At 40.9% G+C, this 288,358-nt stretch overlaps 1 protein-coding gene across 4 annotated transcripts; it reads left to right on the top strand.

Moving 5' to 3' along the window:
* The first annotated feature begins 27,597 nt into the window (after window positions 1-27,597).
* On the top strand, window positions 27,598-239,344 carry AIG1 (androgen induced 1). Of its 4 annotated transcripts, XM_037144949.2 has the most exons (7): window positions 27,612-27,768; window positions 27,923-28,086; window positions 74,582-74,737; window positions 100,695-100,796; window positions 198,660-198,775; window positions 231,916-232,079; window positions 238,671-239,344. In XM_037144949.2, exons 1-7 carry the CDS (start codon window positions 27,717-27,719, stop codon window positions 238,706-238,708), a joined length of 792 nt encoding a protein of 263 aa, XP_037000844.2. In that variant the 5' UTR covers window positions 27,612-27,716; the 3' UTR covers window positions 238,709-239,344. The 4 variants fall into 4 exon arrangements, 3 of the variants coding, with proteins under 3 accessions (XP_037000844.2, XP_037000841.1, XP_037000840.1); XM_037144946.2 differs by lacking the exon at window positions 238,671-239,344 and adding an exon at window positions 232,871-233,172 and having other exon boundaries at window positions 27,612-28,086; XM_037144945.2 differs by having other exon boundaries at window positions 27,614-28,086.
* The last annotated feature ends 49,014 nt before the right edge of the window (window positions 239,345-288,358 follow it).

The raw sequence follows: 288,358 nt of genomic DNA on the forward strand, positions 1-288,358 counted from the left end.
GTTGATGTGGACAGTGATGTTTTCAGTGGGCTTCCAAATGAAAAGTGTGTAATATTTTCTTTTGCTGTGTCAGATCCTTTACAAAATAGAGTGTCTCAACATATGCTGATCTATTTGCATTTATGAAAAACTGAGATTTATATCCTCTATCAAAATACTGGCATCTCTGCTACTATAAATAATGCTTCTGTGGACTCAATACTCGAAGATATGGAAGCAGCCTACAAGTCCATCAATTGATAAGTGTTTAAAGAAGATGTATATATATATACAGGGGAATATTGCTTGGCAATAAAAAAGAATAAAATCTTGCCATTTGTGACAACATGGATGGAATTTGTTGGTACTATGCAAAGAGAAATAAGAGAAAGACAAATACATGATTTCACTTATATGTGTAGTCTAATAAAACAAAACAAAACAGAAACAAACTCCTAGATATAGAGAACAAATTGACAGTTGCCAGTTGGGAGGGAGAAGGAGAGATGTGGAAAAGGGGAAGAAGGGTACTAAGAAGTACAAACTGCCAGTTATAAAATAAGCAAGTCATGGTTATGTAGTGTATAGCACAAGGCATACAGTCAGTTATATCAGAATTACTGTACTGTGACAGATGGTTACTAGACTTTTCGTGGTGATCATGTCATAAGGTAATAAATGTTGAATCACAATGCTGTCCACCTGATACTAATATAATATTGTACACCAACTATACTTTAATTTTAAAAAGACTAATCTCTAAAAAGAAGCAAGAAATGGAAAATAAATGTAAATGAAAGACCCCAATTAAAGTCCAAAAACTTTTCAGCAAGACCATATCTGCTGAAAATCGTTTGCAAGGTTATTCTGGAGGTAAGTTGACTCTTTGGCAAGCTTCACAAAATGGAAAGTACTGCAATTACTCCTGCCAGTTTTCTCTGCGCCACTGACCAATGCTAATGAGAACCAAACCCCAAACTCCTTTGCTTTAATTTTTCTGTCTGACCAGCAAACCAACTTAACGAATTATTTTATTTTTATAGAAGAGATTTGCAAAGTAGATTGCCATCTGTAATTGTTTTTTTTTTAAACACAGCACTTGGTAGCATAATTGGCTACACTTTTGTTGTTGGTAGAATCCTAATGGTAATTACAAACTGAAGAGAAAACTAGGATATTGAAATCTGAGGAATTTGAAGCAGCATTTTTAAAGTGGCAACAAAATAATTGTTCTATGCAGACTTGCCTCTTAGGTTTTTTTTTCCTCCCAGAATTCAAATTGTGACAAGCCCAGGTTGGTATTTCAGCTTTACAGAGTTGGAGATTACCGAGCAGGGATTGGGTGAGGACTGGGGAGAGGCCAACCGGTGATTTTATCATGTCATGTGGCCGCCAGTTCAGAGTACACATCTAACTCCCATTGTCCTGACTTCCACGGTGTGCTCTACACTTCTTAGCAGAAGAAAGACAGTGTGATTCCTTCTTCCAAAGCTACTAGCTACTTTCATGCATCCATTTAAGAAATGGGCATCGAGCATTTATTTGCCAATAATAACAAAGTTAATATTATCCTGAAACAGCAATTTCATGACCAATGGTGAATAGCATCACTGAAGAATGGCATTCTTAGGTTCTGATCCTCTTTTTCTGATACAAAGATTAACTAGGATGTGATCCTGCAGAGACTGAAAGTTCTCTTGGAGCTGGGGAGATAGGATGGTGATTATCTTTTGTTTATTTTATTTTTTTGATCAGTATGCTAGTTAGCTAAGATTTAACTCAGCCACTCCATTCCCTATTTCTACCGGATGTACAGCTCAAGGTGCAAAATATCACTAAAAAAGATACAATTCTTACACACTTTCCATAAGATCATGATTCTTATTGACCTCAGGGGGAAAAAAAGCAAATGCCTTTCTTGGGCACAGGAAGCCTTCTGCAATCTGGTTCCTGCCTATCTGACTGATTTCATCTCACACTACGTTCCTCCACTGTTCTCTAGCCACACATGTTATTTGTTTTCCTATAACATTCTAAGTCATTTTCTTTTATTTTTGCACTTGCTCTGCTCTCTTTCTGAACACGGCTCCGGTCAAGTGTCGTTTCCTCAGGGGGCCTTCCCTGGCTTCTTAGTTACCATTACCTGATCTTGCTTTCTTCTTCATCAAACTTATCTTTATTTGGAAAATGCTTGTTTCTCTATTTATTTAGTTGTTTGCTGTCTACCTTCTGTTGCTAAAAATGGAAAAAACAAGAAAGCATGGACCTCATTGCTCTTTTCCTTTGTTGTTTCCTGGGCTTGTAACAGTGTCATTGTAAAACAAATGATTGAATAAGAGGATATACAGACAGAATCGAGATCTCTGTTCACAAGACCTTCTGGTTATCAGAGGCTTGGATCTAGTCTTTGTTTTTCACAACCTGCCAGTGTAAGTGGCTCAGGTTTCTGATATTTCTCCAGATTTGGGGACTCCCATCTTGCTCCAAATTCAGGAATTTTTCAATGTCTTTCAAACTTTTCTGGAAACCTCAAATCATTTTAAATTTTATTAAAGAGTATGGAGATTTCAATGAAAAAGCCCTGGGCAGAGGAGGTGACACAGGGGAACACCTCCTGGAGCAAGTGTGGTTTGTATCAAGTGGGTGGGATTCACACACAAGGCGAAAGAAAAGGAGCATTCTAAACAGAGGCAAAAACGTTTGCAAAAGCAAAGATGTACAGTTCCAACTAACTAGGAGATGACAAACAGCGGTAGCTCCTCCATGAACAGGCTTGGAGTGTAACCTAGCATTATTTCCCTGCTGGACTCAGATTAGGGATTGAGTCACTGCATGTAGAATTTTGCATCATGTCCCCAAACTTCTTGTCTTTTACACACTCAGTGCCATTCCCCCAGGGACAATCTGTCCCCATCTAGTGGATCTTGTTTTCTTCCTTTACACATGATGGCAGACACATAACATAGTTAACCCATGTTTTGGCATGGGACTATTTTGACATCACCTTACCCATGTCATGATAACAATTTAAATGCTACTTAAAAGTGAGGGCATCTTCCTTCTCTCTGTAGGACTCCGGAGCATTTTGCTGGAGGAACCCCTTAGTACTTACCACTCTCTTCCTTGAAGTAATGCAGGGCCTGGAAAAGGACATAGTGCTGGGCCAGTGAAAGGCTCAGGGGCTGCAGTTACTGGTCTGTTATCTACTGGTTGTATAAGGAGTGGGTACAATCATCTTCCTTCACTTTTCTGATTTTTTTCTCTCTTTGTGATATTAGCACATTAAACTCTGGGTTGCTGTAAGCATTTTTAATGAAGTGAAGTAATGTAGCAGGTTTTGGAATAAAAGAAGTGCTTAATAAGTGTTTGATATTCTCATCAAGAAGTTGTTTCTCCCTAAGAGGAAAGGCTGCCTTATTCACCTTGGGATCTCCCCCAACGCAGTGCCTGCTGCCCATCAAGTTGACTTCTCTTATGAAAAGACAAACAATCCATCAACATAGCTTTGAATCACACTTGGGAATTGTACTCTGTTGCTAATGTTAATGTATAGAAAATGCAGTATTTTGTATTATAAATATCTCAACATCTCACTGCATATATTTTATGTGAAGAAGTTGAAGATCAAAGGGGTTAATGGATTTTCTCAAGAGTATGTACACTGGCTAATGGCCATGTTATTCCTATGAGTTATTTCCTATTTCACAAAAAGTCAACATATATTAAGTATCTATTCTGCATCAATCACTATCGTGGGTATTTTCAAATAAAGATTTTTAAGTCAGCACAATGAGAAAAATTTTTAATACAATCTTGCTGTTTGGAAGTTACTTTTTGCATGCATTCTACCAGTTTCTACCCTGACCGTTGAATTTTATTTTGCTTGGGAGCAGTTATAGTGGGATGTCCCTACCTAAGAGTGGATTGTGGCCTATTTCAGTTCACTGTCTAATCTAGTTAAATTCCTAAAGTCACATGACAAGTTTTAAATGACTGAGTTTTAACTGAGCCCCCTTTCCTTACTTTAGCTCTTTCCGTTACCCATACCTGGTTTCTCTGCCAGTCCATGACCAACAAACTCAGCATAAGGTAACTCATGTCCCATTTGGTGACTGATACTATTTAGGTAAAAAAAAAATCTGCTTCCTCATTCTAGGTTGAAACTGTACTTAATTTAGACAAGATTCAATGTCATAATATGTAATAAGTGTGATGATACATGGTCAAGGAACATACAATTTCCCTACTGCTTTTAATGCAAAATTATGTGATGCTGTGCTTCATTTTTATAATTAGAGGTATAAATTTATCATATTTCTCAAGAGAGAACTTACATTCTGTATATATATGTGTGTATGTATATATATATATATACACTTACTATATCATGTATACAAGCCTATCATATATGTGACACTATAAACTTACCATAACTGAGTTTCTTATTTGTAAACATTAAAAATATAATTAAAACTTGATGGGTTAGTCACAATATTAAAATCAATGGGATGAGTGTTTTTATTTTTTCCCATCACATTTGTAAATTAACAATATTTTATAAAAATCTCATTTTCATCTAGGCAATATTAAACAGTTTTAGAGTTGATATAGAGTAAAAAGTCTGAATTTGGTTGAAAGCTGTATAACAATATTTTTAAAAGCTATTTCTGAAACAATTTTATAAAGTGTAGGGCTTGTCATATGTGTTCATCAAGTTAACTATTAACACACAGTAATTTAATAATTATGGCCTTCCTTTTTTATATTGTAAGAAATATATAAATGTTTTGGTGAAAGATGTAGGACAAAGATCTGTTCTTCCCATGTAGTCAAAGTGCTGTTACCTGCTCAGGTTCTTCCACTTGATCAAGGTTAAAACCTGTGCGTTCAGTACCTCTTTTTTCCTACTGAAGAATTATGTTGTTTTTCAATGAATTTAGTACAAATATTTATTTTATGCTTGTTAATTTCTTATTTGTCTAGTACTGCTTTTTGTTTGGCCTGTAGGTTCTTTGACAGATGTTAGGGTCAATGAGTAGATAGAAATATTTACTGAATTTTGAGCCTCTCTAAGTTTCCTGTGAATGCTCTTCATTAGTCTTCTGCATAACAGCTTTATTCTTTGGGTTGTGAGCAACTCACTGAAGAAATAACTAGGAATGTAGATAGAGTAAGAAAACATTATATTTAAAAACCAGTGATTTTTTAAGAACTTCCAAGTTGGCCAAGATGCCAAGATGGAGGTATAAGTATATATGCTTTGCTTCCTTGTACAACCAAAAGAATAAGAACAAATTTGAAAACCAACCAAACAAAAAACAACAAAAAACCCCATACAACCAGAACTATCAGAATATCTTAACTGTATGGAAGTCCAACAACCAAGGATTTAAAGAAAAAAAAAACATTCATACAGACTGGTAGGAGGGGCAAAGATGGGCAGCCAGGGCAGAGAGGACATGTAGCAAGGCAGAGGGAGGACCAGGATGGGCTAAGTCAAAGGTAGCGGGCTGGGTGGTCCCACATTTGTATGGGCATAAGCCATATTTGTGTAGTGAGTGAGGAGTGAGACAGAATCATAACCCAAATTTCTAGCGCCAGGAAATAAAGCCTCAAAACCTCTGTCTGTAAAAAGCTGTGGGGGTTGTGAGAGTGACAGAAACTCCCAGCCTCACAGGAGAGGCAGGCAAACCCACAGGGCCCTAGAATGTACACAAACCCACCTGCCCGAGAATCAGTGCCAGAAGGGTCCAATTTGCTTGTGGGTAGCAGAGAAATGACTGAAAGTAGGACAAGAGCTGAGGAATCAGCACTGTTCCCCCTCTGACGCCTCCCCCACATACAGTGCCAGAGTCCTGGGTTGCCCCACCCTGGAAAATACCTAAAGTTTCACCCCTTACAACATAATAGGTGCACCAAGACAAAAAAATATATATATATATGGCCCAAATGAAAGAACAGATCAAGACTCCAGAAAAAGAACTAAGTGAGGAGGAGACAGCCAACCTATCAGATGCAGAGTTCAAAACACTGGTAATCAGGGTGCTCACAGAAATGGTCTACTACAAATACAAAGTTGAGGAAAAAGAGAAGGCTATGTAAAGTGAAATAAAGAAAAATACACAGGAAACCAATAGTGAAGGGAAGGAGACTTGGACTCAAATCAACAATTTGGAACAGGAGGAAGAAATATACATTCAACTGGAACAGAAAGAAGAAACAAGAATTCAAAAGAATGAGGAGAGGCTTAGGAACCTCTGGGACAACTTTAAACATTCCAGCATCCCAATCACAGGTATGCCAGAAAAAGAAGAGGAAGAGCAAGGAATTAAAAACTTATTTGAACAAATAATGAAGAACTTCCCCAGTCTGGTGAAGGAAACAGACTTCTAGGAAGTCCAGGAAGCTCAGAGAGTCCCAAAGAAGTTGGACCCAGGGAGGAACACATCAAGACACATCATAATTAAATTGTCCAAGGTTAAAGATAAGGAGAGAATCTTAAAAGCAGCAAGAGAAATGAAGAGAGTTACCTACAGAGGAGTTCTCATTAGACTATCAGATCATTTCTCAAAAGAAACATTATAGGCAAGAATGGGTTGGAAAGAAGTATTTCAAGTAATAAAAGGCGGTAATCCAAGATTACTCTATCCAGCAAAGCTATCATTATATGAAATATTAAAGAGTGTTATCCAAGAAAAAGAAGATAAAAACTATGAACAGTAAAATGACAACAAACTCACAACTATCAACAACTAAAACTAAAAACCAAAAACAAATTAAGTAAACAACTAGAATAGGAACAAAAATCACAGAAATGGAAGGTTATCAGCAGGGAGTGGGAGAGGGGAGAATGGGGGAAACATACAAGGAATAAGAATAAAAATTGGTAGGTACAAAATAGGCAAGGGGAGGTTAAGAATAGTATAGGAAATGGAGAAGCCAAAGAACTTATATGTACGACCCACGGACATGAACAAAGGGGCAAGGGGGAAGGCTGTCAGGAGTGGGTGTGTCAAGTGGAGGGGGAGAAAGAGGGAAAATTGGGACAAGTGTAATAGCATAATCAAGAAAATATACCTAAAAATAAAAAAAGTATTTTTTAAAGACTTTACTTATTTATCTTTAGAGGGAAGGGAAGGAAAAAGGGAGAGAAATATCAATGTATGGTTGCCTCTTGTGCATTCCTTGTTGGGAACTGGCCTGCAACCCAGGCATGTGCCCTGACTGGGAATCAAACCTCGATACTTTGGTTTGCAGGCCCGCACTCAGTACACTGAGCTACATCATCCAGGGCTAAAAAATAGTATTTTTAAATGTATGCATGTGTTCTATTGAATCATGCCATATATTATTGGAGTCCTAAAACATTACAGTATAATTTCAAGAGTTGCTCTATAGTAATTTATTTCATAATTTGGATACATGCAATTGTCTGCCTACTCTTTTTGTTCCTGTAATAATAGCAAAGTTCTGTAAATTCCATGTTTTCCGCAAAGATTCCTTAGACAAAATTGACCCTTTAAAAGAAGATACCTTCAATAATCTACGATTCAAGCCCCCATGAGGTCAAGAGAATGGCTCCTGCATCCTTTGGCACATCCGCACCATTTTGAGCACCTCCTTATTTTCTGGTGCCACAAAGTAGTCCAAATTTGTCTTACTCTTTTTTTAGAAGGTCTTAGTCCTGAAATCAGCCATTTCTATATGGAGTTCTGAATTGTTTTACTAGGGAATAGTTTAATGTACTGCTAATAAAAAGGAGAGCTCATAATTCACTACTCTAAGTCAGTTCTAAAATACTAGTGTGGGAAACAGTGTGACTACTAAGTGGCAGTAAAAAGGTGAGAAGAGACATGTGGAAAGTTAGATGCTTATCAAGAGATTGGCGTTACAATAAAAAGTGTTGCTGGCTTTCCATTTTACCAGCCAAACACACCTTGGTATTTTACATACTATCAAACTGATACTGGATTCGGAAGGTGGTGGTGGGGGCAGAGGGTGTTAAGCTGCCATGTGAGACTTTGTGGGACTACCCAGAATGCCTCAGACATGGGTCATAAGCGGGACCATGGATCTAACATTTGAGTCATACAGAAATCTGGGCACAGAGTGTGGTAAAGAGGAAATCAATTTGGAGAGTCAATGAATGAGCCACCTGAGGCCCCAAATGACTTGCTAGTTAGGGAGTAGCTTACAAAAAGGCCTGGGTGTGCTCTGGCTAAAGTTCAACACCATCAGTGAGAGGATCCAGAAGAGAACTTCAGTCTCTACTGCAATTAGAAATGGTATTGAGACACTCAAAGGCATTTTCCATGGAATTTCTGTGGAAAGGGGAAATTTTGTCATAATTTTAAAGAGCCCTGACTGGTGTAGCTCAGTGGATTGAGCGCGGGCCTGCGAACCACACGATTGCGGTTCGATTCCCAGTCAGGGCACGTGCCTGGGTTGCAGGCCAGTTCCCAGCAGGGGACTCATGAGAGGCAACCATACACTGATATTTCTCTCTCTCTCTCCTTCCCTTCCCCTCTAAAGATAAATAAATAAAATCTTTAAAAAAATTTAAAAAAAAAAGAAATCACTATAATATGGGCGATTGCACTTGATAAATTTGGTTTTCAGAATGACTCTCCTAGGCTGGCATAAATAAAGACAAAGAAAGCACACCAGAGAGAGAGAGAGAGGGAGAGAGAGAGCAGACTCTTGACTCTTTTTTTTCAGGAGTACATTGTGTCATTTTCTACATTTCCATGTCTTTTCTCTAATTTAAATGGTTTTCAGGTTAGAATTACCTTGACTTGCTGGGGATAAAGACCTCCCCAGGCCCCTGCACCGTGTTGATGCTAACTCCTTCTTAAGTGGGAAAGCCTAAGAAATCTCTAAGGAGACCAAAAAGGTGCTACTATGGGTCTCTTCTGGGCATTTCATCAACTTGCCTGTCACCTCTACCTCATAAAGTAGACATGTGAGCCCCTGAAGTGCCTTGAAAAGTCAGGCAGAGGAGGAGTTCCCTCTCTGGAATGCCCCAGGGGTACATTTTTACTTGGTACTGTCACCCTAGATTCACCCTCGGCTCTGAAAGCTTCTCCTCACCAGTGGTCTGAAAATCATCTTGCCCTCATCCCACTAGGCGTGTTTATTCCACTGCTTCAGCTGATGACTGTTTGAGACAGTAACATCTCTGCTTATCTGCCTGTGTGGGGGTGGAGATCAGTGAGGTGACACGTGTTAAAACGAGGGAAATCACTCAGCTGCGCCCTCTGCCAGGGCACAGTGCCATTGAACACGTCGGGTCCCCAGAATGCCTCATGATTTGATAACAGGAGGTATCCTTTTACATACAGGAACATTCTTGAAGTGTGAAGAGACTTAGAGACACACCTGATGATGCAAACAACTTCAGTGGAGCTCAAATGTCTGGATCCCAAGGGCTGCGTAGAAAACACGGGGTCTCTCGAATCCACGGAACACACGCAAGACCCAGCTTCTCGGTAAAGTTAAAAATGTGAAATATAAAAAAGTGAAGATCACTGTTCAAAACAATCACTTAACATTGTGGTTAGTAAACTACCCCCCCCCATTTTTTTATTGAGGTATAACTGACATATAACATTGTGTAACTTCAAACATACAACGTGTCGACTTAATACATTTCTCCAAGGAGCCTGGTTCTTTTTATTGGAGAATAGTGTTAGAAAACGAGACCTGGACTGGGTTGAGTCCTTTATATTCTGAAATCACGGGCATATTTTCTCTGATTTTAATACAATTCTAATTACAATTGAATATACATATAATTTTATATTATGCATATACTATATTTTCATTTTAAGCCTAATCCTTGTGTCCTATTTTTGGTGGCGCAAAGTCAGGATGTTGTCAAGGATATGCTAGATTTCTTCTAACGTTAATATGAGTAAGTGATGCATGGGTGTTTATTTCAGGAGCAGAAGGTTTTCACTCTTCCCAAAATCTTGCTGAAATTCTCAGCCTCCACTGGTAACCCTTCACCAGCGCTGTGAACTTACACGGGAGAAAGGAGAAGCTCCCCTCTGTTATTTTGCATCACCTCAATAAGCCCAGCCATAAAAAACCACGTCTAACATAGTTTCTCTTCCCTCACACCTCTCAGTAAAGAGCCCCAAGATTCTGCCTCTGAAAAGTCACTCTTACACAGCAAAGTGGCAGCAGAGAGAAAAATGTCCTGAGTTCAGGCTACATTTTGCACCATTCCATTTTAACACCTTATTGTGTGTGTGTGGGAAGCCAAACATAAACAACAAACTTAAGAAACATGAGGAGAGCCATTAGTCTTTAAGCAGGTATTGTAGGCATTGGCCAATGACAGGCCCATTTGCATCGGAGCTGAAATAAGAACAGGGAAGTAGTGTGATGGGGAACCCATCAATCACATTAACAGCAAATGGCCTGCTAATCATTTATTTATTATTTACCATACAAACAAGAGTATCCTGTCTAGACTGCTGAGGCACTTAACTACAAAGGTGTCAATATTTACAAATAGAAAACTTTATTAAATAATAATAAACATTAATTATAAATTAAAATGAATGGGATATCAGGATAAATACAATTTAGTGTTTATCAACATAGCCTATTCTCAAAAATTGTTATAGACATGGTTTTGGTTAGCTGCTAAATCTAATTTTGGGAATTGGGTAAAAAAATACGTGTTTAACTTTTTCAAATTAGAAGAACATTAATACTCAAAAAGGGTCCCTGATTGAACAGAATTTAAAATTTACATAACCAGTGGTTTTGATATTTCCAAATATTTTTACTTTATATTCAAATTTTTACTTTATCAATTTTGTTTCCAATAAAAAGAGCTAAAGCAAATGGTTTACCTTGACCAAATTTACCAACCATGGCTTCTATAGCCTTAAGCAAGAAAGAACACTGTTAAAGACAATTACTATCATTATTTTGTTAGTTAAATCACAAAAGTGCATTGTAGAATTCCATACATATTTATATAAAGCCAGGAAATAGCCCCGAAATCTTTTAAAATTTTTTTTTTCATTTGAAGACTGAGTTTCCTCTTTTGCTGAGTTGTTCAGTTAAAGGGGTGTTTCATTTGGAGAGAGCCGCCAATGACTCACAGTGTAACGGGGTAGGAAGCAGGGAGACAGGCCTAACAGAGGAAGGGCCCTCTCTGCCTCCTGGGAAGGCTGACCCACCTTCTATAACTTACAGCCTGCATTTCAGCTCATGGGCATTTGCTCAGAGAAAAGGAATTGAGTACATCCTGAGTGCCAGGAACCATGGGGGGCTCATTACCTCCATCTTGGGAGTTCTTGGCACAGGTGTCAGAGGGCTGGGCTGAGAAAGGAGATCCATGGTGCGATACCAGCATCTCAAATTGTGTGCAGGACAGGGTGTCAGGGGGAAGCGAAGCAAAGTCTTAGCTGGTGGACCGGGTTTGGGGATTCCAGTATCTGGCAGGGAATGGCCAGCATAAAACAAGCTCCTAGTTTTCTGGGGCAGGGGGAGGGGGAAACCGGACAGGTTATTTTACAAACCTATTGACCTGGATTAAAAGAGAAGCCCAAATTTAGAATCAGAGGCACATAACAAACAAGGGTGTGTTTGGGGACAAGACCACCTTTTAAGAACATGGCACCGAAGGGAGATTATGATTTGTGCATGCGGCTAGAAGTTGAAGTGCAACAGGCGATATTTTATCCTAGATCAAACAAAAAGCAAAGAGGTCTTGGGCTCAGAAAGGCAGTTATTGGAAGAGAGTACTGTGGAGGAATTCAGGACTGCTTTGCTGCCTCAGCCTATCAACTTCATGAAGTTGGAACTTGAGGTAAAGGTTTCTGCCTGTTGGGCTAGAGCAGCTTAAATATTGCCTGACCCAAGGCTGGAGCTCCGATAGTGAATGGGAAGTCAGGAGGCTCAGCTCTGGGGAAGTGTTAGGAGCTGCAGCAGCTCAGATGAGAGAGGGGACAAGTGTAATGTGGTATAATTAATGGGATTCTGGGATATACAAAGATCACTGGGTTAAACCAAAGGATAGCTGAACAAAGTATGGACTTTAGTTAATTAGCAGTTATCTAATGTATGTTGTTACAAATGTATCATAAGGTAAGACGGTAATGACAGGAGAAACTGGGGCCAGGATATGCCGCAGTCCCCTGGACTGCCTTTGGAACTTTAGTGTAAACATGAAACTACTCAAAAAAGTTTAGTTTTAAAAAATCAGACTCCTTATCCTATCTTCTTTCTCTTGTAAAGACTTTTCTCTGTCAATGAGAAAACAGCATTTGTAATTCATTTGATCTGGGTAGTTGTGTTATCACCGGACTCAAAATGTCTTCAGGGTGCTGCGAGATTAATGCCCACGCAGGGTGGGCCAAAACTAGGTTTAGCCTCGTTTGTGCAGAAACAATAAAAAACTGTTTTGCGTCCTCACAACCGTGATCTGCTTTGTTCTACCCTCTATTTTGTACATATCAAATACAAAAATTGGCTCATTTTCTTACCTACAACTCTCTTTATATCATTTCAAGAGCAAAGAACAACATATTCCATGACTTCAAATATAATAATAATACTTGTATTCATTGGAAAAAAGCACATTTCAAAAACAGTGTCTTTGCAAAAACTGAAAAACTTTACTTTTGTCAATAAAAATTAGCTTTTAGGTTAATACTGGAAATCATTCAAATTTAATTTACCCCTAATTCCTTGTTTTCTTCATCTCTTTCTGTTCTTTTTCACTCTACTTCTCCCTCCTTCTCTCGCTTCTTCTCCTCATTCTCATTTCTTTTGCTTTTCATTTTAATAGATTGGAAGTCCTTACTTAAGTAGGTTTTTTATGGATTCCTTCCCATTCTAACATTATTTATCAAATCTATAAATTAGTAAGCTGGATAGATATCTTACAGTATTTTGTTGAAAATCTACAATGATATCTGATAATTATAAACATCTAGACCAAGACCATCTTTTAATTAAAAAATTGAAGTTTGGGATTTGGAAAGACTGTCATGATGAGCTATGCAATTCCATGTATTAATAAATAGCAGAACTGGGCCTAAATCCAGGCATTTACCTGGATGCACAGTGTTGCCTTCACTCTATAAAAATTACTTTATTTACAAAGTTACTCTTGAACTTTCCCTTCGTTTAATGAGAAAGACAACTTTGTGCCAATTACTATTTGCCTGAATAGAATCATCTAATGATAGAATCATCTATCATTCCAGGAGGATGTTGTGAATCCTTATACAGCTTGACTTTATTATCTCACTAAAAAGCAATGCTGAAAAAAATGCATGATTCTCTTACTTAGATGAAACCCCAGCTAGTTAATAATTTACCAGATAATTTTACTACCATATGGATTTTTCTCCCATCTTATCCCATTGTATTAGTACATATATGTGATAAAATTTTAATACTGTAAACAGTGGTGTTGTTTTTTAAATCTTCTCTCCAAAGAGTTGTAAAGCTGTGAAGGAAATGAAATTTGTCAGCCTTGAAGGTGATGCTATAAAGACACACAATTACTTGTAGGAAGAGATGTGTTCGTTTGTATACTCTGGGCTGTTTGTACTTTGTGGCTGCAGTCTATTTGCTGCAATGTTCTCTGAGGGAATTTCTGCTTCTATCACAAGTGGTCTATGTTCCAGAAGACCTACTAGATTTAATTTCTAATATTCTTTCCATTCCCTACAAGTCAATGTCCTGCTACAATAAAGATGGTTCATGTCCTTAGAGCATCTCTTTAGCCCAAAGTAGCAGCGGCCTCAGGTGGTTTGTACCTGATAGCAGCTGTTGTCACCATCTGTGGCCTTCACCCATGGTTCATGGAACAATGGAAGAGCTTTTAGAGGTGACTGGAAGCAGGGCTCAGTAGGTCAGACCGTTGTTTTGGCAGGTGCTGGTTGCTTGTTTTGTTGATGGAGGGACCCTGCCCAGTGGCTGAGTTTGGTTTGGCACTTGGTGACTCTGGCATCACACACTGGCATCCTGACCCTAGGCAAAGGCCTTTGACCTGTCCATCAGTCAGAGCAGCAATAATCTTAGAGAGACCAGTGGAGAAGGGAAGGTAAAAACTTGCACCACCCATTCATTTCCAGAGGATTAAGAAAAGCCTAAGTAATTTTCTTTTAAAATGTATTCTCCTCATACATTTAAAGTCAGGGTTAGTACGAGTTTGATCTTGAGTTCTCATTTGGACTGCTTTTTTTTCTATTTTTTTATAACAACATAAGCATCACTGAAAAAAATCATTCAAAAGGAAGAAGTAGTGGAAATCTCTAACTCACGCCCTAGAGAAAACCACTGTTCACATTTGGTGTATATATTTCCGGCTTTTTTACTGCATTTATGCAAACATGTATCAAAATGTACTATCAAAAAATACAAGGTGTGGTTTCTATGTGTATAGGAATGTATGTGACCTGCACTTGCTGTCTTACTGGGTGTCTTTCTCTACCAATACACGGTGTCATTCCATTCTTTTTAATGGCTGCATAGGACTCCACTCCTTATATGGAGGAATCACAATTCATTTAACCAGTCCCTTAGTCATGGACATGTACAGTAATTTTATGTTTTTGTGAAAGGTAACATCATCATACACAAATTTCCAGAAATTACTAGGATAAAATATTTTTCCAATTTCTATTTCTACCAAGAATATATTTATCTATTTACCTATTGCCATACCTAATGTTATAAAATTTTAAACATTTTTATTCTTTCAGTCTAAATAAAATTTATTCTTATATATTTATAAGTCAGTTTAGGTATTCTTTAAGGAATATGTTCAATAATTATCCGTAGCTCTTTCATGAATCTTATGTTCATATTTTTATCATATTTTTGTAGTGGTGTTTTTATTTTTTTGTAGATTTGTAAGAGAGAAAATATTATCACATTTTCCCTTTTATGTTATAGGAGTTATTTAGAAAAATGCTTGTATTTGCAGATGATGTTAAATGTTAACTCTTTTTGATGTTAATGTCACATTTGTTGCATTGACTCAAACATATTTCCTGTACACGTTATTAATTCTCAAGTAATAAACTTGTTAATTATATAAGTAGCATCTGAATGCATTATGGTTGTGAGAAAGTCACATAATATAGGTAGGGCAACTTCCTCCAGCCCATCTCCCATGGCAACCCTCATTACTGGTTTGTTGCTTATTCTCCAACCTGCTTATTTATCTGCATACTATCACTAGTGACTAGTTCCATATGTACTTACTGTGTGAGAGCTTGTCTTCCATAAGAGTTCTGTTTTCTAAGGATACATGACATCCTTTGGGAACTTCTCACTGAGGACCTGTACAGATATCTCAAGGCCTAGGGATTATAAGCTCTTGATAGATTAGAATCAAGATTCCTAGAACTGGATTTTTTTTTTTTGCATAAAGTGGAGAGCAAAGTCACTGATACATATGTGAATAAGGACTTGAAATTCTTCCATAATAAGAAACAAAAATTTATGGCACCAGAGTTTGAGAACTAAAGCAAGCTATTTGTCTTCAGTCAAGGACAAAATACATTCACATAGGTTCACATGCTCAGAGTCATAAAACCAAGTATAAATTCCTTTTGAACTGCTGAATATCATACATCAGGGCAAAAGCAACGTGAAACTGCTCAATAATAGGGCCCCAGAGCATTTGACGAACTCTTTAAAATATGATGTATCTAATTGCCATGAAAACAGTCTATGGCCATACCACCCTGAACGTGCCCGATCTCGTCTAATTGCCATGAAAACAAACTACGGACTCATTAAGTAGAAAAATTAATTTCTGAGGAAGTAAAAATATTAGACTTATTGGAAAGGGCTGTGAATAATAAAATGTTTAAATCATTAAAAAAATTAAGTATTTGGTTCACAAAAGGAAATCAATGACTGGGGAACAAAAACAAGTGAATATAAGAAAGAACCAAACTGAAATCCTAAAAGCAAAAAATGCTTATTTCAACATTGTTGTTGAAATAAGAACAACTCAATACAGGAGTTAATAATAGATTACATAAAAGTAAACCAATAAATTGGAGGACGGATTTGAGGAGATAATTATGAATTGGACATAGAGGGATAACAAGAAGATATGACAGAATTCAGGAGACCTGGAGAAGTGATGGAAGAGTTTTCTTATAGGAGTTTTTAAAGAAGAGAATTATTTTAATTCTCTGTTAAAGAGAATCGGTTAATTTTAGAAGACAATGGCAAAGTGTATTTAAAATACTAGAGGAGATAGAAAGACTATCTCAGCAAAACAAATATTGAGGGATTTTTCTTCTCAAAGCCCGTAGATCAGCTTTGCAAGAAAAGCTCAAAGAAGTTCTTCAGAGAGAAGGAAAACAGCATGTCAGTAACTAGAATCTATGAGGAAATGAGACAAGTAGAATAATCCCTAACATATTTGCACTTAACAATAGAGCATCAAAATATAGGCACCAACAACTTCCATAATAGGAAACAAAAATAGACAGATTCACTATTACATCAGGACATTCAACACTTCTCCATCAGTAATTGACAGACCTAGCATGCAGGAAATCAGTAATAACATAATTAAGCTGAAGTGCACTATCAATCAACTGGACTAAATTGATATTTATAGACTATTGCATCCAACAACAATGGAGAGTGTACATAAGGAACCTTCACCAAGATAGAGCACATCCCAGGTCATCAAAATGCCTTAACAAATGTAAAAGAATATAAACTATACAAACTATGCTCTCAGACAACAATGAAATTAAATTAGACATTAACAAGAGATAGCTGGGAAAATCCTAAAATATTTGGTGACTAAACAACACGCTTCAAAATAACAAATTATTCAAAAAAGTCTTAAGAGAAATTTCAAAATATTTTGACTTAATAAAGATGAAAATGCAGCTCACCAAAATGTACAAGATGCAGTGAAAATAGTGACTAGAGGTAAATTTTAGCATGAAATGCATGTATTAAGAGAGAAGGAAAATGTAAATCCAGTAATCTAAGCTTCCACCTAAGGAAACTAGAAAAAAGAAGAGTCAATTAAATACTAATTAAGCAAAAAATAATAGTAAAGCGGAAATTAATGAAATTGAAAAGAGAAAAAATTGAGAAAATCAATGAAATCAAAACCTAGTTGTTTAAGAAGAATAATAAAATTAGTAACCCTCTATCCAAATTAATAAAGAAAGAAAAGAAAAGACAGAAGTTACTAATATCAAAAATGAAAGAGGCTATTGCTGCTGGTCAAATAAACATTAAAGAATAATAAAGAAATATTATAAAAAACTTTATGCTCACAAATGTGTTAACCAATGTGAAATGAACTAATTTCTTAAAGACACAGCCTGCCAAAATTTATACAAGAAGAGATAGATAAGCCTATGTCTATTAAATAAATTCAATCGATAATTAATATCCCTCCAAAACAGAAAGCACTAGGCCAGGTCAGCTAAGTTCACTGGTGAATTCTATGAAACATTTAAGGATGAAAGGACATCAGTTCTTTACAATCTCTTACAAATAATGGAAGCAGAGGAACTACTTCCTAATTCATTCTACGAGGCCAGCATTACTCTAATATCAAAATCAGAATAAGAAATTTTAAGAAAAAAATGACAGGCTACTATCTTTCATAAATATAGATGCAAAAATCTTCAAAAATGTTAAGAAGTGAAACACAACAATACATAAAAAATTATAAAACATGACCAAATGATTTGTTCTAGGTGTGCAAGTTTTGTTCAAGGTTAAACAATCAATTAATGTAATCCATTACATTAACATGCTAAACAGTAGAAATCATGTGATTATATCAATAGAGGCAGGAAAAGCACTTGAAAAAATCCAATACCCATTTATGAATAATACTCTTAGCAAAGCAGGAATATAGGAAAGCTCAACTTAATAAAAAACATCTTTTAAAATCCTACCACTAATATCACACTTAATGATGAGAAATTTATGCAGCAGAGAGAAAGAAGGAGCTACTACCTTTTGCAACAACATGGATGGAACTGGAAAGCATTATGCTGAGTGAAATAGGCCAGGCATTGAAGGACAAATACCATATGATCTCACCTTTGACAGGAAGCTAAAGAATAAAACAAACAAGCAAACAGAATAAAAACAAAGACGCTGAAATAGAGAACAAGTGGGCAGCGACCAGAGGGGAGAGGGAAGGGAACTTGAGGGGAAAAAGGGGGAGGGATTTTGAGGAACAAGTATGAAAGACACAGAGTTGAGGACTGGGGGTGGGGGGGAATGGGAGGGAGGGGGGAGACCGGGCGGGGGGGGAAGGGAAAAAAAAAATGTACTTGAAAAGTAACTAAATAAAAAAAAAAAAAAAGAAAAAAAAAATGATGAGAAATTAGATTCTTTCTCTCCCAGACTAAGAACAAGATGAGACTATTTCCTCTCACCATTCCTATTCAATATTGTACTGAAAGTCTTAAGCAATGCAATAAGACAAGAAAAGGAAATAATATGTAGGTATACAGATAAGGAAGAAACAAATTAAGCTGTCTTTGTTCACAGATGACAGCTAAATAGAACCCCCCCCAAACAACCAAAAAATTCCTGGAAGTAATAAATTATTGTAACAAGTTTGCAGAAGAGAAGATTAATACACAAAGGTCCACTGTTTTTCTATATAAATGCCACTTGCTCATGGGACTGCAAAATGGTTCAACCACCTTGGGATACAGCTTGTCATCTTCTTACAGTGCTAAATGTAGTCTTAGCATATACTCCAGCAATTGCACTTGTTGCTATTTATCCAAATGAGTTGAAAACATGTGTCCACAAAAATCTGCACACATATTTATAGTAACTTCATTCATACCTACCAAAAGTTTGAAGCAACTAAGATGTTCTTGGATAAATAAACTGTGCACATCCACACAATGGAAAATATTATTTAAAATAGAAAGAAGTAAGATGTCAGGTCACAAAAAGACACAGAGGAAACTTAAATGCATATTACTAAGTGAAAGAAGCCAGCCTGGAAAGGCCACATACTATATGATTACAACAAAGTGAAATTCTACAAAAGGCAAAGCTACAAGACAGTAATATGATTAATGGTTTTCAGCTGCTCAGAGAGAGGAAGTGAGGAATGAGTAGGTGGAACTTGGGGCATTTTTAAGGCTATAGTGAAACTATTTTTTATGATACTGTAAGGGAGGATACAAGACATCGTACATTTGTCAAAACCTATGGGACTATACAACACAAAAAAGAATGAATAATGGTTGATTGTAACAAATGTGCCATGCCAATGCAAAATATTAATAACAAAGGAAACTCTATGTGGCAGAAGAGAGTGTGTATCTGGGAAGTCTCTGTACTTTTTGCTCATGTTTTTTGTAAACCTAAAATGGCTCTACAGAATAAAATTACTCATTTAAACAGAATAAAAAGAAAAGAAAAAATGGGCCTAAGGAAAGTTTTAAATCCAGCTCTTCTACCACTAACAGTGTGACTTCAAGCAAGTTATATAGCTCATCTGAGCCGCAGTTCCACCTCATGTAAAAGGAAGGGACTTCACTGGGTCATCTCTCAGTTTTCCTCCAGAGAGAGGAGTCTATCATTCTATGATGGTCAGTATAAAGATGTCTGGCCTCCAATATATACTAAAGCAAGGGAAGAGGGTGCTATTTTGAAAGAAAATGATTCATCAATTTAAGCAAAACTTGAACATCATTATGCAGTTCAGGAAAATAAATAAAACTGAATATAATTATTGAATGAATCTGATGGTCAAATGAAGAAATAGAACATAATAGGCATTGATGAAGCATTCATTTAAAGAAGCTAGAACTCAAGGTTTTAAAAGATAATTTCAGATGCCTCAGACTCCATGATATTAAAGGACATAGTCAAGTGATAACAAAAAGATTGTCAATAATGCAACTTTCATGAAAATTATTATGAAATGATTTATGACTCTTGGGATTCTTATCTAAAATTTTCTTGTCCTTATGCATTAGACAATAATGTCTACAAAGATGCTGAAAAGCAGATGTTGTTTCTGCCTGACATGGCATGTTTCTGTCAGATATTAGCATGGGTAAAGTAAGCAGTTGTGAGTGCAGGTCAGAATTTTAACATGGGAGAAAACACAACCAAAACCACCCAGCTCATCAGTAGCAGAAGAAGATTCAGACCCTACAATGTGATATGCACTGACTGGCAGCAGCAGACAGCATGATGTAATGATTAAGAACCCAAAATACATGGTTTCATATCCAGTTCTCCCATTTACTTGCTGTATGACCTTGGCAGTTTAACTAATTTTCAGTATGCTTCTATTTCCTCTTATGTGAAATGGAGACAGTAGTAGTAATCACCCTTGGTGAGGATGAGCTAATAAAGTGCTCAGATCAGAACTTGGCCCACAAGTGTTATATGAGTGTTTATTAAATTCAAAAATACATAGTTTCCTTAGTAGTATCCCACTATCCTATGATTCATCACTTTTTAAAGCATGCCAGGAAATATATCCTTGAACCCCAAATATCTCCTTGTAACATCATTTGGCTGCATGTGAGAGAATAGGGGTTTGGGTGGAAGTCTGGTAGGCATTGGTTTAGCTGGTGCTTTGATGTCCGGAAGAATATCTCTGAGATTCTCTGGTTCTTCTCCTCATGCTTACAAGATGGCAACTGCAGGTCCAGCCATCACACACACAGTGAAACAGGAAAGATAGAGATAGAAGAGGGCTGCGCTAGTGAAATATTTCTCAGGAGTCTTCTGAGCACTTTCCAACTTTACTCAGCACTGTGGCTTGGCCCAGCCAGATCATGGCAATCCCAGGCAAACTCCCAAACATCCTTATGGACCTGATAGCTTCATCTATGTTCGGAGTCTAGCTGTCAGTGATAAAAGCAATTCACCAACTTTTTTTGACAGATGAATTTTTGAGCAGAATGGAGACTGAAGGCTCAGCTCCACAGGGTGCGAGATGTCAGAACTAACCTTGGCTCCAGCAGGCCTACTTGGGTACCAGGGTCTTCCCTCACAAGGAGGGAACAAATAGCTCTCCCAGCTCTGAGTTGGCCAACTTCATAGATCATTTAACCCAGCTTTTGGTGGGCCTGCCTGACACTGCCGAGATTCTCTCATGGAAAATCACATGTCTCCTAAAAATGAAATGATGGTGTTTGGTTTAATTTTACTGAACTCTTCTTTTGTGCTGGGTGTTTATTATATTCATTTTTAAAACAGACTTTTAACTAGCTCTGAGGATAACTAACACAGAGGGCCAATAAATGGACTGCAGACATTTTAGCTGCCCTCCCTAAATTCCAGGAAAACTTGCTTAATATGGTAAGAAGTAGCAGCCCATCTCATCATCCCAGCATTCCACATTTCTGTGCTATTGCTTTATTATAGAGGCCACCAGTTCTCCCAAAGGCTCGCCTTAGATGGACAAAGAGTCTGGTCCCAAGGGAATAGTTTGATTAGCTGCTTCACATCATCTCAGACTTTTGGGGAATACACTCCCCGTGTTGCAAAAGAGAGAGGATGCTGTCTGCCACACGTGTCCCCTGTGGATTGACTGGTTCCACGGCAAGGGCCTCTGGGAGCAGTCCCTCCAAGAAGGTGATGGTGTTGGTGCCGGGGAATGTTCACCTGCTGCCCCGTAGGGAGGAGATGCCACAATCGTCACTTAGCATAACAGAAAAGTGCTTCCTAGTTGGCAGACAGAGTCTTTGCAAATATAGGTATTATTTGAGAATTTCTGCCAGGGCTGGGCCTTCAGAGATGAGTAGAATTTTGACAGATGGAGAAGATGATATAAATTATTAGTGTTCAATGGGCATAAGAGAGTAAAAGTAAATGTTGAGTTTTGGGAGAGGGCAGATACGTATCCTTATGATAATGGAATTCATAACTCTTTGAAAAGGTGCAATAATGGAAGGTTAAGTGCTGAGTTAAGGTCAAGTAGACCATGGAAGATGCTGAGCACCATGCTAAGGAAGTGAGATTCACTATTTTTTAGGAGAGGAGTGGTACAAATCTAACCTAAAAATCTCAGGAAGATAATTCCAGTGGCAATGCTAAGGATGACACAGAGACACAGGATGAGGTGGGGAGAGCAGGTACGCAGTTTATTCAATAAGGCAACAACAGTAGAAATAAAAATAAAAGCTCATATTTGAGAAATGTCAGAGAGAGCAGATTACTGGAATTTGACCACTCATTGGATATTGGGGTAGAAACTGTTAGTGATCTCTCCCAGCATTTCTCCCTTCTATCAGCCTCCTAGAGATGCCACAGGCTGCATGGCTTAAGACGTTTATTGTCTCCCAGGTCCACAGGCTGGAAATCAGCAAGTCAGCAGGGTTGGCTCCTTTCGAGGCCTGGGAGGGAGAATCTATTCCAGGCTTCTCTCCTGGCTTCTGGTGACAGTCTGCAGTTCCTGGCTTGTCATTACTCCAATCTCTGACTCTATCATCAATGTGGCATTCTCCCTGTGAGTCTCTGTCTTCTTATAAGGACCTCAAGTCATCCTGGTTTAGGGACTTAATCCACGTCAATATGACATCATCTCTTAACTAATAATATCTGCAATGTCCCTATTTTCCAACAAGGCCAGTTTTGGAGGAATGAGAACTTCAACGTATCTTCTTGGGGAACACAATTCAACCTACAATATCCCCCTTCCCTGAAAATGGGGCCCTGATTTTGGATGGAGGCTGCTTGTTCTAGCTTTGGCCACTTGGAAGGACGTGGGCCATGAGGTGAAGGTGGAACGGCTGTGGGCAGATTCTTCTGCAGACTTTCCTTCAGAGACAGTGCACGTGTGCCCTTTTGACCTTCCAGTCTTCATGATTTCCTCCATCCTACTTCCAGGGATAGGGTTGTCAGCTTCAACCAGAGCCATCTTCACTCTCACTGATGATGATGACAAGGGCGTGATGGGAACCTTTGGACACCGTGGGTAAGGTGTTAACATAACACCCTTTCAAAAGGATAATCCAAACGTTTCTACCTGCAGCTGACTGTAGCACACAGTTGTGCTTTTTTTTCTTTTTGGCTGACATAATTTTTAAACATTTGAATTAAAATGCACTTGTGTTAGTTTGTTATAGACCCAGCCAAGCCCTTTACCTTACTCTGGCTTTACTAAGCTATAATGCATGCCTGTTCTTGAAGGATTTGCTGTTAAGACCTCTGACATACCTTTTGATTATCTATCTGTTTAACAGTTGTTAGGCTAGAGGCTGAAGGCTGCGGGAAAAGCCCCCTGGTGGTGGTGGTGGTGGTGGTGGTCCAACCTTCCTCTACCACCCAGAGCAAGTGAGTTTTAGTATCAAACTCGTGTATGGACTCTACTCAGCAAAACAGAAACTCTGCAATTAACCTGACACCCACTGGGGAGAAGAAATTAAGCAACAATTTGTGTAATTCTCTAATGTTTTAGGAGGTCTCTCTTCACCAGTCACCTCATCCAGCAAAGGAGTCTATAAACATGTTTCTTCTATTTAAAACACACAGTCTCCTTCTTGAGAAGAATTTTGGTAAGGGGATCACCTTCAACTTGCCACACTTCTGGGATATTTTAGCACCTTCAAAGCCTGACACTGCCAGGCTAGCTCTGGCTAGCCATCTAGCTCTGTCCAACATTTCAAACACAGCAAAGTGGTGCGGTTTCCAGAGACTGGGGACACTGCAGAAGGGGCAGTTTTTGAGGAGGAAATAACAAGTTCAATGAGTACAGGTAGAATTTGAATCACCAGCCCTGCCTGGTGTGGCTCAGTGGATTGAGTGCTGCAAACCAAAGGTTCACTAGTTCGATTCCCAGTCAGGGCACATGGCTGTATTGCGGGCCAGGTCCCCAGTGGGGGTGCATGAGAGGTACATTGCACCCCCCAATGTGAGAGAAACACATTGACGTTTCTCTCCCTCACTTTCTCCCACCTTCACCCTCTCTCTAAAAATAAATAAATAAAATCTTTTAAAAAAGAATTTGAATCACCAGTAAGCCATCCACATGGATCATTTGGAGCAGGAAGACCACATCCTATGTCCCAGAGGGGTTGTCAAAGGGGATTTACACCTAGTGTTGCCAGATGTGCCAGGTCTGGACATGTGCATGCACACACACACACACACACACACACACACACACAGAGTTCAAGCAGGACACACAGCATGGGGTAATGCACAGAAAGTTTCAGGGGAAGTGGGAGGATGTTTCAGATCTGTATGAGCGCTACATGGTGACTCCACACTAGTCCACATTAGTCCACACTGCTAATCTCTACACCACTTTTTCTGAAGCTTTTCTGCAACTCCCCACAGAATCCTTGGTATGTAGGAATCTCCTCACCAAGCAGATGTCCCTATAGCAAATATGGTCCATTTACAAATCAGCAGAACTGCTGCAACCAGCAACTCAAGTGCAGCTGCTGGTAGATGCTGCTCATTGGCCTGTAAGTAACAGCCCTTCCTGGTAGCAGCAGAAAAAAAACCCACATCAAAAACCCTGACTAATTAAATGCATTGGCACTATGCTTCATACCTAGGGCAGTTTTTAAAATCTGCAATGAGCATAAGGTGTTGGAAAAAAGAATAATTTTGACTTATTTCTTTCACTTAAATCTTAATCTTTCCAAACTGCCTGCTATGGCAAAAGAGCTCTGCTTGGCTCAATTCATATAAACACATATAAAAGATATATATACATTAGGTTATAAAAGGGTGGTTTTTTTAATTGGCGTCAAGCTACAAGTAATCCTTAAAAGAATGACCTTCTCAGCTCAAGACATTACAGTGCATTTGTAGCAATAAAAAGCTGGAAACAAGCTAAATATCTAAAAACAGAGAAAAGTTTAAGCAAAACATATGTTCATCTTATGACATGTTATATAATCATTAAACATAATTTTACAAAGAGTTTTAAATAATTAGAGAACATTCTTATTAAATATAAATCAAAATAAATCTGCATGGGGCAAGTTGTTTCACAGTATGTCACAACAAGTTAAGTAAAAAGGGGTGGGCCAAAATAGGTTATTATTATTATTAATAATCATCATCATCATAATAAATGCTAATAGAAGAATAAACCTTGTTTGGGGTATACTTTTCCCCACTCCTATACATTGTAAAAAAACTTGCAGATAAATGCTGAAATGTTTGCAGTGTTTTCTCTGGTTGGTGAGAAGCTTTTCTATTTTAATATCATAAATATGCCATTAGTATAATGAAAAAAATAATCAACAACTCAAAGCTGTACTTTTTGCACCAGCACAGGGGTCTTTCTGATGTCCAACCCTCTCAAAAGAACACATCCCAACTTCCGCCCTGTGGTGCAGAAAAGTGTGGAGGAGAAAAAATGATTTGTTCAAATATATTGATAGTGTTAGGAAATGCTTATCTAATATACCTACGTAATCAAAGGAAATACATAAACATGGAATATTGTAAGGATATAGAGAAACAATTTTTCCTCCTGCATTTTTAAGCAAAGACCCGTGGCTATAGGAATTGGCTTCTTGGAATACAACATAAGGGAGACACAGGGGAACCTGTCATTTCCAAAACTAGTGAGGATTATCATCACTAACATGTCAGACACCCTCCCCCTCAATAAAAAAAGAAAAAATATCGTTTTTTAGCATTACTCAAGGAAGTATACCTTCAGCCCATCTACAGACTATGTAAGAGTAAGGGCTATGACAATTTAGAAAAATACTAATATAACTAGATGCTAAAACAGGGTATCGAAACACCTTCTTGGGAAACATGTTTCCATGAAACTCATAGGGATAACGCTATTCTCTTCCATCCCCACTAAGTCGGTGGCGGAATGAAAAGGATAAACAGGTGGCATGCAGATATTTCCCCTTACAATGTATTCTTTAACTCAAATGTGGAATCGCCATGTAAATATTTATCAGTGAATAATGTACTGCAGTTGGTAAAAAAGGATAACTTTCTGTGAAGTTTTAAAATCAATATCCCATTGTATTATTTACATTGTAAAAATGCAATCAATGTCTAGATTAATATTGTTTTCACTAAAAATACCTTGAAACATAATTAAGATTAGATAATATATAAAAAATAAAATTAACAACCTGGACATGTTAATACATAATTACCAAGACGTTCCCAAAATTGTGGACTGACATTCTCTGGAAAATATCTGAGTCAAGATTTATGCAAATATTTCATTAAAACCCTCCATAAAACTCTGTCTTACCATGGTTATGCAATCACAAGTAACAAAAGCAACCCTACTGAAATAACTATAGCACTTCTTTGAGTGCTATAGTTACTTATCTAAAAAGAAATTGACAACAGAATAAATTTTTAAGTAGCTTTATGAAAATGATTTTATGATTTTTAATGATAGGGACAGAGAGTCTTACTAAAGATTTTTTTAAATTGTAAGGCAGGAAGTCATATCAAACTAAAAGGATATCCCATGGACACATAAAACTTTATCAAGGACTTAGCAAGACAGATCTTCAGATCTACTTTTAAACTGCAATCTTATGAACATGTAGCATGGACGTGCAGTTAAAAAAAATTAGACCCAACTTTACATGAAGAGAAAGCTACAAATCATCAATAACAAATAGTTTTAAGCTGGTAGAATCTTTTTGGAATTATCTTAATATTTTTGTGACATCATTTCTACTAGCATAACTATAAGGCCAATTTAAAAAATCTGCTGGATTTTCTTAATTTTGGTTTGGAGCTTGATTGGAAAACTTCAGGCAAACCTTTGTGAGGCGCTCCTTTTTCTTTCACGTTGCCTTCACTGGCCCCTCCCTCCACAGTCTCTGACTCCGAGAGTATTTGGAGAAGACACCTGTTTTAAATAGACCCACAGGAAATACGTATGCTGTCTTTTCATAATTTGCCTCTGCTTCTGGTTGGCTAAAATGTGATCATGTTGCCCACAGACTGATGAAACTCCAATGTGGCAACATTTACTGGAAGGCAAAGGGCATCTAGTTTATATTTATTTTCCTTCCATTAAGCCCTGGATGTGCAGTGTAGGAAAAAATAAATAAGTAAAAGGGCAAAACCAGTTTAACCCTGAAAAGATTAGTGTTAAGTTACACACACGAGTTTTACATCCAAACTTCGAATGATTTGTTTTTAAGCAGAATGTAATCTTGTAGCATAAACAGTTAACTCACTCTTTCTTTATAACCTTTTATTTATAAACCTCTTCTTCCAAAGTTCACAGTCTGTCTTCTTATACAGTAACAAGATATTTATAAACCTGCTGTGGAAAGAGCAAGGAAGTCTACTGCTGTAGAACTGGTTACGGAATTTCATAATGAACAGTAAATAGTCTAACACTAAAAATCCAGTCGGGTCCAGAATAAAGCAGTCACTCTACCCGTGCTCACGTTGACAGCCCACGGGTTCCGTAGCACCGACCATCCATCCTACGTATCCTAGAAGTACAACCCAGGGACGTCGCTCCCCCCGAAACCCCGCAGCTGGAATACTTGGTCAACGCTGGAGCCGTCTTCTGCAAGGCAGGGTTCCCGACTTTCGGCCCCGCCCCGTTATTGTCACCCGCAGCAGCCCCTAGAGGTCAGAAGGCGTTTCCTTTCCAAGCCTTAGGCGTCCACGGGGATAACCCCACCCATCCACCCAGCCCAGCCCTGCCCAGCCCGAGCGTCAGGCCCCGCCACTCCGGGGAAGCCTAGCGGGCGCCCCGGGCTGGGTCTCCCGGGGCCCTAAAGCACTGGAACAGAATGACGGAGATGACGAAAGAGCTGACGCCACACCGCCTGCCCGGCTGCGGCCAACGTTAGAGCCTGAGCAGGTCGCCAGGGCACTCGCTGTCACGGATCAAGGGGCACGCTCCGTTCAGCGCCGTCCCGCCCCTCCATCGCCGGGGCCCAGCCTCCCATCTGGCGCACTCTGCGCCGCCCGCACCCCGCCCATCCCCGGCCGCCCAGCCAGCCCAGGCCTCTGGTGAACATGGCGCTTGTCCCCTGTCAGGTGCTGCGGGTGGCGATCCTGCTGTCCTACTGCTCCATCCTGTGCAACTACAAGGCCATCGAAATGCCCTCGCATCAGACCTACGGAGGGAGCTGGAAATTCCTGACATTCATAGATCTGGTAAGGCTGTCTCTCCCTTTCCCCGTCTGCCCTGCACTTTAGCCTGAGAATATCTGTGAGTGCTCCAGCGCCTGTAGGCACGCGCCTCCAGCATCCACTCTGGTCTTCGCGTCTTACCCACTGATTGCGTCTAAAGGCCGGCCTACCCCCTCGGTAGCCCCTTGGTACCACCCACATTACTACTGGTTTGAGTGGTACCTTTGTGGTTCGAGTGGAGGTGGGGTGCAGCCAGGCTGTGGGCTATTTGGAGGGGAACACAGATATGCTTCTAAGAGGTGACACGGAAGGATGCCCAACTTAGTAAATGGATTGGACGACCTTGATCATGAGGGGCCTCCGACTCCCTGGCTCCCAAGGTGCTTTCCAGAGTGCCCGTCGTGGGATCAAGTTGCAGCAACTGTGGAAACTGGGTACTGTCGAATTACTCGGAGCTTCCTCTGCAAGGACCAAAGTCCTCCACACGAGGAAGAGAAAGCGCCTAATAAAGTTGTCTTTTTTTTTTTTTTGCATCTGGTTATTTTAATTTTTTGGCCCATTGTCAGTAATTTTCTTACTTCCTTTTACCCAGAAACTTTAGGGAATAGAGAGTTTCAAAATGCCTTTCCAGTGCAACTTTACACCCCAGTTTCCTACCATTCCACGTGAAGATTGCATTAGTTTGCGTCATGCAACCCTCTTTTGGCACAACATAATAGCCTTGGCAACTGCAGTTTTCTTGTTTGCTTGTTATTGTTTGTTTGTTAACATATTAACTTCTGGCACTAAAAGGGTCAGAGAAACAGAACATGAACCTAAGGTCCAGGAATGACATGGGGTGGAATGTAGGAACTTTGGAATGAAAGGTGGCTAATTTACTCTGGGTCCAATAAACCCTAAAAGATGGCCACACTAAACATGACCAACAAAATCTGGGCAGAGAGTTCAAACCAAAGCAACCCGTGCTAAGGACTACAGAAGAGGTTGAACCAGTTCCTGGGATGCCAGAACTGTTTGTCCAAGATTATATACCAGGTGGGCTACACAAGCAAGATTGTCATCTCTAATCTTTGACTCCCCATTTTGTTGAAGAAAACTTGATATTTGCTTTAAGATATTTCCAAAGGCTTCAGATCCTTCAAAAGACAAAAATGCAGTTGCAGAGTTTTTGTTTAGAAAAACCACCTTATATTTGTGTCGCATTAAGGTCCTCAGAGAGGACCTTAAGTTCTTTTTTTCCCCCAGCCTCCGAATTGGGCTTGTACGCTAGGGCACATGGTGTACCCAAGACTCCCCAGGGTTTCAAGGGTTTCATTTTTCAAATCTTCAACTTCTATGTCTTTTTTTGAAGTTGATCTCCCTCTGAATATAGGTAATACCCGCCAGTTCCTTTTTTCCTTTGTCACGTGCTCATCCGTTCAGCCAAGGGATGAGCACATGACCAAGCTCTCTGTTGTATTTACCTGTTCCTTTTAGCATTCAGAAGCTAGGTGACTTTTCTCCAGGACTGTCTTCATATTTGATTGAAAAACAAAGTCAAGCTTGTTTGACAGGAAGGTGTATTGGCTCTGCCAGTTATGATGTACAGCATGCATTTGCTATAGAGTGAATCAGTGAAATGTACAGCCTTGATGTTCTCATGTATATACATATACATACGTGTGTATATCACATATGTGATATATACATACACATATATACACATGTAAATGTACACACACATATATATCTATCAGGGTGTTAGCAATCATGTCCCTTTTTCAAGTGTTTAAACTTATGTTAAAATGTTTAGACATTCTCTTAAAATACATGCCTAGGTTTTCAGAATTCTTTTAGGGGCTCTGTGAACAAAATTCCTCTTAGGTGACTACAATGTCCCATTCCTCAATCAGATCTCACTTAGAGCTGGCCCACTTCAATGTCACCAAGGAGCAGTGTTGACCTAAAATACTGACGGAGCCCCCAGCAGAGCTGCAGGAAGTCTGAACAGTTCTCAGAAGCACTTAAGGATTATATAAAGTGTGGAGGGGGGCAGAGTAGGGGGTCAGCCATTGAGAAGGATAGGAAGTGCAGGTGTCGGCTAATCCATGAGAGATGACTGCTTCTCACGTTGGCATTGCTTACTGTGTGCTGAGAAATAAGACTCACACAAAGCAATATATTTCTCATAACCTCTGTGACGAGGAGCCCTGGTTGAGCCAATTTGACTCTACTTAATCTGTCAAATACTTTATACTTTAGCATTTGATCATTGGACATGTCTGTTTTAAATGATGATCACCACAAATCGACTTCGTCTATCAAAATTCAGGCATAAATTCAAATTGGATGCTTTTACTTGGTTTCATATTTAGATTTAGTTTGTATAGGGCCTTCAGCCAGTCATTCAGATTTCTTACTCTCTGTGGTTCTGATTGGGATATAATAATTCTCTTTAACCATGAGTTCTTGTGAGACATTATGTGTAGAATATATTCACAGAGGGATACTCAGTATATATACACATATACTATATATATATCTACATATGTGTGTGTGTATATATATATATATATATATATATACACGCACATATGAGAGATATGTCTGGAAAAAGTCAAGCCATTGATAATATAATGAGAATGGTTTGTATAACATTGATGTAACATGGCAGCCAAGGAGAGGGGCCTAGAATGCTCATCTGTGAACAATGACGACTTCACTGTACTAGTCAGCGGGGGTGGTAGACCCCACTGAGTGAGCATGTGTACTGTGTGGCCATCATATTCAAAATGAATGAATGAGTAGAGCAACAAATCTATATTAGATTTTGTGTTAGGCTTGAACATTCCTCCCAGAAACTGTTCAGATGATTCAGATGGCTTTTGGGGAGGATACAATGAGTGCAGTGCAAATTAAATGTAGCAGAAATGCTTCAAAGATAGTCAGAAATCTGTTGAAAGTGATCCACATTCTGGAAGGCCTGCAACAAGCAGAATACCTGAGAATATTGAACATGTACGGGCTGCAATCAACAAAAATCAGTGACTGACCAGGTGAGAACTAGAAACTGATCTGGAGATTCCAAAACTGCTATGTCTGAGATTTTAACAGAGGATCTCGGCATGAAACGTGTTGTGGCAAAATTTATTCTGCAGCTTCTGCTACCAGAGCAGAAGAAACGTCATATTGCAGTTGCCAGTGACTTGATTCAAACTGCTACCAGTGAATTATATTTCCTCAAGAAGGTCACAGCTTTGAAGGGGACTAAAGGGTCATTTTCCTATGTACAATGTTTCTTGTGTTTTATATCTTCTTTAGTAAATGTCTCTTTTTCTTATTGCATGGCTGGATATTTTATGGTCAGACCATATGGATTTATGGTCTTTAGAGCTTAAGCATTGTATAGCTGTTAAAACAACCAACCTGCCAATCCATAGGAATGGCATGAAAAGATTAGGCTGCTATAGTTTATCCATGTAACTTTTCATTTTTGCGCGTTAAAAAAAAACGTGATTGCTTAGTGCCTGGGACAATTTTAACAATTTGAAGGTCATGAGAGCAATTTTGGAAAAGGGTTTAGCTTCTCAAAGTTACAAGGAGAAGACCCCTTTTCTAGTCATCGGGCTTGTGGGGAGCCTGGGTATTTATCCTGGTGGTCACAGTCTGGTTCTATGTTCCATGGCATCAGTTGGCCAGAATGCAAGTTGGGAATGTAAGGCTACATGTGTCCAGCAGCAGATGCTTGTATGGCCGGGGCCGTTCCAGCTGTAGCTGTGGCTTTCTTTGAGTACAAGTCATCCCAACAGAATCAAAGTTCAAGGTTAAACACTGCAATGCAAGATACTGCTCAGTAATTTTACACTGTTATTCCCCAAGAGGTTCTTTTTCCAGCATTAAAAAAACTGTGAGAGAAAGAGTGCTTCAGGAAAATTCAAGTTTGTAAATGGAAATGGAATGCTGTGGTGTGCTAGGCAGAATGACGGGTCCCTAAAGATGCCCATGTCCCCGCAATCTATGAATTTCATAGGTCACAAGGCAGAGGAGAGTTAAGTTTGCTAATTGGCTGATGTTAGAATAGGGAGATTATCCTGGATTATCCAGATGGGCGCAAAGTAAATCACACACATTCTTTAAAGTAGAGGGAGGCAGAAAAGGACTCAGCTGGAAGAAGCCGTGATTGCTGAAGAAAGTGACAGAGAGGTGCAGTATCGCTGGCTTTGAAAGTGAAGGAAGGGGCCAAAGCCAAAGGATGTAGCGGGGTGTGTAGAAGCTGGAAAGGACAAGGAAATAAATTCTCCCCTGGAGCATCCAGAAGGAACACAGCCCCGCTGACACCTTGGTTTTAACTTGGTGACACCCATTTTGGACTTCTGCCCTCCAGAAATGTAAAATAACAGATAGGTGTTGCTGAGGGCACTGAATGTGTGGTAGTTTGTTACTGCAGCAACAGAAAGCTGGTACCCGTGGCTTTGTATGCTCTGGCCGAAAAACAAAATTCTTAAATGTTGTTGTACTTAGGCAGCGACTTAGCAGTTCTTCGTGTGTGTTAGGTAATTGGATAGTTTGCACTTTAACCAAAGTATAGGTTTAGCCTCCTGCATCTATGAAACTGTGCGGAGGAGATGGACATGTAACAACAGACAATATGAGAATCTATAAAAACTGAACAGCACTGGAAAAACTAGCAAAATACTTTGCTGTTAAGCATTTTGGAGACTCTCACTATGCAACACACCCTGCCAGGAGGAAAATACCCTTAACTGGAAAGAAGCTGCAGAGAAAGAAAATTTACACTCACTGATTTCAAATACTTCCTTAACCAGTATTACAGCTGATGAACTTTCTTCAAATCATGCAGATTTGTTCACTTACCACTAATGAAAGGATACTTGCTCCCTCAAGTTATGTAACAGTGGCCCCCAAAATTATTCAAATGAGAAACCAGAATAAAACCAGCATAAATAAGGTGCATGCTGAGGCCTCACAGCAGTGCTGGAGTTAGTAAGTGTTTCTAAACTTAAGAAGAAATGGAAAGTGTTTCTTACCAAATTTTAGGTGAACATTCTTTTCTTGCCCTAACTCCTTCTAAAACATTTAAAATCATAGGGATTTTTTTTGGGGGGGGGAATATATCAATCAGAACTTTATACAGATGTGTGTGGTAGAATGCTAACACATAAGCCAGAATCAACTTCTTTGAAAACCATGACCTGGACATTTGTTACTAAAAATTAAATTACACCTGACATTGGATTTAGGACCTTTGCTTTTTAATGACTGAATCAAAACTTTGGCTCTCCCACTGGCTCTGCTTCATGGTGCCCACCATTCTGAGAGTTACCTGTTGGGGCTGCACCTCACTCACTGTTTTCCCTGTACTGACTTCGGCTGTGCATGCGCAGAAGACTGTTTTAGGTCCTGCCTCCTCAGAGTGGGGTCTGGCAACCAGCGGATCCATCCTACCTGGGAGCCTGCTGGAAATGTGGAATCTTGGGCTGCACCCCAGACCTTCTGAATCAGAATCTCCACCTTAATAATACCATCAGGTGGTTTGTCTGCACATTCTAATGTGATAAGTGTTGCTCTAGGCACGTCATTTCTGCTTTGTAATTTAACATGGAACAGTTCATAGAACACAGCGTCGATATATTAATTCTGCCTACTGGATTTAAAACACCTTTCAACATACCCGTGTCAGTGTGGCTCAGTCGGTTGTAGAGTTATCCTGTAAACCGAAAGTTTGCGGGTTTGTCTTTGGTCAGGACAAACCAAGGACAAACTCATGCCTGAGTTGTGGGTGCAGTTTCTAGTCCGGGTGAGTGTGAGAGACCACCGATCAGCATGTCCCTTTCACGTCACCATTTCTCCCTCTCTCTCTCTCTCTGGTCCCATCTCTCTGGAAGCCAATAGGAATGTACTCAGGTAAGGATAAAAAAAGTCTGAACATATTTCAAAATATATGGAAGGTGACTCTTATGGTGAGTTGGTTAAAAACGTAAAAAATGACAACTTTAAAATAAAAGGAAGAGAAAACTGTGTTAGGCACCAGGGATAGGTTATTTATTGCCATTATGAAACAAATGTAGGTAATCTTCAGGGCAACCCAGGCGAAAAAGAATACGCATCTGCCTCTATCGTCCCTTGTGTTGGCGTAAAGGGAGCAGAGCAATTTATCAGAAAAATGCAGTTCTTTCCAGGCGCTGGCTTTTCAAGGTCATTTATCACTCAGACTGTCATATAAAGAGCATTGAGTAGAAAGTAGATAATACCTTTGATTGATTTTTAGCAGAATATATAGGAGTATTTTTATAGTTGATGTTTCTTATATCATGATTTGAGGAAAGCCAGAGGCGTGGCCTTATATTTTGACTGGGTGCAGGCATTTTTGTGGAGGTTTAACGTAATATAATCTAGGCACTTATTTTTGTTTTCTCAATCTGTATTGAAAAAGAATTTAAGAAAAACACAGAGTGAGAAGGGTAAATAAGGGCTCAGATGTGGAAATACTTGGGATGTTCAAAGAGCAGGAAATAGTCAAGTATACATGGAGGATATATTTTTTGCTTTTAGACATGCTAAGAATTTTTGACATTTAAAAAAATTAAAAAGATACATTGCATAAATGTCTTGAACAATGCATTTGAGTTTTTCTTATATTTTACCTATTATAATAAAGTATTCTTGACTCTAGTTCATGGCTTAATATTAAATAGGAAACAAAGTATCTCGAGAAGAGATTCTGTATGTCATTATGTAACTAGGGTGCTTAGTTTGCCAGTTAAAACCACAGACTGCCATGTGAAGACCAATAGTTCACTGAGTCCTCAGTGAAAAACATGAAGTGGGTTTTTTTTGTTTTTTGATATTTTGCAAAGAGGGTGAGTCTGCATTTTTAAGCAGAGTCATTCTTAACCCTGAAATGTACACATAAACTTAAAGGGCTAATGCTTTTTCCTAGCCTTGGGGAAGAATTGTGAGTACAATATTTTGCATAGAACTCTCTTTCCCTTCTTTGAAAGTGTTGTTTTGGATCAGAGGTGAGCCAGAGGCCTGGTTTTGTCCGTGCGTTATCACCCATTCCCTTTCTTAGTTGCGACTGTTATTGAAATTACAGAAAGTCATCTGACCACTCATTGAGGTCACTTCTTCCCCCATCCCTGCCATCCTCATCTCTGCTATAACATTTAGCAAAATTAGTAGCTGCTCTTGAGGGTTTTCATTTGTTTCTCCGTGTTACCCTGAAATGCCATGTGTTGCTGTGGGGCTGTGAACAATAGTATAATTTTCCATACCGAATCAGATATTCCTGTGATCCAAGTATCCTTGGAAAACCCTCCCTGCTTAGGATTCCACGACAACCGAGCTTTCTTTGGTGTCTAGCATCCTCTGGTTGGCAGCTAACTGGCCATTTTCCACGTGCAGGGCACATGTCCTGCCCCAGCTCAGTGAGCACAGGGCCCTCTTTCAACGCGAGACAACCGTGGATCAGATCTGTTTTACAGCAAGATATGGAGTGTAGCTTCCGTAGACTCGGTCAAGATAGACTAGTCAAAAATAACCAGAGACATCACTTGAATACTGTTCTTTTGAATCTTGAGAAAATAGAATGTATTCGTTACAGTATTTTAGAAGCGTGGCATTCTAAAAAGTCAGTTAGATAAACATATAGCCCCTTCATATTGACTAATATTTAGATGGGCCAGACCATTATTATTTAAAGAATTTAATTTCACAAGCGACACATAGAACTATAGAAAATTTGTATAATACAGAGAACCATAGGGAAGAAAACATATCCCATCTCGATTACCCTTCATTTTCTGTGCATCTTTGCATTTGAGTGCTTTAAGATGGCATTTATCTGAGAGCGTCCTACACATATACAGAGTCAGACTGCAGTTATATATATTGTATATGTTTGCAGTGTGTGCACATATGTATAGTCAGATTTCAGAGAAATCCTATTTTTATGAAAATTATTTTAAATTACAGAGAAAAACATCACTCGGAGATACCGATGTTAGTATTTGGATTTTGCCTTTTGAACTATATATATTTCTTTAAAACAAAAGCTCAATACGTGCATACTGCCTCTATGAATTAATTTTTAATGAACATACACTAAAATGAACCCCTTTTGGTGTATAGTGCATGAGTTTTGATGGATGCGCAGACTCACGTAGCCACCACCACGGTCACCTAAAATACCTCTGTACACTGTCCCCTCATAGCCAAACCCTCCCCTGAATCTTAGTGACCCCAGATTTGTCCTTTATCCCTATAGTTTTGCCTCTTCTACAAAAATATATGACATACAGTACCCAGCATTTGAGTCTGGCTCTTTTTGCTTAACATGATGCATTTCAGATTCCTGCCTGCTGTTGCCTACTGATTGTTCCATTTTATTGCTGGATAGCATTCCACAGTATTCATGTATCCCTGTTTGATCCACTCATAAGCTGAAGGGCATTTGAGATTTTCCTAGTGGAGGTAATAGTAAAAGAGCAGCTATAAACATTAGCGTACAAGTTTTTGCATGAATGTGAGTTTTCATTTTTAGTGGATATGTACCATTATTTTGTCATTTCAATAATATTACATAAAGGGGGTCATATTTGTGACTTTTGGGGTTGATTTTTTTCCTCTCAGAATAATTCCCTAGAGATTCACCCAAGTTGTTAACACGTGTTGGTGGTTTGTTCCTTTTGCTGTGTGGTATTTCATGGTATGGGTGGATCACAGTTTGTTTAACCAGTTACCCACGAAAGGATATCTGGATTGTTTCAAGTTTGGGGCTATTGTTAATAGAGCTGCCATGAACATTCATGTATGGTTTTTTGTGTGAACATAAATTTTTATGTTTTTTGCATAAATATTCAAGAGGGCTGTTGCTGGGTTGTATAATAATTATAATTTTAGTTTTAGAAGAAACAGCCAAACTGTTTTCCAGAGTGGCTGTGGCATTTGACATTTTTACCAGCAATGTGTGAGTGATACAGTTTTTCCTCATTCTTGCCTGTTACGTGATGTTGTCAGTGTTCTTATTTTAGCAATTTTGATTGGTATGTAGTGGTACGTCATTGTGTTTGTAGTTTGCATTCGGCTGACAGTGGCTAATAACATTGAATGTCTTCGAGCTTACTGGCCATCTGTTTATCCTTTCAGTGAAACAAATAGTATTACTTTGTTAACTTGTCCTTTCTGAGGGTTTATTGCTAGCTCATTAGGGATACATTTAATTTCTACACATCCATCTTGTGATTTTGCTGAACTTATTCATCCTTAGAGCTTTGCTATGGATTCCACGTGATTTTTAAAAAGTAGACAGTCTTAGCCCTGGCTGGTGTGGCTCAGTGGATTGAGTGCGGGCCTGCTAACCAAAGGGTCAGAGGTTCGATCCCCAGTCAGGGCACATGCCTGGGTTGCAGTCCAGTTCCCAGTAGAGGACACATGAGAGGCAACCACACATTGATGTTTCTCTCCCTCTCTTTCTCTCTCTCTTCCCTTCTCTCTAAAAATAAATAAATAAAATCTTTTTAGAAAAGTAGACAGTCTTGTCATCTGCTAATAAACAGTCTTCTTCTCTTCTAATCTCCAGGCCTTTTATGTCTTTTTTCTGTTTCATTATATTGTTTCAGACTTCTAATATGATATTGAATAAAAATGGTGAGAGTTAATATTTCTGCCTTATTGTTTTAGGAAGAAAATAGTCTTTTGTAGTTAAATATGATGATAGCGATAGTATTTTTTTCACTTTTCACTTATTGGTTTTCCTTTATATTTTCTTCTACTCCTAGTTTACTGGAAAGCTTTAAAAAATCATAAATGGATGATGAATTTTGTCATATGCACTGACTGCATCTATTGATATGTTCATATGGATTTTATTTCTTTTCCCTGTTACTATGATGAACTATATGGGTCAATTTTAAAATATTGAACTAGTCCCACATCCCTAGGGTAAATGCATTTGATTGTGATATATCGCCCTTTTACATGTTGCCGAATTTAGTTTGCTGCATTTTGCTGATTTTGTCTCTATGTTTATTATGTTTTGAGGAATACTTGCCCTTTTTGTGTGTGTCTGACTTCAAGATTAGTGTAATTCTAGTCCTTGTTCTTCTTCTGTGCCCTAGAACAGGCTGAGTAGACCTGGTACTACATCTCCCTGACATTCTCTAGAGAATATATCCATGAAAACCACTGGGTCTGAAGTTTCCTTCGTTGGAAAGTTTTAACGAAAATTCTCATTTGGTTGATTACCAGATAGGGAACTATGCAGTTTATCTAGTTCTTTGTCATCATGATTTGGTAGTTTCCATCTTTCCAGGAATTGGTCTGTTCAGAGAAGTCCGGCTCTCTCTTCTCTCCGTGGTTCCTGCCCTACGCTCCGGGCTGCACACGCTCCTTTGCTCTCCTCCTCTGGCCAGGAAGATGGACTGCGGTCAGAGTGTTACCTCCCGGGCTGTCATGCGGTTCTACACACTTGGGGTTGCCTTCACAGGGAGGCAGCAAGAAAAAAACCCCGCCCCTCCCCCCTCCCACCGCCCTTCCTACAAGAGAGCCTCTGTTTCCCAGTTCCTCTGGCTGGAGAGACAGGTTTTCCTTAGGGTTTTAGACACCTGTGCTATTCCCAGCGCAGTTCTGTAACTGGGCCTGTAAGGTCTCCCTCACAATGCCCAGCACCCAGGGGGTCTTTTCTCTGGTCCTCTGACCAGAAAGACGGTGTTTCTCTTGGAGTCTTTGTTGTTAGTGCTTGCTGCAGAATTCTGGGAGCCAGCTTGCCCACAGGTCAAATATAGGGGGAAAAGGAAATAAAAATCCACAAACCTCACCCCTTCTTCAAGTTTTCACTTCTTAATCCACCTGCTCTGTGCACTTTTCAGAGCCCTCAGGTAGTAGCTTTTAAAAACTCTGTTCAGAGTTTTTAGCTGCATTCTGTGATGGTGACAAGCTGTGGTCAACTTCCTTCATCTTGGCTGGCAGTGGAAATAGCTTGCATATAATTTTAATATCTGCTTTTTTCCATCTAGAATATTTTGTATACATTTTCCCATGCCATTATACATTTTCTCATAACATCATTTTTAATGAATGTGTATTCCTTCATTGGGGGATTTACACTAATTGTCCTAGTGAACATATGAATAGATAAATCTTTCCATTCATCTTTGATTATTTTCTCAGGATAAATTCTTAGAGGTGCAGTTGCTCTACTAAAATCTCTAAGAGTGTACCCTAACTTTAAATCAATCAATTTCACTCCCTGCAATATTTAGAGTACTTATATCTCTATATTCTTGCTGACACTAAGAACAGAAAAATAACAGCAACGATCACTCAGAGTTCTTCAGCTTTACAATTTACTGACCAGGAGTTGCCCTGCAAATATTTCAACACATAGCTTATAAATGTAAATGAGCAACTGTCATTAAGTTTATAAGACCTATGGTATTGGCACATTTTGTTTGGGCTCATTAATACGTGAACCATACATGAACCTTCAAATGCCTAGAGCATCCTAATTAGGATAGAACTGAGATGGCTGAAGTGAGCAGTAGTTTTCTGTGCACAGTACTCACGGGTTTGCTTGTGCATTCCATTCACCTTGCACTAAAATTGTACTGTAGCTGAGTCATGAGTGCTTTATTAAATCTAATTTAAAAAGCCAACATTAGGAGTCCAAGGGAAGTGTGTTTGCTCTTATATTACATATCCTTTTTTTTGTAATTACACTTACACGTCTTTGTTATTTTCTCAAAGAACAGGAATGTGAAGAAATACGTATAGAATGGGAAAAATAGCCTTTTCTAAAATATTAAAGCCTGAGTTCAATGCCAGACCAGATCACTTGTTCATCAGTCCAGGTCCTGGCAGAGGAGAGATGCCCCACTTGATCTGGGTAATTTGAAGGTGTTTAGTGAAGGGACAATTTACAAGGGTGGGCAGGGTATAGAAGAGTCGCAAGGTACAGCACAGAACTGTGGGCTACAAATAGGGACATTCAATGCCCCGGCAAGGCTGAGAGCAGCGACAGTTGGTGCTCCTCCAACTGGCAAGACCCTCCATCAGGCAGGGACCTTCTGGGGGTGAGTAACAAAACAAACACCCCAAGTTTCCTTTCCTTGCACTATCCAGTCTCCTGCCACTACTGCAAATTGCTTAATCCCTACCAAAAGTCAGAGGGTAAGAGAGACTTTCTGATGCAGTGCCAAGATCTACCAAAATGAATATAGTTTGAAAAATTATTGAATTTAAAACTCCTACCACAAATTCAGTAGTCTCTGTCTAATTTGCAACCAATTGTATATGATAAGAAACATTTCTGTTTTGCAAGATACACACACACACATTTATAGTTGGAGATATAAAAGGTAATTTTAACTTAATATAAAGTGATGATTCTTTGCAAACCATACTGTCAGTTTATTGGAGAATTATACACAGACTATTCTATATCTATTAAAAAGAGGCTTTACGGAATAAGAGAAGAGTACTTGGGTCCAGGGGTCAGACTGAATTTGAACTTCAGCCTTACCACCTACCAATTACATCACGCTGAGTAAATTTCTTACCTTCTCTAAGGCCTGATTTTTTTCATTTGTTAAATGGGAACAATAATAGTACCTATCCCATGGAGAGAGTTACAGTGAGGATTAAATAAGGTGATGTGTGAACTGCATAAACCAATGCCTGTCACATATCAAGTAGTTACTAAATGTTTTCTATTATTTTTTTAATTATATTTTATTGATGTGTTATTATTGTTGTCCCAGTCTCCCCCCTTTGCCTGCCTCCACCCAGCATCCTCCACTCCCTGAAGCAATCCCAACAGCATTATTCATGTCCATGAGTCCTGCATATAAGTTCTTTGGCTGCTCGATTTCCTACACTGTACTTTACATCCCCCATGGCTATTCTGTAAACACCTATTTCTACTCCTTAATCCCCTCACCTCTTCACCCATTCCCCCATAACCCCTTCCCGTCTGGCAACCATCAAAACGCTCTGTGTATCCGTGATTCTGTGTCTGTTCTTGTTTGCTTTGTAATGTTTTTTAGATTCAATTGTTGATAGATATGTATTTATTGCCATTTTATTGTTAGTAGTTTTGATCTTCTTTTTTAACATTTCATACAATAATGGTTTGGTGATGATGAACTCTTAGTTTTTTTCTTATCTGGGAACCTCTTTATCTGCCCTTCAATTTTAAATGATATTGTTGCTGGGTAGAGCAATCTTGGCTGTAGATCCCTGCTTTTTATGACTTTGAATATTTCTTGCCAGTCTTTTCTAGCTTGCAAAGTTTCTTTTGAGAAATCACCTGACAGTCTTATGGGAACTCCCCTGTAGGTAACCAACTGCTTTTCTCTTGCTGTTTTTAAAATTCTCTCTTTATCTTTAATCTTTGACATTTTTAATTATGATGTGTTTTGGAGTCGGCCTCTTTGCATCCATATTGTTTGGGTCTCCCTGTGCTTCCTGGACTTGCATGTCTATTTCCTTTACCAAGTTGGGGAAGTTTTCTTTCATTATTTTTTCAAATAAATTTCCAATTTCTTGCTCTTTCTCTTCTTCTTCTGGAACCCTTATGATGTGAGTGTTGGAATGCTTGAAGTTGTCCTTGAGGCTGCATATGCTATCCTTGCTTTTTGAATTCTTTTTTCTTCTTGTTGTTCTGATTGGTTGTTTTTTGCTTCCTTATGTCCCAAATCACTGATTTGATTCTTGGCTTCATCCACCTTACTGTTGTTTCCCAATAAATTGCTCTTTATTTCAATTAATGTATTCTTCATTTCTGACTGGGTCTTTTTTATGCTGCTGAGGTCCTCACTAAGTTCTTTGAGCATCCTTATAACCAGTGTTTTGAACTCTGCATCTGATATATTGCCTATCTCCATTTTGTTAAGTTCTTTTTCTGAAGTTTTTATGTATTCTTTCATTTGGGCCGTGTTTCTTTGTCTCCTCATTTTGGCAGCTTCCCTGTGTTTGTTTCTATGTATTAGGTTAAGCTGCCATGACTCTCTCTGACTTGGTAGTGTGGCCTAATGTAGGCCCAGCACTAGCAGTAGCCTGCCTAGATTCAAAGCTTGGCTTTGCTTGGTAACCTCTAAACTCAGCGCAAGTAGCAACCATCTCAGATTGCTTTATAGCTCATGCAGGGTAGCCCCGGGTAGAACACAAGTGGGGACTAACCTAGACCTGAACCACCTGGGAAATCCCAGGGCCAGTGCACTCAGTGGACGCTATAGACCATGTTGGAGCACCACTAGTCTCCCCTGCACAGCTGATCTTCCATAGAGGGCTGAGGTTGGTGGTCAGTGGACACAGCCAGTCCTTGCAGCTGACTGGCCTGGGTAAATGCCTCCCATTGCCCTACCAAAAGAATTCAAGGCTCAACTTCAAGAGGAGGGTGTACTCAGCCCACATGAAGGGCGCTGCACATTTTGTGCCCAGCTTGGGTGATAAGGGAGGCTGTGCCACTGGACCCTACAGGACACCGAAATGTTTTGTATTAATGTTCTAATTGTTATATGCTTACCTGAGACCAGGGATAAGAACCATGATTCGAGAATACTGTAGTCATTTTAAGATGAAACTAATTGTTTAACCAAGTATAGGATTCAGAGAGGATATGGAGTTCAGCAATTAACTGTGCAGGCTCTGGGATAAGATCTTGGGCAAGTTACTTATATGCATATATGTGTGTGTGTATATATGCACACATATGCTTTTTATGATTAAAGTTATACAGAACAAATCTGACTAAATATTTTCTAGTGGAGATAGCACTTTAATGAATGCATAACAATTTATTTGCAATTAGCACTGAAAATACTAATTTTAGCAGTGTGGGTTTTGCTACTTTCAGTGTAGTTTATATGAATAAATATAAATTGATATGCCTAAACTGGCTAAATTAGCTTTAGTAAACTATTAATATGCTTTTATCATTCATCAGTTTCAAAGGTAAACTCCAGTCATATAAGCCTCATCCACTCAGACTGTCCTGTCTTTGCTGTTAAATTGTGACTTCAAATAGCATAGAATAAATGAAAGAACTTGTGTTAGCGTCACTGTAAATAAGGCTTAGCCTTGATACCTCACAAGGTGAATTCCCTGGGGCTAAGATCTCATGTATATGTATGCTACCACTGGGCCTTGCTGGTATGGGTAGTTAATAGATAATAGATAACTATAAGACAATAATTGGTAAGCAGTTTTCCTAATGACTTCTGTGTCTTCAAAACATAATAATAAAGAAGAAAATATCTTTCAATATACAAATGGATCTCTATCAAATATAAGTTAGAAGTCCATAGGAGCATACCATAGATAATTCACATTTTTACTGAAGGTCAACCTAACATAACTTAAAGTGATCTTTTATTCTAATACATTTAGCGTTTCCATATGTTAACATGAGTTAAACTCGTACCTTCACTGTAATAAACATAATCTGAGCCAATTTCTGTTTGCCATAGGAAGCCATTATGATGCTACCTAATTTGATATTTTAAAAATTGCCCTTGGTGACCTTAGGGACAAGTAGAAAAGGGAGCAGCACTGGGCCAGAGGATCTGAAGTGTCAGTAGAATGCTTGTCGGATGTGTCAGATGTAACCTCCCTGGTTTTTTCCATGAAATGGGCTCACTGTTATGTTGTAGTAGGACAATATCCCAGTCTTTATGCTTCCTTCATCTTCTCATTTTCTAGAACCCTAGGTTCCATGCCCCAACATCACAAACACATACTTGCATATCCTCAATTACCATATTCCTTTTTACATTCACTGTTATTCACCCAGAAAATCTGTGATCCTAATTAAACCCAACTACCTGCCCATTCACGTCTGCAACTGAGCAGGTGAGCACTGCTGAAGAAAATCACAGAAGCCTGCTGTTTGGTCTTGCTTGGTGGTAGTGACCACAGATATCAGGTGGGCCCTCAGCACTGCCACCAATGCACCGCATTTCCCTAGTCAGTTGAACCCCCTGCTTTCACAGTGTCTCCTTCACCTGTGTCCCCCTGTCTTTTAATCTTGGTCATCCCTTCACTGATCCTCTCATTGGTCACTCAGAGAATAATCTTCCCATTGGCCAAAGAGCCTAATGAACTTGCTGCTTGTTGTAGTATAGATGGACCTGGAGGACATCGTGCTGAGTGAAATAAGCCAGTCAGAGAAAGACAAATACCGATGATCTCATTCATCTGTGGAATCTAATGAACAAACTGAACTAACAAGCAAAACAGAGACAGACTAATAGATGGAGAGCAGGATGACAGCTAGTGCAGGGGAGGTTAGTAGGTGGAGGGATTGAGCAAAAAGGAGAAAGGACTCATGGACATGGGTAATGGAGTGGTACTTGCTGGGGAAAGGAGGGGGAGGAGGATAAACGGAACAAGATAAATAAAGATTAAAAAAAACAAAAGCAATCAGAAGAGACTTCTCCATTCTCCCATCATCATCACATCTACCAATCTCCTTTCAACGGAAACTGTACTTTGTGTCCCCTCCTGTTACAACAGATGAGCTGTTTGCTCTTCTAAGGATGTCTCTTCTGTGTGAACGCTCCATGGCTTCTAGCTGGCTCCAGCATTCCATCGCTGAGATTATCTCTTCTTCCTCCTGTATTATATCATTTTCCACTTTGATTGCTTCATTGCCATACCTCTGCAAATCTACTATGCCACATCTCATTGTAAACAAAACAAAACAAAGTTTATCTTAGTCTTGAGGTTTTTAGTGCTACTCTATTTTTTTAAATCCATTTTCACCAAAACTCCTTTAAAAGAACTGTCTACACATCCAGTTTCCACTTCCTGCTCTGCCATTCTTTTTAAACCCATTTTGCTGAAAGAGCTATAATTAAGGTCATCAGTCACCACTACATTGACAGATATAAGGGCCACTTTCAAGTATTTATTTAACTTAAACTCTCAGGAATATTGGATCCAGTTAGTTTCTGTTTCTCGAAACACTCTTAAACTTGGCTTCCGTGAAAACAGGCTCTTCTGACTTCCCTACTACTTTTCTGGCTGTTTCTTCTTAGTTTCCCTGTCTGGTGTCTCTTCCTCTTTTTGGCCTCTCAATGCCCCAAAACCAGTCCTAGGTCCTCTTTTATAGTCTACAGTCACTCGCTTAGGAGTCTCACCTAGCGTCGTGGCTCTCAGTACATTCTCCGTGATGATGGTGCTCTAGACTTAAATCTGGAGTCCTGGTTTCCCCTGAATTCCGCATTCCTGTATCCAACTGCCTGCTTTATGTCTCGGCTTAGAGGGATAATATATATTTCAAACTTATGCTCAAAATCAGTTTTCTTGGTTTCACCTCCCAGACTTGCTTCTACCACATTGTTCTCCATAGCAGTAAATACCGCTCTTACCCAGGACTGTGGTGTAGTACGAATCCAAAGTGCATTGTTCTAAATGGGTCAGTTGAATTTTTATTTGAATCTTCTATTTATTTTTTCCAGTGCGCATCTCATTTGTTTGAAATAGACTTAATAATGCAACAATTGGGCAGGTCTTTCTAACTGTTGAAATGTTTAACCTCTCTGTGGAACTACTATATTAATTACGTGAAGAAAATGATCAATTAACATCCCTTTGTTTAAGAAATTATGGAAGATCAGAGAATAACCTTCATCATGGTCAAGAACATAATGCAAAAAATGGTTTTAACCAGTTTTCATGTCTTGGAGAAATTTCAGCAAAGGCTTTTAGATTTTTTAAAATTTGTTTTTACCTAGCATATTCTGATTCTACCAATGATGGATGATTGACATGCCCAACTTTTAGACTTAACTATAAAGCTACAGTATGAAGACACTGTGGTATTAGTGAATGAGTAGAAAAATAGATCAATGGGAAAAGAATAGAGCCTAGAAATAGACCCAAATAAGTACAGACAACTTGTCTTTAACAAAAGAGCAAAAGCAATTCAATAGAATAAAGATATTTTTTTCTCAGCCAATGATACTGGAAACAGGACATCCACATGCAAAAAAGTGAATCTAGACATAGACCTTTACCCTTCATAAAAATTAACTCAAAATGGATCACAGACTAAAATGGAAAATGCACAACTATAGAACTCCTGTAAGATAACACAGGAGGAAACCTAAATGACCTTTCATCTGTGACCCTCTTGGGTATTTTTAGATAAGGCACCAAAGCATGACCCATGAAAGAAATAACTGATTAGCTGACTTCATCAACATGAAAAAATGTATGCTCTATGAAAGACAATGTCAAGACAATGAGAAAACTAACCACATACTGGGAGCAAATATTTGCAGAAAACACACTGATAAAGGACCATTATCCAAAATCTACAAAGAACTCTTAAAACTCAACAATAAAAAAAAGAAACCTGATTAAAAATTGGCCAAAGACCTTACCAAAGAAGATATACAGCAGCGAGTAAGCATATGAAAAGATTTCCACATCATATGTCATTAGAAAAATGCAAATCAAAACAACAAAATACTGCCGTATACTCATTAAAATGGCCAAAATCCAAAACACTGACAACAAATGCTGGAAGGATGGGGAGCAGCAAAGTCTCATTCATTTCTGGAAATGGTTCGGCTATTTTGAAAGACAGCTTGGCTGTCTCTGAAAAAAATTAAATATACTCTTAGCATACAATCTGGCAATCTGTGCTCCTTGGTATTTACCCAAAGTCAGTGAAAAGGTATGTCCTCACCAAAACCAGCACACAGATTTTATAGAGGCAATGGAATATTACTCAGCTTGGAAAAGGAATGCGTTATCAAACCAGGAAAAGATAGGGAGAAATCTCAAATGCATATTACTAATTTAAAGAAGTCGATCTGAAGAGGCACATCTTGTATGAGTCCAAGTCTAAGACATTCTAAAACACACAAAACTATGGAGACAGGGGTTGTCTAGGGTTGGAGGTACAGGGAAGGATGAATAAACAGAGAAAAATGAGTTTTAGGCCAATTAAAATACTCTGTACGACACTGTAATCATGGATAGATTTATTATACATTTATCCACGTCTATAGAATGTGGATCACTGAGTGAACCCTAAGGTAAACTGTGGTCTCTGAGTGGCATGTCCATGCAAGTTCATCAGTTGTAACAGCTACCACTCTGGTGAGGGATGTTGGTAATGGGGGAGATGGTACTGTGGGCCCAGGAGTTCTATGGGAAATCTTTGTAACATCCCCTCAATTTTGTTGTGAACGTAAAGGTGCTCTAAAAGGAATTACATCTTATTAAAAGAAAACGTGGCAAATATCAAAGAATCCAAAGCACCTGATTGGCTCTTTCTATATGCTGTCGCCATGATGGCTAACTTCGTAAGCTTTTTGGCCAGAAACATTGCAAAGATCAAAGAACTTTCAAAGGGATTTCTAATTAACAATAAATATAGGCTACTCTGCACATAATCCAGGCTTGCTACGCCCTATTCTTTATAGTCTAAGCAAGATCGAGGCTTTTCAAAAGTCAGTCATAGGAAAAATGATAACTATGAAAGAGTGTAATCAATGTATGCCTAAGGTATTAAACCGATTTGTGTCACTGATTTTACTAGTGCTCTTGCTTTCTATGTTCTGTTTCTTTCCCAACCGTATTTCTGCCTCCTGCCTGGAGGTAGCTACCATTCTGAATGTTGTGTTTACCATTCCCTTTAAAAAAATACTATGTACTCCTAAACAATATATTGTGTTGGTTAGTTTAGCTTGATTAGGGCCTTCATAAAATGGTCTCATTATGAGGCTTTCTTTATCCAAATAGAAATAGCATGCTTAGACAGGGCGAACTTGACAGCACAATGAGCCATTGTGCTGTTGTTTACATGCCCGTGTTCCTTATTGCCTTCAGTACTGTGTAATTTGGTCGTGCAACTGATTAGCCAATTAGGAATTGGAGGGTGATATGTAAATGTTACTGTCTAACTGACAGAATGATTTATTAGAAGGGTATCTCTGTGGAATTTCACCTGCTTTGTTGTTTAGGAGGCCCAGTGCCAAACCAAAACATGTGTGTCCATGGCAGACCTGTGGCCAGCTTTTAAAGAAAATTCTGCCAGAGTTGAATTCCATTCAAATATCATTTGGGTTTGGTGAGCCAGTAGGATTGTACTGATGTAAAAATATATTTACCTTTTCTATAGCTTCCACCAGCATTGTTGAAACTTTCAACACGCATGGCTGTAACCCCACGGCCCTGAGGCCGTCCACTGACTACATTAATTTAGTTTTTTTCCAGGGCTTGAGCTAGTACTTTGTGTTCTTCCCAGGCCAACCACCAAGTGAATTCTCTGAACTGTAAGATTTACATGAAGATATCTTTCCTTTGCTCTTCACATGTGGCCCATTGACCCAGGCTGTTTACTTTGATCTCAGAGATGGTTCGACTTTGGTTTTCATTTAAATATTCCTTTGATTTTAGTACTTTGCCTCGATGTAATTTGGATAGGCAGTGCTACAAATTAGTTTTATGAAAGAAAGCAGAAAAAAGAGAAAGTGACCATAACTTTGATCTACAAATGAAAAAAGAGCATTGATTTACTTTAGGAGATGATAGAAGTCAATATTATGAAACTGTTAGTTAAAGCTTTGTAATTGGAAAAGTGCTCCCTTAATCCTTTGTTCTCTCTTTAGTCCCATTGTTTCAAAGGGCAAGCGAAATATGCAGACCCTGATAATGATATTATAAGATGCTAGTTGGGAAGACAATAACATGGTCATACCTAAAATTGATTGCCTTAAATAATGAATTATGCTTATTGTTATAAAAGTCAGAATTTTAATTTTTGTATGTATATCTGAGAAGTTTTTATATTTCTTGTAACTCTCTTTACTCATACTGATGGTGAACTGCTCTAAATAGTGGGCATAGGTAAGTTCATAAAAGTGAAATGTCAGGTCACTAGCTTTATCCTTCAAGTTCCAATTTCATGGGAATAGGTAAGAAAACATGACAGTGAGGTAGCACACGCAGAGGCATCTGGGAGACCAGTGAGCAGGATGCTCAATAAATCCTGGCAAGCACATTTCATCAATAAAAGTAAAAAGTGGCCTGCAAGGGTGGTACCTATCAATTACTCACAACCTTGTATGAATTACTCTAATTAGGCAATCGCCTTGTTTGCCTTCTACCATCCTCGCTTAATTTCTGGGGAATTATTGGTTAGAGGAAAGAGGAGCAAGTTGGAAGGGTTGGGGAGGGGAAGACCATGCTTAAGAGTGTGAATACCTGTTAGCACGGGGCTTGGAGCAGGTGGAGGTCTGTGGGGGCTTCGGACGGTTGGAAGGCAGCGTGCAGCTCTGAAAATCGGAGAGCCGGAGTCCACAGCTGTTTGTCTGGCATGGCCGCCACAGAAACCATCTACTCTGCCTCCTGACTCAGTGTCTGAGCAACCATTTTCAGGCCAAAGAATGCCTGAAAACATGGGGGAGATGTTGAATGGAAATGTCATTGTTTTAGGATTCTTCAGCTACTTTTTCAAAACCACAGACAGATAATATTAATTTTTCGGCACTGCATTCACTATAATGTTCTGACACCCTGCATGTAAAAGTGCCCTAGATGAAATAATAGTGGTTGGTGTTCATTTCCACCCCCATCGTACACCTTTACTTTTTGTTGAGTTAGCAGATATCTGACTTAATTAAAACAAAACTTAGTTATGAGCAGAGACTAGACATGCCAAAGTAGTCATTTAATTTTTCCTCAAAGCTAAAACCAAACTAAAAAAAACTGTGTATGTTGGATTGACACTTTATTTTTATATTATCCCCAAATTCTGAACATTTGTGTATACATTAGGCACAAACACCTAGCATGCATATATGTCTTAGGCCATTAGGAATGAATGTGTTCTTTCAGAAGGTGTTATTGAATTACACATAAAAGGTAATGAAAAATAGCCATTTTTTAGTCTGTTGACTGGTTGACTCCACAAACGCCTTCTCAGTGCTTACTGTGTGCTACCTCGGTAGGTTATGATAGGACAGTGACAAGCAGCGCAATCACTGAGGTATCATTTATAGCGTTGACAAGGTCGGTGTGATGAATGCAAAGTTTTCTGAAGTGAGCTACTGTTAACAGATCTGGGGTCGTAGGAATGTGTACTTGAAACCTGTGTGATCTTATTAACCGATGTCAGTCAACCCAATAAATTTAATGAAAAAATAAATGATTTTAAAATGTTTTTTAAAAGGTAATATAAAGTGAGCTACTGAAGGTTCTTTTTCCTGGTGCCTTCTCACCCAAAATTATTCACTAAAGGCAAATGACTAAGGCCTTGAGAAGGGTTAGTCATTAGCCAAGTTTCTTCTGAGTGACTGAGTGAAAATTACATGCCCCATCAAAACTTCTTGCTTTCATTTTCTGCCCTAAGTGGGTGTCCCTGTCAGGGTTCCTAGTGGCTGTTGCTGCTTCTGGTGGTGATGATAGCTTCTGGTGGGGATGATGGGAAGAGATTTCCATGTTTTAACCAACCCCCGATTGCTCCCCGGAAGCCCTGTGTGAGCAGAGGTGGAGGTGAGAATTGGTCCGTGCTGGTGTTGGGGAATCTGCTGCATTGCCCTTCTGGGGCTTCCTTAAGGCTCTTTTGAATTTGAGTCTTAAAACTAATCATTCCACAGAAACATACAAGACCCTAAAATAAAAATACTAACAATGAAAAGTAACAGTGCTTACCACCCTACTGCGTAAAGGCCTATGGCTTGAATTTTTCAAATCCCTTTGCCGTAGTAAACAGAGGACTCTGGCCTCCTAATTCTGAAGGTGGAGTTTCCTTCCTACCTTATTTTAGTGGAGGGATTCTTTTCTCCAAGACGGCCCCTCTTGCCAGCTGGAAATTGCAGTCTATGTAGAAGGATAGTGGTTCTTTGTCTCAACTGGCTACTTTGTAGTTCTGAAGACCTCTGGGTGTATGACATTTGGTTCAAAAAGACCTCTTGGCCTTTCCCCCGCTGTGAGCTCTTCTGTTTTTGTTTCATGTTTCAGTGCTGGCTCAAAGAAACCATAGAAGCCGTAAATGCCCTGAGTGTGTCCCAGAGCTGCGGATAGTAGGCCTGGAACTAGATGCTAGAAGTAGGGACTTATATCCTGGGCAGAAAATGTTGTATTAGTCATTTAAATCCCCTTAGCTAGGACTGCCACTGAGTCTGGCAGCTCATTGCCACATTCTACATTGTCACAGAATTTTGTTTAGAATAAGAGCAGCATGGCACAGATCAGTGAGAACGTAGCAGAATGCTGAGGTCAAGCGAGGGTAATGTAAGTAATTAATGAAGGCCCCAGGTCAAGAAAGCCAGAGAGGCCCAGGGAATTTCACCAGAGAATGTGCAAGATAACAATGAGAGTGGGAGGCACTGAGGCAGCGTGTGAGAGGGAAAGGCAGAGCCCTCATGGCTTTCACTGGGGGTCGTGAGTAATTTTCAAAGTGGGGCTGCAGACGAACCCACATGGGGTAAACAAATAGAGCTTCAGAGAAGCAAGATCAAGAAGTTCTGAAATTTGTTGTGCATTGTAATTTTAATATCACATCCTTACGTCTAAAATATTTGCCAAAAAGTGTGATAGCTGGATTGCTTCCTCAAATTGACTATAAACATCATGAAGTGTAGGTTTTACTGAGAAAAACGTGTCAAATGATATCAAAGTTTTTCCCACAGCTCCAGTCAAGCACAATTCAAACCTTGAATCGGCAGTACAAGTGAAACGGATCATTTTCGGTATTACAGAAGTTATCTGACTTGTTTTTTTGAAACTTGGTAGTCTGATTCTGACCTAGACCCTCACATTGGAAGTTAAGGGGCCCTTGACACAGCTGCTGTGCACTCTCGGAGGCAGTAGCTCCCATCCATTAAGATTTTCGCTCTCCAGGCAGCCACTGGGGCAGGTGACAGGAACAGGGGACCAACTTTGGGAAACAGATATTAGGAATTGGAGGCCACTGAGGAAGTGCTGGTTTTTCACAAGGATTCCCCAGAGTCTGATGAATGATAACAGTGAGGTTAAATGCCTTTTGTTCTGTATTTCTATGGATTGAACTGTGTCCCCCCCCCCCAAAATTCTTACCGGATGTCAAAATCCTAAACCCTGTTATAAAAGAATGTCGCCTTATTTAGAAATAGGGTCCTTGCAGATGTAATTAGTAAAGATGTGATCCTAATGGCATGGAGCGGACCCCTCTAATCCATCAAGACTGGTGTTCTTATGAAAAGGAAAATTTGGCACAGGTGTGCACAGGGAGAACGCATGTGAAGATGAAGGCAGAGACTGGGGTGATGCTTTCACAAGCCAATGAATGAATGCCAAAGATTGCCAGCAAACCCCCAGAGGCCGGGGGAGAGGCCTGGCCCACATTTCTCCTTACAGCCCTCAGAAGAAGGATCCAATCTGCCACTACCTGGAACTTAGACTTGTAGCTTCCAGAACCCTGACATCTCACAATGTATCTCCATTGTTTAAGCCCTTCGGTTGTGGTGCTAGAAAATGAATACATGTGTTAACTGTGTTTCTTATCTGTCTCCTCCAGTTACTCTGTATCCATTGAGGTCAGGCACTATATCCTGGGCATTTCTGAATCTTCCAAACTTAGCACACTGTCCAGAACACTTCGGGGGGCCCCAAGGTATTTATTGAATAAGTAAGTAAATATGCTGATCTCTACCAATAAACATTTGGATATCTCTCAAATAGGAAAGCATATATTCTATTTTCCCAGTTCTGGAACTTACTCCAGTTGAATAATTTTTGACCCTGGATTAGGTTCAGGTTGGCTTTCCTTGATTACTTCTCCCAGAGTCTACCACTGCACTTCATTCAGATAGTTCTGTACTTAAATGTGTGAACATAACTACTTTCACAGTATCTATAGATAAGTGAAGTTGTTACATCACTGTTCTAGGAAAGTCATCATGTACAATAGAATTTGCATAGGTTGAATCTTAACACTTGGTTAAGATTTTCTTGAAGGAGGAAAAAGCAATTATTTTATTGATGGACAAACAAAGTCAATGAGTCATTTTAATATAAAGATGGCTACCCATTGTACAGATGTGTTTTGAATAAATAAAGAATGTACGTGGACAATTTATTTACCCTGAGCAAAGGGATAACTTATCCAAATATTCCCATGATGCATACATCTATCATCTCAAGTATAGGAAATAGTGGTACAAAATTCTGTGAATATGTGAGTGAAATGAGATATTGTTGAACTATAAGGGAAAATGTAGCTCTTTAACTGGAAAACTTCCTCCCAAAGCGCCAGCAGCAAAAATATGCCAACTGGCCACATGTGGAAACATCATTGTCATTTACTGTAACTTTAGCCTTTGCACCAAGTGGGTAAAAGGCAGAGGAAAAGAAGTCTTCCTGGAGACTGAGAAGAAGATGAGGTGACTTAGGACAAGGGGAGAAGGGAGGAATTCTTTATCTTCTGTAATCATTCTCGGAGCCCCCAAGTTAGAAGACTTCTCTAAAAGCTTGAAGATCAACTAAAAGAATCTCATACCACCATAAACATGGAAACAACGTTAACTTCATATCTTTTGTATGTTTCTTTGTGTGCATTTTGTTGTGTTTCTTCTAAAAGAGTAAACACTTCCATTAAATTCCAGACCCAATTAAACATATGATGGACGGATGGTTTTACATAAAACTTCCCTCTGAAAACTCATTTGCTCAAATTACTGTTGTTTCAGTTGGAGTTATCTGTTTTGCTTAAACATTTAGACTCGTCCAAATGGCCACACGGAAGCTTTATGCTGAATTTCAACTCTTGATTTACAGTTAAGGAAGAATTGTTTTCTCTGTACTGGGAAGAGCATGTCCTGCAGGGTCAGAGGTCTGCGTCGGCTTCTCTCTGCTGTGTGTGCTGCACGAGATGACTACAAGGAGAGTGCAAATTCGAGGCAGGCACTAGACTGGAATCTGTTTTACAAACATCACAGATTTACTCTACTAAAAATGATAGGATAAAAATATTGTTTAAGATGTCCTACTTGCCACATAGCATTTAAGAAAAGTTTACTCAATTTAAGACAGTCTCTTGAGAAACCTAAGATCAAGCAGAAAGACTTGGAAGGAAAACATCTTTTGGCCACAATGGTCAGATGTTTGTGGTGTCTATTTGATAGAGTAATAAGTGAAAGAGAACTCCTAGCTTGTTGTTTTCCCTGACCTGACTCACCTCTGTTTCTAGAAATTAAAAATAAAAGAGCAAAAGGGCAGTTTGAAGTTCAGAGATCTCTCACTTAACAACCTCAGCTGGGTGGGGCCCAGAATCCGGCTCACTTGTATAAAATTACACTGTGACTATATGTGAGGGTACTGCACAGCCTTTGCCAGTGTCAGGCAGACACATACTTGTACACACGAGTGATTTAGCTTTCTAAGATATTTACTCTCAGAAATGCCCTTTAAACTCTCGGTTATAGTTGTATCATAATTCCGTACAGTTGACTCCATCTTACTATGTCCCGTTTATTTATTTACTCACTTATTTATTCATTTATTTACTCTCTAAGCATAAGAGACATACTGGGAAATGTACAAATCATACACGATAAAAGCTCAAAACGCTTTTCCAAAAGGAACATATCTGTGAAACCACCACCCAAATCAGGGTGTCAGGCACCAGCATCCCAGAAGTCACCCTCTGTCCTCTCCATGTCATCAGCCCTTTAAAGACAACCACTGTTATGGCTTTGTTACTGTAGACTAATGCCACCCATTCCTGAGTTCTATAGAAATGGAATCGTGCATGCGCTGTTTGTTTCTCTGGCTTCCTCTGCTCACTGTTGTATCTGTGAGGCTCGTCCTGGTGGTTGCGTGTAACCATGCTTTGTTCTTTTCCATGGCTATGAAGAACTCCATGTTGCGCACTTCAAACTCTACTTTCCGTCTTGCTGCTCCTGTATTTTGAGTTACTTGCAGTTTGAAGCTATTGAGAATAATGCGTCTTTGAACACACCCGTGTGTGTGCTTTGGTGCAGGTGTAGGTGCACGTCCATCTAGGAGCAGAACTGCTGGGTAACAGGGTAAATGTGTATGTTCAGTTCGGCAGATCCTGCTCAAGAGTATTCCAGAGTGGCTTAAAAGTCTGTATTCCTGCCAGCAGGGTTTGTATTCTAGTTATTCTGTATCTTCACTGATGCTTTAAAGTGGCAATGTTATTTCAGATTTATGTGTTTTATTATTTTTATTTAGCTCTTCTGGGGGGTATGCAATAAATAATGCATGCGATTTCAATTTGTATTTCTCTGATCATTTATGATCTTTAAAAATGTATTTTCTTATTGGCCATTTGAGTGGCCTCTTTTATGAAGTGTCTGTTCAACTGCTTTGCCAATTTTTAAAGTTCAGTGGTCTGTTTCTTACTTTCTGATTTGAGGGAGGCTTTTAAAAAATACAAGTCCTCTTCCAGATTTACATGTATTACAAATGTGTCTTCTTTCTTTATGGCTTATCTTTGTTCTTTATGGTATCTTTTGATCAACTGAAGTTCCTACTTTCAGTGACACTCAATTCATGAGTCTGTTCCATTGCGCCACATGCTTTCTTTGGCTTTTTTAAGAGACATTTACCTAGCCCAAGATCTCGGAGATATTCTCCTGTGCTGTATTCTAGAAGTTTTGTCCTTTTGTGTTTCACGTTCATGATCCATTTGGCGGTGATTTGGGTGTGTGGTGGGAGGTTCTCTGTAGCCTGCAGAATGGCGGTGGCAGCTTTGCTGTGAACCAGCTGACTCTGGCTGTGCAGGCCTGTGTCCAGGCCCTGTTCTGTTCTGCTAGTCTGCTTGACCTTGACCAGTGTCACCCTCTCTCCACTACTACAGCTGTAAGTTATGTCCTGCTATCTGCTAGTATAGGTCTTTCAACGTTATTCTTCAAGATTGTTTTTACTCCTCTTGGCCTTTGCATTTCTATTTAATCTAGAATCAGCTTGCCAAACGTTAACCCTCCAAATTTAGGTTGTTAATGAAAATAACACTGAGTCTATAATCAATTTAGGGAAAGTTCACATTTTGGAATATTGTACCTCTCAGGAGCATAGCACGTTTCTCCATTCCTTTAGAGCTTTTTTTAACGTTATCTCAGCAAAGTTTTGTGGTGTTTTCCGTGATGGTCTTGCACATCTCTATTAGCTTTATTCCCAGTTATGTGCCTTCTTTTTAGTAGAGAGCAGCTCTAGTTTGTACCCAAGAAAAATCTTTCTTTGGGCTCACACCCTTAAACAAAATGTTACAGAGAAATGCTATTAAAACTAAAGAGAGGAAGTGCCCTTGCACCTTGAGGAGGAGGTGCGGGGTTCGTTCTTCCGTTGGTTTGAGGTAGGTGAGATGCAGTACATCTTGTCCAGATGGAGTCTTTGAAATACCATTGTAACAGCAGATGTGTGTGGGAAGAATGGCAGAGTATATGGAGAAGCAGGCTGACTTACTGCCTTGGGTAATTTCATAGTTGAATGAAGAAACCAATGTGCGTTTGAAGCATCTGAAGCATAGCCATTGATGGGAAACGAATGACCATTCTGAGTAAATAGATTATATCCTGGACCTACCTTCCTAAATCTATGGGCTTAACTTCACCGATCACCCAAGATTAAAGTTTTAAAATTAATGATTACATTATTATTAAGGTGACTGAGTAGGGGATAGGTTTGTTGTATTTATCACTAAGCGTATTTCCCATTAAATAAAAAAGAATCTTCAAAATTCAATAAATCATGTGTGAGTCACTGAGAGCATTCTGTTTGAGAGTTGAAGTCCTTTGGAAATATATCTGCTTACTACTTTGTTTTTCTTCCCTTTCCCAGTCAGGCTTTGGGAAAAAATATTTCTCTCTCACTGACCTGAGTATCTCCTCTGCACTTCACTTCTCCCTCTGGCTCCTGACTCCCGCAGTCCATTGACACTACTCTTATCATGAAGCCACAGAGGCCTCGTTCTTGTCAGATCCAGTGAAAGCACTTCAGCTTCTTACAACATTTGAGGTTATTGAAAGAGCCCTTCTCCACAGAACTGTTCTTTCGGGTCTTCCCTGACAGCCACCGGCCTCTCCTCGTCTTCCTCCCGTGTCTCGGACACTCTTTCTCAGGCCTGATTTCGGGGTCCCCTTATTCTATAAATGTTGGGATTGCACACCACCCATTCAGACTCATTGTTGTCCTAGTGCAAACTTTCATTCTGGTGGAACTTGTTCACTCCTGTGGGCTCGCTGACAAAGCAGAATTCCGGTGTTTGGGGAGGCTGTTTTCCTGCCCTACAAACACCTATGTCCAAGTTACCTGATGGACCTCTCCAATGAAGTGCCCCAAAGGCACCTTATATGTAATATGTCAGAAAGTGAAATTTGTAAACGTGCTCTGCATCTTGGTCAACGGCACCCTTTCCAGTAGCCCAGAAACATGGATGCGGTGATTGATCCTTCTTTCTTCTTTCTCCTTCCATATCCAGTGCTGGTCAGTCTTCCTCCTTCACATCCCTAATGTGAGTCCAGTCTTGGCCTTCATCTCTATACTTACTGCCTTTTTTCTGTTCCCACATATTCTCGTACTTGGCCTTTTTAAAAATATATATTTTATTGATTATGTTATTACAGTTGTCCCATTCCCCCCCCACTCACCTCCACCCCCCTCACTCACATTCCCTCCTTTAGTTCATATCCATGTGTCATAAGTTCTTTAGCTTCTACATTTCCCACACTCTTCTTAACCTCCCCGTCTATTTTCTACCTACTATCTATGCTCTTATTCTCTGCACCTGTTCCCTCTCTGTCCTCCTCCCACTCCCCCGTTGCTAACCCCCCATTTGATATCCATTTCTATGGTTCTGTTCCTCTTCTAGCTGTTTGCTGAATTTGTTTTTGCTTTTGTTTTAGGTGTGGTTATTAATAATTGTTAGTTTGCTGTCATTTTACTGCACATGTTTTTTATATTCTTTTTCTCAGATAAGTCCCTTTAACATTTCATATACTAAGGGCTGGGTGATGATGTACTCCTTTAACTTGACTGTATCTGGGAAGCACTTTATCTGCCCTTCCATTCTAAATGAAAGCTTTGCTGGACAGAGCAATCTTGGATGTAGGTCCTTGCCTTTCATGACTTGGAATACTTCTTTCCAGCCCCTTCTTGCCTGTAAGGTCTCTTTTGAGAAATCAGCTGACAGTCTTATGGGCAAGCGTTTGTAGGTAACTGTCTCCTTTTCTCTTGCTGCTTTTAAGATTCTCTCCTTATCTTTCATCTTGGGTAATGTAATTGTGAAGTGCTTTGGTGTGTTCTTCCTTGGCTCCACCTTCTTTGGGACTCTCTGAGCTTCCTGGATTTCCTGGAAGTCTATTTTCTTTGCCAGAATGGGGAAGTTCTCCTTTTTTATTTGTTCAGATAAGTTTTCAATTTGTTGCTCTTCCTCTTCCCCTTCTGGTACCCCTATAATTTGGATGTTGGAACATTTAAAGATGTCCTGGAGGTTCCTAAGCATCTCCTCATTTTTTTTGAATTCTTGTTTCTTCATTCTTTTCTGATTGGATGTTTCTTTCTTCCTTCTGGTCCACTCCATTGATTTGAGTTCCAGTTTCCTTTCTATCACTACTGGTTCCCTGTATATGTTCCTTTATTTCACTTAGTGTAGCCTTCATTTTTTCATCTAATTTGTGACCAAACTCAACCAATTCTGTGAGCATCCTGATTACTGGTGTTTTGAATTGTGCATCTGATAGGTTGGCTATCTTTTTGTCGTTTAGTTGTATTTTCCTAGAGCTTTGATCTGTTTTTTTGTTTGGGCCATTTTTTTGTCTTGTTGTTCCTGTTACGTATGAGGGGCAGAGCCTTAGGTGTTCGCCGGAGTGGGGCAACCCAGTTGCTGGGTTGTGACGCTGTACGTGGGGCAGGGGTCTGAGAGGAAACAATGGTGCTGCTCTGCTCTCTGCCAGGTTTCAGTCACTTCTGCTGCTTCCTACAAGCAAATTGGGCTCGTCTGGTGCTGGTTCCCCAGTGGGTGGGCTTGTGTACCTGTAGGACCCTGTGGGTCTCTCCAACAAACTCTCCTGTGAGGCTGGGAGTCTCTCCCTGCTCCTCAACCCCCACAGGTGTTTTCCATTGGTGCTTTTAGGCTTTATTTCCTGGCACTGGGGCCCCGGGTTGCGTGGTCTGTCTCTCTCCTCAGTTTCGCCTGGTTTATCTGCATGCAGATGTGGGACTGCCTGGTCCACCAGCTGCCTTGTGTGCCACCTGTCCACCATCCATCGCCTCACTGGGTCTGCCAGCCGCTGCTTTGCTGCGACTCCTCTCTGCCCTGGTGCCCAACTCTGCCCTTTCTACAGGTCTGGATGAATGTGTCTACTTTAACTCCTTGGTTGTCAGACTTCCATATAGTTCAATTTTCTGTCAGTTCTGGTTGTTTTTTGTTTCTAAATTGTTGTTGTCCTTATTTTGGTTGTGTGAGGAGGCACAGTGTGTCTACCTACGCCTCCATCTTAGCTGGAAGTCCTTCATACTTGACCTTCTTCAACAGCCTCCTGGCTGGCCCCTCTGCCTTCAATATTGTCACGCTCTAATCCATTATCTGTTCTCACAGTGGTCTTCCAAATGTGCTACTCCTCTATTTAAAACTCTTATCGTGGTTCCATTTTTTTCCTTTAGCACTTTTCCTTTTACTTTAAGCTCTTTATCATAGTTTTCTAAACCTAGTCATACTCGAGCCCCTCTCTGCTTCTTCCGCCTTATCTCTTGACAGTGTCCCTTCTCTACCTGACATGACTGGTCTCCCAACTATCTTACAGTTTATTCTGTCACTCTGCCTTCCCTTTAGGAGTGTTGCTGCTTTTTCTGAAAAGGGGCACACTGCCCCCCTTACTACCCTCACTCTAGGGGACACCCTTTCCCTTCTTCCCCACCAGTCTAGACTATATTATTTTGCATTAGAAGTGTTCGCCTCTTTTGATTACCCCAATCTGAACTTTTTGAAAGCAAGAAGCCTTTCATGTTTGTATCCTCCCTCAGTGTCTGCTTTTATGAATGGGCACCACACGAGGCTCTGGGGATGCAAAGATGAATAAGACTTCATCTCTGCCCACGGCGCTCTCACACTGTAGAAGGTGCTACAGAAACATCAACAGATAATTACTGTGCAATTTGTTAAGTGCCACATTACAGGTATTTACAAAACATGAAAGAAGGAGCACCTGATTCTGGGTCTGAGAGACTTTTGTTTAAGTGTACACAAGGGATCTCTAGAGAAATGATGTGTGGAGAGATAATCCTCTGAGTAAAGATCATCAAGGAAAATTCCGGGCAACACACAGCCTGTTTCAGCAGTTACTCTCCAGGGATCATTCCCTCAGATCTCTCTGATGCAGAGAATTACATGGGAGCTAAAATATTTACAGATGATATGTGAACATGTAAATAAACATTATGCAGCTTGGTTGGAGCAATAGATGCATTGAGATGTGTTTTGGTTGGAGAGATGCATGTACATCAAGCTTATTAGCTGCGACTTGAAAGAGGCAGCAACTTATTTTGTGTACCTAGGAACTCTCCAACAAAAATTCTATCCCTGCTTGAAATAAAATTTACGCTGCTTTCGTCCGTAAATGTTTGCCTTTATGGTAAATAAGGACCTAAAGCCTTGAAAGGTTCATTATATCTTTTTCAGATATAATGTGAAATCTCAGAAAACAATCCAGAAACGATCTTTGTATGTTGGTTCCCCTTAGCCACATTCCAGGAGAGGAATCCAAGGGAGGAGCCTGGACTAGAGATGAAAGTGCAGGAGTCATTACCATAGAGATGGTATGCAAGTCAGGAGGCGGGATCAGATCTCCCAGGGGCCAACCCTACTGCAGCTGGAAGAGAGAGGAGGTTCAATGACGGGCCCTGGGTACACCAGAGGTTAGAGACTGAGAAGGTCAGGAAAACCCAGCTGAGAGACAGTGTCATATCCAACGGGGAAGAGGAAAGGGCCAACTGGCAAAACAACCTAAGTGAAAGCACATTAGATGTTGTATAAACTGCCATATAGGAGATCATTATAAGCATTATGCACTTTTGGAAAAATGCAGTATATCATGATTTTTGGTGCAGATTTTGATTGGGGTTTATTTCATGTATCGCCTTTAGACTACTCACTGTGGTCACCACCAAAAATATCTTTTATTGATTTGTGATGTTGAATTATTTCTCTCAGGAGTGGTTTGCAGATGAATTACTGTTTTTAGAAGAAATGTATATTTTTATTACTACCTGTTGGAACTCCAGAAGATTTTGAATTTCCTGTCTTCTTTCCACCCACAACAGAAGCGATGAGACTAGCTTTATCCCCTTATGGGATATATTCACCCTTTGTTTTATTGTTCTGTCCATATACAACTTTGGCTTTTGATGTTTTTCCTATTTATTAGCATTTAAACACATGCTTTATATGTTCACAGGAACAAAAATGTGTCAAGATCAAAAGAAGATGCAGTTACTTTGATGTAACTGAAAGGAAAATGCCTTGTTTATATTTCTATGGATGTATGGCAGTTGTTAATTCTTTTATAAACATGTATTTTATATTGATATACTTAATTTATAGATTTCTACAATGTCACTGAAATTTTTTAGAACCTATTTTTTTTGTATTTTGCCCCAGAATTTACAATAACACCACTCCTCCCAGTCCTTCTTCGCCCTCAACTCTGCTGACTTCTGTCTTCTCTGCCCTGGGGCTTACTGCCAGGGCCGCCCTGCATCTCACTGTCCTGGAGAACAGCTTGATTATTAGATCATTCTCCAACCACGGTCTCTAGCTTCACATTCTCTCAAACTAAAAGAGTCCTGGGATTTTACAAATACTCCATCTAGAGGTAAAATATTTTGGATTCCTTGGTGAACTGGTGGAGAACAGAAATGAAGAGAATGGTAAATTACACTTTGTAGGCTCTGCATCATTAAACTTGAAAATGATAAGATTAAACAAATTACTTGGTAGAACAATGGCCAGGATGAGTTAAGAAAAGCAAACATCAACTGACAGGGAGTGAGACTTTTCGAAGCCCATCCAGCAGCTTTTGTCTGAAAGATCCTATTTCTGAAGGCAGGAGTCAGCATCCAGAAACAGGAGGTACCTTTAAGACTGTTTTAACATTCACTCCCCTGCCAACTAGTTGTCCACAATTTCATAGACTTAGCCTTAACGTAGACTCAATGTTAGACCAAAATCAATAGATTTCTCAGTATGTTAAATTGCTGCATTCACACAATTTCACTTGCATATGTGTATGCTCATAATATATGCAATTTAGTTTATGGTACCTAGATCATGCATGACTATGTGAGATTATCTGATTCTATAACATCTGGTCAGTTAAGATCTGATTTGGTCTTACTTCAGGTCTAGGTCCTTTTTGTTTAGGTTTCAGATTTATCTAGCTCTTTAATGATTATGTTTGGCACTTAAATCATCTTCTGCTGAAATAATTTATTACCATGGGTAAAAATTTAGAAGGGTAAAAAACATTTTATAATGTTAGAAAATCTTCAGAATAGACTTGCATTATAAAAGATGCATCCTTTTTCAATAATTGATCGTTACCATTATTGTGCTTACATCTAGATACTGTATCCTTAGCAAGTGAAGAGTGCACTAAGTTAGAACATAAACCCTTCTAAGCACATTCACATTTACAGCACAATGTATAATCATTTAGTAGTCTGCATGTCTGCACAAGTAGGTTACTAAGTGCTTTGTACATATTACTTAATAAATATTTACTGAACAAGTCAATGGTGTGTTTAATAGTGTTCAAAAATGCACGCTAATATTAATAGTTTCAAAAATCTTTCAGCCTGTAAAAGTGTTGACTAGCTCGTATGTCAGTGGAGTGCAGCGGAAGCACCCAGAGGAGAGGTTTGTGTTCTTATTTGCAGATTAGAATGGAGTCTCTGGGAGGCCCCTGCCCTGCATGCTCTTCTGGGCTGCTGCTGGAACACAGCATGATTGCGCCCATTTGTGAAGCCACACCAAATGCCTTCTTCAGATGACTCTTCTGCCTGCTACTTATATGTCAAAAACGATTATGTGATATTATAACAAATTTTGTGGACGAACTTTCTTTTCCAAAGCTGCTTATCTAAATGCATTATTTCTGACTGCAAAGCTTATTTTTCTTTCTTTCTATCTGAATGAATTGCTTGCCAGGGGTGATTTATGGCTTACTTCATCGATTTTCAGTAATGAGATAGAGCAGTATGAGGTAAATGTCTGCGTACGTGGGCAAGGATTCTAAATCACATTCTGAAAACCACGGGCTTGATGATGCAGTGAGTCCATCTCCTCAAAAATGCTTGTGGTGAAGATTCCTTGAAAATGCTTGGGCTTAAAACACATCACTTAAATGACAGATTTAGAAAAATAGAGTTACAGTCATTACAGTGAGAGAACCATATTGGCTTATTCAAGCAAACCCTCTCCCAGGGTACCAGAGGAAAATTCACCAGGCAATGCATCTGATGGAGATAGTCTCAATGGCCGAGGGAGACAGACAGAGCCTCTGGTACTTCTAAATGCACTGATTTCTCTACAAAGTAGCATTCAGACCTGTAACTGATCGTAGCTTCCATGTAACTGGTAGACTCCATACTCTCTGTCACTGAGACAGACCCCCATGGCTATAGGACTGCTAGGGATGTCTGGTTGTCTCAGGCAAGGAAGGCACTGGAAACCAACGTGAAGGAATTTTTGTGGAGTTCATTCAGCTGATTTCTTACTGAGTTACTGTCCCATGGTGCCAAAATTCCTTGGGCATTCAGTCTTGATCTTGATAATAAGGAGTAGGAATTATGCACCATTAAAAAGTAAGATATGTGTGGAATGGAGGGGGAGTCCCTTGAAGATTATGTTTAATGGTCCTGCTATTTCATGGCTTTTGGATCCTTCTCACATACTATTTAACTCCTTCAGTCAAATTCACTCTTCACTGAGCACAGATACGGTCATGGATTGGTTTCTGGCCAGAACTGCCTTGAAAGTTTTATGAACTGAAAACAAAATAACGTTTTTGGCTTCCAGTGCCACATGCTGTGTGACTGGAGGAGAGATACAGCATGGCCTTGAGCTCACACCAGTTCTCTAAATGTGTTATTCAGCGTTCTGCGTGGGAGAAATTACACACACATGCACCGTACACACACACACCACACACAAATACCATGTGTGTTATGTACGTGTGTTATCTATCTAGTCTACTGTTCTTTCCTAGACTACATATACATTTATTAAGAGTTACAGAATACTTTGTTCTCCACTTATAAAACAGTTCAGGTAGATTTTCATTTCTTCTTTGGCAATTCCCCTTGAATTAATGCTCTTATCCTCGCACAGAGAGGGCCCCTCTAGGACTTCCCTTGTGACACCTATAAATCTCCCTGCCTCCTTCCCATCTGTTCTCTCTGCAGTTTTTTTCATTTCATGATCTATATCATGAAATGGTTTTATCTCTGCCCCTCGGAGTTCCATCTTCTTGTTTCTTCTGTCTCAAAGTAACTTCAAGCAAAACCTTCAAAATAAACATGATGGCACTCATGTTCATTTTATGAAAGTACAATATAAGTAAAATGTGTATAGCATAGTATAAGTTTCTGGAAATTTTACTCCCCAAGGTCAGGACAGCTATAATCTGGTCTTCAAAAATTCATGTAAATAATGATTCGATTTCTTATTTAATGTGTGAATTTCTACTTTGCTTCATTCTTGGTTTTTGCCTGAGTTTGGCCAATTAGGCAGAAATGTAAAAATCAGCAGCTAATTAAAATAATGACATGACCAGATATATAGACTATAGGTTTGGTGCAGTTACACATAATTGAGGATATTAAAGATGATCTAATAAAATGAAATTAAAAAACCTATTCTGTATAAGCCCTATCATATATATTTGGAACTAAATGGTAGAAGTGTAATTAACTTGCCCCATAATACAAACACTTTAATACTAGTTTAGTGCATTCCAGAGGAAAAAGGGAAAAATATTAATTTAATGAAAACCACTTATGTGTAAAAATATAAGGATATGAATGGAATTTGGGTGCATTCCCATACTTGTGGAAATGAATCCTACACCTAAAATGACTCAGAAAAATGCAATGATTTCATGACAGGGAGAGTTGAAGAGGTGGAGAGAAGATGCAGAAGGAATTAAACATTAGAGAATGTTCTAGGAGAACAACTGCTAGAGTGACTCAAAAATAACCTGGGATAGGTTTCTCATTCTGATAAATCCCTGTTTGTATTTCTTGGGGAGAAATGGTACAATTGACCACTTCATCTCTACACATGGCACAAAATAATAAGAGCAACCAGCCTGTCAAGAACTCAAAGCCAGATGGTGCATGTGTGTGTCATGCTGAGTCGATGGTCTGGAAATGCCAGCTCTGCAGAATGCCGGGAGCTGAATAATGCTTCCAGGTAATCCTGCTTAAGATTCTCCTGCGCATCTCCAGGCACCCTTTACATTTTTTACAGTTATTTTAATGAGTTTTGAGTTGCAGTGGACAACGTGACACCTATAGGCAGTAGAAAAACACAAGTAAAATGTCTCTAATGTGATTTGTTACCTGTCAGCTCAAATCAAATTCTAATCCTGAAGCAGAAATCTGAAATGGTTTAACAGTATTGGTTAATTGCATCTTAAGTGAGCAAATAACCAAAAGTCAGTCCTTGTTTCTCCCCAGGGAATGGTAACCTATTCTATAATTTCTGTGATTATCTTTTGAGGATTAGTCAGCATGACTTTGAATTTTTAAAAAAACCACCTCACAGAGGCTCACAGTGCCCTCTCTGCCTCCTGTTTGTAAACTAGGAGGAGACCAGTTTATTTTTCCTTACCCCCCAGTATGCCCTTTGGGGGAGTCTTTGGGGGAGTCTTCCCCAGCAGTGCTGGCAGGCAGGGGGCAAGCTGCTGGAGAGGTCTGCAGACTGTGCCAAGGTCGCCACCAGGTGATAAGGAACTGCTGTGTTAGGTGACGCCACTGGATAAGAAGAAGATAAACCAACAATAGGAGAGTGTTACACTAGTACCACTGAGCTTATAAATGGCAAAATGTTTAGACTATTGCATTTATATTTGCAGAAATTCTTTGGGTTTTATATTCTAGAATACCAGATTCTGTTCCCCCTTTTGCATTTTAAGGTTCCCCCTTTCTTTTGTAAATCTTCAGAAAAGCATCTGTTTGCCAAGAATCACTGAATTGTTATTTATTTAACAAACTTTATTGAGTAATTTAATCCCTTGCTAAGTCAGGTTTTGCTTCCTCTATTTTGAAGCTCAGCAATGAGGTACATACATATTTAAGATCATTATGCCTTTTAATGAATTGACCCTTTATTATTATAAAGTGCTTCTCTATATTTTTGGTAATATTTCTTAATCTTGAAACTTATTTTTGATATCAACATAACAATTCCAGCTTGTATTTAGTGTTTGCATCCATACGCTTCTAACAAATCCGTAACTTTGTATTTAAAGTATTTTTTGCTTGTTTGATTTTTAAGTGCAGTCTGTCAGTCTCTGATTTTTAGTTGGAGAGTTTAAACCATTTGCATTTGATGTAATTATAAGCATCATTGGCTTAAAGTCTGACAATGTATTGTTTTCTCTGCCTCATCTATTCTTTGTTCCTTCCTCTCAACTTCTAACTTCTTTTTGGTTATCTTCATTTTGTTAGTATTTCATTTTATTTCCACTATTGGCTTGTTGTCTGTCAGAAAGGAGAATTCTTACATTGCCCCCCAAAGATGTCCCCCTCTAGTCTCAAGAGCCTCTGTATTAATGAGCTATAACCCCTCTGGTTGTGTTATGATACGTGGCACAGTTGACCATAAGAAAGGGACATTATCCATGGAAGCCTGGTCTTCCCACATGATGCATTAAAGGCGGGAAACTTTTTCAGTTCAGTGGCAGAAGGAAAAGTTAGAGATATCAGATACAGGAAGCACGTTTGTATTCTGCTGCTAGTTTTGACAGTAGAGGTGGCCAGTTGTGAAGGTTGGAGAGCAGACACAAGGGACTGAGAGTAACTGTGGTTAACTGCCAGCCAGGAAACTCAAACCTCAGTTTTACAGTCAACAGGGAATGGATTCTACCAACAACCAGCCAGGTGGGCTTAGAAGTAAACGCTTTAATGAAGCATCGAGACAAGAGCCCTGTGTGGGGGCGGGCCACTTGGATTTTGGTGTTAGAGTTCCCTGAGCATTGAAGCCAGAATAACCCACCTGGGCTTCTGACCTACAGAACTGTGAACGAATAAATTGGTGTTTTAAACTGCTAAGTGTGTAGTAATTGGTTATGCAGCAGGGACAATGAACAAATTAGCTAAAAATCTGTACTTCATTCTTTTAGTAATTGCTCTAGAGTTCAGAGTATATGTCTTTAATTTATCACTGTCCACTTCCAAATAATGGTCTATCACTTTATACATAACTAGGAACTTAATGACAGTCTGCATTTCATTCCTCCCTCCTCATCCTTTGTGCTATTGTTGTCATAATTTTGTTCCTAAATATGTTTAAAACCTCACATCACTATATTTTTGCTTTAGTCAATTATCTTTAAAAAATAAAATAAATTAGAAGTTAAATCTGTTATATTTATCCACATATTTACTATTTTTGGCAATTGTCATGGCCTTGAATAGAGTTGAAGTTGTACCTAGTGGCCTATTCTCCATACTTTAATGTTTTTTTGTAGTGAAAGTCTGTTGACAATGAATCTTCTGTGCTTCTCTTCGTCTGAAATAGTCTTTCATCTTTGACAGTTCCCCCCCTTAGAGAACTTTAAAGATATCGGTGTTTTCTGACTTGTATTGTTTTGCATGAAAAGTCTGTATATTTCTTGTCTTTATTTTTCTGTATATGATGTATCTCTTTCCTCTAGCATCGTTTAATATCTCATCCCAAATTGTCAGTATTTCATTGCAGTGTTCCTTATGTAGTTTTCTTTGTATATACTCCATTGTTTAGCTTGCTGGATCTATGAGTGTATAATTCTCATGAAATTTGGAAAAACTTCAGTCATTGTCTCTTAAAATCCTTTTTCTACATGATCTCCCTCTTCTCCTTTAGGACTCGAGTATACATATTATCAGATTGCTTGACATATTCTGGGAGTACAGTGACATTCTGTTAATTTAAATGTTTTTCTTTCTCTGATTTCTTTTGGATAGTTTCTGTTGCTATGTATTCAGTTTTTTTAAGAGTGAATGTGGAATGTGTAATTTTATTTACACTTCTTGAATCTGCATTCATGAGTAGGCATTTTTAGTATTAGGATTAGTTCATTGATAACTTTTTTATTTTTCTCCATATTTTTTGTTTCTCTTGATTATTAGTGGGATAAATGTTGTATAAAATTTGTATTCAGTTTTTAATCTTTCCCTCTGCAATGTATAGTATGCTATTATTTCAGTGACTTTTATTATGCCAGTGATTTTTTAATTCTAGGTAATGTCTTTCTAATGTTTAAAGGTTTTATTTTGGGTTTTTTAATATGTCTTTTATTTCTATCATTATTTTCATTTAACTTCTTGAACTTATTTTATTTGTTTTTTAATATTCTTGTCTGCCAATTACAATATTTCTGTCATGGTGTACATGGAAAATCCTATAGACTGCACCCCAAAACTGCTCAACCTAATAAATGAATTTGGCAAAACAGTGGGATACAAAGTCAATATCCAGAAATCAAAGGCATTTTTGTATAGCAACAATGAGACAGCAGAAACAGAAATCAAGGAAAAAATCTCATTCGATACAGCAAAAAGAAAAATAAAATACCTACAAATAGACATAACTGAGAAGGTAAAAAACATGTATGCAGAAAACTACACAGCACTGAAGAAAGAAATTAAGGAAGACACAAACAGATGAAAACATATACCGTGTTTATGGATTGGAAGAATTAACATCATCAAAATGTCCATACTACCTAAAGCAATTTACAGATTCAATGCAACACCTATTAAAGTACCAATGGCATATTTCACAAACATAGAACAAATACTTCAAAAATTTATATGGAACCATAAATGACCCCAAACTGCAGCTGCAATTTTGAGAAAGAAGAGCAAACTAGGAGAGATTACAATACCTGATACCAAACTGTATTACAAGGCCACTGTAATCAAAACAGCCTGGTACTGGCATAAAAACAGGCACATAGACCAATGGGACAGGACAACCCAGAAATAAACCCAAGTCTCTATGGTCAATTAATATTTGACAAAGAGGGCAGCAACATAAAATGGAGTAAAAATAGCCCCTTCAACAAATGGTGTTGGGAGAACTGGACAGCTATGTGCAAAAAAATGAAACTTGAGCACCAACTTACACCATACGCCAAAATAAATTCAAGGTGGATAAAAGACTTAAATATAAGCTGTGACACCATTAAAATCCTAGAGGAGAACATTGGCAGGAAAATCTCAGATATTTCATGTAGCAATATTTTTACTGATATGTCCCCCAGAGCAAGGGACATAAAGGAAAGAATAAACAAATGGGATCTCATCAAAATAAAAAGCTCTGCATGGCTAAAGAAAACAGTATTAAAATAAAAAGAGAACCAACTATATGGGAAAACATATTTGCCAATGATACCTCAGACAAGGGCTTAATCTCCAAAATATACAAAAAACTTACATGACTTCACTCTAAGAAGATAAACAACTCAATTAAAAAGTGGGCAAAGGACTTGAACAGACATTTCTCCAGGGAGAACACACAGAGGATCCAGAGTCACATGAAGAGATGTTCAATATCACTAGCTATCAGAAACATGCAAATTAAAACCACAATGAGATACCACTTTACATCAGTCAGAATGGCCATCATAAACAAAGCAACAAACAACAAGTGTTGGAGAGGTGGTGGAGAAAAGGGGATCCTGGTGCACTATTGGTGGGATTGCAGACTGGTTCAACTACTATGAAAAACAGTATGGAATTTTCTAAGAAAACTAAAAATGGATCTTCCTTTTGACTCAGCAATTCCACTGCTAGGATTATATCCTAAGAACCCTGAAACACCAATCCAAAAGAACCTATGCACCCCAATGTTCATAACAGCACAATTTACAATAGCCAAGAGTTGGAAGCAACCCAGGTACCCATCAGTAAATGAATGGATCCAAAACCTATGGTACATATACACAATGGAATTCTATGCAGCAGAAAGAAAGAAAGGAGCTCCTACCTTTTGCAACAGCATGGATGGAACTGGAAAACATGATGCCAAGTGAAATAAGCCAGGCGGTGAAAGACAAATACCATATGATCTCACCATTAACAGGAACCTAAACAACAAAACAAACAAGCAAAATACAATCAAAGACACTGAAATTGAGAACAGGCTGACAGTGACCAGAGGGGAGAGGGGAGGGAATTTCAGGGGAACGGGGAAGGGTTTACAGGAACAAGTATAAAGGACACATGGACAAAAACTAAGGGGGGTGGAAATGGGAGGGAGGTGGGGAGCACTGGGGTGGTGGGCTGGGATGGGAGTAAAAGACAGAAAACTGTATCTGAACAACAATTAAAATAAATTAATTAAAAAAAACAACATTTCTGACATGTATCTTTTTATTGAATGGGTTTTTTCCTGGTTAAGGATTTCCTACTTCCTGGCATATCTAATAATTTTTTATTGTATGTTGACTCTTCTAATATTGGATATTGTTGAATGATTGCATTGTGTTATCCTCCTTTAAAGAGTGAAGAATTTTGTGTTTGTAGGCATTTAAGCTACTTATAAATCAGCTTGATATTTTTGAGGCTTGTTTTTAAGTATTGTTGGAATAGATTCAGAGGAGCTTTATTGCAAGGCTATTTTAGCACCAATATTTAGGTATGAAACTTCTTAGGTTTCTACTGAATACCTGTGGTAGTCAGTAAGGCCTCCCTATTTGATTGGTAAGAACTTGAATAACTCTCCATTCTGAGTGAATTCTGAAAGTCGTTTAACCTACAGCTTATGGTAGGTAGAATTCTAAAATGACCCTTAGGGGTGTTAACACTTGTAGATTCCCCTCCCACTAGGTTTTGGAAGATCCTGTGAATACAGTCACTCCTGTCATTCTATTACTTTATCTGGCAGGAGGGAGAGAGAGACAGGAAGAGAGAAAGAGAGAGAGAGAATTTCAAGGTGTGCCTGACTTCATCAGATGATCCCTTTAAAAAAGAGATTTCTCTGGATGATTGCAGAAGGAAAGTTCAAAATATGAAGAGAATGATTATGTATTAATTTCAAATGTCTAGTTGTTTATGGTTAAAATGCAAATCTGGTACTAGTCACTTGATCATGGAATTTTAAAATTCACTTGCTTTGCAGCTCACTAAATCCTGCTGTTATTAGCCAGTCTTTCAAAGTAGGAGAAACTGCCCTGGCTGGTATGGCTCAGTGGACTGAGTGCCAGCCTGTGAACCAAAGAGCTTCTGGTTCGATTGCCAGTCAGGACACATGCCTGGGTTGTGGGCCATGTCCCCAGAATGGGGTGTGTGAGAGGCAACCACACAGCGATGTTTCCTTCCCTCTCTTTCTCCTTCCTTTTCCTCTCTCTAAAAATAAATTAAAAAAATCTTTTTTAAAAAAAGTAGGAGAAACTGTGTTGGAAGGGAAGGAATTGAAAGAGAGTAAGTGTATCCCCAAAGCATAAAAACTACTCTTTTTTACCAAAAATATATCCACATGACTTAAAAAAATTCATGACTTAAAAAGTCATGTGGAATTTGTCTTTCAACACCTGGCCTATTTCACTCAGCATAATGCTTTCCAGTTCCATCCATGTTGTTACAAAATACCATATGATCTCACCTTTAACAGGAAGCTAAACGACAAAACAAACAAGCAAGCAGAATAAAAACAAAGACACTGAAATAGAGAACAAGGGGACAGTGACCAGAGGGGAGAGGGAAGGGAATTTAAGGGGGAAAAAGGAGAGGGATTTGGAGGAACAAGTATGAAGGACACAGGGATGAGGACTGGGGGTGGGGGAGGAAATGGGAGGGAGGCGGGGAGCACAGGGCAGGGGGTATGGCTGGGATGGGAGAAATAGACAAAAAACTGTACTCAAAAAATAACTAAATAAAATTTAAAAAAATAAAAAGTCATATGGAAATATTTTATAGTAATTAATTATACAGAGAATAATTAATAGGCTTCTATGTACTTCATAATCACCTTAAGAAATAAAATGTCATCAGAACAATTAAGGCCCTTGTGTCCTTTGCCTAATTTTTCATCCTTGTCAATGTACCTGAATTCAGTGTCATTAATTCCCATACATTTCCTCGTATTTTACTTCATATACATGCATTCTTAAAATTATCTTTGCATTTTTGAAATGTTATTTAATTTTTAAAATGTAGGTTTTTTTCTAGTTTCCTTTTTTGTTTAATTGTTTTGTTGTGAGAATGAAAAATTGACTAGTGCTTATAATTCCATCGTATGAATATACAGCACAATTTATTCATCCAGTCGACTATGAGAGACATTCGGATCTCTCCAGGTGGTTTGAAGCGGTGACTGCTGAAACTAACTTTCCTACAGATGGGACGAGCACACCTGTGGGTATGGGGGAGTTTCTGTCGGGAGTGCCCTTCACAGCAAAGTCAGAGGACAGTAGACTATTTGAATCTTTACGTGACCAAATTATTGCCGGTTGTTCTTCAAAGTGGTTGTCCTCACTTGCATTCCCACCATAAGGTTTCTAGTTGTTTCACGTCCTTATAAGCCTTGGTTCTATCAGAATTAATCTGTAAATAATTATATAGATGAGAAATGTAATCTTCTTGTGATTTTAATTTGCATTTCCCTGATTATTGATTAGGGAAATGCAAATTAATACCTGTCAGTAGGTTCTCTGGCCAGATTGGTGTGGATATGATTATTCCTGAATATGGCTGTTTCAGTTTCTCAAATCCTGTTAGGGTTCACTTACAGATGTAACATCTGAATTCGTAACATACGCTATGGAAAATGTTCCCAAGTATAAAGTTATTCCCTGAGTCATTTAAATTATTTCTGGTCATCATGACATAATTTGTGCCAGCCATTTGGTTGTGCCATGCTCAGGTGTGGAAGTCTTAGCTTCTCCTACTCTGGTTTTTCTGGTTCTAGAAAGAACAATATACCTAAGTCATTGCAGCAAAAAGAGAGTCTAAGTTATTAGGCAGAACAGACATTACTCTGGCTAAGTCTGGCTAATCGCAACAGGATTTGGTGAGCTCCAACGAGCCCAGTGTATTATGTATAAACATATTGCAGGCTTTTTGTTTATTTAACTAAATCCCATGATGGAGTCCTTGTTCCGGGGAATTTTCAAAGTGGCTTCTATAAGAGTTGAACAAAATGAGTAACCACGTGAGCATGCCGGTGCTACGCTAAGGGGTAGAACCAGGTGGGTTGCAGGCTCCCTCTTCCCTTTGCTCTGTGCCTCAGTGGGGAAGCCAATGACAGCACTTTCCCAGATTCTCGCCACTGCCAACGTGGAAACTTGCCAAGAAAAAATTGTGTTTTCTAAACAGGTAATGAGCCCAGTTGTGTCTGTGTGTCTTTTACAAATACATACATCTTTTGAAAATTATTTCTGGTAGAAGCAACCAGAATAATCCTCCTGAATTTCTTCTTGCTGCTAAATGGGCATGGTTTTAAGCCCAGGGAATGTATGTCCTTTTCCTAATTTTGACGACCATTTGCCAAGCCATATTATAGTGTGCTGCCTGCCGCCACGCACAGCTCGGGGTCATCAATACTTACCTTCACTTTAAGAATTTCACAAATAATTGGGCGATGGCATTTCAGTCTTTCTCTCTGTGGTAGTCCAAGTAAGGCACAGCTAAGGTAAGTAATACAATTTGTAGTAGATTTGGGAAGGTACAGTTGGTCACTTTATTTGGGGGAAATGACGAAGTTTGAGTGTCTAAGTTTACAATGCTTTGTAAAGACTTTAGTTCATAAACACTGAAAACCTGAGGAGTTCATTTAGTCCCAGTTTGACAGCAATTTGCTCTGCATCAGTCTTGATTATTGCATTCAGTTGATTTCTCTGTGACTCATGGACTAGACTCTTTCTACCACTTCCTTTGGTAAAAATTTCTAAGCCTATCTGATTAAAGCATAAAAAGGTTTCTTCACATGCAGACTAAATTGTCTCATTTATTATTTACACTACTCTGATCCTCTTCTTTGTACCTCTTCGAGGCTTGTTAAACACCACTAGTCAATATAACTAGACCATAAATGTGATATTTTAAAATCATGGGCATGTCGTTTTGAGAGCTGGTGCCTTTCTGTTGAACCATGTATGTACATCATGTTTTGCACTTGTCCTTAGGTGAGCAAAAACGGAAGTAATGTTTTTAAGATGAACTTTATCACCTACCTTTTTCTTTGTTTTATGTTTATGACCCGCTCTTTAAATGTGCTTCCAATCTCCTCTTATCATGACTTGTGTTGCCCACATGTAGCTGTCGTGGACTAATACCAGCCCTTGTCTCCCTGCAGGTGATCCAGGCTGTCTTTTTTGGCATTTGTGTGCTGACTGATCTTTCTAGTCTTCTGACTAGAGGAAGTGGGAACCAAGAACAAGAGAGACAGCTGAGGAAGCTCATCTCTCTTCGGGACTGGATGTTAGCTGTGCTGGCCTTTCCTGTCGGGGTTGTGAGTATGATGCAGATTGCATTTAACCACAAAGAAACTTGGGTCTTATGTCAGACTTCTGAGAGAAAGGACTCATTATAGGCGGTTGAGGTATTCCTTTGCTCTAACTGCCATCACAAAGCACCACACACTGGGTGGCTTAAACAGCAGAAGTTTATTTGCTCACAGCTCTGGAGGCTAGAACTCTGAGATCAAGGGTTGATTTCTCTGGAGCCTCTCTCCTTGGCTTATAAGTGACCTCTATGGACACATATTGGGTTAGCCCCATCCCCTGCAATGACCTCATTGAACCTTCATTTCCTTTTTAAAGGCCCTACCTCTAAATACAGTCTGAGGTACTATGAGATTAGGACTTCAACAAAAGAATTTCAGGGGGACACAATTCAGCAGTTTCTTAAACTACCCTGCCTTGAACTGTATGGCCCTTGGGTCTATGATCATTCTAGTGTTTTTAAACTTGAGAGAGACAAAGTCAGCATTAATTTATACTTCGTCCATTATCCAACTGTGCCATTAGCGAATATCACTTAAATAAATGTTGCTTAATATTTGGATCTGTTCTGAACATGTTAGGGTCTGTCTGAAACATAAACTGTATTTCTTTAAAGGACCAGGAACCTATGAGATTCTGCAGATTTTTTTTTAACTTGTGTAGAGCCAGGAGATGAGAGAACTCATAAATCTCAAATTGTGAGTACAAATAGGAGTATATCGCCTAATTCATATTCAGACCTTTCATTTGACAGCTGATTTCTGGGTACAGCAGACACCCAAATGACCTAGACCTACATGTATTACATCCAAGGTCCAATGTAACAAGAGTTGAAAGTTGTTCCCAATGGTTCGTATTCACATTTTTCAGATTTGTAGCTGGTGGAAGCTCAACATGCTTCTTCTAAGACTAATATTTTGCCATGTATAATGCACACCCATATTTTGGGCCAGAACTTTCAGGAAAAAAATCTTTCATTTTAATTTTTTAATTCAATTATTTTTTATTTATGTTTAGATACTTGTTTTTTTATATTATAAAGAAATTTTAGCATTTACTTTTGAATACTTTTTGGTTCAAGAAATTTTATGTAACAAATAATTACAAAACACAAGCACAGATACAAGGTATTTCAGGTATTACTACCCATGTATAATGTGCTTCCTTATTTTTCCCTCAATAATTTGGGTACAAAGAGCACACACTATATAGTAAAATATGATAGTAAGTGCCCAGACTATCACCGAATTGCCTTTTTTATGGACTGAGTTGTATGTTCCTAGATAAAACAGCCCTTAGCTCTAGACAACACCACAGGAGGTTTATTATAACCTGGCTGTACTTTTCTTATTCTTATCCCCTGAAAACCTACATGGGTGCTCAGATTGAAGCTATCTAGAAAATCTCTCAAATTCTATTGCTTAATGTAACAGAGTTAAGTGTTTTATGTATTATTTAACATTTCCTTCTTTGGACTTGCCTTACAAAATTCTAATGCTTTCTATCAAAATAGTCATCTAAGAGAAAACTGCTATTGGCATAAAGTACAAAAACATCTACTTTCTGCATAAAAGACTTATTCAAGTCCATATGCTTTTTTGTTTCTTTTTATCCCTCACCCCCTTGGTATTTCTATAGACATGCCATTGCCTCTGGAATTCTTCCCTGGCTGGAAGGAATACAATAGTAACACAACACAATACCAAAGTAAACAGGGATACAACAGTGCCATGTTTTCGATCAGCTCCACCTCTCCTTCAGTCAGATGATGTCAAACGGTGTCCCCAGGGCTTGAATTGTGAGTCTTGCCACTCTCGTCAAAGGCTCATTACATCTGCTCTGTAGACATTTGGACATGACTTTGCCCAGGAACTTTTTGCACCTGCTTGAGACTTGAGGTATTTGTTACATACAGATTATTCGGTCCATGTACACATTTCAGTCTGTGAAATGAATGGGGGACTTTTTGTTTGATTCCTTGTTTGAGCCCATCTGACATTGCCCTCCACACTTCACCATTTTTGTTGTTTTCTTTGTGTCTTAGCAGAGGAAAGAGCAATGATACCTTTGGTATCTTCTCTCCTTTTTAAACCAGAAGTTGTAACATACGTTTTCAGTACATATGTATGCACCTTTCCTAGCTGAGGAGCATCGTAGGAAAATTTACAGACAAATAATCCATCAGAAAGGTGCAGCTTCACTGATGTCTTTACCTCATTTTTTCCCTGCCCACTGATACTTTATAGTCAATATTTCCATTTTTTAATAATCTCCCCTGTTTTTATGAGTCACTTACCATTTTACAGTCACTAGCCTTAGGTTCCTCTGTCACACTTGTTTTTCCCCTTTCTCTCTCTACCTTCTTCTCTCTCTCCCCACCTAAGTATTAGGAAGAATCCTGGCCAGCAGTCTCCAGAAATGCCCTGATGTTTTCCACTGTTTCTCTCTTACACTTTCATTTGACTTTTTATATCTGTTTATCCAATTTCTACCAGATTACTGACTCTAATACTCACATATTCATTTTGAAGCAAAAACTGGCAAATGGCTTCTTCCTTGACCCCATTAATTTTATTGCAAAGTCGTATTAACAGAGGATATGCACTTAGCTTTTTATATGCATTTTAACCTGTCAAATAACAAAAAATTAACCTAGTGATGTTAGGGATCAAATTGGCTTTATTTAGTGATTCATGAATTGGATACCATCCCCTGTAGCAAACAGAAAGGAGCTCCACCGAGCTATAGGAAAGGAAAGATGTTTTAAAGGCAGAAAGGGGTCGGAAAAAGAAATTATTAGGAAAGAATGTGCTGTTTCAGACAAGGTTGCTCTCCTAAGGGGAACGGAAGGAGCCTATACCCTGGATTATCTCACTAATGCCGACCAGGTCATTTTTGTGTTCACTGGTTAAAAGTTACATTCCTGGCCAGTGGAAAGTATAGCTATCCTAAGTATTAAATCTTGGTTTGCTGACCTGGGGCCTAGCATGACTGACTCCATTTTGGGTCTGTTGTCTCTTTTATAACAAACCCAATATATTTTTGTCATCAAAGCCTATAGTTTTATTGTTTCCTTTCCCTTCCTTTCCTCAAGCCTATTTCCTAGCTCTCCTTTCCCAGCCTTTGCTGTGACCTCAAGAACTGTCGCCTGCTCCTTCTGGGTCTCCCCTCAGAGCCCCCAGCTGCTCAGTGGGTCCTGGAATTCCACTCTAGTTCTACCTGTCCTCCTTATGAAAGCGTGAACCCTTCCTGGAGCAATGCCCCGAGGAGTCATTTGCAGTGGCGTTAGGTTCACTCTTGCAGTGGCTCCTGGCCTGGAGTGAGGTGCCCAGCCAGAAGGGTTTTTTAACATGAGAAAGAAGGGAATAGCACTAATGTCCTGGACCTGCTGGACATAGAGTTATACACATAGCAATCCGTAGAGTAAGAATGTTTATCATAGGAGCGAATGATTAATTATAACATTTGCAATTAAACATCTTCCACTGTGTTGGTTACAGTCAAAAACCCCAGAGCCTTGGGTGCGGCTTCCTGAGGAGGAAGGTGCAGAGCCACTCAGAATCTGTCTGTGGTCCCTTCAGGTGCCGGGCTCTGGTGGCCGGGTGACCACCCACCTCTCAGAGTGCCCCCCCTGCTACTTTCTGCTGCCTTTCTCAGCCCCACACCTTTTGTTTGTCATCCAGAAGTTTGTGGGGAAAACAGTGTTTATTTTTGCTTCCTGGTGCAGGGCAAAGAGGGAGCGGGCAAAAATAGAGGGCACAGTGGCAGCTGAATTTACCACTTCTGCCCAAATTTTCCTGAGAAGACCTCTCAACCCCAAGCTTTTCCTGGTGCTCCCATTCTCTCTCTCTCACCTCAGCTGCAACTACGGCAGCAAGGGTAGGTTATCTAGGATTTGCATTTTTTACACTAATGCTTCCTCCCATGAGGAGGTTAATTGAGAATTGACAGTAATTGCTCTATGCGGGCACGAAGCCCTCCATGTGGCTTGGTGACCCATGACCCTAATGCATCTACTGCATGGACGCCCTCTATCTCAAGGATGTATAAAAACAAGGAAACATTCCAGTCAAAGATAATTGGAATAAAGTTTGTTTCAGCATAACCTTGAGGAAATCAGGCAGAGTTGCTTGAGTGAGCATAGCATGTGTCGTCCTGATTTGAGCAGATTCCCATAAACGCTAGGCTGGCCTTGGTTAGTAACGCTAATGGCCGGAAACCACCACCACTCCCAAAGCCTTGCCACTCACTTCGCAGGCATAACCCGTGGGAGGCTCCTCTTACCATGTGCAGTTTATTTCTGAACCCTGTCACCCTTTTAAAGAAGCATTACAAACAATTCTATGACATTATGTGGTCTGGAAGCACTGAAGCTCATTAGGAGCAATCAGACTAAGAATGTCTTTTGTCTCCTGTGAGTTCATTGACTTTTTGGCTGGCAGATACTCTTCTAGTTAAGAGAATAGACTAAGGTTTCAACCCCCCCCCCAAAAAAAAAATGAGGAAAAAGAGGAAGAGCAACAGGAAAAATGAGTATGATGAATCCTACATGTGTCTCCAACTGCTATCCTAAGTAGCCCTTTTAGTGACAATGGTCATATGTTTTCCATTAATTCAAGTCTACATGTCCCATTCAGTTGCAGCTGCTCCACTTGCATAATACACTTAATTCAACCTCATCACTTCCCCAGTGTACCTTTGTCCATGGTGCTACTTGGTTGCTCTAGACCAGATGCTGGTTGCTGCTAAACTATCCTTGACCCACTCAGGGTGACGATGGAGGATGTCCCTCCCTCAATAAAGAGGGATTGTGTCTGGGAAGGCCCTAGAAGTTTGGATGTGTTCTAACCTCTGATGAGCATCTACTGTACAAGGGACGGACAGATCAGCACATACCCGATGAACTTTTCTGAAATTTGACTGCCTTAGTAAACCATATAATTAATCATTTGCTCCTATGGTATTATAATCATGTTCTTCTGAAGGCTTAGTGAATATTTTATTCTAGTCCAGGACCCTTTAAAACTTGTTTTCATTCTTGTGATGGGAACTACATGTGTGGTACCTGCTTCCTGAGGAAACATGGAAAATGGAATTTTAAATCTCAGATACAAACTCAAAGAGAATGCATCCATGGATTTTCTTGTTAAAAATGTTTCTTGAAAAATCTTCATTTACTGACACACTAGCTTCAGCAATCCTTAAAAAAAATTTGGTGCATATACATTTGGATCTTTAAAGCCTTACAATTTAAAATACATTATTTTTATTTCTGATATTAAAAGTAAGAGTTTAATTTAAATATAAATAAAATATTTAAATGATATTAATTACTTATATTAATGTCTGTTAATATAACACACAAGGGAAGGGCATTTGATTCTATTTGAGATTGTAAATAAAAGCAAATGCCTGTCTTTTTGTGTTTTTTAAGTTACATTTTATTGATTATGTTATTACAGTTGTCCCAATTTTCCCCTTTGGCCACCCTGCATGATCTGTAAAGCAAGCTGAGATGTCTGCTACTTGTGCTGGGCTTCTCCAAGCCCAGGCAAAGCCAAACTGTGAGTCTAGGCTGGCTGCTGCTAGTACCAGGCACGGGGTCACTTAGCAAGAGGTACTGGGGCTGAGGGGTTTCTGAGGACCGCTGTTGCTTGTTTGGTAGGATTTAAGAAGTTGTGAAGCATGAGCCAAGACCAGCCATTCATGGAAAGGTCATGGTTAACAGTTTGGGTGGGCCCATAAGTTGGGTGGGACAGAGTCTCAGGGGATCTCCAGGGAGGGGCAAACAGTGTTAACCAGGATGATAGAGTCTCAGTTATGGTACCTGCCTGCTGGCTTTGTGGCTCTGTGGGGAAGGGCTCAGAAAAGGAACAGTGACCTCCGCCTACCTTTCTGTCTGGAAGAAAGCTGTCCTCCAGCTTCCTGCCTTGATGCCAGACACCAGTTTCTCCTTGTATGCCACTGGTACCTTTCAAACTGCTACCCCAGTGTTGGAGTTCAGAGAGAGTGAGTCTGAGTAAGTTTATTTGTGGGTTCTTTAAGAAGAATACTTGGGACTCCAGAATTTTCTTCCACAAACTTAATCCTTGTTGGTTTTTGCACCCAGACATTGTGGTGATTTATCTTCCTGGCACTGGAACCCTGGGCTGGGGGGCCTGGTGTGGGAGTTGGACTCCTTGCTCATGAGATATTCATCATGAATTTTTATCCACCATACGTGGATGTGAGACCAGCCCATTCCACATCTCTACCCCTTCTACCAGTCTGGAATGGATGTGGTTTCTTTAATTCCTTAGTTGTCAGACTTCCATTCAACTTGATTTCTGACAGTTCTGAGTGATGGCAGTCATATGTTGTACTTGTAATTTTGATGTGGTTGTGGGAAGAGGTGAGTCATGTGTGCTTATGCCGCCATCTTGACTGGCAGTCCGTCTTCCTTTTGTTTTGATATTAATGAGGAGTTTTTTTTAAAGCACATTGTTTACTTTATCCTATAAACTCTACATTTAATTTTAAAATACAGTTAATATCCACTAATCCTCTCTTTATTAAATTTTTACACAGTTACCTATAATTAAATTCTTTTTTTTATTTTCTTTAAGACATCTGATATTTTCAGGTTTCTTCACATGTTCTTTTCTATTTAGTCACCTTTGAAGCTAAAAATACAATATCTGTTAGGTTTTATTTTATGGCAAAACCCCGTTCATTTAGAATTGAGTCAACAATATGCTTCCCCCCGGCCTGAAATGAGTGTGAATTGAGTTGCCTAAGAGGGAAGATTTACTGATGAGGATTCATTCATGATCAATAAGCAAAATGAGCCTTTTCCTCCCCAACCAGGAGAAATGTCAGAAGACTGAACTTACCTAATCTAGGTGAGTGGTCTTACAATTAATTTTTGATAGACTTTTCAAAAGACCAAGGTGCTAATGTGATTAGACAGATATAGCTGATAGGGAATCACTTTCTTTTCAACCATCTTATATATTTTTTTCTCCTAAATGAAAACCAAAGGTTTTCTGCCTAGGTGACCTATTTAGTTTGTACATGGTCATGCTAACTCATAGTAGTCAGCTTTTGCATGCTTGCAAGACAAGTTTCTTCAACACTAAATATAATTTTGCTTCAAAAAATTTATTGTAAGTGCTCATTAATAATCACACTACAATGAAAACCACACATTTCTATCCAGAACAGTCGAAGGAGAAAAGTCTACCAGGCAGCAAGTACTTAGAGCTGGGAACCAAAATAGTAGAGACTAAGGATTGATCTTGTCTTTCCAGGGTCTTGCAGTTTAGAGAAGTTGACTTTATAAGCTACAATACTAGTAAATTATGGGCATGATGGCCCTGACCAGTTTGGTTTAGTTGGTTGGACATCATCCTACAAACCAAAAGGATAATTCTCGGTCAAGGCGTATGCCTGGGTTGAGGGTTCAGTCCCTAGTTGGGGTGCTTATGGAAGGCAACCGATCGTGATGTTTCTCTCTCACACCAGTGTTTAGACAAACATCCCTCTCTTTATCTCTCCCTTCCCTTTCTCTAAAATAATAAAAAGAAATTAATACAAAATAGAAGAGGTCATGCTAAGCATACTACTACATGTCTAAGGTACAGAGTAGCCCAGAAGAGGAAGTGATTAATATTGGTGAGTGGAAGGTCCTGGAAGACATCCCAGAAATGATGATATTTGAGTTCTGTTTTGAAGAACAGCTGGCCCTGGCTGGCGTAGTTCAGTGGATTGAGCGCGGGCCTGCGAACCAGAGTATCGCAGTTCGATTCCCAGTCAGGGCACATGCCTGGGTTGCAGGCCAGTTCCTGGCAGGGGACGCATGAGAGGCAACCACACATTGATGTTTCTCTCCCACTCTTTCTCCTTCCCTTCCCCTCTCTCGAAAAATAAATAAAGAAAATATTTAAAAAAAAAAAAAAAGAACAGCTAAAAACCTACTGGATATGTAAGTTAATGGCATGTTCACCTGTAAGTAACAATGTCCCCAGATATCCCCCTGCCTCACTTTTTCATTTCATTCAAGTCTCTGCGCGGATGATTACCCCTTAGAAAAGCTTCCATGAATAACCTATAGAAATTAGCCTCCCATTATTCTCTATCCCCTTACCTTGTTTTATATTCTCCATAATGATTACCATTCACTGGCACATTCCACGTTAATTTTTTGTTTCTGCAGTGTGTGTCTGCTCTGACTTGGTACATTACCTATGATGCCAGGGAGGCTGTGTATCTGATATACGGCTGCAGCTCAAGCATCAGGAGCAGTTGAGAAAGCGGACTGCTATGAATAATTCAGTATTTGCTGAGTGAATATCCCACCAACCGTGACTTAAGCAATAAAGATATTTAATATCTCACAAGACAAGAAGCCTGTAAGCAGGTAGTTTCAGAGTACTATTGCTCATTATTGTCATTTAAGACCTAGGCATTTTGTTTTCCACTTTTCTATCACCAAGTGTTGACTCTTTGTCCTTGGACTTGCCACCTACTGTCTCAAAAGGGTTGATAAACACCCAGCTTCACATTTTCACAGCCATATTCAAGGCAGGCAGAGGAAGAAGCTCTTTAGGTTGCTCCCCTGCCAACCCGTGTTTGTCTCTTCATCCGAAAACGAATCTTTCCTAGAAGCTCTGCCAGCAGCCTCCGCAGGTCTCCTTGGTGAGGACTGTCGCTTGGCTAGACCAAGATGCATGGGAGGCTGGGACAGCAAGTAGCAGCGAAGGGGATGAGGTTACCATGGGGCTGAAACCAGCTCTGATTTGCCTTCATTGGTTGGCACATTGGTCCCAGACAAAAATCAGGGGTTTCAGGAAGTATGAGTAAACACATTTTGAGAATAACAATTAAACATAAATAAGTAAAAACTAATAATATTTTAGATAACACTGTTTATATGTGTTAATATGGAAAATAGATACAGTAAAACTATGACACTAATCATGGACATTTTCTATTCTGGCTGCAAAAGACATATTTTTCTATTTATTCCCTGCCAGTACCATTTTTGTGCATGTTATCAGTATTATCATAAACAGCTATCTCAATCTGATACATGAAGAAGTTCTTTAGGTTACACATTGGCCAAATGGTTTATGTTCAGTTTATGAGTGTCTGACATGTATCACAAGTGGCCCTGTTGAGACCACCAGCTCAGATATGCAGACAACTGAGTCCAGTGAGTAAACTCTTCCTTTCATTGTCCCCTAGAACTTGTAGAGAATTATCTTGCCCTGTGTATCATTTTACAGAATTACCACTCTCTCTAGGCAAGGAGCCACAAAAATATCTCAGGAAATGAAGATCGCTTATATCCATAAGTGAAATGTGTATATCAACTATGTGGTCAGGAAAAGGAAGAACTGATCTTCAGTAACATAAATAATGTGATACATACTATAAAATAAATATAGGATTCCTGTTCTCTAAAACATGACCCCCAGACCAGGGTCTTTTCTGTGTCCTTGTTTGGGGACCGGGAACAAGATGCAATATTAGTTTTTGTTTAAAAAAATGGAAAAGGGGAAAAGGAAGACTATTCATTTTTCTTCTTCCTTTTTTGCATACCTGTGTTCCTCCCTGCCTCTCATTCTTTTTGTTTGTCTATCTGTCTGTCTCTCTTGCCCCCCCTGCCCATCCTTCTACCCCAATCATAGCCTTTTTTTTTAAAGAAAGGAACCGATTTGCTGTGTGGGTGTTCTTGAAATTACTACAGTTCCTGTGGGCATTTTGAGGTAACTCTTACCTGTTCAGCTGGATCGCAGTGTGCCGTGATATATCAACCAACATCAAAAGGAACATTTCCCCCCCAAGGAAGGAGCTAGTGAACTTTCCACCTACACAACATTTATCAGCTGTTAGCTGTGCCTGTGCACTTGCCATGCTGATTTGCCAGTCCTGGATAGGACTTTCATTCCTCATGCCTTTTTATACAGCAGAAAAGTTGCAGCAAAATTCTGACTCTGGGGGACATGTCCCAGAGACACAGTGGGAAGGTGGGATGGAGAGGGGTGGGGATGGGGAAATAGTGGGGGAGGGATGTGTATAGCCAGACTTCGCAGGCAGCCCAGCTGGCCCAGTGCGCCGTCTCCCTGGCTCCTCTCAAGAGCAGCATTTGAAGAAGTTTCCCTTGCAAATGCCCCTTTATCTTGTGGGTTGTCTGTGCAACATTTACTCATAAGAACAGATATGAGCTAGGACTTGGTCTTGTGCTGGTGGACTTTTCTGCCACATGAGGAGAACAAGGGAAGCTGTGTCCCAGAGGGGTCAGGGCGTCCTTCTGTCCAGTCCACTTCTTTGCTCCTCTGGGTTCTCTACCAACATGTTCATCAGTCTCCAAGAGGGTACCGGCGATATATGTGAAACAAGAAAGAACGCCAAGCATGAATGAGAGGTGTACTAGAGTTGGAAGGCATGAATGGAGGCAAATTTTCTGCGCTCATCTTTATAACCTCACTCTTTAGTCTTAGCAGGCTTCCTCTCCTTTGTTCTACCTTAAAAATCAACTACATAATTAGAATGGCCACCTTCATACAAGCACAAAGAACTAGACAGAAAGAAGGCTTGGCGCTCCCATGCCCAGAGTATAACCTGAGCAGACGAATGTCAAAATGAGCACTGAGTCAAGGAAGGGAAACAGCCCTGAGATCCATTGCAATAATAACATGTTTGTCTGAATATTCAGAAATACTACCTGTGCCCCTCCCGCACATTACCTTAGAGTTCTAATGAAAATGCCTCATTCTCAGAGGTGGTTGCTGTCACCTCCCTTTTTGGGTCCAGCCTGTGGGTGAGCAGTTTCACTTACACTGTCTGAGACTTTGCACTATATCCCTTCCATCATGGAAAAACCCACAAACAACTCACAAGGTTAAGAGAGCTAATAATGAGAGCTGACTGCTGCTACACGCTGCGGTGGGCCAGACACCGCCTAAAGCTTTATTCTAGTTACATCATTCTTGTTGTCCCAACAGGTAGGACTTCCCTTCACTCCTACTTCACAGAAGATGCTTCCACTTTAGTTTCAAAGATGGGCTCCCCACTTTTCAAGTCACTTGCCTGAGGCCCACAGTTAGTAAGTGGGGCGACCAGGACTTGAAGCCAAACACTCTGAACAATGGAGTCTTTGATCTTAGCAAGTACTATAAACTTTTTTTAACAAAGCAAACCTAACTTGAGTTTTCATCATTCACTTGATAGGAATTTTTAGCTTTGTACATAAATTCTGAGCTGACCACATTTTCTAATTTAGGAAAATGCATCCAAATAAGAAAGGGAGTTATGCCGAGTCTGGATCAAAAGTCACTGAAGCTGTTTCCTTGAAGCTGTTTAACAAAAGGCTCTTCATTTGCGCTCCCCTTTGATGCAGTAGTTGGCCCTCTACAGCCAGTGGTTTTATGTGGTTTTACAGGCAGGTTTGCAAAATACACATTTTGGCAAGAAGAGAACATCTTTCCGGCGTGTCTTCTCATTTCAACAATTGAACACAGATTTAACTTCCCACATATTTCTCCAATATGCTTATTTTCAATATGTGAAAATAAGGTCTTATCGGTAGAAATAACTACATTTTTTGAAGTGGTTACTAAATGTATCAAATACCATCTATAAATCACCCCTGGGCTTCTGAGAAGGCATGGTTCATAGCTGCATGATTGCACAAGAATCTTTTTGGCAAGAAACGATCCAATACATCTTGCCTGGGTATTCTAACAAGTGAACTGCACCTACCCAGTGAGATTCTTTTACCAAGAATTCCTTCCTGAGAGCCACTTCATTCTGCTATAGCAAGAGAGTTTTCGTTCATATCTTCTCTCCTTTATCAGTTTGTAACTTACCCTCTCACCTATTTGCAATGAGGACTTGAGGTGGTCTGCATCCAAAGTGGTCCGACCTCACAGGCCTCAGTGTTGCTCAGCAAAGGCTTCCCGTAAATAACCTCGCCTGGGTGGATAAGTGTCTTCTATGTTAGGTCGCAGGAGATACAGAGAAACTTTATCTTGAAAAGTGAGGCAGGCCAGAACATTGGGGAGAAAACTTCCATTCTAGCACATTTAGTTAACATTTATTGAGTGCTATGTCCAGCCACCGTGTTGGACATGATGACATCCTTTCATGTACCTGGAAGGGGGTCTTCTGTCAACAAGAGGCAGTAGACAGTAGGAGGCACGCTGCTCCCTGCAAACTGTGACAAGAGTGCTGGGCCACCGAGGTGGGAATGCTGCCACCACCCTGGCCGTGCAAGCTGCTCTGTGCTTTGCCCCAGTCCCACCTCGAGAGGGATGCCTGCCATAGTGGACAGTAATGTTGAATGAACACTTTGCACTTGAAGAGTCTCAAGCAAAAAGGGTGGTAAGGGCGGAGAGAAAAAAAGTTCTAGGAGAAAAAAATATCCACACGTGGGAGATCTTTGGATTTCCTGGCCTTTTTTCCTTTTTTTTTTTTTTGCACATCAGCATCAAAACAGATGTTTCTCCCCAATCCTGGCACCCTCCTGAACTGCTCATCTTCAAACTAAATAGTTTAGTATAACATCCTGGCTCTTCATTGATGAAAAGGGCTCTTCAGCCACAAAAAAAAAAACAAGCAAAAAACAATCCATATTGGTTAGCAGTTCTAAGGGGAGGTCAGAGCAGATGATAAGGATTGCAGGTCAACCAGATGCCAGGTGCTTGCTGTCAGAAGACTGTGGCTGAGGCTCAGGATGAAACAGGCATCTGTGAGTCCTTTTGGTTCCAAAGATGACCACTTGCTTATTGATTCTTTCCACTTTATTTATACAACACAGATCAGCACGGGATGATTTAAAAGGCAAAAATCAATGTCCACACACATCTTCACAATGAGCATTTATTACTTTTATAATTAAAAAACAGAAAGGTATCAGAAAAACCCTCACACAACTACTCATATTTGGGAAAGAATCACAGTTATGTTGGCAAATGTATTCTCATTTAGAGATGTTCCTGTTCTAAATTTAGAGGGTAAACTATTCACAGAGGAAAAAAGAAGGGAGATTTATACGTAGTTGATATGGTACTAAAAAAGAAATTCACCAGTGTCTCCAAAAGTTCTTTTCTTGTTGCAAACTATGTACAAAACTTGCTGCACATTTTTCTAGGTTGTTTATGCATATAATCTAAACTGAACAAAGACAGAAAACCTTAACCTTCTTCCTGTCCTATCTCCTTGGCAATCAAGGGGCAGTGAGGGGGCCATTGGTGGATGTCCCAGCGTGCTGGGACAGTATTCAGGTGTCATTGTAGCCCAGAACCCAAATCCAGGCACTCAGTTTGGTCTGTCTACTTTGGGGTAATCCTTCTCTCAGTAAATGAACTCATGCCAATTGAAGTGTAGTTCAGAAAAATAATTCAGCAATGTATAATGACAAAAAGATAGTCAGGACGACCAGAGTCTGTGTAAGCTCTCCTTAGAGGCAGGACAACTCTGAAGAAGACAAAGGGCAGCCAGAAGATTTCTGGGTGAACTCAAATCAAGGCAGTAATTGGATGATATTTGTTAGGTCATCAAATTACTATTGTGTGGTGCATCCTTTTGCACCATAGGGACTGACTTGCAGGATAAGTCGGAATGCTGCCTTGAGTGGCCTGAACCCTGTTTTCTGTACAAAGCTGAAGACACATTCTTGCTCTTTTATACCCATAGGCTGCTACCCACTATGGGGGTCACTTTTCTCCTGTTGACACGTTCTTCTGCAGAGGCTGTGATTCATTCTCTGAGGCTTCAGCTTCCACTGTTACAGTAGCATTCTGGTCAGGCTGTTCCAATCCACTCCCAAGCACTGAATGTAAGAGATCATTGACACAGAGCCACCTAATGCAGAATGCTTCTACAAACGATGCCCCAATTACTTTCATAATTAAATGTTATTAGATTCGATTAAATGAGATTTTTCTTAATTTTATTCTCAGATAGTAACTGTAAATTCAAGTTGCAATTAGCTGGATGTCTTTCCTATGTACCTAGAGCTGCCCTGTGGATACTCATTTTAATGTAATCCTATCTAATAACTAGACTATAGTCCCCATTTTATTAAAAGAGGGAGAGAAAGAGACAGCAAGAGTTTGATTATTCAGTGACTTTATGATGACAAAAGTCCAAATAGCTTCCAGAAAAAGAAACTTCTATCTCTGTTAATTGATTGGCAGTGGTTTTCTAACATGATACAACTAGTCTTGTGTGAGGTTCATGGATATGCTTAGTTATTTTATTTGTTGTCCCTTGACGGACAGTGAAAGAAGCCTTGCTTAATTATTTTGAAGTGGAATTCAACCTAAAATGGACATAACTTTGAACCCATAAGAACATGATTAGTTATCAAAATGCTAAGATGCCACACGTGGTGGGGTGATCTTACCTGTGTGAGGTGAAAGGAAACAAGATGTAGTCAAAGGCTTGAGCCGTGGAGACAGACAGACCTGGGCTGTAGTGGTGCATCCACCACTTCCTAATGAGCCTGCCACTTCGTGTTACAAGCTCTCAAAATCTTAGTTTTCTAATGTAAAGAGAGGGTTCAACGCAACCTAACTTATCCGAGTTATTTTGAAGGGCAGTGAAAGACATAGAGTATTTAGAACAGTGCGTGGCGCGTGACAAGCAGTCAAAAACTGCGAGTTTCCTTCAGTTTGCCCTAAAAATGGCCTCATGTCACAGAGAATGTCATGTTAGATGACAGCACCCACTAGTGACGCCTGATGCCGCCCCACTGCAAACGCTCACTCAAAACGTTACTGAATGCAAGTTCATAAAATCCCAAGGGTACACGTGGTCATGCCATCCACAATCCCAGAAGGAATTCTTGTATTTTTAGATTTCTAAGCGTGTAGGGATTTTTATTCTTTCTGTTACTGATTTCAAACTTAGTTGCATTTTGACCAGCGTCTATGATTAGTAAGATAATGATACTCTGAAATTGCTTGGAGACTTGCTTCTTTTGACCTCAATGTGGGGCCAAGTTTTCATATTCGCAAGGTGTGCGTGAACAGAAAACACATGGCAGACTACGGCCCCTGGAAGCACATAAGCCCTAAGCACACTTGGTCATCTTATGGTTCTAATGACTCTCTTACAGTCATGAAGTTTCAGGGAAATTTTTCCTTCTCTTTCCTCTCAATACAAAGCTGAGGTTCCAGCAGGATGTTTCCTCGCTGACCTCTTCTCAATTTCACTTATCACGCTTCCGTTGAGCTGTATGCAGGCCCAGCTAGCGGACCCAGAAATGAGCATCTTTGGCATTTAATTTTCCATTCACTCAATTATTAATTCCTTCAGAAGCAGGTATTGCTTTGTGCAAAATATATTTTTGGAGGCTAAAAGCACTGGCTCTGGGGTCCCACTGTTTGGCCTCACATTCTGGTTGGCCTCTTATTAATTTTTAACTTTGGGAACGTTACTAAAATTCTCTAAATCTAAGTTTTTTTCATCTCTAAAACTGGCAAAATGGTCATTGCTATCTCAAGGTACCTAGTTGTGATTGTTAAATAAGATCTTGCTTGTGAACCCCCTGGCCCCTATATAGTAGAGACATAACCGAGTCTTCCTAAAGCAATGGGAAAGATTCACAACACTTTTAAGTATTCTCACAATGACAAAGTGCAGTGATGGAGAACACATTCATGGTCACCAGGGATGAGGTTGCAGTTGGGCGTGACTCTAAAACAATGGCATTAGGGAGTTTCTCTGTGATGATGGGACCCTTCTGAACTCTGATCAGGGTAGTGACTGCACAAGTGTATACATGTAAAATTTCTACAATACACCCTCCAAAAATGGCAGCATGTAAAAACTCATGAAATCGGAATAGGTCTATAGTTTAGTTAATAGTCTTGTACCAATGTCAGTTTTCTGGTTTTGAAATACCCACCCATGCATAATACGTTATTGCGGGAAGCTATGTGAAGGATACACAGGAATTCTCTGTGTTATTTTTCAACTTCTGGTGTGTCTTCAATTAATTTGAAATCAAGAGTTAATGCTCTGGCTGGTGTGGCTCAGTGGATTGAGCACCAGCCTGTGAACCAAAGGGTTGCCAGTTCGATTCCCAGTCAGGGCATATGCCTGGGTTGCAGGCCAGGTCCCCAGTTGGGGATGTATGAGAGGCAATCACACATTAATGGTTCTCTCCCTTTCTTCCTCCCTCTTTCTAAAAATTAATTAATTAAATCTTTTTTTTAAAATAAAGAGTTAAGAAATAAAGCTATGAAGCACCAAGAGAGACATGACAATGCAACAACAAAGAAATAGATTGGCCCTTGCTCTAAAAGAGGTTGCATTCCACTGAGGAGAGAAACTAGTAATGACACTGCCAATTGTTTAATCACAGTTACACTTGGTGCTATGAAGGAAAAGCAAAACGTGGTATGACAGCATATGCAAGGAACAGGGGCCACTCAGGGGAGGGTTCTTGACTTTTGACCCCATCTATATGGTAAGGATGGGCTGGGAAGTGTGGTTGGGGGGCCTTCCAGGCAGAGGGGCAGTGTGCGGCATCCGTGAAGAGAGAAAGAGCTTTCTGGTGGCTGAGAGGGGCCAGCAAGTTAAAGAGTATATAAAGGTCAGAGTTAAATGGGCTAGTGTTACAAGCAGAGTGTCGTGGTGGGCCAGGGGAAAAGTCATTACTTCTGACAAGAAATTGGAGGGATAGGACCGCACAGTAAAGGTAACACTTGATAGAGCTTAAATTTTGAAAAAAAAAAAAAGCAATGAATTTCAAGCTGCAGTTATAAAAAGTGCAAAGAAATGGATACTTGAAATGTATGGTGAGCTTGGGAAACTGCACATAGTATGGGGATCGGGTTCCTGGAAGAAGCTTGAAAGAGACTGGAAGGAGAACTTGGGGACAGGGCACAAAGGCACACTTCCCCTTTTTTGCATTCAATTTTATTTTATTTTATTTTTTTAATTAATATGATATCATCCTATATTTTATTTTATTTTTCAGATTGGCTTTTTTATTTTGTATCTTTTAAATTTTGGTTTATTGGGGTGATATTGATTAATAGAATTATATTGGTTTCAGGTATACAGTTCTATAACACATCATCTGTACACTGTGTTGTGTGCTCACCACCCCAGGTCAAGTCTCCTTCCATCCCCATTTATCCCCACTTTCCCTCTGGTAATCCCCATACAGTTTTCTGTACCTATGAGGGTTTTTTTTTTCCTTAATCCCTTCACCATTTTTACCCCAGACCTCTCCCTTATGACAGCTGGCAGTCTGTTCTCTGTTTCTATGATTCTGTTTTTATTTTGTCAGTTCATTTTGTTCACTAGATTCCACATATAAGTGAGATCATATGGTATTTGTCTTTCGCTGACTGGCTTATTCACTTAGCAGGTTTTCCAGGTCTATCCATGTTGTTGCAAAGAGTAAGATTTCCTTCTTTCTATGGCTGAATAGTACTCCATTGTGTAAATGTACCGCAGCTTTTTTATCCTCTCCTCTACTGATGTACATTTGGCCTGCTTCCAAATCTTGGCTGTTGTAAACAACACTGCAGTGAACATAGGGGTGCATATACTTTTTGAATTAATGTTTCAGGTTTTCTTGGATATATATTCCCAGAAGTGCAATCACTGGATCATAAGGCGGTTCCATTTTTAATTTTTTGAGGACCCTTCATACTGCTTTCCACAATGGCTGCCCCAGTCTGCTTTCCCACCAACAGTGCACAATGCTTCCCCTTCCTTCCAACCTCACCAGCTCTTGTTGTTCGTTGATTTTTTGATGATAGTCATTCTGACATGTGTGCCCTGATATCTCATTATGGTTTCAATTTACATTTCTCTGATAAATAGTGACATCGAGCATCTTTTCATATGCCTGTTGACCATCTGTATGTGCTCCTTGGAGAACTGTCTGTTCAGGGTCTTTGCCCATTTTTTAATTAAACTGTTGGGGGGGGTTGGTGTCCAGTTGTATAAATTCCTTATACATTTTAGTTATTAACCCCTTATCAGATGTACTATTCATGAATATGTTCTCCCCATTCAATGCATTTTCTTTATACTTTGTTGATGATTTTCTTTGCTTTTATTCTGTGCAAAACTTTTTGATTTTATTCTGCAAGCAAAGTGGAGGAGCAGCATTAGAAGTGGGGAGCAAGGGGCAGGGGAGGCTGGGATGGGAAAAATAGACAAAAAACTGTACTTGAAAAATAACTAAATAAATTTAAAAAAAAAAGACAAAAAAAAAAAAGAAGTTTTAAATTGAGGAGTCCTCAAAAGTTTTAATAAGAAAACTCTGAGTTCAAGGTAAAGCACAGACATAATATTTTTAAGAAACTGAAGCCAATGGGTCTCACCGAGAGGCTACCTCATAGTCAGGATTAAGGACAGTATGGCCTGGAACTTTGTGAAAGCCAGCTCAGCATGCAACAGCGACCTCAGATCCAGGCACGCCACTTCTGGGAATGTTGTCCTCTGGTGTACTCATAGCACGCGTAACAACATACACAGAGCATGCCTACTGCAGGATTATTGGAAATAGCAATAATTGCAATAACTGTACACGTCTGTTAGTGTGTGCTTAAGTAAATTATGGTGCACAATCATATAGTGGGGCCTTGTGAAGTGCTTAAGGAAAATGGGATCTCATCAAGTCAAAGAAATTGCACCAAAAGAGTGTTTTCTCTAGCCTACCCTTCCCCTGAAGAAATGCATGTGTGGGGGGCATATTCCACTTTCTCTCTTCTTGGGGGAGGCCGTGTGGTATCTATGAATACATTCCATGCTGTTCTTTTTCTCACAATCACTCATCCTCATGTTGGTCTATTCTTCCTGTGCCAGCTCTTTGTGAAGGGCTGGAACTGGAAACAGCCTAAGGAGTAAGCTAGAGCAGTTTGAATTTCCAACCGTTTCCCACCACTACCACCATCCCCTGGAAAAGGGCTTCTTTCTGGGCTGCACTCATTTCTTTCCTTGACGCATGTTGATCACGGCCCTTCTGTATGGTGAAGCTTGGTCCTGGCGGCCTGGACCTGAGGCTCAGCATTCAGGCTGGTTACTCTGGATCCTTTCTTGTGCGCCTTAACATACCCATGTCCAGCTTCTTGTACATATGGCAAGCTGGCCCATTTTCACATTTAACATGAGCACGTAGGACCCCTGAAGCCAAGCAGGGATCCGGACATTTCCCCAGTGCTCTCATGCATCGCAGAACTCCTGTTCCCAGCATGAGTCATTTCGTGTGCCTCCTGTAACGACCACTCTGTTCTGCTCACTCAACCGGAGAGCCCTTGTGCCTTGTTTCTTACACCAGAGTCTTCCCCAACCTGGTTCAGTGTTCCGAATACTTGGCAGTGCTTTTAAAACAGTGATGTTTGGTTATGGGTGTTTCCTACTTCCATTGTTCTCATTCTCCTTATTCTTGGTTGATTTCAGGAAAGAGAGCCACTAGTCTTCCATTCTGATCTAGAAGTGCAGAGGAGGATTATTTTAGGATGATGGGAAGACTTAACCAGGTGAGGGAGAAGCTCACTCGTAGATCTGAGAAGGGATGGACTAGAAGAATAGCCTTAGAAAGAAGGACGTGAGAAGGCCATATCTTCCTCGCTGATGGAGGACTAACTGTAGGGTGAACAGAGAGAGACACCTGAGGTCAGCAGGAAGGAAAGTGGAGGTGTGGAAGAGTACTTGCTCCTGTGGGTGATGTGGGGTCCTACACAGATGAGAAGTGGCGTTACAGCTTTGTTCGTTTATTCAGGGCATTTTTGTCATAAATGTATTACATGCCCGGCATTGGGGAAATGGCACCGGACAAAAGAGACGGGTTCTTGTTCTCTGAGACTTCACTTTCTCATAAAAGACTCAGGCAATGAACAATTGAACAACAACAACAGCGGCAAAAAGAACCTATTTAAAAATCAGGGTCTATGACAGAAAATAAAGGCACGGTGCAGTCACTGGGGAGGCTTCTGTGAAGAGGTGATGTTTTAGCTAAACCTGAAGGAACAGCCCAGCCACGGGAAAATGCTGTGAGAGCATTTCCAGCACAGAGAGGAGAAGATGCTTCGACCCTGAGGCAGGAAGAAGCGTAATGTGTTTCAGGAACAATTAAATCGCCACTCGGGTCTTATGGAGCAGGAGAGACTATGGTAGGAGCTGAGGCTGTTGAGAAAGGCAAGCATCAAATCTACATGAGCACTTATAGGGGTTGGGTTTCTAATTCTCACATTATTTATTCATAATGTGAGATATGAATAATCTGGACAAATTCTAAATTCTAATGAAAAAATGATAGTTGAAAGCCGTGAAAAAAAGCCACATAACATTAACATGTGCTTTAGAAACTCTCTAGATAGAGATTCTGGTTTTAAGATAATTTAAGCAGAACATATAGCATACAAAGTATAGCACTGGCTGATGTGGCTCAATTGGTTGGAGCATCATCCTATAACCGAAAGGGCTGTGGGTTTGATTCCCCGTCAGGCCACATACATAGGTCATAGCTCCGATCCCCCATTTGGCAACTAATTGTTGCTTCTCTCCCATGTTGATGTTTCTGTCTGTCCCTTCTTCTTTCCCTTAAAGCAATGAAAAATGTCCTTGGTGAGAACTGAAAAAAGTATAATGTCATTCATAGCCTCATAATGATGAGTAGAGGAAATCCATGTCACACTTCCAGGAATGAGCACTAGAAACTAAGTGTGCTCTGGAATAAAGGATAGTATAGCACTTCAGAGGGCCCTAGGCCCTCAGGACACAGTTCTGCATTTGAGGGTGTGGTCGAGGGAAGTCAGCCAGGAGGGGCCACTCACTGAGCCAGGATCTCCTAGACCTGGGAAGTGGGAAGACAAGGGCCATGTTGAAATGGGACACCCACTTTGTGCATGGGGGTCATCCGAGACAAAGCCAGCTAGCATCCAGAACACAGAACTTATTCTCATGCTTTGTATGTTTGGAAATAAAAATCACAGCTGGAAACCTGTCTAAATAAAATATTACCCTCAGCAATGGTATGGCCATGGAAAGAATTGATGGGAAAAAAAGGCATGCATAGGAAATCTGCAAGCAAAGTAATAGAACCCCAAAACAGAATTTAAATTCTTCCAATCAGTATTTGGTAAAGTCTGAGTACTAGCAGATTGGTTCTAAAAGGGAAAGCAGTTTCATAGGATATATCATGTTGAAGCTGTAGACTTTAAACACATACTCATTTATGTCTCTCAGTTTTCCTTCTTTCCCCTTCCTTCCCTCATTCAACAGTGGATGTTTGAGATCACGCTAAGTGGGCTTTGTAGACCAATCTATAGATAAGTAACTTTGCTCTTTAGCCAAATTCATGGCACTGTTCTCTGCAACATCCTTTGTACTCTAATCTGTTTTGATAAATGCCAAAAACTCCCCACTGATCAGTGAAGCTGCTTCTGAGAACAGGCTAATGCCAATTAGCTTCAGCTTCTGTGGGACTCTATAGAAGAGACTCCTCACAGAAAGAGACAAAGGATGAATCCAGTTGTCTTTAGCTTTCATTTCTAACAGTTCTGGGAGTTCAAATGAGGGCCTAAGGGACTTGTTGTGACACAGGTATTTTTGTCTGGGACACTTGAAGGACTGGAAAGTGACAGTGCTCCTTTCACTCTCAGTTCAAGTACAGTATTCTGGTCCTGGCAGCTGAGAAGCAGCAGGTGTGTGCTGAGGAATGGCTGGCCATGGGTCCTGGCCCGAGAAGGAGCTTCTCCACAACAGTGGAATGTTTCACTATCGTTTAGCCTGTCCAAGAACACCTATTTTTATTTTACATTCGTGCCCTGGTAGTAGAGCTCAAGCTTATTTTGGGTTTGCTGGTGACCATACAATCAAGAGGATATCAGTGCAAGAAGCCAAGAAACTATCACCTGTGCTGTGTTTATATCTCAAGAATTGTTTAGAAGGCTGATTACTCAGCTGTGCCTCTTGACCTTCTAGTGTTACACTAAAAAAGGTGACTAATGTGTTCTTGAAAGTCACTTCCCTTTTAATAATCCATATAATTCCCTCAATATATGGTACGAGAGGGACCAGATTGCACTATTAAGTATTGATCCCACAATGCTCTTTGCCTGTGGTAAGCACACCGAATGATTATTTGTGGTTAACAGAAAGTATCTCCCATCAGGGGTGTGCTGGTGAATGACTAGCAATGAGTTCTGTAGGGAAATAAACTGATCTGTAGTATTGCTGATATCCATAGTGGCATATTAAGAACAACTTTATAATTCAGAAAGTGAGATGAAATAGAGAAATTCCACAAAATGCAAAAATGACTAAAACTAACTCAAGGGAATAAAAAACCTGGAAACTCTATACTAAAGAAATTGAATTCACAGTTAAATCTCACAAGAAAACGTACAAGTTCAGATGGCTCCACTGGAGAAGTATATCAAATAGGTAAGGAAGAAATAACATCAGTCTTACTCAAAGTCCCTCAGAGTAGAGGAGGGAACACTTCCCAATCTATCTTGTAAGGCCAGCATTATCTTGTTACCAAAATTAGAAAAAGACATTATCAGAAAAGAAAACAAACTATAGATCAATATACTCTATGAATAAAGGTGGAAATTTGTGCCCTGGCTGGTGTAGCTCAGTGGGTTGAATGTCATCCCACAAACGAGAAGGTCTGTGATTTGATTCCCAGTCAGGGCACGTGCCTTGGTTGCAGGCCAGCTGCACAATTGGGGGCATGCGAGAGGTAATCAATCAATGTTTCTCTCACGCGTCGATATTTCTCTCCCTCTTCCTGCCTCTCTTCCCGTCTCTCTAAAAATAAATAAATAAATAAAAATTTTAAAAGGTGGAAAAAATATCCTAACAAAATGCCAGCAAGTTTAATCCAGCAATACATGAAAATTATAATACATAGCAACTAAGAATCAAAAGTTATTTTAACATTAAAATCAATAAATATAATTCATCATATTAACAGAATAAAGGAGAAATTTCCACGATCACCTCAAAATACATGGCAAAGCTATCTGAAAAAAATCAGTACTCATTTATTACATAAGAATTCAGCAATAGATGAGATATTCCTCAATTTGATAAAAGGCACATGAAAACCTATAGCTAAAACCGAACTTACATGTTGAAAGACTTAACACTTTCCCAAAGTGAGGGAAGAAGGCAAGAGTGCTTCCTCTGAAATACTTCTCATGAATATTGTACTGAAGGTCCTCAGTTTTGTACAATAGGAAAAGAAAAAACAGTAAAATGTATACAACTCATAGAGGAAGAAGAAAAACCGTCTTTGTTCACAGATCATGTACATATGTAAATCTAAATTAATTTATAAAATATACTTTATAAAATACTACAAATGCTTTTAAAATACTTTATAAAATAACTCAAACTACTAATTAAATTTGACAGAGATAAAGGATACAATGTCAACATACAAAAATCATTTGTGTTTTTACATACTATCAACAAAAATGTAAGTGAAATTCAGTGCTATGTACAGTAGCATAAAAAATAAAATACTTAGTGATAGATTTAACGAAATATATGCAAGACCTGTATATTGAAAACTACAAATGTAGACAAATTAAAGAAGGTCTAAACAAATGGAGACATGAATTAGGTTTGTGGGTTAGAAGACTTAATATGATTAAGATGACATTTCTCCCCAAATTGAATATATTGTTTCAATACAGCTATAATCAGAATTTTAGAAGTATACTTTTATAGAAATTAATCAGCTGAGATTCTAAAACTTAGTAGGAAATGCAAAGCACTTAAAATGGCCAAAATGGTTTTGGGAAGAAGAGAGGGAGCATGTGGTGAGCAGAATCATAAGAGGGCCCCAAGATTCCATCCACACCTCCCACCCCTGCTGTGCAGCCTCCAATAATTCTCTCCCCTTGAGTGTGCGAGGGGCCTGTGAACACCATGGGATATCACTCTCATGATTAAGTTCATTATATGGCAAAGGTCAAGGGATTTCCACCAATGGCTCCATCTAGGATTGGAATGGCATAATGCCTGTGTGCACATCAGACCAAATTAAAGCTTTGGTTCTCACCCTACAGAAACAGATGCCTCTGAACCATCTCTCAGGTCAAGGAACACATTTCACGGTCAACCCTCTGGCATCAGACCGAGGAAGGAGGACCACACAGACCCTGAGGCACCCTTGTGTCTACTTGGGAACTCCAGTGCCTTGGTTTCCTGGGATGTAGTCTAGAAGAGCAAGGGTGCCGGCTCTGGGTAGAGAAGCCACTTGGCCCCAGGGTCACCTCACTCTGCAGTGAGGGAGAAGGCTAGAGTTGGACCTGCCAGAACAGGACAGCTCACACTTTCATGGATGAACAGGGATGACTTCAGGTTCTCATCAACGTGCAGGATCAGAACTCATCAGGATGGGAGTGGGTATTCTGCACATCTCCCAAGCTCTCAGGTGCTGCTGATCCATGGGACCCCACTTCCTTAGCAAGGCTGTGAGCTTGGAGCTCAGGTCTGAGGGCAGGTCAACTGATAGTCACTAACTACATTTGAAGTTTGTAGTGGAATGAATAAACTAAAATTGTGGATAATTCAAAAATTATGCATTGTCCTTGGAAAGATCCTAATGATCATTAACCTTAAGCTAATAATAGATTTTTTTCTTTTTTCATCTTGTACATGTGTCAACTGAGTAAAAGTAGTTGACCCAAAAGAAGGATTAAAAACCAAGGACCCCAGTCATATTAAAACTATGTGTATAGCCTACATTTGCATGTTGTAATTACCATTCAATGTGTTTTGTGAAAGAATAAATGTTCATAACACCCTAGGTTTTAAAAGCGATATTTTTTTCCTGGCAAGATAACCCATGCTGTAATTGAGATACTTGGAATAAGAACTTGGGAACCTGTCTGATTACTATCCTTGAGCTATAACCACCAGGGGTTTCATAAAAGGTGGCACTAAAATATTTATTATTTTCATTAATGAAATGTGGGGACATGGTTGACATAAGAAATGGGATTAAAATTATTTCTATTGAATATTCATGTTGCATTTGTCATTCTGCAGTATTTATTATCTGAGACATAACTTTGATTTGAGACACAGACTTTGATGCCTCCTCCTGGGGTGGTCCCCTCTATCATGCTACGTTTACAGACTATTTACAAAACCATTCACTCTTTCTTTTAAATTCTGTGCTGCAGGTTAAGACCTTGGGCCATTCATTTCTTTATTGTATCTGAACTTACTCTCTCATCATGAGTTTGAAGAAAGATGATAATAAATTCAGGACTCTACTCTCTTTTGATGATTATGTTGATGACGGGTCAAAGTCAAGCCTCTGGAACCCAGATGAATTTACAGGTTATTCTGAGAGAATTAGGATTCTTCCTTTGCCCTCCACATGCTTTACTTCTCAATGCTGCTAAAGCCCCTGTTCAGACTATATAAATTAATACATTTGCTTGCAATGTGACTTCAGGACATTTTATAGCAGTGATTTTAATGCTGTTTGTGGTGAAATAGGAACTTGAGAATGCAAAGATTAATTTAAACCACATGATGGGTTCCAGGAAAAGGGACACCCGCTACAAATTCTTGAATGTATGCTGACTCTGTACAGTGGAGAATGGGATCCCAAAACCACCAGTGAACTTTTAAACCCTTTTGAGAGGAATCAAACCAACATAGTCGGCCCCGGGAGGGAGCTGTTGCAGACAACAGACAGACCATCTCTCTCTCCCTCACAAACATAGCCCTTCTCCTGGGAGGACACAGTTGAGAGATCGGGGAGAGAGGAGAGACCCCACCCATCACCACTAATGGCATGAAGTTAGAACTGTCTTTCTACTCATTAGCTGGTTTATTGGTTTGTCTTTCATTATAGATTACAAATTCTGCTGGGTTCTTTGAACAATAGATAATTAGCAACTTGTATGTTGTGGATGGCTAGTGAATTTCTTTTAATAGGATTAAAGAAAATAAAGGGTTTCTTTTCCCTTGCAGTTCGTTGTAGCAGTGTTCTGGATCATTTATGCCTATGACAGAGAGATGATTTACCCGAAGTTGCTTGATAATTTTATACCAGGGTGGCTGAACCACGGAATGGTGAGTCAACTAAAACAAATGATTGCCTGTATTTCTTAAAAATTTGATTATTAAGTGCTGTTTTCTAGCTTAGGCTTTCTGTAACCTCAGCCTAAATAGCTGTGAAATGTTGGAAGGTTATAATGCAGTTATAATCAAAGAAGAATACTGCATATAAATAAAAAACGTCTCCCCATGAAATTGAGTCAGTTAACACTACCCAGCAGATGACTCCACAGTGTGTGAGAGGCATCCATGGTGCTCGATAGTACAGTGCAGCAGCCCATTGTGGGATGAAGTGGAGCCACTGAGAGGCTTGTCCTCTCTGGCAGCCCGAGGATCGATTTGCGCCTGCCCAACTGTGGACACCCTAGTCCTCCTAAACTCACATCAGTGGGGTCGTGTGGGAAGTACGTGAGTATAGTGCTTGGGGCAGTTCCCCCGGAGGAACAGCAGGGCTATTCCATTCCCTGGGAGATGCGTCCTAGAGGTGTCCTCAGTGGTGGCTGCCTTGACAGGGTCTGCCATCCAAGGGCATTTGCCTGCAGCTGCTAGGTCTTTTCCTTCTTCTGAGTCTAGTTCTTTCTGATGCTTTAGTCCTCAAATACCGTGGATGGTTTGCACATCACTTTACAGGATTTGAAGAGATGTTTTCTGCAGAGAAGTTGGATGTCGTCCTCCCTTTCTGCTTCTGGAACTGAGCGTGGTTTGGGTACTAAGAAGCCTGCTTTTTTTTTTTTTTTTTTAGTGACAGCAACTTTTAGACTGTCACCGGGTGCTCCTGGGGAAAAGGGCAGCCCATCACAGAAATTATAGGGGAGCAGAAAGCTAGAAATAGTGTCTTGAATGTAAAAGCTCTTTCATGACTCCATGTCTTCGTCATCTTCTGCCTCACATGACTTTCCCATTCTTTGCTGGGAAACCCCTGCTTATCCTGCTAGTTCAGATAATAACATCACTAAGAAGTCTTTTCTCACTCTCCTGACAAGTTAGCGCTTCTGTCGTTTGTGCATGCACAGCACTTTCACATCTCTATGTCCACATCTGTGTCCCCCACAAAAATGTTACACTCCCAGTGCGAAACAGCAGCCTGCCAACTCCAAGCACTCTGCCCAGCTGCCTGGCTTATCATAGGGTCAGTGCATATTTATTAGATTGATGAATGAATTCAAGAGTGTCAATTTCCATAACACCTTGGCAGACAATACTAATAGCCACTGTTTTTATGAACCTACTGTGTGCCAAGCATTCTACAGTGGCTGTATCATTTCATAGGTATTATGAGTGAGAAGGTATTATTCCTTTTACAGATGAAGAAACTTAAGCTCCGAAAGTTTCTGATACCAAAAGGTCACTAGCTGAGGACAACTGGTGCATCAGGTGCTACAGAAGTACAGTCCTTGACTATCTGGAGCCCTCACTGCACAACATTACGTTCTGGCCAGAGCCTGAATTACACCTTAGCAGATCCTGGCACTATTTAATGTTTCCAACAGGTGGTTTATTGAGCGCGTACACAGCCATTAGAACTTCAATATGAGTCTCATCATTTTCCCTTGATTCAGTTGAATGGATTAAAATTCTCACTCTTAGAGGCAAATAGAAATGCAAGGAGGATTTCAGTGACATAAATGTTAAGGAAAGAAAAAGATAAATTTATTAACATATCAAATTCTCTCAGATCATACGAGCTCAATAGGTACTTTCACAATGAAGTTTGTCTCAGTACAGATAAGTGACCATTTCTTTGCTTTTCTTCGTATTTCCATTCATGTTTCCAAGAGTTATGGACAAAGAAGTTGCTTATGGTGGCTGAGGAATATTTTGCAATATTAAATAACTTACATTACTCTAAATTTGTATGTATGAAATTTTAAATACAACATGCCCAAAGCATAATGCTGGTTATCTGAGATTGGCAATTAAAATATGAACATTAAATGCTGGAATCATGAATAATTACACTTTTATAAAATGTGCAATAATATTTCTGAGATATCAAAAATTAAATATTTTCAGCTTTGTTTAAATTTTATTTAAAAACTTAATAATAGTTAACTCTAATTTGTGTTTGCTTTTAATTTTAATAGACAATTTTGAATATTTAATTTTAAAAACAGAAAAATAATTTAATTATAAAATTTTTACATTAATCTTAATTCATCTTTTAGTGAAAACATTTAAAATGTTTGCACCTTGATTATAAGTACATTTTATGTTAAGTTGATGTTAGATTTAGCTTATAGTAATACTACTAACAGAGCTCAAATTTTATAAAAATGTCCTTTATAACAATAAATTTCATGAATTTATTGATATGAATGCAAGAAAATTAAAATTTGAAATATTTACATTAATATTTTATATTCATATTTGTAATTCATGTCAATTTGTCTTTATTTTACTACTCATCTAATCTTATATTTTTCTATTTTGTTTTATGAAAATGATCTAACAAGATAGCATGATAGAACATTTTTTAATGCTTTACATAATTTGTAACTTCTAAATATTTTCGCAAATGGTCTATGGCTCACTAGTCCTATTTGCTGTTGCATGTTTAAATTCATAACTACATAAATTCCTAGAGAGAATATACTCTACTTTTTAGAGTCTCAACATAATTTCTAGGGACCTGGAGCCCTAAACCACAGAACTCAGATGCAGTTTATAAGTCTAAAATGACACCACTGCAAAAGACATTATTAAGTCAGTCTTGAATTTACAGCATTTAAACTTCCCAGCACAAAACTAGTGAGAAAACAAGCATAAAGGAAAACTCACAGACTCGGAAATTCACAGTGTTTTTATTTTATTTTTTTAAGCTTCCATTTTCCTCCTTTTATTCAATAACATCTTTTTAAAAATTTATTTAGTTATTTTTCAAGTACAGTTTTTTGTCTATTTCTCCCATCCCAGCCCCCCAACCCCATGCTTCCCACCTCCCTCCCATTTCCTCCACCCCAGTCCTTGTCCCTGTGTCCTTCATACTTGCTCCTCCAAATTCCTCCCCTTTTCCCCCTTAAATTCCCTTCCCTCTCCCCTCTGGTCACTGTCCCCATGTTCTCTGTTTCAGTGTCTTGGTTATTCTGCTTGCTTGTTTGTTTTGTCGTTTAGCTTCCTGTTAAAGGTGAGATCATATCGTATTTGTCTTTCAACACCTGGCCTATTTCACTCAGCATAATGCTTTCCAGTTCCATCCATGTTGTTGCAAAGGGTAGTAGCTCCTTCTTTCTCTCTGCAGCATAGAATTCCATTGTGTATATGTACCACAGTTTTTTGATCCATTCACAGGGTTTTTATTTTAATACACATTAAGGTTGCCAGAAGTTAGACTTGATTATAATTAAAGGCATGTATTCTATCACTTCCTTTCCATTCTCTACCTCTTTTTCTTGGCAAGTAATCCTAGACTTTATTTGCAGAAGAGAAGAGGAAGGGGTAAGTCGATGAGTTAGGATAATAATATACCCTTGGTATGTAACCACTAAGTTATCTCCAGGCTCCATGAAAATAGCACCCCCCAAAAAGAATTTTAACTTATTACAATTAAAATATAAACATATATCTACAACAAATTTAAATAGAATCATTTCAGTATCCAGAATAAAAAACCATCTATCCTTAAAGCCCTATTCACTGCAAGACTTTCACTGTCAGTGATAAAAAAAGATGTTTGTGCATTTGCTTTTGAAAGTTGAAAGAATTTCAGGTTTATGTTTATATTCTTCTACCACCTTTCTATCCTCAGTCCACGGGTGACCAGACAGGTGATATCAGCCAGTGGATCATTTTCTAAAATGCAATGAGCAAGGTCACGGACAGTTGTGTGAGGATTCTGCATGGCTGCATCATGGGGGGGGGTGCTGTGCTTTGATTTAATCCGATCCAGCAAACATGTAGTGAATACCTGTGATATGCAAAGCACCCTGCTAGGCACTGGGTGGTTATAGGAGAAGAAAAACGCTTGCAATTGTAGAGGATGGAAATGGCGATGTACTCCAATAGGTAAATAAATAAATATTTGAACTCCAGTATGATTGCAGACTACTCTCTCTGATGCTGTAACAGGAAAAAAAAACAATGAGACAAGTGTTTCTGCTGACTGAAGACCTAATTAGTGTTTATGAAGTGCTTTGAAAAGGCCCAGTACTGTGGAACCTTATTATATTATCATTATTACTGCAGATCTTTAAGCAGACATGACCTAAATATTCTTGGAATCACAGCAGGAGTTTTTCACTCCCTGTGTAATTCATAAGGAGAGAAGAAAAATAAACCCCACCTCTCTCCATGCTTTGTTTGTCAGTTGTTCTTGTTATATGTAACTGATCCTCAAGAGAACCTTAATCTAGGGTACTATTTATTCTGTTCAGCATTATTTTGACATTTGGTAATTACTAAAGTTTCTATGCATCTGTCTTTCCCAGAAGAAAAGGCATTAAATGCTGCTTGTATGATCATTGGTTTTGCAGGAACTCAGATTTGACATTTTTCTTTTGGTGAATTTCCAGTTCTGGGATACGCAGTTCATGCATTTCAGTGTCCAGGGATCCTTTGCCACCCTGAGAGTGGATATTTCATAAAATAAGCTGTTAGTTGAAATAAGACCATTGTAAACATTCCCTATGAAAAAAGAAAAAAAAAACCCTGACCTTTCTCAGTTTTCCCAATATATTCTAAAGTAGGTAAAAGATATCTGGAAATTATTAAAAATAAAAGTTCAGACTGGAACAGAGGTCAGAAATTTCTTGGGAACCTCTTTCTAAGACTCCCAGTGGATCTCCCAAAGAAAACACAAATAAAACCCCAAAAACCCAGGAGCAGGGAGGGTTGTGTCCACAGTGAGGTAGACACTTTGAGCAATGCGGCATGCTGTTCTGGGGGTGGTGAGCTTTTTTTCATATTCAGTTTTACTGACCATAGCTTCTTCCATTGTGAATTTTTATTTGTGATCATTAGTTCCACGAAGTCCACCCACCACTTCTGTCAGATTTTGCTGGTCTGAATTTTGGCATGAGAATTTGATTATTCTATTTAAGTCAGTAATCAGGTTTAAGGTTAGTTCATTTCAGCGGTTGCCAATTTTATTATTTATTTATCATTTCAACCAGAAATATTACAAATTGAAGAAAATATATTTTTGAAGTCAATGTTTGAGAAACCTGGGAAGAATTTTTTGAGGTACGGAGACCAAAAGGGTTTTCCAGATTTGCACATAAGAATCTTAGAAGTCGCATCTCCATCCTAGCAAATTAAAAGCCAAGCAAACCAAAAAATCAACAGCTCTTTTTGCATCCTTAAAAGACAGGAAGACACAGGGAAAACTGCTGCCCCCAAGATTGGAGAGGCAGATATGCATATAAAGAATAACAACTTACTGGGGCAGAGATTCATGAGCAGAAACTACCGTGGGAACCAGTACCAGGATAGGGAGACCTGAACTGTTATTTATGGATTGCTGGAGGCTCAGAGCGGACAAATGCGAGAGTGAAAAATTCTAGGGGAACCCAGTCTTAGGGGTCCTCACAATACTGTGAGATCTACCACCAGAAACCCCACAGTAACCATCTGGGAAAAAAAATTCCCTCCTGCTTCCAGCATCAGGAGGGAAAAAGTCAACCATTTTTTAATACACTGGAGCATCCTGTCCTTAGCAAGGTCTGCATCAGGGGAAGCAAATCACAGCCTAAGTCGCTGAGCCAGAGGATATATCAGTACAGTCCTCAGAAAACTGAAAAGTAAAGAGAACAAAAACTGAAAGAAAGAACAGAATACCCAGGCACTGTGGGACAAATACAAAGGAGCAACACAAGCATGATGAGGTTACCAGGAGAACAAAAGCAAGGGAACAGAAGAAATAAGACTGAGGATGTTCCCCAAACTGTCAGACATCAGATCAGATCCAGTAAGGTCAGGAAGCACCAACCGGGGTAAATACCAAAACAATCTACACCTAGGCATATTGTTTTTTAAATACAGGTAATTGGAGATAAAGAAAAAACTCCTGAAAGAAGCAAAAGGAATTGAGAGAACTGGAGAGAGGGATAGGACCTGAGAGAGGCTAGGATGGAGAAGGGGAAAAGAGGGGAGACAAGGAAAGGAAACAGGGTAAAGTCATGGGTGAGAAGACCAGAAAGGAGGGAGATCCAGTAAGGAGATGGGTAGAAGGTTGGGGGAGAGAGAATTGACAATGTCCTAGGATAAAGAAGGCACAATGGGTGCCCTGGCTGTGTGTAGCTCAGTGGATTGAGCACAAGCCTGCGAACCAGAGGATTGCGGTTTGATTCCCAGTCAGGGCATATGTCTGGGTTGCAGGCCGGTTCCCTGCAGGGGACAAAAGAAAGGCAACCATACATTGATATTTCTCTCCCTCTCTCCTTCCCTTCCCCTCTAAGATAAATAAATAAAATCTTAAAAAATAAATAAATAAATAAATAAATAAATAAATAAATAAATAATAAAAAAAAAAGAAGGCACAATGGCTAAGTCATATAGTTTAGTTTTTTTTTTAATACCAATCTACTCCATAGCTCTTTGAGATTTGAGGGTCGATTTTTTTCCTCTGCAGCACTTGGCATATTATCGGTACTCAGTAACTATCCTATGAAACAATAAATGTTAGTAGATTGAGCTGGCCTCCTTTGGTGATCCTTAAACGCACCGAGCACCCTCCTTGTCTTGGAGCACAGTTCCCCAGAAATCTATCTGGCTCACTCCTTCACCTCCTTCAAGCCTTTGCTCAGTCTCAGTAAGTCTTCCTCTGAGCAGCCCACTAGGCGCCACAATCACCCCTGTGCCTTGCAGAGTTCCTCCCTGTGCTGTTTATCTCCCTCATGGCACTCACCAACTTTGACTGGTTACATGATTTTACTTATGTGTTGTATGTGTGGCTCATTGTTCATCTCCCTCTGCTAGAACGTAAGGTCCATAAGGGCAGAGGTCTTTGTTTTATTTACTGAGTTTATCCCAAGCACCCAGAACAATACCTCTACATAACAGGTGATCAGTGAATGTTTGTTGCAATATTCCATGTCCCTGTGTTCTCTTGTTTGTTTCCCTGCTTTTTATCTTTTTCTCTTCATAATAGTTGACAGAAAATGCAGCCCCAAACCATTCACTTCTGTCCTAACTTATATTTTACTTTACTCTTCAGTCTAAACTTCAGTACAGAAAAATTCTGCGCACCGGGCCTGCTGCCCACTGCCCCCATCTCAGAGGGTCTTAATGTTTTTACGTGTCATTTTATGACTGCTGCCAGTGAAGGCCTGGATCGAATTCTAAAGAACACACCGTGGGTACCTGGAACACCTAAGAGCTACAGGCAAGGTATATAATAGCCTGGATCGGATTTATTGAAAAGCTTCTATATATTGACTATTTTATCTGGTTATTATTTATTTATTCCTTCTCTAGGGTAACTGACAGTGGCTTTTTAAAGTAATTTCCTGCCACTGCAAATCCCTTTGTAGAACTAATTTTTCATGCAAGGGTAGAATTCGAGGCTAATAATATTTGGCTTATACTCTGCCCTTTTTCTTGCTGCATTTAATAGATGAGCAAGCCCAGCAGTAGTACGAGTTCATCAAAAGGTCTGTAAGTTATATTCAAATGTTTTGGGGTCAGCAAAACCCAAAGTGTGGTTTACTCAAGTTTTTTTACCCCTAATCCTTAAATCCATAGATATTTCAAAGTAAACTTAATTCATATGTTTCTCATTCATTTGCCATTAGCTCTTCATAGTCAGGCGAGGAGGTGGGGCCAGGAGGAAGGTATTGTCTTAGGAACTGGCTTCCTTCTTCACTACCACAGACAGATCATTCATTAGTCACAGACCCAGCTCTTTGGCAGAAGTCCATCCCTTTATCCTTTCCAGTTCCTTTTTAATTGAAGCTTCAACCTCAGCAAGCATCTGTGATAACTGCCAAGGAAAGTGAAGTGGAAAAAAGCTGCATTTTCTATCATGGAAGCACAGAATCCCAGAATCTTAAACTTAGAAAGTGATTCTAGAGGCCACCTTGCCCACATACTATGTGATACTTATACCACCTGAACAATACCCTTTCAGTCCCTGCTTGAGCATCTCCAGGATGCAGATGCAGCTGCAGCTGTGGACCAAGACCATGGGTCTTCAGCTGTACGAAAGGTTCTTGTAAGGAACTGAGTCTTCTGTTGAAGTGTCCGTGTCCATCCCTTCATCTCGTCTACAGGGTTCAAATGCCAGTCCTCTTTGTTCTCCTCGTGTTCTCTTCCAAGAGGATCTCACTCTCCCCCATGACTGTGGTCTCTGCTGTATATAGGTCATTCCCAAGTCTACCTCCGGGTCCACCTTCCCAAGGAGCAATCACCCTCTGCAATTTACACAACGGCCTTGAGATGAACATATTGAAACAAACTCCTTACATGAACCCCTCCTCTAAATCTTGTTGCTCCTCTCATGTGGCCATCTTAATAATGGCAGGATGCATCTCAAAGCTCCTCTTTCTACCACATCCACCGTAGTTAACAAGTCCTATCAGAGTTACCTCCAAAGTAGCTGTGAATTCTGCCCCCGCCTCCTCATCACCACCCTCCCTGCTTCGGTTCAAGGTGTTATCATCTCTCAGCTGAGATGAGGCAACAGGCTCATTTCTCATCTCTTTGCCTCCCCACTGTCTCCTCGCCACATTTTTCTCCATCTTGCTGCCTCAGTTATCTTTCTAGAAAAGATGAAGTTCTAATGGCTCCCTGCTGTTGGGTTGGCCAAAAAGTTCATTTGGTTTTTTCCATAAGATGGTTCTCGTAGCACTTAATTGTCTTGAACTTCATCCAAAACAATTTTGTTAGATTGAGTGAGTTGTGACAGCTGTCATATCAATGTGCATTCTAAAAAACTTATTAAAATTGGTGAATTTTTGTGTAGGCATTTTAATATTCAACATGGAAGAAATATGCAACATTTTCAGCATATTATGCTTTATTATTTCAAGAAAGGTAAAACTGCAACTGAATTGCAAAAAAAAAAGTACAGTGTATGGAGAAGGTGCTATGACTGATCAAATGTATCGAAAGTGGTTTGCGAAGTTTCGTGCTAGAGATTTCTCACTAGATGATGCTCCGTGGTTGGGTAGACCAGTTGAAGTTGATAGGAATTGAATGTAGACATTAATTGAGAATAATCAATGTTATACCACATGGAAGATAGCCAACATGCTCAAAATATCCAAATCCCTAAAGTTAGTGGTGAAAATGAAAAACGTGTCTTTTATTTTATGGGAAAAACTAAGCAGACTTTTTGGCCACTGCATTCCTGTCTCAGACACCACCCGTGCGTGACTGACGCAGTCCGCAGGCTCCTGGGCATCCGGGTGCGTTCTCACTGCATTCAGAACACCTCGTCCACACGCCTGTGAGTCCCCTTATCACATTGTTTGGTTACTAATTATTCATGGGTTTAGTCTTCCAATGAACACATAAATTATGTGCAAGGATTAGCCAATTGGTGGGAATGTTTCCCCTTAATAGAGCCCCTTTCCTCCCTAGCGAATGCACTACTTTCTGTGAGCTGGAAATATATCTACAATCCTACACGCCCATGTGCAGCTGTTCACATTGCTACTATCTCTATGCATTAGGATAGCACGGCTGATGCTAGTGAGCATTCCTTTCTACACTGACCCCACTGCCATCACCACACACAACAGAATGTCTTTTTTGCTCCATTCTTTTTATCACATCCAATTAACCCAAAAGAGCCACTGTGTTTCTGATGCTGTGTTTCTAATAAACACAGATGCAATGGTCACCTAGAAAGAAAGACTGAGTCAAATGATCTCTCCAGTTTTCTCTGGTTTTATTATTCTTGGAAAACACTTCCACTGGTGGGAACATAAGTGTCTGTTGTGGTAATTCATCAGGTTGGCCATGGAAGCACATGGCACAAGGCCTGCCACATAGTAAGTAAGCCTTATACATGTAAGTCACGTAAGTCCTCTCAAATAGGATAGAATAGGGCAAGATCACATAAGATGAGATGAAAGTTTCACTATAGCTAGTGCTTTTCATTTATCATCAAGTAACAAGTTCATGTCAAATTGTCTAAAGCTTCAAGGAAAAATGCCCTAGTGGAAACCCTGTATTTTTAGCCATCCTGAATTCATATGTACGTCTAAAGTAAAAACTTAATGCAATTCCCTAAAAGCTCATATAAAATGTAAGACAGTTATCCTTGGTCATAGAATTCAAATCTTATTTTCAAGCATTTCCTCTCAGTTGCACCTACTCAAAAGAACATTGCTTAAATTCAGAATTTGACTGCTAATATTCACACATATGGCAAATATGAACTAATCAGACCACAGATATTTTGCTGCATTCCATGGTGTCTCATTTATTTGTTTAATTTGCAGCTATAGCAACTAGATTCCACCACTTTAGGCTTTTACACAGAGACCTACAGTCTGATCAGTTTGGTTGAAGTTTGGCACTCGGCACTATGCTCAATTGAAGACATATGCACAAACTCACCACATTTTTTAAGCTGGTTTTCACACGGGGCAGATATATACTATTTGCATAAAAACATGAAAAGCAATCTTCTGCATGGACAGTAGACAATTAAAAGATACAGTGACCTTCTCTTCTGTAACATTTCAAATCTTAAAGTTTTCTTGGCATGCTTCTCTAAAGCCCATCTGACTTTGAAGCAGCCTGTCTCTCCACAGAAAGCTCACTCCAGCAATGACTAATGGATTGACCTGGTGCCACACTAGTGCTGCTCCATGCATGCTGCTCTGCACAAGACGAGCCTTTGGAAATGACCTTGAAACAGAGTGTTGCCAAGTTAATGAAATATGGGCCTTCAAGAAGTGCCATTTCATGAGCAAGTTACGGACGGGTATTTGCAACATTGTCAAAGCTCAGCCTCTTAATTTGGCATTGGTTTATCAAGAGTGTTTAACATACACTAGGAATGATGATCGCTCTTGATTTTATTAGTTGCACTTTGTAACAGGTTGGAAAAATTAGGTAATGGAGAATTGGCATTCCGCTGTTGTTTCTCTTAGGTGTTTTCTTTTCAAACTTTTGCTGAGGGTACAGAAGATGCCCAAAGGGTGAAGGTGCGGTTAGTGGATAACGAGAAGATGATAGGAATGATAGTACTCTCTGTACTTGTAAACAGCCCAGTTGATATGGTTCTACCTCACCAGATTTAGGCTCTAGGAGAGAAGCACTGCCTTATCACAGTGTGCACACCCATAGAATAACATGCTGTAGTTTAGAAATGCTCATTGATGTTGATGTCAGTTGTTGCCACGTGGTTTTCCAGACAGTGAGTGATGTGTTTGTATTGGTGCATAATGTCTCCCTTCGACGGCACTTCTCACGCTGGTGAAGTTGGCTGACGTTTCAGGATCTGGATAATGAAGCTGCACTTTCGCCTTACCTGGTAGTCAGTGATCAGTCTCCTGGATTGGCGTGACTTTCAAACACAACCCCCCTCCCCAGGTCCCCTCCCTGTGGCCTTGCTTCCACAACCATGCAGAGGGTAAGGCAGGCCAAGGTCAAAGTGGTATGTTGGAAGAGCACTGGGGAGTGAGAAGTATTCTCTGCATTCATTCTTAATTTTCTTGAGATAACCCTTTTTTATGCAAAGTCAGATTCAGTACTTCTTTTTTTAAAAGCCAAGAGAGAGAAAACAAAGGGCCCCAGTGCTCTGGGTGTCGTGTCTTTGGTGCTTACGGTTCCCAGTCCACCCAGTCTATCCTCTCACGCTGGACGCAGTTGAAAAATAACATAAAGACTGTTCAACCCCTTCAAAGCATTCTGAGAAGATTCTTATAAAAGACTTCTGGCCATTCTTCTTTTTTAAATGCTGATAATCCTCACTAAGTAATCCTGGGAAATAGACATCTATAAGACCAGGGCAACATACTGTTAACAGCAGCTTCCCAGAACATTCCTTCTTCCTTCATCCGGGATTTTTCAATAAGTAACTTGATATTTCTGTAAGTTTATACTGGAATCACTAAAATGAAGGCATTTTTTCCTTATAATCTCAAGCCTTCCAGAGTCATCATTTTGTGGAGTTGCATAAGTAAGCCTTGCAACTAAGCTAAAAATCTAAATTATAGAATCTAACTGTTGCAAAACTCTTCATATTTTATTCAGTAACATAGGTTAAAACCAATAACACATTTGCAAAGCAGTTTTTTTCATGCAGTCACTCATAATGAAGTGAAGCTTGGTGATGTTAAATGCCATATTATAAATTTTTTGCTTGTAATTTTTTTCCAAGTTGCCTGCTTTTGGTATTGCCTAAAAGGTTCTGTCAATGAAATCTCAGAAAGAGTCCATTATCTTACCCTACTTTCTTTATCTATCTATATTTAGGGTGATTCATTCTTAATTAGAATACCACACCTTGTTTTTTTACTCTTAAATGTTTTTGACTGGAGAACACATTTTCTCAAATAGCCCTCATCCTTAATTTAGAGTCCGTCATATTAATATGCCTAATTTTTAATGTATTTTCTAAAACACTTCTCAGCTTCTTAAATAAAGAAGGGGTGGGGGCAGGGTGTGGAGACTGAAAACAGGATGAGAAAAAGAGAAAGGCATGTAGCAGGGAACAGCAGCCATCACGTACACCGTGACTTCTGGTGCTGAATATTGTAGATCACAGGAGCGAAGGTACGAAACTGAGAGAGCAGGCCCAAGCCAACGAGATATGACACCCAATAATCATTTGTCCTTGACCTTCTGCTAACGCCAGCACTGAGCACTACCTTTCTCCTCTCTATCATATTTTTTAGTTATCTTTTCAGTAGACATTTAGAAATGAGGAAGTGACGAGCTTGGCATAGTCAGCTTAGTCAGACAATACGTTTACCCCATAAGTTATATTCACAGCCTCGCCCTCCTAATTTTTAGAATCATATGAGATTATTTGTGTGTATGGGAATAGAATGTAAAGCATTTTCTTATGAAAAAATCCATTCTGCATTCCGCTGAGCTTCCCCCAGTTGAATAAGGACTTTCTTTCCAAAGCCTCAGGTAGGGACTTTCTCAGCCTTTAAGGTGACAGGATGGCACTTTGTCCCATTTGCTTTCATTGCAGAGCATCTCAGACGTCTTCTTTGTACCTTCATATATATATTTATAAAAGAACACATGACTGAGAGAAATATGATCCTGTATTAGTATTATCCAGGGAAATAGAATCAATAGCACATGAACAAATAATAAGGAATTAGCTCACGTGATTATAGAGGCTAGGAAGTCCCAAGATATGCAGTCAACCAGCTGGAACCCCGCGGACAGCTGATCACACAGTTTTAGTCCAAGTCAACAAGCCTGAGAACAAGAAGAGTCAATGCAGTGGGTTCTAGTCTGTGTCTGAGACCAAAGGCAGAAACAGAATGGTGTCTCTGCATTACAAAATGCAGGCAGAGTAAAGGGGCAGCGCACTTTCCCTTGGTCAGCCTTTTATTCTACTCAGGTCCTCAGTGGCTTGGATGGGACCTGCCCCCATTGGGGAGAACAGTCTGCTTTACTCAGCCTACTGATCCGAATGTTAATCTCATCCAGAAACACCCTCCTACACACCCCCAGAAAAATGTTCATCCAAATACCTGGCACCCCGGAGCCCAGTCAGGCTGACACAGAAAATTAACCATCACCGATCCCCATGGAAAACCCCTCTTTTCCTTTAAAAACAACTCCATGTCTAGACGTCTGCAGACTGCCTTCCTTCTCCCATGCCACAAAAGTTGCACTCGTGTTGGTCAGCGTTGCTTGGCCCAGGTCTCCTGCTCAAGGTTCTGATGGGTTCAGTCCAGGAGGGGACCCATGCACCATGAGTACTTTTTAATGTTCCCCTCACAGAATTCTGAGGCATAGCCAAAGGTGGTTTGAGAACCTTTGACTTTGTTGGTGTCTGGGCTTCCGTGGAGTTGAACGTGGTTAGAGGAAGAACACAAGAGGAATGTCACCATGGTTGGTGGCTGGGGCTGAGCTGCATGGAGGGTATGGCACACAGACAAACCTGTTAAATGTACTCAACCAGCTTAACCCAACCCTTATGGGCCGGTTGCAGGATGGCATCCATGCCTTGCTTCCTGCCAGGGTAAAATACTGGCAGCATCCCAAGATTCTGGGGAAAACGAATCAATATTAACATTTCTTAGCAGATTAAAAGCATAATATGTCAATTAGTATTAATCCTTGGAAATATTTATAGAGTTAAATTGTCTGTAACTAATTGGAGATGGCAGTTAACAGGGGCCATGGCTTTCCTCTGAGTTATATGAAACAAAATGTAAATCTTTTATATAACTCTATTTCCTACAGAGAGGATTTTTTGCTTGTCAGTGGGATTTTTTTTAAGTTTTATTTTATTTTCTTGGATCGCATCACTTTTCCATAAATCCTATAAACAGAATTACAGTGAGGTGAGTCATGGTCTTAACACTTTTTTGAAGCTTCTTTTGCCAATGCAGCTTGGAATATAGGGGACTGAAAAAAACTGTTTGAAAAACATGGGAAGAAAAGAGAAAGAAAAGGAGGGGAAAGAGTGAGGCAATTAAGGAAGGAAAAAAGAGGGGAGAAAGGAAGGAAGAAAGAAAGGGAGGGAGAGTGGAAGGGGAGAAGGTACAAAATATTTTACTTTAGATTATATTTTTTAACTTAATGGCATTACATTAAAGGTAAAATGTTTTGCGATATCTTGTTGGTGGGTTGTAGACAGCTTTGAAATACAAATGGATTTGGATTTCAAAAGTTCATGAGCTATAGTCATTGAGAACTGGGAACATAGTTCCCCACAGAAATTTTGTTATGTAAGTGGTAATTAATGTTTGAGGCAAGCTCATAAACTCTCCTCCTTCTGTTTTGAAGCTGAATGATTGTGCATTTATAGTGATAAATAGTAGACTACACTATTGAAAACTTGTAGATCTAAAGAACATAAAAGCAATAAAGTCAGTTGTGGAGTTGCTTAAAACTTTTCACTTAAATGCTGGTACTGGAGGGAAAGCAGCCTTGATTGGAGAGGCCCGGAGGTGTTCAAAACACCTAATGTTGACATTTGAGGGCACCGCTCAAGGGAGCGAAAGCCATTCTTTCTCCAGGGTCTCTGCAGCCACACTGTGCTTTAAGCTTAGCAGGAAAACCCAGCACACTTGGACCCTGTTAATCAGTCCTCAATAGAATGCCGCCTTTTTTTCTATAACAAATACCAACAGGGCACATACTAGGTGTGATGTGCTCCTTACCACTTATGCCAGAAAGAAAGCAGGAAGAATCCCTCTCTTTGTGGAGTTTATAATCTAGTGGGGGAGATAATCAAATAATTATACAGATAGATGGCCTATGACTCATACATTTATATGAAAAAAATATTATGTAACTATTAAAGTTGATACCTATTTACAAGAAATAATGATGGGCCCCACAGTATATACCTGGAGATGGAGAAGAAATAAATCTTTGTTAAATACCTGCCATGGGCCAGCCACTTGCTTTAGGGCATCTCATTTTATCTTGAGTGACCCTGAGAGGTAGAGGTCACTATCACCACTTCTCAGTTGAGGTGCTGAGACTCAGAGTCATCAAGCAATGCATCAAAGATGGGAGGACATTGGGCAGCAGAGATGGGGTGCAAATGAAGCCGGTCTGACTCCAGGCACTTTCTGCCAATCCAAGTGGAGATATTTCCTATTGTTTTACTCAGTGTTATAAGTATCCATACATTAATCTCCACCGAGAATTTAGTAATGCAAACAGTACTTTCTCTCCTGACGATGGTGCTTCTTTTCCTCAGTGCGAGTTATTTCTGCCTCTGCTCCGATGCCATATTTAGTCCTCTCATGCCATGGCCAGCTTACCTGTGGTTCTTGGTACAGTCTCCTCTCCTTTCCCATCATATTTTTTGTCTGATTTGTTTATTTTGTATTGGTTTTTGCTACCCTGAGCATTTCGTCGCAAGCTGCCTTGCCCTTTTGAAATATACTTAAGAATACACATTACATGAATAGAAAAGAAACAGATGTGACTTCTGGAATTCCTTGATGGTCTCTTTCTGTACCCTCCACCTGACTTAGAACAGAGCCTTGTGCTGAAGAGTGAGCAATAAGGGATCAATTGATTATCAAGTGGTTAACTGCAGCAATTCTAAAGGACAGCTCTGGTTGCTTTAAGGAGGACCAAGAAGTTGTTGGCTCCAGCTTTATATGTTAACTTCACCGGAAGACTTACCACTTTCCTTTTCCTTAACAGAGAGTTATCTCTTGCATTTTCTTCTGTCACTCACAAAGGGATGTAAAGGACCAGGCACACAGCTAGCGGGCACCACACTTCTCCCTCTTGCTGGGCTAAGCACATTACGGATATTGTCTACTCGATCCTTGCAACCCTATTGTGCTTCCCATTTCCCAGAAGGATAAACTGAGGATGAGCAAACTTACGTGATTAATGGGGAAAGCGATGAAATAACCTTTTTCCTGGTAATTCAGCAATAGGTAGAGGAAAAAATTAGGGAAAGAAAAGAAGACTAAGAGAAATAAATAGCTTTAGGTGTGACCAGCAAAATGCAGAAGAGGTCTGAGAAGAAGTGACTTGTAAGGAAATCACTCTTCCTGCCCATCCCCTGCTCCGTTGACCAGGCTGTAGAAATCATGTGCAAATGTGTATTTTTATATACATGAGACATTCTGTCATCAGGAGATCATAACTATGGGGGTGAGAAGGCTGTACTTAGAAATTTCTTAATCCGCATATTTGTTTGGATAGTTTTTAAACAGTTTAATATTTGAACAGAATCCTAAAGATCTTCTTTATTCTTCTGGGCTCACCCTTATTTTCCTATGGATCTCTCAGCCCACACTAACCCCCAAATCCCTGGAAATGTGGATGTGTGGTTGATCCCTCTACCTGTTGGCAGGTGACCTTCCCCTTGCGTGCCCCAGCACGCTCCCAGTCATTACCTCCACCTGAGATAGGATCCAAGGTTCTTCTAGCACATCTTCAGCTCTCTAGGACAGAAAGACGAAAAACAGGGTCCTCTCTGCGTAGTCACACCGGAAAGAGGGAGAACCCCACTGTGAATGATCCCCAAGAGGTGAGCATCATCCAGGGACTGGGGAGGAGGCATAGTAAGAGATTAACCCATTCATGGATATTTACTTAACAAATACTTGCTTAGTACTGTTATGCCTAGGACTTTTCTGGGTATTCATTTTGTTCTTCTCAAGGAAAAAAAAACAACCAATCAAGAGAGAAAAGTTAAAGCCTCGAGGAAGAGGAAGAAGAGCTCTGGCGACTAGTTTGCAGGAGCTGAAATTGCAGGTCTAGAGCAGACTCAGTGATTTGGGGAGAATGTCCATTCATGATGTGTTTAGGGGATGCAAACTAATTGGGTATATCTGGAAGAGGAGTCCAAGGTGGGGGCATTGCTGGAGCCGTGGGTAGGAAACAAGGAGGGTCTCAGATCTGGGAGAACCTCACACACCAAAAGCTGTTTTAGGTTTTACCTTTTATGACACAAGAAACATGTCCAAGTTTTGCATGAGGCAAATGACTGAATTCACACATTAAAGAGATGGGAAAAGAAAATAGGGGTGACTCAGACACAGGAACAGCATCTGCAGAGTCAGGAAACGCCACCGTATGTTGGGCAAAGCACACACTGTGTGATCCCACAGAAGAAGAGGCCCAATGAGGCAAGGACACTGGGAAATCACCCAGGGCCCGTCCCCAGCCACCCAGTGTCCTGGCCAAAAAGACTGAATTTGATTTCAAGAGCTTAGAGGAGCTGTTGAAAGATTTTAAACAGGGGGAGAGCAGGGTCAGACAAGCATTTTAGAAGGCTTCCTCTGTCCGGGTCGACGGAGGAGAACTAACAGGGATAGCCTGGACTTGGAAGGAAAGACAGGAAGTCTGAGAATGGAGCTTTGGTCGACACCCACACTCCAGGGAGGAAAAGCCGACAAGATACCATTGCAGGGGTGGGAGAATAGCTCTGGGAGGAAGGGGCCCAAGAGAGGAGGACACTTCTGGAAGGAGGGTCAGTCACACATGCGTCCTGGGCCACAGAGGTCAGCAGCTGACAAGGGTATTGAAGAGTGGCAAAATGACCCAGGGGACAAACCAGTAGAGAAAAAAGGAACCTGTCTGAAAGGCAAAATGGAATAAAACAAAATCCCATTGATGTGGCTTTTTGTTTTTAGGTGAGGGAAGGTGGATGATTTCATCTTTGAAGCCAAAAACAAAGGCAGGTTGAAGAACAGCCTTTGAGTGGCAGAAAATTGCCCCTCACTGGCCTCAGCTCCCTTTTCTCCAGGTGAATGGTGTTCTATGTCTAACATACACTCCTTGCAGGGCCAGAAGTCTCCACAGCTACACAATAATGGTCTTGGGTGTTCTTCCTACCGCTTAATGTCCTGTCTATCCAGAATAATTTTCTCTATATTGATATGAATGTTCATCAATACATACTAAGCATAAGTCATAGGAAAATATGCAGAAACATAGTAAAACAGAGGTTACTTGTTTTGCACATTTCTTGAGAAACTTTGAAATAATTCTTCCCACTCGTGGCTTCTCATTTGTCAGCACACCCAAAGCAACAAAAGCAAAAATAATAAAAACATAGTTTGAGTCATTGGAAAGCCGCATTTGATTTACATATTTAAGAGCCATCAGAAATTTGATTTACATATTTAAGAGCCGTCAGAAATTTCTGTGGACCCGTCATTAGAGATGAGCCATTTGTTTTTGTGAGGCTTCAAAAAAAAAAGAAATGTATTTTAGAAAATAGATGAAATTAAACTTGACTTGGAGAAAGAGTTGTCTGGGCAAACGTTACTCAAAGACTCTGGACCCTGGGCTCCAGGCTTCGACTGTTTTTCTATGTAAATGTGCAGGCAGGAGCCGGGAGGAGCCTGGCCACACAGGACACACAGTTGGTGCCACACAGTTGGTGTTCGAATGAGCCCCGTCTGCCCGTGAGACTGCAGGTGAGAGATGCTTCTAGGTTCTTTCTCATAACTTCTCTAATCTTCCTGGCAATAAAAAAGGAAAAACTCATCAGGAATATGACATGTTATTGAATCTGCAGCAGTCGTCATGGTTACTTGCATAGTTTCATCACTTTATTAATGTGTAATTCCCTTTATTTCTGGAAATATCATCATCGTGAAGCACAATAGTCTGCAGTCTCTTAGTGAGTTTCGCCATGTGTCTCAGAGACGTTGCCGATGGCTGTGACGAACGTGTGTGGTTTGTGGGCCACCTGTGTGCTGAGGACCCAGTTCACTAGGACATCATTGTGTAGGAAAGGGCAACTTGAAGTTAATCACTCTTGAGAATTCCTTAAAAGTTCAAATGCTTTCTTAAACAAAAGTGCTTATTTTTTCCTAAAGGGAAATGTTCCAAAGCTGAGTCTTTTTCTAACTACAAGAATTTAGGTTTTCTGCCATTAAATTTTAAAGTAATTATTATTACTTTCTGAAGTCACTTTGAGGGATTCAGGAATTGTTTATGATTGATCTTTTAAAAATTATCTTTTCTAAATTTGTTTCTTGTATCATAGAAAGATTTTTATGAGACACTGTTGTTAATCAAGGTTTTTGAGCCAGTATTTCGAAATATACCCTCCCACTCCCCAAGCTGACGCTAAATAAAATAGTTCAGTAAATGATCTCTCAGGCTAACTGCATATGGCAGATGCTGCTAGCTGATCCCCACATTCCTTTCTCTTCTTCCTGTGCCAGACTGTACTTCCCAGCATCCCTTGCAGTTAGTTATGACCTAGGACTCCTGTGACAGTGGAATATGAATGGAAGTTATGAAATCACTTCCAGGTTTGGCTCACAGATCCCTCCCACTTAATCCTCCCAACTTTTGTTTCCGGGCTGGTTTTCCAGTCTGGACTCTAGAGTAATTGGGGGGACCAGAGCCTCCCTGCTGACCAGGAGCACCTGTTGTCATGGAAAAGAGACAAACCCTCTGAGCGGTGAGGGTTGTGTGCTGTTACCCTAGCTAATATACTGTTCATCAATATTTCTTCAATGTGGGCATATAAACTCTGGGAAAAGGGCCATGTTTTTCATCCACAGCATTTTCCTGTAGCTTATCTGATAGTCTTTAGAAAGAAACCAGCATCGTAAATCTTGGGGCCCCTCATCCGGGTCAGCGGATAACATTGCTGTTTTGACAATCACTTGAGATCTCAATGGCTATAGCAGTTTTACATAATTGGAAAATATCACAGACCCTTGTGATTTATATGCATGAGGAATCCAAGGAGTTGGAATTAGGTACTTTTCTGAATACTTTCATGTGCCAAGTACTGTGTTTGCCCCTCCAATATATGTGATTTATTGGCTATAATTAATCTTCAAGGAAACTGTTATATTCCCATTTTACAGACTTAAAGTGTCATTTAGTTTTAATAACTTCTTCATAGCTAGGAGGTAGCAAGGAAGGATTCAAAGAAATGTTTGCCTGGAACCAAATTCAGCCAAGCTTTTTACTTCACTGCTTTTCATGGCTTACACTCAGTTAACTGCATCAGTTGATCATTATGCTCTATGACAGAATGATAGCTAGTAATAATTGGAAACATATGCGAAGAATATTTGATTATCTGTGATGTTGGGAAGAGAAACTCTCATTAGATTTTTAGAACATTCTAGTTCTGACATTGTTGAGTTTTACCTTCTACCTTAATTAACATATCAGAACAGTTGCTGTGACGGATAGCAAAATAACAGTACTTTAAAACTGACGGCTTGGAGGTTGGCGGGCCACCTCTTCCCCATGAGGTTAACTGGGGCCCAGGCTCTTTCATCTGGTGGCTTCTGGATCGTCTAGGATTCCTCTTCATCTGCATGGTGGCAGTTGACTTACCACACCACGTTGACATTTAAGCCTTAAAAAGAGGGCACCAGAGAGGAAAGGGCAGATGTCTTCCCAGTGAAAGGCATGGCCCAGAAATGGCACACATCACTTTTGCTCAAAAAGTTACATGGTCTTGCTGCTGTCTGACTGGAAGAGAGTCAGGATGTGCTGTCTTTAAATGCCTGGCCTTGTGTAAATGCCTGAATGTATAGTCTTAGAGAGGAGGGGACAAGAGACACTGTGGGACAAAGAGCAACCTTTGCCACACCCTGTCTCACTTCCCATTTTTGATAAACCTGAGCATGGGGAAGGTCCAAAAGAGCAGTAGCAGAGAAGGGAAGAAAACAAATCAAGGAAACTAAGTAATTCAGAAACTGAGTATCCCCTTTCTCCTTAACGTCTCCCAAAACATATGCTAAAAGAATCAAGAATTAGGGCCTTGTACTAAATCACTTTAAACTAGTCTATAACTATTAAATCAAACATTCTCTGAATAAAATGATTGCATCAAATTGAGGACATAGGAACAAAGACCAGATATTAAATAATATTAACTGAAGAGAATCGATTTCATTAGGTTTCACATGTGGTTAAACTATGAAACAAAAACCTCATCTGGTAGAGATATTTACTGAGGTCTCTATAAGTGAAATGATATGATGTCTGGAGTTTGCTTTAAAATGCTCTAGAAAAAAAGAATGGGAAAGGGGTTGACGAATAGATAAAATTAGATCGGGAAAATGTCTTAAGTTGCTGAAACTGGATGATAGGTTCATGGGGGTTCATTTGGCAATTCTTTCTGCTTTTAGGTATATTTGAAATATTCCATACCATAATAAAAAGTTAAACAAATACTAGTTCCAGGAAAGAAAAGCAGTTTCTGGCAGTGCCCTAACACGAGAGCTCATTTCTGTAACTCCGGTTAAGTACCTTCTTAAGTTTCCAGTGTGTTATTATTTGTTCTGCCTGCATACAACTGGCATAAACTCATTTCATCTAAAGAACTCACTAACAATTTGCTTTTGAGCCAATTAAGTAAGACATTAGTGAGTGCCTGCTGCATCTAGTTATGCAAATGATGCAAAAAAAAATGAGTAAGATGAGGCCCCTGACCACTAAGTTTAAAGTCTAATCAAGAAGATAAGAAAGTCTCTCAAATAAATGTAGTTGAAGAGAGGTGCACAAGAAGACTTAAACGTTAGGAAGTCACATCAAGTTAGAAGGATTCCTGGGTCAGATATCATGAGCTTTAAAGAGAGGGTAGGCTTTTTTGACAGATGGAAGTGGTGGGGAGAAAGGCTGTAAGGCAGAGAATTTGAGATGGTTTCCTGGTGACAGGGAAGGAAGGTATGGTTTTGAGTGAATCTGAATGCCCCATTACAGGAAATAGGGGAGCAAAGTGGACCTGACAGAGAAAATTCTGGTTCTTTAAGGGGACATGCCGTTTTTGAGATGCCCACCTCTGGATGAGGTGATGTAGCACAGGAGGAGGGAAGTCAACCACGTGTATTGACAGTTGAATCTGTAAGGAGATAGTAATAGGCATTTCTACCGAAGGGAATAAAGCTTTTTTTAAGGCCATTTTTATTAGAGCAGAGCACAGTCCCCAACCTCCCTCCTCCCCAACTGGACGCCTGTCACATTACCACCTGAGCTCTGCCTCCCATCTCCCTGGCCCCCACCCCAGTCTGCGCAAAAAAAATGTCTTCCATGAAGCTACTCCTTGGTGCTGAAAAGGTTGGGGACAGCTGGTAGAGGGTGGAAATGATGGCATCATTACTGTGAAAAAGACAGGATGGTCTTAAAGGCAGTTGGAGTCCCTGGTGGGACAAGGTCTGTGTTTCTCGGCACTCCTTTCTCTCACAGAGCCCACTTATCTCTCCTTTGTCTCTCCTCCTTCCTTCAGGCTAAGCTTCTCCAAAGCGGTGCCTGCACAGGATATCCCCACTAGCCGACTTCCTTTCACTCTTGAACCCAGTCTGAGTCAGAACCCTGCTTCCTCCGTCTGCTGAAACTGGGCTCCAGTGGTCATGGAGGGCGCACAGTGCCTTCCATGGTGACAGTGCTTGGGCGCCTTTGCCGCTCCCTCCCTGGACTCTCCGAGCAGCATTCGACCTGACCAGCCCTCGTTTTTCCTTGCAGCTCTCTGCTTGGCCTCGGGCTTTCTCCTGGCTGCCGTTCCCCATTTTCCTCAGACTTCTTCTCTCCTAAACCTGTACCGGTTGTGGGACCTTAGGACCAGTGCTGGGCTTCCTACAGACTCTCCTGGAGGGCGTTTCCTGTTCTATGGTTTTACATTTACATCTCATTTGAGTCCTGGACCCACCTATTACCTCCACTTGGATTTCTCACAGGTGTTTCATATGTTACACATGCCGAAATTCGGACTCCCACCCCCATCTCTGTTCTCCATTTCAGTAAATATCACCACCACCCACCTACAGTACAGGTCAGGCCCATAAAGTGAATCCTTTTGTTTGCAAAGATCCACAGGACAGGTCCGCTCGCTCGGAGGTTCAAACAAACACCGCTCTGTTGCGGAATGTACTTTGATCTTCAGGCTGTTCCCTCAAGTGGCTGGAGTGCGTAAGCTGTAAAAATAAAGGTTCTCACGTAAGTTCATCATAACACAGCCGTTTGATTCAGCACCAGTGCCGGCTGTAAATGTAAATCTGTGGTTGGATTTAAGCCATATATTTTAAAGGGTTTTGTGGTTTGCTGGTGCTGGGCAGCCAAACTCTGAGCCTGACCGTGCTCGGATACAGTCAGGGCCCACCCCAGGGAGTTCCATCAGCAGAGGGGACCCCGCAGATCCAGGGGTATCCATCCTGCGGCCTGCGGGGCTGCACGTGGCTCGGAGTGGCTGTGGATGTGGCCTGACACAAAATCATAAATGTACTTAAAACATTATGAGAATTTTTGTGTGATTATGTGTCTCAGTGTATTTAATGTGTGGTCCGAGGCAACTCTTCTTCTTCCAGTGTTGCCCAGAGATGCCCGTTCTGCTCTTCTTTGAGCTGGATTAGAAATCCATAGGTGCAGACCTCTCCACCATCCTTTACTTGGCCCCAAGTGGTGAAAAACAGAAACCCTAATTCTCCTTTTTTGGCAAGGAGCTGGAGACACTGTCCTTTCACAAGAGGATAGTATTAGAACAGGTTTGCATTTTATTCACGTCTCATGAGTCTGTGTTCTCAGTGGAAAGGCACAAGGATTTGGGGGAAAGAGAACCTGCTTCTGCTTTCCTCTGCAGAATTAGCTAGTGAGTTGTAAATCTGATTAGTAGAGTTGTCCTGATCTCTATTTATACTGCTTTCTACATCCAACACATTAGCATTAGTTATTTGACAGATGAGGAAACTGAGCATAGGAAATCAGCAGACTACTCAAAGACACCAAGCATTAAATTCAGGTTATTCAATTCCTGTTTGGACCCACTCTGTTATACCAAGTTGCCTGCAGACTACCTCTGAACTACTTCTTCTCATGCCTACCATGCCCTTGATATAAAATGTAGCTTAAAATTAATTCAACAACAGTTTGCCCAAGTAAAGGAAGCACTAGCAGATCAAGTGTAATTATAACAGGGCTATCTTTTAAAATTCTAACCAATGTTTTCCCCTTGGTGCTTCCTTTTTACCTTAGGCTCGTAGCTTCAGGATAAGCTAATGGCAGAAAACAGAGGCAAATTCTTGTCCATTGACCTCCAAAATTGCCTAATGAAAGTCAAAAAGGATGGTCAGAAGCTGGGTTGGTTTTAGCTTGCTTTTGTTCATTACAAGACAGAATTTTTTTAAACATAAACTTTAAAAATGTCTTCAAGGTTTGCTTTGACGATTTAAATCATCAAGCCTGACAATTTAGTTGAGTTGAGGAGAATGGAGGGTGATGTCTGGGGAGCTCCCTGTCCCGTAGGAGGGAACATCTGAGCTGCAGGCAGGAGAGTGTGTGGTGCAACAGATGCTGGGGGACACTGGGAAGGTACGCCTGCTCTGGTTCTCCTGGAGACAGGCGTCATGGAAATCCCGGGTGCGTTCAGGAAATCCCTGACTCCAATCATCGTCTGGGAGAGGCCACACCTCACAGGGGAATCCTGTGGCGGCATGATGTCAGGAGGAGAAAAGCAGCACCAACCCATTGAGATGTCCAGGCTACAGGGAAAATGTCTTAAAACTCCGTGTCCCCGGAGACTGCCTCGGGAGGGGATCGGAAGGGCCTTGCTGCCCTGTGGATAGGTCACTGGGATGCCACCAACAGATGTGATGTGGATTCCATGCTATGGAACAGAGGCAATGTCAGCAACAAAAGCAGCATGGGTCCCCAACAAAGAGCAGAAGCAGGGCCTTATGGCCCTGATGTCTCTTCCCTGATATCACGACACAGAGGAGCCCTCTTAGGATTTAGTTACTACCAGGCAGAAAGGGGGAAGGGCAGGACCCTACTTTCACTATGTTCAATTTCTGTATTTGACTGTGAAATCATGGAACATGATCGCGTGCCCCTAGAAGTGTCTGTAGTTCTAGTGGCTAAGTTACTCAAGGTCACAGAGCTGGAGATGCCTGCAGCCAGGATTCCAGCCCAGGCAGCCTGACTATGCACACAGTCCTTGCTCTGAGCCTCCATCTATGCTGTATCATTCTCGCTGTATCATTCTCTGCTGTACTGTCTCCACATGTCCCCAACAAGGTGGAATGGTGGACCATGACCTCACTTAAATCACATTACAGAAAGGTAAAAGGTGATGGTGAGGTCCACCCTGTGACTTCACACATCGATTTTAAGATGCATAAAAATCTTGGTAACACTAAAATGTCAACTGGACATTTTCTTTTCTCTTCATCTCTTCTGCCACTGCTTAATCCATGTCTTATCAGGATGATTACAGATGCCTCCAAATTGTAGAGATTAAGCTTTTTCTATATAATTAAGAGCAAGAGAATTAGGGCCAATGGATGGAAGTTTTAAAGAGACAGAGTTCTGTGCAGAGTCAGAGAGAACTTCCTCATAATTTCAGATATCCAAAGATAGAATGAGTACCCTCGGGTGGCACCAAATGCCACATCCCTTGAGCTGTTAGAGCATCATTGGGACACCTACTATTAAGAAGGGACCTTGTGGAAGAGAGTTAAGTAGAGAACATATGGTTGGATGATGTAGCTTTTAAGGTCTCTTTCAACTTTGAAGTCCTGCCACTTTAGAATGGAGGTGGTGAATGTCAGGTGGCTGTGTGTTTAAAGCATGAAAAATGAGGACATGGAAGCAGTGGGATAGACTCGTTTTTTGAAGATGGGTACCAGTGAGGGAAGCAGAGCTCTATGGTATTGATATTACAAGGTAGCATTGAGGAAGATTTTAACACTGGGAAGAACTTAGCAGATTTGTATGTAGAATGTAAGGAATTCATTAAAAAAAAAGGGAGGGAAGTTAGAGTTCTGTTCCTATATCAGTTGCTGCATAACATCAAAGCTTGGTGGCTGTAAATGATAGCCATAGCTCAGGACTCTGTCGGCCTGGAACTGAGGCAGGTTTGACCCAGGTGATTTTTCTATTCCACACGGTGTCATCCGGGATCACACTGTTGTATTTAGCTGGCACAGTCCTGTGTCCTGGTGGGGATGCCGGGGAAGCTGTGGTCAGCTGGGACTGTTGACCAGGGGCCCCACATATGGCCTCACCAGTCTCTCAGGATAGTCTGTCTTCTTCCGCAGTGGCTCTAGAGAAGCATTCCAGAAGGTCCAGACAAAACCACACGGCTTCTTCTGACCCAGTTATAGGAGCTTTAGAGCATCACTTCCAGTGCATCCTGTTGGTCCATCAGACCCCTGAGGCCAGGTGAGGCTTAGGAGGAAAGGAGCTTGGTGCCAGGGCTCAGTGAGAGCATTAGCAAAGAATTTACAGCTGCCTGTGGTCTCCCATGGAAACAATCGAGGGAACAAGACTCTGGACAGTGTTGGGAGTCCAGATGAGAGCAAAGATAGAATTATCCTTAGAATGGTGGCCAGGCGTGTCCGCCATGGAGATAAAAAAGAGAAAAAGAGGTTCAGGCAGTGGAGACACAAATTTTGAGATGAAAACCAGAGAAAGTGGAAGGAGTGTTTTCAGAGTTCAGGTGCTGCAAGGCTCTCCAGTGGGAGGAGCGTTTCCCACCCACCGTCTGCGTACTGCGCCTCCGCGTCCCTTCCTCATTCTGATGGAAGCGTGTCTTCCCTGCTCTCACCAGGCGCGCCTCTCACACACAGCCTTTGGTCTAAAGTCGGTGTCCGCAAGACTTTCGGCTCACATTTGTAATGGTCTGCATGTGGCCTGCAGCACACAAGACTCCAGTGTTGTCCAGGGTTGAGGGGACGGGAACTGGCCCTCCTGGAAAGTGAGCCCCTCTGTGGCTCCAGTCCCACTGCACACTTGAGGGACTGAGCGACAGAACCAGGAATCTCAGCTTGAGTAGCAAAACACAATATCTGCTTTTAACAGGTGATCCAGATAATCTCTTCCAGGCCTCTTCTGGATGAAAATGAATAAAAGAAATGAGACAAAACAAAAACAGAGTCACTTGAGGGTGACACTGGCAGGTACTCGAAGCTGCAGTGGTGGTGGCTTGGCTCCTACTGTGTGCACAGAGCCGCTGCAGTGGCTTGGTTGGTGCCAGTCTGCTTGTGTGCATCCTTGGGATGAGTATCTTTAGAAATGTGCTGATTAGGGAGTAGAAGGGGGTGGAAGTGGGCAAAGAGGGCTACATGGGGAGGGAAAGAGACTTGACTTTGGGAGATGAGTGCGCGATGCTGTCTGCAGATGATGTTTTATTGAGTTGTACACTTGAAACCTGTACGGGTCTATTCACCAATGTCACCCCAATAAATTCAGTGAAAAGAAATGAAAAGAAAGAAGTTCGCCAATTAATTGTTAAGCAATATTTCCCTTTGACGTGGTGTCTCGTTCTTTTCACATTATATGTTTTGGCGATAAGTGATGAATGCATAAATACATTACCTTTGCTCAATCAGTGCTTTCTGTCGTGGATGTTAAGTGCACAAATTGGATTTGTTTTAGGGTAGCTGAATTTGGAATGTGACATTTTGCCAAGTCAGACTCTCACTTGCCCAGACAACACACATGTGGATTTTCAGTTGTTTTCTTTTAAAAATAATATATGTGTGTGGTGCCATTGATTAATGTAATACTGCATGAATGTGCTGTTACAACACTGAGGGACATGCATGAGTTCTTTCAGCCAGCGGTCATGAATTCCCCGGACCAGAGTTTCTTATAAAATACAGATTGCAGGGCAAAAAGAAAAAAAGCATCAACGTGAGAATTTATGGATAGCAAAAGTGCTTGAGGAATCAACTTTTCATGGGCTTGCCAGTGGAAATACAGTGCAATTGTTACATGACTTCATTCCTCTAAATCATTAGACATTGGCCATCTCTCTTGATTTACCAAATCTGGGTGTTTGAATGGCCCGGTTCTCTATGTTGTTGCACAGCTTTTTATTTCTGAGTTTTCACTTGCTCCAGTGTTTGTGTAGTTGGAGTGTCACCTCCAAAACTTAAGTGAAGGCTGACGTAGCCACACGGGGGACAGGGTTGGAGCGGCCAAAAGTCAAACTGAGGTCTTCACCATCCACTTCAAATTGCTGCAGGCTGCTTTCTTCAGTGCATTGCCGCTCTAAGTCCAGTGTGGGTCATTCCAGGCCTATTTTAAGTAATAGCTTCTCTTTTGTCTTTCCTAAGGTTGTTTTTAACCTTTAACCACCGTAGTTTTCCTATTCCAAAAATCTGGAATAATATTTTTCTAGGTCAATTACCTGAAGCAGAATTTAACTGAATACAAACATTCTTGATACAGTAGATTCGGCTTTGTAAATTGAGATGCTCCTGCAGTCTGCTAAGGGAGGGCCTAAGTCCACCTTCCTCTTTTTCAGATTCCAGGAGTATGATGTTTTCAGACATCTATTTGATAGGAGAAACAGACAAGTTTGTGTTTTGTGAGTAAAACCTACCTTAGCCTCAGCGTAAATTTAGAATTCAGAAAGTGACATCTATTCTTTAATCCCCTAAACCCTTTTAAGGTCCTTAAGAAAGTAAAAAATATAGAAACAAACAAGCAAAAGTATGGGGCTCCTTAATGGAAAGAATATTTCCCTGTAGCCAAGATTTATGAGTCAGCATTTTGCTATAAATAATTTACAGCTATGGTCAGAAGATCATCAAGTTCAAGCATGCAGAAAACCATTTCATGGTCTTTGCTAATAGTGCTAATAGAGCCCAATTCAGATGAACTGGGCCACTCATATTAATAATATGCCTTCAAAGTCCAACTGATGTTGAGGGAAAGCAGAAGGTAATTTCTCTCACAGTTTAGTGTTTTTAGATCTGGATATTTTGTATGGATTCTGTAAAATAAATATCAGCTGAGATCAACAACTAAAAATTAAGGTTGATGAGAGCATCTTTGTGGTAGGTGGTTGTGTTTAAAAGCCACATGTGAAGGGGACAAGGCTCATGATGTCATAAGCCACATACACTCAGGAGGCATTAGAATGGGCACCCCCTTACTCCACAGGAGAGGTGAGGCCCGAGGGTTCTGGAGGGACAAAGCCTCCCAGATGTCACCTCTTTAGAGGTGAAGGATGCAGTGCTCTTCTCTTTTGCCCAAGTTGTAATGACCTAGAGCTTAGATTCCATCCCCAGAGCACCCTTTCCATGGAACCACCAGATAGAATACCTCCCATGTCCCCGTGACACAGCCCTCTTGTGTTTTTCTGGTGTTTGGATTCCCAGCATCGCAACTCAAAAGTTTATTTTTAGTTTTAGAATTTTCCTTTCCATTAAAAAAAATCCCTGAAGATTTGTGGCACCACTGTTATTTCTGTTAATGTCATTGCTTCCATAGCAGCAAGCTGAGACTGTATGAAGCTGTGTTTATGACAAAGCAATTATCCAAGTGAACATTATAGCTACATGTAGCAAAGCCTCGATTTAGATTTCCTGTAACTATTATACTGCACACACACACACACACACACACCTTCCAATGTATGTTATAAACACAGTATAATCAGCTAGACTCTCCTGTCCCCGTCCACAGAGCCGAGATGTGACTGGTTCTTTGGGGTTTGTAGCAGAATGAAAGCTCAGGCAGCAAGTGTTCTGAGCCACAGAGGCGGTGCATTCTTTCCTGCTCTCAGTTCCAAACAGGAGTGGAATATAAAATAAAGGCATTTGTACTGACGTTAATCCTTACAGTAGGTTTAAGGAAAAAATCGAGAGGAAACAAAGAAAATAAATTCCCATTTTTTACAGCTCATTTTGCTAAGCATAAACCTAACATTTATTTTGCCTTGAAGGTCTTTTCCTTTCAGAATTTCAGTTGGTACAGTCATGTTTTAATTTAGGACATGTCAGATGTGCTTTACCATCTCCCAGGTCAGAGATTTCAGTAGCCGTTCTATGGAGAAAGCAAAGGTCTGCGTGAGTGGGAATTTCTAATTAGACCTAACTCAGTGTAAAGTGAGATGAGAATGATGTCTAGGGAAGTCATGCTAGGGAACCCCCTTCGAGTTTTTATCTTCACGTGAGTAATAGGGTTGGCCTTCCCAGATATTTGAATGTGGTTTGGCATTATCCATTTTCTCGAATTCCAAAATCTTTCTGGTCAGCATAGCTCATATTCAGTTGTGCAAATAAAAGGTAATTAAGAAATAAAGTTAATGTTTTTGAATCCTTTTTGAGCAACATTCTTTATCAAAATCTAACTCAGCAACATTGGCTACGGAATTTTGTAGCCATTGTTAAGAAGTACCATAAAACTAAGAGCAATGGGCCTTTTCTTCCATTCATGCTGAGAGCTTACAGTTGTATGGAAAACAACACGACTTTACATCCACAGGAAAATAAATGAATACAAAGAAAAGAAGCAAATTGACATGCATGCAGCCAATCATGTTATATAATCATGGGGCAGGAAGCGTCAGGGGATAGATACAAGGTCTTGGTAGACTGTCAAGGCTTAATTTTTATGAGACATTTGGAGAAAGGGAAGGCTGTGACTTATTGAGGAAGAAGTATAATGTGCCTTAGATGCACCCAGCAAAATAGGCCTCATAAAATTGAGCAACACTGCAGAAGTTAAAAATTAAACTCAACATATTCGTACTGCATCAAAGCAACCCCGTAAAACTGTCTAATCTCACATTCACCAATCCAGAGCCTTTCTAAATGATTGTAGATCGTTCCCCAGCTATTCTAAAATTCAGTTTCTTTATCCAGAACATGATCACCTAGGATCCTTAAAAACCCCTGTATTTTATAATTCAGGAAAATTGCCACGGCCAACAGAAATCAAAGCTGCGGGCTGGGTGCTCTCAGGAAGCCATTGGCTTCTGGGAGGAGATGAGGGAAGAGCACAACAGGGGGTACCCCACTAGTGATGCTGATAAGGCAGGGCCAGCTCCAAAGGAGACGCCAGAGAAATTCATAGGGAAGTATCATGAATAAGAATGGCACAAATGTGGATGCTGACCAGTGCTATGCAGGAGACAGAGTGCTGAGACTGAAAACCGGTGCAGGTCTCATATTTATACAGTGTACCAAGAACAAAGGGATATTGGTGTGTGAATATGTCTCTGTAAGTGCTTCATACACAAATATTAATTGAGGTGGATGGAGGTTGATGAGATGTGATCTGAATGGTTTTTTAAAATTCTGACAGTAAGTTAACTTCTACAAGTTTTCCCATTCTTATGTGTAGTGTGACACCTGTCCTGCATGTCCTTTGTCTAGCCCACGTTTCTCACCTCAGCAGTATCAACTATTTGGACTGGATAATTGTTTGTTTGGGGGGAGGAGGTGCGTTGTAAGACATTTAGCAACCCCTCCTTATCCCCAATGTGACAACCAAAAACGCCTGCAGACATTACTGAATGACCCCAGAGAGCAAAATTGCCCTGGGTTAAGTAGCACTGGTACCTCACCAATAATTCCAATCCCACCTGTCCTTGAAAAACAATTGTGTTGGCTAATGCTTCTGGCCCATTCTCCTCCCCATCTTCTCTTCTCACCAACACTTCAGTCTTTGAAGCTCAGCAGGTATTTTCCCTAAACTCAGCCAACCCTACTCCCACCACCACCCCAGCCAAGCCGGCTGCCCTAGGATGGAGAGGAAGTCGTACCCAGAGGGAAAGCAGTCAGCCTCAGCTCACCATTGTGCTGCACAAGGCTGGGTTTGGGTTTTCCACCCTACTCTGCCCTGCAAACGTTTTCCTCGTATCCCTGAACTTTGAGGAGGTTTGGGTTTGGGGACTCAGGAGCAGAAGAAAAGAACAAGAGTGAGCTTAGCAGAGCAATTAGAAGGGAAAATAAAGTCAGAGCGGAAAGAAGCATTCCAGAGTAGGAGACTGGTTGAGAGCATGGCCATGAACATGCTCTGACAAGAGGCAAGTCTAAGAGATGCTTCCACACACATTTTGAGCAAGGGACCATCCAAGTAACGAATGCTGATTTGTTGGTGGAAATTTCTCATTACTTTATAGTTATACCCATTGAGGCCTTAAAACTGAATCATAAATGAACATATGGTACCATACAGTGCTGCACTCTTGAGGAGAAAAGGTGAGATGTATTAGTGTGGGAGAGCTCGGGCATGAGAGGTCCCTTGAGTTCAGCTCCAATTTGGACCAAACCATAGAGCCTCCCTTCTGAGCAATACCAGTGTGGAGAGTAGTCAAACAGCAGAAACCAAAGTGGATTTGAAAGGCATATGTGCCCATAGTGTAATGCCCAGTCTTCCACAAAAACAACTGAAGAAAGCTTAAAGGTTTCTGCTTTGAAACCAAGAAAGGCAGACTTAACCTGAAAAGCCTATGCTTTGTGTGGGAGGTGGGCTGGGGGAGAAAATGGAACACATAGCAGCCGTCCCCAGATCAACCTCCTAAAGAGCATTTTGGCCCCAAGGCTTAAATATTGACATGGACCCATAAAGAGCATCCCTGGATTCTGAACCTGTGCGGTTGTTCAGAAAGCTTTTGATATTTTGCAGTAAAATTACAGTGGAGGTAGTTCTTTTTTCCTTAAAGGTGCTAAATGCTTTCTTACAATATGATTTTAAAGTGGATGTGTTTAGTCACATATTGCCCCATTTTATTAACTGACCTCCAAATACTTATTGTGGGCTTACATGCCAACTACTGTGCTTGAAAATAATATAAATAAATACATAAACAAGCAAACACACAAATAAATGCCTTGTTGCTAACTCTAAGGATCTTACCGTCTAGTGGAGAAAAAGACAAGAAAACTAGCAACCATGATGCGGGTTTCTAAGTGCCTTGGCAGAATGTGGGATGGCATAATACGAGAGGGACAGCTTCTAACTCAAACGTGAAGGTCAGGGGAGAGAACAGGTATCTGGGAAGTTCTTTGCAGGAAGACAAAAACCTATGAGAACAATTCATGAAATAAAATGATTATATAATGCAGTTGAGATTTTAAACGTCTGTTTTGAGAATTCTTATGGCTCCCCATATAAATGAGGAAAGATGGACTAATCAAATAAAGAGCTGGATTCATAAAGAAACATAGATTGTTCAGTTTGAATAATCGCCACATCACTGAACAAAAGAATAATAAAATATATAGTTGATTTTTCCTATTAAGAGAACTTGCCAAAGCCTAGTTAAACACTCTTGATATCTTGCTTCATGAAGTAACTGAAGGGAAATGTCTCTGTATTTTCCTGCATTTCATGTCACTGAGATATGGGATTGCCAAGACATGCAAACAGCACCACCTAGACTGGATTTAGGGGTGATGGGCTGGGCCTGGAATGCTGGTTACTCTCAACAGGCAGTAAGGAGGGCACTGGACTTGGGATCAGAACACCCTAATGCAGGCCCCACTCTGCCACTGCCTAGCTGCAAGATTTTAGACAGGCCTCTTAACTTTTCTGAGCCTCAGTTACTTCATGTGTATGTAAGACAGGGCTTCACTGGTTGGCTGCAAGGGTTAAATGAAGTACAGGTTACATTTATCCATTGTGTCTCTTGATTAGCTATTGAGTGAATGGATCTTCTTGTGCAACAACAGTACAAGATCATGCTCTAACTTAAGCACGATTGCAAAATATGTGATGACGGGTGAATGGAAGTCTTCAGCTGTCCTCCTGCCTTCCCACCCCACCTCGGTCTGTCCTCACTGTGGCAGATCTGGCTTATTAAACACAGACCGATCATGTCATTCTCCTAAGTGATACCCTCCAGTGCCCTCTCATCACTGTTCAGGGGAAATCCAAGTCCCCTTATGTTCTAGTGGGTGATCTGTGCCCACCTCTCTGGCTGACCTCTGACATCTCCCACCCAGGCTAATGAGGCTCATCCTCTCTCTCCTCCCTCTCTGTGTATTTGTATTGCTCGCTCATGTTGAGAGGCCCTCGCTCCCACTTCCTTACCCTGCAGATTCCTTCCTAGTTCTTCACATTCAACTCAAGTCTTAAAATCCTCCTCTGTGCTTTCCATGATGTGTCAATGTCTACCTCCCCAAGAAACTTCTCCTCCCTGAAAGTTTATCATCCATGTGGTTGAAATCAGGAACTATAGTTGATATGGAAATTGATCCTGGAATGGCTTTCAGGAAACAGACTGTCAGGGGAATAGAAAAAATTGGGAATAGAGTATCTAACCTAGATTAGGTAGAACACAGAAAAGTCCTATTTAAAATCCAGAATGCAAGTCTAGTAGCTCATGGCACCCAATGGCGAACGAGTGAATTCAGTGCACCCGTGTTCACCTGGTGACAGCTGCTCACAGAGCAGTCTCAGATCATCACTTCCATGGAAGAGCAGAGAGGACATGAGGGGGTGGAGGCCCCTGAAGTAAGAGACAGAAGGACAGGCTCACATCCACAGGTGCTTGGTCCAAGGTAAAAGAAGAACCCAAGAGCTTTCTGATGCCATGTAAAATGATTCCTTTATATGGTCTCAAAACATAGACCTCTCTCTTTTTAGAGAAAAGAACCCACAAAGTTTGATCCTGTGGGTTTTGAATCATCCTGTTAGCTGAGCTCACAGTGTCTTCAGGTCTCTGAGAAAGAGCAGGGCCCAGGGAATTGGAGCAGTTGATCTGGGGGTCTCTGAATACCTGGAAATCCCTGCTCCCGTGACCCTCCCTTGCACTTGGACAAGGCTTCTCCTCCTTGCAAAACTCATTGCTGCTTCATAACCTATAGGAGTTCCTTGCCAGGGGAAACCACTTTCACCTTCTCCATTAGGATACCAGAGTCTTACCTGTTCTTCAAGCCCAATTCTTTGGAGTGGATTTTAGCCTATCATTTTTAAGTGCCAGAATTTCTCAAGTTCATGTGTCACAGTAACTTGTATTTGTGTGGGATTCTGAAGGCCTCCATGAGTGAGGTTCATTGAATCTCTGGTTTAGAAGCCTCATAATTTTCGCTACTAAAATAAAATACATTATTGAACTAACAAATCATGAGTACTAAACATATACAACTAAAAACAATTTTTAAAGAAACAAGTTCTTAAGTATACTTGGCACTTGCCTCATTAATCTTCATTTTTATTCAACAACTCTATTTTTTTGTTTCTCTTCTTGTTCTTACTGGTTTTTATTTTAAAGGAAATATAAACACATTACAAAAAATAAAGAAAACATGACCCATTATTTCATCATCATTACCATTTTGGCTTATTTCCTTTTGGGCTTTTTCATTTGCTTCTGCCCCTAACCATTATGGTAGACATCAGGCATGTGTAGAGCTTTTTAAATTTAATACATTGCACACATTTTAATTTCTTTGTGTGTACATAGCCTCTTTTTCAATGGTTGTGTAATATTGAAAAGAATACAGTTATTAACTTAAGATTATGAATTATTGAGGAAGAGAACTCTGCTTTTTACACCCAGCAACTGATGGGTTTTCAATTATCATTCATTGCGTTAAATTGAAATTCCTTGCCCAGTCTAAGTTTGCAGTGTTTTAAACACTATTCTAACATATATCTTTCTAGGTACAGCTTTTCACACATTTTTACTTGAGATAGATTCCCCCAAGTGGAATTACTGGTCATGAGGTATGACCACGTTTATGGCTCAACGTGTGTTGCCAAATTACTTTCTTTCTGGAAGGGCTGTATTGATGGGCAGCAAACCCCTGCAATGCATGAGGTCACCAGTCTCACTCCACCCTTGTCAGCACTCACGCAGTGAAAGGAAGTGCAGCATCTCATTGTGATTTTAGGACGAACGTTTTCTCATTTGTGTATTTATTTAGTGATGGCATTTGCTCACTGTGAATGCACTGACATAAGCAATTTGAATAAACTCTAAATAGATTGAGGATATTAACTTCTATGAATTGCTAGTATTGTCCTTTTGTTTTCCCCCATCTAGTTCTGGGATTTGGGCGGAGCTCCTTTCCTCTCCTTTGTTGAGAAACCTGTTAGCCCTCTTCTAAAAGCACCTTGAGCTCTGAAAATTGGCGACCTTGTGAAAATGCTCCTGTCGCCTTGCTTTAGCTGCCAGCATTAACTGACCCAGCGAGGACAACTTATTCACAACTACTGTAGCTAATCCAGGAAACACTTTAAATTACCTCATCCTACATGCCAGTAGTGCTTCCACAGGCAAAAATAAAATAAAATACCATATGTTCTTCATTGTTACTGCTCTTTTCCAACTAGGAAATTTGCCTCTTTTTGACCCAGTTTTTCTACCCAACTTCCTGTCCTTGAAGCAGGTGTTTGACATATGTCTTTACAAATCTTTGTAAATTTCTATCTTTTTCTAATGTTTTGTAATGTTTTAAAGTAGCCAGGTTACCTACCTCTCCTTACCAGAACTTGGGTCTAAACAGAATATAAACCATTCCCATGATCTACGGTAGTGATTTCTGAAAAATGGGCATCCTCAAAGATTCCTTCTTCATTTCCAACATTTTGCAGATCACAGCTTTTATTGTTTTCCTAACCTCTGCTGCTTCCTGATTCTGTAGTTTGTTCTTTCCCCAATGTTCAGCTTTTGAAAAGAGGAAAGAGTAACTCAACTTTTTAATAATCCTTTGAGAAATTGTTGCCCTAATCCTGCTTCCTCAAATTTCACTCCTAAACCCTAATTAAAACATCTTTTGGTTTGAGAAAACCTGTGTGAGCTGCAAGATACTGAAAATAGGCCTGGTGCTGGTTGTTCCAATTTAAGTAAAAAATGGTACTTAATAAAGCATCAGAACCCAGGTATATGCTTTTGTTAAAGGGAACACATACTGACTGGCATAAAACTGAATAGAAACAATCTCCATACCTATAAAAATCAGTATCTGTGTTTTATGTAATAAAACATGGGGAAATTATTAAATCAGATATCAGGAGATCGGTTCTCAGACAAGTTTGCCACAAATTAGTGATCATTAGTAGGTTACCTTTTTTTGAGGCTCGGTTGCATATCTATAAAACTGGACTCAGTGATTTCCAAAACATGAGACAGTTGAGTCAGAGAACTCCCCTGACTGAAGGGAAGACGGGAGGCCAACTGAGAGTTCCATTCTCTTAACCTCCCCGGACCTTCCATGCCTCAGGGCTTCAGGGGCTGCTCCAAGGGGCCCTCCCTCAGATGACTCCTCATCAGGATGTGATCATTGATCAAGTTCCCACCGATCAACGATCAACCCACCAAGTTCTTTGCCAGCTTTGACATTATCTACTCTCCAGTGGTTAACATGTGGATCATGCTAGGATTTGACTAGGTAGGCTAGATTACCAGGGCAAGGCCTGGGCATTTGGGGATGTCCGTGGATGGAGAAGTGATCTTTCCATCTGACTATACAAGGTCATTGGTATGTCATGGAATTATTTGTAGTATGAACAATGTGCTTCATTGTGCCATGGAGTATAGTATGGCTCATTCTACATTGCCTCCTTTAATCCTCATTGCCAGCTTCACCTTGAACTACTCACTCTGACCAATTCCACACACACTAGTCCAGCTGGTGGAGCCACGGGACCTTTGCTGCTTCCTCTGCCAGAGCAGCTCCAACCTGGCCCTGTCTCTCATTTTAGGTTTCAGTGTGTTTGTCACCTGCTAAGAGAAGTCTTTTTTGATCATCCTAACTGAAGATATCCTAAATATACTCTTATTTAATTCACAGCATTTATTACTATTTGCATGTTAGTAGTTGTTAATTCATTATATTATGTTTACTTCTATGGTTTCTGAATCTCTTCACACACACTCAACCTCTAGAGAATAATGATATTGTCTGTCTTGTTCATCACCAAATCCCCAATACCTAGAAAAGTGCCAGGCCCACAATAGATGCTTGAAAATATATGAATGAATAAGTAAACCAGAGAGGTAGTTATTATCATCTCTATTGTACAGATGCATAAAGTGAGGCTTAGAGAGGTTTGATTACCAACTCAGAGGCACACAACTAGTAAATGATAGAACCTGGATTCAAACTCAGGTTTGACCCTAGAGTAACTCTTAGCTGTTATTTGGAATCTCTTGGTTGAAGCATTTTCAACTCTAATCAACGCCCATATCTACTTGTGGGATGTTAATAAGATAATGAATACAATGGCAATGAAAATTATGACACCAGTCATTGTATACCCCATGAGTATTCCCTGGGCCTCTTCCTTGATCACCTGCAGAGCACACACCACCTCACCTGGCAGCATGCTCATTGCTGGGTACCTCTCATTTTTAAAAAGTATTCTCTTACCTGGAGCCAAAATCTGCCTTCATGCATCTTCCACTCACAGATTCTAGTTTATCCCTTTTTAGCCAAGCAGAATGAATCTTTTCTAGCTGCCAGGGTGGAGAGGAAGTTGGCAGCAGCAGGGTGGACTTGGATTTTCCTGATTTCTTGCCTGTGTGCAAGTACCTAGTACATCAAGCATTCCCATGTAAGCGATTTACCTGCCACGGGTGCTTTAATGTGCAGTCATGTTGTTGTTTCATCTTAATTAATGGTGATATCCTTTTCCTTTGCCAGTGGACAAGCGCACTCTTATTAAGGAATCTGGGTTCTCACTACAGGCTTTGAATGATCATTGTTGTCTTTGCAAACTGCCCTCATATGAAAGAGGTGTTCACACTAGACTCACTGTTCACCTCCAACTTGAACATGGTAAAAATTGACGAGGAGATGTCTAGTAAACTCTTGAAGCTCCTTGAAACCATGGCCCAATACAAACCTGTTTAATTCTCTTCCTTTGTGGTCTCTGGCTTCAACTTTTGGCCTTTGAGAGTGTTTCAGTCCAAGCTACACTGCGGTCACTGTGGTTTCCACTGGTGGCGACTGGCTCCCAAGTATATTCCTTATGTTTGAATCTTGTTTGGCTTATAACTTTTATCTAGATCCAATTTCTTTGGGTGGTTCCACACGAAGAAATAGAGAAAAATGTGATAATAACAGCTAATATTTACTATGCTCTGTGAGCCAAGAGCTGTTCTAAATCCCTTACTTGGATTATCGCATTTAGTAGACAATAACTTGTCTTGGGAAAAGAGTGCATTCCCTGTGCTGAGTGCTTCACATTCATTATTTCATTTCATCCCTACTTTCCAGTCCTACATTATGGTATTCTAGCTTCTCAGTGATATGACTGATTAGATGCAATAATCCATACAAAGTGCTTAGGACAGTGCCTGGCAGAGACTTAGCACTCAAGAAATGTGAGCTGTCATTATTACCATATTTCTTACATAATGCTGAAGAGATTCAGTATTTTTGGATCTAGACTCATACTGAAGCATGCATTTTTCTGGTTTAAATCAACACACGGTACTACAGTAGACAGGATAATAAGGCAGAAGTAGCAACAACCCTCAGGGCAAAAGATCTGCAGTTGAGTGTTGAGTTCTTCCATTTAATTGAATACCCCAGCAAGTTCCTCAACTCCTGAGAGCTTTCGTTTCCTTGTGCATACATGAGACAAGTGAGCCCAATGGTCTCTCAGATTTTCTGTCCCCTATAAGTCCCCCGACATATTTCTTTGTCAACACATGAAATTTGCTGTGAGCCTCATATTTCTCCCATCTCAGAGGACACATCACATTAAAAAGACCCAAATCACCAGCATGGAAGGTTCTTCTGGAAATGCTTGGTGAGGATGGTAAGACGGGTACCCTCAGGATTCCTTCTGCTTCCCCACCCTCTCAGCGGGAGGGCAAAGCCATCGGTTACCCATTGATTTAGGCATTTTCAGGGAAAGCACAACATACGATGCACTTTGGTCCTATTATTTGTTTATTTTAATTTTATTTTCATGATTGGACTGCGAGGGAGGAGGCAGGCTGTGGGAAGGAGAGCACCTGCTGGCAGCCTCTGAGCTTTATCCCAGCCGCTGCTCCGAGACCGTCTGGCCCTCGGGCAAGTGGCCGTCGCCTTTCTTGGGCCTCAGTTGTTCCAGTTGTCAAAAGGGATTGTGAAAAAATTCCTCGCCCCTATCATTTCATTAACCAATGTCACCCCAGTAAAGTCAATAGAAAGCAACTTTAAAAATTTCTTCCAGTTTTTGAAAAACTCTGTGCTAGTAAGTTCTTTCTTTTAGAACAATACTCCGGTGAAATCTTACGGGCAGAAAAGCATTCTGTCTCCCCTTTCTCTCTTCTTGGCCAAGTGTAATGAGAGTTAGTGTGGAAAAAAATCTGCCGTGAAAAGGTTCATTCAGCCTTTCCTTAATAGATCGAGTGGCTGGTATTTCTCCTGGCTTCTGAAAGACATTACAAATCACAACCTGGAAAAAGTCCCAAAGCAGCTCCAAGCCTTCCTGCTGAATCTGGATCCATCTTCAGGTCTTTCACTGCTGCTCATCCTTAACAACTGACAAAATATTTACTTTGCTCGGTACAGGAAAGGGTAACATTTTCCAAAATATTAAACTAGGTTGGATGAAGAACACAGACAATGAGGCAAAAAGTTGGACCTCCGTTTGAAGCCATGTCGCTGAATCATTTTCCAGAGTGCCATGAGAAAGAGAGCCTTAATGTATGTTTGTGCCCCGTGGTAGTTCGGAAGGGGCAAAGCCAGCCAGCCTGTCTAGCACACACTCGCTGGCATGTGGACCAGAGGTTCTCAAAGTGCGGTCCCTGGTCCCTGGTCCCCGGCACCACTTGGGCCCTGGTAAAAGATACAAATTCTCACCCTCCTCCCCCGGCACCGCAGTCCTGCTGAACCGGCAAGGCCCAGCAGTCTGTGTTGTAAGGAGTCCTCCAGGTAAATGAGCTCAAGTAACAGTGCTGGTGAAAGTTTAGAACCACTGGTGTAGGCCTAGGAAGGTGACAGGTGCTTGTACCTCTGAATTCAAAGTTATTAGTGACAAGACTACTAACTTAAGTTCTCATTAATACAGTCGTTTTTCTAATATAAATGATCTGGTATGTACATTTGAATGCTAGGCAGGTTGCTTTTTGAAATGCTTTTCCCACCATAACCCCCGTCCCCTTCTCTATCCCCCATCTTCCTCTACCCTCTGCCCTTCATCCCACCTACATGCCCACGGCAATAATGTCTTGAGTTATATTTGGCCCTTGTTAGGACTGCAAAAACATACCGCAGTTTGTCCTAACATACCTATGAGTAGCTAGTGATTTTGATGAGAACTAATTGCACTTTTTAAAAGCTCATATTGGGGTTCCTCCTAGGATAAAAAAAGGGGAGACCAGAATTGTATGACGGCTATTCATAATTTTCTGTTCTATCAATTAGTTTTATGGTTAATAAAACTACTTTTATAAATCAACTGTGATTTATTTTCAATTAAATTACTGTAAATTTTCCTAGTTGCCAGCCTTAATTAAGAAATAGGCTGTCATTGTTTCTCTAAAATTGCCAGTAATTTCTGGGAGAAATTAAGCTAATCCTCACCAGCACCTCCTCCTGCCACTCCCTGATGTCTCCTTCCTGCCCCCTCATCCATGTGCATTACCTGCCTGGCCACTGCAGGCATCTGAGCTGTGACCTTTGTCCTGCAGTCTCAGGCTTGGCAGTGTCATCTGGTCCCAGGGTCCTGCATCTGTTGATTTGGAAGGCTCACAAGTCTGTAACTGGAGTGTGATTTTGCTCCCGGGTTCCAGCCAATATCTCCAACTGTTTCAATATCCTTCCAGCACCTTCAAGACCTTAAGACTACACATCCAAACCAGAACTTCTCATCCACCCTAACCTGACTTTCTGACATCCCTGTTTCTTTTCATGAACCTCCCACGCCCTGTGTCCTCCACGGCCTATTGTAAATAGGGGCAGGAAGGGAGGTGTAGTGGAACATTCATGGGTTTCAGAACTGGACGGAGACAGATTTGAATCCAGCCTCTAGCACCTAACTGGCTACACGTGCCATAAGGCACCTCCTCAGGTCTTCGGCTTCTTCGTACATAACCTGGATGAGCTGGAGAAATCAGAGAGGAAAAGTACATAAGAATGTGATTGTGACATGTATTGTCCAAACCAAAAACACTGAGAATGAGAGAGGCCATTCTTGATAATTATCCCATAGTCAAAAAACAAAAGGCATAAGCTCAGACTGTGCCAAGCAAAGCAGGATATGTGTCCATCCTTTCTATTTACAGTTGTGTCCTCAATAAGTACTAGTCCCCTCTCCCTTCCTTCCTGCCATTCCAGTTTGCCCTTGGTGTTTTCTGAATCTGCCCTTCACTTTCACGCCTTCTGCCCCCAACGCTGTCCTCAGTCCCCATCACTGAAGGATAATAATGTTCTCTTGATGTTGCCTTTCATTTCTCCCCTCCACGACACCCTATGCCCTGGGGGCCAAATTAAATCTTCTGAAACCGCATCTCTTAAAGCATTTCCTGCTTCGAGACCCTTTAACGACCTCCCACTGTCCACTTACTAACGTCAAAACTCCCAAGCATGTCATTTAAAAGTCTTCCTGTTCGAGGTCCAATGTACTTTTTCAGACTTAACTCCAAGCGCCTCTCCTTTTCCTATACCAGCTTCTTGGCAAACCCAGCCACTTGCCTCACTGTCGTATGCCTTTGTTAATGAAGCTCTCTTCCCTGACTGTCATATTCTTCCGTCCTGTCTCCACTCTTAAAATCCACTTTGTCCTTCACGCTGGAGTATGACCTCTTTCAAAATGCCTTCCCCAATCTTCCCAGTGAGAAGGTCTCCCTTTATGCCCTATATTCTCTAAGGATGTCGCATTCATAATCTATAGCACTGGATGCTCTCTGTTTTACATTCTAGTTAACCAGGTTGAGGTTTTAGACACCCTACAAGTAAGGGGGTGGTGAGAGGGGGCAGAGAATATGCCCAGCCCATGCCACGTTGCTTTAGATAATTCACATATAAAAGGATCTGGGTGAATGCTTGTTGAATGAAGAAGTAAGGAATGAAAGTCACTTTTGCCCTGCCAGCAATTAAATACTGCCATTGCCTCCTCAATTAGCCAAAAGTTCCTAAAAATATATGGTGAAGATTCTCATTTATTTTGCTCCTTTTAAGAAACAAGAGGATGAAATCATCCAATCAGTGACAGTAAAGATTCTAAAATGACACATAACTTTTCCCTGAATCTTCACTTTGATGGTATGAGCCTGATTTGGCCAATTTTTTAAAAATCATTAGTCAAAAAAAATTTTTATAGATGCATATAGTGAAAGTCGGGCATCTACCCACATCTTGGGCATTGAAAAATACTTAAAAATCAGTCCCCTTGAATGCCTTTCTCCAAACTCCAAAATGTGTGGGACAATGTTGTCTTGATTCTTTTCTTTCTTCTGCCCCATAGAGAAGAAAATTTGTGTGTATGTGCTAAGGTAGTTTGTCTCTACTGTCCCTCTGGCATTGGTCTGTGTGATAGCTTCATAGCAGGTATGACACACAGGTTATTTTTTACAGAGAACAGGTGCGGTTAAAGGGATAGGTCTTATTTCAGACTTTTAACTGTTGCTCAAAATATCATTAAGAGGAAGAAGATTCTTGTGTCCAAAGACATCTTTTGAAAGGGTCCAAAATAACTCATATAATTTTCAGGATTTTCCTGTTTTTAAGTTTACCACTGGTTTGACTCACAAAAAAGCTCTGGTGTAGTGAAAAAAAATCACACCCGTACAACCATGCCTTAAAATGATGGCTCTAGATTCCATTCTCCCTAACTTTTCAAATCAAGAGATCATTTTCTTTGCATTTAATAACTGCTCAAACAATTCTGCCAACTGCTGTGAATATTTTTACCCAAGACTTTTATCTCAGTATGAGTTTTCAGAAATGAAAATATAGGCACTTAACCTTCATTGAACTTGAAATGGTTAGGCCTTCAAATGTGCATAATTTTATGAAAATTATATATTTGCTACTTAGGTACCTATTAAAAATTAGTGGAATTACAGGTGGGTCACTAATTCACATCACCTCTCAGGAAACTGAGAAATCAGGGACAAGCCACCAATCCTGTTATAGTATTTCCAAAGATAATCTAATGTCCTAAAGAAAGATAATTAACTATCTGTGTGAACTTCTGTTGTTGAGTTAAGACTCTTGAACACAGATAATAGACTTCTCAGGGGTGGGAGTGTTGGCCCAGAAAGCAAGAATCTCACCTGTAGTCGGTCGGTCTGTCATAAATGCTTGCCCAGTGGCTGCTATAGACTAGTCACTGTGCTAGTATCAGGGTACACTGCAGAGCACGCAGGAGGGCCCCGCGATGAGGAGTGTGCTATCTAGCAGAGAGGAGCCATTGCAAATGTGCCAGGGCCTTTGTCCATGCCCTTCCTTAACCCCCAGCTGATGTGGTGGTCACCCGGAGGACAGCTTAAGAAAACATCAGTGAGAGATATTCTTTAAAGGTCCTCCAAATTGGGAGGATATTCATCTAAATGATTGTAAAACTAAAATAAAAACAAGAGCAAAAACCAAAAAAAACCCAGCCTAACCTTTTTAAAAGGTTTTATTTATTGATTTTTAGAGAGAGGGAAGGGGAATAAGAAAGAGGGAGAGAAGCATCAATGTGTGGTTCCCTCTCACACACCCCCTACTAGGGACCTGGCCTGCAACCCAGGCATGTGTCCTAACTGGGAATCAAACCAGCAACCCTTTGGTCCGTAGGCCAGCACTCAATCCACTGAGCCACACTAGCCAGGGCTAACTTTTAAGGCCTAAAATATCTCTATAGCTATGCAGAGATCTAGGCGTCCAATTTTAAGCCAAAAGAGCTGTGATCTCTTTGAAGTACAATCTTTTTCAACACAGAAAAATGTCTTTGTGGATATTTTAGGGTTCTTTAGAAGGAAGGGCCAAAGGCTCACTCAGCAACTCCAGGGGCTGGGTCAGGGAGGAGCTGGGGGTGGGAGGCAAGAGTTTACTACAAGGTTACACATGCCTGGGCACCAGGACAAGCCAGGGAGACCTGGGGCTGCAGAAGAATGGGGGGTCTTCAGTTGGGGGTCTGCATTAATGTGACTCAGTTGGTCTCCCAGGGCCCACTCTACTCTTCTCTATGTTGCGTATCTATTGTCTAGCTTCTTTAACCTTCTCTGGTTCTATTTTTTTCTCTTCTTAATGATTTTCAAACACTTGTGAGCAGTGAAAACGTTTCTGCAAACAACATCTTACATGGAAAGCTGATGAAGGTGGAACTGCTCTGGATAAAGTGGGTGTGGGCTTGGCTCCTCCCACCCAGGCCTCCTGACACCAGGCCCTGTATTACGTCCACAGGACCCCAGTGACTCCTGGGAATGATCTTTTGAAAACCTCTGCTGTGCCCTTAGCTTTGGTTTTCTCAATTTACTTTCTCCAATGACCATTCTTTTACACATCCTGAAGAGAGAATCTATTTCTAATGGACTCTATTTTATCTTGTTGCACCTGACTGGACTGTTCTTGAACAAAGTGCCACCCTTGATCTAAGTGGTGGTCAATGTGGGGGTAGAGTTCATGCATGTAAAATGTGGCTGTCCCTTCAACAAGGGCAAGCTAGTGTCTCAGCAGGGACTGTGTGTGTGGCAGCAGCACTGCCACATCTGCTGCGTGGTGGGGTTGGAGCAAGTGTCGGCACCTGAACCAGGAGAGGACAGCACCAGCTTCCAACAGCCCAGACCAACGCACAGGACAGAGCGACTGAGGAACAGGAAGTAGAATCCAAACAGTCATTATGGGGATCTGAACGTCCTTTATGCACAAGAATTGAGAGACTCTGTGCTTTGGACTCAGGGGACTGTGGGACCCTCAAAACCAATAAAGAAATGATTGTCACCAAAGTGATGGGTGTGGTCCAGGGGACAGGGGAAACAAAGGTAACCTTCCTTTTCCTCTCCGTGTAGGTATGGAGTTAGCTTTTTAAAAATGTATTCTTTCCATTTTCAAGATGTCAAGCATAAAATGCCAACTCATTCTTAATTTAAGAGTTAAATTCTTATTCTTGGGAGAGGCAGAGGTTGCTTTTGTTCCTACATGAGACGCTGCTTTGAAGGCTGCCTGGCCACGGTCTTTTTGGCGGGGTTGGACTATACCAGCGCCGTGGTAGAAACCTAGACAGGAGGCCAAGAGAAGGAGATGTAGTCCTCCCAGCCAGAGGAAACCGAATGTGGCCCTACGTGGGCCCTGTTCCTCCAGCAGACGGAAGGTCTGCCTCCAGCAGTGCCCTTGGACTTGGCATCAGAAACCGTGAAGGAAGCAGCTTTGCTGCCTGCAGTTTGAACAAAGTATTTGCACTTACTAATACTTGAAGACCATTGCCTCCAAAAAGGAATTAGTCTGAAGAAACTCGTATTATAACAATTTTCTTCCACCTTCTCTTGGGTTCTATCACAAATAGGTGTAGCTTGTTGGGAGTTGTGGGAAAATAGGTACTTTATTATGTACCATACATTTCCACATTTGCTTCCCAGAGAAGATGATGGTGAAACTGAGTCTTAGAGAATGAAGAGGAGCTATTTCCATGAACAAAGGAAAAAAGGCCCCCTCGCCGAGGGATCACGGACATACCTGTAGACCAGCACTATCCAGTAGAAACATAATGCATGCCACAAGTGTGACCCAGATTAAACAAAAGTGCAACAAAGCAGGGGAGATCATTGAATAGTACCATATTTTCAGACTATAAGATGCACTCCCCCCCAAATTTGGGAGGAAAGGGTGGTGTGTCTTCTAGTCCAAATGTAGCTTGCTTGGCTCACTGCGGAGGTAGGGGGTATCCTGGCAGTTGCAAGCAAGGGAAGCAGAAGCAGAATCTCTGCTGTGGCACCCTATAGTGCTAGAGAGGAGGGTACAGGTGGTACAGGCTCATTAGGAGAAGAAAGCCTGTGGCATCCGTTCATGCCTACATCATGTGACTGGTGTGTCCCTCATTAACATTAACAGAGGCAAATTCCACTTGTCAATGTGGTCCTGCAGCTGTTGCAAAACTACAGCTCCCACCATGCTTGGACAGGTTGGGATGATGGGAGCTGTAATTTGGCAACAGCTTTAGAGCCACACAGTTGTGCAAAACTGCTGTCTCCATACAAGAGTGTTGCACAACCTGTGGCCCTCCAGCAACAGATCCCCCTGTAACAGTGTCAGCAGTAGGTCCCCCATACAACAGTGTCAGCAGCAGGTCCCCCCGTAACAGTGTCAGCAGCAGATCTCCCCGTAACAGTGCAGCATCCACTGATGTTCTCAACTACAGTGCCCTCATAACTATGAAGGACACAGTGCTGATAGTTCTGTCATTACTGTATTTTCTTGTAGAAAGATACGATATCGTACCATAGTCTCCTGCTGAATCCACCGTAATTGTGGAAAGATGTTAAAGCAGAAAAGGATTTTATATAAAATCCATTTGAAACAGAAGATAGTGAAGTACGCCAAAGAACATGGGACTGGAGCAGCGGAGAAACATTTCGGGCCACCTCCAACTGAAAAAATGATACAGAATGGAGAAAACAGGAGGATCAACTGCAAAAAACAGATAAAACGAAACAGTGTTTTCGTGGGCATGCTGCAGAATGGCCACAGTTAGAAGTGTATATGAAAGAGTGGATCACACTTTTCAGTATCTACGAAAATGATCATATATGAAGCCAAATGTTTTGCTGCCGAGAAAGGCATTGAGAACTTCACTGGATCACCCTCATGGTGCCACAGATTTATGAAAAGATGTGGCCTTGCTGTGCACACCAAAACCAGCATTGCACAAAAAATGCCTGTAGAATATGAATCCTAGATTGTTTCTTTTCACAAATTTGTTCTGGGTGCAAGAAAGGAAAATGGATTTGAAATAAGCTAAATTGGGAACATGGATGAAGTCCCGTTAACTTTTGGTGTTCCATCAAACAACATTGTTGATGTGAGAGGTGCCAAAACTGCAACCGTGAAAACCTCAGGGCATGATAAAACCCATTACACAGTTGTGTTGTCCAGCTGTGCAAATGGCACCAAACTGCCACCAATGCTGATTTTCAAGAGAAAAAGTTTGTCAAAAGAGGCAATCCCAGGAGGATTTATTGTTCATGTTCATGACAAAGGATGGATGGACGAAAATGCCCCGAAGATACTGATAGAAAAAGTGTGGTCCAAATGTCCTGGAGGGCTTCTGAAAGAACCTGCTCTATTAGTGCTTGACCAGTTTAGGGCACATATCGCTGAAGCCACAAAAAAGAGATTTAAAGAAGAGAAAACCCATCTAGCCATAACTCCTGGGGGGGGCTTACCAGCCAGTTGCAGCCTTTGGGTGTTTCCATCAACAAGCCATTTAAACTTTTCATGAAAGAAGAGTGAGTGGAACAAATGAATGGCTGCTGCAAATCATGATCTGACACCAACTGGGCAAATGAAGAGGACCACCATTAGCCCAGTCTGTGAGTGAGTGAAAACCTCATGACAGTTACGGATGAAACCGTTGTGAGGTCCTTCAAATAATGTGGCATCAGCAATGCCTTTCATGGCTCTGAAGAGGACATCCTCTACAGACAGAGCGAAGACAGTAATGCTAGTGATTCCGAGGAACTGAGCTTCGTAAATGTGGACAGTAGTGATGAGGAGGAGTGCTTGGGGTTCCCTGATGATCAGAGAAATTTCTGTACTTAAAGCTTGAAGTCAGTAATAATGGTTGTTAATGATGTTGTTGTGTTCTATTTACATTTACACGGGCAAAATATTTTATTTATGTTATTAAATATTTTACACATTTTTTGCTTCAAAAAATTTTTTTTCTATTTTCCTAGTCTAAAACCTAGGTGCATCTTATGGTCTGAAAAATACAGTATATTTTATTTAATTAAACAAATCCTAGATATTGTCGCTTAACAAATAATATGTTAAAGTTATTAATGAAATACTTCATATTTTTTATTTTATACTAAATTCTAAAAACCTAGTGTGTATGGTATCCACCTATAGCACAGATCAATTTGAACTAACCATATTGCGTGTGTTCTGTAGCCACGTGTGTCTGGAGGCTGTTGTATTTGACAGCACAGGTTCAGATGATAGAGGAAAAGCTCTCAGTATTAAATGAGCAGGGAGTTTGGGCTACATGTAGCTGTCAGGTGGGAGATGAAAGGGAGGTGCAGGCAGACACCAGACCACGAAGGCCTCAGATGCCAAGTTAGGGAGTCTCGGTTTAATCATAAAGGCACTGGGAGCCTTCGATGCCTTTGAGAGGCTTTATGCAGATCATGTTTGAGGTTTGGGAAGATGACGCTGATGGCTATGGAGGGCTGACTGAGGAGGCACAGTGCAAGGAGGACTGAAGCTCCTTTCTCCATCCTCAGGCTTCTCTGTGTTTAAGGAAACATGCGTATAAACTCTAGCAATGAGTAAACGGCTGTTCTCAATTTCAGTGTTTCATGAGTTTTGTATCATTTCGGGGGCCTTTATGAGAATTTGAGGGGTAAGGTGGAAGAGGAATTAAGAATGTCAGGTTGTTAAAGAGAAAACGGGTGGGAATACCTTGGGCTTGGACTAAGCAGCTCATGCTGTGTGTCTCTTTGTCAGAGACCTGGCCTCCCCAAACCACTTTGTGCAGGAATTTCGCCGTTACTCACTGCACTCATGCATGGCAGAAGGCAAGCTTTCTGGACTCATTTTCTTCTCAGGATTTGCCTACTTTATGGGGTCTTTCTTCTTCCTCCTGCCTGTGCTTCTGCCACTTCGTTCCATGGCTTCATCAGTTTCTAATCCAAAAGATAGCATGTGAATAAATTTTACATGTGAAAGTAGATCAAATTGAATCTTGTTAAGGTAATATACTAGCCATGCCCCCCTTTTTTAGGCTTGGGAGCCTCCTGAACTATGCTAGTTCTCTTGAGCCAAAGGATAATGACTAACATATATGTGGAGTGGCTAGCAAGATTGGAGGCCACAAGCAAAGGGAAATGTCGCTCCCACTGATGGAGGAGGTGCCTGTGTACCTCACACCTGCCTCCACTCCAGGCACCACCCAACCCTCTTGCCCCAAGGCCCAGAAGTGGCTAAAGCAGCAGATAATTCTGATGACTGTCATTCACATCAGGACATGGACCACCCAGGTGCCTCTGCCTGGCACTGGAACCCCATCCTAAGTGGTTTCAAAAACTATTTCAAAAACTACAATATCTTAAATTTCAAAACCAAGTCCTCAGATTACACAACGTTGATGGGTTCATTTATTTTGCCCAAATTAGAGCCCAGGCAACCCAGGAATGATTGATTGATGGCTTGATGAGATAACAGAAATGAAAGGGAAAACGAACCCCACGTTACATTGTCAGGGAACAGCCTGGTCTGTGCTGGGCCACTTGTCAGTAACTGCTGTTCCTCCTCCCCTGTGTGCATAGTTTACCCAGTTAGTAGATTATTTGAAAAGAATTTTTGCCCTGACTGCTGGGGCCCAGTGGGTTGGACGTCATCCTCAAACTGAAAAGTCCCCTGTCCGATTCCCAGTCAGGGCACAAGCCTGGGTTGCCGGCCAGATCCCAGGCTGGGGGAGTGAGAGGAAAAAATCCCCCTCTCTAAAAATAAATAAATAAAATCTTCAAACAGAAAAGAAAAGGATTTTTTTCTCTGTTTCTTAAAAAAAAAAAAAAAAGATCTGCATTTTGAGCCCAGTGTTCCTGGGAACCCAGCGGCAGCGCCTGGCTGGCATCTGTCCATGGTGCTTGTGCTGCGTGATGGTTTTCTGGAGACTGCAAAGCCCCCAGCACGCCCTCTGCCCAGCCCTGGGCGGTGGGGACAGTGTCTCTGGGAGGAGGAGAAGAAGACCTGGACTGAAATAGTTTTTCCCATCGTTCAAATAAAACATTAGGCTTTTCAGAGGTAAAAGGGTTCTCTTTCTGAGCTCTCCACACATGCTCACTCATAAAGAAAAAAGAAAAGAAAAAGTAACTAGGAGCTAGAAAACTGCATGAGGTAGATTTCCATTGCTTTTGTCAATTGTCTTCTTTCAAAGGTGGATTTGAGTGATTAAGTGATAATAAGATGAGTATCCCTAAGTGGGTTTCCCAAAGAAAAGAGAAATTCCTAGAGATTTCCCCACTGGGTTGCTTTTGAGGAGCTTGTTTCAAAAGAGAAGAAAATATTGATTGAGCGCAGACTGGGAGGTTTTGTCCTTGTAAGGAAAAAATTATTGCTGGAGAAATAAAGCTGGAAGGGGAAACATAAGCCGGCCCCCTGCTGTCTCCTCACTGGGCCTCCCCTTCTTTTAACCTGGTTTCTTCAATTGTCCTTTTTGAACAGGGGGAGTGAGGATTCCTCAGATGACAGATCCTGATTAGGATCTTTTTACCAGGAAAAATGGATCCAAATTAGACTCAAGAACCTAATCAATACCATTGATAATGTGGTGGAATAGAGATAGTCGGACTTTTCACTTAGAAACTTGCCTTTCACAACCTGCGGTGAATATCTATGATATAGAATACTAGTGAAAGCAATTGGGAGCTGAGGATGCAAATGAACTTTGATCAGATTGGCTGAGAACATGACAAACAGGTTATTCCACTTGAAACTCAAATATTCTTCCCCTCCTAGGAAAACAAAAATGAAATGAAACAAATTGTAAATCTGTAGCCCTGTGAACATGCATTTATTCATTCATTCTTCAGTCATTAATTGAGAGCCTACTAAATGTGAGGTAGATGGTGAATGATGCATGACTCTGACTTTAGAGGGGTGGCAATTCTAGTGGCAGAAGTGGGTTAGGGAATTGTTACACACAAGGTAAGGGGCAGGATGTGTGTGTGGCATCAGGGAACCCCAAGAAATGGGCTTTTTCTTCCAGTGGAATGCCATGAGGATTTTAGTCTATGCAAGACTTTTTTAGAAAACCAAATCTGGTATTTTCTTTCATCCTTGAAGGTCTCCATTAGGACATGTTTTATGTTTCTACAATATACTGCTGGAAGAAGAATTAAATGCGGCACTTGGGATACTTTTGCACTTGGTTTTTCATGTGACTATATTTTGTAAAGTGATTGCAGGGGAAATTTGTGGGAAGTGCTCAGATCTACAGGATTTTTGTGCTTTGAAGCCGAAGCTGTGTGTCAGAAAGGAAGTGTGTCAGATTATGCTGCTGGAATGGAGAACAGTGGCCTTTTTCTGCTAAACGCCTCCCTTGGGCTCTCCATCTTACTCCCTTCGTTCTCACCTGATACATTTTTACTTTTGTTTAGCCAGCAAGCCCAAAAGGAAGTGTGACGTCTTACCTACTCAGGATATTTTGGTTTACTTGGCCCTGGGAAGGCTCTGTGGGGTTTACAGCCTGTGCCAGTTCTCAGGAGTAGATCGCGTATGGCTGGTGTCCCTCCTGGTGACCTTCGCCGCCATCTGGGTCTGGACCCGCGTCTGCCCGCTCAGCCCAGCAGGGCAGGGTCTCAGCTCTGAGTTTGCAGATGCTTCACCCGGACTCGGCTTCCATGACTCATGCCATCTGTTGGTAATTTGTTGTTTTTCTGGAGTTAGGGGTTTTCAAAGGTTTCGATTTCTGGAGTCCCTCCATGAGGTGCACTGTCTGGGCACGGTTTTCTGACTCCAGCTTCCCATCCGGTCTCGGGCCAGGCCCCAGCTCTGAGTCAAGCTGCCATGGACACAATGATAATGTCCTTTGCACTTCAGAAAGCTTCACACCAAGTTCCTGCCCCCTCCTGAGCGAGTTTCACTCTTCATGGGACTTGTTTGAAGTTCAGCCAAGCTGGCAGCCCTGGGGTTCCGTTTTTACAAGCTCTAGTGACAGTAGGCTGCAGTCCTTTGTGTCACCATGCCATCTGCTTGTCTTTTTCCCTTTTCAAGCTGTAAGCAAAGTGAGTGAGCTACCTACCCCAAGAACGCCCCCTCAATTAAAGCCCATTCGCATCAAGTCCACCTAAATGACTCTACTCTGTCTGTTCTGAATCACATTTCTTCCTCATACTTCCAGAGGGAATTTTATTTTCATCAAACACATAAACAGTAAGAACGACGAACATGTATTTTTCTCATACGCACTACACTACATGTTTTATGTTCTTGTGATTCCATTTTATCTACAAAACCCCAATGAAGTGCCATTCTTATCCCTGTTTTTGCATATAAGGAAATTGGGGCTCAGCTAGGTTAATTAACTTACCTGTGACCACTGATAAAACCTAAATATAAAACCCTCTAACTGTCTCCTCAATAGAAGAGCTTAATATTTTTGTATACTGCCCCTTTCTTGATATTAATTATCCAACCTTTGAATTTCAATACCTTGGACTGAAAAAAATCTCTTCTGAAATAGAGTCCCATGCATCCATTAGCAATTCCCATTCATTTGTTCATCCGACAAATATTTATTGAGCATCTGTTGCATACACCATGCTGGGTCCTGAGGAGCCAATTATGAAGAAGTCTTGTCTCATGGAGCTTATAATATAGTTTGGGCTACATTTATTTGTGTAACAAATCTTTGTAAGAAATGCTAGACAGTCACCGTGCTAGGAACTGGTGCTATACAGTCAAAAGCAATACCATCCCTTAACTGTATTATACTCACAGTTAAGCTTTCCAGTATATTGGAACTCTCAGGAATTGCAATTTCTGGATCAGGAGTCAGAAGAGCTGGATTGTAGCACCAGTATTTATTACGTATGTCTTGGCCAAGTCACGGAACTTCTCTCTCCCTTTCTCTCTTGGTTTCTTCACATATTAAGTAGATATCATGGAAGATTACCTCCAGCTCTGTAGAAACCCTTTCTAAGCCCTGGCTTGTGTAGCTCAGTGGATTGAGCACGGGCCTGAGAACCAGACAATCGCGGTTCGATTCCCAGTCAGGGCACATACCAGGGTTGCAGACCAGTTCCCTGCAGGCCAGTTCCCAGCAGGGGACGCACGAAAGGCAACCATACATTGATGTTTCTCTCCCTCTCTCCTTCCCTTCCCCTCTAAAGATAAATAAATAAAATCTTAAAAAAAAAAACCCTTTCTACTTTAGCTGGCCTTACAAAAGAAGCTAAGGTTTAGAATTACGGAGAAAGAGAAAAGAGGTAAGCCTAGGTTTTTGAGAGAAGCAGGAAAAAACTTCAAGCTGCATGTTAACCAGATGGCTTCAAGTCACAGAAAACATGACCAATCACTTAAAAACCAATATGAATTAATTTTTCCACATAAAAAGACATCCAAGGAGAAGTATTTCTGCTATTATTTCAATTGTGCAACAACGTTATGAAGGATTGAGTTTCTTTCTAGGTTTTTCTGATCTGCTACCCTTAGGGTGTTGGCCTTTCATCCTCCAAGTTATTGTCCCGTGGTTACTAGATGGGTTCTGTGGTTTTCAGAATTGTTTGTTCATCCTGGTGTCCAAAGCAGCAAAGAAGCCATAGGAGAAAAATGTCTTTCTTCCTAGTGTCGCACTTTTTGTTGTTGTTTTCACTCTGGAATAGAAGCCTTCTTCCTTCTGACATTTCCTTTTATCTTATTGGCTACAACCGAGTTACATGTCAAGCCCTAAACCAATCATACTTAAACCTTTGGATCTGAGGTAGGGCTTCTACTCTCTCTGAAGTCATGGACCCTCTACCTGCTACAATATCTGGCTTTGATTTGCAAGGAAGAAAGTGATTGGGCAAGTAAGAATATCTGTCATAGAGAGGTGAATGGAAGCAGACACTCAAGCAATGGTCATTTGGCCTTAGAAAAGCCTAGAATACTTGGAGACATTGTAATGAGCAGGAATACTCAACAGATTAATTCTTGGAAAGATAGATCCTAAAACAACAACAACAACTCACTTTTGTTGTCCAAATAGGTTTTGTGTTCAGAGTAGATTATCCACTAAAGGGAAAGGTAGGAGATCAAATTGCCACTAAGAGGCTCCTATGAACTCCCCATGATTGGCTGGTATTTGGAATGGAGAAGGACCAGTTACAACTTCTTTTTCACCTTAAATTCAGGTTCTGTAGAAGTAATTAACAGGGAAGATCCATGCTCACTGGGGCGGCCTAAAAGAACTCAGTCCTCCAAAAGGTTTTGTTGAATTGAATGCCTTGATACAAAGATAAATAACACATAGTCTACTCTCAGGCAGAAATTTTAGATTCCTATGCATTTCCAACTGTAACTGCAGTATAATGAACACTTTACCACACATAAATGCTTATGCCCAGAATACAGCACTGGGGAGGGGCTGGTCAGTTCTGCTTGGAATGGGGCAGGTGGGCTTGCAGGTTGGATGTGCAGTGGAAATGATGTTTGAGCTGGCCCCTGAAGGAGGAAAGAAGGTATCCAGAGTTGAAACATAGAGAAGGACAGTGGAGCCAGCGGAATCTTATAACAGAAATCAACAGAAATCAGAAACTCCTCTGAATCTTTTTCAGCAGACACTTACTGTTAAGACATTCGGATCAAAAGAATCAACACTTAAACCAGCTAATTGGAAAACCTGCCATTTTTTTCTTTGTTGCGATAGACTGTTGCTGTGGCTTCAAAAAAAAGTGAAATAAGCTAATCAGAGGAAGACAAATACTGCATGATTTCACTTATGAGGAATTTAATGAATAAACTGAACTAACATGCAAAATATACTCAGAGGTAGACATCAGGATGACAGCTATTGAAGGGGGAAGGAGGTGTTGGGATCAAGCAAAAAGGAAAAAGGACTCATAGACATGGACAACAGGGTGGAGATTGCAGGGGGAAGGGAGATATAAGGGAGTTAAATGGTAATGGAAAAAATAGAATAATCTTTTTAAATGAGGTAATGGATGCTTATATATGGCTGTTTGCTGATGAGCTGAGGTGCTGGCCTTGGGTAGAACAGTGGACAAGCAGCCCCTAATGAATATGGGAAGGACTGTGTGTTCAGTTCCTCACCTGTGCTACCATGCGATCTTGTTTCCCTCTCACCTTTCCACTTCCATGTTCATATTTATGAGTCCATCTTGTCGTGGAAGCTTTGCCTCCTAAACAGTGAGATGTGCATCATCACAGCTCTGACCCTCCCATGCCCAAGGACAAGACCTGCCATACTGTCGATGTTTGAATCATAGATGTTGAACAAATGAGTGATAGAATAAGCTCCATGGGAAGTTGGCCATAGCTGTCCTATGGCCATAGCAGGCCACACAGACACTTGGAACTTATGAAGTACTCTCCTGACTGCATTATATTAAGCATATCTGGCTCCCTATGTTTCCTTCCAACTAGAATGTGCGACATGTTCCAGTAGGTGGGGAGCAGAGGCCGAAGATATCCCTATAATTAGGTACGTGTAACTATAAGGGTCTGAGTCAAAGTGAGCCACTGCCAAAGCCCACCTACAATGGGCCAAGAGACTCAGTGAGCAGGGATCAAACATGCATTCAGACTGCACATAAAAGGGAGTGTGCCATAGAGGGGTTAATTTTAGAGTCTTCAACCAGCTGTTTGAATCCCAATTTCACCACTTCCTGGTTCTATGACTTTGGGCAAATCACTTAATCCCTTTATGCCTCAGTTTTCTCATCTGCAAAATAGGGCTGTTGTGAGAATGAAATGAAGATATGTGTGTCCCTTTATACTATCGCATGCCTGGCAAATAGTGCATACTCTACATGTGCTACATGTGTTAATGACCTGAACTGCACAACAACCCAGGAAATAAGTATTACTTTCCCACTTTGCAGATGATGGAAGTTTGGCTTAGTGATATTAAATGAGGCCCTGGATCTGCTAGGTGAAGTAGGTAATAGGTGACACAATCAGGATTGAAATTTAAATCTGACACCACAACCTCTATTGTAAGAAGTTGAGTGACTGCAGATTATGCTATGAGTGTCAATCTGTTGACCTTAATGTTGCTAGACAGTAACTGAGACTTCCATTAATAAGTCTCCTTCAACAAACCTGGCATTTTTACATGAAACACATTACCCACAGACGCCCTTTTCTGCCTGGGATCATGAAATGATGGAATCACAGATTTGAGAACATCAACCAATCACAGTTCCTCTTTTTCAGACCAATTTTCCTAACACTTAAGGCTGTCTATGGTAAAGAATCATTTTGCTTTCTTTGTAATTTGAAATCTGCCAAGTACCAAAAGTTTTATATAAATTATCATTTAAAAATGATTACTAAAAAGAGGAAATGAAAAATCAGTCTAACCCCAACTTTTATATTATTAGATTTAATGGACAAACTGCTAGAAAATTTCTAGAGGCTTAGTCTCGATTTCTGCACTTATCTTTTTATGGATCAGTACCAATAGATCCATAGGCCACAGCTCTGGTCCACAGGCCACACTCAGAGTTTGTGGTGAGAAGAACTTCTGTGAAGAATTTTCAGATGGAAATGACACCAATTCCTATTTGCTTTTTGCTTATGAGGAAGCTCCTCATATTTCTGTGGATTTTCCTATACAAATAGGAAACCTGCTGTTCGAAAACCTGCTGTTTTCAAGGCCAACTGGAGAACCTCGCTCCATCATCAGAGGGCAAGAGAAAAATGATCTGAAAAAAAATAAAACAAAACAAGAAAATCACAGCCACTACGGTGGATCTTGTGCTGGGCACACGGTAAATGCTAAAGTCACTTTTAACAAAGGCTCACGAGAGTCCCTGAAAGAGACAGGCCCTGGGAGTACCTCAGAAGCACTCCTGCAGCCCAGTGCTGGTCCAGTCTGCCAAGTGAAACCCCTGGCCCTTGCGAGTCAGACCAAGCCGTTTTGGAGTTGTTAGGTGGGGTTAGGTGGAGCCCTCTCCCTCACCCTGCAGCCTGTATCCCTGCCTCACACCAGACTCGCTAGGAAACTTTTCCCTCAGGTCCAAACTCAGCTAGGCTGTCACCATCTTCGCACTTTTCAGATGAGGCATTAAGAGAAAAACAACAACAACAACAGAAAGAAAAGCCAGACAAGGAGAGTTTATTCCCATGAAGACCTTCTATTATACCTCCTATCAGATGCCTCACTTTCTATTTCATTAGCTTTTATTTTTATTTAACAAATACTTCCACTGTGCTTGTTATGTGTCGGGCACTGTTCTAAGAAATTGGTAAACATCAGCTCACTTGACCCTCACAATAACCCTAAGAGGTGGGTTCTATTACTCTCTCTGTTTTATAGCTGAGGAAGTACAGACACAGAGCATGGGAGGATCATCCCAAAGTCACACAGTCGGTCGTCGTCGATGGCAGCCTCCTCGTTGTCCCAGAGGAAAAGGAGAAGTAGACGGAAAGGCTTAGAATGAGTGGGAGTGATAGCAGTATGAGGGGAATGGAGTCTCAGTCCAGAAGAAACAAGACCTCCCACGTGAAAAGCGGCCGAATCTCTGGAGAACAACAAGGGACACTAGTCATCGTAAGGGAAAACAGACTTAAGGCTGAGTGGCAGGGTTGGTATGCAATGTGAGCAAATAGGACCAAAGTCACGTATCTGTCATAACCAAACTCACACCAAAGGACATGGGAGGACACCTGTAACCACAACAACAATGATAAAATAGTTATGTTGTTTTTCAATCTCTACTGTGGGGCAGCTTACATACATAACTTGCTTTAATCCTCACAACCCTATGAGAAAGACAGTATTACCCCCATTTTTCGAATGAAAACATTAATAAAAGTGCAGAAAGGTATAATAAGTTATTCATAGCCTCACAGACACTGATTGGCAAAACTAGAATTTCTATCCAGTTCTATCATGATCACAGGCCATTTTTACTTGACCACACTGTCAGAATTAATGACCCCATGCCATGGGGGTTTGGGTTAGCAGAATCTAAACCTGTATGCAAAGTCACTCTGTGTCCCAGTGTCTCAGAACTATGTTACCTACAAATGAAACAAATTAAGTTACTCATTTTTTCCCCCAGTGGGGAAAACCCAAGAAAGACAAACCTGGTTACCCATTGGCTAGACACAGAACACTGAACACTAGGCACGTGCATCTTACAGGAGGAACAAAGATGTGAGAGCTGAGAATATGTCCCTGCTGAAAGTCCTGGGGTACCTGTCTCTCTTACAACAGGTCATATATGGTCTGCGGAGGGTGAAATGTTACTGGGCCTAACGCCCAGTGAAATGCTATCTGATGCCCTGGATGGGTGACCCACTAGAGTGACCGGGCTCTTCCAACACTATTTCCCTCCTAGATCTACAAAGAGTTTGTCCACAGAGCTGGTTCCCGAGACCAGACCAGAGGGCATTTTCATTGCTCCTCAGGACTCATATGAAATGCATTCCCTTCCTTTTACAATATTTTCCAGTCCAGCTACTTCTCAACCCTTCATAAACAATCACTCAATTGTATGGGAACATTTGCAGTGGTCATATGTAGATGCTAAAGCTATATTGGGTGTGTAATTGGAATTCTATCTAGGGTTTCACAGTTTATCTAAGGCAATTCAAGAATAAGATCATAAAAAAAACCCAAATAATTCTGGAACGGGTCATCAGGAGTGATACTCTTGGAATGCCAGGTGAAATTGTGAAAACAACACTGATAGGAATTTCAAAAGAAAAGGTGGTGGGAAGTGTGTGTTCTTGAAATTGGCAAAGTACTTCCCCAGAATGTTATACTTACTTGGAACCCTAGTTTTATCTCTCTTTGAATGGTCTCCCAGTTAAAAATAGCTGGCTAAAGTAACCTAGACACCAAAATGCCAGGAATCTTTTGACCAGGTGAAGTCTCATCTTTCAAGATATCTGACCTTAAGCCACCCCAGATCAGCCTGTCCATTTTATCTGATAACAGACTGTGGTAGCGAAGGTATTGTTAAGTGCCCATAAAGGATGATGGAGGAAGGAGGCTTTCCGCAGCTTGCTTGAGGAGAGTAATCATGGTTCAGAAGTATTGCTGTGAGTTACTCTCTTACCACCACTGAGGGTGGAATAGGAGAAATCCATCCCCTGTGGTATGGGAGAAAGGAAAACATAATAGGTGGAGATTTTCAGGATTGAGTTGAGATTAAGGGAAGTGGGGAAGTGGGGGAGGAATGCAAGAAACATTGTAATCTGTGCTTTCCAGGCTCATCTGTGACTAGATGTCCATTTAGTTTGAACTGGAAAGCATTTTCCACCCACCCATGCATCCTCAATGAAAAGGATGCAAATGTGGTACTCATTTCTCAACCCTCCCCTCTCAGTCTCAACACAGACATAGCCAATCAATCACAGCACTCTTCCCTGCCATGCTAGCACTTGGCATGTAAATCCTTCTCACCCAGTGTTCCAGGCATAACAGTTGGCAGATGAGTTTAAACCTGTTTACCTTCTCTTGTCAGCACTGGTAATGCAAAGATGAGTAAAACCTAGCTCCTGACCTTAAACAGCTTGCAGACTTGAGGGAATTAGACCCAGCAGGAGTGACTTATATATACTATTTCAAGATGAAATGATAGAATTATGCATTCGATGGTGTGGGAACATGGAACAAAGAGTAACTATTCCTGAAAAAGTGTTTTCTACAGGAAATGAACATGAATGAGAATAAAAGGAGAGCATTCACTTCTCAGTCAAGGTGGGATAGGCCTGGGGCTTACCGTATTTTGCTGTGTAGAATGCGCACTCACATTTTTGTGTGTGTTATACACGGGATTATTATGCCCACTCTTATATACCCATGGTATGTAGTTGTTTTACCCATGTATAATGTGCATGCTTATTTTTACCTCAAAATTTGAGGCAAACTATGGGTAATTTGCATGCCTGTGAAGGTGCTTTCTCAGCCTAGGGTCTGAGTGGGGAATGGCAACAGGTGAGGATGGGTGGCAGACCAAGGTCAAGAGCAGTCTCTCCTTGATTACCAGATAAAATGTTACAGATTTTTTCTTGTAGAAAAATTCCCAGACTGACTGGGACACCATGGGAGCCACGAAATTACTGCAAGAGTTCCACGAATTCATAGCCCACTGAGTGGCCCCCAAAATGTGGTACATGTACCACATAGGTGTGCACTTTATAATGTTGCTGGTGAGAACACACGGTGTTCCTGGAGCAGTAGAAGATCCAGGGAAGAGAAGGCTTTCACCCTCAATATTTGAATCAGAAGTGCCACAAAGCAAACACCGTGGCCATAAAGGTACCACTTGAGAACTGATTGAATTGTAAAAATGTGCTTCCTATGCAGGATGGGAAAACATGGGCCGTTTGGAAGAGTCCTGGGATCTGAACGTCTGCTCGGGTGCTTTTACAATATCTCACATCGTCAAGTTAGTTCTTTTATTGAAAAATATATAAACTCAGGTTGGGCTCACGAGCTCATAGCACTTGTTACCATGAAAGCCTTTTCCTGACATCCTGGAGTACTTGAACTTAGGATCATTCTCTGAGAAGTCATTATATCTAAATAAATACTCTATGAAGGAAATATGCTCAGCTATTAATCTAATAGTTCAACTTTTGAAGAAGAAATGATCTGTAACATTACCACTAAATTAGCATCATTAAGAATAAGAAACCATTATTGCTTTTGTGGGAGGGTGCACCTCTGAAATTCCAGTTTATAAACAAGGCTTCTGGGTTTATTCATCAAAACATTGAACATTAGCCAGTCCTCAGTACCAAAGTTAATATTATAATCTCTTACATTTGCATAACATAGTTGGCAAAGCACTTTCTCTTACATATGTTATATCATTCAATGCTTCTAATAGCCATTCGAGGTAGGTGGAAAGATATTATGAAACCTGTGTTAGTGTTAAGTATTGCCATTATCCTCTGGATTTTTTACACAAATACCTATATAAACAGAATGAAAAAGAGGATTGGATAATTATCAACAATGAGAAATTGATACATTAGCCCTTTCCCATCCCATGCCAGTTAAGTCATAGAGGGATTACGCAGGGTTATTGAGAGTTTTTTAATATTTTTAAGGTAAGTAAGCACCCCAAAGATGAACCCAGTGAACCTAATAACAAATTGGGTCCCATGGCAACCCGGCAGCATGCAATTTGAGGAATTATCCTGATTTGAAACATTGCTATTAATAGCACACTTTTCATAAGTACAAAATGTACCCCTGAAAGCATGAAAAATGAAGTCATATTTGTAAGGAACTGAAGAAAAGGGAGAGAGGATGAAAGGAACAGGACTGGGAAGGAGAAGGGGAAGAGGTGCTGGTGTCTGAGGAGAGGTCAGGCAGTGGGTGTGTAATTAGTGCAATCCACCAAAGCAGAGAAACTTTAGGATTTGCTGTCAGTTTTTTTCTGGACAACATGTTGATATGTGCAGCAGCAGAGTTTACTGACATTGCATCTGTTTATACAAAGTAATGAAAGAAGATGAAGAAGAAAGAACATAGCTCTCAGAGACGATTTTGCGTATGTAGAGTTTCATGGTGGTTTCAGTTTCCCCCAAGGGCTCTGCACTAAACTGACTGCTCTTTTCATTTTATTGATACTATAATGGAATTTGATACACTCTAATTCAGAATCGAAGATGTTTATTCATTTCATATGTCAGTACAAAATCCAATCAGGAACAAATATTGCCCCTCTCAAAGCTACAATCATACAAAATGCTAATTGCTTTGAAAAGAGATAAACAAGTTTGGGATTAGGGTGCTATTCTTTGCTATCAACCAATGAAGCAGTCTCAGAAGGGGGGTCTTCATCCCAATTTTTTCTACTGAATGAGTTCGGTGTTTCTACCCTACAAAGACAAACACTGCGAACTTGGTTAGCTGCTGCTTTCATTTGTTGATCTTTTTGCTCCCTGGCTTGCAAACACCTCTGTCATCTTGATAGCAATATAGGCAATGAATACCCTCAGCAGAGGTGTGTTACGTACGGGTCAGTCTAGCTTATCAGCTAGCAGCATAGGCTTTCCAGAAACACAGGTCAGTGTTCAAGTCACAAAGCTCAGGGTTTAAGTCCTGACTTCTACTTACTAACAGACCCATCCTAGAGAAGGCATTGAACCCCTCTAAGTTTCATTCAGTTTTCTCTTAAGGTTAGTTGGGAAGGAAGTGAGATGATCCATCTGAGTCATTCAACACAGAAATGGTCACATAGAAAGTGTTCATTTTACAAATGGTTAGTAAATGTTTGTGCGTGAAGCACATAAAATAATAGCCACCATTTACTGAGCAATGTATATACCAGGCACTGTTCTACATGTTTTGCACATAAGACCTCTTGTAATCCTCTCAACAACTATATGAGGAAATCAAAAAGCTTCAGCTAACTGTGAGAGTTAGCCAACTAGAATATTAGAGGGAGCAATGTCCACACAGGACCATCCTCATTCAACTCAGACATCAATTGCAAGTTTGGGGATTCTCAAAATCCTCCACAGGTCCAAAAATCTGCTAGCAGGACTCACAGAACTCATTGAACACCATTATTCTAGGAAAAGGATACAGATTAAAATCAGCCAGAGAATGAGGACATAGAGAAGGGTCTAGGAGGTGACCAAAGTGGGTTGCAGTTTTTCTGTCCCCTTACAGCTATGGATGGCATTAGTTCTTCCCAGTGACAATGTGTGACAATGTGCACAGAATATTGCCAAGCAGGGAAGCTCACCTGAGTCTTTGGTGTCCAGAGTTTTTATTGGGGCTTAATCATGTACTTCCTGCATGGCTGACTGCTAGTCTCCAGTCCTTTCTTGGAGGAAGAACTGATACCAAGTAGCCTAAAGCCCCCATCATAAAATCACATTGTTAGACTGTCTGGTGGCAGAAGCTCCCAGGCAAATAGGCACTGCTGTCAGCGAGGACTTTTCAAGGGCTTTGAGAGCAACTCTTAGGAGCTGAGGGCAGCTACTAGACTGCTTCTTGGGAGAGGTAAATTCTTTACTACTAGTATACCCATTTTATGGCTGAAGAAACTGAAACACAGAGAGGTTAAGAAACTTGCCGAAGCACTCCCAGCTGGTAAGGAGAAAGCCAGGATTCAAAGCCAAGCAGTGTTTCTCTGGGGTCTTTAAACATTACTCCTGTGGCCTGAAGTATGTTCATTGACTCTTTTGCAAGCAGACTGATCGTAAATGGTAGGACCTGGGTGGGTCTGGTTAAAGAGTTCTCGGTCTTGCCATGTTCCTCTGGCTTTTGCTTGGAAAAATCCAAGAGCTTCACTGGCTGCCTGTCTAAAAGGCGCTTTCTTCTTCATAGCTGCTAATAATGGGTCTTCCATCTGGCACACTGAGCCACGCTGAGCATCAGTGCCTGTCTCAATAGTAAAGTGCCCCTTTGTGGTTTCCTGGAAGTGTCATGTGACTATTAAGAGTCAATGGAGCTTTTATAAGCCTTGAAAATAATATCACTAATGAAGTTAATAGTCCTGTATTATTTCTACAGGAAATAAAATGGTACCGGTACTGATTAGTAAATGCATGTAAGCTCAAGAGAAGGTGTTGATAGTCACGTGCCTTAAGTGTCTTTAGGAAAGCATGATTGGGTTCCCTTGTTTGCTATAGTACATTGCAATGGCAGGAGAATGATGCTTCCTTAAATTTTTAAAATTTTATTTATTGATTTTAGAGGTAGGGGAAGGAAAAGATAGAGAAACATCGATTTGTTGTTTCACTTACTGATGCACTCACTGGTTGATTCTTGTATGTGTCCTGACCTCAAGCTCGGCAGATGTGCTCTAAGCAACTGAGATACCTGGCCAGGGCCCTTACACATTTCTCCGGAGACTGTCTCTAGAACCTTGAAATTTAGGATGCAATCATAGATACCAAGCTGCAGCTGGTTCCTTTAGAAAACTTGTCTCAGTTGCTTGTCCAGAGTGGATGGTTTCGAGGAGAGTAGTGGGAAGAGAGCCACACCCTCATCATCACCCTCAGAGGAGAGCTTTTCTGAGTAACCACTACAAATAATAGAGGGCTCATTGATGAAACCAAAGGGCCAGGCAGTTCCCACCCATGGATCAGCCATGCTGATGTATGAGGCCAGCTCATCACAATGGTGAAAGTCAAGCCATGTGAGTTCAGTTGACTGAACTTGAATCAAGGCAGAAAATCAGTGTGCTTCCTCTCTTACTTCCTGCAATTCCCATCAGTTAGTTGAAATCCTCCTTAAACCAGGGTGAGGCACAAACAAGATAGACATTTTTAAAGTTCTACAGAGATTCCGAGCGAGGCACAGCAAATGTCGAGCCTGTAATAGAACTGAAGTTTCACCGTAATTTAAAAACTTAAATTTGCAAAATATGTGAAACAGGAAAACCTGCCATCTAATACTCATTTTCAACATCTAGGGCAGGCTTATTCTTTAAAGGGAAATGAAATGACCAATCCCCACTTATATTTTGGTTTAGAAGTGTTAGTGTCAAGCATGTAATTAAAAGTTAGACACATAATTAGATTGTATGTATATTTTTAAAATTAGGGCAAATTTACCACAAGGTAATTCAATAGTCATTTATCAATACGTTAGTTGTTGAAGTGTTTGGACACTGGATGTAAAAGAATACACATCAAGAAAATTCTAATGCTATTTTCAGGCAGGGAGATGTCGTTTGAACTGGTGCATCTTCTAGGAGGGCAGCAGGTTGATGAGAAGTTATTTCTTTTCAGTATCTACTAACAAAATAATCAGCAATTAAATATTTATTGACACCAATAGGATATGCTGGCTGGGCTTCAAGTTCTTTCAGGTTGAGAGGAAGAAGCATGGGTTGCTGAAGTTATGTGGATATACTGGAAGGACACATGGGAAGGCTAAGGAAAGACATAAAATCAGCTGGGCAGCATCATGGGTGGGCCTCACAAAGTATTCATTGGTCAATACTAAGGCTAGGACAACACCGTAGCTCCTTTCATCTGGTAGTAGTTCTGGAAACCCAACAGCAGCTCTGACAGATTCCCAGGTTCAATACTCAGTTCTTCCATCTCTGCTCCTTTCTCTACTCAGTTAAACTTCCTATTTCACTATCAGCTCATGGTTTCTACAGCTGTTACAAACTACTACCACTCTATTTCATAGCTTCAGTTTACTCAAAGCTTCTCCTATCTCATCTGCTCCCTGCCTTCCTCTTGTGTTTTTTTGCTTCAAGTCCATCCACCCTACTGTTTGCTGATACTTTTTATATGTCTGGCACTTAAAGCCTCTAAAAGAAAGGCTGGCTATAGTCATGGTTCCTTCTATGTACCTCCATTGGGCATGTTTTGCAATAAACAGGTCACCATAAGGGCCATGCCTGCCTGTAGGAAGATGTCTTTGAATGAACCACTGGTTCCTTATTCTACTGGCTTTGACCAGGAATGTAGAGTCATAGGATATACATCACGCATGACAAGCCATGCATGAGAAATCCCTTAGAAAAAGGAAACTATGAGCACGGTAGGCAACACGAGGCTGCTCATAATGTGCTGTGGCCTGTCTAGAACAAGACTAAGCCACACCAGAGCCCCTGCTGGTTGAGACCTAGCCTAGTCCGCTTTCTGACCCAGCTCCCTGTGTGCCTTGTACATAGGCCCTGGTGTTAATTGCTCTTCTCCATCAGAGAGAAGATGCTGGTGTCTTAGTTCCCTGTCACAGTTGGCTCTAGAACAGGAAGCAGCTCTTTACATTCTTCCATCCCGTCCCTCTGTCCCTGAAAGAATGGCATGGCTTTCTGTTTCAAATGCTTTTCTACTAATTACTATGGTTTGAGCATGGGCTAACTATAATGAAAAACACTGGGGAATTTATAAATCTGAAAGAAGTTCCCATGAGCCCTGTCCAGGTGGCTCAGTCGCTTGGAGCATCATCCCGTACACCAGAAGGCTGCAAGTTCAATCCCCAGTCAGGGCACATACAGGAGTCAGCTAATGGATATTCATTCTCTCTCTCTCTCTCCCCTGCCCTCTTTCTCCCCACCTGTCTCTATAAAATCTATAGGTGAGAGTTTAACATTTTTTTCAAGTTCTCACTAGTAATTTATACTGAAATGTAAAAAATGTCAACAAAAATACATCCATGCTTTATCTCTAGAATCTCTGAATATTACCTATTATGGCAAAAGAGTAATTATTAACTCATACGACAAAAATACATGATCAGCTAAAGATCTGGAAAGGAGGAGCTTATCTTGATCACAAGTGACCTTCTATGAGAAATGCAGAGGAAAGTTAGACACAGAAGAGGAGCAGGCAGTCCAAAGGCCAAGGTTGGGGTGATGTGTCCACAAGCCAAGAAATGCTGGCAGTCTTTCGGTGCCAGAAGAGGCAAGGAAGGATTCTCCCCTAGAGACTTTGAAGTGATTGCATCCCTGCTGACACATTAATTTCATATTGCTAGCCTCCAGGACTGTGAGAATAATGTTGGTTGTTGTTTTAAACCACCAAATTTATGGTCATTTTTATAGAAGCCCCAGGAAACTAATAAATAATACTGTCTTAAGTATTCCACAGAGGTCTGCAGAGTTCTTATCTTAAAAACCAGCCTGTGTGATGCTTTTTGTTTGCAAACTAGAGCAGGTTTTGGCCTGAGGTAGATTCAGGTAGTGCCATGACTCGGTCTGCTGAGGCAGTTGGCCCGTAAGCTCCGTGACTCTAGCACTGTGCTACACATTACAGGTGCTTAATGATCATTAAATGAAGGAAAAAAATTTCTGGTTTCCTCATGGTTGTTTTTGCAGGTTCTGTGCACCCAGATGATGCCTCTGGCTCCAGAAGGCAGTGCACTTTCAAGCTGCAACTTTTCTGACCTTGTTTTGGGTGCCATCCTGGTCCTTGGCCTTTGAGGATTCTTTCTAAAGTTCATCCAACGAGAAAAGCAATCTGCCCTCCCTTTTGTTCTCTTTAAACTATGCAAACTATTGTTCCTGAAATAAACCCCATTACACCTTCTTTCCATTTCTTCTCTTTATTTCTCCATCTTCAAAGCTTAATCAAACCTCATCTCCCCTTCATGTCACCTCATCCTTTTCTGTATTGCTTATTTCTCTCGGGAAACCAGATGTTTATGTGAATACCATCCCTTCTGCCTTTGAATAGTTTTACCTTTCAGTTCATCATTCCCCTAATGAATAATATAGGAAGAGCTAACTGTATTGGAACCCAGCAAATATTGCATAATTGAATTGAAGGAAAATTGAGGAGGTTAAACAAGAGTAGAAAAAAATGTTGTGATGAAATCCTTAACATGCTAGGAAGATAATAATGTAAATAAAATTACTTTGAAACAACATTAAGGGCTCAAATGAAATGGTGGTGGGCTGGTCCAAATTCATAAGAGTAAGGTCAGAATGATTAGATTAATCTACACTTGGTTTCTTGGTTGTTCCTATTGCTCCTTAACAGTTTACCACAAACTTAGCATCTTAAAACAATGCACATTTTACCCTGGCCGCTGTTGCTCAGTTCGTTGGAGGGTCATCTCATAAACCAAAATGTTGTGAGTTCACTTGCCAATCAGGGCACACAGCTGGGTTGTAGCTTCAACCCTCCTGGTTGGGGCATGTAGGATGGGTGGCCAGTCAGTGTTTCTCTCTCTCTGTCTCTCTCTCTCTCTCTCTCTTTCTCTACCTTCATTGTCCTCCTCCCTTCCTTTCTCTCTGAAAAACAATGAAAAAAATGGCCTTGTGTGGGGATTTTTAAAAAATGCACATCTATCATCGCACAATTTCTGTAGTTCAGGAGTTCAAACAGGGTTTAATTGGGTCTTTTGCATCAGGGCCTCCCACAGGGTATAATCAAAGTGTCATCTAGGTTAGGATCTTATTTGAAGGACCAAGTGGGGAAGGATCTCCAAAGATCCCTCAGCTACTAGCAGGATTCTTTAAGGGCTGTTGGACTGAGAGCCTCAGTTTCTACCTGGCTGTTGGACCTTCAACTTTTGCCATGTGGGCCTCCTTGACACATAGCTACTTGTGTCATCAAAGCCAGTGAGGGAAGTAGACTGCTAGCAAAACGGAAGTCACAGTCTTATCTAGCTTCATCGTAGAACTGACATTCCTTCAACTTTACCACGTACTGGAGGTTAGAAGCAAGTCCCTGGACCAGCCTATGCTCAGGCAAAGCCATGAATACCTGGAAGCTGGGATCATTGAAAATGCATCCTAGAACTTGTCTGCTGCATGTGGTAATACCAGAGGTGTTCCCTAAGTTTTTCAAATGGGTCATATTCTAAAAAAGTATATCTTCTTCAATTGGAATTAAGAATCTAGTATTTTTTAATAGAAGTAATGTAGTTAGATTTCTGAGCTTACTACCCAGATAAGGGTGTTTTACCCACAATATACGAAGGATCATGCTGCCCAAACTACTGTAAATAACCAACATTTATTTATTCCACTGTTAGTCTATGAGAATATGCTTTCCAGATTTCAAGCTGGGATACTGAAACAAATTCTTCAGTTAATATATCTTCAACATAGCATATAGGAAGTTAGAAGTTCTGTACCTCCACCATCAGGAACTCATTAACTATTTTACACTGTGCATGGGAACAGATTATTCCCAAACAAAATATTTATCCACAAGCTGATGTTTATCAATGTTGCATTTACTGTGTAGTCATTCTATAAAAGTTCTCAAAATTTGCACTGAAAATCTAAGTGTTCTTACAGGGAAAGTAAATCATTTTCAAAGTCACTCAGAATATGTTCATTCAAGGAACCATTGCAAATCATTTTTAAATTCTTAAAGGGAAAATGAAAACTTTCACTGAGGCAATACCAAATCCCCTAAGCTGAAGTTCCTGGTCCTGGTTTGTTTACACCAAATCTCATGGGTTAATATTACTGATGCCATCTCCTCTCCCTGCAGACCAATGTGGAAAATCTGCCTATTTCTTCTGCTAGCAGAAGAAAGTCTTTTAAATTTTTAGTTTCATCAAAGACTGGGCCTTTCCCTTTTTGAAGTCTCCCCTTACTTCCTAGCCATCAGGGAGTGCTTTGAACTCAGCTCCCACTGACCCTGTTTCTGCTTCAAAGGCTTCTTGCTTTCCATGCTGGGAGAAAGTGCCTTTTAAAAGTGGTGGGTTCCTGCCTTACATGGATCTGTCAGCAGCAATAAACAAAAATAATAATAAGCAGCAGTAGCAGGTCATGGTTATTATGGAGATCTGGAGAAAATGTGGAAGTCAAAGGAGAGCCATTTAGCAGCATGACTTGGAAGACAGGGGATTTAACTTGCATTATTCTCCGTGGAGCTGCAGGTTCTGTAATGTGCAGAAAAGCAGGGAGTGGCTTCCAAAGTGGCCCGTCCTTAGGTGGAAATTTTGGCCCACGTAAACATCCCGGAGTCATTATACATGAGAGAGTCCAAGTTTAAAACAAGTTACTTCCATGGGAATCTTCTCCAGGCTCCAGAGAATTTAAATCCAGCCCTGAGGCAAAGTCCTAGACATCACGGTGATGTGTCTGTTTGTTTCATCTGCAAACACAACCTGAAGTAGAAACTCTTGGAAATTTCTCTTTTTCTTTACTTCCTTCTTTTTTCTAGCTATTGACTCACAGACTAGTTATGGGTTGATCCTGTTGTGCTGTTTTTAATTTTTCAGTTTAATTCTCCAATTAGATATGTAAAACTTTAGCCCTAATGAAGTATTTTTTGTTTTGTTTTCCAACAAAGATATTACTAAAGTTGTTGTGATGCCTTGTGAGGTGATTAAAAATGGATCTTCTCCACTCCAGAAGTCTCTAATTCTATGAACTGTCAGGTAAATTATCAGGGAAGTGTATCAGCCAGTGTGTTGTAGAATAACCCCTTAAATTGCTCCGTGATACGGAACAGGTCCTGTATGAAGAGCTGGGTCTGCAATTAGCAACAGCAGTTGAACCACGGTTTCTTCCATATATGAAAATGGCTCTTTCGGTCGTGGGGTATGTTGCTAGGGCTGCCATAACAAAATACAGTCGTCCCTCACTATGTCGCTGTTCATTTATTGCGGCTTCACTGTATTGTGAGTTTACAGTGAAGTCACAATAAGTGAACCTCGATATAGTGAGGGACAACTGTATACTTCACTGGTGAGTACCCACATAGAATTTTATATGTTGTTAAAATTACTTCGGTTTAAGAGTGTAGAAAGTGTTTAAGAGCATAGGAAGTGTTTATAAGAGTGTGGGAAAGGTTAATAAGGGAGTGGGGAAGGTTTATAGGAGTGTGGGAAGGGTTTATAAAGCCTTAAAATATATATAAATAATAAAATAAATATAGCACCACTACTTTGTGGATTTTCACCTATCGTGGGGGTCTCTGGGACATAACTCCCACGATAGGTGAGGCATCACTCTACCACTGACTGAATAGCTTAAACGTAGGGTCCTCAACCCCTGGGCCACAAAGCAGTACCAGTCTGTGGCCTGTTAGGAACCAAGCAGTACTGCAGGAGGTGAGCAGGGGGAGAGGAGGAGATGCAAAGCTTTGGCTAGTATTACAGCCTGAGCTCCACCTCTTGTCTGTCCCCCACCCCCACCACCAGCATCCTCCCCTGCTGTGCAAAAACTGTCTTCCACCAAAGGGATCCATGAGACCAAAAATGTTAGGGACCACTGCCTTAAACAACAGAAATTTATTCTCACAGTTCTGAAGGCCGGGAGTCCAAGATCAAGGTGTCAGCGTGTTCGGTTTCTCCCGAGGCCTCACTGCCTGGTTTACAGATGGCTACCTTCTGTGTCCTCACACGGCTTTTTCTCTATGTACTTGTTTCTCTGCTGTCTCTACTTCTTCTTACAAGGACACAAGTCCCATTGGATTAGGGCCTCACCCTTATGATCTCAATAACCTGTTTTCTCTTTAAACATTCCATCGGGGGTCACGGCTCGAGCGTATGAACTTGGGGGAAACATGAAACAGTTTATAACATGGGGATACCCACAATGCCCAGAAGCAGCTTGAAGGTCATAAGTACTTTATAAGATGTGTGTCAGCATGTGTGTACATGGATTTTTCTGGAAGGAGAGTTTACAGCTTTAATGGGAATTTCAAAGAATCTTAATGGGTAGGATGCACTGCTTTTTATCAACCTCCTTAATTATTTTTCCAGGTTTGATGATATATGTGAATCACTCATAAGGATTCTGTGATCCTATACCCTGATTGCTCCATCCTCTGTAGACTTTGAGATCTAGATTCCATTTGGCTACTAATTATTAATCTTTTCAAAGATTAGGGAATAGTTGGGGACCATGTCTTTCTATCTTGCTGAGATAACTGAAATGATGATGTTGTATTTTTCATCATTGTACAGTTTGAAAGGGTCTTCCTTTGTAAATGATGACTTAAGTGCTTAAAAAAACATATAGCTTTATAAATCTAATAAATACCTGAGGCAGGTAAACAGAATAAAAATCAAAAAGCAATTATGAATTTAGGACATGGTAATCATATTACAAAAATTAATTAATGAATTAGTGAATGAAGTTGAACTTCCCCGTACGGGCAGTGTTGTCTATGCCTATCTAATATGTGGCAAAAAGCAACGAAAAATGTGGTGGGAAATGACCTTATGGTGAAAACCCAGAAAAAGTAAAATCTTTGAAAATGGAAAACAGGATAAACGACACCTGAAAAGTCATCCCTGCCCCTGGTGCTCTCTCTCTCTCTCTCTCTCTCTCACTCTCTCTCTCGTACCTCCCAGCTCTTCTTGGGTCCTATCTTGTGCTTATCTCTGGGGCTACTGCTTCAATTGCATATTTGTCCTACTGACTCCTTAAACCTGAACTTAGGATTTTTATTCACCATCAGTAAATTTCATTTTGATAGCTTTAGGCATTTTTCCTGCCCAGTGATTTTCAAATTTTTCTCTGGGTACAGAACTGTCAAATCCAAACACAATCTTCCATGAATGGCAAGTAGATACAAGTGGAACTTATAGCTGATCTAAAGTGGGAAAAGAGCCCTGACTGGTGTGGCTCAGTAGGGTGGGCATTGTCCCACAAACCACAAGGTTGCCAGTTCGGCACATTGCCTGGGTTTCAGGCCAGGTCCCTGGTTGGGGGCATGTGGGTGGCAACCAATCAGTGTTTCTCTCACCCTTCACTGTTTCTCTCCTTCTCTTTCCCCCTTCCTTCCTCTCACTCCAAAAATAAATAAATAAAATCTTTTTAGAAAATGAAATAAAAAATAAAGTTGGGAAAGTGTCCTACCGAAATAAAATTATACTATACCCCGTGGATATAATATAAGTGGGAAATATGATATTTCCCTAATCCGAAGTAGTATACTCTGGGTCCCACCACTCTGTGTGGAGTTCCCAGTCCATTAGCACTTCAGAGCTGATTAGAGCTTTCTTTGTTTAGCACTCCCTATATGCTGGAATATCGAAAACAAAAAATAAAATTGTGTTCCCAGTTTGTTTTGTTGTTTTCAAAGAGAAAAATTAGCTGAGACATGTATTTTTGCTGATGTGACTTCCTGTAAAAGTATCAGTAGTAGATGGGAAAAATAAAACAACACTCACTTCCTTTCCCTCATTGTTGGACAACAACAGCAAGAGGGCCTAGGGATCTTAAAGCACATCATTGGCTTTGGAAACATGTGCAACCTTTGGTCTCATTTGCCCCCAAAACATGCAGCTGGAGTCGCAGAAGTGACTATTTAGGACATCCTATGACTCTGGTGAATGGCTCTTTCGGGAAGAGTCACTTTGAACCCCTGAGTAATTTTTTGCTGCAGTCACTGCGTCAGGACCACAGACAGCTGGCAGCTCCCACCGCCATGGCCCGTGCCTGACGGCTTTCAGGGAGTGCTCCAAGATCCCGGGGTCCCATCCGTTCCCTCCCTGCAGTCAGTAGCTGCGAAGCACTAAAATGAAAAGAAGATTGAAATAGGTTTCTTACTATTTAGAGAGACTCTGAATATTTCCAGATAACATGACTGTTAAAAAAATCTTCATTCACTAACCCTGAAAAGAATGAAGGAAACCTTTAAAAAACAAATTAAACTTTCTAAATTAGTACAAGTGCAACCTTTGTGAGTTTTGGGGATTTTGAGTGGGAAAATACACTACAGAGTTTCTGTATGTGTGTATGTAAACCAACTGCTATAGTTAAGCATGTATATGGTTACAGAAGCTTTAGTCCTGCTATTTGGGATTTGTGTTTGTTTTGGTTTTGGTTTGGTTTGTTTGGTTTGGTTTGGTTTGGTTTGGTTTGATTTAGTTTGGCTTGGGGTTTTTTTTTTGTTTGTTTAGTTTTGTTTTGGTTTGGTTCTTACAACATTTTGGCTCTAAATTGATCAGCAAAGAAATAAAGTTGTGATGTTTTATGTAATTTGCCCCAGGTCATGCAGAATTTGTGTCAAAGCCAAGTTGAGATTACGTTTTAGCCAGGGGTTTTTAATGTGCTGTTTTAACTAGCCAACACACCATCCCTTGTTTATTGAGTTATCTGGTAGATTCTAGATACTACAGGAGCCATGGGGGACATAGAAGTCTAAGTCACAGGCCCTCTCCTCACCTGTGTGTACCCTGTCCTGACTCCACAAGCCCAGTCAGTTGATAGGCCAGGATAACCTCTTCATGAGTTCTAATTTTTACTTCCACCCAGTATGTCTTAGGAAGATGGAGACTTAGTCTAACTTGGTTCTTAGTTAGACTTTGGTGACAGGCTGCGTCCCCCTTACTGCTCATCACTTCCTGCCAGCTCTCAAGGTTAAGCATGTCCACGTGTAGCTGGTGGTGCTTTTTCTATTGGGAGTTTCAAAGTTAAAGAAGAAGGATGGAAAGGAAAAGAAACTAGTAACTGTTGAATGCCTGTTTAGCCCAGCTGCGGGTTTATATAATTTAATCCTCATAATAATCCCATGAATACCTTATTGTCATTCCCACTTAACAGATGAGGAAACTGAGGATCAGAAAAACCAAGTAGATGCTCTAGGCCCTCCAGTTTAATCCATGACATCAGCAGTATTTGAATCTAGGTTTCTCCTAAGACAAAGGCCAGATGTTTCCCATTAGACTGAACCATTTCTATACAACTGCTAATGAGGATAAGCCTTCAGTTTCCTTAGCAGTAAAATAAACTCAAAAGTCTGCCACGTTGGTTGATCTGTAATCAAATGGGAGAGTTGTGAAGATGGTTGAACAAATTAAAGAGAGTTGGTATTCCTTCAGCCTCTTCATGAATTGTTAACCATCAGCAAACGATGACTCAAATCATCAATAGAATTAATGTTTGCATTGACTTAGGAATGCTGAATTACATGTCATCTCAGAGCAAAGATTTCTTCTTAACCATGGCTAACATTACAGAGAGCAATATCTTCCATTTTTACCCACACCTTCTTGCAAAACTCATAAAACCTTTCTTTAAAGACTTTTCTTCTCTCAAATGTTTCTTACCCTACAGCCTCTGTTAGCCAATGAAGGCATTTCATGGACTCGATTGGCAGAGAGAATCAAAGAGGGGCATGTAAGTAGATGGAGTAAGGAACCAGTAGGGTGACTGGCTTTGGAGATTATAAATGGATGCATAAATTGAAAACAACTTGAGGAACAATTGAGAAAAGGTCTCAAATTCTAGACCTAAAAGTTCTGATTGAATAACGTGGGCTAGCAGGATCTACTGCACTTTTGTTTTCTGTCCCCATCATCTGCCCAAATGTGTTTTTCCAGGCTCTCTGTTGAGCTACATTTGCCAGAACATCAATAGACATTTTCCAGTCCTTATTTTGCCTTCTCAAGAGTATTAAATGCTGTTGACTGCTCCCTCCATTCTCCACCTAGCTAAGGATTCTTCTTCACAATTCAGACCTACATGAATTTGAACATCATAAAGGTTCCTTATGGCTCACATGCTCATAGCCAAAGTCAAAAATTACATCCCCAACCCCTGCCGAAATATGGCCCACTCTCAGTGTTTGCTGTTCAGTTTGGCCAGCTAGAAACTCAAAAGGGAAGGAAGAAATTATTGTCAATGTGTTGTTTGGGCAGTTGTTTGGATAGTGGATAGAGAATACTAAAAGAATAGTAAGAAGGCAAAATGACTGATGATTCATTTATTTTGGGACTTACAGCATAGAGCTGCCTAAAAGTTTCAGTTCAGTAAGATTCAGAGATAGTGACCTGGAGGCCAACTGAACAATTTCTGTGGAGTATGTAGGCCAAAGTCGTATTGGAGAAGGGGTTAGTTGGTGACAGTGAGGTTTTCTACTTGAACGTAACATTTTTGAAAGCACCTGGAGTAATAAAATCTGCACCAAACTAACCCACGGTGGGTTGAATTCACAGAAAATGGGAAGTTAGAGGAGCCTTCATTAACTTAGAGTTTTCTTTGCCTTATGAGAGGAAATCTAGGTAAGGGCACCTTCGATGAGAGCAGTGAGCTAAGCAAACAACTCTATTTTGCAATGATTTAAGGAACCTCTGGAAGTGCTTTTCCTTCCTTGACGTTAGTGCCATGAATTTAAGTTGGCTGATAAGTTTTGGACTGTAGGAAAAGCAAATGGTTAGTTTATGGTCAATTTCTCTCAGTGATTATCTTTCAGACAGCATATGAGTTATGAGAGAGTATCTAACCTATCCCGCTGTTGAAAAAGAGAACTGGATGGTATGTTCAAGGTGCTGCTGCTGAGAGCCTTTCAACCATTGCTGCAGCCCAGCCGTGGATGTTTCAGTGAAATAAATCAGAGGCAGCAATCTAAGAATTTGCAAGAGGAAGTGTTTTCATAATATGGCTTAGCAAAAACATTTTTATATGAAATCTACTTGCAAATTTAAACTGCACCAGGGGAAGGCAAATGGGTTTATATAATCCAAGTAGCATAGGAAGTATTAAATAGTTCATGTCGTTAAAACAGGGTGACATCATTGCTGAGGTTCTTTTCTTCTTCAGGAAATTGAAGGTTCCATCCACAAGTGAGAGGTAGAAAGATTTATTTCCTGTGGGAGAAACTCTAACAAACTCACAGCCTGCCTTACATGTATGATGTCGCTGGAAAACAAGAACTGCCCTATTTTATCTCATCTTTTTTTTCAAGCTGAAAAACAAAGGGAGCAAAGGTAGGGAAAATAAGTAAATTTGGGGAAGCCTTGGCCTTTACATGAAGAAAACTTCTGCCAAGAATCACATGAACTCACTATTTGATCATATACCGGTTTTGAGAAATGACTCTTAAGAGTTTCTAGAATGAAGGGAGGGATTTTATGCAAGATTAGAAAAAGAGGGAAGAAAGAAATATACATCAAACAGAACTAAAAACTGAAGATTTTTTTAAAGGTTTACAACCTAGCAAGGGGAAGATCTTAGAACGATGTATAATAGTTATGGTTTCCACCGGAGTTTTGCAGAGGGCTAATCCAGAGGTAAAAAATTGTTATGTGGCCACAGATGGGGAGCTGGGCAATATACACATTTCTGGCTAAACACTGTGGTCAGTTTTTTCAGAAGTTTTTCAAAGTCCAGTTTTAATGTGTTGTTATTGCAAACCTTTCTAATTTTCTCCCCTTTAAATTTCCTCAAACAAATCTGCATAGCTAGCCTCAAATATTAGGCATAAAATTAATGTCAGAGGTAAGCAGGAGGGTACTAATCCAGAGGACAGTGGATGGCCACAAGGAATGCTTCTTAGGACACTTGGGGCCCAGTGGACTTATTTGAAAACTTGAAACCTAAGACACCGTGACTCTTTTGGCCATGACTCTTTTGACCGTGTGTAAGGGGAAGCAGAGTAATACATCATCCTTACTCAGCCCAATTGTTTTTGACTCTTCTGTTTGTGAAGTCACATGGTCTTACCCCAGCATGACTAATGGTGACCCACCATTTTTAAGTGTTTCTCCAGCAAAACAAAAGTGATCTAACATTCAGCTGTACAGCTCTTACAGGATAGCTCTTTCTTTCCATTTTCCAGGTCCTGGTATTTTTCTGGGTTTTCTACCTTTCTCTTTACCTACCTAAGCTTCCTCCTCCTCCTCACTTCTATTTTATTTCTGACATGGGGAACTTACTAGCCCTCTCTCCATTCATCTTCTAAGCTTACTGTAAGCTGTGTGCTGTTTTATCATGTTTCTGTGTGTTCTCAAAAACTTGATACTTTTGAGTATCAAAAACTTGATACTCAAAAAATATTCTAATATTTTCCTGGGTCACATTTTCTGTAATGCCTTCTCTTTAAATTTTTAATGAATTTACATTCAATAATAAAGGAGAACAGGCAAAGAACATTTGAAAAATATAACAATGTAAACACAAAGATGATCACTCATGATCTTTCAGACGAAGAAAACCACTGTTAACATTATACTCTATTCCTTTTAGATTGTTTTACAAGTAGGATTTTTTAAATAAGATAGTATAAGTGTCCGTTATGTTCTTTGAGGCCTAACTCTGATAAGTATTTTTATTAATATCTTTTCATGATTATGTCACACCCGTGGAACGCATACATCTCAGTTAAAAACCATTCCCTCATTGTGGTGTTGGAGAAGGGGTTAGTCAGGGTCAGTTTGCTTCTGAACCAGAGAAGTGTGTTCTTTGTCCACATTCACGAGTGTGCGCTTTTCACCTCATTCTTGCCCCATGAAGTATTCTTATTTTAAAAGAAAGGTTTGCTAATGTAATATGTGGAAATGGCTTTTCATTTGAATGTGACTGCTTATTAGTAAGAGTGCATGTATTTCCATGCATTTGTTTATCGTTAGTCTTTATTCGTTAATTCTTTCATCCCTTCTTTGCTTTTCTATTACCTTGTACCCTGCACAGCTAATTTTCAACGCTTCTCCTCATTCCCTCCAGTAATGTTTCCTCCCCCCTGTTACACTCGTAATTCTTTTTTGTCTTCTGTCCAGTAACTTGTGGGGCAGTGGGACCCAAACTGCATTTTAAGATCATTTGTATGAGTCGTTCTCAGCAGGTGTCTTCAAGGCCCCACATTCTTTTTTGGTCCCCCGTGGAGAAAAACTGATTGGCAGCTGGTGACGGGCAGGGCGCTGGCACTCGGCACTCACAGGAAGCCCTGCAGGAGATGCCCAGAGCCATGGCGGAGGAAGTGCGGCCAAGCCAGCACAAGGTGGGGGACCAGATGTCGCCCGATTATGTTCCATTGAAATCCAAACAAAGCCCCACATTCGGGATCATTTCCTTGAGACTCCCCAGTTGGAAACTGGCACCAATTCAGAACCTTGCAACAGCTGGTCTCCCCATGCTAGGATTTATGTGCCTTGTATAAAACTTTACCTGCGTGTTATTGATTGGTTTCTATAAAGCAATCACACACTATCTCAAAGACCCAAAGCATACTGCTCTCTGCTGAACATAAAAAGAGACCATATATCACCGAATGCGCCAGCAGACTTATTACAGGCTTGGGAACTCTGGGAAGGATGCATTTTCCTTGTTATTTATGCCGCCCATGTTAACCTCGAGGCTGTAGCCGGCATTTGCAGCTTCACAGTGACAACGCTCCGCTCTGGTTAGGAGACCAAGCCCGTTCTTTGGAAATAAATTATGTTATATGAAAAAAAGGCTTTCAGGGGACACCAGCAGATGAGAAATCATGCTTATGTTTCTCATCAGCTGGTTCATGTTGGGAACCCAAAGAGTCTTTCCAAACGCTCATTACTTGTTATAGTCTGGGCCATTTGCATTTATGCCTCCCCTCTCCTCCTCCGCAGGAAGGTGAACTGTAAGCCTGACAGTTTTATTTTCTGAATATCAAGGAGGAGAAACAAAACAAACAAAAACCATCCTCCCTACCACCCACCCCTGCAAAAAAAATTAAAATAAGCGATATGGCAGTTGTGCTGAACAACAGAGGAAGGTTTTAATTTTAACACAAAACAAGCATTTGTAAGAAAAAGTTGAATCGTGAAAGCACATCAATATAATAGGGAAATATTCCTTCCTGACCTAAATCCAGGAACAGTATTTTACGCATTGCCTCTATAACTGGCTGCCCTTGCTATTTCAATCACTTGATAAGGTCTCGGTGACTCGCTCCCCTTCTCCCCCTCCATCCCTTTCTCATCCTCTCTCTGGCTGCCTGGCGTCCTCAACCCAGATTCTCAGACCTCACAGTGAGATTTTGGAGCAAACCCTTTCCATTAGAAACAAACAAAATAAATTGTTTCCATTCCCCAAAGGAATGTGCTAAAGCCTTTTTCCCTCTTTAACATGGATGCAATTTAAGTCTGGCAAGAGCTGAACCCAATATACCTCACTCAGAAGAGAAAACTTGGTGAGAGAGACCCTTCTAGAAAGAGTCCCCCATTCTCCCTGTGAATTTAAAATGACAAAAGACAAGCGCAGTCCATGCCTTAGGCATCCGCAGTGTTTCTGCAGAATGCTCACCCATTTCCTCATTGCACAAAAAACGCATTAAGCATCTACTATCTGGAGACCCTGTGGGCACATTGTTCCCCACCCCAGGCTTTGAAGTCAGTTCCTACGGTGTGCGCATTTCCTTTGCTTACACCCTAACCCTCACCACGCCCAGGGTGTCCACCTGTCCTTCAGTGACATTTCCCTTCATTACTGTGGTTTAGAATCCTGCTTATCTGCAATGTTCCCACAGGTGATGAATGAAAAGGAAACAAGAAGACCATACCCATTCATGGCAGGTATTAAATGCAAATTAACTGAGATGATCTGTCAAGAGTTGATCAAAGACAATCGCATAATCAAGGACCAAGTTAAACAGAGCCAAAGAACTCAACCTTGAGGAATATGCACAACTCAGGAAAGCGACCCTGGCCCTTGCCAGTGTGTCTTTCTGCTTCCCTTTCCCATTACCCATCTACTTTTGTAAAACATATGCTCCAGGCTGTGTCACAGGAGTCTGACATCTTTGCTCAAATCCTGGGAGCCATGCTGCTTCCCCTGGGCAGAAGCCGTCCTCACAGAGGGTCAGACCCCAGGTCAGTTCAGGCCAGAGGAAGAGGTGTCCTGAGGCCACGTCGGACTAGGACTTATTTGCCTCTCTTAACATACGGACACCTGATATTCTTAATGCACCCTAGCTTTTCCTGTTCACAAATTTATCAAAACACTTATTTGAATCAATTTATTAAACCCATAATTGAACCAATATTTGAAACAATTTATACTTTAGTCTGTTCCACTTTCATGGCCTGCAGGCTGCCTGTCCTTGTCTAGCCCAGCACACGTCTGTTTTATCATCCCCGGCTCACTTTATTCCAAGCCCCAGGCGTTCCAGGAACTGGCTGTCATACCTAGTTCATGCACCCCACACAGTTCCTCGTTTTATACCTTTGAACACGTGTTCTCCCTCCATCTTCCCGGATTCTTCAAACTGAAAAGACTCTCAAGGCTCCCAGGGACCTCTGACCTCATCCCGCTTCCCTCTTTAATGGCTCCCAGAGCGCTCGAGTCTACGGCTGTCAAAGTGAGACAGAGACGCTGGCTGAAGTGAGGGATCAACCTGAAGGCAAGAGCCGGCGGCCAGCCCGTCACAGCGCAGCCTGCACGAAAGGAAGTCTCCCGGTGAAGGAAGGTCAGCCCCACTCGTCACCATGTACACAGGGGATTTTCGCAGACTGGGGACCCGACTCGGAGGAGCCAGCGTCAGGAGGTGCGGGGAGGAGTCTGCACACTGTGTTAAAGCTTACAAAAATGTGTCTCTCCCCACGATTAGGCTGCAGGGGCTAATGAAAATGTCAGGTTCCTCTAATTTGGCTGAACTCGATGAGCACAGTGCAGTAATACCGTTGATCTCATACTGATCTGAAACAGGCCAAAATACCGGGGTGGGCCAAAGCAGGCTTACGGGGGGGCAGTTGTTTGTACGGGAAATAATACAGGCATGAATAAATGATAATAGAATTGTGTTTCACCTACTCACAACTGCGAGCCTACATTTGCCCATCCTCTATATGTTTTTCATTGTATTAAAATAGGGAGGGTTATGACTTGATATATACGCTTTGGGAAATAAAGCCACTTAAAATATCAGTCCATGGGTGCACATGACAAAGCACAGTGCTGTAAGGAAAAAATAAAACCAAAGGTCATTTGAGTGCTCTAGATATGGAAGCTGAAGCATATTCTTCCTTCCAGCACCCTCCCATCCCCAAAATGCATCGTCACACGGGGATGAGAGTTCTGTGTCCCCCACACACCTGGCATTGTTCCTAGAGCCTCAGATCCGCAGGGACCTGAACTCAATGGCCTACTGTGTGCCTTGGTCAGCTACAGAAAGTGTTGAATAGGAACAAATTGATAATGAATCTTAAAAATGATTGTGTTCACTAACTACGATGGGTTTAATAAGAAATCCAGTTCCATGTCAAGAGGACTTCTTAGCATCTATGACCATTTATTAAATACAGTAGCTGGCTTCCTGGGCACATCAGGCAGCAGTGAGGAACGTTACCAAATGCTGACCGGTCAGTGTGGCAACTCCTGAAAGCGCAAAGTCCCTGCAGATGCTGAGGTCAGTGCACTCGCAGCCCTGCGGTGCTGTTGGGAGTCGTCAGGCTCGTCCTTGCAGGTACTTCCTCTAATTAGTTCATAGACGGAGGTTCAGAGTGACTGTACTGATGACTGTGTGGCCAAGGCCTGGAGTGGGAGGGAAATTCGGCTTGAACGAAAACCACCTGTGGTTGGTGGATGCTGCAATGTGCCACCCGGGTCCCCCCTTGGGCCTGAAGGACTCACCTTTCCAGCAGCTGGGAGAGGTGTCCTCCTCAGCACTGATCCGTAGGCCATCTCCAGGAGCCACCCTCATCTGAAGAGAGTGTTTTCCTACTGGTCAGTCCCCCTTCCCCAGAGCAGTCCGTATCCCATAACTGGTCGTGGCGAGAGGATAAAGACTTGGCCCCCTGACCCCAGCGTGGGGCACCTCTTCAGAGCTCCTGGTGGGGTCAGCCAAGGCCCTCGGTGAGACACATGCCAGGCACACTTTGCCCTCTGCTGCATCACACTTCCTTCTCTCCACCCCACCCACCACCCCCTCCACTGGCAGGCACGTAACCTCCAAACTCCCTAATCAGTTTTCTCTAGGCTGATTCCATCTCAGAGTCTGCTTCACGGGACCTGATAGGGAACCTGACCTGTAACACTACAACAGTCCGGGGAGTTTGCATCCAAAGGTGCATGTTAGGAATAGTACATTATACTGTAAAGGATGAGAGTGACTGAAATGAAAAGGCAGAGAGTAACCAAAATGAGAAAGACAGTCTGAAGGGTGAGGATGTGGAACAAGTTAAACTCTTATACACCGCTGATAGAAGTGTGAATTGGGACCATCACTTTGGAAAACTCCTGGACATTATCTACTAAAGCTAAATAGCCAGGGTCATATCCTGCTGTTCCTCTCCTCGATATGTACCCAAGAAAAGTGCAGACACATTCACCAAAAGAAAAATGCGCGGGAGTGTTCATAGCAGCACACTTCCTCAAAGACTGAGCTGGAAGAACCACAGTGTCACCAGCAGCAGACTGGGCCAGTTGACGGTGTTGTATCCACACAATGGAGTACCACACGGCCGTGACAAGGGAAGCCTACAAGTCCATGCCTCAAGTGAGTGAATCTTGCAAACATGATATGGAGGGAAAACAGCCAGGAACAACAAAAAATACATAGTGTATCATTTCATTTATGTCAGTTTCAAAATCAGACAAACCTGCTCTCTGGTGTTGCAAGTCAAAGTGACGGTCACCGCAGGGAAGATCAGTTGAGACAAGAAGAGGTTTGAGGGAGATAGTGAGGGCGGCATGTATCCTGTATCAGTCAGTTTCTTAATCTTGGTGCCGGCTATAGGAGTGAGTTCACTCTGGGAACATTCGTCTTCTGGACACCTAACTGTTTGTGCGCTTTCTGTATCTATGTTATACTGAAACTGAAAGTTTGCACAGCAACAGAGGGAGGAAGACAGGGCCTGATACAGAAGAAATGTATCTTTAAGGATTCGGACACAAATCCCCCAGATTTGAACACAATTTCTGTTGTCCACTGCTGCAGACTCTTAACTGATAATTCAGGTCCAGAAGGGCGCCAGTTGGCTCAAAGTTGTGCAGCCAACTAATGGTGAACGGCTTCCTAGCCCTGTCCTCTCCACTTCCTCACAGCAGTCAGAGCCCGTGCAATCGCTAGGGTCCTTACTAATCTGGACTCACTGTTGCCAAATAATCATCCTCAGTGCAGCCTAAGCAAGACATAGAACGTGCAGGGAAATAAGGCTTGAACAAAGACCTAGAGGAGCATTGAACTTGATACACTGTGTCCAAGGTAACAGAGCTGTCAACCATTTCTTAGAGGCCTCTCTCCTCACCTATGTCCCACCCGCACTTGTGTAACAATCAGTAGGGCCTTATGTTTAAGAGACGACAGAGAAAAAGGTTTGAGCCATGAACTAGATTGCCTCTTTGTCCCTGGACTTTCCCCTGTAATCTCTGAGAGAACACTTGACAACTCGGTGCTTTAAGGGCTTCTAGTGACAACATTACCTGTTGTCATTATAACAGGTATGTCATGGCATCATTATTAAAAAGAGCTTTTGTAGCTGCTTTATACTTTTTTAAATAGTGCTTCTGTAAGAGCTTAAATTTAGCTTAATAGATAATAGAGATGAACTTCAAGATTAAAACCGAAATGTTCCCTATTCCTTAAGTGTGTGTGCATGTGTGTACACATGTGTGTTTGTGTGGGTGTGTATGGGTTGATGTGTTTGTGTGGTTGTATGCATGGGTGTGTTCACAGGCATGTTTGCGTGGTGTGTGCATGGGTACATTCTTACAAGTAGATATGGATATAGTCATATCTGCATTTGCATGCATGTATGTTATACCCATGCACATTCTCTGTTAATATGATTCCATTTGCAGGGTGCATGTTGCTCCCTGGCTCTCTGCTTTCAATTACCCTCAAACTGCTCCAAAACCCCTCCAAACTAATCCTGATCAGCTTGGAAGCCACCACACTCAGGCCTGGGGCTGTCAAATGTGAGTGCTTGCAGATGTCAGTGCAGGAATCCAGGGCGCAGATTGAGGCATCGTCACTGAAGAAGGCGCGCCAGCTCATCCCGGCTCTAGTGTGCTAGGGCAGCCGTGAGAAGAACGTGTCGTGACAGGAAATCAATAACCTCTTGGGCACCATCCATTTCTGAAATATTCCTGGTTAATTATGCCAGTGCACACTTGGCAACAGTACTTTGCTCCAGCATTAACCTAATGCTTTTTGCATGAAGCAGGATTATAACCGGTTCTCATAAGTCAAATTTGACATTTCAAATCAGGCTTTAAAGGTTTGGGTTATAGATTTTATAATGTCTTCATGTCCAACATAATTGCTCTTATTGCTGCTAGTAGACATTTGCCAATCAATCAGAATATCATTTATTTTATCATAAACAAGAGTAAATCAAAACCATTTGAAGTCTGTATTTGAAGACTCAGGGAAGTTACTTCTTTAGGATCATTGAAATTTCCTTGGACGTATGACAGAGGAGTGTGGTGAAATTATAGAAGTCAGTGGAAATATTACTATATTCTCACTTCAAAAAATTAATCCCCCTATATTTTGTGAATATACAGCTTTAATTTGATGACTTGATCCCACTGAAATATGGTTTGGGGCAAAGTAGCCCCTTTCCTTTCTGTAATAGAAAATTATAATTTTTGTGTTTTAAAGATGAATGTATTATTTGTATTTTCTTACATATTTCAGCTAGGAACTTATTTTTTATAAATTGCCCATTAAATAGAGTTTACTTAAGGGCAAGCCATAACATCATGTTCCTTGAGTGAAGGTTTATTGAGACCCCATTAATTTCTCTGCACTATGCAGGGAGCTAAGAATACAATGGTCACTGAGGTTTGCTCCCTCCCCCTAGAAAAGGGTTTCCAACATATCAGGGTCACTTTCCTACTTGTTAACTAGAGAATTACGAGGCATATTAATATACCATTTTATATATATATATATAATGTTACACACATGCATGTATAAGATAGACACACATGTGCAGCATTAAGCACCATAGTATAGATATGTAGTGAGAACATTAATAAAAAGGGGGAATTAATTCCTTCTGGGATAAGGGTGATGATATGGAATAGCATTAGTCAGAATAAGCTAGTTTATTCTAAGGTAGCAAATTAACCCTAAAATTTTAGTGAACTAACCTCACAGAGGTTTATTTCTCGCTCCACACTGTCTGCTGCAGCCCAGAGAGAAGCTGACTCGAGGGCGGCTTCTTTCCAGGCTGTGACTCGGGGATCCAGGATGCTTTCATCTCGTGGCTTCATCATTCGAACATATGGCTTATGGGTCACTGTGATGAGGGAAGTGAGTTCACACCAGCTGGAAATGCCTAGAGGAGTTCATACCACTTTTTAAATAGTAGGCTGTTGACTAGAACTAGCCATAATGGCCTTGCCTAATTAAGAAGGTACAAGGAAGTGTGAGGGATGATTCTTTGATGAGCTGAAAATGGCCTTGCCATAAGTATATGCTAAAGAGGAGGTCCCAAATATCCCGGGAATCCAGTAAGAGAAGAGTGTGAGCAAAAGCATGAACATGTGAGGCCTTTTGGTGGAATGGCCAGTACAGAGTGGTATGAGGTTAATCCAGAAAAGTAGGTTGAATCTGATAATATGAACCTTTGAAGGCAATGCTGAGAAATTGGACTTTGTTCTGAAGATATTGAGAAGAGAACCAAATAGTCACAATTGTGTTTTTAGAGGAGTACCCTGGCATTGGAGAATGCTGATATATATATATTGATGAGTAGAGTTGTTTGAGCTCAAAATAATTTTTGAGCAGCATGAAACATTAAAATCTAGTTTCTTATTTTTTGGTTTCTTTTTTTTAATTTTAACATGCCCCTAGAAATGAGTTTCATTTTTCTAGCCTTGTTCCTGAAACTTGCCAGTGTGCCATGGTCTTTAAGGATGCTTTCTGTTTTACTGACTATAGCGCAGTTGGTTAAATTTCCTTTTGCCTCGTCTCCTACCTTTACCATACCCCCCACAGCTCTTCCTTCCACCGCTGCCCAGCCCACCCTGTATAATGCTTTCAAAATACTGTTAAGGATTGTAGGCTAAAGAAAAGACAAGGAAGATCACTCAAATAGCATCTCAGCAAGAGAAGGCATCTATGTGTCCATAGATTGGTTATTCTGACTCCTGCCCCTCCACCTCCCTGACACTCTCAATGCCCAGGGGATGAGCACAAGGTCTGGTCTGATCATCTTCATTTTCAAGTAGAGACCATTGATCCTTCAGCCCCAAGAGTCTTCCCAAGTTGAATGGTGTGGATGAGAGAAGGGCCCTGGTTTTTTTTCTCTTAAGCGCAACCAAAAGGCTGAGAGTTTCACTTCCTAACACCAATTCTTCCACTGGCTACTCCCTTATTCTCAGGTCTTCCCAATTTTTCCAGAGTTGGTATAGGTTAAAAGCTGGCCTCAGAAGCCAAAAATACCTGAACCTAAGCCCAAATCTGCCACCTTCAATTGGTGACCTTGAGCAACTGTCTTCACTGCTCTGTGCCTCAGTTTTTATAATCTGAAATTGATAATAATATATGTGTCAATGAAGCCTTGTGAGTTGTAAATGAGGTTTAGCCCATGTAAAGTACTTACTACAGTCCCTGGCATGCAGTAAATAGACAGTATTGTTTAGCAATTTGTCTTCTATAGAGACTTCACAAAAATAACTTGAATTATTTTTTGCACGTACTGTGCAAGCCACTTTTACCATAAGATCTCATGTAATCCTCATGCAACCCTAATGAACTTGGTCTTTTCTGGGGTCAGAGAATTCAAATGTGTACTAGCTTAATTGAAATGCATTCCCAAGGACAGTAACTTATTGAGAGCAAGGATCGTCATCTGCTCTGTTCTGGGATACATTTTAAGTGCCTGGAGTCATGAGTGGCACATAGTAGAAGTACTAGAAGTATTTATTGAATGAACAAACAAATAAGCCTGGGAAGCGGTGTGTCTCACTCAGTAAGAGCAGAGGTTTGGAGTCAGGTAGACCAGAGGTCTAATGCTTACTGCACCATTTACTAATCCATGTTACCTCTGACAGGTTAATTACTCTGTTCCTCCATTTCCTCATTTATAAACTAAGGTGGAAATAACTATTTCATTAGAGTTGCTGTGAGAATTAAATGCAATGCTGGTGGAAAATATCCAGTATAAAACTGAGTGTATATTGGTAGCTATTTTTATTACTATGTATTCAGTATTTGTACACATAAATTAATAACAGAGGAATCAACATAAAACAAAGAGGGATGGAAGAAATCATATTTACATGTTTATCTGCCAAACATAGATTTGCCGAAATTAAAGACTAGCTTTCTTTTTCGTTCTTTTCCTTTGTTGTCTTTTGTGTTGTGGTGTGTATTAAAGTAAAAGAGAAAAACAAGAGTAGAAATTATAGGTGGGGAGGCTGTGGGGAGGTAGGGAGGAGGGGATGCAGGGGAGACCTAGAAGGAAGTCATGGAGAGAACTGAGCTCCTTCCCTGAGGAAAGAGCAAGGATGGAAGGAAGGAAGGAAGGAAGGAAGGAAGGAAGGAAGGAAGGAAGGAAGGAAGGAAGGAAGGAAGGAAGGAAGGAAGGAAGGAAGGAAGGGAGGTGGGTGTATTGGTGGACAGATCTCTCTTCTCACTAACCCGTCCTCCACGCTGCCTCCAGTTTGCTCTTTCTATTAATATCCAAATGTGTTTCTCCTGCCTCTATATACCTTGCACTCCACAGAAGGGGTTTAAGCTTATACAGGTATCTCTGCTTCCTACAGGACTGAGTCCTCTCTCTGATTTGGCTTATGCCTTCGTCACCTATCTGAACTCAATTCTCCATGCTCTTTCATGTTCGCCAACTATAACACGCCCCACATTGTAAATAAACTCCCTCCTTTACCCTTTCTTCTACTGGTGAAGTCCTAGCCACACTTACCAACTCAGTTCTAGTGTCTTCTGCTGCATACCATTGTCCTTAACTCGCGCACTGCACCATCACAGGGCTGCCCCTCTGCGTATAGCTCACTATATTGTAATCCTTTGGTTGAAGGCAGCCATCACAGGCGCTCTTCTATGAGAACCACAAGTATGAATTGCAAACTGTTCATGGAAGAAGTGAATCCCTTTAAATCACTTTAAAGTCACTGCTATGTTTTAAGATACCATATGGGACATCTCTGGCATCACATTTACAAGAATTTCTTTTGGTGGCCAACACTGCTGGATAGAAAAAGGGGCCCCACCCTGGAGCCCCTCAAGACACACAGACCCTTAGCACCTTGTGCATACCTTCATCAGGAAGGATCAGCAAGAGACATGAATGCTCCTCAAGTCCAAATGCTTTTCAAATACAAAAATAACAGACCAGTAAAATGGTGCCACTCACCTAGTATAATCGACACCTGCTTTGCTCTTAATTGCAAAGATATGCATGTCTGGGTTTAATGTGGGTTACTATTTGGTTTATTGGGCCTAAATATTAAAACCATATCCTAAGAGTTGTTGGGACTAATGTTTGGACTGGATGAGTCCCAAATTTAGTATCATTCCCATACAGAGTTTGGGAAGTGCCTGGAACATACTGGCACTCAATAAATATTGGTTCCATCTGAATCTCAGTTTCTGGTGCTGGATCACCTGATTCTGAGATGCTTGTGTAAGAGCACCTCAGACTGATATGACAGCCAGCAGAAGCAGATGTCCAACACCACTCCAAAAAGGCACAGCCAAGAAGGCTCCGGCAGTTTCCGGAGAGATCTGTCCTATTCCACAGGCTTCGACTGCCACACTCCAACCAGCAACGCAGGCCTCAGGAGAGGGAGGTGCATGGCAAAGGAACATTCCTGGAAACTGTAGTGGTTAAGACATGCACGTCCCTGTCGTTTAAAGCAATAAAACATCTCTCCTATGAAGAGCATGAGAAAGCGTTGCAAATTTTGAGCTGACCCATTAATAAAATGAATAACCACAGTTTCTGGCAGTATGATAAAATGTTGAGTCAGGCTTTCAGAGTTAAAAAATTAGGTTTCTCAGAGCTTGCCACACCTTTGTCTCCAAGCTGCCGGGGATGTCACTGACCCCTCCCTGCATCCACTGACCTATCACTCCCACCCAACTTTGCCTTTCCCTGTTTTCACAAAATGTTCTACTTGTGTGGAGAGCCCAGAGCTTTGAAAAAGTGAGGAGTGAACAGCGTTTTACAATCTTCACTAGTTTTTCCGACATCACCATTTCTGTCGTTTTAGATCATGTTTTGCTAATACAATGGACATTATCCTCAAACTTGAAATTCCTTCTTGCTTTGTTACAGAATTTAAAGGTTTCTCTTTTTAAATCCCCTTTTATTCTAGAGGAGACTGAGAGGGAAAAGGGCAAACAACGTATTCAAGTTGCGATCTGGAGTGCACAACTATCTGTAGGCTAGAGCAGTTTCCCCTGTTATTTTTTTCGTGATGTTCCCGCGCACTTGTCAGGACGTCGCAGAAGCTCTCCCTTCGCCCATCCTCCCAGGTGGCTCTGCTCACATCTCTAGCCCTGCCCGCATCCTGGCGCCCACAGTGATGCAGCAGCAGCTGGGCACCTCCTGTGCGCACTCATGCACTCGCACACAGCCATCCTTCAACTTTCCTTTATGATCCAAAGTTGTCCTGGAGATATAGGCAAACCTATACCCCGACAAACAGGAAGGCAAAAACTGGGGTCTGCTCATGTGGAAACTACCAGGAGCACTACTCCACATGGTAAACCAGACGCCTTGGGAGCCGGGCCCAGCAATCTCATGTCTTTTTTTTTTTAATTTTTTAATTTAATTATTGTTCAAGTACAGCTTTCTATCATTTACTCCCATCCCAGCCCGTGCCCCCCAGTGCTCCCCACCTCCCTCCCATTTCCACCCCCCTTAGTTTTTGTCTATGTGTCCTTTATACTTGTTCCTGTAAACCCCTCCCCTTTTCTCCTCAAATTCTCTCCCCTCTTCCCTCTGGTCCCTGTCAGCCTGTTCTCTATTTCAGTGTCTTAGGTTATATTTTGCTTGCTTGTTTGTTTTGTTGTTTAGGTTCCTGTTAAAGGTGAGATCATATGGTATTTGTCTTTCACTGCCTGGCTTATTTCACTCAGCATGCTTTTCAGTTTCATCCATGCTGTTGCAAATGGTAGGAGCTCCTTCTTTCTTTCTGCTGCACAGAATTCCATTGTGTAAATGTTCCATAGTTTGGGGGTTCATTCATTTACTGATGGGCACCTAGGTTGCTTCCAACTCTTGGCTATTGTAAATTGTGCTGCTATGAACATTGGGGTGCATAGGTTCTTTTGGATTGGTGTTTCAGTGTTCCTAGGATATACTCCTAACAGCGGAATTGCTGGGTCAAAAGGCATATTCATTTTTAGTTTTCTTAGAAAATTCCATACTGTTTTCCATAATGGTTGTACCAGTCTGCAATCCCACCAACAATGGATTAGTGTCCCCTTTTCCCCACAACCTCTCCAACATTTGTTGTTTGTCGATTTGGTTATGATGGCCATTCTGACGGTGTAAAGTGGTATCTCATTGTGGTTTTGATTTGCACCTCTCTGATAGCTAATGATTTGAGCATCTTTTCATGTGTCTCTGAATCCTCTGTATGTCCTCCTTGGAGAAATATCAGTTCAAGTCCTTTGCCCATTTTTTAATTGGGTTGCTTGTCTTCTTAGAGTGGAGTCATGTGAGTTCCTTTATATATTTTGGAGATTAAACCCTTGTCTGAGGTATCATTGGCAAATATGTTTTCCCATACAGTTGGTTCTCTTTTTATCTTAATACTGTTTTCTTTAGCAATCTCATTTCCAACAAGCTCACATTACTTTGAGAACACTCCCCGAGCACTGTCTGTGTCCCACAGATACAAATAAGTAAACTTGGGGCTGCCAGCTCTCTTGTTATTCGGCTACATGGGGGCTTGTCTGGTGCACCTCGCTATTCAAAAGTTGCTTTTGCTTCCAAGGAAGGAAACTGCTTGTATCTGGTGTTCACAGGGTAGGGGAGCAGTACTCTCCTATTTAAAAAATATTTGGGAGAAAGAAGAAAGACCAGAGAGCTAGCAGATCCATGTAGTCTTCATGTCTCATGTGTTGCTTTCATAATATACACTCTGATTATGGCTATCGTGATGAGCTCTGAAATGAACTTGAGTGGTCCCCTAATTCATCCACTCTACTTGCCTGAATTCATATCATCACACAGCATAGTTTGTATTTTTCTATTTATTCTAAAACTTTCCTTTAATTCATAGGCTACTGACTACCATAACAGGCAACCAAACGTTGTTCCCAATAGCAAGTCCAGATCCTTCTTGTGCAGGTAAATCCACTTCCATGATCTCATCATCGCCCCCTGAATTCCTCCATAAATACCTAAGCTTCCTACTCATCTGTCTCTCCATTTTTCTGTTAATAGGACATCTGTTCATAAATCAAATAATTCAGCAGTTAAGAAGCACAACTACAATTTATGACCATCCATTCCAGTACATAGGTCATGTGCTCTGACGACGGGCAAGATAATTTATGTGGCACACGGACTTGGCACTGAATAATACTGAGTCACAGAGTGGAGAGGTGATTCTGTCTCAATTATTTTCCAGTCCTGGTTCTGTTTAGCAGAGTCTCTAAGCCATGCTAGCGTGCCTTGAATGTCTCCCTAACACTTTTAATACTGCTACTTAGTATATATAAAGCAGACCTCAGGATCAGTTTTTACATATTTGGCAAATATTTATTAAGATCGATTACTCTCCATTGTATCTGTGGTTATTTTCCATTTATGACTAATGATATTCTATGAGAGTTTTTAAGTTCCATAAGTTTCTTTTTAAATACATTTATGTAAGAAAAAATTAGAGTAAGAATATATTTTTGTGAAAATCAGGTAGCATATAACAGGCTGAGTTATGACTTTTTACTTTTGTATACCTAGGCACTTAGTATTTATGACTTTTTTCTCCATTTATTTATACTTATTAATATACACATTGTATATATATATACATGTATTTTATACATATATAATATGCTTTAAACATTATTTATAAATATATTTATATAATGCTTATATATAAATATGTATATATTTTATATGTAACATTTATGACTGCATTGGTAAAAACATGAATATAATCTTCAACTCTAAAAGTTAATTTTTTTCCTTCTGAGTAAAAAAATTAGAAAGTTTTAATGGGTCCAAGGCACTGTGTCTACCATGCCTAATGCATGTGCAGACCCTGGTATGTGCTACAGCAAAACTGAAAATAGTAGTTCTTCATGACTGAAGTTTGACATGCACAAACTTAATCCAACCTTCTCATTTTACAAAGACCAATACTGAGCTTCACAAATGTGCAAGAACCTGCCTGAAATCTTATAATGAGGTGGGCACAATCAGAACTGGATCATAGATGCCAGTTTTCCAGTCTTTTTACACTGCTTCCTTTTTTGGATCCACTTCTTCAAAAAAATTTTTTTTAGCCCATCTCCTTTCCATCATAATTAAATCATGGGTCTTTTCTCAAATCCAGCCCTCTGCTCAGGTCTGAGCATCTCAGTACAGAGGCGACACTCGCCTAGTAGATCCCCTTTGTAGGGAGACATTTGCTGGTCAGTTCTTGGTGATAATCTGATCATCGCTGCCCCATGGAGGGAATCTATGAAAACCCTATTAAGAAAAACACAAAGGATGCAAAAGACCAAGATAGATTTGAGCTTTCCTTTTTAGACACAATCTTCCAAATACAGTCTCATTAAAATCAGCAGCAATGGAAGATTGAGCATGGGTTGGGATAACTACTTACATCCTAGACCAGTACTTTCTAGCACAGTTTTTATAGGGGAGATCAAGGATTTCCTCCTCGGGCTGTAAACCCTTCTTCTCACTTGGCACTTAATAAAACAGTCGACCCTCAGTAACTCAGCTGCTGGGCAATTGTTCTATTGATAATGTGCTGCAGAAAACAGTCCAGTGCAATTCTAAAGAGCCCCCTCTGGCAACCAGCCTTTGTCTCTTTCTCTGTTTATCTGAAGTATATCTACACCTGCCTGAGAAAACTGTAAGTCAAAAGGTTTGAGGAATAGAAACAGATCCTTTATTGAAATATTTTCTTCTGTAGTTCTTAAGTAGCAAGCATTCCATCTCACCCTGTGGGTGTTGCCCATGATGTCATGAGGGTGGTGGCCATCAACATCACAGCCAGCAGACCAGGCAGTCCCACTCTCCTTCATGGTTCCAGAAAGCTCTCTGGCTCTGCCAATCGGCGCTACATCTTCCAGGCAATGTTCACAACCCATCCAAAGTGCTGTTTCCCGCCTGCTTGACGGGTCTTCGCTTCTCTGTCTCTGTCGGGTTCCTGGAGGGCTTTGATGTGAGGGCAGAGGCAACAGGCACCACTCAGTCTGGGCCTGTCTGTTCTGAATGATCAGGTTCACTGTCATTCTCAGAGCCTCCTACTCACCTGTTACCTTTTTTGGAGACAGACCCAAGGGTCCGATCCTGGGGGCCAGGGCAGAGGTGGCACAAATCCCCACCCTTGCACTTCAGATGTAAGACTTGGACCCTATTGGGAAGAACTTAGGTAACACGGCAGAGGCATCTGGTGCCAGAAGAGCCCTAGTGCAGGATGACTGAAGAGTTGTTCCTTGGCCTCTTCTGAGCCCAAAGCTGAAAAAGCTGCCTCCGGCCATCTTTAACTATGCTTGCACTTCTGAAAAGTTCGGACTTTAGGCCAGCTGATTTTATTGGGTAGTATTATTCAGAATGTTTATATATCACAGGGGGGAAAAACACATTTAGCAAAATACATTTTTTTAAAATGAAGATTTTTTTTAAATTTTGAGGCTAAACAAAAAAATAGATCCAGTCTCTTGAGAAGCAACATAAGCAATGTACAATCACGTACTTCCCCATGTTTATTGTGTCAAAGATCATTTAACTCATATCTTTTAAAGATATAATTCTAATGTAGAAAACAGAGTATGGGGTTTGGAGACAGACAGAACTGGTCTCGAACCTTACCCCCAGACTTGCTAGCTCTATTATTTTGGGCAGGATTATTCCCTTTTTCAAGTCATTAGTACCTCATCTGCAGAATGGAGTTAATAATTCCCACTTAAGACGTTGTTTTTGAAGAGTAAATAAATCATCCCCACAAGTAGTTATTGATCACCTCCAATGTGCCAGGCTCGTGTTTACAGTGCTACAAATGCCACAGTGAGTAACACATGGGATTACCATTTGGGGACAGCTGGTGGTCTTTGGTGGTTCTTCAGTCATTTAAGCGCAGTATTGCCGGGAATAGAAAAAATCTGGATTTCTTGTACCTGTACTTCTTAAACCATTATCTCTCTTGTTACTACAGAGTTTGAGTTATATAACTCAGCTTCTAAAGGTTTCTTAGAGATTCAGCATGACCATATTTAGAGTTTTACAGTTTCTCAAACTTACAAAATTTTAGCTACCCGCAGGGCAACATTTATGTTTACTATAAATATTTTCATGATTTTTACTTTTGTTAATATATACTGTTTATTGGTAAACATAATTTGCATGATACATTTTTAGAGAGGGGGGTATGCATCCTTTAGTGCCTGGAAATCCCTGATGATAAGCAGTTGTTACCCTGATACAGAAAAAATCTTCTCCTGAGATTTCCCTCTAGCCAAACAGGCCAAGGCCAAGCTGGGCACAACAAGATCTTCTGTCATTCGTTTTGTCACTGGTGGAATAAGTAGCTCCCTTTTAGTGGTAATGGTGCCAGGGATGAAGTAATCTAGAAAGATGTGTGTTTTTCAAAGGGATTTTCTGCCTGGCATCGTCAAAGTACATTCTAACACTTCCAGGTAATGCCATCTGATAATCAGCAACTATGCCAGGCAAAATAATGGTAACTGGATAACTAAAAATATTTAGATTCATTATTTGAATTTATATAACTTTATAGAAAAATGGATGATTTTCTGCTCCCTTTGGAGCAATAGATGAAAAGGTGGAGTTTGGACATTTTTTTGTAGTAACAAGTCAAAAATAAGATTGTCATTCTATAACTCACACACAGGCCATTAGAGTCGGCATTGTTTTCAGTGTAAACATTTTATTTGCATGGATTTTTCTTCTGTGTAAGATTTGATGAGAGTTGGTCTTATTGCTAGCTGTATATTTGAATTTTACATGAATGCACCATTGTAAAACTATTGTTGGCAGCTAAAATTGTTGGTGAAATTCCAAGCCAGTGTCATCTGAGGTGACTAGGTTATAGTGGAAAAGAAAACCAACAATAAAAGGTCTTTAAAATACATATTGTCTCTGAATTAACACATATGTGCATTTTGAGTGTTTCCCTTCAGAGCTGATTATACTGTTTTAAAACAATAATAGAGAAACAAAGAATAAAGAAATACAAAGCTACCCAACTGTAGACTCACTCACCTGACATTCTGGGAATATGGTGCTCTAATTACTAATATGTTAGTAGTCCAATCAGTTATCTAGAGAGGAATACTTAAGGCAAAGAATTTCCAGCCTTAATGTTTCTTACAAAATCCTGTTGTTCTTTTTTTTTCTATGAGTATAAATAGTAAGTTCCTCCAAAAATGTTCATCCCGATCCCTACCATGTCTTTTCCTGGCAAGGCCTACCTGCAACCTGACTCCATTTTGCTACAGTACTTATTAGAATTTAAAAACTATATCGTTCCATTTTCCACTTTTTCCTTGAATATGCAAACAATAGAGCAATACTGGAATGAAGATTCTTTCATAGCTGTTATGTGGTTACTAAATAGCATCAATTCTTACTTCCAATGATTCTATTCTTACTTCTGTCAGCTTCTTACTCTTGGGAAACTAACTCTACAATATTAGAAGGTAAATCTATATTCTGACCCAGTTTTACTAAGAAGGTCTTTGTCTTTTATATCTGTCCACCAAATTTCAGTACGAAGGCACTTGAATTTCCTTTCTTCCTACCAAATTGTGGCCCCAACCCCAGCCCCCTGAACTGAGTAAATAGAGTAACCACTGGATGTGAAAAACAAGTGGTAATGTTCCACCCAGCTTGTTTACATTCTCTCTTCAAACATCATACCTAACTCTACGCACTGCTGATACAATCTGGTACATTATTCCTGGGAACTAATTTGGCATCACTCCTAACTCGTTGCTGATACACACATAGGTTGGCATTATATATCAACATCCTGAAAATCTTCATCACCTTTGACTATAAAAAATGTAACATTCAGATATTTATAAAAAGACTTCTATAAAAGATCTTTACTATGATACCATGATATTTCTAATAAGTGAAATTTTGAAAATCTTTTACTATTTATTGTTCAAGAACAGAAATTTGTAAAATAAAATAAGATGGTATTTTAAGCAGCTATGGTCAGGGTTGATACTCTTAGAGGGATTTTTAAAATGGCATATCAAAAATTCTCATGCTACAATTTAAAACAAAATTCATGCTCAGTTTGATCTTAGCTGTATATAAATAATATGAATGGGGGTAGGGACATATACCAAAGTATTAACACTGGTTATTTTTATTCCTTTCTTATGTTCCACTTTTCCTTTTATACATCTTTCTGTGTTATAAAAATGTCTTTTTATAGACATAAATAAAATTTCAAAACTTAAGAAACAGAAGAAAAATACCAGTGGAGCAGTAGTTGCATTCCATGTTTTCATGTCCATCCTCAGCTCTCTGATGTTTCGCTTTTGCTGGGGATTTACACTGTCCATTCTCCAACTGGAGACAAAACAGCTACTGAGGGGCGATGATGAGAATCTGTGTCACCTGGCCTCTGTTCTTTTCCAGCACACAACGGTGTTGCCCTTTATATTGATTGAGATGAGGACATCGCACCACGCGTATCCCAGCAGGAGCAGCGGACTCGCCGCCATATGTACCTTCTCTGTTGGCTATATATTATGGTAAGGACAGTGCCCGCTGGGCTTTTGTACTGTATTAGATTCAGCACTGCGAAATTTGGGCACATATTTCGTTATGGATATAATCACTAACAGATTCACACTGCGTGCCTCGTTTGGTCCAAGACCTGGGCTTTGTCTCATTTCCCCAGATGCTTATATTTTTAGAAAGTATATGCCAAACCTCACACAACAGGAATTTGTTGAACAATCCCATGTAAGCAGTGGTTCTTCCAAGGCTACATTTTTCAACTCTTTTTCAAACTAAATGTTTTTCTTGGACACCAGTTTTATTGCTTAAGGGCTTTTTTGCTTGGGTTTTTTGTTGTTGCTTTTGTTGGGGAGTGGGGGAGTTGCAGCGAATGCAAATAAGGATAGAAAAAGTGACCTCCTAGAGAAATGACTCTAAACTTCATAGGAAGCAAGTGAAAATGTACATTTTCCTGAGTCAGCTTAAAATCTATTCCAGAATTAGTTATTACCTATTTCATCCACTTAATGGTTTTGGTTTTTAAAATTGGGGCAAATAAATCACAAGAAACCTCCAATTGATCAACTGGGCATAAATAAGTAGTCCCAAGTGGGAGACACCAAATTTATTTGATAAGAGTTTTTGCCTGATGAGTTTATTGCACACTAATTGCAGTTCTTACCATGTTTTAATGTTTCAAAATTGTTTATCTTAAGAGAAAATTTCTTATGTCTCTTTATAAGTCCAAGTCCTCTTTGATATATTAGCATACACAGGAGGGGTCTCCCCCGCCAGTATTTCTACCTCTCAGGATTCTCTTGTCCTGACTTCTGGGTCACCAGCCTTTCCTTTAAGCCTGAAGTACTGAATAATGTCCTCCAAACCCATCAAACTCCTGGAGCTCTTTAGGAGGCCCAGTGTTCATGGAGGGTGTTGTTCCAGCCAGACCAGAAATATAAAGTAAAGGTCAGTTCAGTACTTCACAAACTGTGTATGAATGTACACATAATGCCCCAGATCTAAATAGAAAGGGGATCTGTGTCTAGGAAGTCATGCCCTATGACTAGATCTAAGGGGACATCCAGGCTTCGGACCTCAGAACAAACGTGCAGTAATGTGCCCTAGTTACTGTCTAGAACTGTTTTCCACCTAAAATGGTAGGTACTGTCTGATAGAAAAGGTCCAAAGGATCAGGGCTCATGGGTAAAGAGTGACTGTGAAGGTACATCTTAAGAATAAAAATGAATGTATGTACTCTGTACATATGAACTGGATGGTCAAATGATGCATGTCTTTCAGAAGAGCCATGTAGGAGGCTACACAATTATTCCAAAGACGCTGCAATGTTCACAACATACCTGAAATTGCCTACAACATTTGTTTAAACATCAAATTTCACTCCTCCCTCCCCAAAATACATTCTCATTGTTTTGCATTCATATTTGCTTACCTATGAGAAGGGAATTTCCTTACTCTGGGAACTCTAGGTATATTTCCATGAATTCATTTATATGCCATCAAATTGTCTGAATCTTGTAGAGCCCCGGAGGTTTCAAGCACGATGTACTTTCAGATGGTTTTTCTCCCCCTGTGGGTACAATCAGTCCACATTCCAAAGAGACACATGGGAAATACTGTACCACATCATCTTCATTACAGACCCCCAAGATCCCTCATTAAAATGAGGCATTACTCATGCTCTTCATGCCAAGTGATGCTTGCCAGGTCTGTGTACTCCCTAAGCAAACCAGTACTTGTTTGGACACATATTTGCATTAACTAGCACATTCTCTCAGACACATCTGAGAAAGCTTTCAGAATAGACTTTTTGTTGTTATTCTGTCTTATGCATTTATAGCTATGCCAAGACACTAAAGAGTGTTCCTCACATCATGTCACATTATATAAATCCAAGGATTTTAATGGTTATCAAAAAGGTACTGGGTTTCACTCTCTTTCAGACTATCTCAGGGCTGATAGACCAGCAGAAGTTTTGGTGATATGAAATCTTTTGATAGCATGTAAGGGTCATGAGTAATGACCCTTACTCATGACCACAATCTCATGTCAGGTGGAAGAAAGCATTCCTCTTATCACACGCTAGTTATAAAATAATTAGATCTCCCTCCCTAGTCCCTGTGTGATTGAGCTGATCTATACCTCTGGGACTGCTGGCCAGGCTGGCTGTCTGCTTTGCTCTGATTCTAGCTTTCTCTCCATCTCACAAGTCTCCCTCCCTGTCTGAAGCTGCTCTTCCTGGATTTGGATAGCAAGCGTTGAGAAAGCAAGGGACACCAGAACTTTCCATCACAGCCTGGAGCCCATTGCGCTCCTCCCTCCATGGCTCTTTCTCCCAGCCCCTGCATCAGTCCCACTCAAGCTCTGTGTCTCGAAGTCATCTCTGACTCCATTCATGGTCAATTCCAGCTCCTCTCACTTCTCTGTCCACTTACCCAGGGGCCTGGGGCACAAACATCTCCTTGTCCAGTTACAGTGGGCTCCTTTCCTGCACACCTTCCTCCTTCATTGCTTCCCCACACACTTCTCTGCACCTGTTTGTGGGATTTCTCCCCAAAATGGGATGATCCACATTGTCTAACACAGGATATGACACAGGGGACCTCTTGGTTTCCAGTGCAACAGCACTTACAAGGAATTGTAATGGAGCCCACACCTTTGAGAGCCGTGCCGGTGCTTTTAAAACCTTACTGAGTTCCCAAACAACCCTCGAGGTGGGGATTGCTCAACCCATTTTACAGATAAGGAAACTACAACTTGGAGGGATTATATGACTTGCCCAAGGAAAAGCCACTAGTTTTGTTGTTGTTGTTGTTGTTGTTGTTGTTGTTATTATTATTGTTATTGACAGAACTATAGTGCATGCACATCCTGGTGTGTAGCTGCAGTGTCTGTACAATTAACCACTCTCTCCACTGCCTCTTCATGTGAAGAGCAACTCCATGGGTGAACAGATTAAGTGGGTTTTGGGTGTGGTTTCTATAGTGAAGCAATAAAACACCAGAACCAGCCATATCTAATAGTTAAGGCCACTTCCTGGATTTGAATTCTGACTCCTCCACTTAACCTTTAGGGGCTTTAATTCATTTATACTCATTAGGCATAAAATAGTGTGTACTTCTTAGGGCCATGGTGTGTGTGTACAAGGATAGTGTGTACTTCTCAGGACAGTGGTGAGGACTTCCTTACTTGTATGTAGAACACATAGAACAATGCCAACATACAGTAAGAAGTTTCCGTATATGTTATTATTTTTTTATATTTGCAGTTCTGAGAAACTCCTCAATGAATAGTAGCAAGAGCACATAATGTTTTTTTCTTATCAGGATTTTCAGAATTTTAGTTCCAATCACGTTAAACCCTTTCTCTTTCTCTCATTCATCCTCACTCACTCAAGCTTTTCATTTTAAAAACCCAGACCCACCAGGATATGAAATATCACCTTTGTTCAAGTTTAAAAGGATCATCAGATAATCTCGAAGGGAGGCTGAGTGAAACAGAGAGCTTTAAGATCATGGGATGTTGACTGCTGTCACCCTATTGACAAATTCTGCAAAGCAAAACACCCTCACTTCACCTGGTGGCCACTCTGTTCCTTAGCTGCATCCCCACCCCAGCCCCAGCAACTCATATCCTTGTCCTCCCGCTGATACCACTGTTGCTTACTGCTCTGCTTTTCAATCTGTAGGACACAGCAGGAGAAAACTACTCCAGATAGGAAATTGACTGCCCCAAGGGTTCAACAGTGAGTGTCCATTGTCCTGGGGAGTCTTTGTCCATCCCCTAACCATCACCCCCTCCCCAGCAGTTCTCATCCAATCATAGCCCACAGGAGATCTCAGGGACCTTGCATAATACATAATACATGCAGACCACTAAATGCACAACATGGGCAGGAGCAAGGCAACATTAGGGAAGAGGGGAAAAAGAGCCCTGGAACATTCTTCTCATGGATACATATTTCTTGCCATTGCAATGAACTTCTTTAAAACAAAGTACAGATTTCTGTTTTCTCAGGACCCTAATTCTTTTAACTTCCATATTCCAAATCTTATTACCCCAAAAAGTGTTCACTGTACAACTTCCCAACCCAGAAAATAAAACAAAAAGTAAAATCAAGATAAAGTGATCTTTCTTTTGTGATGTAATTACAAATTGTCCCAAATCAGAGTCCTGTCTCCCACTAAACTTGATTATCCCTCAGCTGTGCAACTGCAGATTTTTTTTTCCATGTTGAAACTTTTCTGGATTTCCTCAAGTTTCTGCTGGAAACATCCATTATTTTAAAAACAGAAAGCAACTGTTAAAAATAGAAATGTACACAAACCCAAAAGCCATGGAAAGAATTTTTGAGCCATGAATGAGTAAAATTTTTACCATAAAATTTGTACCCTCTTTACTGTGAAAAATAAATTTTAGACCACATCAAAATCCTCCTTGTTTAATTGAATGCTTCTTCAGCAGTTAAATACTAATTGGCCAACATGCAGTTTTTCTGTGACCAGCACGTGACATTTTCCTCCATTCAACTTGAATGTTTCACTCCATCATAACTGTCTACCTGGATGACTTTTACATCAGTAATAGTGTGTGAGAGTTTTCCTGATTTCCAGCCATCAGAGAACTGGAACCATGCTGCAAGAGTAAGGTGATAAGTACACATTCTGAAAAGAGATCTTCCTTGGAGCTAATAAGAGACAGCCCAAGGACTCTGCTACTTTACCCATCACAAAAGCCATCCACTTTTTGCCATGCCCACCTTCCCCACTTTTCTTCCTCAGCTTGGCTGAGGAAGAGAGAGAGGGTCCTTGCAGCCCTGAGTTTTGTGTCTAGGGAAGCCATTGGAGAAGGAAGTATCTCCCATACTCACCAAAGCTCATCGTAAAAGGCTCCATGACAGTCCCTGGTAAATATCAGGGGTGAGACAGAATCCAATTTAAGAAGCAGATCTGTTAACCTTCTTTGTGCCTCCTACAGAGCAGTAAAGGATGTGGCAAAGTATAGAGAGGGGCAACTGTAGGGCAGCCTGTATCCCATCATATGTGTCAATGGCAGGTGTTTCTTATAGATCTGGTGTGATATTTGGGGAACATCACTGGGCTTGAGCTGTCTTGGTAATGACCCATCCAGGAAGGACAGTCCCTGGGCAAGGGTTTCCTGGCAGCAAGAAACCGTGGCGTGCACTGCCATGAGCAAGAGCTGAAGGTGTTTGAAGAAGTCAAGATGGAGAAACCCTTCAGAGACCCGTATACACCTCACACATATGTACCCCATACAAAAGGGAGCTTCTCAGCATCGGCCTCACAGTGTTTATCAGTGGGAGGTTGGTATTAACCAGACAAAGCTGGGCGACTACTTGTACAACTACAGGCACTGATGTCAGGAACTGTTCATCCTTCTCCCATTTCCATTCCCAGAACAACAGGGAAGAGACATCTCAGAACCAGGATATGCCCTCCCTTTCTTTTATTCTTTTAATTTATTTTTAGAGGGGAAGAGAAGGAGAGAGGGAAAGAAATATCAATGTATGGTTGCCTCTTATGCATTGCCTGCGGGGAATTGGACCGCGACCCAAGCATGTGCCCTGACTTGGAATCGAACCACGATCCTTTGGTTCACAAGCCCAAGCTCAATTCACTGAGCTACACCAGCCAGGGCATGCCCTCCCTATCTACCCCAAGATACTGGAGAGAGAGGGGCACAATGAAAGTGCAAAGCTCCCTTCCACCGAAGGCTCCAGCAATATCCTGGTTTGTTCCAGGAAAGCAGAAGGCCAGTGTGTTGGAGCAGAGTGAGGGGAAGAGTGAAGGGAGACGCCTGGCATGGGGAGACGATCTTGTAGGGCCTCCTGGGCCATTATAAGGATTTAATTCAGCATGAAATTAAGAGTCTTTGGAAGGTTTTGCACACTACATTGATGTGATCTGAGATGTTTTAAAGTATCACTTTGATTTCTGTGTTGAGAATGGACTGGGAGCGAAGATGGAGCAGGAGGACAGTTAAGAGGCTGTAGAAGTGACCCTGGTGGGAGATGACATGGCCTGGACCACAGTGGTAGAAACAGCAGTGTGGGCAGCAGAAGGGTCCCGGGTATAGAGTGAAGACACAGTCAGCAGGGTTTCCTGTGTAATTTAGGCCAAATCCAAATCAAACTCCAGGCTCAGTCCCTTTCACACCTTTTGAACTTGCTGTGTGGTAGGTAGAATAATGGTGCACAAAGGTGTCTGCATCCCAACCCCTAGAATTTGTGAATGTCATCTCACATGACAAAAGGGACTTTGCAAATGGGATTACATTGAAGATCTTGAGATGAAGAGATTAGCCTGGATTATCCAGGTGGGCCCAGTCTAATCCGGGGAGATTAATCTGCAGTTCTTAAAAGGGGAGACCTTTTCCCAGCTGTGGTTAGAAAGAGATGGAAACCTGAGGGACCAGTCAGAGATGTGATGTAAAAAGCACTCACACAACCATCGCGGACTTGGAAGATGGAGGAAGGAGGCCATGAGCTAAGGAATTGTGGCTACCTCTAGCAGCGAGGGAAGGCAGGGAAATGGATTCTCCAATGGAGCCTCCAAAAGGAACACAGTACCACCCCCCACAACAATTTAATTTTAGCCCCTAAAACCTGTGTTGGACTTCTGACCTACAGATACATTTGTGTTGTTCTAAGCCACAAAGTGTGTGTTAATGTGTTATAGCAGCAATGGATAAGTCACTTATTCTCTCTCTGCCTCTTCTTCTGAAGTTTCTTCTTCTGAAAAAGAGGGTGGTGATACTTTAGAACCAGAAAACGGGTATAAAATGCCTGCCACATAGTTGGCATTGTACTGAATAGTGTATAGTAGCCACTGTTGTTGTTCTGTGCATATGTTAAGAATACTCAACCATAAAGTAGCTCAAACTCAGCCCCTTTCTGCGTGTTTCTTCACTCGTTAATCAGGTGTGCCTACTCCGGCAGGTTGAGGTCCAGACCCTGGCCATCAGGCAGTCCTTGCTCAGATCCTCTCTTCCTAGGGGTTTTGAGCAAATTCCTTAACCTCTCTTTGCCCCATTTTTACCACCTTCAAAATTGGAGATAATGCCTGCCCCATAGAACTGGTGTGAGGACTAATGAGCTTATGGGGAACTCAGGAAGAAATAGCAATTTTCTTCTTCTTAGGCAATAAAAATCCCAAATGTCTGAGGAGTCTTTATGAGAAATACTCTTGTGTTTTTCTCTGTCTTCCCCACCACCCTGATTTTCCTTTTATCTTCTCTTCTTAGGGATTTTGGTCCTGCTTTGTGGTATTTGTGTCTTTTTACACCCGATGCTAAAGAGCTTTCTGTAATTTTCTTATGGTTCATATATTCAGTTCTTTCCTGAGCTCTGCTTTTCCCCTGACAACTGAGAATGTCCTTGCTTTCCCATTATTCCAATCTACTTATTTTTACAACCACTTTGTTGAGTATGAGTTACTGTTTTCTCATTTTTTAAGGAGGCAACATCTATCAGACAATTGAGGGACTGCAGCCTGGAGTGTGGCCTACACTAGCTATCTCAGAGTGTCCCTCTGTTGATTAAATCAACGATTTTATAACTTCATCTGGACAGAAAAGGATATTGTGCACATACTTTATCTCAGTTTCCAGTATGTGTTATTCTGAGTTTCACCTTCTCCTACACCCAGACATTCTGGGAGAACATGAAGAACTAGAATTGCCCATATGTTGTTAAACATCACCTTTGAATCATTGTATGTGTGGTTTTGACTCTTTCCATGCTCCCCAACAGTCCCACCCCACATCCATACCAACGCCGCTGCTGCTTTCCCTGTTGTCTTCTGGAATCACCAGTTTGAAGCCAGTTGGGTCCTTGATGTTACTTGGCACTTCCACTTCGTACGTCCCCAGCCAGCTCTACCTGTTCCTCTCCACCTCCCTCTCCCCAGACTCTCGGTAGATGTCCTTTCTTTTTATTTCACAGAATATTAAAGGCTTTAAGTAACATATTTGGTTTCTTCCTGCAAACATCCTTTCTGCACCCACCCATCCTTGGCTTCTGGTGACAGTAGGGGGAGAATTTCTACTCTTTACATCAGGTAACACTTCCCTCTCTACTCTGGCTCCGTCCCCTCCCAGCCCTTCATCTATCCATCATCACTTCCTTCTCCTGTAACATCAGTCTCACTATGAGACCCTTCCCATCTGTATGTGAACTCACTCCAGTCCTAATCTCCCCCTTAAAAATAATTACTCCTCTGGAACCATCCTCACTTCCTTTTACATCTGGCTACAGCACGACCTTCCTACTCACAGCCAAGTTTCTCCAAAGATCTGTCTACACTGTCTCTACCCCCAGTTACACACTTAAGAGACAGGGCATTGTAGTCATTAGAAAAAGATTCATGAGCTAGACTGTCCGAGCCTGCGTTCTGCTTCTGCAGTCCAACTGTGGGCAAGTCACCTTACCTCTCTGTGCCTTTGTTTCCTCTCCTCTGGAATGCTGTAATAAGAGTACTACCTCAGAAGGTTGTTGTGGTGACTAAAGTAATAGTAATCTTTAGTATATATAAAGCACATAGAACAGTCTAAGCACAGAGTGAGTGCTCTGTTAATATTATTCACCCACTCCAGCGTGGCTTAAGCTTCATTATTTTAGCAAAACCTTTGCTGATCTCACAAGCAACTTCTGTTTTGCTAAATTTGCTGAATGTTTTGTAGACCTCTTCTCAACTGACATTTTAGCAGTTTTCATTCTGAAACAACCCCCTGCCCGGATCTTTCTCTTCCAACTTAGATGGCATAACAATCTCCTTGTTCTCCTCCCAGTTCTCGGAATCCCTCTCCGCATCATTTGCTGGCTCTTCCCTCTCTACCCAAACCTCAGTGTTGGAGCTTTTATAGCTCAGCCCTAGGTCATCATTTTTATTTATTATTTTTTTAATTTTATTGTGGTACGAATACTTAACTTGAGATCCACCCTCTTAACCTAGGTCCTCTTCTTCTACTGCCTACTTTCCCGTGTCAACCCATTCACTCTGTATTTCCATCCACCTCCCTCCCAGATCTCCAGCTCAGAGGTCTCTCCCAAAATCTGCTCACAAGACTCTCACACTTAGCAACTGCGAACCAAACTCACATGGTACCTGCTTTCCCACTCACAGCCTCAAACCGTATCCCTTGGCATTGCCAGCCACCCAGTTCTTCATGTCAGAAATCTATGAGGCATCCTCAGTCCATCTTCCTCAGACCTATGCACAGTTACTCACTAATTTCTGGCTCTTATACCACCAAAGTACTTTAGAAGTCTAACACTTATCTCCTTCTCTACTGCCAACACCATGATCTGAGCTGCAGCTCTTTGTCTCCTGAACCACTGAACAGAACTGGCATTCTCCCATCACCACACCTGTCTATCCACAGGGCCTTGGGTGATCTTTTAAAAACACCTATGATCATGCCACTCCCTGGATCAAAAACTATGGATGCCTTCCCATTGCTTCTAAGGATAAAGTCCAATATTCCTTTACATGGTGTTTGGGGACCTGTATTACCTGAGCCTGCTGACCTCTCTACCTTCATCTTCTTCTTCCAATTTACTCACTACTTCCAGCCCCAATGACCTTCTGTCTGATTGTCAAGAGCAATACGTTCCTTCCAACTTCAAAGCTCTCACCTTCTGCGTACCACTACTCAACCTTCCCTCCCTCCCAGTCATGTCTCCCACAATTGTTAACCCCAAATGTCACTCACCCTTCAGATCTCAGCCATGTATCTTTTTCTCAGGGAGGCCTTCACTGATTCCCAAGACTTGTAACTAGCTTCACTCTAATCCCCCATTCATGTTTACCAAGAGAGTTAAAAAATAAAAACCATTGTTTTTATGTGGTTATTTGGTTAATTTTTTTCAAAGTCTACCACCCAAATTCCCTTCCTTCACTATCTAGAGCAAGAAAATGGTGAGCATTTGAAAAGATCTTAAAGAAAATAAAGAGAGCTTCTTTGTCTAGTGTTTTCTAAGGGTTAATGCAAGCACATTTTCTTTAGACTTCACATCAATCAACATGTCAGAGAAAATATTCTTAATACAGAATGCTTAATAAAAGAAGTTGTGACAGTATGTGAGTTTTAAAGGCAAGCAGATGAAGTAGAAAAATTTTGTTAATTATATATATTTAAAAATTATATATATCTTCCTCTTGGTTCAACTATAACCATATGAAGTGTTTATAGTACTTCTACCATCTATTTCTCATATTGAATTTTAACTTTATTTTCTTTTCTCCCACCTGCTTGACTCATTCATATTGCCCACTGAACCCGATAGACTTGTAGGAGGAACCTCACAGACGCATTCCTTGCCAAAGTGACATCCTATATGGGAGATGACCAAGTTTGGGCAATAAAAACATGTCAAGTAGAGGAAATCCATTCATTAGCCAAATTATAGCCTCCTTATTTTTCTGAGCAAGGTTCCAAGTTGTCTTTGAGAGTATGAGAGCAGGTTGAAGGCTCCGAACATACTCTCTGTTGGCTAATGGGAGGGATTATGTGACCATCTCTAAAGTGACCAGAGTCCTGCCTCCTCTCACTCTGGGAGAGGATTCCCATAGCCTGCAAGAGCTGGGAGGGACAGGGTGCCTTCCCAGTGCCTAGCAGTGCTTCAGTCGTGGGAGGTGCAAAATAAAAACTGGTTGAAAATAAACAATTTAAATGAGGAAACATCTGCTCCAGATTGGATCCTCCAAGAGTCAAAAGAAATTTACAGCTGAAAAGACTTTTTGTTTGAGATAAGATGGAAATGGGAAGACAAATATGCTCTAAAATATGCACGCAAAACTTTGACTTTATCCATTTAAGTAGACCGATTTCTCTAATAATTTCCAAAGTAAGAGAAGCACCTAGCCTAGTTATTATTAACATAGCATTTTGAGTCTCCCATAATCTGAAAGATCTGCATTCATGTTGATGCAAGGGAAAGTTCATTAACTCTCTCCGAAAAGTGTTATTTGAACCTCTACCAGTTGTCAGGCCTTGTGCTAGGTGCAGGGGTTAAACAGTGTGTGGTGCTTCTGCTCTGCTCTCAAGTAGCTGACAGTCTATTAAAGGATAAGAGAAAAAAGCAATGATCGTACCGTTGATAAGGGTTATGGAAAATAGGAGAAATGGAGACACACATTGCCTAACTCAGTCATACAGGGCTATGAAAGGCTTGTTAGAAGTGACCTGGAAGCTGGCCCTTGGAGAACAACTAAGATTAGCTACATGAAAGCTGTGTTAGAATGTTGCAGGGAGAGAAAAAAGATGGTCCGGGGGCAAGAGGGAGAAAATCATAGGCAGTGAAAGAAGTTTAGTGCACCTGGAACCATGGACATTTTGCCTTCCTCTAATCACTACAATCCAAATTCTGCCTCTACTCTCCCCGCTGAAGCTGCTTTATTTTACCCTTCCACAACATCCTACTTTGAACAAGTTTTCTGCTCATTTGTTTGTTTTGTTGGTTGATTGACTTGCCCATTTCCCATCATGCCCAGCTCTGTCCTGTGGCTTCTTCTCCAACCTCCTTAGCAGGCCCCATCCATCTCATTCCCTAAGGTTCAAATCCTCTTAGCAAACTTGCTTGCACTGCCTCCCACCCAGTTTCCACCTGTTTGCTAGAGAGCTTGTTTTATAATGCAAATCCAGTCATGTCAATTATTTTACTTAAAACTCTTCAATAGTGTGGTCTTTTTTCCCACTTTGGATTTTGTCTGGGTTTTTTTTTTCCTTTTTTGGTAGCACTTTTATTTTGCTTTATAACAATGACGTACCTTTGGGGCTATGATACTCTCACATGACAGTAGAAAAACAGGGTATGTAAGTCATCCTTAAAAGCTGAGAATTACGTACAAAATCTTATGTAAAGTAAAACAATGCATAAATTTACAGGTACAAATACAAATCATTATGTGACTATAATGAGTAATTTAGCCCCATGATGTCTTGCTGAAAAAAACATTGGATGAGAAAAAAATGGAGTCTGAAGGCTTGGATTAGCTGTTTGCTAGCTCTGTAGGAAACTGCAAGAAAGAAGTTACAGTTCATTTATAAATTCATGCAGCCTCTAAAGAAATTCAGAAATTGTCATTAGTACTTTGTTCAGATCTGATCAGACACTAGAGGAGTGAACAGCTCACTGGAAATTCAGCTAAAGAGCCATCACAGTAGGCCAAGTCCCTTCCTTAAGCACAAAACCCAGAGTCTCCTTTTGTCACACAAATTGCCCACCTAACTGTATTAAACTGTAAATTAAAAGTATATGCAGAATTTTATAAAGTGCATTATAAAAATGGTTACCTTGATTACAATGTGAAATAATGCTCCTTGCCTGCCTATCAGACAAGGACAGTTGTCTTCTAAAAAGGGTGCTCTGGGTGGAAGAGTCTAACGTAAGACGTGTGCCTCTGCCAGGGTAAACTTGGACTTGTGAACTAACTTGTACAGAAAGTGCTGCATATCTGCCAGCAGTCCATTTAAAGATATTTGCAGTGGCCATCACACAGGCCAAACGTATCAGTGTCCTCTTACTAATTCACATTTGCTGGAACGTAAAGAGAGTAAGTATACACCATACTTGCACTCAAAGGAGTAACCCTCTCGATTTCATTGTGGTTGGTTCCAGAGCTATGACATCTTCTTGTTCTAAAGTCAGTAACACCAGGATACCTGGTAATACCAAGAGACCAGATGGTGCATGTTGCCCTGGCATATAGGTCCTTTGCAATATAAATACAATATCTTATGGCTGAATCGGAAGTGTGCTCATGAATGCCATGATTTCATGGCCTGCAAAGGATGGTTAAAAAAAGCTTCTGGACCTAAAATCCTCTTTCAGAGAACCTCAACTGACCTTGGGACCTCCGTTCACTTCTCTCGGGAGCACAGTTAGCAATAATAGCTCCTGATTGACATCTATGATAGGCAGTGGCACTTCTCCTTGACATCGTGTGCAATTTCCTTCTCAGCTATAATAGTGAAGCTGTAACATCTTTCTTTCTCACAATCTTTAGCAATGCCAAATCTCAGATAGCTGAGTCCAGAAATAAAGTTACATGAATCAGGTGTAACCATGGTGGATATGCATTGTGTAGGTGACACCATAACCCCAGTCTCTGTACCCAACCATGTGTGACCGTAGGCACACAGGGACAGAACGGCCAGAATAGCAGCATGTATAACTGGGCTACTGAAGGTTTCAAACAGGATCTGCAGCAAGAGGCCTGGAGGTTCAGAGGAGCTTCCCTGGGAGAACATGGTGCTTCTCAGGAGCAACAGGAATCACTGCAGGAGATGTGATGTCTGACTCCCCACCTTACCCAGTAGGAACCTCACTGCACTGCTAGCATGGCAGATACCTCTTTTGTTGTGAGTTCACTATCCACATGGTTCTCCTTCTGCCCCATCCATACCATGACTTCAGTTATCTCATCCAATGAATAAACAGGGGCAACCAGGCACAGCTGTTATGGTCCTAAACAGAGACACCTCTGTTCATGCCTGAGCCAACATTGAGAGAAAGCACAGTGATTCCTGCTTCTTCTCGATACTTGGATTTGCTGCACACAAAGTTGGAGAAGAACTGGGAATGAAGCAGCTGTGGCATCTGGAGAGCTTTTTATTGCTGAAATCCTGAGGTGGTCTCAGAGGCCGCATATGACCTCACCCCTGCCTACCTGAGCAATGTCATCTCCTGAACCATGTTCCTTCTTGCTTCTTGACACTCACATATGCACTCCGGGCACTCTATTCCCAACCCAACCCCTTGTGGCAGTTGCTGTATGCCTACCTCTTGCTAGAATGTGAGGCCCCCAAATTTATTAAACACAGAGATGAATAAGTAAGGGAAGGCTGTAAACAAATGTTAATTTAAGGTTTGGTGACCACAAGCTGAGTAGATGGTTATCTCTTGGTTTCTATTTTCTTTGTGATATCAGGTAATCTAAATGCAAGGAGGAAAGTGGTTGACTTGGAAGGGACTGTTTGTTTTGTTTTTTCAGAAGTATATAATAAACTCATATTACCTGTCACCAAGCTTTAACAGTTATCAATAATATATTGCCAAACTTATGTCATCTATACCTCTATGTCATTGGCTTTCTATAGATATAATTCATATACCATAGAATCCATCCTTTTAAATGTACAATTCAATGTATTTTAGAATAGCCACAAAATTTGCAGCCATCTCTACTATTCCAGAATATTTCTATAGCCTCCAAAAGAATCTTTGTATACTCTACATGGTCACTCCCTATTCCCCCTTCCCCACAGCCCCTGGCAATAACTACTCTACTTTCTGTCCATTTAAATTTCTTACTATGAGCATTTCATATAAATGGAGTTCTAAAATGTGTGATTTTTTTTGTGTGTGTCTGACATCCTTCACTTACCATGATGTTTTCAAGGTTCATTCATGTTGTAGGATGTATTAGTGCTTCATTATATTTTATGGCCAAATAATATTCCATTGTATGAATATACCACATTGTGTTTATCCAGACATCAACTGATGATCATTCTTTGGGTTGTTTCAACTTTTTTGGCTGAAGATGAATGTATAATATTATGAAGGAAGAATCCACACAGTTAAAGGGAGAAAGAGCTAATGGGAACAAGAAGGAATCTGGATGACAGAGAAGGCCTGGTTGAACATGAGACCACAAAGTAACGCTGCACAGTCATGTCATTTCATGGCACACAAAACCCATTGAAGTTGGCTCTGCTTCTTCCCCAGAACTCCACTCAAACTTCTTATAGTTCCAGGAACCTGCCTTTATCTTGTCTTTCTTACAATGTTTTTCTCTCTGTGGGGACCATTGTCTTCCAGGCCTCATTTACACTGAAGTCTATCTTGAGTCTCAGATCAGATGTCACTTCCTCCAGAAAACCATCCCTGGACACTCTGGATTGTGCCCCTTTCACATATGTCCATGCCTCCCTCATCACCTCATCACAGCACATACACCACTGCTTGGAAACTTCACCCCTCAACCTCCACCTTGCTGTAAGCATGTGGGCATGAACTACCGTTATTACCAGTGCCTGAGGCTGCCTGGTGGATATGTAACTGGGGCTCTGTAAATTTAAATATGGCAGAGAGGAAGGAAGGAGGGGAGGCAAGGAGGAAGTGTACATTCAAAACCACAAGTCCATGAATCCATGAGGTTCAAAGATGCTAAGAACTAGGGCATGATAGTAATGTGGATTTCATTCCAACACAACAGTCATTGTGATTCCTCAGAGATGAGTTTTCACAACTTTAAAAATAAGTGAGAACTGGAGTGATTAATGTTTGTCAAAACTTATTTATTTGTATTTCTGAACATGTTCTTTATCAAAGTTGAAAATAAATTTCCCAGACATATTCACTTACTAATTCTCCTACCTTCTTCCTTTGTCTACATTCGGTGTTCCATTCTTCAATGAAGGCTTCTGAAACAAAACGGAAAAGTGGCAAGAGGCTATTCACTCAGAGGGACACAGGTAGAGAAGAATAGGATACTAGCCAGGATTTCAAATATAACCTAGTATAAGATATACTATCTTAATTGACATTGGAAACTGGTTTCCCCCCACCCATTACCATTGATTTTTTAATTCAATTTTATTTATTTTTGTTAATTCTATTAAAAATTGTGCCTATGCATTTTCTCCAAAGTGATTAAATTATGAAAAATCAGGATTTTAATATTATTGAGTTAGTAGGTATATCCCCCTAACTTGACCAAATAAATTTTTCTTTAAAATATCCAGCTATAGAAAATGCAGCTACATTAAAAAAATATTGTATGCACTAAGCCTTTGAATGAATTTTCTTTGAGGAAGGCACTGTATAAATGAAGAAATATTTGACGCATCCTAATTAAGTGAGTTTGAGCTATTGAAATGTAGCAGACTATGGTCCAACTTTTTAGTTTGTTTTTAATAACTTATTTCTAAATGTATGCATCTTTCAACTAACTATGTAGCTTGTTTTTACAAGAGATATATAAGGGAGATGGTCCTAAATTGATTCTTGCTTTGTAATCCAAAATATAATTTATTGCAAGTTTCCCTGTGCTTATCTAATAATGAGGTTGGACAGAAATAGTGCTGCCTTGAATTGTGATGTTCAAGGCATTCATTAAAGTTAATCATCAGTGCTCTTGCATAGAAGCTTTATGCCTAACGTTGATCGGCCCTTTGTTGTGTGGGGTTTGCTTGCATTCAAGCACCAAGGAGCTCACCACAAAGACCATTAGGTAAGTTTCCATGGTAGCAGTTCTTCCTCTGTTATTCCCATTTGAAACATAGACAGTACGGAAATACTCACCGTGTCACTGCTTAATGAAAAGAAATTGAATATCGGTAATGCCAGGACAGTCAGGACGCTGGTCTTTGGGTGCGACACTAAGGGAGGGCATACTGGCTACTCAGGTTTTCCTGCAAGCAGCTTTCCACCCAGGGAGACTAGTGTCCCTTTGATCTTATCACATTGTGACCTTCAGTGGTCCTAGTTATTGCTCTAGAAACAAATGGAAGTAAATGGTGAATAAAATTATTTTATTAGTGCTGAACCTTACAAAAGACAGGTTTCTGTTCATATACTAATAAGACTGTGGTATAAAACTATGGAAGGGAGAAAAATCAACTTTTCAAGATACGAGGATAATAGCAAGGAAAGACAATAGCTTTGGGGTTTTGTTATGTTCGTGTATGTGTTCATTTTTCCTAGTGACTCAGCACCTGGATTTGCTCATTGTCTTTGTTGTCTAAAATAAATGCATTCCACTAAGTGTCACTTCCCCATGGTTGTGAGTCCCGTGTTTGAGCCCCCCAGCAGCACAGGGGAGCTTTATTCTGTGGCCTGTCTGGTTCTAACATGGATCACCAGAGAAGTCAACTAGTGTTCACTCATTCAAACAGAACAATTTATTTGCAAAGGCTTAGCATCTGTTCTTCTACTCAGTCACGCCAAAACATTGTTTCTGCCACTTAGGAGAGAGTAAAAACTGTAACTTAACTCTTAATTTAATTTACTTTTCTCTTTCCTGCAGGCTAGGAGGTCTGAAAACATTTATGAACTGGGAGAATTTTAGTGCTTCAGTTTTAGCTACTTTAATTTAGTAATTTTTCCCAGGGCATGTACAACTTTCCCTTGTAGTGTTAGTCTTTGTTACATACCTTCATGCATTAGAAGTATGTAAAATTTCTGCCATATATTACACATGCTTCAAAATACTTTTAAAAGAAATCTTCAGTGGGATGGAGAGCATAAATTAATAAGGGATTAGATATGAATTTGGCCAGTGAGGCAGAAATGGATAGGACCTGGGACGGAGATGGAAGATTTAAACTGAATCAAGGGTTTGAGATTTCAAGCTTGAAGTTGTTGGGAAGCAACAGTCACCTTTTAGGTGGAGTGGATGATGGGGAATGTGGGCTTTTCCAATGGACAGACAAGAGTGAGATCAGGGCAAGGGTAGAAATTCAAGATCAGCAGGATGAGAAACTGGGGCCGGGGGGGTGGGAGGGTGGCGGGGTGGGATACTAATCAAGGGTATGGGATAGAGTGGAGAACTGTGAGTGGGAAGAAGTGGAGACAGAGCTCCAAAAGACAGCCTGACATGATCCTGCACTGCTTCCAGAAACCTAACAGCGGACAAGACTCTGTGCTAGAAGAAGGAAGGCCTTCAATTGTTTCCACGGTGTGCAGAGAACCGCTGATCTCCCATTTTAAAAATTAGTAATACACAACATTTTGCCTCTGTTTAATGGATATAAAATTTAAAATATTACCCTATATTTTTAATGCAGCCTCCAGCATTGAGGTGGAAATACTCTCTACTTATTATTCTAAACCATCTATGTTATGGACTTACCTTTATTCACTGCTTTGTTTGTACTACAGATATATACAGCACCCACTGTATATTGACTCTGCTAGCTGATAGAGACTCAAAGATGAGTGAGACTGATGGTGAAAAGTCAAGCAAAGCTCTTAATGCTTCTGGCAAGGGGAGGGCAAAAGCAACCATTTTGAAATACAACCAGAGCATTCTCAACAACAAAAAGGGCAAAAGACTTTGCCAGAGTCTTATAAACCCAAATAAAGGGCAATTGCCCAATTCTAGCCCCCTCTAGCTTTCCTTTCTCACAGACCAGGAGCGCAGGTCCATTAGAGCACTAAGATTTAACCACATGATCATAAAACACATCGCCATCTCACACTAACCACCCCTCAACAGGGTCCCAGTATAACAGTGGATTACAACTGAGAGCTACAAGACACAGACTCTATTTAACAAGGAGTTTTGAGCTCTTAGGGAAACTCAAGATAAAGGGGAGAGAAAAGCAAGGACATTAAAGGAAATTGAAGCTTCTGGCACTTATGGCTATAGAAAACACTAAACACAGCCCAAATCCTAGTCAGAGTAACACACTAAAGTCCTGTTTACTTCAATTTCTAGTGCCAGAAACATCAGGCCTGATTTTCAAAAAAAATTACAAGGCATGACAATAGTAAAAAACAAAGCAAAAGTCTAAAGAGACAAAGCAAGCATCAGAACCAGCTATGGCGCAGATTTTGAAATTATTAGACAAGGCATTTAGAATAACTTTGATTTATATGCTAACAGCTCTTGTGGTAAAAGTAAACAACATGTAAAAACAGGAGTATTATAATCAGAGTTAGAAACTCTAGGAATGAATCAAAAACAAAGGCTACAAATCAAAACACTGACAGAAATAAAGAATGCCTTTCATGGGTTTACCAGGACACAGGACACAGGCAAGGACTAAATTAATGAGCTTGACAATATTCAATAGAAATTTCTCAAACTGAACCGCAAAAGAAAAGAAAGAATGACAAAAATGGAACCAAATATTCAAGAACTGTGGAGCAAGATTAAAAGGTGTAACATACACAAAATTGGAATACCAGAGGAGAGAATAGAGCAGAAGAAATACTTGTAGTGATAATGGCTAAGACTATTCCAAAACCAATGACACGAAACCACAGATCCCAATTCAGGAAGCTCAGGGACTTCTAAGCAGGATAAGCACCAAAAAAATATACAAATGCCATGTTCAAGCTCAAAAGACCAAAGAAAATAAGTTGAAAGAAGCTAGGGGTAGGGGAGCACTATTCAGTTTTAGAAGAATGAGGATAAGATTTATAGCATACTTTTCATCAGAAACCACTGTACACAAGAAAAAAGTGGGGTAAAATATTTAAAATACTGAAATAAAAAGACCAACCTAGAATTCGCTGTATCCTGCAAAATTATCTTTCAAAAATGAAGGAGAAATAAAGATCTTAGACAAAAACTGAGGGAATTCACTGCCTGCAGACCTGTCCTAGAAGACATGTTAAAAGATGCTTTTCAGGAAGAAAGAAAATCATATAGGTTAGAAACTTGGAGCTACATAAAGAAAGGAAGAATGTGCAAAAAGGAATAAGTAGAGGCAAAATATAAGCTTTAATTTCTTTATTCTTAATCCATCTATTAGAAAAGTGTGGTTCACAGTTACAGCAGTAACAGTGTGCTGGGTAGTTACAGTATGTGAAGAAGCGAAATGAATGAAAAAGTTAGCAGGGATGGAAAGGAATCATTGAGAATAACTTGTTATTAGGTATTGGAACTATCTAGGGATTTGGTTTGGAAGTGTATTTAGATTTGTCATAAATTTATATTGCAACTATAGGGGAACACTAGAGAAAAATTGCAAAAAGAAGTATAACCGATATTTTAAGAGAGAAAATAAAATGGAAACATTTAAAACCAAAAAAATATAAAAGAGAGAAAAGAAAAAATCACAAACAAGTATAATATAAAAATACAGAGTGGTTATTAACCCAACTAAATCAGTGATCACTTTAAGTGTGAATCATCTAATCATAGCAATTGTGACAGTAGATTTAAAAAGCAATACCCAAATATGTGTTGCATAGAAGAATTCCACTTTAAATATAAAGACATAGATAGGCTAAGAGTGAAAAGATGAAGAGAGCTATAACACACTAACACTAATCAAAATAGAGCTGGTGTGCAGCCAGATTTATTGCAAACAATGCACATGTCAGAACCATAACATTGTAGGAAACTGGATGCTTTCTCTTTAAGACTGGGCATAAGGCAAGAGTGTCCACTCTCACCACTCCTATTTAACATTGTCTAGGAAGTCCTAGCTAGTGCAATCGGACAAGAAAATAAAGTGAAAAGTACATATAGAGTAAGAGAAAAAGAATAAAACTGTCTTTGTTCATAGATGACATGTAGACAACCCAAAAAATTTACAAAAACACTCCTGGAATTAATTAGTCACTGGATACAAGGTTAGTATGCAAAAATCAATTGCTTTGATTAGCAATAAACATATATATTAGCAATGAACAATTGGTATATATAATTGAAAACAATACCATTTACAATAACACCAAAAAATGAAATACTTAGATATAAATCTAACAAAATATGTACAAGATTTATATGTAAAAACTATAAAACTGACGAAGGAAATAAATAACATATAAATAGGCAGATACACAGTCTATGTTCATGGACTATTACGATGGTAATTCTTACCAGCTTGATCTATGGATTCCACACAAGCCTAATTAAAATCTCAGAAAATTATTCTGGGGTATTGACAAACTCATTCTAACGTTTAAGTTCAAAGGCAAAAGACCCAAAATAGGCAGCTCAGCATTGAAGAAGAAAGAGAAAATTGGAAAACTAACACTACCTGACTTCAAGACTTTCTGTAAAGCTCCATATATCAAGACACTGTGGTCTCATCAACAGAATAAACACAAACATCCCCAGGACAGAATAGGGAGCCCAGAAATAGATTCATATAAATATAGTCAACTGATACTTAACTAAGGAGAAAAGAGACTTTCATGCAGAAAGGGTATCTTTTCATCAAATGGTGCTGAAACAAACCTTATACCTTTCACAAAAATTAACTCAAAATGCATCATAAACCTAAATGTAAAGCTCGATACTATACACTTCCAAAAGAAAACACAGGAATATGGGTTTGGCAGAGCTTTTAGATACAACACAAAAAACATAAAGAAAGAAATACTGAAAACCAAGTTAGACCTCCAAAATGTGTTATAAATGTATTAGGTCGATAAAAGATAGGGAGAAATGAGAGGAGAGGTTATAAGAGGGCTGAACTCACATATTTCATATTAGGAAGTCTTATGATTAATATTAAAATTGATGACTCAAGAAACAGCAATATATGGCTATTTTTAAGAACTATGGGTATAAAATCTAGAAGAAACAGCTGAAATCGTTGAAGGTGGCCTCCTCTAGGAGGCCTTGAATAATGTAATGTAACTTTACATTATTTCATGCATACATCTCTAAGGTGGGCAGTTTATACCCCTTTCCCAAAGGGGAAACTGAGGCTGGCAAAGTTCAATAATATCCAAGGTGACCCACTGGCATGTGGACGAGCTGGAAGTTGATCCAAAGTATAGATGACACAGGTACATAGACAGGACCGGCTACTAATTGGCAGGGTCAGTGCAAAATGAAAACGTGGAGCCCCTTGTTCAGAAGTGGTCAAGAGTTTGAGGCAGTGACAGCACAGCATTGAACCAAGCACAGGGCCCTGGGTGGCTGCCTGGGACATACAGCCTCGAGGCAGCCTGGTGCTTAGACCATCTCAGGCTCTGTGTATCTGCACTCGCTCCAGAAAGAAAATTGGAAAGACTTCGGTCAGTCTTAAATGATGATTATGCCTTAAGAGACTGCCTTGCAGAGTAATCCATGAAACCCACAGTATGGGAAGGATCATATAATTCTTCCTGTAACTTCTAACGTAGTCTCTGGAATTGAGTGAGAGGATATTTCCACACTGCTTCCGATGGAGCCCCTCTGGTTGGTATTTGCTTGTGGATGGATGCTCTAGCACTATCAAGCACTATCACACACATCGCCAAGGAGAACTTTTGGAGTGCTATTCTGAGAGCCTTGTTGCTACCCCCAGGCAGACATCCTCTGTTATATTCCCTGGGACCTACAGTCTTTTCAGTGGGAACCTGGGTAGCCCTTTGGCACCATAATCTCCTCAAGGGCACACCTTTGCATCCTCACTGTTGCTTACCCCACCTGGCACAAACTGAGCACTCCAGAAATGTTTGTTGAATAAGTGCATGAGTTTACGAATTCCAGAAAACTCCAGTAGAATTCTAGGTTTTCAAAAATGTGATAGAAACAAGGCTTCATGCAATCAGTACCCAGGAGATGGTCCAAAAGCCCTATAGAATGGCCCTAAAATTAAACGAATATGTCTACAGAGAAGGCCAGGTCTACAGTCAGCATTTGAGGCAAAAGTCAAACATGCCCTTGAAAAATCCTTCAAAGCATCAGAGTGGAGGTACCATGGGAGACACACAGAGACCCACTGGGTGAGAAGCTGAGTCATGTCCCTTCTGTCACTCCACACTAAGGTAGACTGTCGTTGCCTGCCAAGCATCGTAGTAAGTTCCAGTAGGCTAAATGCATAGGTGATATGATGGTTTCTTAAGAAATAGGTCAGTGCCTTCTCTGGAAGTGTCTATGACTTTATCCCTGCAGTGGATTTCCTCTCTTCTGAGGAAGTTTTAAAATCAGATCTTTGAGTTTTATAAGAGCCTTAGTCTTATATTAAAACTTCACCAAAACTGACTTACCTTGCATCTTGCAACATTTCTATATTTCATACATTTTCCATAATGAGCATGAATTACTTTTAGAGTCCATGGGGGGAAAAAGAAAAAATTTACACAGAGACGTTACACTTTGATTATTTTTGGTTCCAAGCACATTAAAAGCCTTGCAGAGCCCTGTTCCTATCCATCTCATCTCCGTCTTCAGGGCACTGGGGGACCCTGCTGAGTGCCACGTCCCTGCTCCCCCACAGACTGAACCTCCATTTGCTCCACTGCTCTCATCTATAAAATGGTGCTACTATATATAATACCTGCCCCAAGGAGTTGCACATGGCCTGCCAGTGAGAATTCAGCATCAGTAGCTATTGCTATTAGCTGTTACTGCAATGAATTTGGGTTCTGTCTAATGACCTAATAGCCTGGCTGCCAAATAGCCTGGCTCCTTACCAAAATGTGAATAATAAAACAAATTTTAAATCCTCTTTAAAATAAACGTATCATAAGAACTGAAAGGTCATCAGTAGGATAAAGAAAGGTGACCAACCTGGCTGGTATGGCTCAGTGGATTGAGTGCCAGTCTCCAAACCAAAGGGTCACTGGTTCGATTCCTAGTCACAGCACATGCCTGGGTTGCAGGCCAGGTCCCCAGGTGGGGGCACATGAGAGGCAACCACACATTGATGTTTCTCTCCCTCTCTTTCCCCCTCCTTTCTTCTCTCTCCAAAAATAGATAAAATCTTTTTTTAAAAAGAAGGGTGACAGAGCCAGAAAAGGGAGGGACATTGTGTCTCCTTCACTACAGCTCCTCCAGGGCCCCAGTGACCTCCACAGCTCGTGAGCTGTGTGACAGGGTGAAACTTGGCCATGTGGCATAGAGAGCTACTAAGCTTGACAAGGTCAATTTTTCTTTACTTACTATTTACCATTTATATCTATTCAGCATCCAGAGCAGATTTGAATGATACATTTACTACCTGAAATCAGAAAAATATCTTGCTTCTACTTCATAGGTGGAAAGTCTGTTTTCTTTTTATTATTATTGTTCAGTTATAGTTGCCCCATTTCCCCTCCCCATTACTCTTCCCCACCCTACCCACCCTCACCTCCCAGCCCATGTTCTTTATCCATGGGTCTTTTTATACGCGTTCCTTGATGACCCTTCCCCCTCTTTGCCCCATTATCCCCTTCTCCCCTCCCCTCTGGTTACTGTCAGTTTGTTCTTTATCTCCATGTCTCTGGTTGTATTTTGCTCACTTGTTTGTTTTGTTGATTAGGTTCCACTTATAGGTGAGATCATATGGTACTTGTCTTTCACCTCCTGGCTTATTTCACCTAGCATAATGCTTTCCAGATTCATCCATGCTGTTGTGAAGGATAGGAGCTCCTTCTTTCCTTCTGCTGTGTAGTGTTCCATTGGATAAATGTATTTTCTAATTATTCTCAGTTCTTCTCAGAGTTACTGTACTAATAAAAGGTAGCCTACTCTACTTTTGAACCACTCTTTTGTTGGCTTCAAGACACTACACTTTTCTGTCTTTCTCCCAAGTCAGTAGCCCACATTTTTTTTCTTTCTTTTTTTAGCTTCATCCTTCACAAGGATGAAGCTAAATTATGATCTTTTTTAAGGCTCCCTTATGGGCTCACCATATTCATACCTTATCCTCTATCTCGGTGATCTCAATCTGTTCTGGTGGCTTCAGCGACCATCTTTTTGCCAATACACCCAATATCTGTATTGCCACATCAGTCCTCTTCTCTCCTTTTCGAACCCATGTAACTGCCTTCAGGATATCTCCGCTTGGATATCTTAAAGGTACCTCAAACTCGACATGTCCAAACGAAACTGGTAACCCCTCAAACCAGCTCCTTTACCGCATTCCCTGCCTCAGGAAATGGCATCGTCCTCCTCCTACTTAAGCAGGAATCTATGATTAATCCTTAACTCATCTCAGTTCCCTAACTGCCTAAGTCCGATCATAATCACCAAATTATCTTAATTCTATTTTCCAAATCAGTGTCTTTCACATTGACTTTATTGTGAATAAAACACATAAAAAACATCCTTTGCATCATGACCCCATCAACACACATGTGCATGAAGCACATCAAGTGGAAGTTCCACGAACCATTTTTATCATCACTGTAGACAAGGCCTTCTGATATTTTCTTTTGTTTTCTTCTATTCTTACTTTTTAAATGCTAGCAACCAGTGTATTACTGACAGATACTGGGTTGGCCAAAAAGTTTATTTGTTTTTTTCTGGAAGATAGCTGTAGTAGCACTTAGCTGTCTGCAACTTCATTCAAAACAGTTGTGTTAGATTGTATGGTGACAGCTGTCATATCAGTGTGCATTTTTTAAAAACTTATCAAAATCGGTGAGTTTTTGTGTAGCCATTTTAATATTGAAGATGGAAGAAAATATGCAACATTTTCAGTGCATTATGCTTTATTTTGTCAAGAAAGGTAAAATGCAACTGAAATGTAAAAAAAAGAGAGAGAGATTTGTGAAGTATATGCAGAAGGTGCTCTGACTGATCAAACATGTCAAAAGTGGTTTGCAAAATTGAGTGCTGGAGAATTTCTCACCAGACAATGGTTCATGGTTGGGTAGACCAGTTAAAGTTGAGAGAAATCAAATTGAGACATTAGTTGAGAACAATCAACCTTCTACCCTGAGAGAGATAGCTAACATACTCAAAATATGTAAATCAACAAAATTATTAGTGAAAATAAAAAGTATGTCTTTTATTTTATGGAAAAAACCTTACGGACTTTTTGACCAACCCAGCATGTAACAACGCACTCTGCGGTAGCTGAGGGTGGGTGAGCCTGATATGCCTTTAACATTCTTCGGTTGAATTAAAGCTACCAACCAACCAGCTTGCAAACATCCCAAAGATCCAATAGCCTGTTCTCCCGGCCACCTTATCTGTTTCACATTTATTTAACACCCCTCAAAGACTTCCTGATGTCCACCACAGGGCAGTCTACAGTGCTTGCTGTGGCTTAAAAAGCCACCCATAGTGTGTCACCTGCCTGCCCTTCATGTCCTTTCTCCCTTGAGCTCAACACAGTGTTTTCTTGTTGAATAACTGGAAGCTCTCCCTTATTTTGGGGTCTTTTGACATGCGATTTCATTTGGCTAGAAAGTGCTTGCCTCCCATCTTTGTTCAATTCACTCTTACTCCCCCTATCATAGGGTAAATGCCGTCGTGCTCATTTGCCCTTTTCTTCTATGCGACAGGCCTGGTGCCAAGTGCTGGGGGTACAATGAGCAGTAAAAACAAACGGGGGCCCTCGCCTCACAAAATTCAGAGAGTCTAAAGGGGGAGAAATGTTATTCAAACAAATATGTCATTCAAATCTAAGTACTAATTTTAAAAAGCTTTAAAAATAGAAGAGAAGCCCTGGCTGGTGTAGCTCAGTAGATTGAGCACAGGCCTGAGAACCAAAGGATCATGGTTTGATTCCCGGTCAGGGCACATGCCTGGGTTGCAGGCCAGTTCCCAGCAGGGGACGCATGAGAGTTGATATGCATGCAATGTATATCAACCACGCATTGATATTTCTCTCCTTCTCTCCTTCCCTTACCCTCTAAAGATAAACAAAATTTTTAAAAAGAAGAGATTCGTGGTTCTGAAAGAGCTTATAACATCTGACCTAATCTAATAGGCTAGAGAAACCTTTCCTAAGTGATGAGTGGTTAGTTATAATAATTGAGCTAAGATATAAAAGCAAAATATAGTTTAATGAGTCTAGGGGGTGGGTAAAAGCATTTGAAAATCTGCATGACAGGAAGGAACGTGGCAAAAATCACAGAGCCAAATGAAAGCCAGTGTAACAAAAGCAAGGTATGGTACGGAGGGACGAAACAGGTAGAAGCCACTCTGTGAAAGACACTCTCAACTTTGTTGAAAATGTGGGTCTTTAACCAAATACAGTGGTGGGGGCATTCACGTGTCTGAGCCAGCGATATAATGTGTTCAGAGTTCTGGTTTGAAAAGATCCCTCTGGCAGTTGTGAGGACGAATTGGAAGGAGACATAAGTAGATATGGAGGGAAATGGGAAACTATGACAATACTTCAGACAGAGATAGATGATTATAGCATGCATTCAGATGCTGGTGATAGAGATGCAAGCGAAAACATATTGGAGAGATGTGTGAGATAGCCGTGACAAGACGAAGTAATGGGTAGAAAAGGTGTGATGAAAGAGAGGGAAGTAACAAAGGTAACTCTCAGGTTTGAGTTGCAAAACTGAACGGAGCTAGTGCCATTCTCAGAGATAAGGAACACCAGCGGAGGACCAGATTTGAGGGAAACGAGTGTGTGGTTGGCTACAGATATATCAAAACTGAGGTATCTTTATGATGTGCAAAATGATATGAGATGAGGACTGTTTGATTAACAGTTCATAGGACATGAATTTGTGAGATATCTGTGTATAGGTAGTAGACAGGAAGCAGTTGGGCATGAATAAACTCGTCAACTGAGAATGTGTCACCAGCATCTGAATGCATGCTATAATCATCTATCTCTGTCTGAAGTATTGTCATAGTTTCTCATTTCCCTCCATATCTACTTATGTCTCCTTCCAATTCGTCCTCACAACTGCCAGAGGAATCTTTTCAAACCAGAACTCTGAACACATTATATCACTGGCTCAGACACGTGAATGCCCCCACCATTGTATTTGGTTAAAGACCCACATTTTCAACAAAGTTGAGAGTGTCTTTCACAGAGTGGCTTCTACCTGTTTCATCCCTCCATACCATACCTTGCTTTTGTTACACTGGCTTTCATTTGGCTCTGTGATTTTTGCCACGTCCCTTCCTGCCATGCATATTTTCAAATGCTTTTTTTCCCTGTCTATGCTTTTACCCACCCCCTAGACTCATTAAATTATATTTCACTGAGAACCAAACCTTAAGGAAATTCAACATTCATTGGTTGGGTAGGGAAGAAGGAACTCACAAAAAGATCCAAGAAGAACAACCTCAGATGTAGGGGGAGAACCAGGAGAACTCAATGTCAGAGAGCTGGCATGTTTTGGTGGATTATCAAGAACAAAAGCCTGACTGTTGTGGGTGGAGGAATTGTGCAAAGTGCAGACATAGAGTCAATGAGTGTGGACTCACTGGAGAGGTTAGTTTTGAAGAGAAGGAGAGGTATGGGGCAATATTTGTGAAGTTGATGGGAAAATCTTTTGTTGGGCTTTAATGGAAGACATCCGGGCATATCTATCAGCTATGAAAAATTGACTTGAAAGGAAGTTGAATACACAAGAAAAAAACACTGATGGTGAGTGGAAGTTCCCAAAAAAAAGAGGAAATGATCCCTGGGCACCTGTGACATCCTATACTTAACATTTTCTTCATTCTACTGCACTTAATATCTGTATTCCTCATTGGACCGTGATTCATGAAGACATGAATCACCTTTGCCTCACTTACTTTTGTATCCCTGGTGTCAATCTCAGGACTCAGGAGGTATTAATAAATGTCATTTTTAATCGTACATTAAAGGGAATGATGTTGGAGGTACATTTAATAAAATAGACCACCTACAAGTCTTACGGTACTATAACATGTACATATACAAAGTCCTCTACAAAAACTATTTGGATGATTCAAAAAGCTGCAGCCATGGGCAACTCGTGATTGGCAGCTTCATCATAACAATGAACCCACTCAAGTATCACTTCTCATGCAGAGTTTCTCAGCAAAGAATCAAATCACCCAGGTGATTCAGTCCCCCTACTGCCCAGATTTGGTGCACTGCAACTTCTGGCCTTTCCCAAAACTAGAATCACCTTCGAAAGGGAAGAGAGGAATGTTCAAGCTTGAAGCAAAATTGGATGCAAATTTATTGCTCTACTCAGTCATTTTGAATCCAATGGCCACACAGTACACATGCTCACTCCGTGGTGTCTACCACCCCCACTGAATAGTGTAGTGAAGTGGTCATTGTTCATGCATGTACATTCCAGTCCATTCTCCTTGGCTGCCAGGTTACATCAATGTCACACAAACCATTCTCATTATGTTAACAATGGCTGGGCTTTATTGTTAACAATAAAGCATATTGTTAACAATATACTTTTTTCAAACAAACTTCATATACTATGCACACATGTGTGCACGAGCACACAAACACACCTTGGTTATCAATTTTTAGGCTAAAATTAAAATTGGTATTATTACATTAAGCAGAAGCTACTTGGGCATTAAGACAAGACAACCTTAGATTAAGATAGAATTTGAAAGTTAACCAAGAAGTGAGAACTCTCTGCAAACAGGTGAGCAAGCCCATGAGTCACTTATGTGCAGAGAACTGAGCCTTGATTATATCAAGGAAACAAACGGTGAAAGCACAGCTTGTTGGGACAAGAAGATGCATCATTCACACTGATCCAGGTGAAATCCCACATAACAGGACTATTGCATCTGAGATGGTCGGATGGCCTACTAAGTCAAGAAAACTTTAAAAAAAAAAAACCTTCACTTCATTTTTGAAGGCAATGAATGTGTCTCATTTAGGGAAGCAAGTCTATGCGGCAGAAAAGAAATCATAAAATCATATGTGCATTCCTTTCCCATTTTTCTAGACAAGGTCTTTAGTCTACTCTGTTTCTTTATCTGTGAAATGGGGATAATCATACTTCAGAAGGTGATTGAATAAGATGAAAGGGATTATATATCATATTAAAGCACATATTCTGCCCCAAACTAGTACTAGAGTGACCGAGTAGTCATCAGTTTAAGGGGTAAGAGACAGGGGAAACATATTTGCTGTTTGGTGATGAGGGAAGGCGGAGATGTGCAGAAACTAGGATGCAGGGATGATGATGATGTCATGGAAAGGTTAGGTTAGAGATGCTCCAAGTAGAAATGCGCAGTGGGCAACCTGGGGCTCCAGAGTTCAGGGAGAGGTCAAGGCTGGAAATAGACATTCAGGAGTCAGCTACAAATAGACAGGATGTGGTCATGGTTCCCTATTCAGTGTCATGATTCCATACAGACCAAAAATACATTGCAAACAATGTCTGAAGAGTAGAGCCCTGGCATCAGAGACATTACCAAAAGCTTCAAATGTAAGTTTGGTTTCCTGGAAGCAAGTAGAATGCCAGGAACAGGTATTTAAAAATATGACTGGCATTCATAATTTGAATTGCTCACCTATTTGAGGAAAGTTTTACAGTGAGTCAGATTATTTTATAAGTTGATTTACAAAGTCAATTATAGACTTGCGGTATTGCATTTGGGGGATATTGCATGTTATCTGAATGAAAATTAATAAGCTGTGTGATGGGCACATACCACTGTCTACACTAATTAAGACAAGATTGGGAAAATAAAATTGCCTCTAATTTACGAACAATATTATGCATCAGAATCTCCTAGGGTTCTGGCTGCTCCAGTGAGAATAGGTTATAGAATAGACTGTAGCCAAGGTAAAGGAAACTCTCGGCATGGTTCTGTTGAGAGGTGATGAGGACTTGAGATGGTAATGGTGGCAATGGTGAGAAGTAGATCATTGGGTTATATTTGGAAAGTAGAGCCAGTTCTAACAATCAAATTTTTGCTAACTCACACATGCTTCAGCCTTTAAAAAATAATGACTGGCTTGGCTTCCTCTTTTGGTAAAATATTTTAGTTTGGACTGTTATTCAAGCTGCCTGGCTGGATCTCATGACCACCTCTTCTCTCTAAGGCAGTATTTCTACTAACTGATTCCCCCAACCAAGGAGAATTTTTAGGTATATTTTCCCTAATCTCCACCTCACGAAAATGCCTTATTGTGCCAAAATACACAGGGTGGGACAAAAGGAGGCTTGCAGTTGTTCATTTAGAAATAATACAATTAATAAATGATAATACAAAAGTAAACTATGTTTTGTGGACTCACAAGTGTAAACCTACTTTTGCCACACCCTGTACATAATATAATATTCATTATTTTAACCACTTGTGAGTGTATAATTCAGTCACAAAATACATTCACAATGTTATGTAACCATCACTACTACCCATTCCCAAAATATTTTCGTTATCTCCAACATAATCTCTGAACCCGTTACACAATAACTCCTCATTCTGCAATTCCCCTTAGCCCCAGGTAACTTCTATTATACTTTCTATCTCTATGAACTTGTTGATTCTAGTATCCTATTTAAGTGGAATCATACGATATTTGTCCTTTTGTGTCTGGATTTTTTCACTTAACATAATGTTTTCAGTATCCATCTATGTTGTAGCATATATCAGAATCTCATTCCTCTTGAAGGCTGAATAATATTTCATTGCATGCATATATAATATTTTCTTCATCCATTCATCTGTTGATGGACACTTGGGTGGTTTCAGTCTTTTGGCCACTGTGAATAATGCTGCTGTGACCATGGCTGCCCAAGTATCTGTGTCCCTGCTGCAGTTCCTTTGGCTCTGTACTTGGGAGTGGCATTGCTGGGTCCATGAACTGTTAATACTACAGATAAACTGTGTATCAGCCTATGTTCTGCATATACATGTATCCATGCTTTATAGATAAAAGAAAAAGATTTCTTCACCACCCTCCCAGAATCAATTTTCACCTCCTTCGGGGAAAAGTGCTGTTAACCTGGTTGAGTTTGCAAGCCCCAAGGAAAGATACCAGGGTTGGTTTCTGGACTCAGAGTAAGTACACACACACACACACACACACACGCACACACATGAGGTCAGTGCAGCCATTGTTAATGGAATGAGGATGGCTTGGATGACATCAATGTAACCTGGGAGCCCATGAGAGTGGACTGGAACATGCTTGTATGAACAATGACAACTTCACTGTAGTAGTCAGTTGGGGCAGTAGACACCAGTTGAGTGAGCACGTGTACTGTGTGGCCATCACATTCAAAATGACCGAGCAAGTAGAGCAATGAATCTGCATCAGATTTTGCATTATGCTTGAACATTCCTCCACGGAAACTATTCAGATGATTCAGAAGGCCATGGGCAGCCATGGGCAACTAATGATTGACAGCTTCATCACAACGATGTGCCCACCCGTGCCTCACATCTCATGCAGAGTTTTTTTGCAAAACATCAAATCACCCGGATGATTCAACCCCCTACAGCCTAGATTTAGCACCCTGTGACATCTGGCTTTTCCCAAAACTAAAATAATTTTTGAAAGGGAAGACATTTCAGACCGTTGGTGAGATTCAGGAAAATACAACCAGGCAACCGATGGTGATTGGGAGAACTGTGTGAGGTCCCAAAGTGCCTCCTTTGAAGGGGACTAGGTGTCATTGTCCTATGTATAATGTTGCTTGAATCTTGTATCTTCCTCAGTAAGCATGTCTATTTTTCATATGATATGGCTGGATACATTCTGGATAGACTTTGTATGTTATGTATGTAAATAAACTGCTTAAAGAGAAGTGATGCCATGATAAAGAAAATGACCCAAAATACAGAGGTGTAAAAAGTAATCTTTATTGCCATGTCATAAATTCTTTATATTTTATTTAGTCTTCAAAATTGACAACAGTTGATATTTTGAAAAATAGCTCTTAGCTGTGTCAGAACCAAACCAACATTGCAATTATTCTAACTAAACTTTTGAAAACAGTGGATATGAATAATGTTGTATTGCCACCGAGTCTAAAAAAAAATCTCCAGAACACAGATAGAATAATTACAAGTATATATTAGTAAAATAGAAAAAGAAACAAACAAACAAACAAAGACAGACCCAAGGATCAGGCTGTGGGAAGTCAGGTGTCTCGAGGTTGCAGGGTGGTCCTATCAGCATGTGGATGTACGTTGGTATCTGGTTGGGAGGCAGGGCGGCTAGATTCCTGGCACATATTCACCCAGGTTTTACTATCATGTGGTTGCCCAATGCTACAGTGTTTCGTTATATAAAGAAGAGATGAAGAAGATTGTATAACAGTATTTAGACAAAAAAAAAAAAGGCAGTGTCAGATCCCCAACCAAACTCCTCCAAGAGTTGGAAAAGACAAGGAGAAACTGAGGAGCTTCCAGATTGGAGGAGATGAAGAGGTCATGACCACTGAATGCAGTATGGGATCCTGACCAGATAAAGGACTTTAATGGAAAGTGGAAATTCCAAATAAAATCTGCAGTTCAGCTAGTAGTGTTGTACCAATGTTAACTGCTTCCTTTTAGTAATTGTGCTAGTTATATGAGATAGTAACATGCAGGAGACTTGAGCAAAAGGCACATTGGAATTCCCTAATACTGTATTTGCAACTTTTCTGTGAACCTAAAATTATTTCAGAGTAAAAAAAAAAAAAAAGTAAAAGAAACAAACAACAACAAAACCTCTGGTAGCTCCTAAGTGTCAGAAGCAAAACCATGATGGGCACTGATGAAGAATAGTTGGAATGGGGGGGTCCATATTTGTAATATCGGCAGCTTTGAAACCTGACATGAAAGTAAGTCCTGTCTTGGTCCCCGTTGCCATTCCATTGCAGGGTGTGCTGGATACATCATGTAACTGGGATGTGGGTGTACCCGTTCCTGGAACACATTGGCCCAGGAGCCAGAATCATCTTCTTTGGGTCTGCAACCATCTTACTGAACTTTTTGTACCTGCTGGGAGAAGTGCTGAACAGCTATATCTGGGATACACAGAAAAGTAAGTATTATTTAGGGGAGTATAAAACAAGAGAACTCCTGTCATAAAACCTTATGCAGAGACCGAAGGAAAAATCCGCTATAGCACAGAATCACTTAGGAAGACTTACCTTTTTATAATTACAGCGTTAATCTAAGAGCTCCTGACAGTAACCTGAATGGTTTATTACTCACTTTCTTATTAGCTAGTAAAATATCCAAACCTAAAAGAAAAGAAGCATGTCTATAAAATTTTATAAGGAGTTTACTCTGATTAATAAAAGACAGCCTTACCTAAATAGATTAATTATTAAATGTAACCAGTCTCTCCCTGGATAGTGTGGCTCAGTGGATTGAGCACCAGCCTGGGAATTGAAAGGTCACCAGTTCAATTCCCAGTCAGAGCACATGCCTGGGTTGCAAGGCAGGTCTCCAGTTGGGGGCATGCAAGAAGCAACCAATCAGTGTTTCTCTCACACATCATGTTTCTCTCACTCTCTTTCTCCCTCCCTCCCCCTCTCTAAAAATAAACAAATAAAATCTTTAAATGTAACCAGTCTCAATAGAAGTCACCCAGATCTCCACTTTTTACGCCATCCTTTCCTCGGGTGCAGCAGCCTCAGAGAGCCTCACCACCATTCTCCTCGACCTTTAAGCAACACAGAAGGCTCAGGCCACTGAGATTCACCAGTGACTGTCATGTTCAAGGGTTGCAGTGGCAAAGAAGTTCAGGCAGTAAAGGGTAATACTTCATTACTGCATCAACTCTCTTAACCTATGGATTGATTTCTCTTTTGTTTCTATTTACGGCAGAGCCTCCACCCCGGCAAGGCATGTAATCTTACCCAAGCTGCGCAAAATCTGCCCAAAGTGTATGTAAGATAACACAAAATTGGGAAAGTGGCCAAAGCAACCGCGCAGACATGTAGTGACTTGAGTCCTGCATGAGAATCCATCCAAAGGCGAGATGATGTGGGGATGTCCGAGACCTCTCTCGACATCACCAGGAAATGAACCACTTTACACAGACACCGAGTACCCTACTGTGTGCCAGACACTCTGCTGGGAACGTGATCTAATGAGACAAATAAAGCAGTCATTGCATGGTTATTGAATCGGGCTTCTTTTACGTGTGGCTCTTCCAGGATGGTATGCCTCAACGTAGCAGCCAATGTTAAATGGCCCGGAGGAATCTGAGGGTTTTTTTTCCCCAGCAGCTGGCTTGATTTGAATAAGTGATCTATTTGTAAAAGTGTCAAAATTTTTTATCCTATTCAGGCCATAACTTGAGAGACCAGAAAACATATTTTAATAATTTTCCTTTCTGTTCAATGGGAATAGTAATCTTTCTTTATTACTTAACTTATAAAAGTATTGAGTTAACTTTCAAAATGTATTAAAAGTTAAATGTGCCCTGGCAGGGTAGCACAGTTGGTTAGAGCATTGCGGGTTCAATTCCCAGTCAGGGCACATGCCTGGTCGGAACGTGGGCATGTATTGGAAGCAGCTGGTTGATGTTTCTCTCTCACATCATTGTCCATCTGTCTGTCTGTCTCTCTCTCTCTGTCTTCCTCTCTGTCTAAATATCAATAAACATATCCTCAGGCGGTGATAAAAACATTTTTAAATAAAAAGTAAAATGCAAACCTTATCAGCTTTTTGGGGAAAGGCCATATTTCAATTTAAGATAATATGTCCAGTGTATGTTATTCAGGAAGTGTTTATGACTGCCTGTTCCCCTCAGCTGGCTTGATTCCGACGGTCATTCAGCCATTGTTCTATACCTTCTAAGAGAGAAGACAGCCTGAAAACCAGGGGAGAAAAAAAGTCCAATCTACATAAATAGAATACTACATTTTAGCAACTTTGAGTAAGAAGTTAAAAATGAATAGTGAAACTAAGGGTTGCTATTTTTAGCCATCTGTTCGATTTAATTTGTGCCATTCTTTTAAGCAATATGAGTTAAAGTTGACTAATATTTTGTAACTCATGTCAGGTTTGGAGATTAATTTTATCTACTTGGAACCATGTAGTTAATTCAATGGAGACAGAGGTTTTGTGCCAAGAGGTCATCTTTTTCATGTCAGAGAGAGATGACAAACTGATGGCCTCCTCCAAACCTTACCTGCAAAAAAGTGTCCTCAGGCCTCCATAGTGGGACTTTCATTTGGAACCAGCACTTCAAAACTGGGAGATTTCATGTATAGGCCAGATTTTTTATCTTCTCAAATAGTTTAAGATCTGGCAACACTGAGCCCACTGTTTTCTTCTGGCAACAGAGGTCTGGAGCTGAGGGTCCCTTGTTCCCTTTAAATGGTGCTCTAATTTACCCTAGTCCTCGCCTGGCCACTTTACTCGGTCACATTAGTTGGCTGGTTTTGCAGGTAGTTGATTTGAAACTGCCAATTAAAAGCAGTGGAGGAATCAAACAAAAAAGAGAAAGGACTCACGGACTTGGATAACAGTGTGCAGATTGCAGGGTGGAGGAGAGCGGCGGAGGTGGAAGAGGGCATCAGGGGGGAAATGGTCATGGAAACAATACAATAAAAAGATATTTAAAGATCCAACACTAAATAAATAAAAGCAGTGTGTGTTGTGTGTGTGTGTTGTAGAATGAATCTAATACAACTGAGCCCAGTATTACAGTCCTGAGCACACGTACTGCACCCCAAACCAAACTCCTCCAAGAGGCAGGAACACCACATTTGGCCGCCTTCTGTTCATCCATAGTGACTTTTAATGGCTCTGCTTCCTCCACTTGGTATGTTATGTCGGCCTCAACTACAAGATGAAATCACATGGTTACAGAATCCCAAAACTAAAAAGGACATCAGAGATCATCTAAACCAGCCCTTTCCTTTTATTAAGAAACAACTGAGGCCCAAAAATCGTAAGCAACCCACCAACAAGGGCGGTTGCATAGCCAACACCCGAAGCATGTTGCATCCAGTGTTGTTTCTAGTGAACCATCAGGGTGTCTCCGCTGGAACACCAGGCAGGTGAGAGTTTAGAAAATTCACTCAGCACCATGGGCAGAGCTTATCAAATAACAAAATAGACCAACCTGATATGAACTAAGACAAAGGGCCTTTAAGGGAGGCTAAATGAATAGGTACTCATTTGCTCTTTTTAAAAGAAAGTAATTCTCCATGATGTTGCGGATATTGTATTAGTTCGCTAGGGCTGCCACAATAAAGTACCACAAACTGGATGACTTTAACAATAGAAATGTCATGTCTCACAGTGCTGGATGCCAAAGTCAAGGTCTGAGCAGGGTGGGCTCCTTCTGAGGACCGTGAGGGAAACCTGTTCTGGGCCTGTCTCCTCCATTTACAGATGACCGTCTTCACATTCGCATGGCGTTCGCACTTATACATGAGGCTGTCCCCAAATTTCTTTTTTTAATTTTGTATTCTCACTCAAGGATATTTTTCATTAATTCTAGACAGAGAGGAAGGGAGAGAGACAGAGAGAGAGAGAAACATCATTGTGAGAGAGAAATACGGATTGGTTGCCTTCTCATATGTGTCCCAACAGGGGATCAAACTCACAACCTGGGTGTGAGCCCTGACTGGGGATTGAACCCAGGACTTTGGCCCAGGGGACAATGCCACAACCAAATGAGCCATACCAGCCAGGTCCAGGTTTGTTTTTTTATAAAGACATCAGTCATATCTGATTAGGGCTCACTTCAGTGGCTTCATTTTAACTTGGTAAAGACCCTATCTCCAACACAGTCACATTCTTAAAGTACTGAGATTTAGGTTTAGGGAGACATAATTTAGCTCATAGCACTCTGCCTTATGCCCCCTGAATTCATGCTCTTCATTCATGCAATATACATTCCTAATAGTCCTCAAAGTCTTTCCAGCATCTTAAGTCCAAAATCTCACCTTAAATATTGTCTAAATCACATGTGGGTAAGCTGTGGGTATGATTCATCCTGAAGCAACATTGTACTCCAGTTGTGAACCTGTGAACCCAGGAAGAAAGTCATCTGCTTCCAAAATACAATGATTGGACAGGCATAGAATTTATGTTCCCCTTCCAAAAGAAAGAAGTCACAGGTTAAGAAAGGGGCATGATTCCCAACCAAGTCTAAAAGCTAGCAGGGCAGATTCCATTCCATTTCAAGGCTTGAGAATAATCCCCTTTGGCTGAATGTCCTGTCCTCAAGACTCACCAGGAGGGGGGCTGAGGCCCTGCATCCTTGGGCCTGGGCAGCAGCCCTACCCTCTGGAATCAAGAAGGATCCAGCCCTAAAATGCTTTTGGAGTTACTCCTCCTTCATTTCATCCTGTCCCTTTCAGTCTATATCGGCAGGGTTTCTGCTGGGACCAGATTCTCATAAAACCCTTTTGGCTTCCCATGTAATCCACGGGGGTCCAAAGCATCAGACAGAGCATCCCCCACAGGTCCTTCCCGGAGTCCGCTGAGATGATTCATTGGATTCACAGGTCACATACCTGGTCTCTTTCACAGACAGTTGTACAGCCACATCCTCGGCCTTCTCTCACATTCTAAGGTCCTGGAAATTAGGACCTCAACAGGTGGGTTCGCTGGGGGACACAGCTCCACCTACAACACCTGAAATATTTCTGTGCTTTAGCTAAGAATCTATTCCCATTGCAATGTGTCATCTTATTAAAGTCAAACTTCATACAACCAGAAATGGAAGTGCCCAAGGGTGAAAGGTTGGGGTGAGGGCGGAGAAAGCAGACAAAAGGAGTCAGCACCGGGCCTCTGGGACACACACTTGCACCTTTCTTCCCTGCCAACTTGCCCTCAGGTTGCGCCCCCTCCCCCCCCAGCCCAGGGAAGTCACAGGTGAGTGAGTCTGGAGCTCAGTCAGTTCTTCCGCTGCGTACCCAAAAGCACTTCCTGCCTCAGCTTTGTGACAGGTTTCTTCCCATTAGGTTTCATTTGTGTGGAAATTATACCTGTGGCTCTTCCATATCATTTACAGCTGTCTAATTTTTCCCTCTACCGCCCAGCTGCCAAATGAAAGTAGGTGGGGAGCCATTTTCCCTGTCTGGGTCAGTGACCACCCCCTGTTCTCCACCCCCGCTTTTGAAGATTCCACTCTTACTGCCAAGCCAACCCAGCTGCAAGAAAACACTTAGGAGGAAACAGACTTGAAAAAGAGAAGCGAGCGGCTAGCTCCCAATAGCTTCTCCACAGGGATGGACAGGGGATGAGGTGGGAACTCAAGTCATGTGGGTTGTTTGAACGGAATCTGTGTTGTGTTTGTCTGCCTTTGCCTTGGTTACCCAACAACTTAGGCATCGCCAGCCTTCCCCGCCCCCCCCCGCTGCCCTGTCCCTCCTCCCTTTGGATGTCATGACTTCTCAATTTGAAGTTTTCCTTAGTATGATTCTGAGAATTACTTTGGAAAAAGTGTTAGAGATCTCTGCCAGTTCCTTAGTCATGAAAACCAAACCTAAAAGAATGTCTAAGGACACCTGTTCAGAGCATGTTATGCACATTCCACTGCCACCACCCTGACCCCACAGAACGCAGACTAGCAGCTGAGATGGGGGGGGGGGGGCACGTCTCTCTTACTTTAAGCACCATCATGGTGGCCCCCTGCAGTTAGGCTTCATGAGTTTTTATATTGCAAAATTCCATCTGTTGTTCTGTTTTCCCACTAGTCCAGCCTGCTGAAGCCTCCTGTGTTTACTGTTTATTCATTGATTCAGTAAGGATTAATGGAACTCCTACTGTGAAAAAGACACCGTGTTATATGCTAAGGATATATAATCTGGAATAAAACAGTTAAGGGCTCGCCCTCAGAGAGCTTGCAAAAGAATACCAGCAGAACCTTCTAAGCAGCATTCGGTTGTTCTCTTGTTCCAGCAAAAAGTGTTTGAGAATTTAGTGTCACAAGAAAAATCTTCAGCTAGGAAAAGTGAAGTAGGGAGCCATTTGTTTGGTTCACTTTAATTCATGAGAATGACTTGAACATTTTCATCTCCAGGAAAATGAAACATCATTAACTATTCACTCCAGACAACAGACAGGGGTCTTACTGGCCAGATCCATATGAGTCTCAGGAAGAAAAACAGTTCTACCAGGCTTGGGTTGAACATAGGGAGAACTTAAGTTTAAGTACAAATGGGTATGGATAGAAACAGTTCTTGTGGCTAATGGGCTGTGAGCTTTAAAATATATATATTTCTTGATTTTTTAAAATCCAGAGTCCTTGTCTTAGAAAGGGACAGGGCTGAAATACAAAATAAGGTCAGTTAGAAACTCATCAGCTGCACACCTCCTTTCTCTAGAAGCTGGTCACACAGCAAGCAGTCCAGTCGGGGGCTTCCGTGCAAATTCAGTGAGTCAAAAACTAACTTGAGTCCCTCACTCCCAGAAGCCATAAGAACTGGGTGTGTCCCGGAGATATTCTGTCCTGATTTGGTGGAAAAGGGTGGCGAGAGGTCACTGAGGAAGTTTCTGAAGAAAACCGTGAAGGACTTTCCTTCTCAGCTAAAAAGAAGGGGTGGGTGCCAGAGGGCGGGTGAGAAGTGTTGAGAGGTTTTTTTTTTTTTAAGTAGCTTGGCAAAGCTGCTCCTGTTTTAATCCGATGCTCACATTAAGTGCTTTGCCTGTGTTTTAGGTATGGAAGAAGAGAAAGAGAAGCCTAAACTGGAATGAGATGGAAGTTTATACGGAAGAGCTGAGTGGAGCCTCCACTGTAGACACATTCCCCACGGCGCTGGCAGTGCGGCAGAGGAGGCCTCAGAGGCCTGGACGGAACCCGCCTCCACCTCCTGGCTGCAGAGGGAGGGCACCTTTTATAGAGACACACGGTCTACCAGAATAGAACCCAGTTGTTTCCAAAATAACTCCCCCTCATTGTTTGTCAAAGGACTCTTTCCAAGTTCATGATTGATGATAACATTTTTTTTCCTCTCCTGGTTTTTAAAACTAAAATGGGTCATTGGATTTTAATGTGCCCAATGTAATACCATAAAGAATAAAATTCTACTGTGTTTCTTGTTGAGAAAATTGGGGAAAATCAAAGGAGCAGATGTGGAGGAAGGCATTCGAGTGTTTGTCCCCAGGTGGCCGGGATAATGAACCTGGGCCACAGTGTAAGTCTGGAGGAAATGGAATGGACAGTTCCCCCCCATTGCAATGTCACAGTTGCCTCAAACAGGCAATGTTAGTAAAAAGTATGTCAGTTTAGTCAAACCCCTGAGTGTTTTTGGATTTCATGGTTTAACCTCGTGAAACTTCTCCTAAATGCAAACTATAACTTTAATAAAGACCAGGAAGCTCTTAGTCTGATATCTGTGTGGTACATCCCAAGCCCTAACAACATTGGCGTCTCCTTTCTGACTTTGTTTCTATTGCTTATTGAAAATGGGTTTACTGAACCTGGTTCTTATAGTTTCATGATTGTAAAAATCTGTATCTTTCTGATAAATCCAAAAAGAATGATTTTTTGAAAAAAAAACTAATCTACAAAGTGTTTGATTATAATTAGTTTTCAAGAATACTGATGCAGAATATGTAATAAAACACACAAAAGTGAATCTTAGAGAAATATAATGAAGGAACGAATAAAAATAAAAGCAAAATTATATAAGGTAGCAGGAAAAGAACAGTGGAATTGATAAAGTGATTATTATAGTATTTCCTCTTACAAAGCATTAAAACATGAAAATTACTGATATATTAACAAAAGAAAGAGAGGGAAAGACAAATATAAGCACAGATGTAAAGGAACTTTTTAACTATAAAAATATATTTTATAGCTCTGTGATAACAAAGTCCCAGGACCCAGTGAATTGTGCAGTTTTTAAGGAAGAATAAATTCAGTAAGAATCAGAAAGCTTTAACGGACTGACACTCATGGAAGATTTTTTTATGTTCCAAGTAGGGAATTGGATCCAAAGATCCTTTATGAGCAAGTTCTTAAAAACTTTCAAATAACAAATCTCATGTTATTTAAATCATTCCAAAACTACAAACTGATAAAACACTTCCCAAATTATTTTTCAAAGTTAACCATAAATAATAAAGCCAACACAGCAAAGAAAGAAATTTCACTTGCTTTAGCTAAAATGCTGGCAACATCAACCCAACACTACACAAATAATTTTTCAAAACTATAAGTGATGTTTATTCTAAAAATTCAAGGATGTCTTAATACTAGGATTTTTTATTAAAAGCCTTGTCTCAGTGATGCACAAAATGCAAAATCATATGATTCCATAGTTACTCTAAGGCACTTGAGAAATCTAAACATTTATTTCTTTTAATACCATGAGTAATACAAAAATATTTCCTATTATGAGAAAAAGCAGTCCTCTCAAACACCAAAGGCATTTCATTTTGGGGTCAGAAATAAAATGTCCATGACATTCTTACTGTTATTGTTCTGAGATGTTTGGAAACGTGAGATCCAGCATCAAATAAATCATTCTTTGACCTGGACAGAAAAGTTTTATGGTTAAAAAAAGTTCTATGTAACTATAGAATTGATGTTATTAATGGAAAAGAAAAATGTGGTTAACAAATAACAGGAAAGGGGCAAAACCACCATTTAAAAGAAAACCATTTTTCCAGATGACTCTCAGAAGTGGAAACCTCAAGGAGTGGAATATTTGTAAGGAGTTTCTGGGATAATTCCTCAGGGACCTGGTGACTACCCATCTCTGCCAGCAAATAACACTTTCTTACTTTGGCCACCAAACTGATGCCTGAAAAAGCAGAGGCCTGTGGGTTTGCAATAGAAAGCTGATTCAATTCGTAGGATAGAAGTTTGAATGTATGCCTTACTGCTTGCTGTTTGAAATAGAATTATGTGATCAAATTTGGGGTTTAGTTTGGTTTTCTCATGGTGCGTCATTTTTGTTTGGGGGACCCTGGAGACTCTTTCTGCCAGACGGACAGCCAGGCCTCTCTCTCCAGGTGTGTGGGATGCCCTGACGCCTATCACTCAGGACCATCATAGACATGCGGCTGGCCCTGAAGCAGAGTGTGTCAGGATGCCTCTCCCCACTGCCCTATGAGCACCAAGTGGTGAGGAAAATATCAGTAATTTCTTCTTTTGGCTGGGAGCCTCCCCGCTTTTCCCCCTGTCAGTTCTCAGAAAGATGTTGTATTTTACCTTCTTCTCTGTACACAAGTATTAAGTCTAACCCAACACCCACAGTCTCTGGGGAGAATGTGCTTCTACTTCAACTTCTAGAACCAGAAAATCAACAAGTAACTAAAGCAAATTAGTAGACAAGCATTTAACAGGAAATTGTATCAAAGATGCAGAACAATGAACAGCTTCTCATACTATTTTTCAGACTTAATACACTTCCCAAAATAAAGCCAGAAGAGCACAAATTTTCACATATCATAGAGAAGAATACTAGTAACATAAGTCTAATACTATAAAATAATAGTTGTCATTGGTCTAATCATGTGTTTTTTTCCTTCTGAGGGACTTTTTAAAAAGGTAAATATAGCCCTGGCTGGTATAGCTCAGTGGATTGAGCACGGGCTTGCGAACCAGACAATTGCGGTTCGATTCCCAGTCAGGGCACATGCCTGGGTTGCAGGCCAGTTCCCAGCAGGGGATGCATGAAAGGCAACCATACATTGATGTTTCTCCTCCTCTCTCCTTCCCTTCCCCTCTAAAGATAAATAAATAAAAATCTTTAAAAAGATAAAATATTTTTAAAGGCAAATATAGTGAAAAGATATACTAAATTCTGGAAAAGGAGACTTTATTCTTAAGATCTCATTTTTTCCTCCAAGTAATTTATTTATAAGTGCTATATAGTTCAATTTCAAAGTTGCCAAAGTTGTTTTTTTTTAATTTAACATAAAATAAGGAAGTAAAAACAACTGAAAAAGCTTGAAGAGGACAAATAGTTAAAGCAAATAGTACTCTTAAAACAAATAAAAATGCAACAAATAAAACAGAGTGGTACGGTTCAAGCACAAAGAGAAAAATCAACAAAATAGGAAGCAAGCAGGTCTGTGCACGTGTGCGGTATGGCCAAAGTTTCACAGTTGTTCATGTGGGAAATTATACAATAATTAATAAAAAATCATTCAAGAATAAAGTCTCCATTTCACATACGCACAACTGCACACCTACTTTCACCCACTGCTGTGTGTGTATAAATTTAATAAATAATAAAGATGGCATTTCGATTAGTAAGAGTATAATAAATGGTTAAATGGTGCTGCAACAAATGAATAGTTATTAGCTAAATAAATAAATAAATAAAGCTACATTTCTCCCTTAAACCACACACCCACGCATACCATAGATATACTTTCAGATATATTAAATAATGAAATGTTCCCAAAGGGTATAAAATATGTATATAAAATATAGATGAATAGCTGATCCTATAATAAATTAATGGGAAAAGTATGTAGCATTTATGTACAATGTACGTATTAGGAAATTTAATATTACATAAAATATAATGAGGAAATTGAATAACATACATACACATGTGTGTATATGTGCTAGGAACTGGAATCTGCAGGTCTGGTAACTGAGATAGTGTCCACTAATTGGGACAAAACCTAAGATGTGTTCAAGACAATGTTGACACCATTTCCTTATTTAAGAAACCAGGAGAACCAGCCTGGGATGGGGTTTGATGATAAACTGGGCTTCGGATTTTCCTGTATGTAGGACAAGGGCTATTTCAGTGAAATTGTAGAAACAAAACACATTCCAGGTAATTGAGGAGCTTTTGACATGAGTGTATTATAAAAAAAGAAGAGATAGCACCTACAGAATACTACTTCAAAAAGAGAACTTGCACCTGTAGAACAAAAGCTATGAGGATGATATGAGTCAAACGTGAAAAATCTTGGTTGGTAAAAATTCTGGATTAGCCTTCGATGGAAACACCTCTCCCGGCCACAGGAAAGGAGAAAGAAGTGTGCTTGGAAGTGAGTTTGCAAGGCAAAGAACAAAATTCATGGACTTCTTTTGGATGGCTGAAATTTACTCCTCAAAGAATCGCCCAAAGAGAGTGAGAGAACAGAAGATGGGTTGGAGTTTGTAATACACCCCAAGGACAGTATAGACTATGAAAACACAGAAGGCTTTCTGGGTGGCACTGATATTGAGGAGAGGCTGAAGATCAGGAATTATCTTGCTGATACCAAGGACCATGTAGAGATTCTCTCCAAGAGAACACAACAGTCATAATAACGAAGTTGAAATTTTATATGAGAAGAGAAGGTGCCACAAAAGGACAAGCTAATGAGCATCAGGGGTGGCTGGAAGGATGAACATGGGGTCTGGAACTGAGGAAGAAAGAAAGAGGATAAATATTAGGGCACAAGAAATTGACGGTCTCAATAAGTCTCAAAAATAGATGTATCAAGGAAATGAGGGCCACGGACAGGAAGTCATGATCAGAAATGAACGGTGAGGGTTTAACATTGCAGGGATGCAGGAGACCATACTACTTCTGGCTCTCTTTAGCTAATATGGTGTCATAGCACTACCCCTCCCCAAGGATGCCCATGTTCTAATCACCAGAGCCTTTAACTATTACCTGTCATAGCAAAGGGACTTTAGGTGTGACTAAGTTAAGGATTTTGAGATGTGGGGTTTACACTAGATTTTCCAGAGCACCCAATGTAATTACAAGTGTTCATCAAAGAGAGAGGCAGGAAAGTCACAATAAAAGAAAAAATGTGACAATGGTAGCAGAGATTGGAGTGATGGAAGGAAGGGGCCACAAGCCAAAAAATTTAATAGACTCTAGAAGCTCAAGAAAGACAAGGAAATGGATTCTTACATCGAGCCTCAAAAGTAGTTCTATGCTATTGACACCCTGATTTAGGACTTCTAACCTCCAGAGCTGTTAGGTAACAAATTTGAGTTTTCAGCCAAGTTTCTGGTATTATAGAAAATGGAACCATATGTTAAAATTAAGCATTTTTACACATTTATAGGGGCTATTCTTGTGCTATGCTAAAAAGAGAAGGTAATGGCCACACGGTAATACCAAAAATTCATATTTGTGAATTTCAAATAATTGAGTGACCAGCACTGTTGTCCCTCATTAAGCCAAACCAATTATCCAGTCTTGACAAGCTGATCCAAGTTTTTCAAATTCATCAGATGTATTGAAATGGAAGTGCTGATGATCACTGAAGAAGTCCCCATGGAAACATTCAAAACATTTAGATGCTTTCATGCCTACTCATCAACAAAGCAATTAAAATTTTTGAGGCAGATGACCCTAATTACAAGTACAATTCAAAGGGTTTTGGAGTGATGACAAGTGCCTTTGCTTATTATAAAGAGATTTGCCAGGAAGGGAGACAGGCATCCTATGTCCAAACTTTATTGAAAATATATTTTAAAGCCTCAGTCAAAACAATCCATGCAATAACAGTCTCTCAAGGGAATTTTGCAAGTGTGTAAAAGCAAACAAGACATAAAAGCTTTTTTAAATTATATGTCTGGTTTTATGTATATGCACTAGCATATTCATAAGTTTGATTGAATAGCCTCAACATAGATGTGTGTGAGAATGAAATTCATTCATTTTCAAATGTGGGCTTTCGCTTCTGCAACCTGCCCAGGCCAGACATATTATTTTTTTATCCCACTCAGGTTTAAACTTTATTCCTGTGCTTTTTGAAATCTGAACTGTCAGCCATCCCTCTCTCTTCTGTCTCTTGCCTTGTGCCTGAGCAGGAGGGGGAAAGACCCATGCTTACCCAGCAAATGGCATCAGAGCTGGCAAGTCCCCTCTCCACCTCTAAGGCCAATGCAGCTGGTCTGGGATCAAGTGTTGGCCCTGGATCTAAGTGAGGATGAAATTATTAGCTCTCTAGGGAACTCCCCAAGGTCCCATCTTTGCACAGTTCCCCTGTCCTCTTTTCCCCTATTACCAAGGCAACAAGCAATACATCCCAAAGTCTCTGCTTCTGTCAAGCCCCAGCTACCTTCCATGGCATGGGCCCATCCATCCTTTCCAAGCCAAGAGTGGAAACACAGGCTGCCCTCGGGCACTCTCTCTTACAGCTCTATCAATAGCAGCATCAACTGCTGGCTCAGCTCAGTGGCACACAACCCCACCCCCACCCCACCCCACAGTCCTTACTCAGGGGTGGACACAGATTTCCACAGAAGAGGTTGGAACGGATAGACACTTCCCTGCTGCCTAGCCCCAGGCTCTCCACCAAGGGAAGGAGAGGGAAAAGGCATCGTTAATATTTAGGACGTGAACCTTCCTTCAGAGGTCTGATATCCTTGCTCCTGCTTTGTCCTTTATTCTATAAAGACTAAAGGAGGGGGTTTAAGACACTGGCTGTGCTGTATGCCTTTTGTTAGTAAATATCACAGAGTGGGGCTGGCATCATGTTGGCATCTCACAGAGCGTAAAAGGTGAGACATTTGGCAAGTTTTATCCTGAACCGTGAACTCTTGTGAGCAGTTCCAGGGAAGCACAAATGTCCCTCATCACCACTTTACCACTGGTTTTATGTCTATATTAATTTTGTATTACAAAATTATTGTAATAGTCATCATTGATTCTGGAATTTTTATATTACAAGGTGGTTTTCCCAAGGCAGATCTTCAATTCAGAGGCAGTTTTGAAGTAACTTTTCTATTAAAGCTGAATCAATTTGAGAGTATAATCTTTGCGCCAACTAAATTATAATTTAGGGGGTCATGATATTGCTTCCAAGCGTCCATTTGTAACTCTGGGATAAAGGTTTCTGAGAATGAAGGGGAAGAGGGAGAAAGGGAGAAAGTCCAAAAATAAAGTTTGCATTTGTAAGACAGCCTCACAATCAGCAGCATTTATTCCCCACTCCAGTAGAATATTAAGGCAAAGTTGAAAGATGGTATATCATGCCTGGTGAATTTCTGCCTCAAAGAAATTAAGAGGTCTGGAAGTGCCCATGCCCAGCTGTAAACACCAAGAAAAGATTGGTGACTTTCGGACACTGGTCAACAGAACTGGTTATGACTGTGAACCCTGAGAAAGGGACATAAACAAAACGTGCCCTATGATCTGTCTGGCTTTGTGCCTAGAGGCATTTCCACATTGCAGTGCTGGGCAGAAAACCCCAAACTAAGCCTGTAGGTCTCACTGAGTGAAGGAGACCCATTCAGGAAGACCAGGGTGACTAGGATTTGTGCAAGACAGCCCTAGACATGAGGAAGTTATAAAGAGAAAGAGGTCCAGAAATCTGCATGGAATCCCCTCCAATCTTGGCCGAATATCAATGTGCACATGAATAATGAAACTCTACAATTTGGGGGGGGGGGAACACTTACACAGGAGCTATAAACTGAATAAATCCAAGAGCTCACTTAAAACCAGGTATTATTTATGTCCCCACTAGCCAGAGTGAAGAGGCCTCACTAAAACACACAGGGTATTCAGAAAGCTCAGGTGTTTGTCAGAGTTCTAGGTAAAAATTACTCTAGGCTCACTCTTAAAAAGCTTTCAAAGAAGCCTCAAAATTACCTAACTAATCCTCAGTAACCTAATTGCCTGCCAGAATAAAACACAACAGTCTCTAAGGAAAACTCTGAAGGAAATAAATAAAAAGTCAGTACTCAAGACAAAATTTGTCATGCCTGGCCTACAACCAAAATTTTAAGACATGCCAAGGGTCAAGAGAACTTGACCCAAAACTGGGAGAAAAGTCAATCAATAGAAATAGACCCAGACTGATAAAGAGATAAAATTGGCAGATAGGGACACTAGAACAACTATTATAAATATACTCCACATGTCAAGAAGGTAGAGGGAAAAATTGATGTGACTGGAAGACAAATGGAAGATATAAAAAATGCCAATGAAAATTTTTAGATATGAAAAATACACTGAATGGATTTAACAGATTAGAGACTTCGAGGGGAGAAAGGATCAGTGGATGTGAAGACATTGCGATAGAAACTATCCAAACTCAAGCACAGAAAATAAAAAGACTGAAGAAATAAACACAGCTTCACTGATCTGTGAGATGTTATATATGCAGTTGAAGTCCATTGAAAAGGAGAGAAAGGAGGAAGAGAGGAAATAATACTTGAATAAATGATGACAAAATATATTCCAAATTTGTTGAAAACTATAAATGCATATAACTTAACATATCTCATATAGTACAAAAGCTAAGGCAATCACACCAACAGAAATAATAATAATAATATTACTGTAAACAAGTGGTAGACAATTTTAACATAATAAAGTCACATTTTTATATAGAAAGGAACAAAGATAAGAATCCCAGATTTCTTTTCAGAAATGATGCAAGCCCAAGGACAATGGAATGACATCTTTAGAGAGCTGAAAGAATATAACTATCAACCTAGGGTTACACACCCAGAGAAGGTATATTTTGGTAATCAAGGCAAAGCAAAGATTTTTTTTTCCAGATGAACAAAAGTGAAGAGAACCTCATTATCATACCTGCATGCTAGGCAGAGGCAAATGATAGAGATGGGAGCCCGATTACCACAGCAAGCGAAGAACATTTAAAACGGAAAATTTCCGGGTAAATATAAAAGTTAATTTTATCATATTATAATTTCTTTAAAGATAATGAATGTCTACAGCAAAAATAAAACAGTATATAAACAAAATATGGCAAAGATACATGTAGAAGTAAAATATATAAAAACTTTATAGCCCCTCAAAATTAGGAGAAAATTTTGTAAGCTTCTTCTGTAATTCATAAACTGGTATGATGTTTTTGAAAGTAAACTATCAAAAATTAAAGCACCAATATTTAAACCCAATGCAACTAATAAGAAGGTGAGATATGGCTAATAAACTAGGAGCAAAGATAAAATAGGATGCTAAAAATACTCAGGGATTAAAGTGTTCTGTATCCTAATTGTGGGAGGGATTCTGCATGTGTAAACAACTGTCAGAACTCATCACACTGCACACTTTGAAAGAACGCAGTTTATTGTACATGAATTATTTCTTGGTTAAGTTAAATAAAAATAATCTCATGGAAAGCAAAAAAAAGGGGGAAAGAAGCATAAAACAGGTAGGACAAATAGAAAATAAATCGTAAGATTTTAGATTTCAATCCAACCATGCAATAATTACATTAAATGTAAATAGCCTAAATACTCCAACAGATGCAGCAACTGTCTCATTGAATCAAAAGGCAAGACTGAACCATATTCTGCTTGCAAGAAATTCATTTTAAAAATAAAAACACAGGTTAAAAGTAAAAGAATTGAAAATACATTCCATGTTCTGGTGGTCAGAAGAATCTAAACTAGCTGTATTACTAGGGTACAAAGTAAACTTTGTAACAAAGATTACTACCAGGAATAAAGAAGAGCATGTTCTAATTCATCAAAAAGACTATCTCAAGTGTGTGTGCAACTAGCAATACAGTTTCAAATGCATAACGAAAAAACTAATTGTTTTCAAAGAGAAATAGAAAAATCTATCATTGTAATTGAATATTTCAACATTCCCCTCCATAACTGATAGAACTAGACAAGATAATAAGGGAACAGAAAACTCAACACCACTAACCAACTCAACGCAATGGACATTTACAGACCGCCCCACCTAGCTACGAAATGCACACTCCAGTGCACATGGACCTATGTACTTGGTAAACTACATACTGAGTCATAAAACAAGTCTCAAATACTTAAAAATATTTAAATCACACCAAGTATATTCGTCAGCTAAAACAGAATGAAAATGAACTAAATAGAGTTGAAAATGAAACATCAAAATTCGGTGCAGCTACGAAATAGTGCATAGATGGAAATGTAAGTGATAGATACTTACTTAGAAAAGAAGGTCTGAAATGAGTGATGGAATCTTCTACCTTAAAAAGTGAGAAAAATAAATCAAAACGAGCCAGAAGGAAAGATGGAAGGAAAGAATAAAGTTAAGAACAAAAATGAATAAAATAGAAAATGAACAGGTAGAAGAGAGTATGGTGGGGTAAGTAGTGGTGAAAAGAAACTTTACTTGGGGTGATAAACACACACAACATCCAGATGCAGTATTAGAGAATTGTACACCTGAAACCTATGTCCCCCAATAAATTCAATATAAATAAATAAATAAGCAAATAAATAAATAAAAGTAAACAAACAGTAAGAGAAAACCAATGAAACCAAAAGCTGGTTCTTCAAAAATAACAATTAAATTGGTAAACTTCTACCTAGACTAATTGAGAAAGAAAGAGAACAAATATTCACCGTTACCAGGAATAAATGAGGAGAGATCTCATCCTATGCTAGAAATGCTGAGAACATTAAAAAGGTAATAAGAGAATATTATGGACAAATTTATTCAAGCATTTAAATCCAATAGTATTGGCAAATTCCTTGAAAAGCAAAAATTACCAAAATGTACTCAAGAAGAAATAGAAAACTGGAATAACCTATGTTAATTGAATAAATTTAATACATTATTCAGTTCTCACAAAGATAACTCCAGGCCAAAATTCTATAAAACACAATAAGAAGGAAATAATGCCAATCTGGCACAGACGCTTGCAGACTATGGACAAGGGAGATAAACTTCCCAACTCAAGTATGAGGCCAGACTCACCCTGATATTTAATACTGCCCTTAGGCCCAACCAATCAGGACCCTCGCTCTGGGCTTTTATGCCTCAGGGAACTTCGTACTTTGGAGCTCCTTTGTCAAGATTTCCTAAGCACCCCTCTGGTGCCTGGGATCAGTCGAACTGGTAGTACCATCTGGTTGAAATGCCTTATGCTTGCCCTGTGACCCTTGTTGGTCTTAGTCCCACATTCTCCCTTCCCTGACTCTCTACCCTTCACATGGGGTTAACCAAATGCCTGATTTGCTCTGGGACCCATACCTGTGAGGTCATCTCAGGAATCCATGGTAAGATTTCAGTTCCTGGAAGGAAGGCTGGCAAGCAGAGGGCTCCTTCTGACATGCACAGTATTACTTTTGTGGGATCATGAAAGAATGGGTTTTCAGAGTGGTGCCTACATGCTGATTCTGAGTGACTCTTACTTATGTCAGACACAGAGCAAGTTTAGATGTCTGGACTACTGTCAGAGTTCACTGCCATCCCTTGGGTTTGAGCCACGCATTTGGACCCATGCCCAAGTCATCCATGTACCTTCTGACGTCAAGGCTGCCATGATCACCTGAAGGCAGCAGGAGTCTTTTACCTACAGTGGCAAGAATGTTTTTGCACGCCCCATTTCTGACATCCAGGCTGATCCCCCAAAGCTGCCTGCAAGGTCTCTGCCATGTGGCAGGCATGCTCCAGAAGTACTTGTGCCTGTGTCCTCTGGGGGCCTTTGAGATGGTTGCCCTTTGCCTTTCTGACTGGTGTTCTCCCTCACCTTAGACTGGCGTGGCCATCTTCTAGGATGGTTCTACGTCATGATGAGGGGGAGGCCTTCCTTGCACATGTGGGACTGTCAGCTTGCTCTACCCGCAGGGTCCTCATGTCTTCTCTGTGCGAGTGCTTATTGTAGAAGATAGCAGTGTGGTAGGCATTGAAAGAGATCACTTCCTGAAAAAACAGGGACTATTGTAGTCTGAAGAGCTCTACATGTAGGCCCTAAAATTCCAAACAGTAACCAGAAAACATGTTAACACGACCAGAAAATAAAATATCCTTCACATTTTTTTTGGATAATCTGGGTAAGATCTACATTTGCGCTTATCGTTAACAAATCAAGTAACAACCTTTATTGTGTCTCATTGGAAGCCAGTATTCGTGAGTGGCAGATGGGTGTCACAGCATCATGAGTAATGATCTGACCGTAATCAGACAGTTACAGAGAATTGCAAAGGTAAGAAGCTCTATGTTTTTTCAATGCAAACAGGTTCCAGCCATGGGAGTAGGAATATTGCCACACTTTTTCTAGATGAAAAATAGGAAGTAAGTCCCAAGCAAGACTTAAAATTAAAGAACTGAAGAAATTGTCTGTGTACCTAAATATGAAGGAAGATATGGGTACTATAAAGAAAGGTATTTGCATTGGTTAGACAATAAACAAATACATGATTACCTCTTTTTTACCTATTTTTCTAAATCTTCACTATATCCTACATAGGCCCATGGATTTTGACAGACATTCTTAATCACAATTTTTTATATAAATAGCCATGTCTGGTGTGGCTCAGTAGATTGGGCACCAGCCTGAGAACCAAACGGTTGCCAACTCAATTCCCAGTGAGTGCACAGGCCTGGGTTGCTGGCCAGGTCCCCAGTAGGGAGCACTCAAGAAGCAACCACACACTGATGTTTCTCTCTTCTTTCTCCCTCCCTTCCCCTCTCTAAAAATAAATAAATAAATCTAAAAAAATTATATAAACAAAGGCCTGGAAAAAATACCTGTCAGGAGCCCCAAACCCCATGGGGACACCTCTGCCAATATCAAAACCAAACACATGACACAGAATTCCATAGACCAGTGTCTCTTGAGGTTATGAACACACAAAAATAATCTTAACAAAACACTAGCAAATTGATCCAGGAATATATAGGAATGATAATACACTACAGACAAGGAGTTTATCCCAGTAATACAATATTTGTTTAAGATTATAAAAATCAGTCAATGCACCTATTAACTGAATAGAAAAAAATTGTCTGGTCATTTCAATAGAAGCTGGGAAAACACTTAACAAAATTAAAAGTCCATTCATGAAAGTGCTTTGTAGCTGGCAAAGGGACCCTGGGCACACAGGGCCTTCTGAAATAGAGGTCTCCTGGCGGTGGCCTGGTTCGCACCGCCGTGATTGCCGTGCATCATTCCAGAACTGATGGAAGACCTGAGGCCCAGGGATCACCAGTCACATTCCCACCGCTGGTCAGTGACCAAACAAAGGTGCAAATGTTTCCCCGTCTGTGTCTAGACTGCATCTCTTTCCCCACCACAGTGTCTCCTATGACGACATCAAATTTCACTGAGGGAAGCTGCATTTAGCACTGTTAGGAAAAAACAAGAAAATACTTTAAACTTCATTTCCACCACCACCAACATACTTATTTTGTACATTGAGATAATCATGAGTGTGTTTTTGAGACACAAATTCAGTGCACAAAATTGCTATTCTTTCTTTTATTTTTTAAACTAAATCAGGAACAAACACAGTTCTATGGAGCAGCAGATTAAATAATTTGGGAAGCCCTTTTTAAGACATAGAATGCACTATAAAATTATACATCCAAGAGTAGGTATAAAAACAAACACTTATTGACAACAATTCTCTAATTTTACAAAGCTGACATACATCAAAAACAATATCAAGAAAAGTAACAAATATTCTTATTCATTAATTGCCTATCATACCTCCACGCTACCTTTTTCTTGCCTTTTCTGACTCATACTGTTTGTTTTTATGATATGATTTCAATGTAGAGACAAAATAATAATTTTCTTTAGCATAGTCAAATGAGATTATTACTATAAATAGTCAAGATTAATAAAACATGCAACTTCCCTTACAGATACACTATCTGTTTGCAAAGCTCATGCCCCGTGAACACAGAGATCTTTACAAATTCTATTTCTACAATTCCCATTAAAAAAGAAAACAAACTCTGTGTTTGCATTCATATACACTGCATTAGGTGTTATATTCTTGCGTGAGAGGATCCCAGACCAAAAGCAAGTCATAGGATGCCTCTCCATGAGCCCCCTTTGAATGATGTTGTCTTTTTCTCATCCTCCTGTGTCCCAGTAATGACTTGGCTCAACCTGGGGAGTAGGCTACAAGGCCCCCTATTTTGGAGTCTAACTCTCCCTAACCTTCTCCAGCTCTCTCCCTCTCTCCAGCTTAGAGGCTTTTTTACCTGCTTATGACAGGGACCAGTGATGCCCAAGTGCATCTTCTTCCATACCTCACCTGTCTCATGTTTGCACATAGCAGACAAGGATCGGACATTTTTATTCTCAGGCGTCTATGCTTGTTATTTGCACTGGGGCAAAGCAACCCAGAGAAAAAGGGAAGAAATTCAGTGAGCAGGAGCAGGAAACACCTGGGTTGGTGTTCCTGAAGGGCCACCACCCAATGGGACCAAATCCTGGTCGGGCTCCTTGTCAGGCAGATTACTCTTGAGAGATTCCTTTTTAAAGTTTTGGAGTTAATTTTTGCAAACAACATTCCCTAAGTTAACATCTTGCTACACAATCTAATTTTTAAAAAAGAGTTATTTGAAACACAGAGCGCTCTATTATTTGAGCATATTAAGACCACGACTAAGAGAAAAGACAGTTCCCCTGCAGGAGGTCCTGAGCATAAAGCCTGTCTCCAATTTCACTGTGTACTCAAGCAAGGATGTCCAACATTTAGACGTCTCTGGGCCACAATGGAAGAAGAGCTGTCTTGGGCCACATATTGAATATATTGCAATATGTAATCACAAAAAAATTTCATAATGTTTTAAGTAAATTTACAATTTTGTGTGGGACCACATTTACAGCCATCCTCATCTGTATGCGGCCCACCTATAGACACACCCCTGGAAGGAGAAAGGAACCCAAAGCCTCAGAACTGGGCAAAGCTTCTTTTTCCCTAAATGTAACTGGTTTTTTAACCTGCAATTTACTCTTGTGAGCAGTAATGGGGAAATTTTTAGGGCCATACTCCAGGTGAAGAAATATCTCTTCTTGCATTCTCATCCAGGCACAGAGCAAACCGTCTTACCTACTGTGTTTTTTTACACTTTATTTAGACATGAAATTCGAAAGGCTTGAAAATAATGTCCATATTATTTTGTGTGTATCACATGTTACATTAAAATAAACAATACAGGAAAAATAATTTGTTGAATGCCCTGGATGGACCCTGAATTAAAGGTGGCTGTACACAGTTTTTTCTCTCTTTTCTCATATGACCTCCCCAACCCCATCTTTACAGGGACCCCTCTCCTCCCTCCCACAGATTTCTGCCATTTTCTAGCAAGACTGTTTCTCAACTCTATTTTTGCCCATTTATCTGCCTTCCGCCCCTTCTCTTTATTCCTGTCCGCATCGCCCGCTTCCTCAACAATTTTCATTCATTCTTCTCCTTTGAGACAGCGGGTTTATTAAACTAAACTGAGGGTGGTGACAATTCCCCACTGCTGTGAGACTTGATCCCTTTTGTCAAGAAAAATGACAGGCAAAGGGGTCTGAGACAAGGGTGTGGGTGTGGGGACAGAGCAGAGCTGGGATTCTGCCAGGCCCCCCACCAACCCGAACAGTGCTCTTTTTGTCCCCCACCGTCAGGAACAGAAATGGAAAGTATTGGTCCTAGGACACTGGAAGTATTATCCTTAAATGGTTTGAGGATTGTTAGGTAATTAGCATATTGATTGCTGCTACAAGACCCCCAAACTCTGGATCTCCCCAAGATCTTCAGCATTTTCTCCTTTCTGTCACCGTCCCAGCCCTGGTCCCTTCAGTTAGTGAAAAGGGACTATCACAATAAAGAGCAGAGAGAGGAGAAAAGGTGGGAATGGACAGAATAACAGTGTTCATTGCCTTTTGTGATAAATTCCCTAGTTTACCTTCCTAAAGCTGAAAGGAAACTATTTTGTCTGAAGCAAAAAGGAAATGAATGGTAAGCTCAAACAGCATAGCACTTGGGACCTCAAGCAGCAGCTTGGATTCCCAGCTCGGCCATTCACTAGTTAAGGGACCACATTATGAAGCCTTTTAAGCCTTGGTGTTCTCAACTACAGAGTGGGGATATTAATGTTCCCTTCTTTGCTGAGCTGTTGTAGAATTGCAGTAAGACAGCTATAGAGTGTTTAACTTGGCTTAGAATAGGATCTGAAGAGATGGAAGCCAATACCACTCATTCGATGCAATCTGGTAAGAACTAAAGTACAATTTGTAAGCGAGGTTATTTACTGGCCTTCAGGAACTCATAATTTAATTTTTTAAAAACATGAAAAATAATAATTCAGCTAAGGTTAGTTTATATTGACAATAGCCTCTGTAGGAGTTCTAAGACAAGAGAAATCTGTGAACACAGAAGAAGAGATGCTTTAAAGATGCTAGAAAGGACAGAACTGTTTAGCTTAAAGAAATCAGTCATTTTTAATGTACAGCAATTTCTATACTGTCTTCATCACCCTCACACTTCAGAGTCTATTACATATGATTACATATGATTACATATGATTTTGAAGGATAAAATCTGTGACCATGCATACTGAAAATGTCCTAAGTCTTAACCTCTTGCCTTAATGGTTGTGGGAATCTTATCAGAAGGGGGAAATAGAAGTTCTTGAGACCCCTGATACTTCGTATGTGTCTGATACATATCCCAGAGTGTCTCTCTCTCTCTCTCTCTCTCTCTGTCAGTTTGGAGAATCTTCTGTTCATTCTCAATGTTCCTAAATTCCATTTTGATGTTCCTCAGAATTTATTGTTTTCATTTATGGTTCTGGGCAGAGATCCTTCTCAAATCCCTTTTAATTAACAGGCTAATGTCTTTCAGGCCTGGAAAAATCTTAAATTATTTATTGGTAAATTCTTCCCTTCATTTTTCTCTGTTGTTGGTGTCTGCATATTCTGTTTCTCAGATGTTAAGCAGACTAGACTGGTCCTCTTAATTCTAGTCTTTCCTGTTATGTTTCGTCACTCTGCATCTTTGCTCTACTTTCTTGGGAATTTTCTCATTTTATCTTCCAGCCCTTCAGTTGAGCTTTTCAATCACTAATGTTTTTAATTTTAAAAAGTTCTATCTGTGTTTCTGAATGTTTCTATTTTAGAGCATTTTGCCTTTGTCATTGTAATCTCCCACTGTGCAGGGCAGAGAGAAGAGGATCTCATGTCTCATAAAGACAGTAATCCCACTCATAAGGGCTCCACCCCATGACAGATAGACAGACAGACAGACATATGGATACTCTACACACATACACGTACAGACAGAAAGAGAGAATAAATCACATAGTTTTCTGACCTGAAACCTGAGATGAAAAACAGTGAAGAGTTGGGGTAAAAATAAATGACATTAAAACTGTATGGAATTATATGGCTTTAACTAAGAGGATTCAAGTAAACAATTTATGATAATAGTCCGAAAATTATGTTTAAAACCTTTTTTAAAGCTTTTATTTAAATATTATTTTAAATAAAATATACATTATATTCTAGACTAGGTCTAAGCCAATACAGTTCATATAGCAAAATGCCATCAATGGGGCTGATGTCCAATAAACAAATCACACCTCCTACTCGGTAACACAGACTGGATGTTCTTTATCAGGTCCACATAAAACATTGATAAAACGAGCTATATATTAACCCACAAAAAAACCCTCAGCAACTTCCTGAAACAAACAGGCCATAGAGCAAAAGACTGTCCAATTGAGCTGGAAGAATTCACAGATGAGATTGTTTTTTAAATTTAAAAGTATAAGCATAAATATATCCAGTAGAGATGCAACAGAGAGCTTTCTAGGCAGAGGGTGAATGGAGCAAGGTTACTAGAGACTAGGCACATGGAGATGAAAGAGAGAAACTTGGCAGGAGATGAGGGTGAACTAATTGCTCCTTCCCATCCCTTCTATTTGCAGCAGTTCGGATTTCACCTTGAGGGGGAGTTTGAGCAGGAGAGTGCCGAGCACATTGGCATTTGAGAAAGTCTGCCCTGCTTTCAAGGTGGTGGCAAAAAGCAGGAGACCCGCGCTCTGGTAAGGGTACAGAGTAAGGTAGGGCATGGAAATGAGGATGAGGGGCAAATGGGGGGATGAATTACAACAATGCTGTCCAATAGAAATTCTGCAATGGTGACTATGCTATATGTCCACACTGTCTGGTATGGGAGCCACTGGCCATGTGTGGCTATTGAGCACTTAAAATATGTCTAGCGCGACTAAAAAATTGAACTTCTAATTTTTTTTCATTTTAATTAACTTAAATAGATGGCATCATCTATTGGACAGCAGAGATTTACACAGTAAAACTCTGTGTGTGTGTGTATACATGCCAATGTGTGTGCATTTTTTTAATTTTTAAAATATCTTTATTGAGGCATAACTGGCAAAAAACAAATTGTACATGCTTACAGTGCAGTGCTGATGTTTTGATGTGTGCGTGTGCCGTGAAGCCACAACCACAGTCCAGAAGGTGAGCATATGCGTCACTCTGTTTCCTATAAAATTAATGCACCTGAAAAAGAGATGCCAGATCAACATTAAAAGACACTCAGTTTTACCAGCTGCTTCTTTGTCTGCTTTAAGGATAAAAATGCAGAACCCCCAGCCCTCCTAAAAAAAAACTTTACACCTTTTTTAGTTCGGGTTCTTTGGGGGTTTTTTTTCTCTCATTTTCAATATTATATAAAGAATCTTACAGCTAAGGCAAAATTTCTGGAATGGGATGGCAGTAGGAAAGAGATTCCGACCCAGGAAGCAGGGCAGGGCACAGAAAATCACGGGCCGCTTCTGCACCAGGCCCCTTTGCTGCGCTGCCTGCAGGGAGGAGCGGGTGCGGGTGCTGCAAGGCTCTCGGGGTGAAATTTGGGCTGCTGTCCGTGAATCACCATTAGGACTATACTTGCAGAATTCAACTTTCCTCAGAGATTTCAGATTTTCTGAATATACCAGTGTGTGTGGTTGTGTGTCTGTGTGGGCTTCACTCTGTAATTTTTACCCCTGAAGCCCTTGCCTCACATGGAATTTCTGTGGTGAAGAGATACATGCTAATATGGGGGACTTAGCTGCTTTCAACACAGCTGTTTTCCCTTCTGGGAAAAGGAAAGAAAACAATGTGAGTGAAATCCAATCAGGGGGCACTTTTACTTTTTAAAATGAGAATTTTTTTATTTTAAAATATGTCTGTCTAACAGCATGCTCTTCTCTTGGTCTTGACTCTGAGGTCTCAGGGCTCCCAGGGGCTCGAGTCAGCATGACATCTGCCACGGGCTCTGCACACTCCTGGGCAACCTCCCTCTCTTTTAAAATCTTTGAAAAATTAGTTATGTTGACTTACAAACTCTCCTTAGAGGCTGATATGGGCCTCCTCGTTTAATAATAAAGATGAGATCATTCCTTTTATTAAAAAATAGATCTGAGCTCAATCCAGGCACTTGACTTATCATTGGCCTTCCATTTTTCTTCACAGCACTTCATGCATCCATTCGTCCATCCATTTAGTTCACTCACTAAATGTTACTGGAAATTGCCTATGTGCCACACACTCTTCTACGAACCAGAGATACAATAGTGAACAACAATCACAAAAAATTCTACTCTCATCCTAGCTGACATGGATGACAAAATTTAAAACAATAACAGTACATTTATAGTACATCATATAAAGGTGAAAACTATTGGAAAAATAAAATAAAATAAGGTGATAAGAATTGTCAGAGGAATGAGAGTTGCTATTTTATATAAATTTGTCAAGAATTACCCTGGTAAGTTGACATGCAATTGAATTTCTACAGCTAATGGGGGAGTAAGCTAAGTGGAGATCTCAGGAAAAGGCCCTGAGATAAGACTTCCCTGGGTATGTTTGGAATTGGCTGGCACACAGCACACCAGAGATCAGGAACAAGAAGAGGCTCAGACCATGTAAGACACAGAAGTATTATTACGAGGACCTTTACCCTAACTGAAATCAGAAGTTATTGGCAAGTCTCAAGCAGAGTTGTGATGTTATGTAATGTATGTTTTTAATGGATCGTTTTAAGGTACAGTAGTAAGACTAGACTTAACATGATGTGGTAGGCAGAATAACGTCCATCTCTGAATCCCTGAAACCTCTGAATATGTGATATCACATGGCAAAGGGGAATTAAGTTTGCAGATGGAATTCAGGTTACTGATCAAATGGGGAGAGAAAGGAAGATGATCCCAGATTTTCTGGGTGGGCCAAAGATGACCACGAGGGTCGTTGTAAATGAAAGAGGAGACAGGATAGTCAGAGTGAGGGTGATGCAATGTGAAAGTCTTACCCATTGTTGCTGGCTTTCAAGATGGGAGTCAGTCATAAGCCCAGAAATGCAGGCAGCCTCTGGGCTGGAAAAGGCAAGGAAATAGATTCACTCCCTGAGCTTCCAGAAAATTTGCAAACTGCCAACACATTTTAGACTTCTCGTTTCCAGAACTGAAAGATAGATTTGTTTTTCTGAAGCCACTAAACTTGTGCTAAGTTTTTAGGGCAGTGATCAGAAACTAATATAGGTGGGATGCAAAGGTGGGAGCAGAGAGGCAATTCAGATATTGGACACTCACCATGTGCCAGACACTAGGTTAGACACTAATGATAAAATGGGAAAAGATATGGTTCCTATCATCAAAAAACACAGAGTCTAAAAGAGAGAGACATAGAAGCAAGTAATTCTAGAAGAGAATAAAAACTACAGTAGAGATGTACACATAAGGTGCACTCCTGCCACAAAGGGAGACATTAGCAGTCTCCCACTTTCTTCAGGAAGTAGGAGTTTTGCATAAAGATTCTAGATGCCTGTTGAGGGAGAAAAAGGACTGGATGCACCAAACTGTAGGGCCGGCACAGGCACAGCCACAGAGACATAACACAGGGGAGCACCGCCCAGAACGATAAAGAGCTTGGAGAGTCACAAACATGGCAGAGTGACAGGAGATAAATTAAGAGGCATGGGTCATGCAGGGTTTTCCATACTAAGAACTGTAGAAAGTACAGGATAATTGCAGGAGATTAAGCAGTGATTTAATCCATTTTAGAAAGGTCATTCTGGTGGCAGTGTGGAGTGTATATTGAGAAAAAATGAAACTGAAGGTTAAGATTGAAAAATAAAGCCTTCAAAGAATAGAGAAAGGTACCAGAGCAATAAGACTTAATAGATCATGATGACTGATTGATTGTGGTTCTTGGAAGAGAGGGAATTGTCTAGCATTACTCTAGGATTTTGGTTTGGCTAATATTATCAGTTAGGGTTAGGTTTGGCTGTGAGGAACAAAAACAAAATATAGCAAAGGCTATGCAATATAAAAGCTTATCATCACTTGTGTGTAAGGCCAGAAGTCGGCAATGTAGGATTAGAATGGCTCTGTGCCTCGAAGCCCTCACAGAGCCGGGCTCCTTGCCGCATGTGTCAGTGTTCCGAAGGTGGAGCCCCAGGCTTGTGGTCCAGTGTGGCCGCTCAAGCTCCTGTCATCATGTTCCCATTCCAGGCGCAGGGTGGGGGAAGGAACAAAGAAAACAAGGGCAAAGGAAGGATCCTAGCAACATTTTTCAAAGCTTTCAAAAGTTGCCACATGATACAACCATTAGCATTCCTTTGGCCAAAACTTAGCCACAGAGAGATTGGGAAAATAGCCTTTTTTCTGAGTGGCCATTGGTCCAGCTAAAAATATGGATTTTTCCATAATTTTCTCAAACTATGGAAAGAAGGAAGAATAGATATTGGAAAACAATAGCAACTCTGTCCCAGCTGATTGTTGGACAATGTTACCATGGAGAACCAGGTAGAGAGTAAAGAAGGAAGAGGTAGAGGCAACGAGAAAGAACTTGATTTCGGTGCTACTGTGTTTCAGGGGTTTAGAGACTATGAGGATAGAGTTGTTCAATAGTCACCGAGAAAGCAGATCTGAAGAGTAGGAGCAAGAAATGCCCTAGAGGTAAGTGCTTGGAAATGATGATGTTGTAGGAGCAAAGATGAGTTCATCCAAACAGAATCTAAGGAGTGTCCAGAGAAAAAGATGAGGAAGACCCTTTAACACCAACATTTACAGGACACAGAGGAAAAGGAGTCAGCCAAGGTGTACCAAGAGTGACCCACAAGAAAGTGGTACCCTGGAAACCAAAGGAGGAGCAAGTTTCAAAAATGTGGAAATAGCAATGTCAAGTCTTTGAAAGAAGAGGGAAGACCAGTGGAGAAGGAACCATAGATACGAGGACTTAGGAGGTCATTGTAGAGGTTGACATGATGATTTCAGAGGCATGATGAAGGTAGAAACTAGACTAAAGAGTGTTAAGAAGTAAAATGCCATTTTAAAAAATAACTGGAATAAAAATAGACATCTTTTAAAGATGAAAAGTTTAGTAAAACAGAAACAGGATGATAGAAGACACTTACAAAGAAAGACTTGGACCTATGTAACAGATGATTTCATTTGACCCGAATTTCCCTTTGAATCATTGGCAAGTGTGCTCCCAGGGGAAAGAGAGGCCCAGGGGTGTTCTGCAAAACCCACTACTGCACTGCTTCCGAAAACCAGCTTCCACATTCACCCACGGGCACTGACACTTAGTGGGGGGCATGTCATCTAAACCTCATTTTGGCCTGTAATTTCATTTTAAATTTATTCTCTTTAATCACATCTCCCTCTATATCACCAGTTCTGGCTCCCTCACTGACCTTCCCCACCGCAACCCCCCTACCCCCACTACACAAGGCCACACATTCAAATTCATAATCTCTCTCTCTGTCCCTCCCTGTCTCTCTGTCCTCTTCTCCAAAGTTAGTTCTGGAGTTCACTCATAGAGAGCACTATTTTGTTTAAAAAACAAAAATAATTTGCTATATAATTAATCTCCCAGGATAATAGAATCAGAAAAAAATTATAACAGATGTAGACATAATTAGACTAATCTTAGCATTAAAAGAACAGATACAGAGTTAGCCACAGTAAGAAACTAAAAAAGCAATCAGGATATGAGATTTTTCGAGCCAAACCCAGAAAAGCCCAGGAACACTGGGAAAAGTTGGTCACCCCGATGGAAAGCGGTCAGGAACTGAGGTCACATTAGGAATTTGTCATTCTCCATCCCTGTGTCTCATGGAGGTGTGGCCTCTTCAGAAGAGTCTTCTCTGCTCTCTTTTCACTAGGAATGCACTAGTTATTCCCTGATCCACACCCTAGAGGAGATCATCTCAATAGCTTAGCTAAGAACCTTTGCACACCCTACCCACCCCCATCATAACACACACATGCACTCACACACACTGGATTCCCTGCCAGCTTGGGATATGCATGGGCTGGCCTTGGGCTCAGGTGACTGTCCCTGTCCAATCTGAGAGCATTTTTCTACAAAGCTAGCTTGCTATCTTCCTGAACCCAGAACTTCCTTTTGTAAACACAGTTGCAGAATTTGTAAGACAGTTTCAGAATTTTAAAGAGAGCAAGATGGAGCTGGGTATGACAGGTACCACCTAGTGACACCTAAGACAGTGCACTAGTCTACTAAGCTGCCATCACCAAATACCACAGGTGGATAAAATAAATTATGCAACAGAAATATACTGCTTCACACTTTGGGATGGTGGAAGTCCCAGATCGGGTTTCAGCAAGTTTGATTTCTTCTGAGGGCTCTCTGCTTGACTTGCACGTGACCACATTATGGCTGTGTCTTCACACAGCCTCTTCTCTGTGTGTACACACCCCTGGTGTTCCTCTCTCTTCTCAGGACACCAGTCACATTGGATTAGGGCTCCTTGAACTTTATGCTCATTGAACCTCAATTACCACCCTAAAAGCCTATCTCCAAATAGAGTCACATTGCGGGGTAGGGACTTCAATGTATAAATCTGAAATTGGGTGCATAACTGTCCACATTCATCCTTTGGGGGGAAGAGCTGCTCTTTATTCCCATGTTTTGGTTTTGGGGGAGTCTGCCTATGACAGTGCTGCCCTATCTCCTGGCCACAGAAGTGGACACATGACCACAGCAGGGCCTTTCATAATAACCCATGCCTCTGACTCTAGACAGGTGCACCCATGAACAAATAAATCAAGGTTAGCCATTAGAGTTCTCCCCAGGTTTTAATTTAAAAAAAACCCAGACAATGACTTTTAATTTACAGAACTGGAAGGATATAAACCTGGAACAGTAATGTTTTTACAGCATTTAGAAAGCCTGTGTGGAGTAGGAGAGAATTAACCTAAGCTAGAGGAGGACTTGGAGAAAAGAGATGCAAGAAGGAGTGGACAGGAGGAACCTGGTGCTGGCTGAACTATGATTCTAGGCCGCACGGCCCTGATTCACACCTTAGAGGAGATCATCTAAATGGCTTAGCTAATCTGACTCCTGAGTGCTCCAATAATGGACAATGAAGGACCACCATGATCCTGCATGATGGTCCAATAATTTCCCCTTTTTGATTGGACTAAATTGAGGAATGATTTCTCTGACTTACACATGAAGACTGATATGGCCCCCAAATTCCCACCAGCCCCCAACGTGTACACAGCAGGGAATAAATATACTAATTGTGTAGGTCTGGACAGCCATGCATCCAAAACAAACATGCAGCTTCCTCATGGTCAGGAGCTCCAGACAATGAGCACACAAAACCCAGCAATTCTTGGGGCAAATGATGGGCAATCCCTCTGAATGTTCAAGGTTCAGACACTTGAGAAGACAGAAGTTTGTGATACAGAGGTTTGGAAAGAATTGTAAACATGACAAAAATAAGGCCGATATAGAGTTCTACTTGAATTAAGAAAACCAAAAGTGAATTGTTTGAAAGTGAATGAATCACCTTACCAAAGAGAGTAGCTCACTGAAGTTAGGAATTGCTTTGGTGAAATACAGTTGCCAAGAGGATCCAAGGGCACTAACTTTAATACCAAACTCTTTGGCAATGGTAACTGCCATCAAACACGAATGGTTTGTTTCCCTTAAAGTATTTATTGAACAACTATCAGAAACCCAGATAGGGGAATACAAAAAAAAATGAGACACTGACCTCAAAAGCTCGAGTGTTATGGGAGAGATGAGACCTAACACACATGAAACACAAGGGCTTAAAAGATCATAATCAAGGGACCAGAATGTGGTATATTACCTCAAGGTTTCAGTATTACGATCCAGACATATTTTCCAAGTCAAAGTTTACTTTTACACTTATGGAGTAAAACTTTTTAACTAAATTGAAACACATCAAAATATGCTCATTATTTTTACTCCCAGGCACATTTTGTGTTCCTTGTATTTGTTTTCCTGAGCACCCAGTTGGGTTCTGAGAAAAACTCTACTAGTGTTGCATTTCATCTACATGGTTAAAAGAAGAATTGACGCTCTTTTAATTTGGTGGTGGTTTTAACTCAAATTCCAGATTAATGAGGTTTAAGTTTCTGCAATCACAGCTCTTTAGAACACAGCAATGAATCTTCATAGGCTTCATTAGAAACTGTACAACTAAAAAGAGGAGAGAAAAATGACATCCTCTTTAATGAGTCCTCTTATAAATTCATCCTCTGATGTTGCAGGCATCCTTCAACTTAATTCTGACACATGAAAGGCATCTAAGGAGAAGGAGGTGAAGAGATCCCATAAGCACTTTGGATATGCCTCTGATTAATTATTATTTTCATGGGCTATGGAACTTTCTGTGGTTAATGATTACCACTCTCTGGTGGCCTGCAGAAGAGGTGGCAAGTTCAGACTCACTGGGGCTCAAAAGAGTCTTAAAAAGTCACTTAAATCCATTTCTCTGCTTTTCCACAGAACCATTGAAGAAATACAAGATGCTATCAATTTTTGTATAATTTCAAGGAAATAGATGCTAGAACATAAAAAATAACAATTTTTTTCATGTCTAACAACCCTTATTGTCAACTCTCATTGTCTTTCTCAAGATATTTTAAGTTCATGAGCCTGAAAATTAGATGCATGATGTAACTAATCTCTGGATGTCAACACATCTTCCAATTGCTATGACTCCCCAGAAAGTACACATAACTCACATCTGTACTTTAGGGAAGAAGAGTTCAAAGCCCTCACCATTTCTAAAGGGGTTCTATGCCAGAGTGACTTCCGTCCCCCTTCAGAATAAAATACTGATTTCAGGGGGGTAAAACCACCTGTCCCATTTCTATTTACCAGAACCAGTGAACTTCTGAAACTTCATTCTTCTCTTTGGAATTTGTTTTTGCATTTGAAACATAAATGTGAACATGTGTTTTAAAGATTTAAAAAGAAATACACTCTTTAAATGCTAAGTATGTCTATAATTACTGAGCACCTGCTTAAATAAAGACAAACAGAGTGTTGGTTACTTTTGTTGATCATAGGATCCTGGAGAAGAAGGTGGGGTTTGGGGGAAGGGGGAGGCAACTCCCTGAGAGTATGACAAAGAGAAACTAGGTAAAACTACAATAATTACAAAGCAAGAACATCCCAGGCCAGTAACTACATTCCTTGTTTTTCTTTGCTCATATCAAATCTCAGTTCATATCAGAAATTACATTGCACTGCGTAGTTTGTTCCTTTATCAATCTCAATTAGCAACCAAGAGTCCCAGGTGACATCATGTTCTTAACCAGATGTGTCTTGAAAAACAAATTGAGGATGAAGAACATAAGATGAATTTAGACCTACAAGTCTGAGTATGAAAAGCAGATTTCTGCATATTCCAAAACAGATGTTTATGGTGAGAAAAACCATCCAGGCATGACTATGGAAAAAAACAGCAGAAGGGGAAAAGGTGAGGAAACTATGGAAACATTACAAGAGGAGATAAAGAATAGAATAGAAATAAAAGCAAAGGGAGATGAGAATACTGAGTCATGCACAATAAGATCATGCACGTGTTCATGTGTACATACATGAACACAGCAGAGCACTGGGGAAAGAGCTTGAACCTAAAACCTGAATTCGAAAGACCTGTATTTTGTCCCCAAATTTAGCCTTCACTGCTGACATGACCACAAGCATATGCATTAGCCTGCTAAGACTGCCAAAATAAATTCCCACAGACTGGGTGGCTTAACCAACAGGAATTGATTTCTCCTAGTTCTGGAGGCTGGAAGTCCAAGATCAAGGTGTCAGGGGGGCTGGTTTCTTCTGAGGCCTTGTAGATGAACATTCTTCTCTCTGTGTCTTCACATGGTCTTCCCTCTGTAACCGTGTCTTAATCTCCTTTTCTTATTAAGACACTGGTGGCACTGAACTAGGGCGCCCCCTAACTATCTCATTTTAACCTAGTTACCTCATTAAGACCCTCTCCCCAAATGCAGTCACATTCTGAGGTACTGGGGGTTAGGACTTCAGCATATGAATTTGGGGGACTGTAATTCAGCCTATAATAGCACATTACGTAAACTTCTGAAGGTTCCTTTTTAATCATTTTTATTGTTATTTTATTACAGTTGTCCAAATTTTTCCTCCTTTTCCCTCCTCCACTCAGTCTACCTCCCACTCCCACAGTCAATCCTCGTACCATTTTCCATATTTGTGGGTCACTCATATATGTCCTTTGACTAGTCCCTGCCCCTCCTCCCCATCATTAGCCCCCAACCTTCCCTCGAGTTTCCTTTCTAAAAGAGGTTTATAATGAGAGTGACCGATAATGCTACTGTAGTGACTCAATGAAATAACACATTTTAGAAGCTAAATGTCCCGCCATAAAAAAATGAATAATTATATAATATCCATACTACCGAATAGTATACAAAAAATTAGGGCAAGGTTTCAATCACATAAGAGAATATCTATGACATTAAGTATTTTCAACAGAATCCTTTTTAATATGTATATAAACATATAAATATATTTAGTTTATAACAAAAAATATTCATTGGAGGAAAACACACTAAAATGTTCATTACAACTATATTGAGGTCGCAAAATTATTAATAGGTAATCTTTGTTATCTCTATGCTAATCTGCGCTTTCTGTTATCTACAATGTACATGCATTTGTTGTATTTTATTTTGCATCAGGATTATACTCAAATTTAATTTTCAAAGTCATGCATCCTGTGAGGCTCTCTCTAGCCTATCCATCAAGTCCTGCTGCACAAGAGACTAGTTTCACTTCTTTCCACTGTATCTTTGGATATTTATCTTCATTTTTTAACCCAGGTTTAACTTTTAAAAAAATATTTCCATTTTATTTCTATTGGCTTTTACTAAGGGCAGAGAGGAATTAGACCTCTGGCACTTACGACTCCATGGCCCCCAGACATTTTCCCTCTCCCATCACCCGCATATAACTTTATGACATTGTTATTGAATAAATGCCTAGTGTTTACCTCTTATGACAAAGAAAACCTTCTCTCTTAGTTCTAAACATTTGTTGGCATCTGTCGTCATCATCTCCTCTCCCTAAAGTCAGCTCTTTATGTGAAAAAGACAGTATTTTCATAATAACCATTCTTAAAAATAAAATAGACATGAGGATGACTCAGCATCTAACTTACATGACACATGAGAGTGTTAATACACACATCTGTGCTGAATGAAATCTGGGCTCTGCTGTTGACTAGCTGTGTGATTATGGTAAAGTTACCTAGCTTTTCTAACAATCAGCTTTTCCTCATTTGAAGATTACTAAAAATACTACCTATCTTGCATGGTTATAGTTTGAAATGCAAATTATGTGTATAAAATGACAACGATGTACATAGAGTGTACTAATGGTTCAAAATCCGGTCGTCATTATACAGTTGATAGTAACATAACTACCATTTTTCATTTTAAACTACTTTGCATAAATACACCATATAAAAATCTAAAACTATCATGTTTCAAGTCAAACGGTGCAAGAAGAGATCAAGGAACTATTAAAAATTGTTTTGCCTGTTTTCTAGAGGAGATATGGCCTAATTAGTAAGAATAAAACTGGCCACTTCATTTGAAAGTGTAGATAATGTTGGAAGAATAAATAACTAGGGTTGGCCCTCATATAATCCAGATGGTCTCAGAGGTTTCTTGAACATTAAGAAACAGTTTGATGAGCCAACAACACCCTATAGCAGGCTGGCAATAAACCCAGCAAGCACACCAGGCCCCTCCCGTGTGTCACAGGCCGCCCCCACCCCCTTTGACTCTAAAGCTGCACGCACCTTCAGCAGATAGATGGGTGGATCTTGGAAAAGCTATTGTAAAGAATGCTTTTGAGATCAATTAAATAAACTGAGAGACTGGGCATTATTCTTTGCAGTTTGGGACAAGAGATCCAAAGAAGAGTCGCTCCTCACTTAGACCACCAGATTGTGATAAAAGCAAATGAAAAGCAGACATTGGTGAGGTGGTAGGAAAAGATTGTCAGAAGGTAGCAGATGGTTTTGTGAGGAAGAAGCAGAGGAAGAAATGGAACGAGAGAGGGAAAGAATCGGGGAGGGAGGGAGAGGGAAGGAAACAGGAGAGGAATGGAAAGAAGGAAAGGAAGTGCCCTCTCTTGATTGGCAATGTCTGATCCATCTCCCTCAGCCAAACCACACACTAGAGCAGGCAAGGAGAGACGGTTGCACCATCTTGGTTCCATTAGAGATCTGAAATATGTTAATATCTACCAGCACAATTACTCCTGTAAGCATAACATAAGGAAGCCTGCCTGTTCTTTTCAGCTCCACACTCCTTAAGACCATAGAACATGGCTAATTCTCTTCACATCACTAAAACTTAACACAGTCTCTGGCATAGAGTAGGCACTCCATAAACAAATATTTTTTCTGTTAAGACACTTTAGGGCTCACATGCCCTATTTTTTTCACATGCAGTTCATTGCTTACTCTGGGCTGTAAAAATTTAGCTTACATGGTCATAATAACCTATCAAGAGCACTTCACTGGGTATTTAATCCATCATCTCTAATTTTTACAACCATCCCCTAAGATACTATCTACATTTAACAGGTGAGGAACCTGAGTTTGGACAGATTACAAAACCCACCCAAGGTCACAAAGAAATAGCACTGCCAGGATGCGAGCCCAGGGTTGCCTGGCTCCAAGCTTGAACTCTTCGCCTTCTGCTTCTCAAATGTCGAGAAAAAGAAGATTGAGTACAGAATATCACTGTAGATTGTTCTTATCAGTTGTGTTTTATGGAAAATGCCATATGGGTCAAATTTCATAATAAATTTTAAGACAACCTCTGAGTCATTGTGTTATAGAAAAACAGCCTTGGTATTTGAATCATCATTTATTCTGCCGGGGATTTTTTGAAATAAGTATCCCTTAGTTGAAAATTAGAAGAATTTTATCATAGATAAGTTTAAAGTAAACAAATAACTTCATTTATTGAGTTTCCTAGGACCTGAAATTGTTTATGTGAATCTTATTTAAAAACAAACCCGTAGCTGAAGTGCAGAGAACACAGCATTATTTGAATGTTACTTACCATTATGGATACTTTTCTGTTCCTATTTTTTTGCTAACAGATACTAGCTCAAGATTGCCTCATTTTTATCTTCCTGCCCTTGTTTTTGTCAAATCTATGAATTTCAGTGCTGTCCTTCTTAGAGTACTCTCTCTCTCTCTCTCTCTCTCTCACACTCACACAAACACACACACACACACACACACACACACACACACACTTTCTATAGAGAAATCAATTATATGAAAGATTTTGAGGACAGAATAAAGTGCCTTTTGTTTAGACCACCAAAACAGTGATGGGCCAATTACCCAGCCCTGGATTTGGTGTCTCACTAACTCTTTTATGTTGATCAGCATGGGAATAATGTTTTCCAGACACAGCCTTGGCCTTGGGTTGTGGCCAGCTTTGGCCTCTCATCCTGATAAAAACAGGCCTCACACACCAGTGAGTACTGGGTAATAGAACTAAAACACTAAACATAGAATGGACCTTAAAGATATCCTCGTTCAGCCTCCAGGATAAATAGTTGAAGAAACAAGGTTTTGTTAGATTACTAGGTAATTAGGAGGTGAAATGAGACTAGAACCCAGGTCTTCTTACCTCCAGGAAACTGCCAACTTCAACACACCAAGCCCTCTCCTGAATTCAAGATCAGAGGAAGCTAGATATTCTCATAAAACCTGAGTTAAGACGAACTTGTCTGTATGAAAATCCTTGTCCTCCGATACCAATAACTTTTGATTTCCCTGGATGGTGCTCATTTCTCTTTTCCCATCTTCGCAGCTCAGTGATTGCAACTTCTTTCCTCTGAAATGCCATGATGCCTATAAGCACTCACCTGCAGGGACTTCAAAATTCAGAACAAATCTTCGTTGAACAGGAAGGAGATCGAGGGAACATTGCCTCTTCCTGAAGAGAAATTTTATGGCATTTCTCCCGAGTGTGTGATATGTATGTGCCTGCATTATATGAAACTTTTATGAGAGCACTTCATTTCAGTTCTCCTCTTCCTCTTAGGGTGGGCTTGCTCCTCTTATTTTTCTATGACTGAGATTTTATTTTTAAATATTAAACTGTGATTGTGAAAAGAGGTTCTTTATTCCCAGAGCTACACTCTTATATATGTAACTCCTTCTGACTTGTGTGGAAGCAACTCTCACATCAGAGGTTCAGCCCTGGGCCCATAATTTCCAAGCCTCAGATGAAGCCTCATACTGCAATGCAAATTCCAGCACCCAGGGATCTGCAGTATAATCACCCAGTTGCAAAGAAGGTAAAGAGGAGAAGAAATTACCATAATGGACCACAGAATGTACACAAGAGAATGCTCAGAGTCCTATATGGTAGATTTTACCACCTTTATAAAGATATGCTTGCTTTCCCTTGAAAATGTGCTCTCCTTTATAGAGAAATGTTGGCTCCCTCTTGGAGGAACTTGAATTTCAGCTACTTATATGGTGCTGATGGATTGGGTTGACATTCATATCCATTCATCCGAACTATGAAATAGCCAACCAGGAGTTGGGATAGTTTCAGAAGCTGTAACTTCAGTGGATAAGTAGATTGAAATATGAAAACATAAACAGGGAGAGAGAACAGCATTCTAGGAGCCAGAGAAGGAGTAGACAAAGGTGTCTAGAAAGGAAGGCACATCTGAGGACAAGAACAGTCCAGTTGGGCTAAAGTGGGGGGTGAGACATTGCTGGCACATAACAATCTGAACTTAGGCTCCATTACCCAATGGAGCTTAGAGCCCAGGGTCCCAGATGCTGGTGTGCAAGCTCATCCGAGGGGAAAGCTTCCTCTAATGTACTAAATATCTATTGCTGGGCCAGAATCCCAGAAAACCCTCTCTGCAGGGGATGAGGGAACCCTGGGACTCTTCCACGATGACTCCTAGGATTTCTCTGATTGGGAGCAAATCACAATTTTTTGTAGGACAATACATAATAGAATATTAAGTACAGGTGGTTCCTCCTCAAATGATTTGGAAGATGGCAAGGAATACCCAATATTTCTTAATTAAGAAATATTTAATATTTGTTATGCCATTCAAATTCATTTTCTTTGATTATTCCACAAATAATTTTTGAGCATCTGTTAAATATGGAGATAGAAAATAATAAGACATGGTCCCTTCACAGTGTCCATTCCTGGACTATTGCGGGTGACTATCCCATAGACAATTTTATTAAACTATGGTAAAAAGAAATGCTAGAGAAATGTGAATGGAATCATGGGAGTCGAAGGAAGGGGACTGATCCTGCCTGGGTTGAGCATAAGTGTGAAGGGCAGGGAACTCTTTCCTGTAGTGGGAACGCCCAAGCTGAGTCACAGGGTTAAATAGAATCTGACCCAGCAAACAGGGGCTGGAGTGAGAAAGGAAGGAGGGAGGGAAGGAAAGGACATTCCAGGCAGCAGGGATGCCAGTGAAAGAGCAATGCAGCAAAGAGTGTGATGTGGATGGTGAAAGTCAAACAGACTGGTGTTCCTGGAACATAAGGCATGAGTAGGGGGCACTATGTCCTGTAACACATTGCCACAAACATAGTGGCTTGAAGCAACACAAATTTATTCTCTTTACAGCTCTGGAGGTCAGACATCTCTACTGAGATTCAACAGGCGCAAGTCAAGATGTCGGCGAGGCTGGTTCCTTCTGGAGGCTCCTTACCCTTTTCATCGTCTGCTGTTGCTCTGCGTTCCTTGGCTGGTGGCTCCTTCCTTCATCTTCAAAGCAAATGGCTTCAGTCTGTGCAACTGTCATCATATGGCCTTTTCCTCCCACCGACATCCTATTTCCTGTGTCCTCATTGACCATCTTTCCTTCCTCCCATTAGGACTGTCATATTGCATCAGGACCAGCCAGACAATTTTAGGTCAATCTCCCCATCTCAAGAGGATGCAGAGCCAACAGCAGAAGATGATAATATTCATAGGCATTAGGGATTGAGATGAAGGCATCCCTGGGAGGCTTTGATTCAGGCTTTGGCATCGTGAATGGCAGGAAATGAGTTTTAGGGAGCAAAGGGGATTCAGGAGGAGAGGGCATTGTAAGCCACATTAGGAGATGGAGATAACCCTGTAGACAAGGGGGAACTATTGAAGGCTGTAATCAGGGGACAGACAGGACAGCGGAAGCTGAACTGAGGGGGACACTCTGGACGCAGAGAAGCCACTTGGGAGGCTACTCTGAGATTTAATGAGAAGAACCACTTATGCTTAAATGTAAGAGGAAGTACTTCCCAGCCCCACATGATTTCTCAGGTAAGATAGTGTGACCTTATACATGAATCCTTATATTTAAATTCTTATAAATCCTTATTAAGGTGGCTCTCTTAATTACTTTAATTAGAACGGCAAACTGGTATTTGATGATATGGTTAATGATCTAAACTGAAACACTTTTTGAAATGGTTCTATTGATAATTACACAGAGACAACACGTTAAACCAGGACTGCCTCAGCCAGCCGGGCATATGGTCACGCTGTTTGGAGAACGCACATTCTCCTAAGATGGCTTGACAAAATGCTAGTTGGGAGTGTTCGAGAGGTCTCCTGACTGATTCAGTTAAACAGAAAAATAAGGCAAAGTCAACTAATAGAACTACAGTAATTTTTCCTGTGATTATGACTTCCAAAATCACAAATGTTAGATAGTGTCATAAAAAGCCTTTGAACATCTACGTCGAAATGAATGTATTAAGTGATTACATAGTGAGGAGTACAATACACAGTTGGAAAAAAAACAGCTGTTTCATGGATTCTTGTGACTTCAGCACACATTTCCCAAGACAAAATCACATCTGGATTCCAAAAATGCTGTGTCTCAGACACCACAGAATCGACCACAACTTGCTGTAGAAAACTACCTTAATTCTACTGATGATAAAGGCCCTGATGGAAAACAGTACAAGAGAAGTTTGGATAAAACCGCTTCATGACATATGAATGAGGATATTAATTTCTAAGTTAGTTTCTTGTATTTTATGTTTTTTCGATATGCACGTGAAGCTAAACTATTCAAGTATAGATAGACATTAGACTATGTAGTGATTAAATTACCCCCCCCAATTATGGTTAAGTTTTAGGGAGATGATCTTCTAATTGAAAGAATTTTACTTTAAGTGCTCATGTCCTTCTCTCCTGGTATCTGCAGTACTTGGAGAGGAAACCCTGCAGGACTTGGTAAGCAGAATGATGGATGACAAAGGGCAAGTCCCTTGGATGGGTGATCGTATTACCAACTGAACTAGTCAATGGCACAGACATAGGTTTCAGGGTGAACCGGTGGGCAAGGGGAGATTAAAAGTTTGTTGTTGGCCATGTTGAGTTTGAGAGTCTTTTGAGGGCAGACAGAAGATCTTTAGGAATGGAATGAGTGAAGGAGGTGGGAAGTTTATTTGCACTGGACCCACCGAAGGAAACAGCAGCAGAAACCCAGGATAAAAGAAAAGCAGCATGAAGGCTGAGCATGATGATATGGGAGAGGTGAGATGACCGTAAGTGTTCATGTTTGAGGGCGTTAACAAAGATGCCCAGAATATGGGGCACAGTGGAGTCAGGTTTCTGATAGTACTAATCGAAAGGCACTGAACACAGGCATGAGCTAAGACTCCGCTGTCGTCAAAACCCAGAACCTGATGCAGTCAATACGGGGTGCCGGGAAGCTGAGCAGGGTGAGAGGCCCGAAGGAGTCCCAGGCCCCATCTGTAGGGAACAGGCCTGCTCAGGCACCTGCAACTGAGAATAAAGATAGAAACGGGTGGTAAAAAAAATGGAAAAAGCAAGTTTAATTATAGTCAGGAACAGAAGAGTTGTGTCCCCTCAAAATTTTTATGTGGAAGCCAGAGTCCCTAATTTGATAATATTTGGGAGACAGTTAAGTTTACATGTGGTCACAAGGGTGGGGCCCTGGTGATGGGACTGGTAACTTCACAGGGAAAGAAGGAGACACCATGGCCTCTGTCCCCACCATGTGAAGATACAGTGAGAAGGTAAAGGCAGCCACTTGCAAAAAAGAAAGAAGCCAATCACCGGCCCCTTGATTTTGGACTTTCCAGCCTCCAGAACTGTGAGAGGTAAGTTCTGTTATTTGAGCCACCCCGTCAGCCCGGGCTGACTAAGACAATTTTGCTTCAGAGGAATTGTTTGGCTGGAGGGACTTCCCTTCTGCCTTTCCCATGAGTTGGAATATCCATCTTGCTGAAGAATGGGACCAGGAGCTTGGGGTTACCAAGAGCAAATATGGGCCCAGATCCGGCAGCGGCACCTCTCCAGTTCACCGCCGGTGAGAATGAATGTGACCAGAGGTAAGCAATGGACCGGACCACACGCACCCCCTTGCTGCCTCCCCGAGTAGGAGAAATCCGGCTTCCCGATCTTGCTGGCTCATTGGAACCATACGAACTCCAGGACCTGGTGATGGAACTAACCCCCTGAGCACGGCCCCAAGGTCACCAGTCCTCAGACAGGCACAAGCATCTTCTCTTTCCACAAACATCTGTTCCGTTGGGCCCCCAAGGGGGAGGGTGGGCACTTGGTGGCTGCCTGGCTTGGAAAGTGCCCATTACGAGCAGTGGATCATCTTGCATTCCATTAAGCATGTGATTACAGCCAGATGCTGTGGTGATGGGCACACAACAACTCCCTATAATAACCGTAATTATGATCCTGGTGTTTCTTTAGCTCGACACACTCTGAACTTCTTAAGTCAGAAGAAATTTGAAAGAATTGCTTATTAGAGGCTGCAATCAAATGGAGAGGGGGAACTTTTCTAAAGAAGGGGGAAACTCCCCCCTGACACCTCGGCCTCTGCACAGGCTCCTCAGACACCCTGCGGTGCGGTTCTGGGGTCCAGTGGGAACACGGCTCTGCCTCCAAATTCCTGCTCTGACTTCTCTTCTTCCCTTCGCTCTGCCCCACGCCCACCTCTCCTGGCTCCCCCTCAGCTGCTTCTCCTGGCTGGGAGAGAAAAACAAGCACCTGCATGCCCATCAACTCGCATCCCCCCTGCTGTGGGGGCTCGCTGAGAACGCGGCCACCCCTGCCCATTTGGGTGAATTCTTGGAATACCCAGTGAGGAGGGGGTCGTTCAAAGCTAAAATTGGCTGCTTGCTGGGATGACTAAGAGCCACCTGGGCCTGCCATTCTCGTGGATCCATCTATTTGTGGAATACAGAGCTGTGTAGGGTATATTTGTGTGCATGCAAAGTCTTTACTTAAAGGAGTACATTTGAGAGAGTTGGAAACTCAGTCTCTGAAGAAACAGGTTGCATTCATTTCTTAGGGCTGCAGTAATGATGTACCACACGCTGGGCAGCTTAAACGACACCAATTCTTTGTCTCCCAGTTCTGGAAGCTAGAAGTCTGAACCAAAGGGATCGGTTCCTGCTGGGGGCTGTGAGGGCAGGATCTTCTCAGGGCCTCTCCTTCACTTGTGGTCATCTGCTCCCCGATTCTCTTCACACTAGTCTTCTCTCTGGGCATGTGCCTTCCTCTTCACACGGCATTCTTTCTTATAAGGACACTTGTGACATTGAACGAGGGGCCTGCCCCCTAACTCCAGTTTGACCTCATCTTCACTAATGACATCTGCAACAATCCTCTCTCCGAATAAGGGCACATTCGGAGGGACTGCAGGTTAGCACTTCCGCATGAGGATTTGGGGAAGACAAAATTGAACCTATAAATGTATTGTGAACCTACCACATGCTAGGCACTGTGATGATTCTGCGGATACCCTCTTGAAGAAGAAAGGAAGTTTCTACCCTCCTCCCGGGACATGTGCTGGGGGAGAGGGGCACAGAGAATGACAGAAAAATTACGTCATCAACGCTGTGATAAAGCCCTAGGAGGGGCTGGGGGAACACACAGGCAGGGCTGCCCCTCTAGCCTTGGAGTCCAGGGGAGGCTGCCCTGAGGCTGAAGCCAAGGGCGAAGGATGATAGGGGGTTGCCAGAGGAAAGGTGGGGTGGAGCAGGTAGATATTCCGGGTGGAGGCGACAAAAAAAGTGCATGGTTTTGGCATATGATGTGTGAGGGGATATCTTAGATATTAAGGAGACAAGGACTGGAGGGGCAGAGAGGACTCTGGGAGGAAAATAACAAGGGCCTTGTGAGCACACTGAGGAGTGCGGATACCATCCTGAGGGTGTGTGGGAGCCCCTGAAGAATGCCATTTAGGAAATGGCGTGATCAGATTTAAGATGTAGAAAAACCAGCCGGCTGCGGTCTGGAGAACAGGAAGGAAGAGCCACTAAGAAGGGCATTTCTGTCGTCCAGATGGGATGTGACCATACCTTGAACTAGGAGAGTTAGCAGGAGATGGAGCCCAGAGGACATTGATACCCACTTGTCCTTCGCATCCAGCCTGGCCTCACATCCCATCTCAGCCTTCACACCCCCGCCCGGCCCCTGCATCCCAGCCCAGGACCCTCAGATCTCACAGGTGCCAGCCTTTCCCAGCAGCCACTTCACTGGTCTGTGTGAAGGCTTGATACAAATTTTCTCCTTTCCCCCATTATTTCATTTTTCAAATATATGGTGTTTACTGTGGTCCAGGCATTGAGTGAGAAATATTAACTCATGAAGGTATCAGAAAGCAAGTGCTATTATTATCCCCACGGGGAGAGAGGAAGGCCTTGCCCAACATCACAGGGCCAACAAGTGGCAGAACCAGTATGTGGCCTCTGGCCTCAGAGTCCCCAGCCTTACCATGACCCTACACTCTCTCTTTCAAACAGACTTTATCATCACGCCCAGCAGAATGCCTGGCATGTACAGTCCTCAGTAAATTCTCGTTGAATGAATCAGATATGTACGGTGAAAATGGTGGGGGGATGGAGGTTGGGGGCAAGTGTCAAAAATCATTTCCAGAACTGTCTGCATAGATGGGAAGTGAGAATTACAAAAAGGGAAGCTCTGACCAGGGGCCACAGAGAGAATGAACCTCAAAAACCTACTGCCAGGACCTCTGAGCGGTGGCAGCTGGGACAGACTGACGGGGCACATCTCCTCCCACACCTCAGGCATCCGGAGTCCCGGCCACCCCACAACTGTTTCACGTCAGCCACTGCCCTGGTGACAATAATATCAATCCGAAACTTCTTAGGCCTTACCCATAACAGCTGAATAACAGCTATTAGCTTCGGACTCTAGGCATTTTTATGAGATCTTAGTTCCAGGGCTTGAGGTTTGGCAAAATGAGCATATTATTCACACGCAAAACAACGGCATTAAAATAGCATTATGAGTCTGGCTGACACTGACAAAACCTAGGAAATTCAGAATTATGGTGAAAAGCCTGTCCTGAGTTCACCTTCACCACCAGGTCCGGTATTACTTCTCCTGCCGAGACATTAAGGGTGGAGAGAAAGGCCCCAGTGGGCGGAGGAGCCACGTGGGTACATTCCAGGTGGCCCAGATGAGGAGGAAAAGGAAGAGGAGGAGGAAGTGGAGGAAGGGCTGCGACCACAGGGCCCAGGCCTGGCCCAGGCCTTCCTCTTAGAGCCTGTGTGGTGACATAGCATGAAGCACTGGCCCCTGGTCCCCGGGTCAGGCTCAACTGGCTATCACCTGCTTCTAGCTCCTCCAGCTGGATACCTACCTGCCATAAGCTGATGATGATGAGGCGTGCACAACTTTGCCCCATGAGACAGAAGCAGCATTCAAGCCTCCATCCCTCCACTGACCTTGGACATGGGGATACTCACAAGTGAGTACTTTGCTCCCCACTCAGTTTCCATTTTTTAAAAGAATTGAGTGTAAAGAAGCTCAATCAAGGGTGAACAAAAAGTGCTGACTGTGTTTAAACATGCCAACGTGGTCGATTGTCCCATTGGGAGACCACAAAGAAAATGTAAGAGTTTAAACAATTTTTATTTGCAATTGCACTGAGAGTTAGGGAGAAAAGTGAGGGGAAAAATTCCTTCTTCTTGCCAAAAAAAAAAAAAAATCTCCATTTGAGATGAGATGGAATCATTTGTTCTAAGTTAGTTATTTATTTCAGCTTTAGTGAGGCATAGGTGACAGATGAAATGGTGAGATATTTAACATGTACCATGTGACCATTTGCTGTGTGGACCCGTGGGGAAAGGGTTCCCCCCCCATGTTAGTTCCACATATACAACCTCGTATATTTGCCTTAAGTTCTACTTTCTTAGCAAATTTCAATTACTCGATACAGTGTTGTCAACTATAGTGATCACATTATACATTAGATTCTCACACTGTATTCATCTTATAACTGATAGCTTGTGTAACTGGTTCTTTGATTATGCTTTGGGAAGAAATTTCTGTAATTACAGAATGCACCAGGGCATTTTGAGGGAGAACTTTCCATAAGCTTTTGAAAATAGTTCCAAGACCTCAAGAATGGGCCAAGGTCATTTTGAATATGGTGACTGTTACCCCCGTCTAACCAAGTTCAAAGTGACCAAATACAGGCCTTGGGAAAGCTGACTTTCTCTAGCATAATGTGTCAGGAGTCGCAGGGAAGGTGAGCTGCCACCCCTACATAGGAAAGAAACCCGATGAGCTTTTGTAAAGTAAAAATAAAATGTGACTTTAATTACACAAAATGGCTGCCCTCTTCCAACGGCTTTTGCATTTCTTTCCACTTTTCCTCTTCCCAATCTCTCTGTGATTAACACATTTCTCTCTGCTCTAAGTCCTGATACACCAGAGTAATAATGGAAGTGGGTGGGCTCCTTTAACCTTTACAATAATTCTACGAGGAGCTGCTTTTGTGACCCCACTGATAACATAGCTATGTTATTTATCATAGAGATTCAGAGTGACGTGATGTCACTTGATCATGGCTATACCTAAGTGGTGGGGCTGGAAGTTCACTCCACATGTCCTGCTTCAGAGGCTGTGCCTCTAACCAAGTCTGGAGTCCTCGCCCCATGAGCCAGCCCAGCATTTGATTTTAGGTAGAGCTTAGCCAGCCATCCCACCCCAGACCTGCGTTACCTGTCAACGTCAGGACCATAATGCTCAGGATCCTTTCAGAAGTCTCCACCTTACCCCAAGAAACCCTATTCTCATTAACCAGATGAAAGGCAGAAGAAGCAGTTAGGCCCATTTCTGCATTGTTCAAAATAACTATGAAAACCACATCTTTCTGAAAGCACACTGAAGGCTCTTATCATTTACCCCATTTCACAAACAGGAAAACTCAGAGGGTTCTGTGCTACCAGGTCAACGGCTGAGCTGGGGAGAACGTGCAGGAGGAGTTGGGCCTTAGAAAAGAACCAGGCAACCACTTTTCCAATGAGCTCTAAAATGTTAGTAATTCTGAGTACTCTGGCTGCAAATGCATTCAAGTACAGAACAGCTGGTAGTTGAAAGAAAATCATTTCTGGTCCCCCCTGACCTGACTTGTCATTCAACAAAGCAGAGACAACTTCAGCTTTGCCACAGAGCACTGCTATCTAGTTGTCACAGCCATGATCTGAGACCCTCCTCCCAAGGGCACCGGTGACGCTTCCCCTGTCTTGTTTGGAAGAAACAGTCACGAGAGATGGATCAGATAAAATGACGGCCATGGATGGAGGACACAGAGATGGTGTAAACCTGGGCTCTAACCAGTTCAGAGAGACACCCAGGACACGGCAACATCAGCAGAACCAGGAACTTAAAGCCAGTGACAGACAGCACTTGGCGGATGTCTTGTGGAGCTCTAGATAATTCTCTTCCAGCAGGAATTTTTACTTAACAGTCTTGATGAACCTGTTGACTGTGACTTAACTCTTAGTTTGAATGAAAAGTGCAAGCATTTGACGTTTCTTGGCAACGTCTTTTGCCATGAGCGTGCATTTGTCTCTGGTTTTGTATTAAAATTCTTTGGTGGGAACACTCTTGAATTAAATCATCCTCTTTGAAGGTTGAGTTTTTTAATTTTTTATGTCCCCCCCATCATGGACCGTGCACACACATGCACACATGCTCACATGCACACGCACTCACACGGATGTGCACAGATCCATCAGTCCTGGGTGAGGGGCTTGCTGAGCCCAGGTAGGGGCGGCCAGCCGGTGCTCGGCATATCCCAGGGCAGTGAGGCCTTGGTAGGACCAACACAGGAGACCTGAACAAGTCTCACACCCTGTCTCCCAGTGAATGCTTTTCCTTGATTGTGCCTATTGGTTCTTTTCCTTGCTGGTTTTGTACTTGAGCAGTAGAACGCAGTGAGGAGAAAAAGGTAGAAGAAAGAAATACCCGGGTATCAGAAACAGGGCTGGTGAGAAATGGAAATGATTTATAAGGTTTTGCCGGCCTCTGCTCTTTCTCTTTCCCTGCTTTTTGTAATTCAAAATCCCACAGGTGTGAACATGGCAAAATGTGTTTCCTTGCCTTCACCATGTTATTAAGTAATACCTCACTCTGAGTCAGGTCGAGTTATGAAACCTTAAGGCTTAGAAAATTAGGTCGGGGACGTGGGGGAAACGCCCGCTGTGAGAAGTCACGGGGTTCACCCCTGGCACCAGGGGAGGAAGAGGCGTCACCTCATGACCAGCTTCTCCTGGAGATCCCTGCACCACGCAAACACGTCTGCTCCGTGGGAACCACAGGAATGGGCTGGCCTTGGAGCCCGGGAAAGGGAACTGAGCGTCCTGTCGGGCTGGCCTCCCAGCTGGTTTCCTGTGCTGTCTGTTCGCACCACCAGGCCATGCGTTTGCCTTTCAGAGTGCCAGAGAGAGAGCTAGTGGCGATCCTGTAAAAACCCTCTATTTTGACCAGGGTGGGTTAGCTTTCTTCATGCCTGAGGGCAGAGAGAAGGACGAGATGGTTTAACTCTGTTCTTTGATCCTGCTACTGCACTGAATGGCTTCCCTGTGTCTCTCCTGAAGGGGGAGGTTAGCCAAGAAGACCTCCAATGTCCTCCAATCCCATCATTCATACGAGCAGAGCCCTTGGTGATGTCCCTCTGTCTGGGACCATGGGATTGCACATCGTTGTTACTGGAAAGAATGAACCCATTCTGAAAAGACACACTCACCTTGGGAGTTTGAAACCTCAGGCAGTAGGCCACGTGACTCTGTTGTTTCTTTCAATGCACTATCTGAGGATCACAATAAGCCCGTATAACAGAAGACTCTGGCAGCTTCTTATGTCAGTTCACAAAGTAAGAAAATTTTTATAAAAGAAAAAATCAACTTTCACTTTCTAAGGCCTGAAACTATGATTAAGGAGTACCCTTGCCTATTCCCTCTCTGCCACCTGACACACCAAAGAATAAAGTACTGTTCCAGAACAGGATGTCAGCAAATGCAAATTCACACCTCAGATGCCATCTGAATGCACAAGCACCCAGGGCATGCTGCGGGGTGTGAAGGGAGGGAGAGGCTGATGAGAAAGTCTTCTGCAGGGTGCCCAGTTCCGCATCAGGCTTTAGAGACTGACGGTGGAGAGTGGCCAGCGAGCGTTCTGAGGCAGGGGCTAGGGGTTGCAAGCAAGTGGCAGCAGAAAAGTCTATGGGATAACAGGATTTTACTTTCTCATCTCCCAAAAAGGAACCCATCAGGAAACACAGATTATAGCATGGGAGAGAAAATTGTTCAGTAGAACTTTTTTTCTTCTAATCCTCACTTGAGGGCATTTTAGAGCACACTCACTGATTTTAGAGAGAAGAGAAGGGAGGGATAGAAAGTGAGGGAGAGAAACATCCATCGATTCAAGAGAGAAAGACTGATCAACTGCCTCTGGTCCACACCTACACACCCTGGCCGGGGACCAAACCCACAACCCAGGCATGTGCCCTGACTGGGAATCCAACCGGCAGACTTTTGGTTTATGGGATGACGCTCCAACCAACAAAGCCACACTGGCCAAGGCTAGACCTCTTTTTTTTTTAGTTTTTGTTGTCCTGACTCTGAAAACATACACCTCACTTCTCAGCCAGTGCGTGGATGGTCATGGAGTCCACCAATGTGCACCCAGCTGGCCCTCTGTGCCAGAGCCTCTTCCAGGAGCTGGCCTTGGGCCTTGGGCAACACCAGCTGTGGAACCTTAGAGCCTTGGAACCTTACTGAGCAGGCAATGAGCAAGGAGCAAGTCCATGGACAGAGAACCGTTCAGGGTGATGGGTTTCAAGAAAAACAAAACATTCATGTGACGAAGGCATGGGGAGGGAGTACCATTCACTAAGGGAGTAAGGAAAGACCTCTCCAAGGTCATGGCACAAGGGCAGAGACCTAAGTGACAAGAAGCAGCCAACCTTGCAGAATAGGATTTGCATTCAAGGCAGAGGGAACAGCAAGTGTAGAGGTCCCAAAGAAAGGAGACTGGGGCATGCTAGGGGCAGAAAGAAGACCAGGGCAAACAAGGAGAGAGTGGGGGAGACAGAGTGACAAGACAGGAGGTCAGAGTGTGGCAGGAGCCAAGTCAGAGGGGGGCTTGCAATTCTTAGCAAGGAATTAGACTTTCTAATATGTAATAGGAAAATAAAGGGGGATTTAGGTGGAGTAGACTTATAATTCAGCCCATAAATACGGTGTATGAATCAGACCCTAGTGGACAATCCCAGAAGTGCTCAGAGCACCTGGGACTTGAGGGAATGGATAACAACTATCTAGCGATTAGACGTGTCCCTGGGATCTAGAAAGTGGCCATATATATGCACATGGTAATTTTTGAGCCCTGAAAGAGACTCTAATACCTCACACAGGTACTGTTTTACATGTATGCATATTGCACCATGAGTGTCCGAATAATATGTGCATACTTCATTTCTTAAGCATGTATGTGGTCGTGAATGATAATTAAACTTAAAATAGAGTGAATTCTGTGTATTGCACATAGAGTTCACGGTGGCCCTCCCGAGACCCCTTGTCTGGTGAGCACGCTGTGAACGAGCTGAAAGGGAGAGAGGGGAGTCTCAGCTCTCAGTACAAACCTGCTCCCATCCCCCAGAACAGCCCAGGACCCTGGGGAAAATCCAAGCTGTCTGTTCTCATCTTTGTGATGGTTCAGAATCATGGGTATCAAGTCATCATTTCATGGCCAAGATTTTCTCTCCAGACTGAAGCTCACTCATTTCTGACAATATGTTGAAAATGAAATATGCCTCTCTGCTTTCCTCCTCCCATTTAAAATGTATGAACTCTGCAGTTTAAAAAAACAAAAGTTACTCAAGATTTTCAGACTGAGCTATCCCTTTACACACCAGCACACAGATGGCAAGATCTGAAAGGGCAAAAACGTATTAAACATAGATTGATCATCTTGGAACATACAGAATAAGAATTAAAATTTTTGAAACAGGAAAGAGGATTATAAAATTCAGACAACATAGCAAACACCAGCTGGAACCTACAGGCAGGAGTGTGTCAAAATTGTTCTTATTCATCAATTTGGGGGGCTACTGGGACCCGGCAGAGGCCCTGCCCCATTTTCTGCAGCCTAACGGATGGTGGTACAAAGGTTCCCATGCAGAACAGTGGCACCCAGACCTCACCTTGTCCTGTTCTGTCAAGTCAGAGCTGGCGAGAGGGGCCCAGGTCATTTGTACTGTAGCCTTGCTCTTACATCTGACCTCAGAAAGACACTAGATCTGTTGTTTGCCATTTGGCCTTCAGTCATGAGTCCTGCATTTTAAAGGCTTTTAAATAGGCATACACATACCTCAAAATGTGAAGCTGAAAGAATCTTATTTTCTATCTGAAATCTTTCAACTTACAATGGAGGAAATAAATCCATGGTGAAAGAGCAGTTTTTGAGACAGCAACAGAAAGTCACATGTCCTTCTATCCAATTCACAGAAAAGCCACACCCAAGTGACTCCGGTATACAGCCCGGGACCGTCCAGACTCCGTGGCAGTTCTCCTAATGCTCAGTCACTGGATCTTAAAGCACTGGAGGGGATTCTTCCTTAATGTGGTTAGAGGAGACCACAAGCTCCCAATGCAGTGTTGCCCTCTCCGTGTTTTCAGTCACCCTCTTCCTTTGCATTATGGTCATTCCTAATCTATCTCGAATCAGGATACAAAAAAACCTCATCTACACAAAAACAGCCTGAAATCAGGAAGTAGACAGGAAAGGCCCCCCTAAAGGCAAAAATGTGGCCCACACTAAAGATCATGGTGAGTCCCGTCAGGCCTTTGTTGGCATCCCTGACTCTAGATTAATAAATTTGAGAAGCATCTGAAGGGTTTTCAAGCTCCCAGAAGACTGGAAACAGCAAAGGAATAAAAAGTAAAAGCTCCTAGGCCACAGCCAGACCATCCACGGCACTGAGAAGGGCCCCAGGCAGCAAGGCAGACACACCACAACAAAACTCAAAATGCAGACACACTATGCAAGGCAGGCACACCACAACAAAACTCAAAATGCAGACACACTATGCGAGGCAGGCACACCACAACAAAACTTGAAATGCAGACACACTATGTGACCCAGACACACCACAACAAAACTCAAAATGCAGACACAATATGTGACCCAGACACACCACAACAAAACTCAAAATGCAGACACACTATGCAAAACGAAGTGGAAGGGCATCTGCAGGCCCCCTCCCCAGGCCCAAGCACACGGGGCCCACAGTAGCCAACAGCTCAGCACAGCGCTTGTTGCTTCTAAAACTATTTTGATTTTAAACAGCAAGAGAAAGTTTTACTTTGGTCATCATGCTTCGAACAAATAGAGAAGTATGATCTATATTAGCAAGACTGGCAAGGCTATAATTTCATGTGGCAATCACTGTTCGGATTGTATTGTTTAAAGGGTGTAATCACACAAGGGAACGTGCGAGTCTCCCCAGCTTTGCAGAATCCCCTGGGGCGTTGGTTCTCTTCTCTGGTCCTCCCCTGAACAGCCTCTGGGATCCCTTGCTGACTCCTCGATTCCCGATTCCCGTGCTAAGGAATGCTGATAGTTGCGGGAAAGAGCGTCAACAACACCTCAATGCAAATCACAAGTGACCTGGATCATGAGCTTTCTGAGGCCATGAAATCCTGGCTCTCTTTCCAGCATTCAGCAAAACCTTGCATGGCGGTGGGTAGGGGAGGGATTCTTTCACATTTTCCACCTACGCTAGACGCTCACCCTCCTCCCCTGAAGAGGGGTGTTTTTTGCAGTGTCTGGGATCGCGCTGGTCAGGCTAAGGCACTGTCACGGCTTCTTTAGTTTGAGTGCACATTACGCTTATGCTCTCTGTACCCCTCCTTATAAATGAGCACATTTCTATGGTTTCTGTTCATAAAAAGTAACTTGGAAACCCCAGATATTATCTTTAAAATACCCCGTAAATGTGAAGGTTCCTTCTCTCCTGAGCAGAGTGTGGCCCCTCCACCACCACCACCGAAGTTACAAAGCAGGAAAAAAAGATGGCTCAGTAGAACCCTGGGGACACAGAAGTATTCTTTTGAAGCTGTTTACAAACAAGGCTGCTGTTCAGCCCTGGAGTCTGGTTCACAGAATCTAAAGATGTTTTGAGCCGCTATCCTGGCCTGCTGGGGCGGCCTCGTAGGAGGCTCATGAACATGTCAGTGACTGTTCCAAGGTCAAAGGCACAGCCTTCAGGAAAGAAAGGTGTTCAAGGGTCCTCCTCACTAGTGGATGTCTACAAAAAGACCAGTTTCTCAGGGTGACAATCTGTAAAATATCCAAATAAAGGACATGAAAAGATGACGCCAATTAATTTGGATTTTCACACTGAACTCTTTGTCCACCTCACAGGTGGCCAACTGTAAACGGATCTCTTCCTTGTTGGAGTGGACAACCTAGGATAAAGGAAATTAAAAACAAGCAGGAAACAAAAACTAAAACAAAGCCCTCCACACACTGGTCTTTCTTTATGGAGCAATTACTTCTCCCCTGCACTCCACCCGCACTGTGGACTTACAGATAGCCGCAGCCTAACTCAACCCATCTCACCAGTGCTGTTGCTGGCCTCGAGTCGAGCTAACAGGGTCGCCCTAGTCCACTGGAATTCTGAAACCAAGCGATGCAGTTTGGTGCCGTTTACTGGAAACGGCTGACATATCCCATGATCTAAGTGTTGACCCCTTTAGCACACCTCCCCAGACACTGTGCTCTCAGGGAAGGACAAAGGCCCGTCGAAGAGAGTGCGAGAGTGGAAGATGCCTGCGAAACATTTTGCTGGCACGAAAACCAAGGAGAAAAGTGTTTTTGAACAATACCATGTAGCTTTAGCAATCTAAGTACATGCTCTTTCCGAGAAGAGTGCACATGACTAACACAACCCAGCTATGAGTGAGTGAGCACCAGAATGAAATGTAAAATGAAAGGCAATTTCAAATAAGTTATCATGCTATGTTTCCAAAATTAAAATTCCAATTCAATGTGGTAGCAGAAGCACAGACTTTTTAGTCCCCTCTCTTAAAACAGTGAAAAAAAAAAAAACTGTCTTCAATGAAACAGAAGGATGACCATTCTCCGAACAAAACTACCTAACAGGCTGCCTCAAACTTGAAAGCCTGGAAGGAGGCTGAGAACCAAATCCTTAGCGCTCAGGCAAAATGCCAGTCTCCCAAATGTCAGATCTGAAAGACAATCCCAGCGTCCTTTGCAGGTCCTGAGAGCAATGCCCTGAAAAGTGTGCCTGGGTCAGGGGGTAAGCAGAGAGCAGGCTGGGAGCTCAATCTTTTCCCTTAAATCACACAAAGACAGCGTCCGCTCACCAAGCAACCCAGAGGTGATTGTTTTTTTTGTAACTCACACAAGGCACCGAGTGGGCCACTGACAGTCCTGGGTCCCAGTTACAGAGGGGACACCCAGGAGCCAGACAGGCCACAGACGAAGAGGAGAAGTTCAGAGCGGACCTCAGTCCTGCCCTCTGGAGGGACATGGAGTCAGCTGTGCTTGAGGCTTCTCACCGTATCTGCTATTTTTTCCCTTGGGGTTGTGTCTCCCACTTATTTTCAGTCTCTACAAAGGAGGGTGGTTCTCAGCAAAATCTTTTCAATAAAAAACAACCTGGCTGTAAGTGCTTCCCTCTCTCTAATGAAGCAAGCAAGGTGGCAAGGAGCTCAGGCGAAAGCAGGTGAAGGACACACAGAATTGGAAGAGTCTCCCAAAGAAACAATTTTCAGCCAACAAGATTCTAAACACAAAAAACAAAACAGAAAGAAAGAGTGATGGTTAATCATTACGCATCAACGTGGCTGGTCTAAGGAATGCCCAGGTACCTGGTAAAACGTTACTTCCTGGCATGTATGGGCTGGGGGTGGAGGGTTGCTGTGGGGAGAAATCAGCATTAGAATCAATAGAAAGGGTAAAGCGATGGCCGGCACCAACACTACGGTGTCATCCAGTCGGCACTGGCCTGCATGAAGCAAAGGAACGGGAAGGCAGATTCTGCTCTTTTGGCTTGGCTGGGACGCCCATCTCCATTCAGCTGCCCCCGGACCTCAGTGCCCCTGGTTCTCAGGTCTTCAGACCCTGATCAGGACTTACCCGGCTGGCCCCTCATTCTCAGGCTTTGGACTTGACTGAACTACACATGACAGGTTTTGCCGATTCTCCAGCTTGCAAGTGACAGACAGATCATAGAGCTTCCTAGCCTCCATAATTATATAAGCCAATTCCTATAGTAAATCCCTTACCACCCGCCCGCACTCCATATATAAACACACACACAGGGGGCCCAGAGTTGGTTTACAGTTGATGGAAAATAACACAATAATGACTAAATAATAATACAAGAATACACTCTGTGTTTTGTGTACTCACAATGTAAACCTGCTTTTGACCCACTCTGTATCTCGTTTCTCTGGAGAACCAGAGAATAAGAATTAGTATTGACTAATACTGAGGGAAAAGATAGAAAACTTCCAAAATGAGTATAAAACAAGAGAAAACAACCAAAGGTAAACTAGCAATTATGCATATTTTAAATCCTGTTAATCCTCACCTGAGGATATGTTTATTGATTTTAAAGAGGGAGGAAAGGAGAGAGAGACATTAATGTGAGAGAGAAACATAGATCAGTTGCCTCCCGTATGTGCCTGGACCGGGGATGGAACCCACAACCGAGGTATGTGCCCTGAATAGTGATCAAGCCTGCACCCTTTTAGTGTACAGAATGATGCACCAACCAACTCAGCTACCTGGCCAGGGATGCACACTTCAAATTTCGATCAGTTTTTTTAATTGGGCATCTAAAGATGTGTATCCATCTTCACTCTGATAAAAACCGATGGGGCCCTGGCTGGTGTAGCTCAGTGGATTGAGCGCAGGCCTGCGAACCAGATAATCGTGGTTCGATTCCCAGTCAGGGCACATGCCTGGGTTGCAGACCAGTTCCCTGCAGGCCAGTTCCCAGCAGGGGACGCAGGAAAGGCAACCATAGATTGATGTTTCTCTCCCT

The sequence above is a fragment of the Artibeus jamaicensis genome, unplaced genomic scaffold (genome assembly GCF_021234435.1).
Source record: "Artibeus jamaicensis isolate MK-2021 breed Jamaican fruit bat unplaced genomic scaffold, CSHL_Jam_final contig_3176, whole genome shotgun sequence".
In the NCBI taxonomy this organism is placed as follows: domain Eukaryota; kingdom Metazoa; phylum Chordata; class Mammalia; order Chiroptera; family Phyllostomidae; genus Artibeus; species Artibeus jamaicensis.

Coding starts and splice junctions, on each gene's coding strand:
- AIG1 (XM_037144949.2), top strand. CDS start 27,717: ATGACGGAGATGACGAAAGAGCTGACGCCACACCGCCTGCCCGGCTGC. Junction 27,769..27,922: donor CCGCCTGCCCGGCTGCGGCC/AACGTTAGAGCC, acceptor CCCGGCCGCCCA/GCCAGCCCAGGCCTCTGGTG. Junction 232,080..238,670: donor TATCTGGGATACACAGAAAA/GTAAGTATTATT, acceptor CCTGTGTTTTAG/GTATGGAAGAAGAGAAAGAG.